Here is a 288358-nt window from a genome sequence, read left to right as displayed (position 1 = left end):
AATAGATCTCACCAGTGTGTAATAGGTATTCAGTGGGGTCTGTGTATTTGATAGCTTTCGTGTGCCATCTGAAGGTAAAGTTTGATTTGGATCGAAGATAACACGTTTTTGAGTAGAGTGTTTGATTTGGTCATATAAGTTTGAGGTTTGTACAGATCAGTGTGTGTTTTTGGTTTTGTGTTTATAGGTTTGGGAAAATGAAGCCTCATTTGAGGAAATGTGTCTTAGCTGTTGGGAAAAACTGCAAGGGTGTTTCAAATAGTTATAAAAATTATTACATACTCCTAACCCTAGGATTAAGGTAGAGGCTGGGTTTTGCTTTGAGCAGGGAATGTCTTGCTTACAGTCTTGCCTAGACAGAAATTGCCTAAGGCCCCCTACTGCAGGGCCGTCCCGACAGGTAGTTTTCGTCTGCAATATGTCCATTTTTGTCTGAGAGCAAAAAAAATCCAGCAACAACTAGTTTTCAAAAGCTTGCCTGCCTTTTGCACATTAGCTATTCCACTTGCACTCATAGGTAGTATTTTTAATGACTCCCATACATGAGCAATCTCACTAGGGCTATTGGTCAGTGGAAGGGTTTTTTTAAACACGATGCACACACATCATCAGTATTGCTCGCAATTATGTTATAGCATACCTACTGTAGGTAGAGTTAGTCAGGAGCCAAAAACAATGAAACAAAATGATCCAAGTGGGGCAGAAGAACAAAAAATAGTTAAATTAAATGAAAATTAAAAAGAAATTACATGAAAGCTTGCAAAACATTAGTTCTTCACAAGTATAAATGAGAATGAACCAGCCCCTCTGATAACAGTACAGCAGTCATTTGAAACCACAGGATGTAAAACTGTCATTAGATGTGACTATTGAGACTATTGGCAACAGAATACAATACAATGAGCTCACACTGAGATGTCAAACGAACCTAGTGTCATTATTTTCATAATATAATACTATTTTTTTATATAGTAATACCTCTACTTTATCTGTATTGTTACAAGTATGTGTATTGTTATATGTGTGTCTGCATTGAGCAGTGTCTGTCTGTACTGAGCTGTGAGTGTCTGTAGGTGTCTATACTGAGATGTGTGTACTGCAGTGGATGTATCTGTACTGAGCTGTGAGTGTCTGTACTGTAGGTGTCTATACTGAGATGTGTGTACTGCAGTGGATGTATCTGTACTGAGCTGTGTGTGTCTGTACTGAGCTGTGATTGTCTGTACTGCAGTATTCATGTCTGTACTAAGCTTGTGTGTGTGTCTATACTGCAGTGTAGGTATCTGTACTGAGCTGTGTGTGTCTATACTGCAGTGTCTGTCTGTACTGAGCTGTGATGGTCTTTAGGTGTCTATATTGAGATGTGTGTCTCTGTACTGCAGTGGAGGTACAGTATCTGTACTGAGCTGTGTGTGTCTGTACTCAGCTGTGTGAGTCTGCACTGCACGTAAGGCATTTGTATTGAGCTGTGTGTAGCATCTGTACTGAGCTATGGGTTTCTGTACTGCAGTGTACTATTGGTGTCTGTATTGAGTCTGTGTGTTTTGGTGTCTGAATTGGTGAATAGTTGACAATGGAGTAAAGTCTTAAAGTAAATTGTGGTGAGTTACTAAAGGGACAAGCATTATGAGAATTTGGTGCTCTAGTCCTGTTCAGAGTGCATTGGGTGGGAAGAACATGACTTTTCCCAGGTTCCAGAAATAATCAGGATTAGTACTGGTTTTGTCACTATGCAATTAATGCACAGTAGAGGTTAGTTATTATTGCATTTATGTCAGTTTTTTAATACTTTGTCAAAACTTTTCATTAACAAAATATTTTTAAATGGCCCTTGCAAGCTCTAAAGTGTTTTCAGGGATTTTGTCTGTATTAGCACTGATTATCACTTGAAAATGAAGTAGGTTGCATGCATTAATGTCATTAGTGATTCATAAAGGTAAATCACTTGAGTGTCTTTTTCTCAATAACAGCAGGATTAGATGAATACACACAATACAGTTGAGGCATATTAGAATACTTCATAATATTACAACTGTATATAGTCCCAGTGATAAAAAAAATGGTGTAAGCATTTGTGTATACAGTATTTATTCTGTAAGTATAAAAAGAGCAGGATTTTTAGCCCATTAATCAAACACCTTAAGTGCCTGAGCTACACTAAATGCCTCTGCCAAACAGTTTTTTCTAAAAGGCATTCCTTTCATTATCAGAATTATGTTCCAAATGATTACTTTAGAGACCTCACAAGAGTTTTAAATTGCATCATAATGATAGCATACTGGCAAGACATTTGCAAAACGGGAATTTTAAATGCAGAAGTAAAAGATCAGTAGCTCAGCACATTAGCACATTAGTCAACTAATGGAGGTACTTTCTGTGTTGTGCCGTGGGAGTAACTTATCAATCAATGTTTTGAGCACTGAACTGGCTGGGGTCTAATGATAGTTACATTAATGTTTTCTTGGCATTCAAAAATGATTTTTCCCCTTGATATTTTAAATGTTTCATAAACAAACAAGAAATTAAAAGACTGTGACTGTTAGGGCAACTACTCACTCAGTACACTTGGTGCCCATCTCAACTATCTGATTAACAGAGATGTGAACCACAACAGAAGACTGTCAGTGTCCTGTTTTTTTTTTTTTTAAAAAAAACTTGTTAAGCCATTATTCCAGTGAATTAACATTAAGGGCTTGTCTGTTTCCTTGTAATTCACCAGTGGTAGCAAAGTTCATTACCGGAGAACCATGGATCTGCAGATTTTCTATATATTTTTTACCTGCTTAGTTAAAGAATGTGTATAGTTTACAACCATCTGATATGTCTTTTTTATTTTTAAAAACAGCATCTCTGTGTGTCTCATGATGTACTGCTTTAGATAGTCACATCATATACCATCACATACTGTAGATTTATGTTTGATGAATTGGACAGATTTCTTTACAAATCTTTAGCAACTGAGGCTTTGCACAAAGCAGGGAAACCTCCTGGACTGTAAATCTCACTGACAACCGCTGCAATACACCAGGTCAGCATATTTTCATCCAGCTGTAATCAATGCATTCATTGTAATCAAGGAGTTTCAGGACATTTGAGTATCGCTTGGATGGTTTGCATTAGGTGGGGCCTCTAGCTTCACTATAATTTAATTTATTTGAGGTCTTTTAAATAAGGTGACTTATATTAAAAATAATTGCTGAACTGTAATATATTAGAAATGGTATGAATAAACCATAGAGTGGTTTAAAATTAAAGGCATTGATCATACAGCGATAACTGAAGCTAATAGTTTCGAGTAGCTAAAGTTCAGGCTAACCCCCCTAACACTTCCTCCACTTTTGCATGTGACAATCTTTTGCTTTCCTATCATGGTGCCACCTATAGGCCATTTACATTAACAGCTTATTCAAACTCAAGCAATCCAAAAAGGTGTATTTAGTCTATGTTTTATATGTCTTATATCTTATCATATGTCTTTATATGTTTTATTAGTCTATTTAGTATATGTTTATTTACATATCAAGTTTTAAAAGGGAAATATTTTTACAGATTCATAGCTGTTGTGTACAGGAGAAGATGTGAGAGATCTAAAAATAACAATGTATTAAACGAGTGAATGCTATGCAACTGCAAGCACATTATACAGACTCTATTACTCTTGGACTCCTCTCACTATGGCAACCAGTGGAAACATAAATTGAACACGCTGTAGTACTATAATGGCAACTGTCGAAAACTCTGGAACGCTAAGAACATAACAGTGGCCATTGTTACTTGTTGGGCTGACTTCAAGAACTTCAATTACACTCTGAAAATTATCATGATTCCAAAATTCACCTGTCCTGCAATCTTGGAAAAAATGAAAAAAAAAACCATGAAGTATGATATGGCTGCCATGCTAAATATAAGCTTCATTCATTCGTGGAAGCTTTGCACTTCCATTGCTCTGTGAAATTCCATGTCTACAATTTTTTTTTAGTGGAAATGAAATAACTTTATTAACAACCTTTCCTTATTTGCTTTGATAGAAGACAGTACAATGATAACACAGGTCAAGAATCACATCAGTCAAAGGGTTACTGAGGAGCTGTCATTTAAGAGCAAAATGTAACATTTTTCCTTAAAAAGAATCAGTCTTGGAAGGAGGGAGTAATGTAAATGAGGTTTTGCAAATGTACTAAATGTTCATGATAAGAAGAGTATTTAAAATCTCTCGAAACCACACAGAATCCGTACGTGGTCATTCCATGTGAACCAACAGTGCTATTTGTAGGTCTACATACAGTATATATTATCAATGTCTGGAAATTTATAAAGGCATGGGCAAATTATTTTTACAGTGGATTTTGATTGGCCAATATCAGTCCTCGTAAATAGTAAAAAAAGCACAAAACTAAGAAAAAAATAATTCTGTTGTGTTTCAAAAGAAATCTGCCAGATTTTGGCTGTAGAACAAGAATTGATTATCCAGGATGGTAGTCATGTATCAAGTGCAACCAAGTAAACGTCTGGGCCATCAACATATTGATGAAGTTTGAGAGTTTTAAGAGTAATACTGTAGCTGCAATAGTTTTGATAACTACTATTTCTGGTTTTCTAAAACAAGATTGTAGATTTTGTCCTTTCTGTCCTTTTTGATGGCAGAAGGAAGGAAAGAATAATCTATAAAAGAACCAAGGACTTTCCGTTATCCTTGCTTTGAAGTTTAATGGAAAAAAGATGCATACAGTAAGTTAAAGCAACACAACCATGTATTCTTGGAACACCCACACAGGGGACCCTTGAGGAGGCATTAGATGGTTGTAGGAGATGGTGCAGTCCTGTAGCTTGCATAGACCAGTGGATTTAATTGTGTCAGAACCTCAGTGATTCTGAAGTCCTTTACGATCATAAGAACAGCTAAAATTGAGAGGAGCCCAATAGACTCATCTAGCTCATTTGGTAGTTAGTAGATGATTAATCCAGGGGTTTAAAGGTATCAGCTACAACAACATGGCTGGGTATCTTGTTCCATGCCCCCACAACCGTTTGAATAAATAAGTGCCTCCTGTTCCCATTTTTAAATGAACTTCCCACTTTGTGACCTCTGTTTCATGTTTCACACTTCATTTTGAAGGAATCTGCTGTGCTGACCTTGTCAGTACCTTCGAGAATTTTGAATCCCTGCATTAGGTAAGGCCCCCTCTTTGTCTACTCTATACAAAATTAAAAAGGTTCAGTTTCTTCAGCCTGTGACTGTAAGGCATTCTCGAAGCTCCAGGAAGTATCTGATTCCTTTTCTTCTGGACTGATTCCAGAGCAGCAATATCTTTTCTATATCGGGTTTACCAACATTGTACACAGTACTCTTAATGAGCTCTAACTGGTGCATAGTGCATTGTTCAATTTTAAAGTAACATTCCTTGATTACATTTCTGCTCTTTAAGCTACAAATTCTAACATTTTGTTTGCCTTTTCAATGCTTCCTCACACATTGTCTAGTAAGTGATATGTCAGCATAAGCACTTAAGCCTTTTTTATGCAGGTTCTGAAATCATAAGGTAACCTCAATCCTTGTTTGGTGGATTAAAAGAAAAGTTCATCCTTTTGCCTTGATTACCCTGAATGCAGCCTTGATGATGTTTTCTGAAATGCACTGGGCAAAAGGTTAGCTTATTGATTTTATTGAGTGGATTTCCAAGATGGTTTGTAGCTCTTACAGTAGATAATGCATGAAATGCCAGGTTTTCCTAATTTCAAGGCCAACAACTTTTCTTTATGTGACCAGTTGCTTGTGTTTCATTTCTGCAAGTTCATTCTGGTTTTGCCTGTTTGGGTTTTATGATTAATTTAGGACTGTGAGACTCTCAGGAGATGTTTCATGAGTTTAATGATAACTCAAATATACAGTGTATTTGTTTTATGCTGTTTTGCCTCATATGCTTTGATTTAGTCTTTTTTATTATGTTTCAGGATTGATGTATAGGGTGATGTAGCTGACATGCATATTTCTGTTTTTAAAATGAGAAACATGAGTGCCTTTGTTCACTTGTCACACTCTGCTTTGATACAAGTTGTGCCAATGTCACATTTCTCCATGTCTCTCAGCATTAAGCTCCATATGACACACAAGGGCATGCTGCCTGACAACTATATTTTCTCCATTTTGTATTTCGTTGCTTTATCACCCCTAAGTCAAAACTATTCTTTTTAGTGCAACACAGGAAGGCTCCTTGCAATTTGTTACATCATTCTGCATAACATAAGACAAAAAAATCTTTAAGCAGTCAAAAGTCATGAGCAATAACTGGATGCCAGTAACTTCTTTCCCCATTAGTTGTAAACTGGATGGTACTGTAAGACATCAATGCAGTTTCATTCATTAATTGAATTGATTGGTCCATTAATAACTCAAACAATACAAAATAGTAATTTCTGTAACTCCAAATACAGTACTGTGTTCCTTACATATTTAGTTCCTTAATCATAGAAAAATATCAGGGGAAATTCAATTCATTAAGGTTATGCAATACTGAAAGTAAAATAGAGTGGGTGTCAATTGCCTTTTAGTAACACTTCAGTATAAGTGGCGCAAATTAGTGCATAATATCCTGATAACCCCTAGCACATGAAAAGAACATTAACACAGTGTTAATAACATGGAAGTCAACCTTACTAACAGCTATTTGCATGGTATATAACTGGACAGATATTTGCCTTCTGTAAGTCAGTTATTAAAAGCTAATTTGCTTATAAAGTTTGATTTGCACTCCCTAAACTGAATTCTTACTGTTAGTTGTGTTTTCTACGCCTGTTTACTGCATTTTTGGGGTGATCTGTGTTTTACCACATGAAAGTAACTGAGAACCTGAGCCTGTTTAATTAATGCATGCTGAAAAATCCATACAGTATGATTAAGATAAAATGCTCTGGTATAGTTCATCTCTGCCTTGCTCTAATATAGCTCTTCTATGCCTTTTTGTTTTCCTGTCCTATATTTTGGTTTCTTCATACTGTAAAATGTCTGGTCCTTATTTTCTGCTCGGCATGTTAAATATTCACCTCCGCTCCCTCTGAGTCGGATTTCTGATTCTCCATAGATATGGCCCAGAAATAGAAACATCAAAGACAACAACAATTTACGAATTAGAGAAGGCAATTCAACCTTATTATTTTGCTTACAAGAACCTGTCTGATATTATAGACAAGCTTGAAGCCAATATAGAGCAGAAAATATAACAGGTCATACATGAAATAAAATGCTGCAACAATTTATACTGGTTCTTTAAGAAGGTATAGATGTTTTTGGAGGAGATCATAAATGGCATGGTGGTACAGTGGTTTGCATTGCTACCTACAGTAGCAAGACTGGAGTCCTGGGTTTGATTCCTGGGATCTGGTAGTCTGTCTCAGATGTTAGAAGAAGCTTTTATTTCATGCACTTGTGAACGAAACACAAAGATGCTCTGTGTATTTTTCTCAAAGTGATTAAACTAGAACAGTCCTTAAATATTTTTCTGGTATCCATCACGCTGTCCTGTGCTTACAAGATTGGCAGTGTTCCAAAATCACGCACATTCTCCTACCTCCCTATTTGCTGAAGACAACTTATTTTAATACAATTGGTCACTTAGGTTGGTAGCACGCATTCCTATATAATAGTATAGAATTACATAGTAGCCCTTGTGTCCACTCAAGCATTAGCACGCACTGTATCATTGTGGCTAAGTATGTAGGATGCGTATTTCACACATAAACTATTTTTAGTAAAATAGAAAATATAAAAAACCCATCCCAATTTTTCAGTGCACACAACAAATTTCCGGGGTCATCTGGCATACCACAGTTTGAGAACCACGGCTCTATTGGATAAAGCAGGATGTGAACATTAAATTAACTTATTAAATACTGCATGCAGGGGAAAATGGGATTCCATTCAAAGCACAAGCCCTAGGGGAATCTTGAGCGATCTAGAGAGGTGATCTAGAAGTGAGTCAAGTCACACTTTTCTGGACTCTTATCAATAAACATTAAAGAAAGCTGAATATTGTTTACAAGAAGTTTAAGAACCTATTAAAATGTTACAGGAAATTCTTCCTCAAAGTTATCAGAAATTACAGAATGGCTCATAAAATACTGAATGTTGATGCATTAATTTGAATATCATGAATTCTGAAATTTATAACACAATCGTTTCTATTGCTAAAGCACTAAGTTTATTGAACAGACACAACACAGGTATATTTAATATGCTTTCTAACATTTGACATTTATAGAACTGATCATTAATAGGGCTTCTGATGTGATAGTCACAGTCTTGTCACGATCGTAAGCCCCTCCTCTTACGATCTAAGTTGTTCCCTCAGATGACTGGCATGCTGTCCTTGGTGTAGTTACACCTTATGCTTCCTGAATAGACTCAAGGTCGTCATCACCTTTATTGGGGGTAACCAGCTTTCTGATAATGGTTGGTTGCATATATAGATCACAACAGAATTAATAAAATGAGCTTATATTCCATAATTGTGTAATTACACAACAAAATAGTCACATTTGGTGGATTCACAGTTCACAGAGAATTATACAGTTAATATGCTTAATAAGGGCTCTTCCAAGGTAAAAGATTGATCCATGAAGACCTTTCTTCCTTACTCAGATTTGAGATGATTGGAGCAATTGAGATGAAGTTCCTTGTTCGAAGATACAATAGTGGTGCTAATATTAGTGATTTCAGTCCATGATCCATTGGTAATGAATAGTGGTCGTACTACTACTCTGTTGCCTCCTAGGAGCTAAAGGTCAAAGATCTGTTAATCTGATCAGCACTGGGAGCTAATGTCAATGTATCAGTTGAGGAGTATTTTTTCAGGATTTTGTTAGAAGTCTCAACAAGCCTTTGGCCTGGACACTTCAAGATTAAAAGGTGGAAGAGAAATCTATAATTTGCCAAACAATATGTGCATCAATATCTCAGAATCAGCTGCAAAGGAAAGAGCTATTTTGACAATTATTTTGATTTTGAAGATATGGAGTTTATAATGACAGTTCGGGAGGGATGACAACAGCCACGCTCAATCGTTCTCAGCTGTCAGTAATTAGCAATCGCTCCCATCATCCTTCCTCCACCAAATGCTATAAATACCAGCGTGATTTCCTACTCTCCCTCGCGTGTGACTTTTGCATCCTTTTTGCACCCGAGCTCCACCTCTGCAGCTACCCTTTGGTTAATAGAGCACATTATTTCACAGGTTTAATTACTAATTATAGTTTGTTTGAAAAGCCTGCAATAAAGTGTCCTGCATTTACCCTACTAATCATTGTGAGTTTTCTTGTGTGCAGATCTAAGGGACCACCCCTCTGTCACATTTTGTTTAGCTGTTTTTTTTTAAAGTTATATTTTTATATTTGCAGCAGTGTTCTGCAACTACAGTATACAGCATTAAAGTAAATATTACTTTATTTGATACTTTTGCCTTCACCTTTTATTGTACTCCTGTGTTCCTAAGGAAATATTTAGGAAATATTTATTTTCTTCCAGACCTGAAAACTGCTTAATAATTGCTCTTGTAAAGATTTTGTATCTTGTTTTCCTGCTTTACCCGTTCTCTAATATTGTATGTGGCTGGTTTTGACTACAATTTGGGTTTATGCTAGGAAACATTCTTAAACAATCAGGAAAATATATACAATATCATTGGCTCATCTCCAGTCATGGAACAGGGACATCTTACAGTACCAGTGTGCTTTACTGTATATGAAAAAAAAATTATATCAATCCACATCTAGTCCCTAATTTTGTCAGGGCCTTCTGCCTCCTATAGTTTCACCTTTTTGTTGTTGGGACTGCCACTTCTACAGAGTTGTTTTGTGCACAAACTAAGTTAAAAAGGACAATCTTGTGTTAAAACTGGAGAAGACAGATGTTATCCTAGACCGTGCTAATAAGAAGGTTTCCTTTCCGTTTTAAGAGCTATGCTTTTTTAGTCATTATGTATGTCAGTATAAATTTAGCAAAAGACATTGGCTGACAGTTGTACTTGCAAGCAATCGCCCTGTGTGTAACTTCATTGGCATTATTATCTTAAGCTGTCACTGTAGAGATTTCAGCTTTAGGCTATCTTATTATTATTGAAAAGATAGAAGTAACATATTCTCATGGCTTTGCTTTGAGTGTCGTATTGGTCTGTACTGCATTTAAAATTAATTATGAATAGATGTAACTTAGGGATGAGGCATCTTTTTATTTGGGAAGGGAAGCAGGTTTTTCGCCTGTGTATTTCTCCTCCATTTATTTTCATTTTCCTGGCATTTCACTCAATAAATTATGAGTCTCCTCCAGGGACACAAATCTTAGTATTTCCTAGAGCTGTCTGACACGCTTTGTTTGGTGGCTGTCTAAAACTCAGAAAATCTAAGCCTTTAAATCATGATAATGAATCAATTGTTCTGAATATTCTCTGCTCAGTGTTTATGATTTTATTTATCATACAGTAATATTGTGTAATATATTTCTGACTTTTGGTCAGCACTTTACAAAAAGAAATTGCTGTTCTGGAATCAATCCAAAGGAGAATAGCCAGGACAGGAATGTTCTATTATAACACCCTAAAAGAACAGAATAATTTTAGTCTTGAACAAGGACGATTATAAAAGGATTTGATTTGGGTATTGAAAATATTTGCAGCAATTGGACGTGTATAGAACTAACAGTGAACCATGAACCACAGGACATAGATGGAAACATGAACAAAGGTAGTGCTTTTGAAACCAAAAAGAGATTGTACAGTTGTACACAAAAGCTGGTGGGAAACAAGAAAAAACTACCCAGCCACTCTGTCAAAGCTGGTGTCCTGATTTCTTTCAAAATCCAAGAAATCCCTGGGTGAGATCATTAGATCTAAAATGAGCACCCAACTGAGCTAGATGGTCCTTCTCTGATTTGTAACTTTTGTATGTTCATAAAAGTTACACAGAAAATAACCATGTTATTATACCCTCCTTAAAAATTGTGAATTTTAAAATTAATGTACAATTTGCTACCTATAGTATTACTGGGAGTTTCTTGCCATGAGTCTTCTTTAAATCTTCTCACCAATGGCTCCAGTACATTGTTGTCTACCTGGAAAACACATAAGTCTTGTGGAACCACTCAACACTCAGCAAATGCTTCACTTGTAGCATAATGATCCAATAATACCTCCCTTCTGTTCTTTTAACCCATTAAAGACATACAGTATATGTCAAGTACTAACTCTTGACATTTTAAATAACTAATAAGTCCATTAGTATTGGCTCCTGTTACATCTTTAATATTTAATGATAACCTTTTGGCTTGTAAACATTATGTGTACCCAGCATAATATCACCAAGCATCAGCAACATATCCTATTTGTTTTAGTAGTTTTAAAAGCATAAAGACATACTGTATTTCCTCCAGCCTCTTCCTGTCTATGTTTAGCATTGGCTTTCTGTCTGGTGCTGAACATTTCCAAAGTCTCATAAAATCTGAAATCCAATAATCCCTGCAGAGAGAGAAGGTAATTGAGATGTTAGGCAGAACCAATTCCAAGACACCAAACACATGAAAAAGGCACAGGGTAATAAGTGAATTGCAGAGTTGCACGATAGAATGACATCTTGTTAAATGGAGAATTCCATGAAATTTCGCAATTTGCTTTCTCAGTCACACTGTCTGAAGGAATTGTATGTGTGTGTCTGTGTGTGTCTTGGGTCATTTCCAACATTAATTTCTGACTGCAGCGTCTGAGTTAAAAAAAACACCAAAACATTATTAAACAGGAAGAATATTTTCAGTGAATGTCAATGGGAGAATTTCATTTTTTTGTACCACTATTACTTTTTCAGCATTCTGCATCTCTAGCTCAGGACTATTGCAATTAATTTTCTCAGAACTGTTCAGGCTCCTTTTGTAATCCTTAGAAATCGAAAAAGTGATACAATTTAGTTACCATGGTTTCAGATAATTACCAATAAAACACTTAGAATTTGTAGGATAATTTGCAGACTTTTATGTAAGAAATTATGACACCAACGACTACAATTTAACATGTAAAAAATCCATTTATTTGTCACTTATAGAAGAGCCAATTGTCCTAGAAGGGACATAGCAGATTAGAATTGGGGATACATATGGCATAATGCAGGAATGAGAGCAAATGACTACTCTATTCCTTGACAAAATGACAATCCATTACTGGGCCATGAAAAAAGAGATCTCCAAACCTGGACCGGTAGAGTCCTGATCCAGCAGGGTTTGTAGGTCATCTGTTTTCCAATCACCAGTTTCTAAAGGTATGAAACAATTCCATTGTGGTCAATTGAACACGCGTTGATTTCTTAAATTAAGTCATTTAAACATTTGGGAAGAAACTCCAAGTATTCTTCATCCCACAAGTACCAGAGGTCTCTTAAATGAACAGATCATTTGCTTGACTCACCAATAGCTTACAGGTACCATTAGGTTTAAACAGATTTACAATCAGACTAATTGGATTGGGACTGTCCGGGGTCCAAACTGAGCAGACAGACAAGGAAGAATCTGGCAAGGGACGACACTGTGAGGCCAATGACTGAGCTGGGAGAAAATGTACATCAGCCATCACTTTCCCAGTCACTCCACAAAACTGGTCTGTCGGAAACAGAAAAACTCCTTCTCAAAATCCCTCATCGGTTTTGCAACATAGCAAAGCATAACGCTTGTCTCAAATCCCACATAATCCATCCCGTAGTCAATACCATTGGTGCTGTCAAGCATGGTTGTGGCAGTGTTAAATTATGGGGCTAATTCTTCTCAACAGGGACTGGGAAGCCTGTCAAGACTGAGGGGGGAATGGGTGGACAAAAGTACAGTCAAATCTTTGAGAAAAACCTACTTTATTCTTCAAAAGTCATAAAACTGGGATGAAACTTTCACCTTTTTGTTTCACCTTTCTGTAAAACAATGGCCAAAGTACAATCCAATCCAAAGCACTACCTAAATGCACATGTGCATGTATAACTGGAGTCAAAGGAGTTTTAAAAATGTATTATTTACTGTCAGAAAATGTTAGTCAAGATGATCAAACCCAACTCCCTGTCCAATAGAGATGAATTGACAGGCCCATATAAAAATATTGGTTTTCACCCCAGGAAAATAAAAACAACATAATTTCTTAATGAAAGATTAAATAAATTGGATTAGTTGTATCGACAGAAGCAGCTATTAACTTGCACTTGCGTTTTGCAGTAGTGTTCTAAAAGTGTGAATAATATAACACAAAATCTTGCAGTTTAATTGGAAGCAATACATGCTATAATTTCATCTCATTTTCCCATCACAAGGGCACTCATTGAAACACTACAGGAGATTTTAAAAATATGATTTTTTATGCAAAATTATCAGCTACACGTACAAAGTATTTTTCAGTTCATCACTACCCCACCAACCAACCACAAACCTACTGTGTAATAAACTATGCCTGAGCAATGTACTGAGATACAGTAAGAGTAGAAACTAAGTTTTAAAAAGCTTTGTATTAACTACCCTCTTTTAAAAATACCCTTTTCAGTGGTTATGACTGATATTTTTTTCAGCACTTTCTGTAAAATGTTGCCTTAGTCAGCCTATGGGCTGACAATTTGTGAGAAGTGTAGGGGACAGAGACCAAAACAAACCAAAAACAAAGTTTGGAAATGTGAAATTAAAATATTCACTTAGAAAAGATACTCAAGTAGGAAAGGCCAGCAGCCATATGACTCTGCAAACTCACAACTGGCAACCCTCTGAAGCTAAGCAGGTGTGAGCCTGGTCAGTACTGTATGTGGATGGGAGACCTCCTGGGAAAATATAAGATTGCTGCTGGAAGAGGTGTTAGTGGGGCCAGCAGGGGGCGCTCACCCTGTGGTCCATGTGGGTCCTATTGCCCCAGTATAGTGACGGGGACACTATACCGTAAACAGGCACCGTCCTTCGGATGAGATGTAAAACCAAGGTCCTGACTCTCTGTGGTCATTAAAAATCCCAGGGCGTTTCTCGAAAAGAGTAGGGGTGTAACCCTGGCATCCTGGCCAAATTTCCTATTGGCCCTTACCAATCATGGCCTCCTAATAATCCCCATCTATGAATTGGCTTCATTACTCTGCTCTCCTCTCCACTGATAGCTGATGTGTGGTGAGCATTCTGGCGCTCTATGGCTGCCGTCGCATCATCCAGGTGGATGCTGCACATTGGTGGTGGAGCGGAGTCCCCATTACCTGTAAAGCACTTTGAGTGGAGTGTCCAGAAAAGCGCTATATAAGTGTAAGCAATTATAATTATTAATTAATTAATTCCAGCAGGAAGGAAGAGAGAGCAAAGATAAGTGACTTTCACTCACTTTTTATATTACATTAATTCTCGCAGTTTTGACATAGAAATCCAAGAAATGCAGAATTGCACACAAGAAAACTCAAGAAACAAAAACAGATTTTCTAATTTTCTAATTTTAGTGTGGTGGGAATGTACATTAGGAGATGGCAACAATAACAAAATTGGACTGACATTCACTTTTTGAATTAAAAAGCTAATTCTATGAGCCTACAGATTCCTGTAATTTGAACTAGTACTACAACATTTCTTGCAGCTAGAAGCTCATCTTGTCCAGAGATTGGACAGGAGATACCAGGCATTCAGTTAATTGCTTATTCAACAATTGAGGAGGTACTGTGTGGCACAAAACACATATTTTCTCTAGTGTGATCGCATAATTGTTTATAATTGTTTAATAAAGTTAGCTAAGTTAATATTCCATGCAAGTGAAAGAACGTGTGATAAATCACGACAGTACACCCTTACAACTCACAAAACCTAGAAATGCATTAAATGTAAAATAAAGCTGGTCAGGAAATTAAGCACTAGCAAGGTCAGTCATTGTAAGCGGGGTTTTGTTTCTGAGTGTGGGCACTGCTTGAAAAACAATTTGGTCTGATCAGATGCTAACCTGGTACTTTCAATCAAGCCTCACTATGTTATTAATTAAACTAGTCATGGATGCTATGATTTTGTCCCAGTTGTAAACTAGTTGAGAGATTGGGTGTCAATCAATGACCTAAGAGCCCCATTTTCAGTTCTGTTATACTCAATGTTAAGCTGCTTTCCATAGAGCTTTCTTCTGCTGCATGCTCACTTACAGTAGATGGCTTTTGCATCCACTTTGTATCACTTATCATATTGATTATTGTATCCCTTACCAATCAAGCAAGGATGCACTAGAGTTGCATTGGGATCCCAATTCCAGGATTTACTAATTATTTTCCTGCAGTTGTGTTGCAGATCACCTCAGTTTTCCAGGTCACCCCAAATTTCAGTTCCTTTATTTCAGACCTAAACGGTCACTCTGAGCATCCCTTTGATGCTGTAAACGACCATCTAAATGACTTACATCTTGTTAGTGAACAGGATATAAGAGCCAGTCACCTCCAATCTCAGCATCCATAGAACTTGAAATTCAATATGGAAATTGCAATTAATCCTCCTATTTGCCAAAACTGAAGTACCTTGCATTTTCCATATTTAGCAGTTCATGACTGCCAGATGTAATTTATTCACAGAAGAAAAGAGCTGCCACCTCATAACTTTTCAAATTGGCTGCCATTTTAAATATCAATCTCCCACACGCAAGTGCTTTAGGAAAAAAAATACGAAAGAAGACTTACTGTACCTCACTGCATAAATTCTAAAAAACTATGCAGTGCTAAAGTTAACATGAGTTTAGTATTAACTATTTCAACTATTTAACCTTGAAGGTTTAGCAGTAATAACATTTGCTGTAGTGGACATTGAAAGAGAAGGGTTTCTTGGAGGTTTTGAAAAAATTTGCAGAATTTTCCGATAGTGACATCACTCAAGAATACAGGAGAAATGGAATATTTGTATATTTTACAAAGCTCTTAAGTTAAAACAAACAGATATTACAAGATCTTAATACTGAGTATAATGGAGTTTCAGATGTTATCATTTAAAGTTTTATAATACAAAGTTCAGCAAAAGTAAAGTAGACTTTTACCACTGCAGAAACTAAGACAAACAACAGCTCAAGAAGGGCTTTTGCTCCATATTTCATGTGTACTTTTCACACTGGTGAAGGAAATATTGTAGGTCCTGACCCATTATGGCCTTTTATTATATATATAAAATTAAATTTTCTTTTCTTTCAGCACAAATAAGTGTTCATTTTCTTTCTTCCTTAACCTCTTTATCACCTTTCTTAATGAATAAGAATGGCACCTGCACAATGACACAAAGACTGATCTGCATTCAGATTTGAGTGAAGACTTGATTACTGTAACCTGTAAAAAACAGATCTTACCCTGCTTTTTTTTCTTCTTTCAAAGAGTTGTACTGGCAGGCCATTTAGTGAGATGAGCACTTCCATTCATAAGTAGGAAGCTCAATGATAAAGTGTCTGACTACGGACAGGGCAAGGTTAAAGGTATCCTGGATCTGGTGAAATAATTACTCGTTAGATGGGAGCAGGTGGCATGGACAGCTGAAATGATCGGGTTCTTATGGCATCAGGTGGTGTTTAACTTCGTGCGCAAATGCGCAAATGTGCAGGTTTAAATATGCCTCAGTCATGAGGCCGCTCTCTTAGAAAAAAGGGAGCTTCAGAAAAACACTGAGACAAAATGAAAATGTAATATTCCTTAGTGAAACAATTCATTATTTTTTGCCTATCAGGGGATTTAAACTCAGATTTAAGAATTGTACTCTGTTTTCTAAGAAGACGGAGTAAATGATATATACTGTACAAACAATCAGTTTGTGATATACTGTACATGATATACAAACAATCAGTTTGATTGGAATGGTTTGGAAAAGGTGTGACATCCCAACCTGTTCCAAATTCATAGGACAGTGATGCACCAGCAAAGATGATGGCCTGCATTACGTTTTCTTGTTTTTAGCTGGCTTGCGTAGGCTGATGGCTTCTTGTTATGTGCTGCAAAATGCTGGAATACAGCAGAGAACAGAGCACGATTTTGTTTTTGGAAATGAAATGGATTGTTTGGGAAACACACAAGGCTTTGATGGTGACTGCCTGTGCGCTCCTGCCTTTTGGCAAATCCCGTGCTGCCCCCCCTTGGTTTCACACACTGGCAAGCTCCACATGTAAGGCATCAAAAAAGGAAAAAGCCCACTGATGCCAAAGAGGGTCTTAGTCTTCAGCAACCACACTCCGAGCAGCAGTATTGCTAAACAGCCAAGTCTGTCCCTTCTGCGCAGGCAAATTGAACAAAATTCAACATAGAAAATGCTGGACATTAAAGACCATGGAGCAATAATAGGATCATGTTCTTTTTAATATACAGTAGTATGAGCAACAGAGATCTCCAATGTTATAATGTTGTACCATAAATATTGCTTTAAACATTTAAAAAAATAAAACAATTCTCAGATATGCAGTGTTTTTGCAGACCTGTCATTATGTTTTTACAGACTTTCTGTATTTTTTTTTTCATTATCCCAACATTGTACAATTTATTTCAATGTTCCAAATGCAAAATCTTAAAATAAATGGACATCTCCAAAAGAGTTATGTGTTGGACTGGATACAATACTGTCGTTTTATGTATACTAGCATGTCTGAAGCATGCTTGATAATGTTAGGACAACTCAATTGCCATTACCACAACTGATTCCTTTTTAAGTTAATCATCTATGTATGAAACATATTGTAGATAAACACTTGTTTTGGAACCATTACCCTTAAAACCTAAGACAATTTGTCTGAAATTCTGTATATAATTTAAAACGTTATGACAAGTTATGATGTTTACAAAATAGTAAATAGAGATTCAAGCTTCACACCTCAGTTCACACTGAAATGTACTGTATTTACTGCAGATTGATGTAAAGAATGAATGAGTGTCATTGTCAGTTACAGAAAGGAAGTTATTCAAAGCAGGCTTTGTTTAATATGACACAGTGCTGGTCCTTAGCATGCCTTAGCCACGTTGAAACGATTTATTGGATTATTTTTTTGGAAAAACTGAATTTTTGTCTCGTCTTTGTTAATTTTGTTATAAAGTACAGATATATGGTAATTAATAACCTAGGCAGGGTAAACATTCCTGTCACCCTCTCTTCTCCACAAGCTTTGCAAAAGAACTTTTCCAATGTTTTTCGAAAAGCAGTGAGTGCCCAGTTGCCTAGCAACCATAGAGAACTTCCAAACCAAATCGCAAATTGAGTTTTCAAGTTACCAGGTTCGTTCAGACTTCCCATTGTCACTGGGAAGAATCAATATTTTTTAATTTGGAGATAAAGTAATGTTTCAGGGAAATGATTTGCTTTACTTTGCTTATTAGTTACTGTTTGTCTTTGCTTTAGGTTAAAGAGCTTTTCGTGCTGTGTGTGACAAGTGCTTGTTTTGAAAGCTTTTAGACAAGTTAAATTGAATGCCTTTGCAATGACAGGCCACAAGCATTATACTGTAGTTATGTGGAACTGTGGACATTTTTCTGATTACAAATGGTCAATTCCAGAAAACCTCTCTTCTCCCTGGAAGCAACTCAAAGACTCTACATAGTTATAAATATTCATGACAATGAGCTTCAGTTTCAAGAGCATGTGCTTTCTGGGAGGGCAGCATGAACACATGTTTTTGTAAGTTTAGCTTTAGTTATCTTTTTTAAGCAGCGTGTATTCTCAATGTCAGTGTAATAATCTGAGATGCATTTGCAGATTAGCTTCAGAATCACATGAAGGTGCAGAAGAATGTCGTTCTAAAATATACTGTATCACTCAGATGATGCTCACTAATTCAGGAGAGAAACTTAATTTGCTGGAGAGGGCACTCTAAATATCAGTTCAGAATTTCAAAACACATAAATTACATCGGATGAATGAATTACTGCAAGATTAGCAATGAAACATGAATCTGGAACAAAAGTGGAAATCAAGAGGAATTGTATTTAGGATTGAACATAGGCATGTAAATGCATGTCTTTACACAAAGAGCAGTACAGTAGGTGTCAGAAACAAACTGGCAACATTGTAACACGTCATTCCTTGTAGAAATACTGTAACTTATGAATGAGATCAACAAGTTTGAACTACAGGTTTTGAGGAACTGAATATTCTTCAAGAGAATACAAGATTTCATCTCAACCTTCTGCCTGGAAATCAAATAAGGCTTCTGCTCTTCTTAAGAAGAGGTGACTCATTTAGTGTGTTACACAGGCACCATCTTCAAACATATGCAGAAACACTGTATGGCCCTTAGCCAAAAGATCTTCTTCACATCCCCATTCATTATGGCAAGAAGCGCCTGTTTGCTTTTGGATAGCAATAAACACTGCACTGGTTTACTCATTTATTTATATGTGAGGCTTCTTCAAGGAACAATTTGGGTAAGAGTATAGACTTTTGAAAGCAAATGAGAATGTTCCCTGTTCCCTGTTAGCATGTTTATAGATGCTGATCTTCTGCATCCTAACCAGCTGGGGTTCCAAATGCATATTCTGAGTTTTTTTTTTCAAATCATGAAACTGTTAACAAGGCTCCATATAAGACAAGATATATAGTCCCAGAGGTTAGAAGCAATAATTAAATTATTAAAGAAGATGTGTTCCCCAAGTGCCTAAAGTTTGTGGTGGATGATATGAAGGAGTCCAAAATTCCAAAATTAGAAATCATAAATACATACAGTATAATGAAGAACAATATAATAAATAAGAGGGTGGTAACAGAGAAAGGTTAAGAAAATGGTGTGAGTTTTGATTCAGCCTGTGGTTTGCAGAAAGCAATTTCATACAGTAGATAAATAACTACTCTCATTAACATTTTGTGTGAATGACTATTATTGCTAGTTTTTAATTAATTTGAAAGAATTGTGTAAACCTTTGTGTATATTATTCCTTAAGTACTTAAACACTGTTCATTGTTCATTCAACTGTCGTTTTATCACATATATCCTTTGATGCCACTTTCAAAAGTTATGTATTATATTTATTATATATACAAAGATGGCAGATCCAGTACCTGATGACCAGAAGTCAGCAGGTTTTTCAGGTTCATTTAGCTACAGCACTGTCATGTTTGAACTCACTACCAACAGGGATTTAAACTAAGTTCTGAAACAAATTAGGTTGAATGAAGGTGAGCCTGTAAACACAGGTGATTTGACTTCTTATTCAATTGAAAAATTGTTTGGGTAAAAATGGCTTCATTTAAGTACTGTAATTAAGATCAGAGGTGATTGAAACTTAAAAGACCTAAAAGGATCTTAAATTCATTGAGAAGACTCAAGAAACCTTTAAGAATTAGTAAGTTGCTATTTTTTTAATTTTTGCTGTTGGAGGAAGAATGTATTTCTGATCGCAGTGCTATGGTAGGTCTGAAAAAGTATTAATGCACTGTGATACCATTTTCTGTGCCTAGGTTATTCCTACAGATACAAGACAGAGAACGTATACAGTAGTAGTCTTGGAAATAGGAAATGATGTTCAGTGATACTAAACTAGTCAATAAGGAGTAATTAAGAAAAATTTGTGTCCTTTTGCCTTGTCTTTTATAAATGTTTTCTTATTAAAAGAAAAACCTCTTGATTTTTTTTTCTTAAAATGGAGAGGACTTCTTCTTAAGGGATTCTCCAGAACTCCCATCTTTGTTATCTACAGTACCTTGCAGCAGTTAAGGATAAGAAACTCCTTGAAGAACCTCATTTTTGGAGTGGTTTGTAGTAAGTCAGTTGAATTCACAGGTCACACTAATATTATTAGCTAAACTGTCTTTGATACTGGTTCCTCAAGGATCAATAATATTATTTGCCAAATTTTTCAATGGCTTGAAACAACATAAAAGACAATACACCATTCTAATAATTGCACTCACAGTTTACTACATTAAACAAATCTGACATTTTCAAACTACTTGTTTGAGCTCTATGTCTTAAGATATGAAGCTCATTGCTTATTACATGAAACAAATGTGACCTTTTCAAACTATTTACAAAATATCTTGCGATATGGAGCAGTGCTGATTGTCCTTAAGATTTCTTCTTAAGAATTGATTAGATACACATCATATTCAGATGAAATAATAGTTAACTATCCAAGAAACCTCCCAAGATTACATGTTGTACATTATTCAGTAGAGTAAAGTAAATATCATGGTTAGGATCTGACGTGAGAACAGATAAAAAGAAAAATAATGTGCTTTAAAAAACTGTCTTCAGTAACTGGTATCCCTGAGATGTCCATGTGATTGTGATTATTCATTGAACCCTCAGCTTGGTAGAGGTGTGTGTATTGGCTATTTCTCTTGTAATTTAGAATCTGCCTGTCTCTTTGACTTTGCATTGGTCATGTGTGACAGTAGGCAATTTCAGCACATGCCAATCACTGTCTGAAGAGAAAGAGAATGTGAAAACTTAAGTTCCACTTGTAACATATCTATTGTATTTATACCTTTCAATTTAGATGCTTTGTTTTATTTTGTATTTTATAGAATGCCAACTACTCATTTTAGATGTAATGTGGCTTATCTTTGCATTGCATTATTCATCAACTTGTCTGATGTTATTTTGTTGGAGCCTGTATATACTTTATATTGCTGGTGTCAACTGTCCTTAATAAATGACTGCAGAGGTCACTATTAATATGCCATCTTCACAGTAAAAACCTTTTTCACAGTCTATGAAGCAGTTTAGACACTGGAGAACAAAAAAGTAAAATGAATGTAGAAGCAAGGTAACAGCACTGAATGAAACCTGATTGACTAGGTCAGTTAATAGCATAGAAATACTGGAATAGTTAGTGAGGGTGCAGTTCACAGTTCAACCTGTCTTGTTTAAACCTTTTAAAAGACTTTTATAGGTCCAACATCATCCTCAAGATCAGGGCTCTGGTTCTTGTGAATCCACTGTCTGATAGTGTTTGTTATAGCTGAACACTTGCCTGCTTAACTGACAAGTTAATTGAGTGAATGTCTTGCAGAGTCAGATTTTCTTCTTTCCTCTTCAGTAGTTTGGTTAGATCACACAAATGCGATAAAACGATGAAATATGTATAGAATACTTGATGTGACAGCCATGTGTCACGGATGTCGGAAGGGACGAACCGTTGAAAGGCAGGAGAGTGGAAAAAGACCCATATGTGTAACGGCGCAACGGGGGATTAGCCCAGGCTCACCAGTTCAGGAGTCGTATAGAAACCTCAGGCAGCGGACGTGGGGCGACCTGGTACAACGTGGGTCTCAAAACATCCGAACGTCAATGCTGAGCGAAGGTGAATGAGAGACCCGGAAACATATAGCCCCAGAGAGAGAGACACCGGAAGGACTGCAAAGCACAGGAAACTAAGGACAGCCAGAGGGTGTGACACCATTAGGATAGGCTGTCCATATCCCTTCTCACTATTGTGAGGAAAGAGCTGGGGAGCTGCTGCAAGGTTGTGGAATGGGAGGCGGCAGGGACGCAAAAGAGATATGTGAAGGGAAGACCTGGGTGCAAGATTCACAGTATATACTGTATGTGGGTGAGCAGAAGTGTGTGAGTTTAAGATCTAACCTTCCTCCTGAGCTTCTGTCATAAACTCCAATAGTTAAACAAAAACTTACAGATCAGGTTAGTTGTAATGTTTTATAGTTAAATTTGTGAGCAGTTTTTCAGCTGAAATAGATGATCAATTTAGTACACGTAAGGTTTTGGATACTTAACAGATAAATTGAAATCCCAGAGAGCGCTCACATCCTGAGGATGAGAACTAAGAAGCCCTACTCAATATGCTTCACGAAGGATACCAGGACATGTACAGTACATCAACCAAATGGAGAAGTCATTTTTATATCCTTTATTTAACCAGAAAAATCAGGGATGACCTGGTAATTATCCATTTATATAACAGGGCATTTATAACATAAGTGAAGTACCTTTGCTCGGGGGTTTATTTGAAAAATACATCCACTGATGCACCTGGACACATCATCACTGATGTTACCTGGGGTCACCTTGTGTTTCAGATTTTTCAACATCAGACACCCTTGTCCAGGTGACCCAGCCTAGGTTGATCAAGCCTCAGCTTGTGTCCAGGTGGCATTGTTACCCAAGAATCACTCCTCTTGATCCACTGCCATCACTCTGCGGCCTCTGTGGTGGTTTTGATGGTCTTCGTCTTGGTCATCCCTAATAGATCGTAGGTCCTACAGGGGGATTCCTCTGCATCCCACCTCGACAGGCTCGCACTACACTCTTCACCTCTTCCCAAGGCACTGATTAACCACGTCTTCATACCTGGCTCTCTTCCTTTCATTTCTCCATCTTCTGGTCTTCCCAGGGAACTGTTAGCTCTAGCATGACTATCTGCTTAGATGCTTCTGACAGCAATACGACTGCAGCATCCAAACTGGAATCTGTAACATGGTCAGTGGTTAGAGTTGAGCACAGGAACTTTAACCCAGATTATCAGGGCCAGTTCAGTTATGTGATTTAGGAAAATGGCATTGGTCATTGAAAGCACTTCAGGTGCAACCTGCACTGAAACATTAAATTTATGTAACATAAACACTCGTTCAAGGTGCATGCTCATGTATTCTTAATACAGGATGTGTATATTTCTGGTTTTGTTTTCCTACACAGTGGTTAATTTAATTTTATTCTTGAAGAGGTACATTATTTTTTCACTAGTGGAAACTACTAGGGGGACCACTAGGGCAAAAATTGTGTCAAAACATTGTTTACTTTTCTCATTTGGCACATGACAGATTTCTGCTATGTTTTGCGTCTGCAAATTGTCTGTTTCCATTTGCAGCCATAGCAACCAGCTGTGGAATCAATGTAGAAATACGAAGTCAACAAAAATGTGATTTAATCATGTCTCTATATAGTGCTGCACACAATTCTTTGCTTTGATAAAATGGTGAAGCTTTTGGAAGCTTGGCATTATCAGCTCCAAACAGATCAGCTATTTCCATTTCCTAAGAGCACACTGTCTTGTATCAGACACTGTCCTGAATTTACATGATAGCTTTGGTGTTTTTTTTTTTTTTGGAGGTCGAATTCAGGCAGGGACTGGGACTTGATAAGACTAGTTGTGAAATTAGTACACATCTCATGTCCTTGGGCGTGGCATTCCTGCAGGATTAGCAGTTATCTCTAAAATAATAATCTCTTATGGATCGAAAAAAAACCCTGCTTTATCTGTCCAAGTTCAATTAAGTAATTGAGTGCACGTAGGGAAAGCAAAAAACTATTTTCACAGCTCTTGAAACTGCGAACCTCTGTGGCACACTATGAAACTTAATACAGAGTAATGATAATTGCTGTAATCAGATTATTGTCAGTGTCACTGACATAGATAAAGATAAAACAAGCTCAGTGATGACAGGCTCCAGTCCTCAAGAGTTGAAGGGGTTCCCTTCATTCCTTCTATCGGAGATTACAGTTAGCTGAAGTATAGTAATTAGCTAAATCTATCTGAAGTAATTATTTACTTAATTAAAGTAATTATCTTCACTTCTCTCCAGAATTTAAAACTATCTTACAGTGCCCATTAAAAGCATTGGGACAGCAGAGTAAAAACTGTTATTTTTGCTTTACAGTTAAGCAATTTGCATTTGTGATCAGGAGGTTCATATGAATGATAAGTACAATATTTGATTTCATTTTTAGGTAATCCCACGCAAACATTGAATCATCATACTGTAACGCAACAGGGGCTCAGACAGGCACCCTTGCCGCATTAGGTCAGCCCCACACCATCCAGGGCTCAAACCCAGGACTCCCGCATCACTCAGCGGGGACCCAGCCCGGTGAGCCAAAGAGAGATCTCTCTACAGCCCAGTAGCTGTAGTCCTGCTATCACAGGGAAGGGCGGTGACGTCACCTGCTCTGGTACGCCGGCTCTTACACAGTACCTGTCGGCCGTAAGCGTTACAATACTTTGTGTTCAGATCAGCGATTTCAAGTGATTATATGTTTTGGGATTATAAGTATTACTTAAAGTAAATTTAAGTAATTGTAAATGTGAGTGTATGGTTGCATATGCCTTGTTGGTAATAATAACAAGAAATCTGCATTTCATTAAACCGTGCAAACTCTTTGTATAATCATGTCAGATACTTTGTTGAAGCCAGTTTGAGTTCTTGCCTATTCTTTAGATGTTCTGACTTTTCTTCAATATGCTCAGTTGGATTTAAATTGGAAATTAGGTCGGTCAGTCTAGGATTTTTTTCCTGCACTTTTCTCCACATTGTTCTGTTGATGAATGTCTTGACTGCATGTTTTCAGTCATTGTGAAATAGCACAGTAAAGCACCGCCCTGGAATTGCTTTCTGTAGAAGCAGACAAAATATTTTTGTTCATTTCAGAATTCCCAGCTATTTCTCAATTCACTGTGCTTAATTACAATTTTTTTTCATTGAACTTTCAAATAAAGAAACACCAAATGTTTCACAATTTAAGGTATAGACATTTCTAGGATTGTTTATTAAATGTAGAATATTTGGCTGTACTGTATTTTTTTCTGGAATGAAGAAAAGATAAGAGAAAACTATTATACAGGAACAAATACAGTATTTTCAGACATCACCTTCTTCATATTTTTCAAGGTCTTTACTTCAGACTTTACAGATAAAAAGAAATGAGTTTACAGCTTTGTCTATGGTTACAAGTGAATTGATGCTTTTGATTTCTACAATTTAGCACAGTTTCTAGAATTGCCTTTTGGATTCACTGAAAGGTTCAGGTTTAGTATTAACCTTAAGCCAGCTCACTTGAATTTCTGTCATATCATGGTCCCATAAATGAAACCAGTCTGCTAAAGCAATCTTACTAGACTTCTAACTAACAATAATACAATTTGTTAATAGAAATTCAAAGATGACCTATGTAAATCTTAATAAAATATATTGTAAGAAGGAAAAAGTATATATACACATGTCCCTTGTGGGTGCATATTTGTAGTTCTTTACCATTTTCTACTTTTCTCTAAGTAATTTAATGTTTTTAGCAAAAAGGTCAAATACATTTTGCAGGCTGAATGCTGCACAAATGTTTCAGTTTAGGATAAGGTCTCTGATGGTTATGGATCCAGAAGCCATCCAACTAACATTCAGTTTCTCATCGCCCAAAAATTGTGTTAAGGTAAATGTGTGAAAGTCATGATTGAATCATAGTGTTGAATCAAATGCCTGGGTTTTAATCAGAAAGCCCCGATCAAATGAATAAAGATTGTTCCTCCACTTGGGTAGATAAAGGAGCTCTGTAGCAAATAGACTTGGATCATCTTGTGATATGCTTGTAGGTTCATATCCTAAGAGAATTTTTAAAATATCCTTCCCTTTAAAAGCATCTTGAATAGAGATACTGTTATGAGGGGACTGGATAGAAGTACTGTATTCAAAACCTCAAAAGTTTTAAAAAATATTGACAATGTCAACCCAACAGACGTCTTCTTAATGAAGAGTGCAATAGAAACCAGAAGACACAGCCATTTAAACTGGATTTGATATTTCTTAGTACAGCATAGCTTAAATAACATGAATAGATAAGACTGGACAGCAAAACTGATTGTATCACAAAAAGACTCTGAAAAGGTTAAGTACAATAAAAGCATGCAGTAAGTGACTGATGATTATAAATGCTACATATCTACAAAGTTCCCTCTTAGTCCTCTGCTTATCCACTAGACAGTCAGATGTCAAAATGCAACCCATTTGACCCAATGACGTTATAATATTTCCCCAGGTAGCGAAAGAATGCAGGCTAGACTTATTAAACATGCTTGGTCCAGAGTCCCCCTGTGCCAAATCTCTTACCGGCCCATACAGAAACTCTCTGACATGCAATCATTAAAGCGTAAGAGGAGATTCTCAAGAGTGCTTATACCTTTTAGAAATCGGTCTAGCACAGGGTCTTAAACTTGAATTACTTTGCTGCTTCATTTCCTTTGAGGTTTAAATCACAAAATCATCTGCACCACTGCTCAGTGCTCACGGCACCATTTTCCATGTAGCTAAATGAGCACTAAAGTGTACAACTTCCTGATGTTGGCTCCCCAGACGAGCGAAGTTTTCTTGTGGCTGATTTCTTAACAATACTAAGAAGAATGGAAGGCCCTGAGTAAACATTTATTGTTTTGTAGTAATTTCAAAATATATTTGGTGACCCACTTAGTTTGACTTTTATTGAATTTCTATTGAGAAAAAAATCACTTTAAAATATATAAAACTCTGTGGTAGAAAACACACAAAATTATGTATTTAGAGTTCATTTCATTTAGCCAATGATATCATACTAATCTGAAAATACTAATCTGGATAAAACCTTCGACTGAATTAAAGCAGGTTTACCACATATTGCCCATTTTCCTGTCTGATGATTGTCTACAAAAATGAAATACTCTTTGCTTACATAATGCTTGATGACATTCACTTTCATTTGAACATCTTTGCTTGGATAATTTTTAAGAGATACAATTCATGGGAAACATTTTCTGTCCTTTTTCACATTACCTGTGTTTTTGATTATCTAATATATGATATGGTGTATTTTAATTGGAGAAGAATCAACAATATTTAGGCAAAACATACATTATATGCCAGTTTTTATATTTTGAAAATAGGTTAAAAAGTGTATATCCTGCATAGATTGAATATTGATATCAATTGTACCAAGACAACCTGCACACTGATATGGAATGATAAATTCTTTTTTTTAGCAAATAAACTCAACCATTATGAGACCAGCAAAAATCTAGTGAAATTAACTAGACCACCAATTAATCAACCCTGTTTTGTTTTTGAGGCCATTTCAACATTTGAGAAAAAGGATGCCAAAAACATTTTTGTAAGATAACATTTATAACAGTGTTTTGAAAGTAAATGTCAGATGTATTAACAATTGTTAAAATTAAATCTAAATTTCAAAATATCTATTAATAAGTAAATAAAACAATTATTGGTCTAATAATATAATGGTTCTTAAGAGCTGGAAGACTTATTTTCTTGCTGCCAAATGGGAATTAATTAAGTTAGACTGTACTTTTTTTTTTAAAACCTCACAGTGTTAATCATTTATACTGTATAAACGTTCAACTTAAATAATTTCATAGCTACATAAAAAGGGTAAGAAAGGTCTATAATCATGTTATATTTTAGCTGGAGTTAATTTGTCTTGTATCTCTTTGAATTGATCATTCAATTATTCATTATAATTATAGAAAAATGTAATATGATTAAAGTATATATTAAATTGATACAATTAAGTGTTATATATTTTTAAACTGAATTTCAGGAGAAGGCCAGATCCTAATCTGGACTTCTGCTCTTCTATGTATAAATATCTCAACCTAAAACAATAGATTTGCTTTGCTCATTTGTCTCACACCCCTCCTGCCTCCACATCTTCATCCTTGAAGCAGCTCCCTGGCTGAATTAGGTAACCAGTCCCTCAACTAATCAAGTTACGGGAAACATACAGTACCTTTAATACATGTTTAACTCATGTGTCAAATTTATTAGGATCTGACCTTGCTACTGAAATGCTTTTTGTATGCAAAATACTGTACATGTAATACTTATTTTTAAGAAACCTTTTTATTAGTTAATTATTTATCATGATCCTGATGGAGTTTGACAATGATGAATTCATTACAGAGACATATGCATTACAAATGCAAAAAAGAGAGGAAGAGGAAGTAGCTTTTTTCCTCTTTGTAAGCATAAAGATAAACTCCATCAGGTGATGTCTTTCAGTAAAAATTTTACACAATATCAGCTTTCAGATGAAGCTACTGTAATACCTTACCAGATTTTTTTAAATTTCAGTCATCGTATTTATTTTGAAATGACACCAAATAAAAATAGAATTAGATATGTTTAATTGAATAATGTTAGTGTACAGGATACACCCCGGATGGTACACCAGTCTATCAAAGGGCTAACACACACACACACACACACACACACACACACACACCAGGGCCAAGTATGCCAGAAGCCTATTAACCTGCCAAAATGTCTTCGGACTGTGTGAAGAAACTGGAGTAACAGGATGAAACCTGTATAAACACAGAAAGAACATACTGTACAAACTCCATTACTACGTCCTCCCCTCCATTCTGCATTTCAGCGGGGAGTCTAGAGGGGCCATGCCTTCGCTCTGCCCTGATTGCTGAAGAGACAGGATATGTGGAGTACTGTACTGTACCTGGCAGTAGTGACAGCTCTCATGGCAGCAGGAGCTTTGGGGTATTAAAACCTTGCTCTGCCTCTCCTTGGAGCATTGATGGGTACAACACTGTTGTAAACTGTTCCTAGTTTCCAGTTTTCTGGGCTCCCTCTGGAAGCACTGCCCTTGCCTGTGCTGTCCAGAGGCTGCAGGAATGAGCATGAATTAGAGGTCTGGGCGCTGCTTCAGACCTGGACATCAGCAGACAACTCCCTCGGCTCAATCTCAGGCTCAGCTAAGTTCACCCTGACGGTGCATTCTGACCTGGTCTTTGGAGAAGACCCGCCTATGAGAGAGATCACTTTATTAGCCATATACAGTACAATTTCATGCATTAGGAATTTGTCTTTTCGCCTACCCCAGCTTGCTCTCCATGAGACACACAGCCACACAGACGGGGAGAGAGAAGCTTGGGGTCAGAGCGCTGGGTCAGCCATTTATACGGTGCCCCTGGAGCAGCTGGGGTTAAGGGCCTTGCTCAGGGGTCCAATGGAGTAGGATTCCACGGGATTTGAACCGGCAACTTTCCAGCCACAGGCACAGATCTTTAGCCACAGTGCCACCACTCAATCCTACACTCGGCATGCCTTTTGGATAATCACCCCGCTATGAGTATCCTGATCCACCATGAAGATTGGGTCCCTCAGCCCTGTGCTACATTATTGACAGAACAAAGCTCCGGATACAGGTGGCTCTCCCTGTTGCACACCTGCTTTCCCAGCACTCCTCTCCTGCATTCCATTTCTCCATTCCAGGTAGCCCACTTGTCAGCATCCTGGGTGAATCTGGTGGACTGTCCACTACTCTATTTGGTCTTTGATCCCGGAGCCTGGCCACTAGGAATTTGGACAGTTCCTGTGGAGTCTGACACCCCTCAAGGCCCAAGCACTTGGAGCTCTGCTGCAGATTTCCCCGGACGGTCTCACCACAAAGCCAGCCTGTCTTGTGCCCCAGGTGGAGTTAGGCAGCCACTCCCCCTAAACAACTGTGACACCCTCACTCTTGGGTCCATAACATCGCTACACTTATCCCTGTTTCCTGTTCTCTATGTTTATCCCTGTTCCCTGTGCACCACCAGGAATTGAACCCAGGGCTCCGGGTCTGTAAGGCAGCAATGTTAGCCACTGTGCCACTCTTACGTTTTATTATAACAATTTGAAACCTTGTAAATATACAGTAAGTAAGGAAAAGGGAACAATGAGGATTACAGAATGCACATAGGAATTCTTTTAACACAAAAGAGTAATTTACCTTATGTAAAATATGCTACAGCATACACAACTTTGTCCCTTTCATGCAGCTTTTTAATTTTCTAAATAGATTTCAAATTCTAGTTTGTAAATCTTTGAGTGTTGTGTTTACAGTATCTCTTAATCAACTTCCATAGAAATAAACCTGTACATTTGTGTGCTCCTTTAGATAACACATTCCTTCAAATAAAACTTTCTCATGTGATAAAATAAGTCATTTAGACATGCATGGTCATGCGTGGTCCTTTTTCCAACTTTTGGAAAATTTCTTGCATGCAATATTTTGGTTTTCACATGTATCCATTGCCATCGTTTGAAATACACACGAGGCCCGAGTTCCCAGGAGTACAGTCAGAGTCTTGTTCACTGTTCATGCATGTCACGTCACCTTAAAAGTGTCTGTAAAAGATTAATCATTTACACATCAGACACCATTCGGAGTGAATTTCAGAACCATGACGGGTTGTACTTCAATGTGTTACAGGCTCAACAGGCAGCCCTGGCCAGTATCATCAGCAGAATCAGTCGTCAGCAGGCTATAGATCTGGCATCAGGCCAGAAATCATATCCTTGGATAACATCACATGACTAACCTTAACCCTAGTCTCCCCAAAAGACACCTCTGTGGGGCATGGAAAAAAGAACTTATGTAAATTAATGCAGTTAAAAATCCTCTGAAACCACTAATGCATCTTATTTGTGAGGTTGCCTTCAACCTACAGAATACCCGATCATGCTAGTCATGGATCTACAGGAATACAACTTCCATATTTACCAGGAGTCTTGCCCAATAATTACTGCATGGTACTGTATGTGCTTGGAAGATAAATTACAACTTGTGAATAGATATTTTAGACAATCCAAGCATTAAAGTCTTCCATTGCAAAATGACTGTGAATAAGACTGAACATTAAATAAAAGTCTCCTTCTACATTGGACTAAATTATGAGATACAATGTACAATTATTGAAAGGTCAAGAACAACTACTGTAATTAGAAAACACATTTTTAGGGACAGTCTGTGTAAAGGAATTGTTTTCTCCTAACTCTGAAAAGATTCACTGAGTATACGTGACACTATTTATAATTGTGCCTGTTTCTTAATATGTGAAAAGATGAGCAGTTAGAAAAGTCTGCAAGAGGTTTTTGGAATCAATGTTGGCCTGTTTGATTTCCCATCCACTCATTTTCAGTAACTGTTTTCTCCTTAGAGATTTGCTGTGAGCTGGAATCTAAACACGTTGGCACAGGATACAAGGTGGAATTACACCCTAGACTGGACTCCAGGCAATCATGATACACACACTAACACATCCACTAACACACACATACAGGACACAATTTAGAGATACCAATTAAGCTAGACAGCATGTCTTTACTGTCAGAGGAACCAGCATCCCTGGAGACATAGTGAGAAAAGAAGCTTCACACTGTAGGCACCCCAATCAGAATAAAATCCAGGACCATTTGTTAAACATTTGTTAAAAAAATGCTTATAGCATTTGTTAGTTCTATACGTTTAAGGAAACCTTTGTTGTCTGTATATTTTATATTGGCTTTTAATTCCATTCTCTTTTTTCTTCACATGCCATGCAAGGAGCTCACTGAATAATATGTACGAAAACTGTAGATGCCAAAATTTGAAATCGAGCCTGATTGTGATTTTTCAGGTCACAAAGGTAAGAGCAATGGCTTGAAGAAAGTCATTAGAGGCATTTATAGAGCAAACTGTGCACCCTATGTATCACATGCAACGTGACTGGAGAAACAGACAGCAGATTTCAAAGTCAGTTAGGCATTTAGAATCCAGGGCTGCCATCTGGTCTCATATATCCAGAACACTTTGAGACAGAGCAGGATTTGAAAATTGGCTCCAAATGGATGAAAATGAATGCATATGGTGAGCACGAAAGCTTTGGCAAAATGGAATATTTTAAATGTAGCAGTCTTCACTTTAATACAAGTTTTTCAGCAAAAAGTTCATGTTTCTTCAAACATAAATTTTATGTTTGTAAAGTTTATGTTTTCATATTTTGCAGTTTGCAAACTGTTAACTAGTAACCCCAATTTACTCAGGCATGACCTAATCAAGGAAATGCTACTTAATAGCAACTCATTCCAGTTTCATTATGCCACTGATATAGGTATTCACTGGCATATTTATATCTGTCTAAGCACAATTAGGAGATTTACAACATGTCCTTAAAAATATTATTGTTTTGGTCCTGAAATGCATAATGCACAATGAAAATGCAACAGCCTATGTTTTACTTTGTTAATGCATTAAGCACATACCATTATGTGGTATAACCATACCACATACAGTACATTTTTTTAACATGTTAAATAGTGATCGTTTCTTGCTTGTTTAAGTAGTATTGTTTCTTAGGATAACACAACACTCAGCTCACATCACATGATTTCAAGAATAGGTGCTTAGTGTTAAAATTGCCAAAACGATAAGAAAGTCAAGAAAAGTCCTAACTTTAATTTATGCAAGAGCAGAAAAAGACAAGACCCCACTTGAGTAATAAAGATTGCCTCGCTGTAATCGGTATGATTGAACGCAACCTACCATGTTGCCCAGAATCTGAGATGTTTTGCCTCAGCAATCAGCAGACCAGTGCGGAAAAACCAGAAAACCACCTATGTGAGGGACAGGCCACAATTTGGAAGGCAGAGGGTCACTAAACTAGCCCAGCACCATAAAAATCAACTGATCTGTCTTTATAATAATTGTCAGACTGCTGTTGCTGCATCCTGGAAAATTGTGAGAAGACATAACATCCACATCAGAAGGAAAGCTATTTTACCACCTGCATGAAAGTGATCTGTATAGAAGCCATTCAGGGGAAACATTTTGACAGCTGAGAGATTAAATCAACATCTTCTATAGGCACAAAAACAGAGGTAGCAGTACAAGGAGTAGTGAAGTGTTTTTTATTCAACAATAAATGAATATTGTCATTGACAGACCTGAAAAAAGACTGTGTATGGAGATGTGAAAAACTACTGTATATGCTTGACAGTTGCATTGTTCGAGCCACCTGATAGGCTGATGGAATTCTGATGATGTAAGGAGGTATCTCCTTTAACATAAGAACACCTTTAGTGCACTGAACCGTTACTTTTTCCATCCTGGAGTGTCGACACAGAATCATACAGTGAAAGAATTACAATCCAATGACTTCAAGAAAAAAAGTCTTTCAGTGGCCAACTTTGTCTCCTGACCTGAAGCTAATGAAACAGTGGTCCAATACACCAACTGTCCAATACCTGTGTGATCAGCCTTTGTCAGCCAGTGGTAGCTTCACAGGAAGATTGGTACAACATCCCACAGAAGACTATCCAGAAGTTATTCAGGTCTGGGCATGGTCAGCTCCTGTACTAATTTTCATTTTACTGCAAATGTGCCCTCTTTCATACAGAAAACGAACGATTTCTTTCATCTGTATTGTGTTCATATTTTCTGTTTGATATCTACATTTGATATTCATGATAAAATCCTTTAATCCATTTATGATGCACATCACCATAGTTTTCTTTTTGCACATTTGTTTTTTTAAGACTTTGGTGATGTCTCACACCTCTTTGCTTGTACAAAGAAACATCTGTTTACCATAAATGGCAGTGAAAATCATGATTCTGATTAACTTATAAAATATAAATCTAGAAAACTCCAAGGATTTGCCCCTGTACATAAAAAAATAATAAAAAGGCTGTAATATTCATAATACTAATATATTTGATACCCTGTTTCAATTAAAGAGATTGGAAAGGTTTTTGGCTATTGGTTCAGTAGATTTGTTTTATTAGAATTCTAAGTATACCTGACAAATTCTAATTATTCTTTATGAAACAATACTCTAAAATCAATTCCATTCAGTTTCTATTTTGACACTGATTTATTATGAATGATTTTTCATATACTGTATTATTTTCATTAGTATTCCTCAGTTAAATACATATTGTATATTACTTTTTGTTGTATTAAAGGTGTTTGCAATTTATGTTAGCTTTAGAAAAACATTCACCTAATACACCTCACGTCTTTTGTTAGCTATGTGGTCCATGTACATTCTTGACAGTGTATTTTCCATGTTTTAAAATGAGAAATAAAGTACATTCCTAGAGCTTCTTGATTCTTACCATTTTCAAGCTCCGCTGTTTTCTCAGACCCAGAGTGCATTGTGTCTGAGTTCTAATAATATGTATTCAAACAGATTTTCAATGTTTTTCTCATTTCAAAGGCAGCTGTTTTTTTAATTTGTATATTATTTTACAATTGCCACCAAACAATAACAAATGATTATATGGACAGTATATGTGCACAATATCCAGGACTACGTTTTCATTTTGCCCTGCTGCAGTTTAAAAGGAATGGTACTGTATCTAAAACCATGTTTTCAATGAAGGTTGAGTATAAAAACAGTATCATATACACTACATTCTAATCATCTAAAAGAAAGTAGTTTAAAGATTTTTATAACTTCTCTCAGCAAGTCTGTGTAGGCCTCTTACCACACTCTCAATATTTTCCATTCGTTTCAGTAGTTCAGGTTATTCAGTACCAAGGATAGCGCCCCTAAGAGATTCGAAAAAGTACGGTAAAAAGGAGCGTAAAATTTGAGTGTTAGCAGGTTAGTGGGGAGTGTATCCTTACACAGATATGGCTCGTTAAACTGATAGAAACAAAAATACATATTTATTGTTACATAGCTGCAATTTTGTTTTTTTTTTCCTGAACTGAACTTTTTTAAATTTGGAGATTATTGTATTCTTTATCCCTTTTGTGGGATGTTTTGTATAATTGTATAATGTTAGCATGCACAGAGGGGTTGGGCAGCCAGTTGACCTTGGACCCCTAGAGGTTTTTTTCTCCTTACAGAGGAGTTTTTGGTTCCTCTCCTCCGTTGTCTTCTGGCTTTTTCTCTGTCTGTATTGTAAGGTCGTGTACTGTCACACAGCTTTGTTAAGTGCCTTGGGGCAAACTTGTTGTGAAAGGTGCTATATCATAATAAATTGAATTGAATTGAATGTTTTTGTTACTGCTTCATTATAATAAAAAATGAAACGACTGAAGCACTGTCATAACCTGAACCAAACAAATCACTAAAACTAAAGAAAACGTTCTATAAACCCGACTAACTGAAACAATATGCACAAGGATTTGCGTTTGTAGAAAAAAAAACAATTAAAAGATTAAAGAGACTGTTGTTGTACAGATATGTCAAAATTAAAAAAAAGAGTCCGAGAAAGGAAAAGTAAATGAAAAAAGGAATGTAAATGAAAGTAATTTTCTTAACAGGTGGTGCATTGCTGCTTGACACAACTTGTTCACCCATATACTGTAAATCACTAGAGAGTTTGACAAAACCCATTAAACATAAGGAGATTAATATTTGTTACTCAATAAATTTCATCCAGCAACACCCAGCTTAATGAAACCGCTTTTCATCATGAGAATCAATTAGGGTGCGTGATAACACGCACTTCACAGTAAATTACCATTTGAAGCGCTTCTTCAATCCAATAGCCATAAGTTGCTCTTTTTAGACGTCAAATGAAACTAAACCATTTTAATTTTTCTATTTATTCATACAGTATCAATGTAACTGAGAAGAAATCCCACATCTGTAAAATAAGAAAGCCAGCCATTCAAATAGGCTGCATGGCATTTTAAACTTTCACGCGTGTGTACAAATCTTGTGTGGAGTGTCAGTATCTGAAAGAAGACATAACCAAAACTGTTAAACTAATATTCAACTGTTAATGCACTATTTGTGCATATTTCAAGCCCCGAAAGCGCACGTTACGAGCAGCCCATTAGAGAAAACAGAATATGATGTGGCCTTAAATGGAAGTCTGCTTGTTACATATTTAACTTTTTTAAAAAATGTTGTTTGTGACATTGTATGCCACTTGGAGCTTCGTGGTTTTTTAAAAGTGTATATATTTATATCCTCCCTTCCACCCCAAATCCATAACTCACACAACCCGTACAGATACTGTATCCTTGAGTGATCAGTGAGTAAAACCATTTCTGTTCTTGAACATTTTACTTCAGCTGCTGAGGAAAAACCCGAACGTTAATTCTAGTAAAGTAACACGAACTGTATTAAGATAGCACTGGATTCCAAGCATCCTAATAACATACATTATTTAAGACATTGATTTTAGGAGGAATATTGTATTTCGTGTTCAGACTAGAGGGGTTTGAGTAAAATCGCTTGACTCACAATGGAATTCAGTTTACTTGCAAAGAAAATAATTTCAAAGCAGACAAAAAGCTTTGATTCGGCTGAAATAAATGTATATCGATCCTAAACTGGCAGCAAGGACAAATGATGCAGGGCAGTATCTTTATCATATTAAGGACATGATATAAGGGAAGAATGGTGTTTTCATTTACTCCTTAGGAAACCAAAAAAAGTATGCGTTGAACAAAACAATATACACAACACACAAATGCGCGAGTATTTCCACAAATTCTTGCGTTTACCATTAACCTGTACCCCGCCGACCAAAAAGGTTTGTAGAGTAAGCCGAAAGAGACGAATGCTAACTTCTTTTCTAGCAATTAAAGTAAAATATAAAACCTCGCTGCATGGGTTAGCAAACTGTTTTTATTACGTGGAATCCTCGCTCGGCAGAAGAATTAAAAACATTGGACCGGGATAAATTTAGCACAGGAAAACCGCAGTCAGTCAGGTAATGACAACATAATGCTACCCAATCACATTTGTTAGCAGGTTTTGTCACCTCATTAGAACATCATCTTCTGGGGAAACTGCTGAACCAAAATGTTTCCTTGTGTTTACTGTGTTTGCTTGTTTCCAAAAAGCCATCACAATGAACTACACCTACCGTATCATTGGTGTCACTTCATGATCTCACTGAAAATAAAACATAATGTCATTTTTCCTCATATAAGAACTGACTGTGATCTATACTTGTGCGGCAATTAAGGCCTATAAATATTGTACAAGGGGTGTCAGGATTTTGGTATTTAATACCTCATCCTTCCGACCTACACCTCCCTTCCAAGTTGAATAACTGCGTGAAACTTTGCTGCACTCAAGGTGGAAATATGATTTGCAACAGCATTCACAATTACATATGTCTGTATTATGAATAATATTCATGTCCGTATGTTTGCAATTTCAGCCAAGTTCAACTGTGTTAAATCTTCTAAGTTATTCTGCGCGCATAGCAGTACTCCCCCTGCAGCGTTCCGTCCGACAGGCTGTATGATCTCTACGGAAAATGATCCCTCATAGCACAAGAAAGGCTTGGGAACTGGCTTTCACCAATCTGCTTTTTTATTTCAGATATTACATTTCGCGATGTGGTTGCTTACATAATGTGAATGGGGGGTGGATGTCATGAGGTTAATCATTACCTTTAGGTTTGATATCAGAAGTTCTTTCTGCAGTAGGAGACCGCTTTTACTATCAATAATTAATCCATTTTTGAAGCAGCGGGAAAGGGGGAGAGAGCGAGCAGCTCGAGAGATCCTCGTTTTGAAGAGCAATCATCGGCGAATCATGTCACAATCTGACAGCTCTCCGAGAAGGGCTGATGAGGAGGACAAAGGAGGATGAAGGAGGGAAAGGAAACGGGAGAGGTAGAGGAGGAATATAATGAAGTTGAGTGGGAAAGGACTGTGTGCCGTCGTTTCCAACAGCCTCCTCTTAGTCTGTGCCCTGAGTGCCGTAGCTGTCGGAATCAAATGCTTCTTGCAGGGCACAGAGGTAAAAGTGCATTTTCACCTGGGAACAGCGGCCGGGGCTTTTTATTCCGGAGTGTTGGTCTGTCTTGGTCAAGTGCTGCTCGGGTTCGCCCTGCTATGCTGCAAAGAAAAGCCGGGGAGCCAGAATTTCTTCCTCCTGGGTGTCTTGGTGTTCATGCTTGGGATTCTCACTGCCTTCTCGGGAGCCGTGATAGACGGCGACACCGTGTCCCTGGTCGAGAGAAAACATTCCCACTACTGTCTGGACTCGCTGGATTTAAATCCCATCTGCGAGCAGTTAAAGGATTATCAAAGGAGTCTGGTTGTATCCACCATTCTTAACACCTTGGAATGTCTGTTGGGGCTTATAAACTTGGTGATCATCAAAAGGTATAAATCGGCTCAGTTCTACAGACGGAGACTTTCTCAGAGACAGAGCGTGGGGGCTATTCTATTCAACGAGGAACAGGACTTTTCTGTCGGGGAATTCCAGCCTGTTTCTTACATTAATTTAGGGGTTTTCAATGTTTTTGATGAGGCAGGCGTGGAGGTACAATGTGGTGGCCATCCCTCGGTTGAGCTCCCAGGCTACTCGCCAAGCGACCCAGAACTAAACCATTCCTATCCCTTTTCATACCCTCTTCCAAACGAGTTGCCACCCGCATACGAAGACATTTTCCCTGGGGAAGCCAGCAACAAATAGCACCTCGTCTCAAACGTTGCAAACGGGCAAGAATGTGCAGTGACAATCATTTGCTGTTCACCACAATTGGGACCTTGTAATCTTTAACACTGAAATAAGTCGTTATAATATCTTACAATTTTCACCCTTTCTTCCAACAAAGCGTTTTTTTTTTCTAACTTTTAAAGGCAGCAGGAGGAGCATACGTTTTCTCGGTGTAGGAAACTGCAGATCTCCCCTAAGCAGCATAATTTCAAGCCGCTGAGCTAAAGCTGTTCGGGGAAGTCGATGTGGATTAAAAAAAACTCAGTTGAGAAAATAAAAAAAAGTTAACGGTAAGAATGTTGCGATTAGTAACACATGAAATCACATAGGTATTCTGTTATACTGTAGCAATTATAGATCCTTTACATTTCCATATCACTCTGATGATGTGTTTGTGTAAAGATTTTTTGAAACATTGATTCTGTTCCACATATTAATAAAAGTTTCGTCATATTCAGTCCTCCAATATGAAAATTGACGCACAGTGAGATATGACGATAATGAAAGCAGAATATGTATTAGGCCTGCTTAATTACTAAGATATGAATAAATGATAATATAATGTATTCGTTTAAATTAAAATTGCGTGAACTACAAGCACAAAAGTTTGTGAAACGTGGATAAAGAATGGCGTTTCATTTTACAATATTAACGCAGAAATATTTTTTCAAGTAACATCTCTCGCCTGTTTGCCTTTACCTACTAAGTATGACATCCTCTTCAGATAAATCATAACTGTTAGAAATTGTGTATAGACAATGTCTATACATATTTTAATGTTTAACATTTTATTACATTCTCAGAAATGCTGCATTGAGTCTTCGCAGGTATATTAAACATAACGAGGCAATGAAAAGTATACTTGATTTCTGTTGTATGGTTTTCCACATGTGGTAACTTTCCATCTTGATAGTACGTTTAAAGTTATATGTATATATATTGCGAAGACATTGGGACTATTATGTTGCTGTGATATTTAAGGATTTTCACGGGTTAAAAGAGCTAAAAGAAGGTTATGTCATTAGAAAATTATTTTGTGCGCTTTTATAATATGTATAAGTATTACAAATGTGCAATGAACTCAGCTAATTAGGAAATATCGATAATATACAGAGTTTAATATTTATATACGAATGTATTTGCACTTTACTTTTTAAATTTCCCTCCCAAACCTGTTTGCAGACGTAGCAAATGTAACAAGTTTTAATAAAAATGTGCCTGCGCTCATCGTTGACGGTGAGATATTTCAGCTTGTCTAACGTTTACCATTCTTAACTCCCTTTGTTGTTTAGTAGGCAGGATTTTGTGTTAGCACATAAGGACATACGTCAAGTTTGCTACAGTATATGTCGTACGTAGCAAGATACATAATTATAGAATTAATTCATAACACATCTCCAGACTGAGTCTTAACAAGTGCAACAGAAATAGATAAATAAAAACAACTGTGGCACTATAAAGCCTAATTTATTAATTTGTTTAGCATGCTATTTGCCCACCAACAATGGAAATTAATACCCCCATAAACTATTTTGATGAAGTACAGTACTTACGGAGCTCTCCACGGTACTTCAAAGTACAGTAGTGCACTGTGTCGAGAACGTGGGCTTAAGATTTCTCTTTGCTTGGAGAAATACGTTGCTGAGTTTCTGGCTTTTAGCAGTTACAGCAAGTCAACGAAAATGGGTATAACATTCAAGAACTGATTGTCAAAAGACTCCCGACCTCAGCATCTGTTTTGCATGGCAGATGAAGCTTCGTCTTAACTTTGGTGTGATGTTTCTGGTTTTCTGCGATCAGGTAATATTGTATCTCCCTTTCCCACAAAACTGGAAAGGACGAAGTAAAGAAATATATGATTAAGCGCTATCTACCTCTGAAGACTCAAGGCTCCCTAGTAAGCTGTAAGATAAATTATTTTAATTTTATATTGAGAAACAGCAACATAATAATGTATTTGTTTGCATGTTCTGTCAAAATGAATTTACAACATGATAAAGTTGTACATTGAGCCATTGGCATTATACAATATGACAAAAAAATTCTGCAGGCCCATAAAGCAATTAACCTTAACAAGAGCATAATCTTGTATTAACTGTGTGGTAAGGAACTTTGATGAAGGGAGTGATAAATCTGAAACACGTTTTAGATAATTAACAAGAAGAAGACATGATTTTTAACAACTGCCATGCCTTTGTTAATAAACACTAATAGTGTAACTTGTTTTCTCCTTACTTTTGTTATTACTCCAGTGACAAGAATGACCTTTGCTTTGTGTGTTTTCAGTTAACTGTCAGTGAGGGGCTTTGTTATTTTTTCCTGACACCTGGTTAGTTAACATTACACATACAGTACACTAACTTGTGAACATGTTTTTCCTATTTTAACTGGTAGCCAAATATACTCTAATTTAAATTCGAACTTTCCTCTTCTAATTTAATTGGATTTCTGGATTATTGTTTCTCATTTAACTACTTTAGTGTTTATGCAAACATTATGATAGTCATGCCTTATTTTTCTCAGTGTTTATTTTGAGTATGGGGTGTAGATATAAATCTATATAACTAGCATAAAAAGCAAGATACAGAACCACTAACACATGCATATTTACAATACTTAATGACAGCCTATGACTGTAGATATGTTTAGAAAATGTCTATGTACTGTACTGATAGCTTACTTATACTACTTTATCCCACTGCTCTCATGGAATAAGTTTGTGTGTTGAAAAGAATTTGGAAAAGAAAAAAAAAGTGGTCATTAGACCCATTTAAGTATACATATGAAAATGCAAACAATTAAATTACTTTTTGGAGTTATGCAATTTCCCAAAGCATGGATGAGCAATATGTACTGTATAAAGATAAAAATGAATCTTATGTTTTGGAAACCCTGAGTTTTCCATTGAAAACATTTATTTGAACTGCAGTTTAGTTTCTAGGCCAGTTAAATAAAGACAGCAAAATAATTTGATTTAAAAAGTCTTTTCAATACAATTGCAGTCAGCTGCCTTCTCATTGATGTGTGTTACCATAAATAAAACATAAAAAATGTTTTCCAAAACTACTGATCCAGCTCTTCTACTCTTCCAGTAAAGGTGTTTGGCACAGACAGCTGCTTAGTTATAAAATAGAGCTAATTGTCAAATTGGTCAATCATTTAATGTGTTGGTTTGGCAAAGATCCTGTACTTAAGAATGGTTACAAATAAGAGGGGGTCATAATTAACCTCTATATCAAGTTTATACAGTATATAGTAGCTAATTATGCTACCAAGCCTGATGTTAATAGATTGGAATGTTTAGTTTTCGGATAACCCCTGCCAAAAAATCTATAGACCCATAAAAACTGGTACATTACTTAACTGATGGGCAGTTTTTCAAAGCTATTTCTTGAGAAAAAAAATCAAATCCCAAATCCCAGAGTTCCAGTGTATTAAAATGGGAAGACAAAAACACATCCATTTCTCCTAGTTTGGGTTTTGTGCATTGATTAGTGTCTGATATCAATTGTCTTATAGGACTCTAATGCCTTTTATAATATGCTGGCAGGGTCCTATTCTTAAAAGCGAACGCATAACCTTCATGCTAATGTGTTATTATTGAACCACTCCTGTTCAGCTCTTGGATTTGTAGGTATCATTTTGTTTATGGGGCTTCACACAGTTCTCATACTGTATAGGTGAACAGACAGCCAACTTTGGCAGTCTTCCAGGTCCTGACACAAGCAATGGTATTTTTACTCAGGAAAAACAGTTGCAAATGTGTGTGTATATTAAACACAACAAAAGTAGTCGAATCACCCAGCAACAGCTTGGGGAAGAAAGCAACACTTATATTTCATTCCCACCATTCAAGTAATGGATTATTACCTTAATTTTGGAAAAACACTCAATGATTGCACTGCTCCATCATGTTACTAAAATACCATTAGTTAACCGTGAGTAATTAAAGATAAAAGCTAATTTATAGAGTAAGGATTAAGCCCCACTTACTGTACATTGAGCCTTAATAAGACCTTTACACAGGACCAAGTTAGCATGACACTTCAGTAACTTGTTGATTGTTTCTTCTTAATAAATAAAAAAAGCTCATGCATTTCCTGAAATGATTCAGGATTGTCTTAAAACTTCAGAAATGGAAGTTTCAAAACAAGAAGTCTAGAACATCTAGAAAGGTAGTCTAGAAAATTTGATAATCACAGTATCTTTAGAACAGATCTAAACCATTGCTGAACAAAAGAACCATGTTCATAAGACATGTTTGTGGGTTTTTTCCTAGTGAGAGAACAAAACAATTGTGTTGTAAAGCAATGAATTTTGTGTTTTAAACAGTAGTTTCTGATAACTAGGGTCTGCTGTGCTTTTCAAGAACTATTTGTGGAACTGAGCATAATGCAAAACATGTTGCAGAATATAACCAAAATGTCTGTGGTGGAGACTCACAAATTAGTTCTTTCAAATTATCCCAGTGAAACTTTTGACATTGAATGGCAAAGCTCTCTGTGAAGGAAAGGACAGTAAACAATGTGAACTAACAGTCATATAGGTGGTGGTGGATGCAAAGTTTATGATGTGTAGAAGCAGTCTTGATTTTTGTCAGAAATAAGCTTTGTTTCCAAATTGCTTATCATGTCACTTTTCCCTTTTACACATTTAATAATAATGTAATAATACGCATAATAATCCAGGTGTTATGCATAATGTGTAAGCAGGATCTCCCAAATACATACAAGTACCTTGCACAGTGTTTATTTTTTTAAGGTTACAGTAATAACTCTTTGGAGTGGCAATTGAAATTTGTTATACACATAACATAATCCACAAATTCAAAGAAATATACAGAAAGCAGTAATTATATAACTGATATGAAAGAAAAAGAGTAATTATTGCATAAGTATTCAAATCCTTTGTTGTGGCAGACCTAAATGAATTTAGGTGCAGAAAATTACCTTAATGGTTTACACAATTAGTGGAATGGCCTTTGACTATATAGTAAAATACACCTATTTCAGGAAGGTCCTTCAGTCAGTGAATTTCAAACAAAGATTCAACCATGAAGACCAAGAAGTTTTCAGAACAACTCAGATAAAGGTGTATAAAAGGCACAGGCCAGAAGAAGGGTATAAAAGCATTTCAAAGACCCTTAATATCTCTTTGAGTATAGTGAATGTGATCATTAAAAAGATGGGAACATACAGTAGATGGTGCAAAGTACTGTCAAATCAAAGCAGGAAATCCTGCTTCAGACCTACAGTAGAACTGGGGCATAAATGTACCTTTCAGCAGGACAAAAATCCAAAGCACAAGGGCAAAGTAGTAGAAGTATTGGAGTGGCTTATGAATAAGAAAGTGAATGTCCTTGAGTACCCCAGTTAAATTGAATTGAATTGAATCCTATTAAGAATCTTTGCAAAGACTTGAAATCTGCTGCTCATATGTGATTCCCAAGCAACCTGTGGGAGCTAATCTGCCACGAAGAATGGGAAAACATTGCAACAGGCTGATGTAGAAAGTTGGTAATGGATCATCCAAAAAGACTTGTGTCTATAATGGGTGCCAAAAAACCTTCCATTAAATATTGTGTTAGGGAATCTGAATACTTGTGTAATCAACATATTTCAGTTTATTGTCTTTAACGTTAGCTGACATTTACTGCAACTTATCTTACCTTAACAATAATCATTTTGAGCATTCAGGTTTGGAATTACATATTAAGTTAAAAAATGTTATGTATAATTTTGTAATTTCACAAAATGGGTCAATATTTGAAGGATCTGAATACTTTTACAAGGCACTGTAATTGTCATATAGGTTCTTCAAGATACAACTGAACAGCAGAAGAACAAGTTAAATATGTTTTATAGATGTTCTGTATTAATGCTACAGGAGAGGCAAACCTATGAAACTTATCCAACTGTTTTTTTAATAACCTGTGACCTTTCACCACGTTTCAGGATTGCTGGAGATATAACACTTATTTTCTAAAATGCCGGCAGCAATTTCACCATCCATAATTTTAATTATATAATTCCTCTTTTTTTCCAGAGGTGAATATCTTGGATTAGTAAAGCTAAAGATTCTGAAATTTGATTATGTATTAAAACATTGTCAATGAGTTAAGGCTAAAATATTGTTTTAGTGGAGAACCTCATCTAAACATTACAGGATGCCTCAACACAACAACGACACAAGTGAAGCAAAACACTAAACATAGAACACACACAAGGTACTGCACATTCATAAACCAAAAGCTCTGGGCAAAAGATGTAGACATTCAAGCAGAAGTGATGTTTATACCATGAGCGCAGTAGTTGTGTAGAAAAGTTAAACAGTTCTGCTATCTTGGTTGATAATAATGGTAATGTGACAAGGTTCTTTAATTATAGATTAATGCAGAGTAATTTAGTTCAAATTATTTTACATTTTCTTGTAGCTGTTACATAATTACAATCCTCATCTTAATACAAATGAGATAAACCCAAGGTTTTCTGCAATATGTTACCTTTGTAATTTATAGGGCAGTTTCCTCTGTGAAAGTTTGTGACTAGCCTATAAAATGGTCTATGCTATAGCTATTTCTATTTTTTTCAAAATAATTTTGAGAACTTGTATTGCATTCCACAAACACCCTATCGGTTCTAAGAATACTTCTATTGAAGTTCTAGTTGTTTAGTACAGTAGTTATGTTTTTTTGCTAAAGTATTTTTGGTAATATTATTTTCACACATTTAGCAGTAAATTAAAGTCAGAGTTTTTATAATTCTATGTAAATTGAACATTAAGTGAATGTGTAGGAGTATGTTTTGTGCTGATAGCCTTATCATTAGAATAGTAAAACAGGCATCAGGGTTTTATATAAAACATCTTAGGCATCTATAAAACTTTCATTTTGACTGCTCTCATACTTGACATTTCAAAAAAAAAAATTAATTAAATGCCTAGGAACCCTATATTATCTCAAACGCCCGCTGAGTTATAAGGGGGTTTCTTACAAAGGAATAAAAAAGCCTCAGTGTTCATATTCACATCTAAATAAACCTTCTTAGGAAACAGTTTTATGCAGCAAATATGCACAAAACATCCATCTAAGTGGATTTAAATAAAGACCACAAGGTCATAAAAAATCTGATGGAGAAGGCAGGGATGGAAGGTTTCAAACAGTCCTTACTATGTACCATATTCTCATTATCCTCCGATGTGTCTCCCTTTGTGTTAAAATAGATCTCTATATTCATTTCAGTAGCTGCTGGAAACAAACATACTGTACAGTTATCTGGGTGATGTCAGTCATAAGACGCCACATGAAAAACAATGTATCATTTGTGTTCTTGCTTATTCTGCTGCTTTAATGATATTTGATTCTGGATAGTGATGAAGTATGCATAATACAATGATGGAAAAAGCCCTTATCTGCAGTTCAATGCCTTGAGAACCGGGTGAGTGTTTTTATTTCCCTTTACCTTCTGTTGTGTTACTTTCTTGTTTTTGGAGTGTGTAGTGTAAGTGAGGATAGATGTACAGTATAGATTTGACTTTCAGAAGCGCATTGAATCAGAACAATTCAATGGTTTATTGAGTCCCTTATGTGCCCTGCATTGAGTGTGGTGGAGAGCCAGGCACTGAATATATGATAGTAGGAAGCCAGGATTCACTTTGTACATTTGTGCTCCCCACTCCTCCTGCTGTACATGAGAAGAATGGAATCCAATGCTATATTACCACTGTAACTAGGTCTGCCCCACCCAAGGCTAGAAATTGAGAAGCTGCGAAATTCACACCTGGATTGTTAGGTTTTAATAACTCTGGAGTTGTGGCAGGAAGGATGTAGCATTAATGTCAATATATACAGTACTAATGACTGCATTAACAAACTGTTTTTAAAGTATAGAGATGATCACCTAAGATAACCAACTTTTTAGCAGGTTTTGGTTTAGCAGCACAAGTTTATCCTGTTCTATAAACAAGAGCTGTAAATATTAATGGTCTATGCACGGCACACATAAAATAATATAGCAAAAGGCTGAATTCCCAATGTACTGTACTGTATATTATGTACTTCTGTTTCTATTAAGAGTGGAATGCTTTATCGAACTATACAGTAAAGCAACATTAAAAATATTTTTAAAAAGCAGATTGTCAAATGAATATTAGTAGAAAGTTATCTTCATTTATCTTTAGCTGAAATCGAGTCTTATGGTTTTTTTTCACCACTTTTCAGAGCAAAGAAGCTGGAGCACAATTCACTTCTCTCTGATAGCTAATGCTTTCCAAGTATGTCAGGAAAGAGCTGGTGTTCATCAAACAAAGATACGTGTGGCACATCATATTGATCTGTCCAAGAGCAATCTCCTACTGCTGTTTCATCAGGATATAGTGCAGTTTGAGACACATTTTGCGGGAACATGTGGTGAATTGTCAGATGAAAGAAAAAAATGCTCACTGTAAGCATGTAGTTTGTACCCCCTAGACAAAAACCCAATCAGACAGGTCTAGAAACGTGGCCTGGGATTGCTATCAATACTTTCCGTCTTAATGGGTAAACATCAATATGAATGAACAGAAAATACTGCAAGGACATCTTGTATAAGCTATACAGCATATACAGTACAGTACATTATTAAAGGCCAAAATTAAATTCTTGTAACAAATGAAAATAAACAGCAATGGAATTATAGGTCATGAACCTATAAATTATTCTACTACTAATAATACAGTACATTATCAGCCAACAGCTAACATCATACCTTGGTGAACAAAAACTAATCACTGCCATTAGTCATATTTTCAGGTCAAACAATTTACAGGAACTATTAATTTTTTATTAATAACAAATGCATTTTTAAGCCCAATCAAAGAGTTACCAAAGTTTCTGAGCAACCTAGAACAAGTAAAAGAAATATGTAAAAGGATGCTGACTAATTCTATGGGTGGACTGTAAATACTGAAAGGATAACCACCAAGGATTTGCTGAATGATTTGATACAAGTCAAATCAACCTTTCAAACAGAATGATACAGTGAAGAAAGTCACGAGCAGATGATGAATAAAACACAAAGCCCTTCTCAGAAAATACATAAACTACATACGGGAAAATATATACTGTATGCTTTGTCAGTGTGAAAACTTCATGTCTGACATAACAAAATGACTCTGAAGCAGCAGATTTTAATGTTAGCTAAAAAGGGAGTCTTAATTCCACCCATTGCCTGTAGCTTGTAAAGATAATTCCATTGTGGTATGGACCTACTTTATGTCATTAGGGAGCTGTGACCTTTCGTGTGATTGCAGCCAGCATTAATGCAGCTGCTGTACAAATTGTACAGTAGCAAAACATACTATCGGCAGAATAGATAAAGGACCTAGTGCTCCTGGGCACAGTGAACATGATTTAACAATTCAGTATAAACATAGTCACAAACAGCTTTAATGAAACAATAAATAATCTAAAGAGGCAGAGAACTGAAGTGCAGCTTTGAAGTGCTGGAAATTTTCTGATTTGGCTTCAACTGAAATAGCATGCATGATGACAAGTTAAGAAATCAACATTGTGTAATGCGACATGAGCCACAGATTGATTTAGTCAACTCTAACATCTTTCCTAGCATAATACCAACTTGTATTTCTTTTCTCAAATTCTATGCTTTAATATATTGTATAGCTACATTTTGTCTTAATTCAATGTGAATATAATGTGACTTTATATGTTGTATACTACTATTTATTTCCTATGGTTTATGGTCCACACTACTATGTATGCTCTGTGTGGGACACTGACTTTGTTGTGGCTCAGACTGTGCCTTACTATGCCTGCTAAATATTCTACCAGAGAAACAGAAAAGCTTTCTTGAAGCTGAATGTGATGCAGAGATTCTATGAATGCATCCAGGAGTGCTTTCTCAGCGTGCTTGTCAGCAGGGTGCAACGTTAATTTGCTTCTTCTTGGACAAACCTAGGGATCCGTTCTGAGGAGCTGTCTAAGTTAGCTATACTTACTAGGTGTAATATGCCCATGTGATCGCCTATTTCCAAACAAAGCTCTATCAGATCTGCTTAATTAGTAAAATAATAATATGGTAATACTTTATTTTAAGCATAAATATTAAATTTTTAAAGGTGGCGTGGTGATGCAATGGTTAGCATTTCTGCCTTGCAGTGCAAGGGCACTGGGTTCAATTCCTAGGGTGCTGTCTGAGAGGAGATTGTATGTTCTAACTGTATTTTTGTCTGCTTCCTACTGTACATGTGATTCAGTTTCCTCCAACAGTCCAAATACATACTAGTAGGTTAGTTGGCTTCTGGGAAAATTGCCCTGCCTCCCCTGCTATCCTGTATAAGATAAAGCAATTAGAAAATCAATTGATGTCATTACCCTGTATTAATCTTTAGCTTTTGATGTTTTTGGAAACATAAAAAACAGTTAAGTTATAAAGTAGGCTTCATTAGGCTTCCAAAATGACTGAAATCTTAAGTGTCATGCAAAGTATGTGACCTATTCAGTGGTTATTAATTTTGTGCCCTTTTTCATTTGAGTGATTCAGGTACAGTACCTTGGCAAGCCTTCCTTTCTGCTCCTTACTCTTCCTCAGGGTTTATTATTAGATCCCCTCATAAGAACATAGGAATAGGTACAAACGAGAAGAAGCCATTCTGCACATCTACAGTACCTTGTTTCGTACATACTGTATTAGATAATTGATCCTAGGATTTCATCCAGCTGTTTCATGAAAGAAGCTGTGGTTTCAGCTTCAACAACACGGCTCTGTAACTTGTTCTATACTTCTACAAGCCCCTGGACAAAGAAGTGCTTCTTGTTCTCAGTTTGAAATGCCCTTCCCTAGGGTAACCCCTCTCCTAAAATAGATGGAAAATGATCAAATAGAAGTGAAAGCATTTGACAAAAATGCATTTGCTAGTCACATCATTAGGAGCTTCACTGTCCAACAGATATTCTGTCAATGACAGGCAATGTGTGGATCAACAGGGGATCTACCATGAAAGTACAATAATAATAATAATAATAATAATAATAATAATAATAATAATAATAATAATAATTCCTTACGCTTATATAGTGCTTTTCTGGACACTCCACTCAAAGCGCTTAACAGGTAATGGGGACTCCCCTCCACCACCACGGACGTGCAGTATCCACCTGGTTGGACGGCAGCCATAGTGCGCCAGAACGCTCACCACACATCAGCTATTAGTGGGGAGGAGAACAGAGTAATGAAGCCAATTTTATAGATGGGGATTATTAGTAGGTCATGATTGGTAGAGGCCAACAACCCTACTCTTTTTGAGAAATGCCCTGGGATTTTTAATGAAGACAGACAGTCAGGACATCGGTCTTACAACTCAGCCGAAAGACAGTGCCTTTTTATAGTATAGTGTCTCCGTCACTATATTGGGGGCATTAAGACCCACACAGAGCACAGAGTTAGAGCCACCTACTGGCCCCACTTACACCATACCACTAAATCTGTGGCCATCTTTGAAAGCCATCCAAGTTTTGTACACTAATATTCCTGGCTCCCATTATTTCTTCTTGTATAACAGCCATTCCTTTCATCTTCTTCTGCCAAGAACCTCATTATCATTATTGACCATCCCATCTCCTAGTCCTAACTAATGTCTTCTCTGACATTAGTTCCAGATTGTTCAAGATATTTCCTCTTGATCAATGCTTTCAGGATCCTTCCATTCCTTATCAACTATTTTACACAACTCTTTGTCTAGGTCGTGGTACTCTCTTATCTGGTCTATTACAACACCTTCTTGGGTGTCTTGCTACCAGTGCTACCCGCCTACTTCCACACGTAAAAAATTCTGTGGCTCGCCTCAACTTTCTTGTTTTTTCTCCTTTCCTTTATCAACACTTCCATCCCTCCACTGGCTTCTTAAGACAACATACATCTAAATAAAGACCTTATGTTTCTCCTGCTCATGCCTCAACCACTCTACTTCTGCCTTTGTTCAGTCTCTTCTTTCTCCCTACACTCCCCTCTCCATTCTTCCACTTTCAACGCCCAATGGTTGTCCACCCTCAGTGGAATGAGATACCTGTGGAAGTAAGAACTTCTCACTCCCTAATTTTTGTTTTCCTCCTGCTCCTTTGTTTAGATAGCACCAGTGAACATTCAGCTTTGAATAAATTCTCATCCCTCACTAGGTGTAAATACTCTATAAATATGTCTATTAAGAGTGGAATGCTCTTATTCAATATGTCATTCTAATGTTTTCTCAAAATGGTAATGTAATTTGCTAAACGTATTCACTCTAGGCCTCTGATATACAGTATACTAACTGGGATGTACATTATTATGTGTCTGTTTTTGGGCTTTATTGCTGTCCCCATCACGAACTCAAAATAAATTGCTGCAACATTTTAGAGTGATCAGGTTTGAGGGAATTATGCATAGATCAAGGGATGATTTGTCCTTTAATCCTGATTTTTCCTTCATATGATTTTCATAGCTTTTAGAAAATTAGGAAATCTTACAACTACAAAATAGAACCTTTGAAACAAAGCACAAGTCTCCAGAGATATGCAGAAGGTAATTTTCAAGTGAAAATGGAGTACAGGTATTTTCTGTATTTCCACTCTGATAGAAAATAAGGTTATTCATAATGTATAATCATGTTCTTTATCCAGTAAAAGATCCATTTAGTTTATTTATATTAAAATACATAATAAACATACTGTAATAAAATATAATTATCATTAAATATAACTAGTACATCCTCCTATTTTCTCATATCAATCTGGCATTCTCAGATGTACTCAAATGTAAAAAATGTTTCTGAGAAGCACCAGTTTGTCTCAGAAGCTATAGTTAAGTGCATTGCATACATGTAGCAAATTAATTAGAAGATATTAGCCATTAGTGCTTTGCAATTTGTGTCTGTTGGTGTTCAATCAATAAATGAAGCAGGCAATAGCCGACTTAATAGTCAAATTTGTTTCAGTGGTTTCTGGCAAACAGTAAATTCATTGTTCCCTTTTTCTTGAGAATACTCTGACCAGGATAGTGACCAAAAGTAAATTATTCAAATTTGGATATGGTCCTTTTTTCCACTTGGGAAGTGTCCATTAACATGCATTTAAGCAAGTAATGCCAGCCAGCATCATTAATAGGCTTCTCAGTTTTAAATTACTGCTGATCACGTGTAATTTGTGATCTGCTCTTCTAAAACAAGCTTTTTTGATTACATATCTTTAATGTATTAAATAGTATTAACCCACCATGTAATCATTAATTACAATTGCAAAACTTTAGTAATGTATTTTTGTTTTTGCTTTTTTAGTTCCAATTCCATTGTTAATGTTTTAGAAACAATAAACAGGGTCTAGTTTCATAGAATACCTGAAGTATTAGATTTGGAGACTGTGTTTTGACAAATAAACTTGACACTTAAACTCAAGGAAAGCATTAAAAGAAATGTATTCAATTTATTTTTACACAATAATTTGAATGTACAAAAATCATTGTACTGTCGATAACTTATTTTCTAGATTTTTGGGGATGTCACAATCACATCAAAATAAAAAAAATACTACAGTAAAATTTACTCTCTGCTTTATAGTTATGCAAACAATTCAACTTTGACCTTAACTGACCTTGATAGATTCTCTGGAAAAAAAGAGAAATAAAAAACTACAGATGAAATGCAACATTTCCATTTCATCTGGTTGTAGTTAAGGAAGGTTTATATTTTAAAGAAAGGCAAATTGAAAATGGGTTTATATATCTATATTTTAGTAGTTCAGGTGGGTAGCTGCGTCAGCATGCGTAGGCTGCAAAGGAACAAGTAATAGGTTTATTCCATGTTGAAAAGACAAGAAAGAAAACACAACATTTTGGCCGTGGAGCCTTCTTCAGATGTGAGCTCACACCTGAGGAAGGCTCCACGGCTGAAACGTTGTGTTTTCTTTCTTCTCTTTTCAGCATGGAATAAACCTATTACTTGTATCTATATTTTATACCTTTCAGGGTTATATACTGTATATAAACTATATGTTATGTTATGTCACTGTCAGTTATGGGATAAATATTACTCAGCTCTGATTTTTTCACAGCATCTACAGTACTTTCTTATTTACTGAAGACATTAATATGCAAGGAAAGCTATTGATTCCAATACTCTTTAGATGCAGCATATCAATCTACAGTACATCTGTGGACATAATTTTAGAAAAATAAAAAATACCGATTTCCGATATTGATTAAGTGCTTTTGGCATCATTTAGCTCATTTAGCTCATTCATGATTGACTTTGAACTGCTGCATAAGCACTAAATCACTTTGTTAGTGAGGCACTTGATTGTGCACAAAATGATGAGGAGATTTGACCTGTGAGTATCAATCCTGTTGAAAAGAAGGAAAAGTACAGAAGTAACCAACACGCACATGTCAGCATCATAAAAAACAATGCTTTTGTGACAACAGTATGCTGAAGCCTGGACTAAATCAGCACACTGTTGCTCTCCATGAAAGTGTTTAGCTACACATGTTATGTATTATGTAGATGACCCAAAACCAATTGATGAGAAGGTTCAAATTTGATGATTTGGACAGTAGTCTCTAGTCATTACAGAACTCCACTTGTAGCAGTTGATGGAGACCTGACACTGTCATACTATGTTACATTGATGAAGTCCCGAGACCTCACTTTCTACAGACTCATCCTCATGTGACAACCTCTCAGCAGCACAATGGCTGTCCTCATGCTGCTCATGTGAGATAAGAATATGACAGCTTTACCTGGGATGCCTTGCGTCCTAAAATGACTAACCTCATTGAGCAAATGTAGGATATAATGGAATACATGTGGCATTCAGGTGTGTAATAACATTAAACTTCACTCACAACAATTTTTTTTTCCTGTGACTACTATCTACTGCGCTGCTTCAGTAATTATCAACCACAACTGCATCCAATCATCTACTATTTAAATGATTTCCTCTGTTCATTCACTGCTTAGTCTTGAAGCTAACTACAGTCTCTGCATTCCCTCCATTCTGCTCGTGTTGCTGTCTGGTTTTGACCCTCGTCTAATAACAAACTTTGATTTGCATTTTGACCCTTGCTTTCTCTGAAATTAGACCTTGTGTTTTTCTCTATGTTTTTGACCACGATTCTGCCTATTGTTTTTCTTTGCATCCCTAGTTTCTCGATCATGCCTATCCTGTTCCTGACAAATTCAGGATCATTCACAATCATCACATTAGGGCACAGAGAGCAGTGAACAGGCACATGCTTGTCCAGGCTGTATGAGAGAAATGGGATGCAAGCCCACAACACAGCTTTTGCAACCTGGTGCAAAGCATGCATTACAGATGGACAACTTTGTATGGCTTTCAAAGGTGGCCAAACATGCTACTAGCCTGTGACTTTCACAGTAGATCACCTGTTGAGCCACACATTGCCTGCAAATGACAGAATATCTTTATTGGATGGAGAAGCTCCTAAAACTTTGACTAGTAAATTAATTTGTGTATAATGCTTTCACTTTCATTTTATTGCTTTCCATCGATTTTAGAAGAGGGGTTACCCGAAAACATCCCAGGATCCCAGGATCCCAGAATACTTCTATACACTTATCAAATTATAAGTCTAAGATTGAAAAAATTTTAAAAATATAGTACAAACTTAATTAACACATGAAGATAAGGATAATCTTTGTTGGGGAAATTGGTTAATATAATAAGTAATCGTCTGACTTGATTAAAATTCAAATCCATGTTGTTAGACCACATTGAATAAAACCTCCACATCTCTTAAATGCAAGATTATCTACAGTATAGTTCCACATACAAAAAATAACATCTGAATAAATAATACGGTTTCAGCTGAAACTGATCCCTTTACTTACCTCCCGCTGTGAGAGTCAATTTAAATTGAAATAAAAGTTTTATTTTTAAAAATAAATCTTTCACTTAATCCTTTCTGATAAGACTGCTTTTTTTTTATTCTGAAACAGCTCCTTGCTGTTTCAGAGATCCAGAAAAAAAGTTTTTTTTTAAAGTGTTATAGTTTCCTATCATCCATCTCTCCATGATCTTACCACTTTATCCTATTCAGGGTCTCAGGGGAGCCAGAGCCTATCCTGGCAAGCAATGGGTGCAAAGCAGGAGGATACATCCTGGACAGGATGCCAGTCCGTCACACAGACACGCACAATTACATCATCAAAGCCAATTTAAACTACAAGTATGTCTTCGCACTGTTGGAGAAAATCAAAGCTTCTGGTGAAAATCCATGCGAACATGGGGAGAACATACGAACCCCACACAGATAGCAACCCAGGTCCCCAGCTCTGTGAGGTACAGTAGCAATGCTAACCACTGCATCATCATGCCACCCCAGTTTCCTTTCAGTGTTCTAAGAAATGTTCAAGGCAGACAACACAAGCCTTTGAAAAGCTTCCACTAATATCTAATCCCTCTCTTTTAGTATTGAGATATGAGCAGGTGTTTATTCCCATCAGGCAATGCCAGCACCAGCTTAGCACTGCAGGAAATTACTTTGAATAAAACGGCCTCCTGCTACAGTACATTGCGTTTGCTTGATTTATTGCGTGTTTTGCATTTATTGTGAGTTCCTCAGATGCATTTGCAGTAATTGGAAACTCTTGCCTAGTCTCTGAGGCTTTATTTCCACAATGTACGCCAATAAAATCTGCCGTATTCATTGGGCCGCATTATCTGTTACATTCAAGGTGGACCAATAAAAAAAATCATTACTATTACGTCTCGCAGTCTGTAGCCATTTTATATTTAGACCTAATAAATTATCAGAATTTGTAAGTAATCTTATGCCTAATTCTTAGCAGAAATGTGAGGCAGAATGCGTTCACAATTTGCTTAGTAGAACATCAAAGAAAATCTGCTGTCTTTAAGCAGTTTCTCAAATCAAGGACTTCATTAGAGATCAGAGTGTTGATACACTCTCACTTCTTTGAGTTCTTGGTTTGAAGACTGTTGTCATTTTTCTGGAACACAGTGCATGCAACATTCTAGATCCTGATCTGCCTTCACCAAAAGAAATTAATTTCTACATTTCACTCCAAAACCTATAAGGTGTTCTACATTTAATTACACACCATTTTAGACACAAAGCATTGATCAACATATAAACAAAGCACTGATTAATGTTTCAATGCCCTCTTGTGTTATAGAACTGAGAGGGGATAATATTGAATTATTAATTTTTAATTGAATTTATTTAGGAACAGCTGTCTCCTATAGTTTATTTAGGTTGCTTGATAATAGAATGATCATTTGTATTTAGCTGATATTTTTTAGGGACCCATAATGAAGATGCCTACAGTATTCACAGGGTAGGACATCTTGAATCTTAGGGTAAGACTGGATGGTCTCATAGTTGCTGGATCAGTTTTGTCTCCATTTTTATGAATTCAGTAGTTTGGTCAAACAATAATTAAGGTGAAGAAAAGACGTGAGGTTTATTAGGTTAAGTCACCTCATTGATGAGAACAATCATCAGTTCATAAGAGCTATTGGACCCCCCACTACAATGAACCAGGGATCTGCTCCACAGGTGAAGGTGGAGTGGAGAAAGGGATGAGTATGTATTTTTCTCTCCAGTTCTCCATTAAATGATAGACAATAAGGTTCCTAGGTTTGGATGTACAGTACCATATTTGTCTTAAAGGTGAATTAGTTTGGAGCCTTTAATATTATGTTTTTGAAGTATAACTATTATTCTTCTATTATCCACCTGTTTGTGCTTCTGCCAGTCGCAGGCTCATTCAGACTCTGCTTTAAATTGTAAATCCCAATTTTAGACTTTCAGAGATTGAAAGTCAAAGATTATTATATTACAGTTGCAATTTTCCAATCACTCTATCATAGCTATTCCATTAATGCTGTCTTTATTATTTAAATAAGAATCCCTCTCCTCATAGGTGCCTTTGCAAGCTGGTTTAAGCAGTTATCATTAACTATAGCAGTTTCAGTTTCTGCATTCCCCTTTGCATTATCCAGATTTATGTACGGAAAATTAGGACATGTCATAAATCTTCCCTTTGCCACATAATTGACCATTCAGCAAACAACCTATCTGCATTAGAATCTCTACTGTTTAAACCCTTAGAAATGTTTTTCATTTAGTGTAACCCATCTAGATCCTAAACTGCCTATACCCTCTGTGCACACACCTGAAGAAAGCTCCTGAGGCAGAACATGTTAGTTTCATTTCTTTTTAGTTTGTGTTTTCTTGGGATTAACCTGTACTTGATCCTTTGCAGATGGCATGCTGACAAAACTCCCTGTTCTATCCTCCACAGGAGCACCTTGCCAGAAATTTCTTGAAATCTGGGGCATATAGAAAGGGATCAGCAGAGGGCTAAGAGGTCTTTAGCTGAAGGGAAGATGTCTTTGGCAAGTAGGAGGCTTTTTTAAATCTAGAGCAAGAGTGGAACTGGTTATTGAAAGGGAATGAATTGAAAGGAAGCAGCATGGTGGTGCAGTGGGTTAGTATTCCTACACCTGTGGTGCTATCTGTGTGGAGTTAGTAGCTTAGTTGGGAAAAGTGGCCCCAGTTTGAATGTGTGTCTGTCTGTATATACCTGTCCTGTATTGGACTGGTGTCCTGTCTGTGGTGTAGCCTGCCTCCTGCTCATTGGTAGCCCAGGAGAGGCTTCATTTCCCCTGGGATCCTTCATTGGATGAAACAGAAAATGAATGGAATTGAAAGCAGAACGGGCTGGAGGATCACTGAGACTTTAATCAGACTGAGACACGAAATGGCTTTATTGAGGGTTTTTTTGTGAAGCCGGGAAAGTTCTAAAATTCTTACTTTAATTAATTACTTAATATGAATAATTACTTTAGTTATCTAATTGGCTACTGCACCCATTTTTCAATTCATGACTTTTATGGTTTTGTTTTGTCCTTGCCCCAGCTTAATGGCACATTTCAGTTCTACTATATACAGTTGGTTGTTTTTTTTTTTTACAGTGCTCAAGGAAATGATTTTAGCAGTGTGACAATGGAGAACTCGCACACAACAGACAGAAGTATTCATGAGAAAACTGTACTCGTCACATTGACATTATCTGATTTAACTTCAGCAGACAAGACGTGGAGAAAGGAGGAGAGAAACAATTATAAATATTACCACAACAATAAATATAATCAAAGCTGACACATACTGTATACCTTTTACATTAACACAAATACTTAAACAGTGTAAATATTGTAAATAGAGCTAACTGTGATATTCTGATTAGGAACGCGTGTGAGTCTTTTGTGTTGTTGGCAACACAATTTACTTGCTTTTGGTTTGTGAATAGCAACAAGTGAATTAGTTGGACAAAATTTGAACAAGCTTTGTGTTTAAATGTGCATCCATGTCCCATGTTAATTGTTGGGAATGTTAAGTACAGTAGATGAATGGTTGGAGAGTTGTTGGATGTTTTATTAATGGTGAATAGTTGTGGAAAACACAAAGATCATCACTTTCAGGCCAGTTTTAATTGGTAATAATTTGTTTCACTGTATTTTAAGTCATCTGTTGTCTTTTTAAATCTACAACATGTCAAGCATGTCAAGGTTCACGGTGCTATTGCTTTGATTGCAAAGAGGAAAAGTGTGAATAAAAGAGATATAGTGTTCGTTTGCAAATGTCAGTGGAAACCCTGGAGTAAAAGTGAAACTGCTAAGCTAAGGAAATATATAGATGGTTTCAAGAGGGCATTGCTCTGTAAAACAAGGTGGTGTTGCCAGCTCTACAAAGATAAAAAATAATGCTCAAAAAAATCCTGGCAAAATCATGGTCTAAATCAGGGATTGGCAAGTAGTCTTTAAATGCTGCATTTATGGTTTTCACTCCTTCTCAGAGCTTAATTGAACTGATTATGTGGATGAGAAGGGAGATCAGCATGCTTTTCTGTCTTTAATCATGTAATGTACAGTAATTGAAAGGTGTCTCTAAAAGCTATAGAAGCCTGCCAGTCAAATACTTCTTTTTACCTGTAAATGGGCAAAATACATTTTCATCATTTTAATTTGCCAGAAAGTCATTGTTCATCGTATATGGTACATGTTTTTTTTAAATCTTGAGTAACACTGCAGAAGATACCAGCGCTAATGGCTTGTTGTATTTGCCTTTATACCAGTTTCCTGTATTCTTTGCCCTAGGATACAGCTTGCCTGTCCTGATTATGAGCTCTTGATCTGCCTGTGCCTCAGTATGATAATTCCCTAGAGTCTCTTTCATGACCAGTTCTCAGCATTGCTTCAATGGTATTTGTGCCATGACAACAACAGACATGGAACAAGAAAACACTGCAGGCACATCCCAGCTGTGAAAGTCTGTTGATGGTTTTCCCAAAAGTAATTAGCCTTATTATTCTTTATCTAGTCGTTGGCATGCTACATTGCTTAATTTGTGAAAGGAGGCTAATAGTGGTGGGATGACGTGCAACCTTAAAGTGGAGATATCATTCACAGCCTTGAGGGTTACTAAGTTATTTTTCCTGCTTAGTGTGCAGCAAAAAAAGTTTCAGCGGCTCTCCTTCAAAATGATGAGATGGAGAACCAGCCTACAGTTAGGCCTCTGAGGAAACAAAATGCATTTCAGGGCTGTTTGTTGCTTGATTTGATTTGACAATATGTTTATGATCACATTGCTACATCAGGCTAGTTATGTCACAGATGGTGCAAAGTGTTTTTTTTTATCTTCTCCTGAGATCTATGGCGGGCTTCCATTTCAGTAGAGCTTTGCATGACTCAGGGTGTTTCCTCCACCTCGCTAATAAGACACTTTCCTGCCATTCCAGGAAGACAGACTGATTATGAGCTCAGAATTGCAAAGCAATTACTGTTTCCATTTCAAGGCACCTATTGTGTCTCCTCTGCAGCCTGCCTTTCAGCTAATGATGGCAAGTGCTTAGAAAGATTATATATATATTGCATTACTGTAATGGCTTCACAATCCCAAGTGGCTTGTTTTTTCAATTAGATTAATCAGTTCTAACACTGAATTTTTAAAATTGTATTTTGTCAGTGGCAAAATAGAGTATGATTCTGATTTTTGCATCGAGCATACTGTATGTCCTACCTTGTACTGAATGAAGGTAAATAGGTAAAAGGCTGTAATACATAATGAAATGAATAGTATTTTTTCACAATTTATGGAACACCTGATTATTAGAACCACCACCACACATTGCGCAGTCAGATTGCTCTTCTGCTTATTGCTTCTACAGTGAAGTGCTAAGATCAATTGAAAACTCAGCATGGCAGTTGCAGTTTAATAATAGAATTGCTTTCATGTGCTCTGTTTGGCTGGAAATGAAAGGTGGTGCTTTGGAACAATGACACTGTTCAGAAAGTATATTTTCTTTCCTTCATGCTGCTTTTATTTTTGTCACTCATACACTTTAAAACATACTGCCAAGGATTAACGTTTTGAATTGCTTCAGCATCATCAGGACAGATTTGACCACTTATTCTATTTTTATGTACCTCAGAGTACCTACAGTGTAATGTCAAAGCAGCATTTGTTTTTAAGTTTTGCTTCTGTCTCTGGGGTACTCAGATTCTAGCTTGTAATGTTCAATAAACAACAGCTGAAATGTTCTCTTGCTTCGAAACTTAAATTGTTGATTAAATAGATAATCAACAGAAAGAGCTTTATCTGAATTGAATTACAAAAGTCTTATATTGCCTAAACTTTGTATTCTGCTCTTAACATTTAGCTCAGCCTTTGAGAATTATTGTTTCAAAATAATCTTAGACAATCTGCCTTTGATCCAAATTCTCATTAAATTTCCCAATTCTACATATCACATAGATGATTAAGACACTGAAGCTTTTAAACTTAACTTTAAACAATAGGTGTAGACCCTATACCCTTAAGGACAAGGATCTTGAAGGTTTTCTCATTTTTTTATCAACAGCTGAACACATTTGAAAACCGTTTAATACAGCATTTCCCTGTTAACCATTAGAATACTGAATGTTTGATCATCATTTCATCTAAGAAGTTACTAATTGATGCTGCCATAACTGTCCACATATTTCTAGTTTGCCTGTCCAGCAGAAAGTATAGGGGCACAGGTGTATATTAGCTGTCATTTCCCTTATCCAAAAAAGCCAGAAAGCAAGTAGAGGCCGGAAAGGAGGAAACAATTAAAATGCACAGCAACAGTGAGTATATGCTATATCTATAGCTCAACAGAGGGCAACTGTAACATTATGATACCATGCCTAAGTCCTTACTAATTAAAGTAAAATATATTATACATTTGCCATTATTGTTTGCTTCTCTCAACATTGAATATTTCGAAAGCATTTTTTTTTGCTTGCATTCTCCAGATTTCTGGAAAAATCAACACATTTCCAGCTATACCAGGGCCTTTCTTCTGCATTCTAACCAGTCTCTGTCTGGCGAAATGTTGGGAAAGCTGGGGATCTGCATTTGCAGTGTTCTCTTCTAATCCGTCTCATCCTTATCATCAAACATCCATTCATCCATTTTCTAACTGCTCTGTCCATTAAGGAGGAACTTATCCAGGCAAGCAATGTGCACAAGGCAGGACACATCCTGGATGGGACACCAGTTCATGGCAGAGCACACACAGACACACACACACACACTCACACCAGGGCCTATATTCCCAGGAGCCAATTATCCTACCACTATGTCTTTGGACTGTGGGAGGAAACCAGAACGCCCAGAGGAAACCCACAGTAACATTGGCAGAACATTAAAACTCCATGCAAAAGTCACCCCAGGAACTAAAACCAGGACCACAGCACTGTGATGTGGCAATGCTAACCATTGTGTCATCATACATCATTAAACGCACTGCCATACATTGTGTAGTAATTTAAGATCAGATAAGATCACTTTAATGGCCATATACAATTTCTTGCAGTAGGAATTTGTCTTTTCACATACCCCAACTTGCTCTACATGAGACACACAGACAGGGAGAGAGAAGCTTGGGGTCATTTACATATATGACATCCCTAGAGCAGTTGGGGTTAAGGGCCTTGCTCAGGGGCCCAACAGAGTAGGATTCCTCTGGGAGCTGTGGGATTTGAACTGGCAACCTTCTAGCCAGAAGGCACAGATCCTTAGCCACAGTGCCACCACTCCACCCTGAAAAAGGATACAGATACCCATTTGATCTAGTGCAGTTCCAAAGTCGCATTAACAAAGGCATTTTTAGGGTCTGAAACATCACCGAGGGTGGAAAGATAAAGTTCCAGTAGCAGCAATGGAATAATTCAATACATAACCTTAAAACTACCTTTTTTATTAATGCAGTGAAATGGTGGCACTGGAGAACAAAAAGGCACTTCAGACTACAGTAATGATATAATTATACAATCAGAATTGAAAAGCAAAAATGAACCTTGATAATCAGGCACTCAATGGTCAGCCTGTAAATTAGCACTAGATTGTCTAATGCCATTGTCACTGCATAATTCCTGTCTTTTCATTAATTATGCTTTCTCCACCTGCTATTATCCTGTATAATTACTTGTGCATGCAGGAGAGCCGTTCTCTAATGATTTCATGCTTATTAGGGTCACTCTGGTTGGATAATGTAATATCAGTTTTCAGGATGTGAGGTGCTAGTTTCCTGCTCACACATATCTAGAGCCCGTAAACTTGTGGTGGTTTTCTTATCTCTGTCTTATCCCTGTATAAGAGGCATCTTTTCTAGGTTTTTTTTCTAATTTGTTCCACAACACATTTTTCTAGTTGTGCCATTTTGGGCACAGGACATTTTTGTCCTTTTCCTTTTTATTTGTATTGCTATCAAAGGAATTGGTCAAATAAAGACAAATTAATCTGTTGTGCTATGATTTATTGCCCACCATTGAAGTCTGGATATAATAGCCAATCTTGGCAGGTGTAAAGATGGGGCTTTGTTGCCTTTCTTTACTCTGAAAGGCCTGACAAAAATGTTGACAGTTCAGTGGGAATGGTATTATTTTATTTTTGGGTAGGTCCTAGAAGGAGATAAAGAAAAATGAAAAAATATGCCTATTTTTGGGTGCATCTAGGGGCACAGTTTTTCGTAGTGAGGTCATTCCATGATAAGCTATAGGGAAGGAGCTGAAGAAAAGGCCTTCCTAGCTTTGTGCTGGTGTCTCTGGGGTTAGGATGGGCAGGAAGGCTGCCCATCCTCTCTCTAGTCCATTAAATGTTTTCATATGCCCTCCCTTCCAAATGAGAATTTTCTAATTTTACAGGAAATGTACAGTACTTGCCACCATCCAACCTTTTCACCTTGCACGTTGTCCTTTGAGGAATATGGAAGCACATGGAAGGACACAGATTGTACAGTGCAGTATTTGTTTCGGTAAATATTAGAACAAGCCCGTGCTTTGCATGTTACTGTTGTGGGAAACGTCCTTATTAAAGTGCAATGTTTTCTCTGGAACATGAAACAGGGGTGATTAAAAAGAAAGAAAAGGCTTTTCTGTCAGTGAAAAAATAAAATCACAATGCTACTGTATGAAATAGGTTGTTCCTGAGTTTCAATCCTATGATATTTGGAACATGATAAAAATAGTACCACTTTACCCTATAACTAAGTATGGAATAATTAAGATATATAATAAATCATAATGCCTTCAATATATTTAGAACATCTCATGTCAATGTATCACACCAGTTAAGAGCTGCAACTTCTGTGGTGATGCACGGTAATCACTTTGAGCCAAACACTCACTCTACGGCAGAGAAAAGATAGTATTTCAGACAGGTTGTGTTGGTTTAAGTGAGAAAAGACAGAAAGACTTTCTTGCCGGACGCTCCGACATAATTCCTTTCAGTGATGGTCAGAGCTTGTCTTTTATTTCTTTTATATATATGATTGATTTTTATTTAACATCCCCATCAAATCACATCAGTTAACTGAATGGAGGAAAACTCACAAACCTGCATTTTGCGGTTGGCATCTGCCATATTAATATAAAAAACAAGATGTAAAAAAGTCAAAACAGCCTGAAAGTTTTGATACATGCAGGGCTTGATGTTTAATTTTTTTTATATTCTTTTATATCTCCCTTTAAATATAAATTCATCTCTGAATCCTAATCATGATAAAGACATTCATTACCATCTGGGTTTGCAGCAGAATCTAATTATTGTACTTGCATTAATGTATGAGATCTGTATCTGGCATTTTATGCAGAGAAGATTATTTGTAAAGACATCTCTTGAAAAAAGATGCTTGTATGCTAAATCAGGAAATTAAAAAAATGAATTTCTAGTTGAACCAGTCCAAGTATGAGTAATGAATGTTTTTCAACTCTGTGTTCGAAATGTAAATAAGGCCAAACAGAAGCAGCAGAGCAGTGAAGCTACAGTTAAAAGAAAAGCCATTTTTTTGAGGATTTAATTAATGAAACTGAATTGGCTCCAAAAAAGTTTAATATTTAGTCTGAAAAGTTAAAGTCAAAGTCATTCATCTATGGTGCATAAACACTGGCAATGAAAGTTAATGCAAACGCTGATGAAAAACTATACCTGGCAGACAGACAGCTGCAAGCTGGGTGCACATCCACTCAAAAATGCTGAAGTAGATGAAGAAGATTGAGCATCACAAAGCCGAGCTCAAGGTTGGCAAATGCGTCAGTAAATGGAGAAACTGAGTTCAGAAAAGTTCTTAAGAAATATTAAGGATGTGTGTTCCTCTCAGTTGCTCCCAGATGAAACACCATCTTAAGTCCACCAGACGCCATCTTGTCTTAAGACAACAGATGGCAAGTTAAAAAAATAAAAATAAAGCTATTTATGAGTGGACGTGATCCCATTTATTGAAGCAGTCCAGAAGGAAAGGAGGGGGCACCTACGTCATACTGTATGGTGAGAATGTCTGTTACAGGAATCCTTTAACATGTGAGGAAATGGAGACCAAAACAAAGAAGACATTGAGGCCTAAGGAAAGGGATCAAGAAAAGGAAAAAAAATAAGAATGGATACATTCTTATAACCTACAGTATTATATTAAATTTCATATGATGTGCTTTTGTCTTTACATTAGATTAAATACTTTTTCCCCTCTGAATTCTGGTTCAATGTGCATGAAATATAAGTGAATGCTGTTGAAATTAAAGGGATCCATAAGGCCATAATTCTTATTTTTGCGGGCTGTATCTGTCACCTATGCTGTACCTACTGTCTGATTTAAATCACATCTGCCGTTGTGATGTGCACCCAAGCATTATTACAATTACATTGTGCTTATCAGGGTGAATTAGAATATGTTCAAGACTTATATAATGCATTCACACATACCTGTATAAAAGAAAACAGTGGTAAACATGTCAGTACAATCAAATAAATGAAAAAAAAATATATTAAGGCTAGCACGAAGCTGAAGTGTTGCAAGTGCAGCACAAAAAAAGTAAGAGCAAAAGCATAAACATACAGGCATAACCATATCATGCATATCATGCATATTAGTCCAGAGCTCTCTAATTCTGGCTCTGGAGCACTGTTGGCATCTGATGTCTATTCTAACTAAACAATCAATCGCTTAATCAAAAAGCTTACTGTCTTAAGACTTACTTTAGGTGTCCTTTGGCCATTGATCAAGTTCACCTATAAGACCTTCTGGTTTTCGGTCTTCAGGGTTCAGGGTCTAATTAACTTTCAACAAAAAGTTTTTCAACCAGCACAGCCCCCCAGGAAAGGTGTTACAGACCCAAGAGCGAAGGTAGAAGACAGTCCAGGGGGGGTGGCTGGCTCACTGCAGCTTGGGTGCAGGAAAGGCTGGAGCAGCATAGCATCAGCCTGGTCCACCAAATTCAGCCAACCAGAGATCCGGAGTTAGGGCCACTGGGGCGTCATTCTCTTCGGCCTTAGAGTGGATTCCTGTGGCCGGGCTCCCTGGGAAAGAAGGTCGTGCTCAAGGGATGGATAGCCCACAGGATTCACCCGGGATGCAGGCAGGTGGACTGGCAGGCTATAGCACAGGAAGGGGCAGTGTAGGGAAAGCAGGTGAGGACAGAGATAAACCACTGGACTCCACAGACGTGCTTTGTCCAGAAGGCATTGCAGATCAGAGAGGTCTGGCAGGTAAGCTCCAAACTGGGGCAGTCCAGCCAGAGGGCTCCAAGAGATGAGCCAATTGAAGGCACACACCTTCAGGGGGGTCTCCTCAAAACACCAAGCCAGGTGTACACAGGGAGCACCAACTCCTGAAAGAGGACAAAACCATTTCCCAGGTGCCATCTTGACCGGGCTGATTGGTAACAGGTCCTTTTACAGCTACTGGAATCCTCTGGACAGCCATGCTCTGGGAAGAGGTCGCAGATGGAGCCCTAAGAAACTGGAAACCAGGAATGAGAGGGGCTCTTGGGTAGCATGATGGTGGTTCAAAAATGAAGAGACGATAACAATGCCGGATCACTGAGGAAAGACTATCCAGGGTATAAAGACCCACAGAGCACAGAGCACATAGCTACCATGAGAGCTCTCACTAAAGCCAACATGTGCTTTGCATCACAGCCAGGGCAGTGCTGGAGAACAGCAAGGGCACGTGTACCCTGGTCCGCCTGTGGAAAGGTGGGTTGAGCATAACTAGTGTTGACTAGGTCCTGACAGTCTTGAATAACAGTTGACAGTTAACACCACTAGCAGGTGGTTAGCAGATATAAAACAGCTTCTAACAACCCAATAACTGCACAAATCCACTCTGAACAACTTTGATTTTCAAATGGTGGCTTTTGAGAGATATAACACAATTAAAATTAGAACAATGAAGCAGAGCTCTCTGCAGAGAAAAATTATAAGAAAAAAACAACAACAGATAAAACCCACAACATTAATACAAAAATCTATACCTTTAAAGGCATTGTACTTTTTTGTTGGCCTAAATTTAACCCTGAGGAATTTCTATTTATTTTAAGCACACTATAGAAAACAACTCACTGGCACTTATTGATCATTTCTCCCTGTATTTGTGAGTTGTTTGCAATCATGCTGTAATTTGTGCACTAGGGTATAAAAAGCTTTTGCCTTTACTTTTTTCAATCTGTTAAAACATTTTGTAAGCTTATTTTGTAAATTGGTTTATACAGTGTGTTTGTGATGCTGGTTGTCTTTAAGTAATTAATAAAAATTCAAATTTCATGAGAGTCCTTACCTCAAAAAGTACTTGTCTAAGAAACAGCATACTGTACAGTACACTGCACTGAGATGTCTGAGGAAATATTTTTCTGTCACTCCCTCCCTCACAAAGTCTGCCAATGTCAAATGTGAAAAGGCTCAATGATATCTTAGAAAGTCTCAAGCTCTTCATTACTGCAGAATGAGCCAGGTCAATATAATTGAAGAAGATATTGTTACAAACTCCACTCCAGGCCCTAAATTTATACTGGAGACCTGATTTGGATGCTTAGCTAACATGTGAGTTTAAATGCATGTTCTGCTAGAATAAACAAAAGTCACTTTTTGTCATGACTTATTTCAGACAAATCTCAATTTAATAAGAACAATGTATACTTAAATAAATTTCAATCTAAGGTAGGAGTTGGTTAGCATGGTTAGCATTTCTACGTTACAGCACTGGGGCCCTAGGTTGAGCTCCTGGCCTGGGGTGCTGTCTGTGTGGAGTTTGTATGTTCCCATCATGTTTGTGAGGGATTCCTCTAGGTGTTCCGATTTTCTCCCAAAGACCAAAGACAACCTGGTAGGTTAATTAACTTCTAGGAAAATTGACCCTGGTGTGAATGTGTGCTTGTCTGTGGGTCTTCCCTGTGCTGGACTGGTGTCCCATCCAGGGTGTAACCTGCCTTGCACCAGCTGCTTGCCAGGATAGGCTCTGTCTCCCCCGCTACCCTCAATTGGATGAAGTGGTCAGAAAATGGAACGATCAATCTCTCAGGTTAACTGGTGGTCATTAAAGAAATCCTACTTTGGAATTTAGTCATTTTGAATGTAATATGTTGTTGTGCTATAGAGAATCTTCAGAACACTTTGAGAGGTAAATTGTATGTAGATTGAGAGTTTGGCTTGATATATTTCTGGATCCTTTCCCTGTCAAGTAACTATTTTTTTTCTTGGAACTATTCCGTATTCAGTTCTGTTCATTCATTATTTTTCTCCAGTTTATTTCACAACATATGCTCGATCATATGTGATGCTGATTTTGCCACGCACAGCAGAAAGTGTATTGGTGGACTCCTCCGTATCGGATCTGAGCTACCAAGTGAACAGACGGGAGCCCTTGTGCAGATGGCAGCATTTCCCTTCTTTATCTGAATGTAACAGACCCCAAAATAATTGATATAAATTTCAGATTTTAAATATGCCGTGTATCTTTTCAGATGCCAGCATCTGACATTAATAATTTATTATTAGACTGACTTGATTGATTATGCTTTATCTGGATTTCGGGGAGTTCGGGACAGCCCCATGGATGTGAAGTGGATGATGCAATGTGAGAATCTAGCTATAATTCAGTGTTGTGACTGTCTGGATGTGAGAGGACCTTCCCTGTAATTGAACTGAATAACTGACAAATAAGACAAGGGTTGGGGAAGATAGATATTAGAGCACTTAAAATTACACAATACAAAATACCAAGGTATGTGCCGTTGTGTCCTTTGTGTAGAATATGATTTGATGGATTATTTCGTTGACTGTTGTATCCCAACAGAATCTCTCATATCTAATCTTTCTAATCTAATGAAATAATTTTCATTTTTTGCATTCTTGTAAGTAAATGTGAAAGTTTAATCTAACAAACAAATGTAGTTGCAGTGGTATCTTTTACCTGTCAGGATTAGAGACTAATGCTATACCAAGCTTGTATCAGGAGTCTGGAACTGCAGAACAAATCCATCTGAGAACACCTTTGAAATAACATGATGAACTTACAGTATGTCTGTATCCTGAAGTATAGGCTGAAATGTACAATAGCTGGACGACATTTTTTTTTGAAGAAACCTAAACTTCCTGAATTAAGCCTTGAAAGATTTTAAATTGGCCACTGTGGGAATAAAGAAAATGCCAGTAAATCCTGTTTTTGTGTCTGAAGGAGAATTTCATAGCTAACAATGTTGTTTCCTGTCCGTTTCACACAGTTGAACCTGTGAGAAAGCCAATTTAGTGGAACAACCCACATTTAATAATCTCTTACTCAAAGGTATGAATTGCACACAGAGAACTGCACACTATTAAGAGTCTATATCTATTGCCATAGCAGGATTTTTTTGAAAATCGTTTCAGTTTTCCTTTAAATCATTGAACTTACATGGTACTTACAAGATGAGCTGACTCGTTCCAACAATGATATTGTGCAAATTGGAGCAGTGAAATTATGTATTGTATGCAAAGTAAAGCATTGTGGTCATGTTCAGATAGATACAATACACACCATTTTCTCTGGTTTCCACCTGGGAGAATACGGAACATTCCTGGGGTTTAAAACGAGCATGGCTGTTACTGTAAGATACCCCGGTGTATACAGTTATTCTCAAAGAAACCATGGTACCAACTGGTTTTGTACCAAATTTCATTGGTCTATGGTATGTACAGTAGTTAATGTGACACGGTTTATCTAATCTTACCTTGCTCTAAAAAATGAAAACAAAAGCTTCGAGGCATCGGCTGTGAAATATTCTGAATGAAATGGAAACATACACAAACTGTATTGTACATACAAATACACACAGAGCAGAGAATTATGATCCAATCTCTTGCTATTTCTGGTTCCTGTTTCATCAGGTGTATGGAAAAAATTGGAAAGCACTGTGTATCAAAATTAATTGACCACAAGAGCACTGGGGTAAAGCCAAATAAAAAGGTAAACTATTGCTCTGTGGACTGCAGCAAAGTTCCATCTTTTCATTGGACTGATTTTCCTCAGTGATGTGTAGAAGGAAGGCTTTGGAAGGCTTTGGAAACTGTTACATGTGTGTTTATTTTGGAAAAACACCAAAGATATAGTAATGAGAAAGCTGGTGAAAGAAACTATCAAAGAGACAAATTACATTGATTGCCCAGCTTTACTACTGGTACTACTTACTACAGGTATTAATATGCTGCACATGTAATTAATTTAAAATGAGAGATATGGAATGGTACAGTATATGATAAAATTTGGTGTTGATGCCTGTTGTGAAATAGAGTCATGAGAATAAGGGAGATGATATACAGCACTGCACATTGCCTTTGCAAAAGTAAATCAAAAGGCAACAGCTGGAAATCCCCAAAAGAAACCTCTGAAACCTCTTTTCAGTGTGAACCGCAAAGAGGTGACTCAAACTTGCCAGAAAATCATCCAAATGACTTTGGAAAAATGTCATATAGTCAGATGAAAGGCAAATTGAAAAGATTTAAGACATGGCTTTAAAGATGTTGAAACATCCAAATCGAATGGTTAGAATGCACACAAAATAAATTCTCAACTTGCCATTGCAAATGATCAGATCTGAATACAATTGAATATTTGTGACTCGAAGTCAAGATGGCAGTTCACTCACAGAAATCAAAGGGTTCAAAGGACAATTCTACATAGAGGGATGTTTGTACATTTCACCTCTGAAGTGCCAGAATGTCTTACAATTCCACAGGTGGCATGTTGTTAGTGTAATCCCTGCCAGAGTCACAAAAGATTAACTACAGGTTAAAGATTAACTACAGGGGTGTGGATAGACTTAATAAATGCTCTGTGCAATGACATTGAGATTACTGTAGCATGTTGTTTGAAATATAAGCAAGAAGCATTATCCAATCTTTTGATGTTTCTTGTTCCTGTTTGATCAGGGGTATGAAAAAAAATTGAAAAGTACCGTATATTGAAATGAATTGACCAAAAATTGCATGTATTGAAATTAGCAGCATTCCAAAAGTGAGAAGAAAAGAGCCTGAGGTGGTACTTAAAAATCTTTCACCTACAGTAGGTGGGCAGTGGAAATAATGTACATGATATGATTCTGTATGTGAAACAGAATGTGGCCTCAGGCAATTTTATTCAATAGGTATATTCTTGTATTTATGCCTGTTTACTTCCAACAAATATGGAAGTCCTGTACATGGGACAAATTATATTCTCCATCTTCCTTTATCTGCAGGATATAATAAAGGTCACAGGTGTAGGAGACACTTAGAAGGAGGAGTGCAAGAATCCTTGTGGTGATCTACAGTTACATTATAAAAACATGTGTAGCAATGTGTGTTTACAAAATGCAAAAATTCCATATTCATACTAAAATCAGTCCCTCTAAAATGTCATAATTTACCATGGAGAGGGATCACAAAAGCTTAGCATCATTATTGAATAAAATGAATGGTGGTAAGCAGAAATGACTATCATCCCTTTAGAAAAATGCAAAACAGTTTTTCATATAATCTGCAAAACAGAATTAGGCCTTACATTCTGCCTACATATAGAGTATTCATTTAATCATTTCTCTTGGAGAATGAAATTACTATTTTGACTTCATTCCTTTTCTAGGGCAATCTATAAATTTGATTTCCACAACATTGAGACCACAAGGCAAGAGAGACGCTTCTTCCCAGTTGCAGAGCAGTTTGATTCATTTCAGCTTCTATCAACTGCAACCTCTTGTGTAAAAGAAAATACCATGCTGAATATTTCATACATTTATTTAGATGACTGCTCTATCCAGGTGTAACAGCACATCCATATTAACCATGATAACTGCAGCCTTGCCTATGTGTCACCTTAATTTTTCATACTGTTCACTGTAGTCTTACAGATGGAAACCCTTCAGGCCCACAGTTCTGTGTGTGTGTTCTCCTCTTGGGGATCACACTCACCCAGATATTTCCTTAACTCCAAACTGTATCTTCACTAATCATCATTCTCTAATGTAATCAGACACTAGAGTATTCTGTCCGGCTAACTGTTGCCCATACTTCTTCACTGTTCAATAATATAATCACTTTAATTCGATCAGTTTTACTATTTTATTCAATGTCTTCCAAAGTGAATGCTCTTCACAGACAACCATTCACTTTCAGATATCACTGATGGACAGCTCTCTGTCTTCAGTAACCACCTGTGCCCATGACACAGCAAAAGCTGGTTCATTAATTCCACTCACTCTGAGACAGCACACCTCTCTGTTGATGTTATAGCTAGGGGGTACTGGGGACTCTACAGTCTACAGGATCATAGCTATGGGGAGAAGATACATTGCTTGACAGGAGATGCTACACTGCTCTAGGTGCAGTACAGCTGTCATCCCTGGTCCAGCTGTCCACTTGAATTCCATGGAGCTTGGAGAAAGTGACTTCCACACTGTTTGCCTGTCCAGTACTCGTGATGCACCTCAGTACAGCCTATGCAATATCTTCTGAAGCTTCTTTTGCTCACTGAGCCCCACAAGCCTGTAATGCAGTCCAGCTCTAGCTAACAAAAACTCCCCCTGAAGCACTCACACTTTTTCCCTCCCTGCTCGAACCTAAACACAGATTGAAAGCCTATCCTCTTGGTTGTTCTTATAAACCTTCACATTGAAAATATCTTCTGATTTTTTTAAGAAAGAGCTGCAGAAAGCATTCATACCTTCGAGTTTCTACAGGATTTTACAAAGTCTTGCAAAACTATTTAGACCCTTGTACAGGTCTTTTTTTATAGTTCTATAGCTCGTGGTCATGACATTTTGAAGTAGCAATGATTAATTTGTATATGCAGTACACAACCTATATCACACATTCATAGCAAAAACAAAGAAGACGATAATTAATATGAAAGAAAAATGGTAAAGTCATGACTGCATATTTTTTCAAGCCCTTAATTGTGGAAAATGCAAGTTAATGTACTGTAGATGCACAATGCACAAAATGATCTTAATTAACACTCCACACAATCAGTTGAGCACCTTATGACTGGGCTGACCTAATTTCATAATAAATACAGATATGGTCAAATATTGAATTGATTCAACCATAAAGACCAAGGAGATTTCCAAACAACTCAGGTATAAAGTTTTACAAAAGCACAGATCACTAGAAGGATATAAAACATTTTAAAGACTCTAAATATCAAATTGGTGGAGCTGAATATTAAAATGTAGTAGGCACCCAGACAAATATGCATGCAGTTTGCATCAAAGCACATACAGTAATTGATACTGCAAAGGTTTTCTGGTCATTATTTTCCAAAGCACTGTTCACTATTTATATACTCCTTACCTAAAAGAGTTTTTCTTAATTTTTCATTTAGCTGATCAAAGTTTAAAAACATGATTAATTTAATCAATTTAATCAAGTTTCCAAAAACATTCTGCTTAAATATTGCTCTTTTGTGTTGTGTAGTCTGCTGTCCTGAGTTCTTTAATACTTCAGTTTTATGTTTTGAAAAATATGAACCAAGTCTTGCAGTGAAAATGACTGCAATGTTCTAATAGTGCCATCAAACAAGTATGTTGACCTTTTCATCAAGCAAAAGTCTTTGTATGCACATGTATGCTATAATTGTATAATACAAATTTCTATTCTTCCTGAAATGTGAAGCTATTAATCCAAGATCCAGCTGTCAATGCAAAGTTATTATTAAGTCATCAGCACTATGGGCCTACTGTATTTAATACTGCCCACCATAGAAGATTTTACCTCAAGAAAAATTTATTTCATTTTTAATTTATAATAGCTTACTGAGGGGTATTGTAAACTTTCCCCATTTTGATATAATTCTTATATCTTGTGTTTTGATGTACTATTATCATTATCATACACATTATATTGGATTTTAAACTTGTTAGGCTAATGTAGTTTGTGTAACTTTTGCACTGTTTTTGTAGGTCACAATTATTTTATTTAACTCTGGTGTGAGGTTTAGTGAAATAGGAAAAGGCACTTATTAAGGATAAAGGGAGGCTGACTTAAAAGAACGGCATCCAGATGGTGTGAGATTCTACATGAGGAAAATAGCTAATACGATAGGCTCTCTGTGGAACTGGCCACTGCCCTGGATTAATCATGCTATAATAGCATCACAGCACCAGACAAAATAGGGGTCTCAGGGTTTCTCAATCTGCACAAACTGGGTGATATATAAATCTATTTTCTCCATACTATTCTAAACAGTGGTGCATACTCAGGGAATAATAGGAAAATGGTACTGACAACAATAATGTTTTTACTGATATGGAAAATCAAATGTTCTGTTTTGGTGTTGAGTAAACAAATACTGAAGCACTACACCATTTATTGATAGAGCCTTTTCTTAAGCTGTCAACTGTAATGACTGTAAACCCTAGCAACAGTAACATTAATAAAAGACAGCAAGATTTCTCATAGATATACTCTGCCATTTGACCGGAAAATGAGTATGAGTAAGCTTGAGATAGGAGATATCACTCTTACACAAATTACTAAATCGGGCGCAGTGCCATATACTCTAAAGAAATATGGGAATAGAGGCGACATTGCACCCTTCTTATACATATTAATGAAAAAAATGAACATCAATTCTTGTTAATATCATATTTCTGGGCCAATATTCTTAAACTGATTAACTTCAGGTCTTATAGCTGATAATAGGAATTGTGTGATATACAATTTTCTACCTCTTTTAATTTAGAACGGAAACATATAAATAGTAAATGGATCAAGATCTTGGGACAAAACAGATTTCAGGATAGAGACAAAGAAAACCGAAACATCATCATTATCATTTATCATCCATCATCACAACATGTGAGCATCTGTTAAGAGAGCGACATTTAGTCCTGGTGTCTGTTTGTCCAGTTTAACAATGGGCCTGACCATTATCCGTTGTCTAGTCTATTGTCAAGGTATGTCAAAGAATAAAAGCACACTGTAAATGTACTGTGTAATGATCAGTATTCCTGGTCTTTAGGGCATGGAGTTATTAATCTTAATTTTCTTGCACAGCAAGCTAATGACAGCACCTGATTCTTATGTGATGTTTAAATTTGATTGGACAACTCATTATTTCCCAATTTTATCCAGCTTACTTATCCTATTTTCCCAATGATCTGTCCACCTGACTAGGGAATAGACACAAACATACAAAAGGGAAATTGGGAAGTTTGAAAAAAGCGTATTTTTTATTTCCTTGATAAATCTGCAAACATCAGCTACATTATAAATCTGCCACAGCCTTTGGAAGAGAAAACTTAAATCTGCCACCTCCTTATTTTACAAGTGCAGGATGATTCTGTTGTGCCCATACTTCACATAGTGTATGTGAATTCTGACCTGTCACAAACACACAGCTTTTCTCCAGTTTCACAAAAAATATTCATAAACTCAAGCCTACAATAATTAACCATGTCACTGAGAGTTTGTTTAAAAAATGGATTACTTAAACCAATATATTTTTGACTTCCTGCTTCTTTACCCAAAACTATCAGAATTCTGAAACATGATCCTGGCTCATTCATTAAGCATTTCAACAGTATGTTTCTCCAGTCATCAAATTATTAAACTGGCTACCTGTTTCTCCCAAGAAATTTTGCCCCAAAAAACAGCGGTTATCCATCATGTTTATCAAACCTACTTGTGTCTAAAACAACAGAAAAAATAAGTTAAGAACTGAAAGAGGAATGTTTCTTCATGACCTTGTGAACAACAGTAAGAAAAGAGCGTGTGCACGATTTGATTGGTTGTTTTTTTTCCAATTGCAACCACACACACCAGGGCCAATTTTCTCAAATTGTCAATTGAGCTATCAGTTTGTTTCTGGACTGTGGAAGGAAACCAGGAAACCCACATGAACATACATACAGACTCCTCACAGATAGCATAACAGGTCCAGAGTTGAAGGATCAGAGCAGCACAAGACAGCAATGCTAACCACTGCACCTTCATGCTGTCTTGATTGAAATAGCTCAATGTTTAAAATTTAAGTTTGCAATTGGTACAGTACTTGCTACTGTTTCTTTGTACTGCATGTACACTTTGTTTTAGCACATAATCTAACATCAAAAAAACCCTTAAGATTTCATGCTGTTGAAACATCAGGAATATCTCAGTATGATTAAACGAGGGTTGTTGATTTAGCACACCCATTCTGTATTTAAATGATATGTGTTGTATATGGATACTGTGGGCTGTTTTTTTTTTCATTTGTCATGGCATTGGTGTAACGTGAATTATTATTAGGAATGAGATGTCGTCAGAGTATTCACACCTCGTGGTTAACAGATCTGTAGGAACACTACACAGTCCTGGGCTCCGTGTGAATATGAATAACTGGAAATGGTGCAGAGTAACCGTGAATACTGGCTCGTCCCTCCTCACAGTTCAGGAGATCCAGGAGTTAGGTGATAGAAGCAATGGCAAAAGCTCTCAGTTTTCATTGCCTTAATTATAAGTGCTTAGAATCCAAGGAGCAAGCAGCCAGGGGAATAGTAATAAGCAGGCCTTCCTCCTTAGTGGCAGGAGCTAATACAGAGTGACAGTGCTGAGTGGGAGTTCAAAGACAGGTATTATTTCATAAGTAGAATGCCAGTGGGAAAACAAAGTGAGGCTGGGTCTTGAACACATTTTAATACCTTGGTGCTATGGAGCTTCTGTGGATTTAGGATTGTTTTATAATGTTATGCAGACAGCCCCTCAACACACAAATTTTTAATAGTCATAATTTACCAGGATGACATGCGATTTACTGTGCATGCTTACTCTTACAAATTATCTTTGAGCAATGTGGGTTCGACAATCTTATTCTTCTTCATAACTTTTGCTCTAGGAAGGGCTAACATATCAGCTTAGCTAAATATGTTGCCAAGTTCATACTGTATGTTAGATTTCTCAAAACTGTACAACATTTCTCCTTAGTTACTTACAGTTATTTCTAATACTGTGACTTTTTGGACGTTGCTGGAAATATTTTTTTGTGTTGAACGAAGTGTGTCTTTATTATCCATCATTCCATTTTTGTAACTTGTTTAACATTAGGATTGCCAAGGTCAACTTGTATTCTCAGTTTCAAGCAGTCAAAATATCAGCACCGCACCAAAATGCAGTTTTCTGTTGGCAGATGCAAGTAACCTCTGGAAACAAGGTATACTGCTTTGATAGGGCTGCAGATAATTATGCCTAAGGGATTAATAGAGAAAGCAAACAGGTAGTCATTAAACATGAGAAGTAGCAGAGTGACAATAGGAGACAATGTTTTCCATTATGTTTCAACCCTTTCGGCTAATGGATGTGTGTGATTTTTCCCCTTACAATGAGTTGCTTTGCTTATGAAGAGAAGCTGTGATGATGAAGCTTCTCATTTACAGCATACATAGGTTGCAACCAGCATGTTATTGCTGTTTGATGGCCTGTGTACCTGACATCACACATTTTATTGTTAGGAACTATAAGGCAAGTACAGTACTCTTTTAAAAGAGGTTTTCAACATCTGTAAAAATCCAGTATAGAAATTACATAAAATCCATCCATTTTATTTTGGTATACTGTACATTAGACATAATGTTTGGCTGTTGTTTGACTATCAAAAGAAAATAATTTCAAAAGAACTTACTGTATACTGTACATTGATAAAGTTTCCTCTCTATTCCCACCCTCTGCATAAATTCAGAGGTGGAATAGGTTAATGTTTCTTCTTTCTTTGAAGCAAGAGGGCTCTGAATTCACAGATTTTTGGGGTCAAAGTCCTTGATTGTGTGCTACTCAACCCAGCTGTACAATTGTCTGAGGTTTTCAACTCGTGTAGATCTGTGACTAATATCCCGTTTGGGCAGATTCTTCCTCTCCGAGTTTGCATTATGCTATAGAAATGAGAAAAAAACATAACCCTTCCAATAAGCCATTTTGTGATGAGCATGCCTTTGGCATTATGAATAAAATGTACTAAACACTGATGAGTAGAACTGAAACATCTGGGTTCTCTGTTGTTTTGTAAATGAGTTATTGCAAGGCACATAACACACTAGATCCAAACATAGTGGATCCAAACAACACTGATAGGGGTGGGAATTCTTTGTTAAACAGCTAAGATAGACTTGTTTCAGCTCTAGAACAAGGATGAAAAAAGATGTTAGACTTAATTGATACGGGGAAGTGAGGATTGAAGCCTGGAAGGATCTCATCTGTGTAGTAAAGTGGCCACACTGTGGCAAGCCTGCTCCTGTGCGGCAGCGACAGCTAATGTTGCTGCTCCTGGCAGAGTTCCTCTGCCTGTATCTGGTTTTCTCCCTCTCATAGCCAAGAGCCTGCTTTCTGGTTTTTAACACAGTCAATTGCTGAGTATGTCTCAAGCTGAAAAGCCCTGGGTTTGGAGTTGCTTGCAGGTTGGAGTTCTCTGGGCTCTGGTCCAACAAACGAAAGCTTTGGAGCTTTTCCTTTGCGGCGAGTTGAAAGTCCTTTCTGCGCACTTACCAGGCCCAGTGTAACACTTTTGCATTTGTAGTCCTGCTGAGGCAGCTATTTTCCTTGGCAAAGAGCAAAAAATAGATCCGTCTATAGAGAGCTCAAAGTCACAAAAGCCTTGGCTGATGGACACACAATTAGCCAGGCCGTGCTCTGTTCCATTTTGCCCCCCCGAGCTCATGTCATAATTTAATTACTTTAATTGCTGTATGTTTTAGACATGGCATGTTTCAAAAGCAAAAGAAAGTTCATTTCTGTAGAGAGGAAGACAGCTTGTGCTATGGTGCTGTAAGAAAGATTTTAATTAAAAAAAAAGTTTTGGAACAGATAAAAATCATCACTCTGTGCACACTAATTTTCCTGCACTGTCAGAGCAATTTGGAATCTTTCTATTCTCCGATAGCTATGAGGAATAACAGCACACATGAAAAGGTCTATAAATATGCAGAATTTAGATACTAGCTCTTGACATTTTTTTTACTTCATAAAATCCAATCTTCATGTGCAGTAGGAACTACTGGGAAGAAAAGTCATTTGGAAACCATCATAAATATTCTTTTGTTTTTCATTCTGTAATTTACAAACAATAACACTAATATTAAAACCAGTTAAGACTTAAAGATCATTCTCAAACATGATTATTCCCAAATAAAAAAAATATGTTTAAGGATTTTTGATTAAGAATGAGACTTGCTCATTTTGCTAGTTGCTAGTTTGTTTATAAAGAAGCTGATGAGACAACATACAGTACATGGAGGCTACTGCTGATGTTTAATGGGTGTCTACAGGGGACTTGCCCTCTACAGAGCAGGCCAACTGCTAGAAGAACACTTTATTTGAATGAGGGAAATAATATATTACAACATTTAGAGAATGCTTCATACCCTGTGGAGAAACAAGGCATTCAATTTATCTGCCTTTTGTAACATGATTTATTAATGTTTGAAAAATTACAATGCTTTTCAGCCTGCTTGAAGTCAGTTCCTAGCCCAATATCACCAACAGAATCATCACATAGTGTATAAGCTTTCCCAACAATCCCTTTTAATGAACATTTTCCAAATTAATACCTCATGTTATTAGGATGGGACGCAGTTTATCTGTTCCTGAAATGTATACATACTATACAGTAGGTTTCTGAACACATTTGGCAAAGTTATTTCAGATTGCCTTGGTAGGACATTAAGATTTTATTTTTTGCTTCTACATCAGACCCTAACATCTTTCATAAAAGCCTGTTGTGATAATGTTTCCTTATAGTAATTATACCACACCAATAAATAAATTAATGGTGGTTCTTGTATTGTAAACAGTAAAAAAAGGGGGAAAAGTCCCCTTCTGCCTATTTATCTGAAAATGACTAAAAAGAGAATACAATGTAATCCCTTCTCCAGCTGTCAATAAATAATGAATATTTTATGTCAGAAAATGTTGCTGACTCAATATTAATAGCCACTTTCACTTTGAAATAGAAAGTGCTAGAGAAACTGTGAAGTGCTGAAAACAATCTCTTTCTAGAGGTAGAACACAACCAATAAAATAACAGCCAAACCCTTTCAAAGCTTCAACACGGCAGGCCAGCTTCCATTAATTTCTTTTGTTTTAACTTTCAGCATCTAATGACTTTCATAATACATTTTTCTTTATTTTTCAGAAGCCAGAAACCAATTTCACAAATAAAACAGAGGGATTTCACACCATGAGGGTAATACTTACAAAAGTAGGCCACAGAAGTGGACCTTAGCCAGATTGTAGTGCTGCTGATATGAGCAATGAGTTTTAACATGACTCTTTAGATCAACTCCAATTCAGCAGTTTTTGGTGTTATGTTTTCTTTTTCAGAGTGTTAAAAATGCTAAGTTTCTTCTTAGTCCCTTATTTGTTAAAACTACACTCTGTTTGCTGAGGATGTGAGCATAAGCATGCTGTTTCTAATGTTTTTTTTTTCATATACTGTATGACCATATGTTTTTGTTTCTCACTGCTATCATAAAATAAAAAGGACTAATAAAATCCTCACAAGTACACACTCTGTACACACTCTTTGGAGCTGACCTTCAGTATCTGCTGAAGTTAACTGGTTAAAAATGACATATTGATTTGATTCACTACTTTCACTACTATCTATACTATCACTACTAGATAATGGAGGACGTGATTTGTCCTTTGCGTACGTTGCAGATATAAAGATTTTTAAGGAATTTGAAATACCTGTCTTACTTTTAATTATTCAAGCTAGTAAAGACAGTTTAATATTGCTTGTCATTTCATATTGGTCACATTTTCACACTGAGACATAACCATAGAATACTTTTGGTTTCGACTCCATTTGTGCAAAGGAAGTTGCTTAGTTATTTTTGGTTACAGTAATTCAACATCATTAAAATGTATTTATATTTATTTCCAAGTCCTTACACTATAGTTGATTGCTCCGTTTATCGTATCACTGCTCTAGTGACAGCACTGGATCATGCACTTAGCCTGGTTAGTATGCAGTACTAATACAGCAGTGCGTAGTGATGTCATGTCGGGTTTGTGAGTTCATGCCTCACCTGCAGCTGCATGGCATTAACATCTTAATTTAAGCATTCAAAATCCCCCCCCCCAAAAAAAAAAAAACTTTAGTAAAGTCAACCCTTCAACTCAATCAGTATCAACATGAGTGTTTCCACACAAGTGGAAACTATGTGCATGTGCATTTAAATCTGAGAACAGGAGGGGCTTTTCAACACCAGGAGTAGAATTGATCACCAGGAATGATTGATCATACCCTTGGATCATTTAGCTGGAACCAGGTGGGGTATATAAATTGCTCATCATTGAAAGAGTGCAGGGTTGATTATGTGTATTCTCTTCTTTTTTGCAGGTCTCTGATTGTTTTAGTTTTATTTTCCTTTAAGTTTTTTTCTTTTTAAGGAAAGCACCGTGGGGCAGTGAGCATTGTGACCTTGGAGCCCTGGGGCCCTGGCTTCAATTCCTGGGCTGCTATCTGTGCGGCGTTTGTAAGTTCTCCCTGTGTTTGTGTGGGTGTCCTCTGAGGGCTCCATTTGAATCCCACAGTCCAAAGAAACACTAGTAGGTTAATTGGCTTCTGGGAAAATCCACCCTGGTGTGAGTGTGTTTGGCATCCTGTCAGGCCCAGACTCCACCTTGCGCCTGTTGCTTGCTGGAACAGACTCCGGCTCCCCCATGTCCCTGTGTTGGATAAAGCAGTTATTTCAAAAGTTTCAGATACATATTTTTCAACTTTTAATTTTTTTTACAGGTATAAATTGCCAGACACAAAACTGAAGGTCAGAGGGTATGAAGGACTGGGTTTTTCCACATTTATGTTTTTAGAAGGTGTAACTGACTTTAGGTTTTTTACCCTTGCCGCTCCTGCCCTGTCAGTTCGTCCCTCACTGCCTGGGTGCGAACCCAGGTCTCCGGTGTCGCACAACAGGGAACTTGCTGGCTAAGCTAAAGCAGACCTCCCTCAGCCCAGGCGGCTGAGATCCCTGTTATACGCAGGGGCGTATTCGTTACAAAGGCAAAGAAAAGCTGCCATTCAAATGGAAAAAAAAACACCAAAACTTTCAAAGTAACATTTACAGCTACAAAGGAAAATAATCCCCCAGACTTGCTGTAATACTGTATAATCCTAGACATTGGTTTTGTCCAAGGGATTCATCCTGTATTGTATTGAGAATGGCCCAGCCCATAGTATGTACAGTATCATGATTCATGAGGACTGAATAGTAATATTATGAAATATATTCCCAAGAGTATTGGCCAATGGAAATGAAAAAATGATGTCACAGGAATCAAGACTATGCACGAATGTCCTTCTGGTGCTTCATCAAAGGCCTGGAGAATGTTTCAATAATCTGTACAGGTTGGCACAAAAAAAACAGCAATACAGGAATACAAAGCACAATTCTGGCTGCACAAAGAGAAAAACTGCAGATTTCATGTCTTCGCAGAAGACAAATGAGTGGTCCCTTATCTCTATGACTTCTGTGAACATTTAGTACAGTCAATGGTGTTATGTGTTATAGTTGCAGTCCCTAGTGCTGGTGGACAAACCTGTTATTAGGTATTCTTTCTAAGCTTATGATAAGTTTACAATACTGAATCAAATCAAGCTAGCATGTCTTTAGGGATGAAGAAAGGAACAGGAACACCTCTCAAAAATCATTTGAACACAAAGGGGAGAAAACACAAACTCCACCTGGTCAGAAGCACTTACCCCAACACCACTCACTTAGCACTAATAAAGAGTCGAAATTACAATGGAACTGAAGTGGGAAAGAAAATCTAAATTAATACGATCTTGACTGGGGTGGCATAATGGCACAGAGATTAGCCCCTGGGTTGGACTCTGGACATTGGGTGGTATCTGGATGGAGTTTGCACGTTCTCCCCATATTCAATGGGTTTCCTCTGGGTGCTCCAGTTTCATCTCACATTCCAAAGACATACTGGTAGGTTAATTTGTTTTCTGGGAAAACTGGCCCTGGTGTGATTGTGCGTGTTTGTGCCTGTGTGCCTTGTGATGGACTGGCATCCCATCCAGGGTGTACCATGTTTTGCTCATGTTTCTTTCCAGGATAGGCTCCAGCCCCCCTGCGACCCTGAATTAGATGAATCAGTTAGAAAATGGATGAATTAATCTTGATGGAAGCAGAATTGGTGATGTGCACTCAAGTCTCCAATCTTAATTGAAGTCTGAAAAGCTCTCATGTGATTTTTTGTTCTTGAAGCATAAAGTTAACGGCTCCTCCTTGCTGCTAGAATGCTGATTTAACAAGAATAAGTTGGTATTTTAGTAAGAGTATATACAAGAGTGACTCTGATTAAACTGTTTTAGCCATATTTTGCCTTTTTGTGTAAGCTTTATAAACATTATTTATTTTCATTTACATGTCAGAATTCTTTCTCTCTCTCCTTTGATCCTTCCATGTCAATTTTTAAATGGGCAGTTCATTGTTATTCTTCAAATTGATCCTGCTATTTTGAACCAATTTACATAGTGCTTTCTTTCCCTGTGAGCTTTTTTAAATTGATTCATTAAACATTTGGGCCACTGCTTTATTGCTTTTGATTTGCTTAGTCTTGAATTGAATCCATTCTATGTTACAGGCAAAATCTCTTGAAGCTGTTGTTATCAATTCTCTACTGGTTATGTATCTATCCTATCACACTTCTCATAAGCACTGTATTTACCTTTAGCTTTAGTACAAAATACATTATGCATAGTTTTCATAAATGGAAAATAACATGCGAGCCACCTTTTCAGATAACTTATCACACAAACCTTGGTTTACTTGTTATTTTAGTACAGGTACCCACATGATTATTAATGTCTCCAAAAGAGGGCTTTAAAAATATTAAAACTTTAATTAAAATGTTTTATACTGAAAACATTCTGCTGACATAGAATGAAATCTGTGGGCTGAGATATCAAATAACAAGTACATTTCCACTAAATAGTTCTGGTTAATATATAAAAAGCAATTAATCTGACTGTGTTAAAGAAAACCAGAAGAAAAAAATTATTATTGCACATTTACCGATTCATGGAAGGATACCCAAATGTCCTTCAAACAGGGGAATAAAGCTCTATGAGTTTTCTAAAGGATTACACATGTTCACATTGAATGCATCCCTTCTTACCTCATTTGATTTTTTTCTAATTAGTTCTTCAAATGCAAATATGCTCTTCCATTCAGCAGAGGGTATGTACTGTATTTGAACCAGCAACAGTGGTTGCCAAAATCAATGGTCACAGACCATCCTGGGAGCTGAGCTGAATAAAAAAGGTATTGCTTTAAGAAAGGCTGAAAATATTTTTTTAAAAACACATGAGGATGTAGACTCTCTTCTGTAGCAAGTATTAGCCATTCCAGTCCTGTATTGTCTTTTCGGAGAGTTACATGTAGCAGTGATTGGAGGAATAATTCACTGGAAACAGAAGAAGGATAAGTGTTACAGTAGCCAGAAACACTTAAATCCAGGGCCTAACATTATTCTACTAATTGTACATACAGTAATAAAACCAGAAACAGATCATATACAGTTTTGCATATAATATTTTATGTTATTCAAAGGCCACTAACAAAAACTCCTCCATCAGTCACTCCTGGCATGCAGTAGGATATACTCCTTGCATGGCAAAATTGGTGATGTAGTATCAATTCTTATGGAGGTTAACAAAACTGAATCAAGTAATAACAGACCAATAAGTCTTAATTGTTATACAATAACGGTAGCAAGATAGTGAATCATCCATATTGCAATAAGATTTTCAGCCTGAATTTAGAAAATGTAGGTCTTGCTTTACTAACATGTTAGAGCTCTTTGAAGAAGAAATAGCAGCAATGAACCCAGAGAATATAATATGATATATTTAGATATTCAGAAAGATTTTGACTACATTCCTAATGAAAGATTCATTCTCAGATTTCTGTTGCTTGAAATTGGATGGAGATAATAGAGCCACTGCTCTTCCAAATTTATACTATCAATGAGCTAGATTCTCATATGGCTAGCAGACACCGTAGAAGCGGCAAAGGAGATTTAAGTATTCAAAATAATCGAAGGCATTGACTAAGATGACCAAATAACATCAAGACAAGGGAAAACTATGGAGAAGTTCATTTAAAACTGAGGACACTGAAAACAGGAAACACATTTTTACACAAAGAGCTGTGGGGGCCTGGGACAACCATGTTGTTGAGGTCAGTGCCCTGAGTTTTATATAGGAATGAATGAATTAGACCCTTACATTAATTAGCTAATGGCAACCCAACATACAAGTAGTTTCCTATTTTTTACCTTTCTGATTTTCTTATGCTGAAAGCAGCTTTACAAGTGGCAAATAAGTTACAAAAACAGTGTTGTTGTAAACTAACATGATGAGGTCAATCTTGCTATCTCTTAGCACAACCAAGGCAGGCAGCACTTATCAGTTTCTTACCATTGCATGGGAATCACAGTTGGTTCTGGTTATTAATATAGTACAGACACAGATCAACAACTGAAGCTGAATTTTGAGAAAACTCCTGGATTGGCTGAGACCAAAGTTGCCCTTAGAACAGGTTCATTCCTTTTTGTCTCAGCTCTTCCCTGACCAATTTAAGGGTTAGTAGTTCAAGTAGGGGGTTGTGTCAGCATGTGTAGGCTGCAATGGAACAAGTAAAGGTTTATTCCATGCTAAAAAGAGAAGGAAAGAGACACAATGTTTTGGCTGTGGAGCCTTCTTCAGGCTTCCTCATGCCTGAAGAAGGATCCACAGCTGAAATGTTGTGTTTCTTTTCTTCTTTTTTCAGCATGGAATAAACCTTTATATGTTCAATTTAACTGTTATCTGTTAAATAGGTGACTTGATAAACAAAGTAATTCAGAAATAAATCTGTACAAAAATTATTATACCTTTCAGCCTTCAAGGAACTGAGTTCTCTTGACTAAAGAAATGACTTGTAAGTCTGACTGGACTGGGGCTCTTTCAGGAATTTCATGTGCTATGCTATGATACACTTTCACACGTAACCCAGAGCAGTTATCCAGGTCATTCCGATGAAACATTTGCCACAGAGTCCCTCCTGAATATTAATACCAAACTAGCTCGGACAGATTTGTGGCTTTTACTGCAGCAGTTTTAAATAAGTATTCTGAGGCAACACCAAAACCACTGTGTCTGCTTTATATCATTTGCAAATACTGGATGTTTGAAGACTGCTTTTTGAAAAATGATTTATTTTTTCTGTGTGCTTCTCATCCACACCTTAGGGATTTCAAATCACAACTCATTGATTTATCATTGTTGTCTCTTTCTGCACTGTGAAAACCGTCAGCTAAAATAAATGGAAAACAAGTAGAGCTCTGCATTTTTTAAAAGTCTCAAAAATGAGAACTGTGACTGAAGCATTAGGAAGAAAAAACATAATTATTAGGGTTGTGCTACTAAGTACACATTTAGGACTCACTTTGAACAATCAATCAAAGGCAAAGGGGGTGAATAAGAGAAAATGAAACATGATAGAAGGTACCCATTGTTAAGCTTTCTTTCTGTTGTTTTCCTCAAACCATCTCTTGGCCTCAACCTATACTGTACATCTATCTATTCTTTCCCTGTTTTCCCCACAAACCTGAAGAAGGGTTCATTTTTGAAATGCTAGCTTCTGCTTTTTTACTTTCCAGCATTGGGATTAACCTCTACTTTGTATCTGAAACACCAGCTACAAAAATATTATATATAATACTATAAAAACAGTATTAATTAAACTTACATTTGATGGAACTTTAGTTAAATCTCCATTACGACCATCTATGAACAATCTACAGTACTAATGTGTTATTAATGTTGTTATAAGCCTGGGGGTTAGCTATAGGTCAGAATTTGGGTTTGTTAGTCACATCTGATGTACAGGACAGGTTGACTATAATCATATCTTGCAAAGGAACAAGTAAAAGGTTTATTCCATGCTGAAAAGAGAAGGAAGGAAACACAACGTTTCAGCTGTGAAGCCTTCGTTGGGTGTGAAGAAATCCTCAGACCCTAAAAAGGCTCCACAGCCGAAACATTGTGTTTCCTTTCTTCTCTTTTCAGCGTGGAATAGACCTTTTACTTGTTCCTTTGCAGCCTATGCATGCTGATGCAGCTACCTACTTGAACAACATTAATCACATGTTGTCATACTATTAATAAAACATTTAAAATATGGATTAAGTGAAGTCTTTTGAGTATTTCTGGTTCACCTTACAAGGGATTTATTCTGTCTGTGTTTTTAAACTTTTTTCTAGAGAGATATGTGAGTAGAATTGCAGATCTTACTAAACAGGTCAGATTCTAGCCAGTGGACTGTGGACATTAGGACACATTCTGTTCATTTTGATTCTGGCAATTTTGTGACTGAAGACAATAGAAGCCAGATCTAAACAATCAATTTTCAAAAACAAAAACAGAAAATCACTGCATACTTACATTTACAGTTAGCTAAACACACCAGTTGAAAATGTCCACATGTTTCAAAACATTGTAATTGCAACTCTAAATACTCTGACCCTCCCTTCTCCTCACTTTCCTTTTTATCATAAGAGTTTATTGTGTACAGGATTCAACAATTCAAAGATGGTAAATGCATGATGTACTGTATGTGCTCTATGGTCAGGTGTAGGGAAGATGGTTGTTGTCTGAGAATGATTAAGCTGCATAGGATGGGAATAAATTGGCAAGTGTTAAAAGACAATTGGTTGCTAAGCAACACCATGTTAGACAGGCAGGTACATAACCTCTTTCAGCCTGCTGAGAGATGATGTGTGCCTGAGAAACATACAAAGTTGAAGAATTCAGAACTGGCAACAGTTTTATTGAAGGTAAACAATCATCACCTTCAGGTGAAAGCTCACCACAAAGTTTAGGAGCTATTTTATAAAGCCATTAACTGAGCATTTGATGTGTAGTAGTTAAGTTTTACCTTACACTATCCTCAAATTTTAAACAAAAAATGCTTTGAAAGGGTTAGACATTTTTTTTATTTTTGTAGAAAATACAGTTTTGTGGGTGGTATGGTGGCAGAGTGGTTAACATCAAGAGTGAGACCCTAGGCCTTCCTGTGTGAAGTTAGAAAACTTTCCTTATGTTTGTGTGGGTTTATGACAGGTGCTCTGATTTCCACAGTCCAAACACATCCTGATAACTTAATAGACTTCCTGGAAAACTGGACCTGGTGTGAGCATGTGTCTATCTGTCTCTGTGTGTGCCCTGAGATGCACAGGGGTCCCGTTCAGGGTATATCCTGCCATGTGCCCATTGGTTGCTGGGATAGGGTCCAGCTGTCCCACAAACCTGTGATGGATTTAGAAAATGGATGGATATAGTTTTGTTCCCTCAAACATAACAACTGACTTTACACCACAGTGTGTAGTGTTGTACACAGCATAAGACAGTCAACATTAGCTGGAAGTTTTAAAAGCAATGATTATCATAGTTTAGATATAATCCCATCTGTACTCACAGGCAATAAAGTTTACTAAAAAATCATGCTTTTGTTCTTATAAACATTTATACTGTTATTGTGATGTAAACTGTACAAAAGAGTACAATTTCATAGGTAGTTTTTGGAGAAGTATTTTACCTTAAAATTTGTATTTAAATTGTAGATTATTTTCAGATTGGTGATTTAATGTTCTTAAAATTTGGAAAGGTTTCAATTCAATATTCAGACTTCATAAAGGAGTGTGTATCATCTGCAGGTTCCCTTTATGTCAGCTGTTCCTTTGTATATATCCTATGACATTTATAACTGTATGTTTTTCTACTGTTACTGTTTCAGAAATTTGCTGTGATAACATACTATTTCAGTAGAAAATAGGACCCGAAAGCTGATTGCACAGAAGCATCCATAGAAAGCAAATTAGAGTCACAGAGAGCTGAACATTTAAGCTTGTAACTAAAAATAATAGTATAAAAATAGCATGGTGTCACTTAGAGAGAATAGTACTCTAAGAAAATAAAACACCAAAATTACAAGAGAACACACATACCGTTGAAGAATCAACAAAAGTAAGTAAATGAAATTGATATGGCCCTTTCATTGAGTGATTAGAATTAATAGCATTTCAATAGTAGTTACATTTGTCTGTCTACAAATAAAATATGAGGACTGTGACTTACAATTCAAGAAATGGTTCAAAGCCCATCAATATGATATATTTCTATATGCAGATGAAAATGAGAGAAGATTAACCCTTATACATTGCTTTATGTTTTACACCAGATCTTATTGTAATAACTGATGTCATGTCTAATGTCTTAGCAATGTATCATTTAAATATTAATATTACAGCAACAAATGCATAACTTTCCGGTCAGAGAAGAAAAATATTTCCAATTTAGTTGCATTAAATAATTACTAATATTGCTTAGCTTCTTTTCCAAAGATAAATTTAAAGCACACCCTTTCCCCTGAATGGCATTGTGCAAAACTCAGACGCCTGATGCACACATTTGTTCATAATGCTGATGTTTACATTATGGGTGCTGAAATGCTGCTGGGATTTTCTTGTAGTAAAACTTTGCAGTTCCATTACACAACACGGGATGGAATTCGATGTTCAAGATATGCTTGTTTTTGTTCCAAAACTAGGGAAAAAAAACACAAATTAAATTATTATTACTGCCTGTGCTACAGTACAATCAGTACAGTACAACCAAAGTATCCTAATGTTTCCAACTTTTAAGCAACTAGCTCTAAGACATGGCAGCAACAATGTGGGTTTTTTTCTGAGGTTCTCAATGTCAGTTCAATGCAGTTCATTATTTTCGATAAATCTGGAAATGTAAATAGTACACTCACTCTCTGAGGAGAACGTACCTGATATTTCTTGAGATTCTAGTTGTTCTGGGTACCACAGGTTTAGGAAGGAGGTTTAGGAAGGAGTTCTATATTTTTAAAGAACCACTTGAGTTTTATAGATCTTACTCTCTCCCTTTTACAGTTTTGTTCTTCTGCCCCTTGAATTATCTATGTTGGCACACAGACACAGTCATTGCAAAAATCCCAGTGTTCCTCGTAAGCTTCAGCCAAAAGCAAAATTAAAACTAACCTCAATACAGTTCAGCCTGAGGGAGGAAAAAAAAACACCAGGAGTCCAAACTAAAATTCAAAATCCTTTGAAACATTACTTAATGGACAATCTGAAAGGCACTTCTCTGAAGGACAAACAGTTTTCTAATAAGAGCAAATATTTGCAGGGCTTACAAATGCTCTAAACGTGGCCTGGGAAACACTGGATCACAGGAAAGTATCAGTTAATAAATTTGTTGACTTGTGCCTGTGTGAATAACGTTCTGCAAATGAAGCCTATTCAAAAATATATACAGATTAATTACTGGACTTTAGGAATACAACATTCTTCTCCTCAATCAATACTACCCATAATGAAGAAAATCTAAAGTACTAGAAACACTTTGTACTTGATGTATAATACTGTACTGTGTACTGTACTCCAGCATGAAGTGTATAGAAGTGTATAGAAATGGCAAACTGGCATAGTTCAACTGGCATATGCTATACAATCACATACTGTATGGCTAAACCAATATGGAAAACTGGGCAACAATTCAATGTGTTGTAGAGAGAATGGCATGGCTCCAGTATTTCGGAAAGCTTGAACAGATTATGCCAAAGCCATCCAAGAACACAGGATCTCAGCATTACTTAAGACACAGTAATTGCAAAAGTATTCATCCTCTTTCAATGTCTTATTTTGTTAAATAATAAATGCACCTATTCAAAAATGTATACACAGTACGTCATTTGTAATTCAACAAAATGGGACATAATCGGAATGAATATCTGAATAGCTTGTAAGGCACTGGAATGTCCAAGATGTTTTGTAAAATAAACCTTTTCCCAAACAGGCTGGAAACCTGAAAATCTGTCCACCCTAACTCAGGGATATCAAGTTAAGTCAGTGCAAGAAACACAAAATTACATTAGGGGTTCAACCTTAAAAAATATGTAGCACTCAAAGAATCTTTCCTCTACACCCTTGAGAAGTCTTTGAGATCATAGGTATAAGAAGGATACATCAGATAATTGACTATAGTATATACAGTATGATTCACATTTATGTAGTGTATGTGGTATATACAGTATGTATGTATTTTAAATTTGCTTCATGTTTGTTTATTATGTTCAAAACAATGTACTGTATAGTATAAATTTCCATAACATATTCAATATGTGTGAATATTAGATGAAAATACGGGTTAAAGAAAGTAATTTTAAAATGGTATGGCTACAGTTTCACCACAGATGATGTAGTTTTATAAACTTGTAGTCTAATCTCTTGAAAACCAACTCAAGTATCTCAATTATGCGTCAATTAAGATGACTCAATAAATATAAGCTGCCAGCTTTCATTTTAAGTTGCATGCCAAGTGTCACTCACAGAGAGCTTGCTTATGTTGCCTACATACAATAATTTGATTCCATTGATAGAAATCTGTTTAGAATTTAAATTTACCAAAAAATTGCTCTGATAGATTCACTACTTGTAAATTCTATAATAACAAGATTAAAATGCAATCTGAATGCAAAATAAATGCTATTTTACAGCCACCTCTGAGAAAGTACACTATGCTGATTTTTTATATTTGTGATGCTTGTGTGCTAAGATTATATTAGTAAATGTACAGCACAAATAAACTGTATTTTTAAAGTGTTAGCTCTGTTGTGTGTGCACACGTTATCGTCTTATACTGTAGATGCCAATTTATTTAGACTGAACACTAGTCAATTTTTAAGAAAAGATTAAACATTCTATCAATGCATTGGATTTTTCCCCTTTTTTCTGCTGTATAGCACATATGCAGATGCAGATTTCATACGTTCCGAAGTGCATTTGAATACTAGTGAGAACATGAAAGTGGTAATTGGAAATACTGTACCTGCATAAAGCATATAAAACATAATTTCTATGCTCCTTTATCCTTCCAACCATTTCTTACCACTTCATCCAATACAGGGTTGCTGAGGAGCCAGAGCCTATCACAACAAGAAATGGCCACAAGGCAGGATACACAATGGACAGTCACACCAGGCCCAATTTTAGAGAACCCATTTAACCGATCAGTACAGGATGTCTTTAGACTGTGTAACCAAACAGGAGCACCAGGTGGGAAACACGTCAGGACATGAAAAGAACTTCACGGACCTCTTTGCTCTTCACAGTAATTACATTTAACAAGGACATACAGTAATAGAATAAACAACTTCACTTTTTAAAGAATTGGACACAATGTAATCTCATGCTGAAAGGAGAAGAAAGAAAACACCACGTTTCGGCTGTGGAGCCCTCTTCGGGTGTGAGAAAGACAGGGCAGACAGCAAAGATTAAATAGCATAGGAGAACAAAAGCTGGGAGAGTGGAGGAGGTGGGAGCAGGGGAGAGGCAGAGAGGCCACACAAGTGGTGCGAAGTGGAGAGGTGTGAAGAGAGGTATGAAGTCGAAACCTGCATGTGAATAAAGAAGACTACACGAAAACAAGTCTGTCATTGAGAGAGGGTGAAGGTGTGAACCAAGTTTCAGGATAATTTTTGTTTCTGATGTCTTTCTGCTATGGGAGTTAAGAAACCCTTCTTTGAGAACACAGATGGAGAGATCAGTTTGATCATGGCCGTCTGTGGTGAAATGAGAAACTATGGGCTTGGAGAAATCTTTAATCTTCACAGCCCTAACATGTTCTCTGAAGAGGTCTCCTAGTCTCCTTCCTGTTTCCCCAACGTAGATATCTGGGAATTTCCTGCAACAGATAACAGTAAATGAGGTTGCTGGAGGTACAAGAGGTCGCCCTCAACAATCATCCACACCAGGTACTTTCCCCTGCAAAAGAGCTTGCTGCATCACCTGCAAGTACATATCTAACACCACATTCATTCAAGCCCCCTCAGGACAATTATGGATCACACAGGTGACCTCTTTTACCTCCAGCAACCTCATTTACTGTATCTGTTGCAGGAAATGCCCAGCTACCTACGTTGGGGAAACCGGAAGGAGACTAGGAGACCGCTTCAGAGAACATTAGGGATGTGAAGATTAAATATTTCTCCAAGCCCACAGTTTCTCATTTCACCTCAGACAGCCATGATTACACTGATCTCTCTGTCTGCATTCTCAAAGAAAGGTTTCTTAACTCCCACAGCAGAAAGACATCAGAAACAAAAAATATCCTGAAACTTGGTTCACACCTTCCCCCTTCTCTCAATGACAGATTTGTTTTCATGTCGTCTTCTCTATTCACATGCAGGTTTCGACTTCACACCTCTCTCCACTTTGCACCACCTGAGTGGCCTATCTGCCTCTCTGCCCCTCCTGCCTCCTCCCCTTTCCCAACTTTTGTTCTTGTGTGCTATTTAATCTTTGCTGTCTGCCCTGTCTTTCTCACACCCAAAGAAGGCCCCACAGCCAAAACATTGTATTTTCTTTCTTCTCCTTTCAGAATGGAATAAACCTATTACTTGTTTTTTTGCAGCCTACGCATGCTGACACAGCTACCCACCTGAACTACAATATAATCTCTGTGGTGTCACAGATAGTAGCCACCACATTCATCCTATGATGTAGAGATAAGGGATTCACTAGGAATGACAACACCCAAGATCAAAGCATAATGAACTATTATGGAGCTGATATTTGGCTTAAGCCGCTTGGCTGTGGGCCGACCTCCTGGCCATAGGACGAGGAGGCCAGGACCCCCACGCAGGGTAACCAAGGGGTCGCTGCAGAGGTGGAGTTGGGGTGGAGGTGGGATGCAAAAGTTGCAGCGAAGGAGAGAGATATTGTGTTGGTATTTATAGTGTTTGGTGGAGGAAGGATGAAGGGAGTGATTGCTAATTACTGATGGCTGGGAACGATTGAACGTGGTTGTTGTCATCCCTCCCGAACTTTTGTTATATAAACTCCATTAGGTAACGGAGGATGCACAAGAAAAATAACAGTTTTCAGTGCCTTTGTTAAAATTATTTAAGTATAGTTATATTTTTTGTAGCACAGTTGGAGTTCAATAGTATAGACATCTTTAAATGCATTATTATTATTTTACTACTGTATTGTTATAGTTAATTGTGTTTAGAGAGTAATTTTTATTCCAACATAATTCATAGAGCTTTACATACAGGGAACTGAAGTACACCACTGAAGTACAGCATCTACCTGGCTGCTACAGTACATTGCAGCCATTATGTGACAGCAGCCCCATTACACATCAGGTGTAGAGAGTAGGCTGAAACTTTAAATATGAAATACAGCTGTTCTCACTTCTCCAGTCAACATTTTCAAGACTCTGAATACCTCCAATGGCTCGACTTACAAAGACACCTCCACTCATGCAGGAGAGAAACTACCACCGTAAGGAGGTACAGTAAATACTTTATTATTTAATAGTGATATTAAATAATATATAAACATGTAGGACAGGATTCATAAACAGGTATGAAAGAACACTCAAATTGCAGGTACATACAAGTTAAAATCATGGAAAAAATAAATCATTTGCACATAAAAGCGAAAACAACAGTTGGATATAAAGAAATTACTAACAACCTTTGTTAAACACGTCAAATCTATGTTTATATAAAGCATATTTATAAAACTATAAAGCTGACTGCATTTATTTCAGTCAGATTCGGTTGTTTTTCTTGTCTAATTTAACATGAGCATTGTGAACATCAATAAAAATTTAATGGACACACAAAACTCTGACTGCTGCAACAGCCAGATGCCTAGCACAAGAGTTTTATCTTTTATCCACTATCACAACACATTTGTTGGAAATGTGTTTAGAAAAGATTTCTTTAAAACCCGTAAATCTCTTTAAAATTATTTGTTTTATATAATGTATATTTTTGTAATTTGATCTAATTTGATCTAATTCTAGCTTGAGTGGTGGCGCAGTGGATAGCATTGCTGTCTCACAGAGTTGGGGTCCTGGGGTGGCCCTACCTACGTGAGGTTTGTATGTTTTCCCTGTGTTCACATTGGTTTGCCTCCCACAGTCCAAAGACATATTGGTAGGTTCATTGGCTTCTGGTAAAATTGGCCCTGGTGAGAGTGTGAATATTTCTCAGGGTTTGTGTCAGTGTGTACTCTGCGATGGACTGGCATTCCAACCAGAGTGTATGCTGCCTTGTATCCGTTGCTTGCTGGGAGAGGTTCCAGCTCCCCCACGAATTGGATAAGGCAGTTAGAAAATAGATGGATAGATGGATCGAATTTTCATTTCCACTCTGATTCCTGATTTCTTAGGCAATCCAATCCTGGAAATATTTAAGCTAGGTCTGCAATAATGACAATTTATAGATGTCAAAGATTGGTTCAGTGTGCTTTGGCATATCACTGAGTAAAAATATATTCATATGTTTGTGGAGAAAAATAGTTTAATGCACAACTATATTTAATAATATGAAACAATTAAGTTTATCATTTAAGTATTTTAAGAATTAAGAGTTCCTTAAGATTGATTGTAGAGCTCCCTAAGAAAGGTGTTCAATATGTTCTTGTTGAATCCTACAGTGAAAAATATACTTAGGTGAAAAATAGATTATCAGATTATTTTTGGACTGAGGCTAAAACCAATGGAATACCAAATGTAATGCTGGGTAAAGCAGACAGTGTTAAAAATGTGTAGAGCATGATCACATTGTATTTTTCAAGTGCAATACTGAAAACTAGTCTCAGGTGGCCACACTACAAAGATGAAATGAGAAAATGGAATGTGAGAAAATCATAGATATTTCAATTAGAATTTCTACTTCTTACTTTAAGCTTGAAATTCCACATTGAACCAATTATTTAAATTAAATAAATCCAATTCAACATTAAATTCTACTTAGGTCTAGTATGAATGCCTCCAAAATTTAGCTGCAAGGTCCAATGGACTTTGTGTCTCTATATGCCCTGTGATGGACTGGGTGTATCCTGCCTTGCAGCTGTTACTTGTTAGAACAGGCCCTGGCTCCCCTGTGATCCTGTATTGGATACAATGGTAAGAAAATGGATGGATGGAAAAAATAGCTAATGGCTAACAACTGTTCATTTTCTGATAAGTAGTTAGGTAAACAAGCTCTGAGTCAATGGTTTTCAGTTGGATATTTGATCCAGGCTTGACATTATTCTTCCACTTCAGAAATATGACCAGACTATATCCTGTGTTGTCGCTGATGGTAACTGAATGTAACTGCTCAAATTCGTTGTCTTCTCCTAAACTGATTACTGTAACACCCTACTGGCTAGGATATCTGAATTCACATTGTACAAATGTCAATATGTCCAGAATTCAGCAGCCAGAATCGTGATCAGGTGTGTGCAAGCGATCATATTACTCCCACCCTGGAGTCTTTGCACTGGATTCCTATCGGGTTTTGTGTCAACTTTAAAATCCTCATGCTCACCTACAAGATTCTACATGGCTTGGCTCCTCAGTACCTGTCTGACTTACTATCTTCCTATTCTCCACCTTGCAACCTTTGTTTGTCTTGATTCTGGTCTCTTATCTGTCCCCCAAGCTCTTCTACACTCTACAGGTGACAGGACCTTCTCCTGCTGCACCCCAAAGCTCTGGAATTCTATCCCTAAGAATATCAGAGAGTCCCTTTCCTGAACACTTTCAAATAAAGACTCAAAACTTTCTTCTTCAGAAGGGATTGTATTTAATTTGTTCTGTGTCTAACCTCCTACATCCCTATTATTCCTATTATTATTAAACACAATATTAAATATACAATATTGTACCAGCTATAACAGAAATGCACCATGCAATTGGCAGCCTAAAATGCATAGCAGTGCATGTGACTTTAGACGTGGAATTTCCACAGCAGTTCCACTGGGGATGTATGAGGAACTTTCTCTAACACAGGCAGGTTCAATTGGTTGTTCACTGCTGGAGCTCTTGTAGTTCATTTGCTCGGTTGCATTAGCTGTCTGCTGGAATGAGTCATTCTACAGTATATTGTTAGAACTGAGAGAGATGTTGCAGTTCACTGATGGGACAGAATAAATAGAGAAGGACATGGGATGACAAAGAAAGCACAACATATCCATAAAGACTAGGGACTACAAGCACTCTTTGATTTAAATACATTTTAGACTATGTTTGGTTTGTATTAAATAACCTTTTAGTGAGGAGTCATTTCAGTTTACGTCACCATGCTGTCTGTATGTTCATTGGAAATCACTTCTATTCCAAAAGAATCCAGAAATGTTAATCAAACATGTAGGGCATTGAATTGAAACTGAACTACGCATTAAGCCTGACAGCACTATGCCTCCAAGGCACCAAGCAGTTATTCAGTCACGCAGCGGACCTGCTCAGTATTCCAATGCTCAATCAGAGAGCAATCTTGTATAGTCAGATGAAAGAAATTGCTCTTGCATTTGAAATACACTGGAGAGCAAAACAAAAGACCACTGCTTATGATTGAAAAATATACACTGTATCTATATTTGTCAACACTGAGACATAGATATGCATATATAAAGATTTATTTATTCCTTTTATTTAGTATATTTTAATTTATTTTGTTTAAAAATAGCAGTAAATACAGTATAAACTACCACATTACTATAATTAATAATATTATAGTGAATAATAAATATAGTAATTATAGTAAAATAATAAAAAAGAAGAAGAACAGTATTTGAGTAATGATGGTCCTTTCTGAGCACCTGGTGCATGAATCTGTTTATAGAGGAGAAACTGCTGACAATTCAGCAACAGAACTCTAAGGCAACATACCTGCTGATACATCACAATGGTTGGTACATCTTCCTTGTGTTCTGAATGTGCAGCATGGAGCCAGCAGGCTCCGTTTTCTTAACTTATAAGTGCAGTTCAGTCAGCATTTGCACCTTGAACCTCTGAATATGGAATCCTGCCAACTAGGACACCATACCGGTTTTATACAAATACTGAGAGATCAACACACACACTCAATCGCATAAAAAACATACAGGAACTCAATTATAGATAAAAGTTGCAGAAGAAAATCACTATTTCTTTTTATGGCACTGAACCTTATAGGATACATGTATCCCAAACTAGTGCAAATCAATAGGAATATTGTAACAGAGCCAATGTGCAAACAGAAATTGTGTCATTTGCTGTACCGACTGAACAAACTGGAACAAAAGGAAACATTGATGTAAAAACCTAAAAAGGCAAAACAAAACTGCTCTGCCAAGCTGATCTAAGTAATCGTGATAGTGTAGACAGCTATTGTGCAAATCTCCCACTAAGACATTTTATTCTCCAGAGGTTATTATTTTATACAGAGAAAAATGTGTGTGTGCCTAGGGATCTTAGGGTCTGTATGATTTTCAGCATTGAAAGAGGCTGGCGTTATAATATTATAAAATATTATAACGCCATGAGGTTATAATATTTTCCACTTACAGCTGTTTGTAAAAAAACATGATAGTCTGTACCAGTTGACTTACAGTATATCAAGATACTCACAAATTAGCCTCCTTCTGAATCCTCTTCAGATGAAACTGTCACAGACAATATTACTTGTTAACGACAGGACAAGTTCAAGATATGTGGACTGCAAAATCCTTATTATAACAGCATAGAGACTAATAAAAGCATTTTTGCCAACTTCAAAGTAATTTTAAACTTTAAAATACCTTGAAAATGAAACAGCCTTGAAGGATAACTGAATCCTCCAAGAGGTTAGAAACATACAGTATGCATTGTGCTTTGTCTTCTCATCCAGCACTTGATTTTAGAGATACAAAAGGTTTTTGTTTGTGACACATTTAGTTGTTCTATTTCGTTTCTGTGCTTTTAAGTAGCTTCTGATCTTCTTAATTAAAAAGTGTCCAAAATTATTTTATTGTTCATGCTTCCTACATTCTCTAAACATCAATTGTTTTAAGGCTACTGTTAGGATTTAGGTTATTATTTGGTTTGGTTATGATTGGGAAGCTAGTTAAGATTACAATCTCGTGTTTTAGGATTAGTTATAACATATAGTAGAGTTTCATACTCAATAGGGGTGTAGTTAGGATTACACTGGTAAGAGAAGTTAGTTATCTTGATTTGCATAAAGTTTCAACTTTATACTCCAGGACAGTGGCAAAATTAACCATTTGGGAATGTGCTTGTCCTAAAGCCAAGCATCTTTTTATTTTTCATCAGTGTAAGTTATATAGAATATATAGTAAGTTATATAGAATATAGAATAATTCTCTTAGGGCAATTTGTCTGATTTTTCTTTGAGCAACCTACAGTATATTTAGTTTGTTCTACTCACGTACTGGAGATGATGAAATTTACACACCCATACTTTTAGGGTTATATGTGCTCATTGATTTACTGAGTTTAGAATCATTACTATTGACTCACTCATTAATAATGAAAACCCATTATTTTTTCATTACGATCGTTTTATACACTCTGGTTTTACTGTAAAACCACTTATCCACTAATGCACTACAGGAAGTGTATTGTTGGCCTATTTCAGAGGCAGCCAATGCTAACATATTGACTTGTACATAAATTTCAGTAGCAGAAAACCAACAAGACTAAAACAAATATGAGGATTTAGCACTGGAAAGATCTTGCACAAAGCAGTCTCAAGTGCATTCAAGGTTTTTCTCACCCTTTTGTAAAGGGGTGAGAAAGATATTTGTGTTAGTTTGTAGAAAAACAGCAGTATAGAACAGAAAAATAAAAGGGAAGACAGTTCCTGGCATACAAGAAGACATTTAACTGGACTGATTGGATAATTTAAATACTGGACTGTACCAGCTACAAACTGTGAACACAGGAATTATTAATGTTCCTTTTTTAGGTATTTGAGTCTATTTATTCATTAAAATGACAGAAAATATGCATATACATAATTGGTATTTTATTTTTTAGTACCAACATTTATTTTCTATATAAATATACTACTTGAACAAAAATAGAGATTATTGAGATTATTCTTAAAAGTTCTGCACTGTTGATTACACTAGATGTGTACAGAAGTCTATGAGACTTGCCAGCACTCAGCCAGTGGCAGCTGGCAGGGTTCTATAAGAACAATGTGTGGTTGTTCTGGATTGAACTACATGTGGGTGGCTTGTCTGTCAACCATTGCCTGTAAACGCTTGAAGCTGTCTGAATTGACACATTAGTTAGGTCTGCTTTTAATTTCAGCAACAATAGTTACATGTCTCTTCTAAGGTCACTTGCATTAGGCTTTTTCTAGTCTAGTCTGCCATTACTTTACTATTCATAGGAATTGTACAAAATCCTATTCTGGTCAGGGAGGCATGGAGGCGCAGTGGTAAGCATTGTTGCCTCGAAAAGCTGGTGCCTGGGGTTTGACTCTGGACCAGTGCTGCTACCTGTGTGGTGGTTGTATGATTTCCCTGTGTTCTCTTGGTTTTCCTCTGGGTGCTCTGGTTTCCTCCCATAGCCCAAAAGTGAACTGGTAGGTTAATTGTTTTTTTGGGGGGAAATTGGCCATGGTACTGTATGAGTGTGGGTGTGTCTGTCTGCCCTGCAAAGGACTGGCATCCCATCTACTGTATGGTGTACCCTGCTTTCCACCCTTTGCTTGCCGGGACAGACTTCAGCTCCACCATGACCCTGAATATGGGGTGAATATATAGACCCGATGCAGCTAGGACCCCAAGAATTGAAGCACTACAAGACAGCAAAGCTAACTACTCCTCAACAGTACTACACAACCCCAGCTTTCCAAAATAAGTGAGGGGTCGGAACACAGCCCAGCAACAGGGTTATAGTACTACTCTTACATAAAAAGCTTGTTCAATGCCTCACATGCCCTATATACTGCATTCTCTTTATAGTTCCCTGGTGTGACTAGAAATGATCGATCAGATTTCAATCACAGATTATCATGCATTACTCACTGTTGTTCATAATCCATCAATCAAACTGTTATCCCTCTGTTCATCACCTTCATTCATTAGCATGTGGCCTCAGCCTTTTATTTACTTGGCACCCACTTGTCCCTGTCTTTTGTTCCCAGAATTACTGTTTTATACACATAGTTTTGTCACCCTTTTAGCCTGGCTTTTTGTTTTAAAAAAAATGAAGATGCCTACAGGGAGAAAAAGCAATTAATGTGATCTCCAAAAATTTAATTTTTAAAAGTCCTCTTGAATGTTCTCTCACATTTTCCCCCAACAGTCATCCTTAGTTAGCTAACGTTAAAAAAATGAAAGCTCTTTTTTTGGTAGTGGTGATGAAATACCAAGAGATAAATTTCCCCTTAATCTGAAATTGATAAAGCAGTGTGATCACTGTAGTTCCCAATAAAAAATGCATAGCCTTAATCTCCTCTCCTTTGCTTGAAGAATCTTGGGGGGAGAAAGAGGCATTAAATGTGAGCTAGCTTAAGACTTCTTATACTCTGAATTAGATATCCTCTTTAAAACAGCTGCTATTAATTCTGCCCTGTATTATGCCTTAAATTTTGCAAATTGCGACTGGAGGGGATTGGAAGGGGATTGAAGAGAATAGGAGACTTCATTTGGACTTTTATCACTTTATACACAGATTTCCTCCAACACCCTTACAGTGCGAGAGTGCCACCTTACTCTTTTCATTTTTACTGGTCTCTCTCTGCTCTTATATACTATTTCAGACCTCTCACATTGTATACTTCCAGGATCCTAATTCTCACACATTAGTCCTTCCTCTGGGAAGACTAAACAGACTTCCCTCTGCATCATTCTCTCTTCTCACAACATCTTTAGACATCTTTGGTCAGTGGCAAACCCTTAGAATAAGGCTAGGGTATAGGAAGGCAATCATTTTCAAATCACATTTTAAGAAATCATTAAAACCCAAATTCTGCTCAAATATTTTCTGAATATTTTGATAATTATTATACAGTATACATTCATATACATAATGGTTTGTATATATGAGAATTCATGTATACAATGGTTTGTAAGATTATATTTAACATGATGTGACATAGCAGTTAGTGCTGCTCACTCAGAGCCCTGTGGTCCTAGGTTCAATTTCTGGCCTCAGGTGTTTGTCTGTGTGGCATGTTGCACATTCGGTTCAATGTGCATCAGAGTAGAAAGAACATTCAATAGGTATGGGTGAAAGAAAAAAAAGAGAGAAGAGAGAAAAAATAAACCTCTGTGGTTCAAGGCCTACACTGTAATGTTTGATCTACTGCAGGCAATAAGTCATTAGGGTTATTAATGGCAGACTAGAAGTGAGTTAATTTACAGGAGAATTACAGTGAATGTTTGCTGAATTGACACATTGACACTGAAAGGCTCAGGTCCAAGCTCTCCCCATGTTTGTGAGTGGGTTCTCTGAGTATAACCAGGCTGCATCCAACCTCACAAAAGACATGCTGTCTTGGTTGGAACTTCCATTCTAATTCACTTCTTTCTAAATAATTAGCTATTCAGAATTATCATGTTTTCCTGTAGCTCTCCTCAGCACAAGCAGCTTTCTGAAGATGTAGATTTGATTCATTTTAAGAAACATATACTTACTTTTGTGATATTTTATAATTTAACTGAGAAAATTCAAATTTTCCACTTATCAAGACTGAATACATGCAGCTAGATTTCTGCTCAGATTATTGCTTTTTGCACAGGATTACTACCCTCAGTAGGCCTTAGTGTTACTACTAAGGAGATGTGACTTGCACTATTTAAAAAAATATTTAGGATATATTTAATTACGTATATCCAAAAATCATTCCATTTACAATTCAAGATATTTCTGAATATTTTTCAGATATCTGGAAATCCTTTACATACTGTATGTTTGCTATTTTAAGTTGCCTTATTAAGTTAATGCTTCAATTGATCAAGAGATATTTTGCTTTCAAGATATAACCTTGAAATAATGTTTTTTTCAGTGAACATTTATACAGTATTTTACAATTCTTGAACTTTTTAATATTTTCCAGAAACTTGAATCAGCTTCTTTTTTGTATCTGTAGGATGTCAACATTTTCTTCTGCATTCGGATAGCTATTTTTTGCATTTTTTTCCCCACACAAACCTTAAATACGAACACATAGGTTTCTCCTCCAAACTCACACTCTCTGCTGTTGCTCCACGACAGAGAGAGATCTCCTTCCAAGCTGTCTCAGAAAGTAAAGTTGAATAAATTGTTGAAGAGTGGTTGGTACCCATACCATGCCATTACGAGTTGCCAGGCTCTTTCTTCTCTGCTTAATATATGCCAATCACACAGCCTCAGCTTTCCAAAATAAGTGAGGGGTCAGAACACAGCCCAGCAACAGGGTCATAGCTAGAGGTGTAGCCATGGAAACAGTGATAGCCCGAACTCAGAGTGGACAGATGCAAGCCAGGCATGAAGCAAGCAGACAAGAGTTCATTTGTTGATTCAGGTAACAAAATAACCAGATCAATAGTGAATGTGAGGAAAAAAAAAACTTTTTGTATATTTGTGGCTACAGAGAAAATACATCAGAATGACAGCAAACATTAGCAGAAGAGTTTTGAAAAGGAGATGAGAGCATGAAACAATCTCTACACTATGGCCTTTTATAAAAAAGGTATTTAGGAAAGTGCTAAAAGGAGAGTGGCAGTTATTTTCTGCATGGGTACATAAACTCACTGCTGTGTTTTCTTACAACAATAAAAGAAAATGTGTTCACTACCTTTTCATTGTCCATTAAATAAACACACTTCATACCTGCAGATTGAACTTATTGCATGACATTGGGGGATTTAATAATTGCTTTTTCTTTATCTTTTAATTGTGTATCTTTATAATTACTCTATACTTTCACTGCAGCGCACTGTCGGTTACATACTTTGTAACACTCTCGAGTTTGTTTTCTTCTGTTTCCTCTTAAAATTCTTAAATAATTGGGACTTTCAATACCGATTCTACAGTATATGTTGTTTATGTTTCCATTTTCTCAGGAAAAGGATGAGCTAAAAGCCCCTGCATCACATCAACTTGATCAACTAGTACAAAGATGCGTTTGTACTATTTCCTTTAAAATGAAGGGATCTAATGTACAGTACAATGAAGTCAAAAGCAAGTCAAGTGCTGGTTAACAGATGATTTGCCTTGGGAATTCAGAAAAACAGTATGTCTTGTTATAATGTTGATTACCTTTCATTTTTTGAAAGTATTGATGCTTGGACTCCATTTCTAAAATATTCACTTTTCATTTGTTTTCTCACTTCACAGAATATTCTGCCTTGAGAATTCCTGAGTAGTTCCTACTGTAAAGGGAGCCGGTCCAAGCTCCCGTGAAGTGTAGTTCAGGACCCTGTGCAGACAGTACGATGCGGAAGTAAGTGGAGAAGGACTACAGGGAAGAGATGTAGAGGATCAGGGCAGGTTAACAAACAGGAGGGTGTGACAACAGTGAACTGGTGCTCGGGGTGTGTGGCCAAGGCAGACATGTTCAAGGAGTCCAGGGAGGAGATCTGGGGGGAAGTTCAAGGTCCTAAACTGGGTGATCCATCTGAGACAAAAACAAAACAAGATTAAAACCTGGAACGGGATCCGGGACAGGGACAGGGAATAAAAACAGGATGACGAGGCCAGGCGCTCTGAGCCCCAGACTCAGATGGTCAGGACGCCGTGATGAAGCCTATGCCATTGGGTCTCTCCTGGACCCGCTGGTAGGCGGGCTTCCGGGCATCCATCTCCCAATGCTGAGCCCAGAATACTGAGAGCACCAGGCTTAAATAAGGAGGGGCAAGACTGGGGGCAGGTGCATGTAATCAGCAAAATAAGAAAGAGCCGGAGCACCCTTAAGAGGAGGGATTACGATCGTGCCACCTACTATACAACATACTGTATATGTAGTAACATGAAGGTTTAAGGTTGTTCTGTTTTTTTTCACAAACAGAAGAGACGAACCTTTACAATGTATGTAAAACAAACCTAAATTAAGTAAATTATAAAAAGACAAACGAGCTTTAGTTTTGTCATTCCCCTGACTCCAACCTTTCTTACATGCAATAGAATGTGCTTGGCAGAGAAGTAATAAAAGGAATGCTGGCAGGATAAAGCGAGTTTTTAAAAAACGTTTGGGTGAGATGACAGAATTCTCTGTGACATCCATCCATTCATTTTTTAAGTGCTTTATTCAATATAGGGTCATGGGGGAGTTGGAACCTATCCCAGCAAGCAACAGGGGCAAGTTGGGATACACCATGGATGGGATGCCAATCCACCAACGCAGACACTGAAACAGACTGTCATGATCTTCATCCCTCCTCTTAAGGGCACTCTGACCCTTTCATATTTTAGTTTATTATGTGCACCTTCCTCCTGTTCTGCCGACTATTATTCGAGCCTGACGCACCCACTATTCCTGGCTCAGCATTGGAAGATGGATTCCTGAAAGCACGCCTACCAGCGGGTCCAGGACAGACCCGAAGGCATAGGCTTCAGATCGGCATCCTGACCATCTGCGTCCAGGGCTTGGAGCATCTGGCCTCGTAATCCTGCTTTTGACTCCCTGTTCCTGTTCCAGATTCCATTACGGATTTTAACCTTTGTCTGTCTTGGATGGTTCTCCCCGTACCTGGACCCTGGACTGCGCCCCGGATTTCCCCCTTGGACTTTTTGGACTTGTTTGCCTGCGCCACGCCCCCCGAACACCTGATCACCGTCTTCACGCCCCCCTGTGTGTCAACCCGTCCTAATCCTCACCGTGTTTTCCCTGTTGTCCTTCTCCACTTACTTCCAGATTATACTGTCTGCATAGGGTCCTGAACTACGCTTCACGGGAGCCTGGACCGGCTTCCGTTACACAGACACACTTGTACCAGGTCCAGTTTTGCCAGAAGCCATTTAATCTACCAGTATGTCCTTGGACTGTGGGAGGAAACAGGAGGATACAGAGGAAACAAACACGGACACAGGAAGAACATACAAACTCCATGGAGATAGGACCCCAGGAATTGAACCCAGGCCCCAGTGCTGAGAGGTAGCAATACTAATCACTGCACCACCTCTCCATAAGATTGCTTCCAGAAAAACAGTAAATACCTTAGTAAGCTTCTCTTATTTGCTCAGATTTATATTTCTACATCCCTCCTTGCTCCAACTCCAGTTTTGTTTCTAGCTCTCAGTAAACCTCTCCCTGTGTATGTGGGTCATAATTTGCCCTTTTGACAGGAGGTTGGCTCTCATCCAATCAGGTTAAACTATTTTTTTCACCTACTGTTACTACTCAATATAAAATATATATTCCTAATATATTCCTTTTAGAAAAAAAAATCCTAAAATTTTTTCTTTGTGTGGTTTTCTCTGGCAGGCGATTTAAAAAGATGAAAAAGTCCACTTTTAAATTTGTGAGAAAGAATGCCAAGAATAGGTACAGGTGTGATGACGTGTTGAGTATTTTCATGGAAAACTATCAGAAAGCATCAATGCTACAACACTTTCCTTTGAAACAAAGCATTTTCATCTGAATCAATAGTTTGTGGTGTTTTCTTCATTTAACATGGAAAAAAAATGATGAAAAAGAATGGCCCTTAAGCTGATTAACCCTACTAAAATATTTAAACAGAGCAACCTTAGGACTGCATTGGTCAATTAGACTACCAGATTAGCTCGTTTTGTTTGAAAAAAAAAATTTTCATTTCCAAGTTTAATGCTTAATGAGAATTTAGCCGCAAGAAGATTATCAGCTTCTTTTAAAATATGCTAAACATGAAAAATGACAACTAAGACATAACTAAATCAGTCAGTGGAAAGTTTTTTAAGCTAAACTTGGCAAATGGTAACCATAGTTACCTAAGGCTGTTATGTAGAGCTGTGTATTAATCAGGAGTCACAAGGTAGAAATAAATTTGCACAGCTCCCTGCTGTGTCAGTGCAAAACCTGAGAAAGGAACAGAGGGAACTTCCATAATATTTCACTTACCAAGCACATAATTTAAAAAATATATTTTAAAAGACTGCACTTCTTAATAAGAACCTTTCCAATCCAAATGTAACTGTAACAATATGTTTAAACTGCTGTATGAATTAAATATACAGACTTGATGAGAAGAATTCAGAATTTCCAGAAATGTAATGTACAGTACAGGGTAAGGATGTAAATAGCAAATAAATGAAGATCTTTTTGTGGGTTTGGGAGCAGGGTCTGTTTTCATTTTACTGAAATTTAAAATATGTTTAAATTTTTTGGGGGGGGAACCACAGTGTATTCAAATGACTACTAAGCCTCTATACGGTATAGTTCAAGTAGGTAGCTACATCAGCATGTGTAAGCTGCAAAGGAACAAGTAAAGGTTTATTCCATGCTGAAAAGAAAAGATAAGAAACACAGCATTTCGGCTGTGGAGCCATCTTCGGGTGTGTCTCTATAGGATTCAAATAGGGGTAATTACTGGGTCACTCAAAGAAATTTAGTTACTTATTCTTGAGCCACTATAGTGTAGATTTGGCCTCACGCTTTGTATCATTATATATGTATATGGAGTTTCACATTGTATAAGTCTTTTGCAGACTGAAACAAGTATTCCCCTAGTAATTTTCTGAACTTTCTCCATGAATTTTCCGCTTAGTTTTGGCAAGCTTTTCAGTCCCTCCACAGCAAAGGGGGACTATTGCTCTTGCTGTCACCATGCTTGACAGTAGGCATGGCGCTGATGTACTGTGTTTTTTTGCATTACATGTAGAATCTTGCATTTAGACAAAAATGTTCCAAATATGTATTATATGACCACAAAATACCGCTTAAATGTTTTGTTGCTCACTCCATGCAGAATTTGAGACTTTATTTTATTAGGGGTTTCCTTATTTCTGCTCTGTCATTCAGACTAGCTTTTGACTCACGGACATTTTCTCCTGTCTCAGCAATTGAACGCCATAGTAATTTTTTTAAACTTACTGTTTGGCACCTGTTTCCTCCTTGCACAGCTGCTCAGTTCTGAGTGACTTACAATGCTCTAGGTAGGGTCTGTGTAGTATGGTGCATATTCCATTAATTAATGATTAACTTCACTTCATTCAAAGTGAAATTCAGTGTCTTTAATTTTTTTTATAGTACTGTCTTGATTTGTGTTTTTCCACAAATTTATCCCTGGGTTCCTAGTCTTCAGTCTTTTCTTGAAATCCTCTACCTGACTGAAGGAACTTACAGAGAAATATACATTTATTCTGAAATCTTGTGAACCTCTAATATTGCACACAGACAGAGGCTGCTCAACTAATCATGTGACTTGTTAAGGCATTTTGTGCACCTCACTTTAGGTTTGCCTAAGAAAAGAGTTTGTATGTGTACAATTATGACATTGTCGAATTTCTTTCATGTTAAATATCTATCAACTTCTTTTTTGTTTTTTATATGGTAGGTTTAGTATATTAAAATTATCTATTGTTACTTCAAAGTTTCATGCCTGCAAGGTCTAATGCAACAAAATATGAATACCTTTCTGTAGTCATGTACTAACTGTGTCATCTAATAATGCAGTTCTAAATCTGCTTAAGGGAAAAACCAAAAACCAAAGGTTTAATATTCACAATGGTAGTAGACCCTCCCAAAAACACAGAGTTCTGTATCACAATGTTAGGTCTTACAATATCCATCTCCAGTCCACAGTGAAAAGTGCTTCAGTTGATCTGAGACCATCACTACCTGCAGCTTCTGGATATCCTTAGAGTCTGGCCTTTTTCTTAAATTAGAATCAACAAATAGTTGTGTTATTCTCAATCATTTATGGGATAGCCAATTGTGTATGCTAGCTCTCAGCTATCATCTCAACAACCAGACACAAGAGCCAATGAGGAAGTGTAGGCTGACACTTCTAATCTGCCCAGTTTAAAGTTACTTGTCTTTCAACATATCCCAGTCACTGCAGCTCCGCACTGAAGGCTCAGAGCAGATTGGAGGAGAGGTGTTTTCACGTATTCCGAGGGAAAAAGACTCTGTGGGGAGAGAGAAAACTGAATTCCAAGGCGAACATAATCCAAATCATGAGGCTAGAGCGAGGTTCAAGATCTGAAGCGGTGGATAGAAATCCAGGGGGTCACAAGAAGTCAGAGTAAGTCGCTAACTGGATACGTAGCTCAGGCTCAATAGTGAGTGAGGACAAGTTGCAGAGTGGAAGTTTAAATAGACAAGGTGAGTGAAGTTAATAAGTGAGTGATTGGGTGCTCGTGGGAATGCAACAGTGTCTGCCTGCCTGCGAGCGGTTTGTGACAGGTGTGTTCCTCACCAACAGATCTGCAGACCTGTAAGCCCTTAGGGTATCACTGAAAGGAGAGAGAGTGTTGGCTGAATAAACGCACCATCCCCTCAGGGGCGTTCACTCAAATTGCACGTCGCTGCTTAGGGAATCTTGATCACAAGCAATGTTCCCTCTAATTCCTAATGGCCTGTGTGCACAAACATTTCAGGGTGTGCAAATTTTTTCCCCAGTGACAAAAACTTGTGCGCACTAACTTGAGTGTATTTAAAAGTAAACCTGAAATTATTGTTTGTTAATATAGTCATTGTTATAGGAGCATAGAGATTCAAAAGACCTATAATCTGAGGTAGCAGGATACTATACTGTAGCTTGTAAATCACAACATAATGTGTTTTGAAAAAAAATATAAAAATTTACAATTTGTCAATGACAAAATAATTACATTGCTGCTCATGTGCACTAATGCAGAAGACAAGGATTATTAGACAGGGTGAGACAATGACATATTCTTGGGGTTGACAAAACACACCCAATGGTGAATTGTGAGGGGATTCACATCCAAAAAGAAGAAGAAGAAATAGAAAATTGAAATTGTGCAGAACTCCAATCCAAGATATTCATAAGGACATCACTTATGCCAAGGCCTTTGGTTTTCACAGAGCGGAAACACAAGACTCCAGCTTACTTCTGGCAAGAACATTCTTAGTTATTTTTTTTGTTTTTTCTTGGTACAGATTGTTTTCCTTGTTTTTTTTCTAGCTAAGCAGTTCTACACAACATTAGTTTATGAATGAATGACTATTTTTAGAGTGCCAAGAGGAAACATGATTGCCTCCACAAATAGGGGCCCTTCTAACTTACAGTAAATCAAATGGGAACATTAAAAGGTGATGATACAAAAAAGAACTCTTGAGGAAAGAAAATGCAATTCAATATGACAAGTCTCTGATAGAATTTAGCATACTTTTCAAATTCTAAAGGTGAAAAAGTGAAAGTTCCTTCCACTGATTTGGACTTGATCTGGTTTTGGAATCACTCTTTTTAGATTTCTATTTTTATGTACCCATATGACTCAAGCTATTAAAGGTGTACAGTTTATTCCCTACATTATATACAATAGGTTAAGTTAGGATTAAGACTTTATTGTCCCATGGACACATATTTTTTAATGTACATTGGACATTCATATTACATGAATTATCAAATTATCACATTGTTTGTGACAGCATAAACAGTTAATAGTGTCCCAAATGCATTTACCCTTTGCCATTTACAGTACATGTATTAACTGCTTTAATAGCTTTAATAACTGCTGTAATAGGTAAGGGAGCACATTAATATTTACATTGATTTGATCTACAGTACATTTGGGAAGCCTGAATATTTTCTAGAGGGAAGAAGTTGATGTTCAGAATTAAGAAGATGAAAATGTCTGAAAATTTTTTTTCTCCACCTGTCTAATCAAGCATTGTTCAAAAGTACACTGCAAGGAAGAGTTTTACATCACTCTCATAACCTTCATTGTTGTTTGGACCAGAGGGGTGATTTTTAATTTTAACTGAACCAGTAAATTATCAAACCAAACTGTCATATCTAATAACGCTCTCAATTACAGCATAATAAAAGAGGAACTTCATTTACCATCCAACTCGAAACGTTCTTAATCTTAAAAAATACAAATGCTGCAAAGTCTACTTCTACCAATATACATTACTGTAACATACTGTACTTACAGTACTTTTTACAGTATTTACTAATTTGACATATCCCATGATAAACCTTCCCCCTCCAAAGCCACCCTTCAGAAGTTTTATATGACAGTGTAATCTCCATTAAACATTTGACTTCACGTGCTTTTAAAATTGTTCCATTTACAGGCACCTCCTTCTCTACATTTGTGTTAGTACTACTTGTATAAAAACTCATCCACATCACTTTTGTCTGCAAAGACATGGCCTAATTCGTCTTATAGAGAATGTACAAATTAACATAGTTTTTATTAATCTTTCATCTACTCATATACTATTTTCTTCTTTTGGAGGTCTTTATGGTTTTATTTTGTTGACAGTGAAGGCCGTCAATGAGACATAGGGGAGGAGGGCGTGATTGTGGTTTCGCGAGGGGGGACCTGTGGAAAGGTTTGAGGAGGTAAACATGGAAGGTGGGGTGAATCCTGAGTGTCGGTGGAAGGGCCTGGTGGTATGATACAAGAGTAACCTGAGTGAGATCCCTGAAGGGACCGATGTAGTGAGCACCCAATTTGCCAGACAGTTCACAAGTGGGAGGTTCCTGGTGGATAACCAGATGAAGTGCCCTCTTCGAAGTCGGGGAAAGGGTCTGCGGCGTCGGTTAGCGGCACGTTAATGTCGGTGAGCGGTCTGTTGAAGAGTATGTTTGGGGGCCTTCCATAGGTTCCGGAGCTTGGTGATGTAGTCATGGGCTGATGGAATCTAGTTGCTGGGGGGGGTTATCCGGAATAGGAGTGGGCTGATATCCCAGGGAGCAGTGGAAGGGGGACAGTTCTGTGGAAGAAGTGGTCAAAGAACTGTGGGCATATTCTGCCCATGGGAGCAAGGGAGCAAGGGACCCAGTCATCCTGAGAGGCAAAGACATAGACTCTTAAAAAGGTCAGAAGACACTGATTTATCCTCTTTGGCCTTTTTTGTGATGGGGTTTTTAGTCCTTGCGCAAACGGAGCAAGCTTGTACATACTGTAGTCGGCAACATCGGTTTTCATAGAAGGCCACCAGAAGTCCCTGGAAAGCAGATCCAGTGTATGGCTTATGCCGTGATGCCAAACGAAATGGGAGTCGTGATCGCATTGTAATTGTAATTGTAAGTCGTGATCTGGCCTGCCGGGAATTAAGCCGCTTGGCAGAACGGATATAGGATAACTTTTTGTGATCCGTTATGATGACAAATGGGTGTTGAGGACCGCCCAGCTGATGTCTTGACTCCTCCAGAGCGAGCTTGACGGCCAACAGCTCACGATTCCCCACGTCATAATTGACCTCGGCCTGAGACAGTTTCCTTGAGAAAAAAGCACAAGGGTTTAGAATGTGCTTGTCCCCGTTCCGCTGAGGGAGGACTGCCCCCACACCATGAGCAGAAACATCTACCTTGACCATGAAAGGTAAGGAGGGATCCGGGTGTCAGAGAAGTGGGGCTGTGGTAACCAAGTGCTTAGGTGAAGGCCTGGTTTGCCTCAGGCGTCCATTTGCTCAGGTTGTTACCTTTGCGCGTGAGGGAAGTAATGGGAGCACCCACTGAGCTAAAGTTCCAGATAAAGCAATGAAAAAAAATTGGCAACCCCAAGAAATCGCTGAATCTGTTTTAAACTGTTGAGTGGGGGCCAGTCAGTGATGGCTGTTACCTTCGAGGAGTCCATTTTGATATCAAGGGGGGAAAGAATGTAACCTAGGAATGGAATCCTAGAAACGTGGAATATGCATTTTTCCAATTTTGCATAAAGTCTGTTCTGAATAAGCTGGGACAAGACCTCCTGGACGTGGAGACCATGATCCTGTAGGTTATTAGAAAAGATGAGGATATCATCCATATACACCAGCACATACAGTATTTATGAATGATATGCCTGAAGATGTCGTTCATAAAGGTCTGAAAAACCTGGCTAGCTTCTCTCCTCAGGTGACAGGCGGTGACTGCTATACCCTCTGAGGGACCCTCTGCGGGCCCTCTGCAGTGGGGAGGATTGTCGTGGAGTAGGGGAGGAAGCGGCAGGAAAGCATGTGTCCGTTTTCAGCTCCTGGAGCCTGATATCAATTTCTATGACCTGGGAAAGAAAGGCGTCCAGCGAGGGGAAGTCAAGAGGGAAGTGCATGAGGTGATCCTTTAATTCTGTCGGAACTGTCGAATAAGCAGCTTCTGATCCCAAGTCGTCTGAGGAGCCAAGGAACGGAATTCCGCCATGTATTGCTGCAGAGTACGTTGTCCCTGTACGAGGATGGATAGGCAGTGTGCGGCGAGATGACAGGAGTGCAGCTGACTGAAGGCTGATTGTAAGGCGGCCTGAAAACGGACCACATCTGCTGTCTCAGGTGCATTCCAGATCAGAAGCGCTGTGGCTCAGTCCAGGGCTCGACCGAACAGGTAAGAGACAATGTAAGCAATCCTTTCATGGTCGGAGAGAAAACAGTCGGGACGGAGCAGAAAAGTCATCCAGCACTGGGCCAGGAAGCCCTGACAATTGGTGGAGTCTCCATTGAACTTATCCAGAGTGGGGAAGGGTAGTGGGCTAGCAGGTGCAGGAGGAGGCTGAGGTGGTACAGCGGCCGTGACCATCTAGGGAGGGGGTAATCTGGTAACATGGTCAGCTAGCTGCTACACAGCGGCTGTGAGCTGGCCAAGGGTTTGGGAATGCTGTTGCAGGATGGAAAAAGGGTTGTTCTGACCCTTGGGGCTCATGTTATAAGGCTTGGTATTCTGTAATGGTGCGTTCAGAAGGACCCTGTTCAGGTAACGAACGAATTCAATAGGACGAGGCAAGTTCGGCGACAGTGAGGCAGGCTGAGTCGGAATCCAAAAGACAGAGAAGAAAAGATTTCCTTTGCAAGGGTTTGAAATGAAATAAGAGCTAGGGGAAACAGCAGGCTGTTTAATACCAAGCGATGAAGTACGATTTGAGGAAGGTATAAATAGAAGGTGCGGTGAACAACAAGAGGCGTGATAGGATGAATATTTAGTGAGCTGTCGTTTCCAAGAATTGGATCGGGCTGGTGTCTGATTATCTGAGGTCGTGGGAACGTGGCGGTATTTAGGAAGGTTAGGTGGTCGATTATGTGGGAAAGTGACAAATAGAGGTAATCTTTGAGCATTTACTGTTACTGTTGAAACTTGCAAACTGCTTTTGTGCATAGTGACACCATTAAATAGAATAGTTCAAAGAACCACTTCTCAAAGTTTGAGAACCCAAAAACATAATTTACCCACTCATAGCAGAATACACACTTTGCCCTCTATGTTGCAATAAACTAAAACCAATGCATCTTTTGGGGGCATACCAATACCCAAGGCAGATCAGAAACTCTTGAACTTGCATTGTAGCTTTAAAAAATCACGAAGATTTATGCTATTTATTTGTGCATTTATTTAATTTCATGGTAGTAGCTGCATGTAGAGTTGTTGAAGGGTAGGTCATTTTTTTTATTCTTTAGCCACAGTTAAGACTGCTTTGCACTGTATTTTGCTGTCCATTGCGAATTTCATGCACTGAGGTGTGATGGACCACCTGCTTTCTTTATAGAGAGGCTTGTCACAAAGTGTCACTATCCATACATTCTTTGAAATGTTATCATAATTTAATAATGATATTAACTATATTAATTATGCTTACTAAACTTTCCTTTTCTGGACCATGAAATGAAATAAAATGAAAATGTCAACCCACACAAATTCCCCTGCTGATTCCTAAAGCTTGTTTCCATGGGGTGAATCGGTATGGTTGAAATTCTTGATTGGAAATTGTTTCAAATCAATTTGGAACATTGTGTTTTCAGATAGAATGTTGCATGATGGGATGAGAGGCTGTTTGAGAATATTTTTGAATCATGAACACCAGAACTCAAAGCAAGCTCATTACTTCATTGCCTGACAGGTATGGAAATGTCTGGCAAATCTTCAATATGCTGTTATGAGCATCTTTGGAACTGTCCAAGAGGATAAGGCTCATTACAATATCTTACTTTTATGAAATATGCAGTGTATCATGACTAAATTATCATATAACACTGAACTCTCTAGGTGGAAGGTAATTCATTTTTGAGGCCAATAGGACAGATAGAAAAACATTTGAGATCATTATCAGATAATTGATTTTTAATTAAGAAACGGACAAGGTTTAACAATGATGATTACAGTTTTAAAGACAGACAGAGAAGACAGAAAAACAAATTGAAATCTGGCAGTCCCAAAATATTGATACTAAGGGATGTATTGTAGTCTGAGTCAAGCTTTAGCTTACTGATATAAGTGTCAGCACTGGAAAAAAGGATTTTCATCAGACTACAGAAAATTGTAATGGTTTCTGGTATTTGCAGGTCATTGCTACGTTGTTGGACAGTATGTTGGGCATTACAGTGGTGCAGTGGTAAGCTTTATCACCTTGCTGTGCTCTTACCCTGGGTTCAGTTGTTTCAGTGCTGTCTGCGGGAGTTTGTATATTCTCACTGTGTTCACTCTGGGTGATCCAGTTTCCCTCCATAGCCCAAAGACATATTGGTAAGTTGCAGTAATTGACTTCTGTAAAATTGGCACTGGTGTGAGTGTGTGTTTGTGCCCTGCAATGGACTCGCATCTGATCCAGGAGTAATCTTGCCTTGCGACTGATTTTGGCCGGGATAGACTCCGGCTCCCCTGCAACCCTGTATTCGATAAAGTAGTTTGAAAATGGATGGATACGGTAGATGGAAGGATGATGGAAGGATGTTCTACTGTACCCTTGATTTCTCAGGCCTCAGCTTTCTTTCTGTGATACATTAAAGTCAAAATCATGTTGTTTTCTAAAATGAATAGTAAAATGTTGGCTTATATTACTTTCTGTATTGCTTACCCTTTAGGATTCTCATACAATTAATAAGCATAGATCTGGATTCGTCGATGGCAGCTTCTCTATCCTGGGAGGGTCCCACTGCAGACAGAGGAGTGAAAGAAAGAGCTTTTGCCTTGCGTTGGGGCTCAGGCAGCTCTGCCAAAGTAGCATCGTGCTGACTTCGGTCCTTAAAACAGTCTGTGCGCAGTTTGTCTTCTTGAGGTCTGTCCACAACGCAGACAAGAGGGAACTCAGTTTGGTCCAGCAATAACTTTGTTGTGAATATGCCTGGGTATTCTGGATGTTGACAAAAAGAAAGAGCCCAACTGTCTATTTTTGTTGATCAGACAAAAATAACAGTGGGTTCGCAAACACAAGAATTCTTCTTTTTCAGGAAGAATATCTTGGCCACTTTACCAATTCACTCTCTCAGCCTGGCATCTTGGAGAAAAGTTCAAGTCCCTGCTTGTAGTCATGTGGTTGAAAAAGTCAGATTGCTCGTTCAACTGGAGAGATTAGAAGTCAGTGAGTTAACTGGCAAAAAATGCCTTGGGTTACTTTTTTATAGTACAATATCACAAGTTGGTGATTGGCTGAGATGCTATCAGGTTGGTTCTGGTACCCACCCTACAGATCTCCAAATGTGGATCTTCCAGTGAGTGATGGATATGGACCTTTGACTTGTATTTTTGGGAAGAAACAAGACTGGAGACTTGTTGGGGCCCATCTGCACTATATACCATTACAATGTTCAGCTTGATAAAGCTTTACAATGTCTCTTACCAGAGCGGCCTCTTTAACTCACTCCTGTGCCTAGACAGGCACCAAGCTGCTTAGTCATCACATAAAAAGTATTATAAATCTTTAATAACGCTTAATTCTATGTGAAATAATACTGTAGGTCTTGTCGCTACACGGAAAAGTAATAAAAAGGCAAATAATGTTAGGAATTGATTTCAAAGTGGAGTTTTTAAATCAAAGGATACTACAATATATTAAAATTGTGGAATGCACTAGCGAATCCTCATGCAGAATATTTCATATAACTGTGGTTACCACATTCTAAAAAAGATACTGCTGCTGCTTCTGCAGCAATATGACTGCATTTTATTAGTCTTGAAGAGAAGAGACTACAAGGGGACCTGATTCAAGTATTCAAAATTAAGAAAGCCAATCCAAAAGACAGTGAAACACAAACCAGAGGACACAAATGGAAACTTACATTTAAAACTGAAAACGGGAGATGTATTTTTCCACATAGGATGGTAGAAATTAGGAACAAGCTCTTCAGCCAGGTTTTTGAAGCTGATGGTTTGGTATTTTTCAAAAAAAGGCAGGATGAGATTCATAGATCAATTAGCTACTAGCAAACCAAAGAACTAGATAGGCTACAAACAGACAGAGGTCATTTAGCCTTTCTTAGGTCCTTATTCTTAAAACTGATATTGCACCCCGCTTTTTTCTCTTTAAATTACTAAGGAAGTTGCTGATCTAAGAGCTAAAATAATTTATTTACTGTATGCATTTTGCTGGTTCTCTAAAATTGAATCTTTCATGTCAATTTTCATTTTTCCACAAACATTTTTCCACATTATTAAAAAAAACATATTCTACAAGATGATCCCTTGAGAATCTGCTTGCTGTACTCACATTTTTTGTCAGCATAATTCTGCATCGATAAACTTTTGTACTGAAATCAAAATGAGGTTTTATGTTTTTTTGTGCTGTCCCTGGTTCCTGCTTAACATTTTACTACTGAGCTATTGCTTCAAAAATTTTTCTTTTCCTCAGAAATAAGATGTAACAAGCACGTTCCATGAATTATCAGAAAAAAGTCCCGTTAGGCACACAGGTCAACTTTAGTCACAAAAATAGGTGATATCAACTTGTATTTTCATAAAAAATATTAGTTTGCTGAGATATACCAATACCTTTTCCTTAATCTGCTGTATAATGTATGTAAGCTAGCATTTACTATATGTATAACCTGAGAAGCATAAGAAAATTATCACTGTCTGTACTCTTTATGCAAGTTTGCTTTTACAAAACTAAAATATCCAGACTATTTGATATTGAATAAATGGGTTTTGTGTCATTTGGATTAATTGATCATTTATGACTTATGTACCATGATACACTCATGTGACTTTCAGTCTTAATCTTGAGTCTTAATAAGTATTAATCACCACTTAAGTAAACTTCGTCTGGTGAAAGACAAGAAAGAAAACTGCAGACAGGAGTCAATATGCTTCACATGTCAAGAGAACAACACCATCGGTACTGTATATTGGAAGCTGGATCATTGCGGCCGTGGGTCAACACCATGCCAATCATTATACTCCATCTTCAAGAATGTTTATTTTCTTCCAGTCTGCTACATCACAAATGTTAGGTCACAACAACCGGAGCATGCAGAGTTTGTTTATGAGGAGGCAGCTAAAAGGGCATTATTAGCTTTCCAGATGAGCACACATCACTCGCTAAGTTCATTAATGCAACAGAACGAGGTGGTGTGTGTAACAACAGTAGCAATGGAGTCTGTTCTGCACATGTCTTGCCTGGATGGATGGTGGTAAGAGTGGAATATACAGCCTGGAGCAAAAGAAATCACCTCCTTCCCATGATTTCCCATTTTAATTACAAATAATGTACAGTATACACAATGAACTTACTGTACTGTATATTGTAATTACAGATGTAAGTCTTTTTTGTATACCAACATGGTGGAATTGTTGCCCATTGTTCCTTGCAATCTTGCTCAAGCTCTTGTAGGTTGGTTGTGGATAGTTGAAGGACCCCAATTTCCATGTCTTGGCACAGATCTTCTTTTTGGTTCAAGTCAGGACTGACTGGGCCACTCATGGATATTAACTTCATTCTTCTTAAAATACTGTGGTTTAGTTTTGGCCTAGTGGTTTATGTCATTGTCCATAGTTTTTGGTCTTCATCAGACTGAAGCAGCTTTTCCCCTTTGCTTGTACATTCACCCTTATTCCCATGTTTATGCAAAAACAAGGAGCTTAAATGAGATCTGAACAGACCCAGCCAGTCATGGAAGAGTAAATAGCAAAGAGTTGCATAAAAAAGTGAGGCAGTGGGAATAATAAGTGAGTTCTCATTTTTGTTAGCAGATAACTGACATACTGATACCAAGAAAGAGCTGCAGTAGTCTAGAGAGAATAAGGTCTTGCCCCCTGTGTTGCATGGAATATACCCGTACAGGCTAAAGAAGGGCAAATCCTTTAAGTTAGTATGAATGGAGTATGGAGCTGTGTGAGTGTACAAGCTGCAATGAACAAATAATCAGACAAATGTACTGTGGTATAAAGTAAAAAAGAAAGAAGAAAAAGTTTAGTTCTGGAGCCTTCGTCGGGTGTGAGGAAATGAAGGCAAGAGCAGTAATGCGATGCACAGGGGTAAATCAGGATATACAGGTATAAGAGTGAGAATAAGTAGAGGATGTGAAGGGGGAGGGCTGGAGATAGGAAAGGGACAGAAAAAAAGACTCTAGTGGAAAGGAGAAGGACAAAAATCTGTACCCAAAGGGAGAGATCTGGAAATAGATGATTGAGAACTGAGGAAAATTTTGGCTTCAGGCAACTTTCCTGATAAGTTAATTGAATCAGTTCAATAATCATCATCATCTTCATCATCTTACACTTACAGTATATAGTGCTTTTCTGGACATTCACTCATAGCGCTTTACAGGCACTGGGGACTCCCATCCACCACCACAAATCTGCAGCATCCACCTGGATAATGCTCACCACACATCAGCTATCAGTGAGTAGGACAACACAGTTATGAAGCCAATTCATAAATGGGAATTATTTGGAGGCCATGATGTGTAAAGGCCGATGGAAACTTTGGCCAGGATGTTTCTCGAAAAGAGTAATTAATTATTACCCCATGTAATAATTAATTAATAGGATAATTAACGAACACAGATAGACATGACCTTGGTTTTACATCTTATCAAAAGGACGGCACCTTTTTACAGTACAGTGTCCCCATCACTATACTGGGGCATTAGGACCCACACAGACCTCAGGGTCAAGACCTCAGTTTTATGTCTCATCCAAAGGATGGAGTCTTTTTACAGTTCAGTGTCCCAGTCACTATACTGGGGCATTAGGACCCACACAAACTGTAGGGTCAGTGCCCCCTACTGGCCCCACTAACAACATTTCCAGTAGCAACCTTTGTTTTTCCCAGGATGTCTCCTATCCAGGCACTAACCAGGCTCACGCCTGTTTAGCTTCAGTGAGGTGCAGGGTGAAATGGCTGCAAGAACACAAAATAGGACAATACTGGCATTAGAGAAACCTTTGTTCCTCATTACCCTGTAATCTTCCCTAAAATCATCAGCTAGTCTTCTTCCTGTTTCTCCAATATATAAGGCAGGCACTTTCTGCAAGAGATGCAATAAATGAGATTGATGAACAAACATGATGCCTATGAGGTGATATCACATTGGTCTGGTTGAATGTACACTATATGTTTGCTGCTGGATATGTACTTGCATGTACCTGTAAAATGCATTAATAATTTAATAGTTGTAGTACCACCGTATAAATAACCAACTATGTTAAGGTATTGTTACAAAATAGGGGTAACAAAAGTAGTGAATCTGACAAATAGACTGAGTGGAATAATCAATAACCAAAATAAGTAATAAAGTTAACCCCCAAATTGTAAATATTATTCCAAGAATATACCCAAACAGTAGGTAAAGTATAATTAATGACACCTGAGTTCATTGTATTGTTGTGCAGCTTTATATTTATGAATAATGACACAACACAAACTAAACAACACACAGCATAAACATGCAACTTTCAAGTTACACTACTTCCAAGCATGGCATTACAGTGGGTATAGAAAGTCACTGCCTCCTTTCAAAATGTGTACCTTTTGTTGGATGACACTCTGAAAATAAAAACAAATTAAATGAGGCTTGTTCCATTTTTATTTACACACAGTAACCCACATTTGCCAAGTGAAAATAAAATTCTAAAATATTCTGAAAATGAATTAATATTACAATAGTAAAATACCTTATTTGGATAAGTGAACACTCCCCTTACAATTGCATTTGTAAACTTGCTAAGGTATAACTAATCACCTTACAGATCACACAACAAACTCATTGGCTAACACCTGTGATTAACTATGGTGATTTTGATTAGTTCAGAATAAAAGCAGCTGTTTCTAGAGGATTCCACTGCTTGTAAGTGCTTTTCAAAGTGAGTAATCCACTATGGGCAGAAAGGTGCTTTCAAAGAACTTTGAGAGATAAAGTTGTGGAAAGGGACAAGTCAGGAGATGGGTATAAAAAGATTTCAAAGTATCCCATGAAGCATATTCAAGACCATCATTAAAAAGTGGAAGGTGTATGGCACCACCCAGACCTTGCCTAGATCAGGTTGTCCCTCCAAACTAGATGACCAAGCAAGAAGGAGACTGATTAGAAAGATCAGGCCTTTATGGCAAAGACTGGTCATTGTGTGAATGTGACAACAATATCACAAGCGCTCCACAAATCTGGCCTGTATGGTAGGGTGGCAAAAAAAAAAAAACTCCTTAAAAAAAGCCACATCAAGTCTCATTTATGATTTGCTAAAAAGTACCTTAAAGGTGCTGTGGTCAGATGAGACCAAAATCGAACTTTTTGGCCGGAATGCAAAACAGTATGTCTGGCAAAAACCTAATACACCTTACCATCCAAAGAACACCATTCTTACAGTAATGCATGGTGCTAGCAGCATCCTGTTGTGGGGGTGTTTCTCTTCAGCTAGGACTGGGGCACTTGTCAGGATAGAAGGGAAGATGGATGGTGCACAATACAAATTCTTGAAAAAAACCTGCAGCCCTTAGCCAAGAAGTTAAAATTGTGAAGATGGTTTACCTTTCGATATGACCCAAAGTATACTGCCAAAGCAACCGTACAGTGGCTGAAGGACAGGAAGGTGAATGTCCTTGAGTTGCCTAGTCAGAGGCCTGACCATAATCCCATCGAAAATCTTTGGGCAGTCCATCAACGGTCACCACACAGTTTGACTGAGCTTAAACAATTCTGTAAGGAGGAATGGGCAAATATTCCTCCCTCTAGGTGTTCAAAGTTGGAAGAGATGTATCCAAACAGACTCAAGGCTGTAATTCAAGCTAAAGGTGCTTCCACCAAGTGCTACCTCAGGGGGGTGTTCTCTTATCCAACCCAGTTATTCTACTTTTTTATTTTTATTTATTTTTCAGAACTTTTGCTTTCTTTTTTCACTTGGATGTTTCAAGGTACAATTTGTAAATAAAACTGGAAAAAGTGTGATTTTTTTGTCGTCTTTTTGGGCTTTAGGGCAACAAAAGGTGAACATTTTGAAAGGGGGTGGTGACTTTCTATAGCCACTGTATATATATGTAGAATAATATTCTATATAATGCCTACCAGGCCCAAATATAGAGTTAATCCTGCCTTCTAAACTAAACAGAATACAACCTAGAGTTAAATCTCGCCATAGGAATCCGGATGTTCCCTATTCCAAAAATGCATCCATTAATCAGTAGAGGCCATTTTTAACAAAGGGATTCTCAATGCAGGACATACGAGTTTCCTAAAAACAACACAAATGGCAATTTTTCTTAACAAGGTTCAAATACTTAACTCAAATCTGGTCTTAAAGGCTGAAACCTGCTTCCACTATCTTCTCCTCTCTCCTGCCTTTCTTTCTCTCTGCTACTTCTCTCTTCTCTGAAATTATCCCTCTGTGCCTGTCAGTTTTATCCTCAGTCCTCAACTATTGATGAATCTTAATCATTTAACCAGAACTTAATTAAGCAAGGTAATTTGATCTGTGTGTCTCAGACCCAGGTAAACAGTTCCTATCTTGTAGCTCTTGAGAACATCAAATGTTGACACTAGCTAGATGTCTGACTGTTTCCCTAGATTCTCAAGAGACACCTCAATAGCCACGTCCAATAACCATAACATTAATTGTAATGAAAGCTGAATATTTTTGGCTCATATGGTACTATAATAACACCCCTATATCCCAAGAGTATAAAAAATGAGTTGGTCATTTAAGGGTTAACATCTATCAGGAAATTGGAGCCAAGATTCAGCTTGAGTGCTGCAATAGCAGCAGCAGTATTTGTGCTAAAAGTAATAGTAGTATTTGTGTGTTTCAGTACAAACAATTAGAGTTGTCAGGCACTGGAAGCCTTGTTTGCACAACTCATTATACCTTTCTCACTAAACACCTGATCCATGTGGTTGCATTGCTGTAACTGCGCTCACAGGCAATCAAATGCAATTTCATGCGATATCTTAATACAACAGTCAGTGTGAAACCAAATTATTTTTTAATGCTCTGCTAGTCTGGGATTAGTTCATGTTGAGACAGCAGCATAGGGTATCTGAAAATTAACTAGACGAACCCTTCCTATGTGTGATTGCTATGTATTTTTTTCCTTCAAAACTATTTAACTCAAAGATAAAATGTGTGCCACAATAAAACAAGAGACTTTATGACAAAGGGAAATAGCAACAGGCAACAAACCTTAATCATTGTTGAGCAAATGTAACTGAGGAGATGTACAAGGCTGAAGTTTATTTTTTAGTTATCCAAGCAGACTCCTCACGCATTAAAACATGGACTATTAAGGTAGAAAATAATTCAGATCTCCACATGGCATTCAGCCCAGTTGTACCACTAATACAACCTCATTATTTAGTGCTCTAATATTTCTCCTGTTGAAATGCAAACGGACTATGGTAACTTGAATTCTAGTCAAAATCAAAGGAAAAAAAGATAATATATAGTTCTACTATGTCATTTTTATTTTTCGGAGAGACTTCTAATTATGTACAGTCCTGACTCCTAGTACTCCCCAGTGACTACAGTAAGTTAATATATCACAAACTTCCCTGACTTAACAATATTGGAAGTTTATATCTGTACCCCCTTTGTAAAAAATGAACACTACAATATCACTAAGGAGTAAGCTTTAAGAGCTTCAGATGCTTAACAAGTAGACCTCTGTGGCCTTAAGGATAGGGGATTATGGCATTTACGGCATTTTGCTTTTATGTAATTCAAATAACATGGCAGCTAACCAGATGCATGTGCCCTGGCATGAACACTTTGCGCCACCGATTTCATGTGAGAAAGGCCCCCTGTACAACCTGAAAACAGGAATACAAATCCCAAATGCTACACTGTCTGATAAGGAAGAAAACAAATAGTATTCAGATTGATACTTGAATTTCATACATTGCTTTATAGAGTTTGAAAAACATGAAGCTGTACAGGCATATATACGGTATATAGCTGGAATTTTTTTACATTTTATTTAATTTTTTTAAATAAAATATTATCATAATGAGCCCTCAAAAATTTTAGTAGCATAATTAAACATTCTATCATCTACGGAGTACAAACAATTTTGTATTGGGTGTGCACTAAATAAATCAGTGCCTTTTCCAATATTCACATATATTGTATTTTTCTTTGTGTCCATTTTTCTGTAAAAGGGTAATAAAACACAGATATGACTTGTGAACTTGCAAACCTATATGTACCAGATGCAGATCTCACTAAGAGAGGAAGAAAACAGGAGTATAAGTGAGGGACACAAGAATAAAGATCAAAATGAGCACATCACTGGTATATTGGTATATAATTTGCTGAATTTTTATATAACTTGAAGGTGATCATTCTATTTTGTATTTATTACACAGTATGTGAGTTAGGCCAATACAAAAGATTTTCTGGAAGTACTGCCAATTAAATATTGCCAATTAAAGTCTTAAAACAGAATATTTATGAGGCATCCATTCATTCATTTTCTATCCACTTCATCCAATTCACAGTCTCAGCGAAAGCCAGAGCCTATCTCTGCAAGCAACAGGTGCAAGTTGGGATACACCCTGGACAGGATACCAGTGTACTGCAGGGCACACACACAGACACAAACACAGACAAGCACAGAATCACACCAGGGCCTGTTTTCCCGGAAGTCATTTAACATACAGTACCAGTCCTTTACGAGGCCATTGGCGATTTACAAACTGCTCACCCTGAAGACTATGTTATTGTTGACGGGGACTTCAACCACGCGGATCTTAAGACAGTCCCCCCTAAATTCTACCAATATGTTAACTTTGCAACCAGAGGGGCGAACATACTGGACTTAGTTTATACAAATATCTGCGATGGATACAAGGCTGCCCCCTACCCCCACCTGGGCTACTCTGACCACATTTCTGTGATGCTTATTCCAGCATACAGACCACTGCTCAAACATGCAAAACCGGTTTTGAAACAGATCAGGGTATGGCCAGAAGGAGCCAGTTCAGCATTAAAGGACTGCTTTGAGCACACAGACTGGAATATGTTCAGGGAGGCCACTACCTATGAAAATCATATCAATCTAGTGGAGTATGCAGCAACTGTGTCTAGCTACACAGCAAGTGCATAGATGATGTCACTGTCTCTAAATCTATTATCACATGAGCCAACCAGAAGCCATGGCTGACTGCAGAGGTCCAAGCAGTGCTGAGAACTTGTAATGCATAATTTAGATCAGGTGACAAGGAAGCCCTTAGGACTGCGAGGGCAAACTTGTCTCGTGCCATCAGGGAGGCAAAGCGCAACTACGCACAGAAGATTCATGGTCACTTCATAGACACCAGAGACACACGGCGCATGTGGCAGGGTATCCAGGCCATTACTGACTACTGTACTTCTCCATGCACTAGTGACGGAGATGCCTCCCTTCCGGATGTGCTGAATATTTTCTATGCGTGATTTGAAGCACTAAATACAGTGCCTGTGAGAAGACCATACCTCCTCCCGATGATCAGGTGCTTTGCCTGTCTGTAGCTGATGTGAGGAAGACACTAGCAAAAGTTAACCCACATAATGCTGCTGGACCTGACAATATACCTGGTTGCATGCTCAAGGAATGTGCAGCACAGTTAGCTGATGGTTTTACAGACATTTTTAATATCTCCCTGTGCCAGGCGGTCATCCCTGTGTGTTTCAAGACTTCCATAATTATATCAGTGCTGAATAAGACTACTGTGTCCTGTCTCAATGACTATCACCCCGTGGTACTCACACCAATTATCATGAAGTGCTTCAAGCTAGTCATGGACCACATTAACTCCAGACTCCCCACCTCTCTGGACCCCCTCCTGTTTGTGTATCGTTCCAACCGGTCTACCGATGATTCTGTATCCCTTGCCCTGTCCCACCTGGATAAGAGGGACACTTATGTAAGAACGCTGTTCATTGACTTCAGTTCAGCATTCAACACAATCATCCCCCAGAAACTGATAGAAAACTGAGCTTGCTGAATCTCATTGCCTCCCTCTGCAACCTGATTCTGGACTTTCTGACTGAGAGATCTCTCTAGTACCACCATACTGAACACCGGAACCCCGCAGGGCTGTGTACTTAGCCCATTCCTGTTCACGCTGATGACTCATGACTGCACTGCTAAGCACAGTGCAAATCACATCATCAAGTTTGCTGATGACATGACAGTGGTGGGCCTCATTAGTAACAATGAGGCAACATACAGAGAGGAGGTGGAGCAACTAGCGGATTGGTGCTTAAACAACAATCTGTCTCTGAATGTAGATAAGACAAAAGAGATGATCATTGACTTCAGGGGGGCTCGCACTGATAGGCGTTTCACAGATGACCTCACTTGGACCACCAACACCACCTCCCTAGCTAAAACTTCCTGCAGTGACTGAGAAGGGCGAACCTTCCTTCCTCCATACTATCCACATTCTACAGAAGTACCATCGAGAGCATCTTGACAAACTGTATCATTGTTTGATTTGGGAATTGTAAGGTCTCAGACCCTGCAACGAATTGTCAATGCGGCAGAAAACATAATTGGAGCCTCCCTTCCGTCCATTCAGGACATCTACCACAGCCATCTCCTGCCATCTGGTAAAAGGTATTGCAGTATACGGGCCACCAGACTCCGTAACAGCTTTTTTCTACAGGTTGTCAGCCTCCTCAACACCCTGGTACCTACTGCACCTACTCCAAATCTGAAAACTTAGTTATTTTTCGCCTAATGTCAGGCATACTGTCTGATGTATTCTTTGCACAATCCTGTAAAGTAAATTGCACTATGCACATTGCACTTTATGTACCCTGTATCCTGTCAGAAAATGTCTATGTCAGCATTGTCTATAGCATTGTCTTGTCTGTATTCTCTCCGTCGACTTGGGGAACGATATCTCGCTCCTCTGTATACTTGTATATGGCTGGAATGATAAATGAACTTGAACTTGAACTATGTCTTTGGACTGTGGGAGAAACCAGAGCAACCCACACAAATGCCATTCGGATAGCATCCCAGGTCCAGGTGCTGAACCCAGTGCTCCTGTGCTGTAAGGCAGAAATGCTGCCCACTTCTGAGGTATCATAAAAACAATAAATAGAAATCAGCTTTCCAGTTTCACTGTGAGCAATGCTGCAATGACAGGTCAGACAGCCATTTTTGGAAGGTCATAGGGAAATCATAAACTGAAAAGTACAAAGAAGAACTACAGCAGTTTGGCTGGTGAGCATTCATCAAGTATGAGGATGAGAGAGTAATGTAGCAGGAATATCCTGTAAATAAACACAGACAGAAAATACCTGTTGTCCAGGTCCATCACATTGTATCTCTTCCTTGGTTCATTCCATCTAATGGTGAATTTCCTCATTATGACCAGGTTTCCAGCCCTCAACCAATTCAAATTATTTTCCCACTGAATAGTTCAGTTCAAAGGGGTTGTCTCCTCCATTCTATTTATTGCTGCTTTGCCCGCACTGCAGTTTAAATGTATACTGTACCAGCATTGAAAGAAAAAGTGAGTGCATTTACTATAAGGTCCAACGATAAGCTTTCATAAGCTTTTGAAATACCTTGAAGTGAGTAATAAGGTTCTTTGCTCATTCAAGGCACACTAATACTCATAAGGAGTTTTTGTTATTTTCCAACTGTACTTATTTAGCTTTCAGTCTCATTCATTCATTGATTTTTCCTTCAAAATATTTGTCATTGGGTATAGTTTCTTCCCACCCTCTGACAACCAATTTAGTTGTGTGTTGCAATCAGAGCTAGCTAGGGAATAATGGTTCATTAAGTTTGGTTGATGGTGAGCCATGCCACTCGACACTGACCCCGCTTTAGTTCAAAAGTGGAGAAAGGAAAATTACAAAATAAGTGATGGCAGCAACTTTGAAGACCTGTGGAAAAACAAGAGGTTATATGAGAACTTTTAGTACAAGTATCACTTTCAACTTCTTTATTTTTAAATGGCTCTAAGATCAACCACCACTCATGGATGAGTCATTTTGCTTTTTCTTTTCTACCTCCTGTCCTACAACATTCATGTGTTCATTTTACTGTACATTTTACAGCCTTTCTTTAGAGTGTAATCAAATTGTTCGATGCTGCCCAAACTTATATGGAGAAAGACAACAATTCTCAACCTGTCTTCAAAAGACTAGTCTCTTTAAAAAAGATATACCTAAATTGCTTGGTGACCCAAGACACAAAAGCTGAGAATCTGAAATAAGCTTTATAATATTTATTGTATTTACTTAGATTATCCCTTAGCACACTTACAGTAGCTTAAATACTGCAAGATTTTATTGGAAAGTTTTTAGCCATTTCATATTGCTCTGAGTTACACAAAAGCAAGAAGGTACTGTATGACTGAGGAGTTCCTCTTAAAATTAATATGACACTGTATTACATTGGACTTTCTATACGGTAAGGTGTCATTAAACTGAAAAATGTGTGTCATGTTTTTCTTGGTGGGAATGGTAGTTAGGATTGGTACCTCACTGCTATTGAGTTCGTGGGGATACAGTATGACTGTAAATGGTGAACTGAGAGACGTGAAACAAAATTAAAATCTATTTTGCAGCAGTGTTTAAATGCAGGTTTTGAGCCCCTGGGATGCATACAAAGAAAGTAATGATATATTATAAGCAATCAAGCAATGCAGTGGGTCTGGCAAGGAATTCATTAACTTAGTGTCCTACTCTCTTACTTCAGAGACACAACACAAAACTAACAATCAATCTTTCTATGCAAAAATTGCTTCCTCAACAAACTGAGCCTACTATTTTGGCTCTATCTAAACAGAGTTTAGTTTCAATGTACTGCCCAGGAGTTTCAGCATGTCGCAGAATTTAATAAGAATCTGCGATACAAGAAGGAGTCAGTAAAAAGTAATATAACCTCAGTTCTGCTGACTGTGAGTTGTGTCCAATGTCCATCTATCACAGCCCGAGCTCATGATTAATTGTGACTGTGCCTGGTAACACATTTATTACTTTCACTCTCTTAATTAAAAACAACAAAACACAAGAAGGAAAAACAGAACTTTATATTTGAAAATATTCCTAGTAATACTTTTATGCTTTTTTTCCCTAAACTAACTGATCAAACTCTTTTTGCCCAGACCAAATTTAGATGCCTCTCTTTTCAAAGTGCACTCGTATTATTTTGTTGTTTGGGGAAATTATAGGTTTTGAGTTAAATCTTTTTGACAGATGGGAGAAAAGCAAGTCTTATGCTTTGCATTGGCTTCAGATTAACTGATTACCTCTCCAGCATTTTTTATTTCCCAGCCTGTTACACATCAGCAGGGCTTTTTACAGTTCTTAGTGTCACCATGTTAAGCAACTTAGGCAGACAGATGGAATAACAAAATTAATAAAACCACAGGTACTCCGGGATTGATTATGCTATGCCTTGTATTGGAAAAAATATAGTTGGTAGTATACTTTCTTTTTCAAACTACAGAACTATACGACTTTGACAGTTTGGTAGGGGTCCTGATTTTGTGGTAGCAGAAGGAAATCCACTAATTAATGACTCTTTAAAACAGGCTTTTAAGGTAAGAAACAGATCCATAACTCAACACATTTCAGCCAAGAAAGAGTTTGAAAGCTCTTGTCAAATGCCTAGGATTGAACAAATCAACAAAGAACATCATTATCTCCCCATAAAAATGCAATTAGCAGTTCCTTAACCACTTTTTGAATCAATAGCCTGGAGTGAAAAATGTAGAAAGTATCACGTTCAAATAGAAAAATTAGGAACAATAAAAGAATGTTTAATAACAGAACTGAACAAACAGATGGGTGTTTGCAGTGTGAATTCAGGAGAAAAGACAGATCTGATGTGAAAAGGAAACGTGAAAGGTTACTGATTATTTATTAATAGTGATCAATCAGTGGGAGAATATTGATGTACAGTATATGTACAGTAGGTACTCTTTTATTAGGGGCTTACTATTCTCCGTTCTACAGTAAATGTACCTATTCTTAATTATTCTTGTGCTGCTCTTAAACTTCTATTCGCAATAATTAATGATTCAACTGGGCTTAATAAAGCAAAATTACAGAACAAACTGCGTAGAGGGGTAAAGTCCTGCAATAAAAATTAATTACTGTGCAGACTTTCTGTGACATGAGGCATTCATTTCTGATGCTGATATTACAACACTATCAAATAGCACACAACACAAAAAAATACAGATATTAAACTGGAGAAATGTCAGCCTCATGCGGGACTGTTTTTTAGTGGTCTTAAGTATTACAGGTATGCGGCACATCATTTGAATTTGTAGCTGAATTTACAGTATCATAGTGTCAGTTTTCACTGACTCTGATCTGAGGTGTACAGTAAATTCTTCAGTGACTGTGCTCGTGAGAAGCATACAGCCAAAAGATCTTCAGAGTCAATGATTGATACGGGAGCACTGCCAAGTATAGAATTTCCTTTTTCTTAGTGAAATACTACCGTGGTTTTGACATTTATGCTGTTCAGATTTATACGTGCAATTTCCGATACAAGAAGACGTGGCATTAAGAGTTCTCAGACAGTGTACACACTAGCTTAGGTTTTGTCATGGATATACACTATGGAGTTAGAAAGAAAGTTTGGGAAGGATGACAGTATCCAAGTTCAATTTGCCTCAGTTTGGCCTAACTGTAATCACTCCTTATGTTATTTCCTGAATTAAAAAACAACATATCTTAACTATTGCAGATTCCCTTTAGATAATTCCTCACTTCTCATGGGCAGCTCATCCTATGGCAAGCAAGCTGACTCTCAGCCAAAGGAGGTTAAGTCACATTTACTCCGACTAAACACATTTTTTTCTATTTTTCTATACATTTAATTTGTGGGAGTTATGATTCCTCATTAATAAGATATTGCATTAAACTAAATTTAGCCAAAACATTAATGGAAATAAGAAAGCAGTGGCAAAACCATATTCCTCATGGCTATCTGTGCTGACAGCTATATTCTGCCACCTACAAATGAGAGGAACTTAAATCTTTCTTTTGATTTGTATCTGAATTCCTTAATTAAGACAGGGATATATTGAGAAATATTGCAGAACTTCAAGCTTTCACTGAGAGGGATAATCAATATGAATTCAGCATATCTTTGTGGGCTCTCGCCTCAGTTACTGAAATGATACAGGTTCTAGTTTCCACAGAATGCAGAAACTAGATTTCTTTTCGAATGCATTAGCAAAGTGATATTCTTTATTGCTCATGCCTAAAACAGCGATTTACAAATTTCTTCACGGGCTGAGGGCCTTCTTACCAAAAGGAGTTACTTACAAAATATGTTCCAAATTGATCAGCAGGATCACAAAGAGCAGATACTGTATGTTGGTTGTTCCAAGTTATTGCCTTCAGTTAATGAGGCCAGAGCCGTCAGCTGGTATGCTCCATTCCTACTGAACTCCAGTCCAGTTTATGACATGTTTATAGATTTCTTTATGTCAAACCCCAAAGCCTATCACTGTGTGACCAGGCATACTTGGTTCTTATGATTTGCTATCAATGGCCTCGTACACTGGGTAGTATTTATGAAATGTCTTTAAATGTTAAAAGCCCAGTGTGGGCAACTAAAATGTGCTTTGTAGGTATGAAATCTAGGTAAATAAGTGAATTTTGTAACATTTTTGGAGATATTTTCTTCACTTCCTTTTATTTTGATCATATGTGAGTTACATATTATGAGAGTTTTTTATAGCTGGGGAAAAAATGAACAAAGTCTTACAACTGTGGATATTTTCTATTTTTTTTACAGAAAAAAATACTATAAATAAATCATGCAAGGTGACTCAGTTATCATTTTTCAGTAACATCAAAGACAATAACTGTTCAGGTACAGACCAGTTCCACACTGGATGGGGCTCATCAGTTCAATGTAGCCACATACAGTATTGATTGAACTCCTGTTGTTATTTTGTCCTTCATTTCATCCAGCAGCTCCAGTTATTACCAAGGACAAAGATGTCCAACGGATTGAAACTGGGCACCAAATAAGATCAATTTTTGGCTTCTGTTTAACCTTAACAACTTTTGTATTGACCTAGGAGGCTACTGTAATTCAAGACAAAATAATAATGATGCTTATTTAAGACAGGAACTGTATACACTGAATGGTAGTTTACAGTATTTCTAAAGTTAATTAGGAAGGTAAAATAAAACATAAAAAATGTTACTAATGGAATAAGACCATTAGGCCACTTTAGCACATGTACTGTAGATGCTAGTAGCTAATTGATCTGATGAAATTCATTTAGCTCTTTCTTGAAAGAAGCCAAGGTATCAACTTCAACAGATGAGGGGTATCTTAATGGAATCACTATCTAATATCTACAGTACACATAGCTTTATTAAAATGGTCACAGAAGACAGGAAATTCATCAACAGTGCAATTTATTTACAGGGCAAAAGCACAAATAGCGAGCAGTTTTATTCACAGCACAGATCTGAGGACAGATGGTCACACAATATTAAAGAATTATGTTTAACAAACAAAACCTACAGCTGATACTTGTATTTGTTATTTCTTGCAAAAAACTTCTTAGTGTGTTATATTCCTGTCCTTTCTTTTATAGATGTTCCACATCAATTTTCTCTCTTGAATTCTATCTCCATATACCTGATTCATTAATAGTGAAGAATGCCTGATAATTCCTGATTAGCAATCATATGTAAATAAATCATTTAAATGACTCCATAATTATATCATTATGCTAAATGATAAACAATCCACAACACTGACAAATATAGGTGGCTTACAACCAATCTAATTAATAAAATGTTTTCATAATGCATTATATAGTATTCATTTACTGCACCAATAAAGGCAGTCAACCAGGTTTGAAGGTGACCTCAGAAGTGTGTAGAAGAAAATACGAGCTTGATGATATACTCTTTTCCTTGGATGGAACTACATTACGTAAAAGGCAAGAAGACAGAGCTGGCAGTGTGAGAGCATGTTTCTCTTCAGTTAAAATTGTCATGACATGTTGCATCTCATAGAAATAATGTTGTAGAACACAAAAACAAGCAGTAGCAAAACTGGGGAGGAAATGTGTGGGTTAACAATGTGAAGGGTAAATCTTGTTTACAACATTTAAACTTTCAGCAGTGGCCCATTATATGGCATGCAATTCTTTAGTAATTCTTGAGTAGGTACTGCACGTTGTCTAAGGCAGCCAGGAGATTATGGCATGAAAGTAAGTGAGTAGTTCTGCACTAATGGACAGTACCACACCAAGACCTATCTCTCAATTATCTGTTCTCAGGATCGGAAAAAAGAAAAAAATGGATTATAGCAAAGACTTTAAGTCCTGAAAAAAGGGCTTCCCAGTGATCTAACTGTTTCATGGCCCTTTTCTCTCTACCTTTGCAATAACAGGACTGAATCCAAGAAGGGTACATTCTTAGGCTCAAATAAATGATCTACTGTACTCAGACAGCTTTAAATAACTGTCTCCTTTTAGTCTTGGAAAGAAAAGTTAGATTTGCAAAGTTACTCTTTGTCACAGTTATTCATGGTGAAAAAATGAACGTATGCCTTTAGGGGTTCCTTCCATTAGGTTGGCTGTCTGACTCATTATATAACTTTTGCAGTTCTCTCTAAAGTCTTGAATGGACCTCTTCATCTCACTGAAAGGGAATCAGAGGGGATGACCATTAGGGTGACTTTTTCTTTTGATCGCCCTGTTTCATTTTAGATACCATTTTCTTTTTTATATGTAGTATGTAGACAAAAACATTAACTGACACAAAACACACACTTTGTGTATTATTGATTTCATTCACCTTGATGCCATTGACTTAATCTACATTGGAAGACAATACTTTTTAAATGTCACACTATGGCTTCATCTAACTTGTAATTGTAATCCTTCTGAGCTCAGTAGAAATACAGTATAGTGAAATGTATCAAATTGAAGATACCATAAAGAGTTTTTAATAACTTTTAGGTCTTGCCTACCTAAACCAGTGTCCTGATCATTGTTTCACGATGTAAGATGTTCTTACCTCATTTACTTACATACTCACACTGTATGCATCTGGATAAATATCTACAACTCCAAGCTCTGCAGAAATCTGGAAGAATGCCAGAGATTCAATTAGTAAATGCATGAGATTGGATTTTTTTAATAAGATTAATGTTGGTCAGTTCAAAAATATAATTGTTATTTGCATTTTATAACACTTTCACCACTCTGATGGGGTGCAATTTCACAGCCTTCAATTGTATTCTGCTACCAGGTCTAGGCATACTCGTCGATTTTAAAATAAATGAAACACGTACTGTACCTTTTGCAGAAGATTTGCATTTTTCATTGCAGTAAATGAACGGGAAAAGACAACAAAATGGACTTGCAGATAGGTTTGCTTGTTTTGCATGGTACATGGAAGCTGCAGCTATCTTAACACCCACCCACACTGTAGACCAAAGCTATAGTCAAAGTCAGGTCAAAATATACAGTAACTGAATGGCATCTGGCCTGTTTTCACAATACCCTCTTGTGGTCTGGAGGTGAGCTGGTCTTACCATCCACCTAAATACACAAATGTCTAATCATTTACTCACAAATCCAAATCTTTGTTTAAAAAGTACTTTTAGGAGGATATAACAATACAAAATACATATTTTAAACATTTGTGTGGGAAGAAGGGCTGTTACCTACAATAATATATACAGACTATAAAGGAGCACCATGCCTTTAAACAACTAGGGAGGACCTGCCAAAATAAAAGAAACATTTCCAAACAAGTTAGAGGTTCTCTTGTAGAGCTATGAGATGGTGGATGGTCTATTTTTCTTGTATTGCACTGGTCCTAGTAACATACAGTAGATTGTTGTCCTGCTATTCTAAAACACTTTCTAAGGGATTTTGTGGAGGACCTGTGTACATAACTGAAAAAAAATGTTTGAGCAGAATTTCTTTATATTTTAAGAACAAATGTCCACCTTTGTAGCACTTAAAGCATAAAGCAGCCATTCTATGTAATTAATACAAAGGAAGCTACACAATGCTACTCATTAAAGTTACGGCGTGAATAGTGCAATGGAGTTCAGACAAATGGAGTTAATGATACATTCAAGCAGCCTAGAACACTACATCTCATTTAAATACTGGCAACTGCAATTAGAGATCTCAAATTAAAGAGAGGGCAATTCATAGTTTTTTTCTATTAGTTATGCCTGGAACTATCAGGGGCCAGAAAGGGTGATTGTTCAGCTCATCATTTTTTCAAAGACATCAAACAACTGTTAAATCAGTCTCTTTTATTTAATCATATTGGTACTCTTGAAGATAAGTAAATACTGAGTTACTGTTACCATTACTAAGAGTTACAGTATGTGAACTAAACCTAATTGAGCAAGTCTGGAATAGGAGCATCTCTTAATTCTCCAAGATTTCTAATGTGAACATCAAATTTTTACTCATATGAATATGCTGACCAGGCCATTCTATGAGTAGGTGTGAATATCCTGCTCAGAGATGGAGGTTGGATGGGTTCATCATAGCTGTGTGTCCAATCTCCTCCAGCTGGCTCGGTGATAAGAGAAGAAGAGTGTTGTTTTGCTTTGTGCTGAAGGCAGCTTCCAGCCCAGAGAAGGTTCGCATTGCACTGAACTGATTTGTGCACAAAGTCTGACTTGGGTCTGGTCAAGTCAACTGATGGGGAGAAATTTGGTTTGTCCCAAGATGTAGTATTATTACTGAATACACTCTGGCATGCAGGTTTGTCAACAAAAAGGTCCAACTACTGTACATTCATTCCTTTTTATCAGGTGAACTTGCATTTAGTTTGTTGAGTTGCAAGATTTCTCTTGTTGCAGAGAAAGCCCTGGGCAGAATTTTGGTTACGAATTTGCTCTTGGTCAGGCATCTTGGGCTAATGATCAATACTCTGCCTCAGACAATGGTGGGTGCAGTTACTGTACATGGTCCATTCTTCAGCTAGGTGTTACGTGAAAGAGTGGAGCAAGAGAAGGTGAGCAAAGTGTAAAGTCCCGAATCATAGTTTTATCTTTATTTGTTATTGGCTGTAATGGCGTCAAGTATATACAAGTGGCCTCCAGCTCTGCATCCCAGTCCACATGGACCACACTTGGGATGGCAGACAAACAGATACTGAGTGTTCTGCACTTAATCATTGGAAGTGTAAAAAAATTAACACAATTTCCAGTGTCTTGTTTTGTGTTAGAGTTAGGACATGCTGCATATCAGAAGGACTTATCCCCAATGCATTCTTTACATAGAGAGAAACTATATTTTGCTAGGGTTAATGCCCATTCAAGGCAACAGAAAGATTATTAGAAATCTCCCTCTAACATTTAATTCTTTGTATAACAATGTACTTTGCTGGTACAATATAAGCAAGACTGAACAACATTAATATTTTCTGGGAAATCAGTTTCTATTTTATTTAAAACAAGGCCTGTAATATAATTAGACAGCATGAGTGATTATCACATTGGAGGCTGGGAGACTTACAGTAGTAGATTTGCAAATGGTGATGACACCAAGGTCTGAGTTGTTAACTCTTGTAAAAACATTCCAGGTTAGTGGATCATCATGGATTTTCCCAGTTTCTGTAGTAATGACTCAACTGAGATTGTGTAAATCTACCCTGGATGAGATACTAATCAATCATGATATTAACCACAACCAAGATTATACCTATATATAAATCTAGGCTAGCTAGCAAAATCAGGGCAAATTACAATATTTTTCTCAAAGATGTTGTTACAGCTTTGGTGACTTGAGAAGTGTCTCTTAGATTTTAGATAAAGTTTGTGACACTGGGAAGAGTAAACACTTCTAAATTCAAAGCAGAGAGGATGTTTGCTGTGGTCTGGGGGTCCCTTGAGCAGAAACAATAGTGAAGTCTATCTTGGTATGCCTAGGCAAGTTGTGGATTAATGACTGCAAAGGAGCAGGACAAAAGACACAGTATAAGTTCACCTGAAGAGCACAGAAGCAAGAGAATAGGAAAAGGAGAGAGGAGGAAGGAAGAGAAAGGGGAGCAGGGAGAAGAGAAAGGAGTCCAGAGGAGCTGGGATTTGAAGTTTGCACCAGAGGAGGAGAGCCCCTACTTCATGATCATCCAAATCAAACCTGACTGGAGCTAAGTATTTGAACCTTGTTAGAGAGAGCGTGCTATTCTGTATTTTTAGGGAAGTTGGGTTTCCTGGTACCTCAGTTTGAAACGTCTTTCCTGATTAGGGTGCATTTTATGGATAGGGATATAGACTACCATTTATTTTGTGGCATCCAGGGTGCAGAGAGAGAGATTTAACTGCAGGTTACTTTTAATTTAGTTAGAAGGCAGCTCATCTCTTGTGTAGCCTCTGTAGGCATAATGCTTAAAAGGTTAATGCTTGGTAGCGGGGGGTTATGAATAATTATTTCACTGATTGACTAAACCGCTCAATTCTTGATTTTCACCAGTTTCACCGATTTGTAATAATATAATAGTGCTAATTTGAATCGACAACTCTCATTAGGAGTTTAAAGATTGATCCATTTGAATGTGCTGTCCTTGACACAATCCCTGTATGCTTCCATTGTAACTAGTTGATGTTTCCTCTTCTTTGTCAGAGAAACCATTAATGGAACCTGATGTGCCATTCAGAACAATTGATATTCAAGGTAGAAATGACATGTTGCAGGGACAAAAAATACAATTATTCAAAATAATGGTAAAAAATACAAGAAATGTAGTCTTCTTTGTATTACCCGTGTTGTGGAGAACATGCATCATGCATCAACAGTTCAGTCACTAGATGTCTTGGATAAGTTTAGACTTCTATGTAATTAGCGCCCATGTAAACAAGGGACTGCACGATTAATTAAATAGGAATAGTTCAGGTACTGTGTTTAGACCAATTGCACATACTATTGTGTATGCAAAACTGCAGACATTGTTTGAAATTGATGCCATTAAATATATTCCATACTGGACAAATAGATTTTGTCTCATTTTGCCATAACAGTGCTTCTTCACAAATCCACCTGCTTAATACTCTGAAGGGTGTTAATGATTTCAGACTTCAGGGTGATTCAGAGCCTCTTCATGTTTTACAGGTAGGGAGCATGACCATCTTACAATGAGAGGTGGTACTCATAGCCATTTCCTCTATAGCCTCTTTAGTCTGATTTAGTCAACAACTCCAACAGCTTCAAGCCTCAGAATGAGAACAGTGAAGATTAAAAAAAACCCAGCTAAATTACATAACTTATATTTAATGTGTTATATACTTATAAAAAAATAAATACAAAAACCAAATGATAGCAGACCATCACTGTGTTACATAATATATAATCCAATGTGTTAATACATATTCATGAGTGGCTCTGTTCTACTTCTGTCCTTCAAATACTTCAAAAACAAGGAAAACAGTAAACAGAGTGCAATGTACAGTAGTTAGAATGCAAAATGTGCACAAGCGATCTTAACATCATCATAGCGTGGCAAAGAATCAGAGCTGTTCTAACTCCTAAGCAAAATAATTCAGTTGTTGGCTTTAGATGTTAAAAGTGAACAAGTACTCGATGTGTTTGCAGTTTTTTGAAAACGTATAACTAAGTACTAGATCTAATTTCAGAAATAATAAAGAATATTTTGCCCAGCTAAAATATGGCCTGAGATAGATCAAAACTGCAAAACTACAAATTCCAAATGAAGCAAGAAGGCACATGGTAAACACAGTAAAAAAGATCGGTATTTGGTTTTGATGAGAAGGTTGCACATAACATGCTAAAGGTCCTGATTTGCTTGATGATACAGTTTCTGGTGGTAATACTGCATATCCTTAATAAACCCTCAGTTGCTCTAACAAACACTTTACATCATCCTATGGCTATGACACATTCATTATTATATTACCATTGGTTTCAACTTAAACTAATATAACAGCTGTTACATAAAAAAGAAATATTTTCCATTTAGCCTTTACATTTGATTATGACTTCTCAGCCAAAAAGATAAAAAAATGTACACAGCCACTAAACCTAGTTTGTGTTAAAATGTAGAAATAAACACTAGAAATAACATTAATACCTGTACTTGCAGTTAGGTCATTAGAACGAACTGTGTGGATTTCTAGAAAGCCTGGGCTTTCTTCCTCAATCTTTTCAATTTGAAGAATACATGTTTTCCACATCAATTGTGATGATTTTGTATCCATCTTTTGCTGAAACATCTTGCTAAGCAAGTAAGCTGTATTAGAGGACTTCAAAGCACAGTTAAGAACAAAGTGAAATATGAAATAGTCCATTCCTTATTGCCGTTTTACTAATGTAGTAATGTGAGGGTTTTAAATTTACTTAATTACAAATGGGAACAGTTTTGATGGCAATTAGGAATCAAACACAATAAAAGGTAGTCTCATACATAGAGTCTATACAATATATACAATATATGATTAATAGATACAACACCAAAATATGCATAGCAAACAAACAAGAGTAAAAAGATATATAGTATTTTTACTTACTAATCATTCTGTGGTTTTCTCATTAGTTGGTCATTCTTTGAGTGATGGACAGTAACCTCTGACCCATAGTCTTGGGTACCAGACTGAGAGGAATCATTTTACACAATTACTGTGCGGGAACTGTTACTGAATGGATCAATTTACAATGTCCTTCACTGTTTCAGACTTGGGAGTATGTTGCTTATCAAAGAGGTCACTTGGCTACAATCCTAATGATTGCCGATACAATGCTAAGTACTTACTCTATACTGGGATGTATTAAAATGCATCAGATAAGTACAGTACTTTATATACACCAGTATATAAAGTACTTATTAATACAATTTTGTTGCGCTTTATGCCTCTCAGTACATTTAGGTAAAACATATTTCTATATATACAGTTATTTTTGATATAATAATAATCGACTTGACCATGTTTCTTACAGGTACAGTACCTTAAAATGGAATGGTGGAAATGTTCAAATAAAAATACAGGGTGAATTTTTGTTCAAGTCAATTTATTTTAAAGCCTTCCACTATTAAATGAATTCTCCAAATCAGTGCAAATTGCATTCACACGTTATATTTAACAGTAACATTGCACAAAAATACATAAAGTCCAATCAAATTATTTTCTCAAAATGCTTAGTTGTAAATAATGAAATAATGCATAGAAAAAATATTCGAAGACAAAAACAAACCAGAAAATGCCTGGAAAATACAAGATTACACAAAACTCAGAACGGAAGACATCATAGGGTAATTAATACAATTAATATAATAATAAAAAAACAAGAAAGACTCGGCAAAGAATTCAAACAAAAATGTACATACGGTAACTGCAATTATCAAAAATACACCTTGGGTGGGTAGGTACTTATTATTTTGTTTCTATATTGTGCTTACCAGTTTAAATACTACAGAACAAGTTAGCATTGTTGGCCACATACAGGGATCTGCAGATAGCATGACTGCAGCCACAAAAGCCTGGCTACATTAACAATAATTCAAAAACAATATGCTGATCCCCAAAACATCCCAAGACATAAATTATTTAACAAAGTTATGTCAGGGGATGTGAGGGCTCATTTGAAAGTAAAGTGTAAGATTAGTGGTGTGGATATCTCGTTGTTTTTTTATTTAAAGCCAAGTGTTTCAAAAAGAATAACATAACTTTCAGAAGATTTGCCAGAGCGAATCGGGATATCACAGGTACGTGCCTACACACACAAAACAGAAAGCTTTGGAATGCAGAATTATACAAGGATTAGTTGTCTCCTTTTAGTGAATGAGCTTCATGAATAGGTTTATTTGCAAAGCAGAATTAAAAACTGCATTGAAAAAAACAGGTAGTTTTCCGTTATTGCTGCATGGAATCCTCCTTTTCCATCTGCTTATTGTAATTGTATTTTATTTCTTAAAAAATATCTAAATTTAAAAGAAAATACCTGTGAAAAGGGCAGCCTCTGTTTCCTTTGATACTTATGATAAGTGAGAAATAGGCAAAGAGTGGCACAGACCATGTTCTTTCTTTCATAGTGATCTTTTAATGCTAAGCAGCCTGGCATTTTCAAACAAAATAAAGATTGTTCTGGGGTTTGGGAGAGCTAGACAAGGTTGCACTGGAGAAAAACAAATGAAAAGAACAAAGTACATAAAACCAAAATAACCCCAGAAATTAGAAAGCATTATAATAGAATAGAAAAACCTGTGAAACCCACAGAAGAGCAGCCCCTGGACAATATAAAAAAAACCCTCTTTTCCACATTTCAAAGGATGAAAGAAATTCCTGCAGTGCCCTTGGTATGTTAAGCAAAGAGGAGTAAAGTAAGCTCAATTAATATCACGAGGATTCTGCTGGCCTTTTTGTGGTTTAGGATCTAAACTGAGTTATACCCTATTCAGTGATTTCAGTTCCTGAAATCGTAAACAAAGCAAACCAAAAATGGTAACTGAACAAAAATAGTTACATTTAGGATAAAAAACTGAACAATGTAGAATTATACTGCCAGCAGTGCAAATAATGTTAGCAATGTGGTATACTTTATTATTTGAATTTACCAACATATCAAGAACTGTATTGAATTCTACAGTATATAATGAAATTATTTTAATTGATCTCAAGTGCTTATCTTCATTAAACTGGATGCTGTGCCCTGCTTAAAGTCAGTCGTACACTCTTGGGGTGATATTTAGTTGTTTTTTTTGGCTGGAGAGAAACAGAAAGCCTCTGATGAAATAATGGGTGATTTTCAACCTGAATCCATTAGATTTTCACCCGATCCATAGATTATTGTACCCATAAGGACTTTAGTCAGTATTGCTTTAGAGGATCACCCAATGAGTTAAAAACCTTCCTGTTTAGTATTAGTCAATGTGGCACTGTCAGGGGAAGAGATGCCTACGAGCACCAGTAGAACTTTAGTGCTCAAATTGGCAAACCAGAGGAAGGTCAGAGGAAGCAGAAATATCAGGACTGAATCTGACAACCCTCTGGAGATACAAACACAATGTACTACATAAGCCTTTGAAAGGTACATGTGTTCATTTGCCTGTATGGAATGGTAAGCATTTACTATTTTGTAAGGTAAGCAGGAATATGAAAAATATGGAAAAATTAAATATTATCTTTCAACCATTATTTGGACATTAAAACATCTGGTTTGTCAAAAGTCTAGAAGGAACCCATTTCCAATTCCTGGTGTGCTGTTAATATAATAATGATACAATTTTATCTAAGGTCTAGTTCCTTACAGACGACAGGTTCTCCTCTCATTCAACAGAATTCCATTAACAGATATATTCCAAGGTTCAGGACTTTATAACCTTTACTCTGTGACTCTACTACCATGGGATCAGTATAAGACATGCACAGTGTTAGGTTACTTTTCAAAAGTAATCCACATACAGTACATCACATTTATTAATTATTTTACAGTTATGTTTACAATTTAATAAACACTGTTTTTTATTCTGTATCAAGAAATATAAAATATAATATTTTTATAATTGGAATCATTTAATAAATAAAGGAGTTGAGGGAAAATGATTTGTCATCAGTTAAAGGGATGCAGTGTTTAAAGTTACCATTTAAAGAAACACAATCCCTCTTGAAAGCAATTTCCTATTTAAAAAAAAAGAAACCAATTGTGCAAGTAACTGTAATAATATTTCAAAAGCAACTTTGCCCAGATCTGGAGATCATCATAGGGGTTGTCCTCTGCCTGATGCTAAAAGCCAAACTTTTATTAACAGCTTTCTCATTTCTGTAAAACATTGCTATTGAAGGTGGTTTTATAAACTCGATTGAAGTTTATAATTTTACTATTACTGAATTCTGTTTCAGGTGGTACGATGATTCATGCAACTGCCACACAGATCTTGGGTTCAGTTTCAGATTGGGGTGCTTTCTGTGTGGAGTTTGCCTGTTCTCCCCCTGTCCAGACACAAATTTCACCTTCAAAAGGCATGCTGCCTGGGTTAATTAGTGATTCTAAATAACCTGTATGCATGTGTAACTTCTGACATTCTCTCCAGAGTGTACCCAGTATCAGCCTTGTACCCTGTGCTTTCTGAATCGATCTAGGTATCTGTGTGCCTGACCTGGAATAAGTGATTTTCTGGCAACTAGATGATAAAAAATGAATTAAAGACTGTCCAGAAATCAATTTTGATTATATACTAAAACAAAAAGAAATTAATTTGAAAAAAAAAACATTACATTAGCATAAATTCATCATTTTTCATACAATTGAAATACACATTGGCACACGTTTCATTATGTTTGAAAATTAATTTACTCTAAGTTTTCTTTTTAAAAATGCAGGATACAGTGCTGTTCAACTGTTTGGAATACAAAGTACAGAGATGCTAGGGAAGAGAATACAATTATTTCATTTTTTAAGTAATCTCTATTCCCTATTAACTTCGCATCCCTAAATCTACAGTATAATAATCTTATCTTTTCATAGTATACAGCATGTTTCCAAACTTGGATTGTGCTGTACACTATATTAGCAGTAAACTTTCATGAATATATTTATTTTCCATACCATTTTCAAATATTCTTGAAACCTGTACTCTTATACAGTACATAGAGTAATGCTGTTTTCAGGACTGCCCTGGGCTTAACAGGATTGGTTTTTCATTCTAACAGTCCTTCAGTTCAGCGTTTGCCAAGTTTCATTACATTGAGACTTGTTGTATTTGCAGTTTTCACTTTGGGAGATATTCCCATGGATACAGTTGCATTTAACCTGAGTTCCACTCATTGAAAGTGGTCTATCCTTTTGATTGCAGAGAGGTCTTCCTTGATTTTATTGGGAAAGCAGCCAAATGTGAAACTGTGCTCTTTAGATTTTAGTATTTGTTTCACATATTAATCAACATTTGTCTGTTTGCATTGACCTGCTGTGTTATTCACCCTGGAGTACAAATTTACCAATGTGATTCTGTTGGAACATAGGTGAACCTTTTTACAAAAGCTATTCTTCCTAGCCTGTTAAAGACCTTAGTTTCCTTTTTATCCCTCTTTTCATACTGCAATCTTACCTGGTACAGCATACAGTTTTTATAGTATTTGTATTTGAGCAATAGGCTCCTTACCTCTCTATTCAGCTAATGTTAAAATTTGTTAACATAAATTTTGTCTGTCATAGAAACTGTAAAATATACTAACAAACAGTAGATAGATTTATTCTCCACAAGGCTATAAAAAGGTTTTTTTTAATTTTTTTTATGAGGGCTTCTTTTAAAGCTTTTTGTAGAAGAAAAAAAGAAAAGTTTATAGATTGCATACTGTAGGACATCGGAAGGAATCTGCAATGCAACTAGAGACTTATTGACTGACAGAAGATAATGACATCCACCATTTTCTAGTTTCACTCTTCTTGTAATAATAATTTCAATAATAATGTAAACCGGTGTGTTTCATTAGGAAATGCAAATCATAAAATATAAATATATTTAAGCTTGAATAAGGTAAACCAGTGTGCCCATTTTAAAAGGAATGGATACATTAATCTACAGTTCATTCTCTATAGTCTCCATAGTCTTTGTTGCTCGAGTAAGCTATTTAACTGGACACTGATCTTATTTGTTTTGTATGCTTATTTTCGAGAATTCATCTCTAACAGTTTAAAACCATGTTTGAGTTTCACTATTTGAATATAAACAGAAAATGCATTTTTAATTCTTTGTAAATCTAATTGTTCATCAACAAAAATTGTCTTTCTTATAGGAATATTTCACTGTACTTCTAATTCTTGTGTACTTCTTCATATTCTGGTGCACAAGAATGTCTCGTATATAAAAGCAGAGTAAACTCGAGTGGTATACTTTAAACATGTTTGGAGTTTGAGCCAGCTTTATTATTCACACTGCTATTCTATTCTCCAGCTACAGTGGTCCTTCTGATGGAAAACCTCCTCCTCCATTGTTAGTGATAAAAATATTAATATCTAGTACTTTGCTTAATAAATATATCCATGTACATGACTTTAGAGCGGGTTGCAATGCAGGCAATTACTGCAACTACTACATTATTAATTTGGTAAGGGCCTCGCAACACAGCACATGTAACTGGATGCATTGTGATATAGATCTCAGTCTGTCTCTTAACATTCTACCAGTGAAAGGAATCACATGGGACAGCTGTAACAGATGTCCCTGCGGTGCACAAGGCATCAAAAAACACTAAATATTTTATTATTGTTAATATTTTGGAAGAACTTCAGATACTACCGAGGGCAGGAGTGAGGAGGGGAGGGTAAATGTTCTGCTATTGGGGAAAAAAAAATATTTTCCAAAACTTTGTCCACATACAGTACAAAATATTACAGAATGAACACAATAATTTATCAAATATAAACAACCTACTAGAGTCAGAGGGCTAGAGATAAATGTTAGTGGTGTTAAGATGCCTGCTTTACAAACAAATATGAGGTACTCTAGGTAAGAAGTGCATTTTCATTCCTGTAAAGAGTCCAAAGCCAACCTTCTGAATGTAAAAAGGCATATTTAAATAACAATTCTTGAAGGGGTTTGAGTACTGTCTAATTAAACTTAAAGTATTAACATTACCCATACACTCCATCTACCCATCAATATTAATATTCAGTGAGGTTACTAGTTCCAACCTGTGACATTACAGTTTTATCCATCTATGAATTCTACAGTGTTATTATTATTGAGGTTCATTTTTCACTCTGAAATGTGCATACTGAATGAGATGCTGGGTCTCGGGAGCGACGTCATTCAAGCAACAAGGTAAGAGCCTCTTGGGCTTCCAGCAGTTTTAGATTTTACAACCGTTACAAATTGAGCTCCAAGACACAATGGAACTAATGACACAGTGGAACTAATGACATAGGAAATGAAAACTTATAGTGAAATTAAGTGGCTAATAAGGAACAAGTAAAGGTTGTTTCACCTGTGGAGCCTTCTTCAGGTGTGAGAAGGTGAGGGAAACCCCACCTACTTGAACTAAACACGTTAATATTTTCATTTCTGTGATATTGTTTTAGTAGTTCTTTAAACACCAGATAAGTTTATAAAGATATTTCCTGTTTCTTACAAACATGTCCATAAGACCATCAATCAGAACTTTGTGTGTGAGTGGATCTTATGTGAAAATCAAGACACCCAAACACAGCACATTTACCCAAAACATTTTTTTGTGGATTTTATGGGTAAAAACTCCAGAAACATGAACTACATTTCCATTGACCTAATGATTTAGTGTTATGGAAGGTAAGGGTTAGAGGTATTAAGTTACTGATGCCCCACAGTATATCTCAGGATTCCACAAAACAGGGGACATGGCGGTGGTTACATTTTATTGGACATTTTGTAGCTACTACATTGAAAAACAATCCTGAATTTATTAAAAGAGAATGCCCTTTGACCTAAATCAACATTAATGAATTTACAAAAAAATCAGACAATGTGCCTTTATTTTGTAGATCTTGGGCCTCATTAACTTCCTTGATTTTCATTTAATAATATTTTGTATGCATCACAAAAACAGAGCCAGTTCTATTCCACTTTCGAAATGAGTTACATTTACACATCACCCACAATTTGCCCTTATACATTTCCCCACCAACTATTGCCACTTTGCCCACTTTCTGTTGCGACATCTTTGTTTCGGGACATTTCAGGTTCTCACAGCATGATTCTGATCCATGGCAGTGAAGAAAATGCAGACGGCTGCGGTCACAAGTGTGTGCATCCCTTCGTAGAGGAGCTTTGGGGAGAAAACACTCCAGATGAACAAGTGGTAGCGCAGCGCTGTGACGAGAATGATGTAGGCTGCAGCTGCTATGGATCGAAGCAATGCAAAGCAATAGCAACCATGGCCAATGGCCGCTGTGCTCCTGAGGAAAAAAAGGTAAAAGGTGAATCCCCAGGATTTAGAACATCTCAGCGTCCTGTAATGATGAATATCACATATATTACTACGCACACACCCCCAGAGCTCATCTGGAGCAACATTATTAAGGTGAAGGGAAAACCGCAATCATCAGCCTTGCACCAATAGAAGGAGGTTGACACATACTACCCAGAGTATTTTGTTTGGCTCAAAGATGATTCTGACTCATTTGAAACGCTCTGGCACATAAGAAACCAAGCCAGATCTCATCTTCTATTCACATGGGTTCACTGTTTACTCTAATTTTCAGTCCCTGCAAATAAATAGGTAGAAGGAAATACATTGAAAGCCTAGCTGAGCTCCTCAACGTAAAAACAAAATAAACAGGGTTACAAAGCTAGCAAGAGATGAAGTTGAATTGTATAATAAAAAGAATAACTATATAAACAAACTCACTGCTGGCTCCAGGGCAGTACAATATCACCTTACATTGACAGTTGCCTTGGGGGTTTCCTCTTGGTTCTCAACTTGCTCTTTTTTATATTCTGGAATCTATTTAACTTGCAAGGTACTACTGTTTCATGAATGAAACCTTTGCAGATGTATCTTTTTTAAAGCAATTTTAGCATTAAGTGCCCAGGAAGAAGTAGGGTTTGCTGTTTCACCAAGATCTGAGAGAGTGTAGTCTTAATAATCCCTACTCCGCCACCCTTGACATTGAGCAAATTGTGTGCCAGCACTTGAGGAATCCCTGGGGAAGGTCTTCTGATTATCTCAAGTGATTAGAAAAGACTCAGCATCGAGAGAAACCAGCCATGTACAACAATGTGTTCTATGTTGAGGTCCTATGGGCAATGTGCTAGGTTTACAAAGAAAGTGTTAGCACACATAGTTGTGCTATTAGGGCAAACCTTCTTTATTATACATTTAGAGGAGACAAACATGAAGGTCTAAATAATGGAGAACAGAAGCCACAAGTTCCTCTGAACTTTTTTTTTCCATAAGTTGTGGAAAATGAAGCACTGTATCGTACATTTGGCACTGACTGAAGGAGAGGTGCTTCTCTTACTTACATCACATGCACCTTGGAAGCTGTGTCAAAAGGAACTCAGACTGACTAATCTGACCATAATCTTGATCGCAGTTGGACCAAGCTTTGATGCCTGGACCACAGAGCTCAATCTGTGCCTGGGTGAATGCCTTTACCAGCTTAGTCGAACAGTAGCCAAAATACATATGTGTGTTAGTTTGAGGTGCTCTAAAGCCACTGACATTCTCTCTTATTCATAACAAATCTGAAAAGTTGAATATAATGTCAAGTATTTGGTATTCAAATGACTGTGGAAATATCTCACCTTTTCCACAACATTGCTTTGATTTTCCTTTTGTTACACTCTCTATGTTGATATTCCCCTGCAAATCATTTCTCACAAATATCCTTAAGGTTTATTGTGGAATACCATAGTAAAACTACAGTAAACTACGAAAAACAGAGATGACTATAATACAGCAGACAGAGGTATGAAAAAACATGGGATATTGTGACAGGCAAAGTAAATACACAGACAGCTTTTACAAAGCAGACCAATTTTGCATCATTACCGTTGCATCACAGAAATAAGAGCTCTGCACCCGTGAAGAAGTGCTAAATTTGGGGTGTGATGCACAGTGACAAGTTTTGCCTCAAAGCATCAGTGAATGGCAGGTGCAACAACAGCCCAGCATATTGTAATTAATCTCGTGCTCTTGCAAAGGCTCACTGAAGCAATGGAAATGCTTAGTATTATATGTCATTATCAATTTACTAACCTGCCAGGATCCCACTGTGTCTACCAGGCACCGCCTGATTTTGTGAAAGACAGATTTATGCTTCTCTGGATGGATCTCACCTGGGATTTGTCTGTCCCATACATTTCCACAGCGCTACAAATTATGAGGCAGGATTGAAAGATAAAACTACTAAAAGTCCCAGTCTTGCCAACCCTAGAAATATCGAAGGGGATACTGAGTTTAACATGTCTTCTTATGATTATACCACCAGTCAGAGAGATACCCTTACAATGTGAAACATGTAACTGTTGAGTCACTGAACACGGAAATATCCCTCTCAAGCATTTTGATCATACAGGTGTTCAGAGATCCTTAAATGTGTCAATATTCTAAAAATAAAGCAAATTACACAGTGCTTATCATTCATATTAATTCATTCATATACATATTAATCTCAGAATTACAAATACAAATTGCATGACAGTAAAGCAAAACTAAGAGTTGTAGCGGCGAGGCTTAATAATAAGGCAGAATTAAGTGTTTCTGAGCTTCCCAAATGAGGCCCCATTTCTCTGTTCATCTCTGTGGTGCAGCCACAGAGAAACTATTCATGCAAGATGATTTAAGGTTTCCTAGGACAGCTCCCAAAGGGGGATGCACTTAGCTAAGTCTGGCTATCATGATCAATGGTCATCCACTGGCGCCTATCAGTCTAGGGAGTGCCGGATGGACATCTGGACTGCATTCCTAAGTGTCAGGACTAAGTGACTCATATCTCACCTTGATCAACCAATCAGGGACTGGTAGGGCTGAGTAACCCACGTGGGACTCTGATGCCCATGGAACTTTCAGCCAATCAACAAGCTGAAGTTCCTCCAGGTAAAAACAGGCAACACAGGCCTGGAGATTCAGTAAGATTCGGGAGATTCAGTAAGATTCGGGAGATTCAGTAAGATTCTGGAGAGGATTCTGTGGACTGTTCTAAAGGGAATTCAAAGGAGAATTCCAGGGCAGGACGGCCCAGGAGCAGAAGGCTCCCAAGGGCAGGACATTCTCGCAGCGCGCCTCCTGACCATCCTGAGACTCAGCCCGGACAACCACGGAACGGCCAGTGTGTCCGAGGGCCAGAACTTTCCTTTGTTCTAAGAGTCTAGAGTGGAGGTTGCCAGAGAGTAACCAGCAGCAGGCCTCGTGAACAGATCGGAACTGTGGACAGCTGAATCACTATTCAGAACTAGTCTTCATCAGGAACGAACCGGTCCTCTTCCTGACTTGCTGGGACCCACAGTCATCTTTTCTCCTGTGCACAAACTTTGCTAGTTAAAGCCAACACTAACTAGCCGGTCAGTGAGCATCAGCAGCGCACCGTCGCAAGCCGCACAGCACAGCCTGGCACGGAGCCAGAGAGCGCGGATTGGACAGCAACAGCCTGCAACTGTTTCTTTGTGCCCGCAGGAGATCTGAATCCCCAGAAATTGGATGAGTATTCAACTTCAATGCATTACAGCTCGAGAATTCAATTGTTATCCCAACCAGTTGATATCAATTTAATTCCTAAGAGTTATGTACTTGTTTTGAGTATCTAATGTAGAAGTTGTAACCAAGTTCATTTACGAAACGGTCTTAATGAATGATATACTGAACGTATGTCCTCTTGATGTGTAACTCTTTGTAACTGATTGAATATATACCTTTTGTATTCTGATAACCCTCTCGATAAGATCTGTTAGGTTTACATGCATATTCTATGTATTAATAAATGTATCCTCGTGTATTAGTACCTGTGTGTGTGCGTTGTTTGAGTTATGTCGCATGGTTGGATTCTAAAGCCATCAAAAGAATCAATTTTGTGATTTACTGCTACAATTAATAATTGTCTCAGTAAATGCCCCAAACCCTACAGAACTGGTGCCTTCAGAGAGCCACTATGATTACATATTTGGCCTCCCTGAACGGCTATGAAACACTACATTTATGGCGTCCCTGGGTGGGCGTGGCAAGACTGAAATGAATCAACCAAGCGGAATAATTCAATATAAAACGCCGCGGGTTTCATACACGACAATACAGTGTGCTGAAAGCCGAAAGGAAAAAAGTTCCCCTTGCTCTTTAAGCAGTGCTTGATTGTTTTGTGATCTTTTGCAATCTACCGGGTTGATTGCATACTTGATCTTGTGGTTTTCTGTGGTAAAACTGTGATTTCGTACTTAAAAGTAATACTCTTTAAGTTTAACGATGGTTGCTAAAAGGTCTGAATTCGAGTCGCTATTAAGCACTCTCTCTAGCAGCGACAAGTCTGACCACGATCTCCGTCATATCTCCGTCAGCGGAGAAGCTAGGAGAATAAATCTCCATTCTCTGAGAGAGCTAGCGAAGGACGTAGAGAGATTTGACCCTGCAGTGTCAGAGAATAATATCGAGAGTTATATTCAAGACCTCAGGTATAACCTGCAGTTCCTGCCAAACGCCACAGAACAGGAGAAAGTGTTGCTGGTCAGGAAAACTACCAGCAGAGCTGTACATGAGTGGATGGCTAGGCAGATGAAAGAAGTCTGTAATGACTTTGAGCAGCTATGTCAAGCACTTATCGAAGAATACAGTGCGTTTATTGACCCGACTGCTGCGATAGCCGCCGCTCTTAACATTAAGCACGAGAGAGCAGAGTCCCCTCGCGAATATTACGAGAGACTTAGACGAACTTATTTTGCAGGGCGAAATTATGAGGGTTGCGAAGAGAACATACATTTCAAGGGTTTATTCATTGCGAATCTCCACCCATCAGTCAGAAAGATGATCTTAATGCATACAGATGCACAGACCATGAAAGTGACTGATATTAAGAGATTCGTGCAGAAAGCCTGGGAGTATGATGTCCAAAGTCGCTCTGAGCAAAAAGCTGCTAAAGCGACTGTGTTCGCCGTCAGAGCCAGCAGGGTTAATTCCCCCCTGCTCGAAGGAGCACAGGCTCCTGAGCTGGCTAAGCCCCGTTCCAAAGCAGGCACACAGGACCGCACCCAGCGTCCTAAGTGCCATGAGAACACCGGGGGAGGGAAAGGGCTAGAAAAAGCGGAACAAAAGGATTCAGTAGCCACCCGCCTGGCCAGGCTTGAACAAGCTTTATTAGGACAGGGACAACCGCTCCCCAAGGCTGCCGGAAGCGTGAATGAGCTGATACTCTCCACTGGAGGAGGCGGAGACCCGATCCCTCTCCCTCCCTCAGTCTATCTGATTGAGCGGAAGGGTTCCTGCCTGGATGAGGTCAGCCACTCCCAAGTGAGTACTGACTCCACCCCTGAAGTCACAGAGCAGACAGTAAAACACAGAGGAAAAGCAGGAAGCTTTTACCTCAAGGCTGCCATGGGAGATGTCTTACCCAGTGAGACACTGATTGACACTGAGGTTGAAAGGTGTTTGATGTCACACGGCAAGCTCAAACGGGTTGAAAAAGAAAAGGGCATGCGACTCAGAGTGGAACCTTTGGTGGATCACCAGAAAGGCAAAGTGTGGAAACAGGTCAAGGCTCCTAAGCCTTCTGTACAGAAGGAAAGGGGGGCCAAGAGGCAGACTGTGCTCACACAGTGCCCACCGAACACAGAAGCCTATGTGGAGATTCCTTCTGTTCCCTCTGGACAAGAAATACAAATATTTTCTTGTTCCCCGGATATACAGGGAAGTCGTGCCCTGGCCAAGGTCCCAACAGCCTCCATGCCGCAGGAGCGGTGCTCCGAGCAGCCGCCTGATCCACCAGGTAAAGCACACACCTTTTACATCCCTAAAGAGGAGCAGATCTCCCCACCTGGCGATGAAAAGGAGCTTTCCCTGTGCACCCTGGCACCCAAGAAGGGTCAGGACCACCACCCTGCAGTGGTGGAAGGGATCCAGATGGCAGGAGAGCAGGTTGGTGATGTAGCCCTCACCCTTAGCCCTGAGAGGTCCTCTATCAGTGAGGATCTGCTTGAGCAGCTGTCATGGGGCCACCGCCAGGTGCCCCTGGTGCAACATTCACAGGTTAGACAGGAGGTCCAGCTGGACGCTGAGACTACTGCGCTGTGGACACACCTGATCCCAGATGCCGATTCCCTCTGCTGTGACCCAGGGAACCTGCAGTCAGGTAACATTATTTCTCACAACTACCAGGTAGTGAGTGAGACTGACCTGATTGTTCCTGCCTCAACGGCAGGGTTGCCAACACACCCAGTCCCCCAGAAGGGACAGGGAATGAAAGCCGAGCCGGTTTTCTTACAGCCACCAGCTCAGTCTGTCAGTCTGAGTCTGACCAACAGTGGTTCAGCCAGACTGGAGCTGGATGGTCAAGTCACCCGCCTGCCAGTGCAGGACATCGCAAAGAGGGGTGTCAGAATCCCCGCCTGCACTGACATGGGCCTGGTGGGTGATAGCGAGTTCGAAGACAATGAACTAGCTATCCCAGTGCTGGGGCAGCTCCCTGAACCCCTAGCGAGGGAAGGGGGGAGCGAGCAGGTGTCCTACACCCACGCCCAGCTAACGATTGTAAACATGCCGATAGAGGGATTCCTCAATCAGGAAGTGTGCAGGGTGGACCTGAACAGTGAGAATGGGATAACAATCCCAGATCACTCAGGTGCTCCAGATGACCACTCAGCCGAGGGTCAGGCATGCTCCACCGCTGCACCGCCCCCTGCAGGTTTCCTAGAGCACAGGCATGAACAAATCGAAAAAGTAGATGCCCTGGAAAAGGAGGAGCAGCATCAGCAGCTGCGTCAGATCTCCCCAGATTTCCAGGATGTTGGTGCCCAAGATGCCACATGGCATACTGAGAAAGACACCATGTACACGCTGCGCCAGCTTAGAAAGGCGACAGTCACTCAGAAGGAGATGACTGGGATCAGCCACCCGAAAAGACTTTTGGGAGGACTGATTGCTGCCGCCACTGTTGCACGTTTGCTTTTTCTGGTAGGTTTGTGTGCTACTGGCACTCTCACCCTGACTGCCCCAAGAAGGCAGGTGTCAGAGATACCAGAGGGTAGTGACAGACTGTATCGACAGCATCAAAAGTTGGAAAGCTTAGGGAAAACCCTACAGGCAATTTCCTATGCAACAGGGTTAAACCTTATTCCCCAACCAGTGGACATGATTGTTGGTGTTATACAGTGGGTTTATGCTTGTGTGCAACAGGCCAGAATGTTGACACAAGACCTGTTAAGGGAGCTTAGTGCCACTGTAGCCAGTCTAACCACGGCACAATTCCCAACCCACTTGATTCCACTCTTCTCAGTAGAGGAGTGTGTGACATTAACCCCATCGTTCATAGCTCACCCAGAAGGCAAACCAAGATTGAATTCGGTTCCAAATCTTGAGATGGGTATGGCTACCAAAGCTATCCATTGGCTGTGTCTAAACGATTCACCAATGAAGGGTGTAAAGCTACTAACGAGCAGAGGAAGGTTAATGAACCCCATGAAGAGCAGGTGGGAAGTAAATGGCTGGTCAGCACACCACATTTAACTGACACTGTGACTTGTGACAGGCATGATGCAGCTACCTAATAAAACAGTTCCTTTAAGTTCCTGAGGAGGCCATAGTACAGCATGGTAACTTAACACTGTACGGTCTAGAACCAGACAACATAAGACCAAACTTGAGGTCATGGATGCCTTCAGGTGCCACACTAAGGAATTGGATAGAAATCCAAGAAACAGTAAGCCCTGAAGAGGTACAGGTAGTTAGTTTGCTTTAATGGAACAAACCTCCAAACCACCCTAGCAGATACCCAACACAGGTGTTGTGGTTTATCGGGGGGCTGGGAACAGGAACTGGTGTTATTGTAACACTGCTGCCGGGTAGCTGGATCATGACTGACAGTGTACTCTGAATGATGTACTCTTACATCAAGATGTACTCCGGGTAGCATGAATGAGTCAAAGGTAGCATGCCAAAAGAAAGGAAGTGACTTCTCCCCAAATATCTACCACAGAGGTATCAGATATTGACAGTGAACTTCCTGATGTGTAATTCCTAGACTTAGATAATGTCTCCTACCGTGTTTATACATACTCCAGATGTTATTCATCCTGTTTGTATCCAATGCTGGTTCCGGTATGAATTCTCGAGGAGTAATGTAGACATTTAAGATTAATGTTCTAATGGCAAGGGACATCACTTAACTCTGTTTTGTTTTGAAGGCAACAACGCCTCAGGACCTCGTGACCTTCAAAAAGGGGGGATATGTAGCGGCGAGGCTTAATAATAAGGCAGAATTAAGTGTTTCTGAGCTTCCCAAATGAGGCCCCATTTCTCTGTTCATCTCTGTGGTGCAGCCACAGAGAAACTATTCATGCAAGATGATTTAAGGTTTCCTAGGACAGCTCCCAAAGGGGGATGCACTTAGCTAAGTCTGGCTATCATGATCAATGGTCATCCACTGGCGCCTATCAGTCTAGGGAGTGCCGGATGGACATCTGGACTGCATTCCTAAGTGTCAGGACTAAGTGACTCATATCTCACCTTGATCAACCAATCAGGGACTGGTAGGGCTGAGTAACCCACGTGGGACTCTGATGCCCATGGAACTTTCAGCCAATCAACAAGCTGAAGTTCCTCCAGGTAAAAACAGGCAACACAGGCCTGGAGATTCAGTAAGATTCGGGAGATTCAGTAAGATTCGGGAGATTCAGTAAGATTCTGGAGAGGATTCTGTGGACTGTTCTAAAGGGAATTCAAAGGAGAATTCCAGGGCAGGACGGCCCAGGAGCAGAAGGCTCCCAAGGGCAGGACATTCTCGCAGCGCGCCTCCTGACCATCCTGAGACTCAGCCCGGACAACCACGGAACGGCCAGTGTGTCCGAGGGCCAGAACTTTCCTTTGTTCTAAGAGTCTAGAGTGGAGGTTGCCAGAGAGTAACCAGCAGCAGGCCTCGTGAACAGATCGGAACTGTGGACAGCTGAATCACTATTCAGAACTAGTCTTCATCAGGAACGAACCGGTCCTCTTCCTGACTTGCTGGGACCCACAGTCATCTTTTCTCCTGTGCACAAACTTTGCTAGTTAAAGCCAACACTAACTAGCCGGTCAGTGAGCATCAGCAGCGCACCGTCGCAAGCCGCACAGCACAGCCTGGCACGGAGCCAGAGAGCGCGGATTGGACAGCAACAGCCTGCAACTGTTTCTTTGTGCCCGCAGGAGATCTGAATCCCCAGAAATTGGATGAGTATTCAACTTCAATGCATTACAGCTCGAGAATTCAATTGTTATCCCAACCAGTTGATATCAATTTAATTCCTAAGAGTTATGTACTTGTTTTGAGTATCTAATGTAGAAGTTGTAACCAAGTTCATTTACGAAACGGTCTTAATGAATGATATACTGAACGTATGTCCTCTTGATGTGTAACTCTTTGTAACTGATTGAATATATACCTTTTGTATTCTGATAACCCTCTCGATAAGATCTGTTAGGTTTACATGCATATTCTATGTATTAATAAATGTATCCTCGTGTATTAGTACCTGTGTGTGTGCGTTGTTTGAGTTATGTCGCATGGTTGGATTCTAAAGCCATCAAAAGAATCAATTTTGTGATTTACTGCTACAATTAATAATTGTCTCAGTAAATGCCCCAAACCCTACAGAACTGGTGCCTTCAGAGAGCCACTATGATTACATATTTGGCCTCCCTGAACGGCTATGAAACACTACAGAGTTATGACTTTACTGTCCTAACTTTTAAAAATATTTTTTTATATTTTGAGAGACACCTCAGAAATGATACTATATTATACAGTATGTATATGCTAGTAACATGAGGCTTTAGGGCTGGGTTTGTGCTTTAATATAATTTTTGTGAATAGTGTTCTGGTGAGCGTAACTCTTTTTTTCCAACCATCTATTTTCGAACCGCTTCTTCTTACTCAGGATGCTGGAGCATATGCCAGCAAACAACAGGCACAAGGCAGGGCACACCCTGGATGGGACACCAGTCCATTGCAGGGCACACTCAGTCACACACAAACACGGACACAGATATGCACACGCTCAAACCAGGACCAGTTTTCCCAGAAGCCTACCAGTATCTTTTTAGACTGTGGGAAGAAACTGAGTCACACTGAGGAAAACCAATGCAAACATCTAAACTCCAAGCAGATAGCACTCCAAGACTGGAATTGAACCCAGGGTCCCAGCTAGGCACTTTGCCACCATGCTGCCCATGCTTTAAGGCTGAATATGCTTCCTATGGCTACAATGCTTTCAGCTTAGACTGTCTGAATACTACTATGAGTTTAGAATTTCTATCAATATCAACTCTTCTTAAAAGAGCAAACAACGGACATCCCTGAAGAGTAATTTCATAAGCTGTCCACTTATCTGTTCCTCTCTCATGAGGCAGTCACAATGGCAGCAGATCCAGGTTGCCAAAATAGTTGTACTTATCTTTCTGACTCAGACAAAATCAAGTTTGACTTAATGGTGAAATCATTAAGTCAGCCCTTTAAGAATATCAATAGAGATGACACAATAAAAAGATCAGTCACAGAGAGGTAGCAGAAAGGGAAGACAGAGGAGAACAATTTCTGTCCAAGTAATTTGACCATTACAAGTACCAGACTCTAGCCCTTAAGAAATTGACTTGTTTTCTGTTTCGGGAAAAAAAAACTGGTTTCCATTTTGTTTTTTCCTTCAGGCTAAAATAAATCTTATTGTTTGGTGATGCATTGCTTTGAATAATGAAGGGGATTCCCATTTTTTTAGCATCCCCTTAGAGAGAAAACGTTAATTTTTATAAATTTTCTTGCACAGAAAGCTGATATTAGTACTTGACTCTTATCTGTACTGATCTGATTGATATTTCTTATTCTGTCTGTAGTTTTAACAACCACCAGTTTATAACAGTATGAATTCCATTTTTCTGAATGTTCAGAATGTTCCATTCAGCACATTTTATTATTCACCTGTTGTATTTTTTATTAAATTTGATACATTCGAGAGAAGTGGGACCTCAGCTTGTTGTAAATTTCCATGATTCATGAACTCATTAAAATCACAACAAAAAATATCGCACCTGCTTGTCTGTAACTATCAATATCTATTTATTATAGATATCTATCTATTTAGTAGTTCACTCACAAAAAGGAACTTTAAACAAGAAATTAAGTCCGTATTGTGATCCGTTGCATTTTTGCATTCTTGAAAAAAAACATGAAAAGCTTAAACTAAGGTGCAAAATATTATTTGTACTGATGCACTGGTATGTTTGAAAGTCAGTGTGGGAATAACTAATCTTAGAAGAATTAAACACTGGTTGAAGGATTATTATATTAATATATATACAGCAAGAAAAAACAACTCTAAAACTTTTGCTTCAGCAGAGTCCTGATAAACACACTTTGTCATGCTGTAGCTTAACTAATCTGTGTTACGTGCCATTGTGTATATTCATTTGTGTGCCTCTATCCTAGGTATAAAATGTATGATGAAAGAAGCACATTCTAAGCATGAAGACTCTGTCTAGTTTTTTTTTCCCTCAAGTCAATGTGACCTTTAAAGGTCATTCTTAATTGTAATTTTAATTAAAAAGATAAAGCAAAGAACTTAACTAAAGATGTCAGCACTTTCACAACAGAGAAATGATGCAAAATTCACACACTATTTTTACCAGTATATTTAGCTGGTTGTACTGTTTACTGTTAATATCATCACCATGATCACCTTCAATAACCATTTATCCCATGCAAGGTCAGAGTGGCCCTCAACCTATTCTGGGAAGGAATGGGCTTAAGGGGGGATATACACCTCAGAGAGGACACTAGTCCTTCGCAGGGCACACAGAGACACAGACACACACTTAATTTAACTTACCAGCATGTCTTTGGACTGTGGGAGGAAACCGGAGTACCCAGTGGAAACCCACATGAACACAGGGAGACCAAACTCCACACAGATAGCCCCCCAGAAATTAAACCCAGGGTCCCAGTGCTACGAGGAAGCAATGCTAACAACTGCACCAACTTTTTAATAACATATACAGTAAATACCAAATTTACCAGTACTGGGTTTTAAACCACTCAACATGAAAATACAGATACAGTAGATCTGGTTGAACTCTAGATGGATTAATACAGTTCCAAAGGGATGTGAAAAGCTGTGGCTCCTGCTTGAGCCTATTATAAATTCACCAGATCAGTCAGCATTTGAAGCACTTTCATATCTTGATTTCACCTTTTTTCTGCTGCTATTTGCTTACAAAAGACCAGTTCTCAGAGCTGTTCTAAGGCACAAAACTAAGGCACACACTTCTCAGAAGGAATGACATTTTCCCCTTATAACTTGCATGACTAAACAAAATGGAATTAAAATGTAGTTAATACCTTGAGAAATTCAAGATTTTGGTACAGTATATGATATACAAAAATGCACCGAGCTGTAACTGAGCAAAGGCCAATGTAACCTATTTAAATACAGTAGGATAACCAATGAGTAGAAGAGCACATTTACAGCAGTATTGTTAATAGTTAATAATTTGGTGTTGCATCAAAAATTAGTAGATGGGTGGCAAGTCTGTCAATGTTGTATTTTCTGTGAATAAATAGTACATATGTACAGTAAGTATTTAGGTCATGCAAGAAAATTTTGAAAAACTAGGGGTAATTCTGTACTAGTTTTCAATGGTTTCACATCATTGTGACAGCACCTTGTGTAATAAGCTACATTGCTGTAATCTATTCATTAAACTTGTCATTGCCTGGATGAGGCATTTTTTTCTTGAAATAAAAGGTCTGTATGGATAAAGTAACAGACGTAGTTTAATATGAGTTCAAGAAATATTTCAGTGTGCTTGGTTTTACTGATTTTACCTTTACAAACATTTTTCCTCCTTTAAAATTAATGCAATTTTCAAGAATCAACAGAAAGCAGCCAGCTATAATGCTAATGTTGGCTTAAATAGATCTCCATCTCTTTACAGACCTTGATTTGTTCCTCCTTAACAGAAAGGAGTGTAATGATATCAGATAACAATACGAGAAGTCAATGTTAATTACTTTGAATTTGCTGAAATTCATTAAAATTGTGCCAACAGACAAATTATGTGGAGCACTCACAGTGGTTCTTATCTGGAAATGCCAGACTGGCAGTTATAACGCAAAAATGCAAGACTACCTGCCAAAATGAAGGGCATTAAAAGTTGCAAATAAATGGTCTGTTGTAGTATTGCCAGGGTTTTGTTGGATGTTATATAGTTTGATGATATACAGTTGTCTCTGAAAGTTTGTAGTAATCATCAAATGTTGATGAGAAAGTAATGTTTTTGTACTTCTGTATCATATACTATGTCGCTAAAATATTCAAAAAGAAGGATTAATGTGGCATGACCTCAGTACGACATTCACTTTTGAAATGAAATCAAGGAAAATGATCAGGTAAAAACATTTAAACTAAGAAGTGTAGCTGAATTTTTGTAGCTGACAGGGTTAAACTATACTCCATGTACTGTAGATGGCATAAAAGGCAGGGTAATAATTATTGATAAATCTGATGTTGCCATTAGGTGTGAAATCATAAAATTACACCAAGATTCATTCCATAGGTTAAACAATTGCAGCAATATTTTCAAAATCTTGAATGGAAGAGAGAGTACATAATTGGAAACTGGAAAAGCAATCAATCACTATGAAGCAAAACCTGGGACAGTGGCAGAGTAAAAATTGAAAGAGTGACATTACATTCAATACAAACAAAATTATCAACTTGAATTGAACACTTGCCCTTATGAATTTACACTGTAGGAATTATATGTAGCATGTTGACTTTTTCTTGAAGATCAATTCAGCAAGAAGGAAGAAAATGGGGAAATTGTCTTTAGAGAGCTGTTTAAAATGTAGCAAATGCTATGCTGCATAGTAAATGGTTCTTCAACTGCAACCTCACTTATTCAATTTCTCAGAGGTACATAAGCTAAGTCGAGTTAGTATACCCAAGGAATAAAAACCCTCTGCAAAACACTGCAGGCCACACAGGCCGTGAAACTGCATAAGTAATGTGGAATCTAATTTTTAATCAATGCAGAAAAGGGATACCCTTGCATTAATAGGCAGAGTGTAAAACAGGGAGCTTCCCTCTTCATGAAAAATATAAAAAAACTGTATATCATCCCATATATAAAAGCACTGAGTGTGAAATGTCATCCCTTCACTTTTTAATAAATAAAAAAAACAATGTGTAAATTATGACTTACAATGTTTGTTCGTATTATCTGGATTACTGGTGGATACATTTGGAAAATTATACATTAATGAGAGAATTAACAGAAAAAGTGAATTTTTGATTCATAATGAAACAAAACTAAAGGTGTTCATGATGATAGTACTCAGATACTATATTCAGTACAGGACTACTGAGCTGGTGAAAATTGCCAACCTTGTTTTGCCAGTTGTAGATAGGAGATAGGAGACAGGAGTTTTTATATAGAAAAAGTATAGAAAGGTAAATCATATGCCTTTGTATAATGTTTTGTATGATGCAGCCTATAATTCAAAGGAACAGGTTAAGGCTGATTCAATGCTGAAAGGAAAAAGAGGCACAACGTTTAAGCTGTAGAGCCTTCTTTAGGTGTAAGGGATAGAGGTAAACCAACAGATAAATCCAGCATGGAAAAACAAAAGATAGGGTAGTTAAGAAGGGGAAATACCACCCACATTCAAGGCCCCTATGGACAATTCCAGATCACTCGATTTATTTCCAGCAACCTCATTTACTGCACCTCTGGTTGAAAATGCCCACCTATCTACATTGGTGAGACAGAAAGGAGACTGAGAGACCATTTCAGGGTTGTGTCAGAACTGTGAGGATCAAAAATCTCTCCAAACAGACAGTTCCCCGTTTCACCTCTAATGGCCATGATTTCTCTGTCTGCATCCTCACGGAGGAGTTTCAGAACTCCCACTGCAGTAAGACATCCAAAACCAAAATTATCCCAAAACTTTGATTACACCTCCCCCCTTCTGTCAATGACAGACGCTTCTCCTGCTAAATCCTTCTTTATTCATGTGCAGGTTGTGGCTTCACACCTCTCCTCCTGTTCTCCCTGAGTGTCCATACCATTCCTCCCCTACTCAACATCTCTTCTTAACTACACTGTATTTTGTTCTTCCATGCTTTATTAACTGCCAGTTTCCCTCTCTCCCTCATATCTGAAGAAGGCTCCACAGCCGAAAAGTTGTACCTCTTCTTTTCCTTTTATCAAGGAATAAACCTTAACCTGTTCCTTTGCAGCTTATGAATGTTGAGGCAGCGACCTACTTGAACATCTTCAGCCTAATATAATGCATATTTACCATAAAATACATGTACTGCTATACTTCACAAATACATTTGTCGAGTTAACTAGCACAAATTTTGTATAATTTAAGATGTGTACATTACAAATGTTTACTGACTGCAGATGATTTTTTTATTATATTAGATGTCAAAAATGTAAAAAGAAACTGTAGTAGGGTGATCCATGAAAACTTTGGAGAATTGAAAAGGGATTCACACACTTGAATAAGATGGGAGCCGCTGGTCTAATGTTATTTTATGCACCATTTATTATAAACGTTTCACTGTAAGTATAATGAACCTTTCTTGTCAAAACAAATTTAACATCGCTTGGTAAAAAAGAGAGTGCAGGTGAGTTCATGGATTGCCGAGATGGGTGCAGATGACTACTATTTAGCAACTGATCTTGAAAACAGACATTGGAACAGGTTGAAAAAAGCAATCGGGAATATACACTGGCTAGCAAAACTGGAGAGTTTGGAATGTAAGACTGTTGAGCTGGAAAATACCTCCTATTGAAACCTTGTCTACTTGGTGAACTTTTCAGCAGTAACATGGAGAGGGAACACAGAATCTATGGGGATCATTTTTGACTCCCTCCTGTGCTGACAGACAATTGCTCCTGAAACTAAACAGGCAATTCAGATCTGTTCTCCCTACTAAGGGATGTACAGTATGCTGCTGTTGGACCAGGATTATAGTAAATTCACTGCCCAGATGAGAAGATGCCCTTTCAGGACTGAGGAAATCACTGAGGGTGGCTTTTGTTGTACTCCACAGAGCTGAAAGTCCTGCATGGAAGCAGGTGGTGTCTGTTTAGATAGATAGATAAGACTTTATTGATTCCGAAGGGAAATTGATGGTGTTTACTTTGGTGTAGGGAACAGAAGGATTGAAGGGCTCATATTCATCATATTGGAAGATACAGTATAACAACAGTATTTTAAAGCACACTAATATTCTCTGCACGATTTCTTGAACTGTTCATATGAGTAAGAACAGACCTAAATATCATTATTTTTGTGCCACATTCTATTATTTTGCCACACATGATATTAAGGGTGGTGATAGAATGGGCAGCACTGTGACACAGTGGTTAGCACTGCTACCTTGCAGTGCTGGGGCCTTGGGTTTATTTCTGGGCCTAGAGTGCTGTCTGCATGGGGTTTGTATGCTCAGATCTCACTGACCTTAACTTTCATCTACTGTATGTGTGTAGTTTTATAGTTTTATCCATTGTCAAAACAGAACCCCTCACATTTTCTTTGATACTGGTTAGATATGCATTCTGTTTTGCAAGGCATGTTCCAGATTATGTTGTATACATACCATATGTTAGTGTGGAAAGTTGGTAACTGACTAAGGCATTAACCAGTTTATCTGTAAATTTGTGACATGTTTCTTCTTACAAGGGGGCCTCATATTTTCTGACTACACCATAAGAAGGAGCACTGCAATTTTGTTTTATAGATACAGATAGTAAGATATAGTAAGGTTGTTTTATAGATATTTAGAATTTTGTGAAAGTGTCATGAATTAGGCAAAGAAAGAAGATTATGTGGGTAGAAGCTCCCAGATTTTTAGGAGGTTTCCTGTTTTTGATAATGATAAGGTACCTTTTTAAAGGTTCAAGGTTAAGGATTTAATTTCTATTTCTGCCTGTCTCTGCATTTCTGCAGTTTTGAGCTGCAGCTACAATGTATCCTTAACTCACACAACACACAATTATTTATACCTCTTTGATAATGGGCTTGGTTTCTAATATCCATGACTAATGTTCCTATTTTGTTCTGGATCCCTGCTTATGTCCTTATGCTCTGTCTATTCAAATTTGCTATTTAGGAAAAAATGTTACCATGTTACAAAAGGCTCATCTGAAACAGCATGATACTGGTATATTTGTTAATATGTATTATTATGGGGAGTTTGCAAAGTGCACTTGTAATAAGACGTACCTTTCATATTTCTATAACTGGATCAGTTCCTGGTGATACAGATAGACAGACCTATTTAAGAACATATATTTTATGTACAAATTTTCTAGATGTTTTTATTTTCCTGTTCATACATGATTGTGGGTACAGACACAAATGCTGCCTTGAATTACAAGCCTGACAGATTTAGGCTGAAGGGGATGGAAGCCAAGTATACTGTGAAACTGTAAGTTTGATCTGGGTGTGGCAGCATCTTTATATGGAACCCTAAGTAAAAAAATGAACTTTTCTTCTGGTTATACAGTACATTACATTCCAGAAGTGATAACATTTTGCCTCTACAAACACTTTTATCTGTGGAACACAATGCTGTTCTCACAAATCCATGACAATTTAGACAGATTTGCTTTAAGCGTTAAATCTTCACATAATGTAGTTTTAATGCTACAGTGTTAAAAACATTGCAGATGCACTTTCAAGCGAAATCGTAGGAATTTCTTGAAACTAGATGTGGTTCGGTTGATGTCCCCTGAATTGTATGGAGCAGCTTGAACAGACATTAAAAATACATGTACTTTACCTGCCCCACAACTGCACAAATCCCATCATAGTAAAAACTACTGAAATGGAAACGGAGTTAGGTTCTATAGAACATGACTAACCTTCAGCATTGGTATTAAATGGTAGAAAGTCTTTCCCATTTGTTGTTTCTAGGGACATACTTTCATCTCTTATGTTCACCCTGTCTTTGGAAATACTAGTTTACTGTAAGTTTTCCATCAATCTACTGTTTCTACTTCTATTTCTGTTCTAAACGATCAATGTTGTATGTTGCTGGGTGCATACTGTATATATAGCTTATAGTTATAGGCTTCCCAATTACTGTATCCTCCAGTATTTTTAATAATATTGGTACTCAGTCTGGGTATAAACTGAATTGGTCCAAGTATGCATTATTACTATTATATTTTGAAATGGAATTATGATTGTGCTACCGGCCACACACTTCAGACACCATGAAAATTGCTATATTTTACATTACATCACAGTAAATTACTTTAGTAAAATTTTTAAAAAGGGTAGATGCCGACCTGAACAGATGGACACATTTTCACAGTTTCCAAAATTGTGTCTTCATAATAATTAAGAATGTGCTTCCTTCCATGAAATTCCTATGAATCAAGCTCTATGATTCCTTTTTTCTATTTTAAGGCAGTGTTTTCCAGCCCTGGTCCTTCATGATCTCAGTTGCCTTTTAATAAAACTTTGTTCTTAATCACAGAATAATTGATTTCAACTTTCTGTTCAGGAACTACTTTCAGCTCTTAAAAACTTAAAGTGGGATTTGTAATTGATATCCACTACATATCAATTTCTGAGTTTCAGAACTGTTATGATTCAGCTGTGTTGTCTAAAATGAAACTTAATGAACCTCAGTAGACTATAAGCTTATTGTGGGAGTGTTTCACAATTTATCATTCCCAACTTTGTCTATCATTTATTGGTCTCCTTAAATAAGTGTAATTGATAAGGAGAGGCTGGTTAAAGTTCTGCACGCTGAAATTGTTGGAAATGTGCTACCCTTAAAGTAGGGTATTTCTACAACGTCTGATTGAGTGGAGAAATAAACCAAATGACATAGTGGATGTCTGAAAAAAACATTTGAACCTCTGCAGATGGAAAACAATGCTCATTGTGGGATTCTTTGTCTAATCATGAACTGATTCACTTGAATTTTCTTCACAGAGTGTACTTGACCATTCATGGATGCTGATATGGAAACAAATCCCTAGTCGCTTATGTAAATCCACAAACATCTTTTTTTAAATGTTTTGAGTCTCCACGTATTCTTCCACTATTCCAAACAAGAAAAGCCTAGGCTTATTGCTCTTGTTGAACAACAAATGAGGCCTTGGCTTTTCACAGCAGTAGAAACTGATATGGTCAGCTGCCAGCTATGCAGTTGTTTGGTGCTTTATTGGAAACCTCTGCAGCAATTATTGGATCTAGAGTTTTATAGTTATTATATTTATAGTGCTTCATATTGCCAAGCTTGATAGTGTTAGTGGGAGGACAGTGAAGGCATGGAGGGATGTTGCTGGTTCAGGCAGGTCTTTATTAAACTACAATTTAATAAATTGTATAATTTATTAACAAATCTACAATTTGAAACTAAAATTATCCTGCAGCTAGGATCACACCTTCCCCCTTCTCTTAACGACAGACTACTTTTCTTCTAAATTCTCTCTATTCATTGTAGGTTTCATTTCAGCCCTCTCTTCACCTATCCTGACTTCACACCTCCTGATTGGCCTCTCTTTCTGTCCCCTTCTCCCGCCCCTCACTCCTCCTCTCTCCCAGCTTTTGTTCTCCCGCTATATTACCTTTGCTTACTGCCCTGTCTTTCTCACACCTGAAGAAGGCTCCACAGCTGAAATGTTGTTTTCTTTCTTCTCTTTTCAGCATGGAATAAACCTATTACTTGTTACTTTGTAAACTACAATTCTACTAGTTTTGTGTGATTTGGCTCCTAGAGTCCTTTAACAGATAGCTGTAGTAATAAGGTGTACCAGCAAAGGGATGAGGGGAAAGGTTTTTGCTCTGTATTTGATTTATTTTCAAAGGAAACAAGCAAATATATGATGACAATCAAAATCAGGAATATTATTTCAATAAGTGCAATTACTGTACATTACTAAAACTATTTTATCTTCTTTTACTAGATCAATCATTTATTTTAGACGTTCGTTTATGACAGAGAATGCAAATTCAGAATCCCAGTTCTATCTGATTTAACTGATGATGGTGAGCAGCTATCTGAGATGATAAGATACTGTGTCAGTAGGGCTCTCTAACAAACTGTCTTTCCAATCAATAATGGATCAGAACAAACTGTACATAAGAGCCCAAAGTGTGAACAATGCTTAGAAACATTGGCCTGCAGACAGTCAAATGATGATGATGGAAGGATTGTGTCTGCTGACACCTGGGATAGCAGTCCTTCACAGCTGCACAGAGCAGCATAAGCCTGCAGTGGAAGACAGATACCAACTGCGCAACTGCATAGGACATTTTTTTTTCGTCTGCATTAATTTTGTCAAAAAGCCTATCTAGAGGGGAATTGATAAATCTTTATACAAGATGCATCAGATTTCTCTATTAATTTATCCAAAATGAAAAAAAGTTAAATGAATTTAAGTGGGGTGCTTAAAGCCCTCCCACCTACAGTTGTGATTTGCAGAACACATGCTCTTCAAACTTTGCTTTCCCTTTCCTTTGCTGAACTGGAATGATGTTCACAGTTGCTCATTTTCAAGAGAAATCCGGGGGAAAGGACTTACACACTACAAGATATCAAACATTAAAATGCTACAGTGTGCAAACACTACATTTTCAAAGCCTCTTCCTTCAAGCTCATTATCAGACACTTTAATTGGAATTACACAGTGAGAACAAAAGGCTTGAAAGCTGCTTAATGATAAATCACTCTTAAATACTGTTCAATTTGTGATTCATTTCAAACAGTAATTACTTATCTTTAAATACATACATTGCAGTTTTAACATTGTATGTAATTCCTATGTTGTGACTCGGGTCTGGTTAAGGAATGCATTTAACATTGGCTCTTAATATATAATCTAAGAAGGTTTTTATCAATAATCAGTTAACTGTCTACCAGGCCATTCATATTATTCTTCCTAATGGTACATAAACATTCTAAATTAAGCATCTTCAAATTATTCCAGATCAGTTATACCACAAGAGTCAACACAGATTTACAGATTCTGAATGATGGCTGTCTGTTTGAAGGATTTTCTTTTCACTGTACTGTACAATAAAAGACCATGCAAGAAAAATATCTGTGATGTAATTAAATTAAACCTCATACAACAAGCACTGGTCTACAACTCACTGGGATTAACCCCAGAATAATTTAATTTCCATCACTGTGTGTACAAATACAGTATAAGATGATAAGGCCTACTGTGTTGGGCTGCAAGCTGCAAATTCTGTGATAAAAGGCACCTCCAGAAGTCTGCCAACAAGGTAGCTTTTGCAAATGATATAAGAACTGCACATAATAGACTAGTACAATGCAAACATTTAAAAATACTAATACTAAAACTACTAATTCATAAAATGCACAATATGCTTTTACACAGCTTACCACAATACGTGCAAAAACAACATCACATTTTCCCCACAATTTGTCTAAAGAAGTTGCTTATGTAGAAACAAAGCACCAGTTTAACACTAAACAACAGTGTCTTACTGTTATCACTTAAAGTCACTTATTAAATACATTTTATGGCTCAAGAAGTCACTCTACCATGGTGGAGTTTAGCTATTTATGCAAAGCTAAAATTCATTGTTCACAGGCGTACAATAAAATGACCTCGACCCTAGAAGAGATACTGTACATCAACACCTGCTCCAGCTAAGCACTTGCATTGGTTAAGGCTCTTGATATCCCACTTAGAACTTAAGGGACTAATAAGGGTTACTAATGAGAGGAGGCCATGCGGTCTTTCTAGTCTGTTTGCCTGCTAGTAGATAACTGCTCAGAGGATCTCATCCAGCTGCTTTTGAAAGAAGCCAGTGTATCAGATTCATGAACTTGGCTGGGTAGGATGTTCCAGACGAACAAATACATTCAAGTACTTATGCAATATACTGTATAGACATAAATCTTATATTATCAGCCAAAGATTATTTTGAAAAATAAAATATTTAACTCACCTCTCTCTTTCTGAGCTTAGATAGCAAACTAGGTGGCAGGCCCACAATAGTGGGCCTGCATAGGTACAAAAGGCTGTCAGAAAAATTGCTGGAATTTCAACATAGTTCTCCAGTCCCACAAAGCCTGCTGAGATATCCACAGTTGCAATGTTATTGGAATTACCCTAAAAGAAAAAAAAAGTTATTTTTTACTGTATATTGTCTCTCAGTATTTGAAAATAAAATGTAGGTGAAGTTGAAGGCTATGATTTAAGAATGTTTTAGATCAACACTAGAATATGTTTGGAATGTCTTTTAAGAATCCTAAATACTATTTACCGACATGGAAACAATAAATAAATGCATCAACAGGAGACAAATGCATCCAAGCTGATTTAGAACGATTAATTCTTATTTAGCTTCAGGAAAGTGTGCAGAGTACTACTAATGGCAGATTAATTACAGTTTGATGTATACAGTATATGTGTGTTCAATACACTCCCCAATAAATGAGTAATGAGAAGGTAAGGAAATCATTCCAAGATGTATAGGTATATGCAAATGTCATTAGCCTGTATGCTAGAGAAAGTCTCAGTCCCAATCAAGAGATTTGAAGACCACCATATGCCAAATTGAGGGACAGAAACTAGTAACTCCTAAATTAGATGTTCACGTTTACTTGGAAGTCAATTTCACTATGTAAGTCTCACTGTTTCTTTCAAATTTCAACTTCCTTCCTATAGCTGGGAGGTTTCAGAATACCTACAACAAACCCTAAAAGCAAATCCATGATCCTCGAGTCCTTGAACTTTAGTTTTTCAGTTTGTTTATATCATTAGCCTAAATGTTGCACAGCCAAACCCAGAGAAGCGAGGGGTTGTCCAACTTCATTGTGTGCAACGGCTAAGTATGGCTTTCATGAATCCAGGGTAACAACTTTTGTCAACATCCAGTATTTTTTCTCATTCACCTTTTCACGTTACGCTAACAGTGCTAGTCCCCTGTGACTACAGGTATTCCTACAGATATTCAGTGTTGCTAGGATGCTTGTTTACGTGAGAGCTCCAGGAGCAGGGTTTATCCTGACAGGCCTGGGCCTATGAAACCAGGTTTGCATTCCCCAGTAGTACTGCTGCTTATCAACAGAGCTTTTGCCACACGTCTTACTGTCGAAAACTGGAAATTACAAAAGAAAATACAATAAATGGCATTCAATAACAATAAGACCTTTAAAAATTCTAAACTATTGATCAGTTCTACCCTTTTGTATCATGTAGGATAGAAATTATTATTATGAAGTCACATTTAATATTTGAGTTATACTGTATGGAGATGGTTGTGCAAGGCAGTGGTGTTCACTTGTAATTGAGTGGATAAGGGCTCAGGTGGTGGGGTAGAGCATTTGGATGGCCCATATACCATCTTTGTCTTATGGTATTGATATGATGCTTATAGGATTGATGAATAAACTGAAATGCCAGTTTTATGCCAAATGTTGTTAAATGCCAATTCTTACAGTATATTATGTTTTCTAAGTTCCAGCTTTCTTTACTTCTATGTGCTAAGAAATACAGTTTAAATAAATCCGTCTGCTCATATCCAGACAAACCTGAGTCAATCTGAATCTGCATATGTTATGTGGCCATGTGCTCACCTAAAAATAGTTAGGACTACTGATATCTTTGAAATATTTAATATTATACAGTTGTACACTAGAAGTCCAACTTCAACTCCATGGTCACTTCTGAAGACCCAATAAATTACTTAATTTATTCCAGTTCAGGCAGCTGGCTAGAAATGACCATTTTTCCACTTTCTTTCTCCAAATACCCCTTTTCATGACCAGGTGAGGGCTCGTAAAGGATACAAATTTGACGAAAGTATTCTCGACTACTGACAGCAGAAAATGAATTCTTCTGGTGCCACTGATGACAACATAGAGGCATGTGTAATTCAAATATCTATTTGGATTCCTTTCCCCTGAACACACTGCAGCAGCCAAGAATCAGGGAATGCAGAGGTATTGTTTCAATTATTCTTACCCAGCATGTAGGAGAATTAATGAAACCCTTCATTTTGCTTTTCCTTCTTTATTAAGAGTTTCCAATTTAAAAAAATGCTGTGATGATAACAATGTAATTATACCTGATAAAAATAAAACGGAAGCATGGCTGTGGTCATCACTTTATGCAAATTGCCAGTTAAAAGCTTATAATTTTATGCTTCATTGCGTAACATGGCTTGTAACGTGAATATTAAAGATCCTGAGACAAATGAATGACCCTGAGAATGTCTTTACATGTTCAGGCACAAACTACAGTATGAATGTTTCATGAGCTGTTACCTGAAAGTAAAGGAACGCTTGACCAAACCAGTAATGCATTATGGTAGTTTGTGCTGCATCATACTGAAGCTCTTTCCAGATGAACTGAGCCATGATGGTCTGAATCAAGAGGCAGAATAACAGGACAGGAAGGTTGTGAGGCCTGAAGAGCAGAGCTGCCAGCAGTACCACACCACTGTAGATCTCCCACAATCCCCTGCTCTTTAGTTGGGTATCTGAACTGATGACCTGTGACCTCAGCAAGTCCTTAGCACCTGTGAACAAGATGCCAAGGACAAAGATGTAGACGAAACGGGCTTCCACAGTACCCCTAGGGGAAAACAAAAACAAATTACAAATAAAGACAACCAAATAACAGCAACATAAAAAAGCAATGAGACAAGTAAATCAATATGATTGCAGCCATGCTGAGAATGGGTCATATTGTTTTCTAAATATCACATTACTTCAGAAGGAATTCAAGATGAAACCATAAGTTAACATGTTTACTTGCCTTAATACTTTGGGTTTCTTGACATGCACAGTAGGTAACATTTATTTTTCACCTGCCCACAATTTATCAGTCTTAAAAGTCTTAAATGAAAATAACAGTTAGGCTAACTTTAAATTCTGCTTATGTGATGCAGTCACTGATATGTACTCTAGTGCTGTGTTAATTTTCAGTACTGAAATCATTGCTGGTTTATGGATAGAGCAGTACAAAATCTCTTCTCACCTTGGGTCCTAGATCAAAACCCTGACCTTTGCTTCTTCTGTCAAACTACCACAGACAAATGATCTACATATAAATCTGTGAAAATATACAATTGTTTTAAGAAAACCTTACTAATACTACAGAAATACTGCAGGTCTACCAGGATGGACAACATCATTTACTGTTACATGCTTTCCCAAATTCATATAGACATAATATATTTTTTACGAGTTATAATCTTTTGTTTTTTCCACATATTGAGAATAAAAAAAAATCACAATCCATGACACAAGTGTATTACAATTTTAACATAACCTTGCTTGCAGGGTTGTATGGTTGAATGGTAAGCAAGCATTTCAAAATGAATCACAGAAAAAAAACAAAGGATTGGACCATTCCTGAGAAAGAGGGACTCCCACTTCCTTAAAAAATAACAAGAGAACTAAAATTAACAAGAACTTAAAATACTAGAAGAGAACCTGTGCATGTCTCAAAAGTAAAATCAAACAACTTAAATAATTTATGAAATAATAAAAATAATGTATTTTTCTTATTACATTTTTAAGGTCAAATAGTATTTTTCTCCTTTTGCTAAAATGTCCCTTTGTGAGATGGGCCTCCTGCCTGGTAGCAACACTCTGGAAACCACAGATTACATTTTTTTCTTCCCAAGATTCCCTGGATTTTCTCTTTTAAGAACAAACTAATCTCCACTTAGAAATGTGAGTTTCACAATAACGGCATGTAGCAGTACAGCCTGATAAAATATTGTTTAAATCAACCAAGTGTTACTGCTGATAGTGAAAACAGGGCAATTTTTCTTTGTCAACAGCTGACTTATCTAGCTAAATTAAAAAAATAAAGGCTAACGAGCACAATTTATCGCCCCCTCCCCACCCCCCCCCCCTTTCCTGAGCAAAAGACTGCAGTTTAACTTGAAATCAAATATAATTTACAGTCTGAGTAAAAAAGAATGCTTTCAGCTTCCAGGTCACTTGGACTGATTAAAGTTTTAAAGTTGGGGGGGGCTGTGTGATGTTGGAGCAATTTTTAATATGGGTACATTTTTTTTATTAAAGTTACTATATACATACTGGAATCAGAGCAGAAAGGTACTGTATACCTTCTACAGTTCACATTTTTTCATTCTATGAAATTAAGAACATAGAGCTTTGAATTTTATGATTTTTTTGTCTGGTATTATAACATCACTTTATTAAACCTATACAATTTCTTGTATTAGGAATTTGTCTTTTCGCATACCCCAGCTTGCTCTCCATGAGACACACAGACACACAGATAGGGAGAGAGCCTGGGGTCAGAGCGCAGGGTCTGCCATTATACAGCGCTCCTGGAGCAGCTGGGGTTAAGGGCCTTGCTCAGAGGCCCAATGGAGTAGGACTTCCCTGCCGGCCACAGGATTTGAACCGGCAACCTTCCAGCCACATGCGCAGGTCCTTAGCCACAGAGCCAACACTCCGCCCCAAACATTGTATTATGCAAACATTAAAAAAAAGTACACTCAGGTGGCTATGCTATTTGTAGGCAGTATGTGGAAAATACAAGTATTTAGATTGAGAATTTGTTATTAAATAGAAAGCAGAGGGTAAAGATGAGTCTTGAATACTAAACCTGGTGTGATATAATTACAGTACTTGACTACTACAGAGATCAGTGCTAGGTCCATTGTTCTTCTTAACATATCAATGATGTACTTTCTTGTATAGTTAGTAAGCTATTCAGATGATACCAAATTAGGAGGATTAGCAAACACTGCAGAAGCAGCAAATGACTTTCAGGAAGATTTAGATAAAAATCAAGACTGCACAAATACTTAGACAAGTGCAGTGTAGGTATTGAAAACAAACCATAAATATAAAATATAAAATGCAAATTGCTGAGCCAGAAGAGGCTATGTTTGAAAAAGAATAAGGTGCTTATGTTGACACATACTGTAACTTACATCTTCTAGGCACTATGAAGAAGTACTTAACATGGCAAATACAATTCTATAATACATTGTACAGCTAAAAACATAATTTAAATCAAGATATTTTATGTTAAAAATGCACAACATACTTGTAAGCACTCATGTGGAATATTATGTACAATTTTGGTATGTACAGCATTATAGAAAATACATTGCTGCTCTGGAAAGAAGAGGAACCAAAAACATTCCAGGGCTTAAGGGAATGTCCTACACTGACAGGCTAAGAAACGTGTTTTACGGAGAAGATTACAAGAGGCCTATTCAAACCTTGAATTAAGTCAGCCCAGCAGAGTTCTTCAGAATGAACAGTGAAACACAAACCAGCAGATACAAGTGCAAACTATGCGGAAGTGCATTAATAACAGAGAACAGGAGATAATTCTTTACCCAAAGGGTTGGGAGAATACGGAGCATGCTACCCAGCGTGTTGAGTCCAATACCCCGTCTTCTTTCAAGTAATGGCTGGATGAGATCCGTGGATCAATTAACTATAACCTCTTTATGTTCTTACAGTATGCTATAAAGCAGAAAACCTTAAAATCCAGCTCACCGGACAACTAGAGCATTTAGTTGCATTTTATACTAGCTAGAGTTAGTTAGAAAACTGGCTTATTTCTGGTAAATATTTGTAGACATAAATGAAGAACTGTATAAACACTGGAACTTGCAAAACTATATTAACAATAAAAAGAAAAAATGGTGAATCTGAAATATTTGGTTAGCAAGGAAAATCAGATTAACTGGTCATTATGTCTACTTAATAACATTAACAGTAGAACAATTTATTTTTTCTCAGAATATGGAGGTCCTGAATGGCTGTAATTGACTCTTAACAAATGTAGGGTAAAATAAGCTACTTATGTAAATGTTAACCACAGATTCCTGTTAAATGTACCAATGCTGTACTTTATCTTTAAGGGCTTTACCATATAATTACTGTAGGTACACCATCAAACTACTGTTAAACAGTAAGAAAAGGCATGATAATTTTAATTCTAACATTTACTAGTTTACCTATGTATTAAAAATTCAAACGTTTTGATAATAACACAAGATTGCATACATCAAGTGCTTATCTCAGAGGTAAATTAATCTGAATGATTAATAATCTGAAGTCTGTTCTGATGATGATGCAGGACGTATTGTTTTTAAACATGGATTCTTTGTAGAGAGAAGACATTTAATAGCTAGAACAAGTAAAACTTCAGAAATTCTCATAATACCTAACACAATCAGTATTTAAGAATTTACATATAATTTCATGCCCCATAAACTCCTAATCCAAACCCCACAACTTAATCACACACAAAAAATTCAGTATTATATTTTTTCTAATCCTGAGTGATACTGTCTAGCTCCCATGAACCGAAGAACTCCTGCTTTCAGAAGCAATGTGTAACAGACACTCGAAAACAAAGAAGAAACAAGCTACCAAACAAAACATTTGCATTAATTTAACCCTGAGTTCTTCAAGTCCACCTTGAGTGAGTTTTGAATCTGTGAAAATCTGTGAAAATTCCACAAAAATAAAAAAAGGAATATTAATACAAAATACTGAATATCTCTGATACCCATCTTTACATGGAAAACTCTTCATGCAGTAAGGTGACCAAGAAATGCCACAATAATTGAACAACTACACACAAACATTTTGCCCTATAAACTATTACCAAACCAGCCTAAAAGGTTCTCCATAATGACTCAATCAGTGGGCAGATCAGTGGAACAAGTGCGTCTTTCCTCATTCTCAACATGGAGGTACTGGAGTTATTGCTGTGAGCCAAACTGTAAAGACACAACTGGTGCTTCCTAAATTTGGTGAGTTTATAATAAAAATAAATGACGGTTCAAGATTTTTGCTTTTAGTTTGATCCAATATCAGCAGTAAGTACTAACCTCTGCAATACTGCAGGTTTTGCCAGGATTCAACTCCCTTAAAGTAGCAAGGTTTGGAATAAACAGAGCTCATTTGAAAAAATAAAATGTGTATACCTTTGCAGGACACTGTCAATAAACATTAGAATGTTAACTCATACATCAAAACAGATGTAAACTCATGTTAACTCATACATCAAAACAGTCAAAAATGGCAAGAAGCCATTTGACTCATCCAGCCCCTTTGTAGTTAATAGCTAATTAATCCAAGGGTCTTATTTGTTGTTTCTTTAAAGGAGCCAGGACAGTGGATTTAACAACGTGGCTTTTGTATCTTACTACCTAATCCCACAACCCTTTAAGTAAATAATCTTTCCTTGTTCTCAGTTTTAAATGCATTTCCACACAGTTTCACTGTTCCATTCTAGATCATGTGTCACTGTTCATTTTGAAGAAGTCTGCTACAGTAGGTTGACTTTGTCAATGTTCATGACAATCTTGGATTACCGTAACAAATCCCCTCATGGTATTCTCTGTTCAAGGCTAATAAGGTCCAGTTTTGTCAGTATATTGCATTTTCTTAAAACCTGGAATGTTTGCGGTTGCTTTTTCTCCAGATTAATTCAGAATAAGCAGGGGGAGGAAAAAAATTACACGATTTCTGAACCTTTGTAATGAAAAGTATTTTTTTATGCAATTTTTCTGTTTCATGTACAGTATTTTGCAGGTTTTATGAGTGACTGTTCACATGTTATGGGTGGTCTAGTGTTGCTTGCTCTAGAGACTTACTGTATGTCTATCCTACACTTTGGGGTATAACCAGGCCTCTCTTATTAAAATGCACACCTGACAAAGCCTGCGAGGTCCATTCACATTTAGGATATGTACAGTATATAGTTATATACCGTATATCAACCACTCCCAATAGCTGAGTCAAATGATTCTTAAAGTGGACAAGAGGAGGTGAGAATTTCAAAACAGAAAAAGAGCAATACCAGCTGTAAATCTGAAAGCTACAATTTCCACACAGCCTATACAATTTGAAGAGGTCACAAGAAAAATCAATCAACCTCTTAAGGAGATTTTTTTTTACGTTTGCCACACACAACTCTGGAGCAGCACAGATGGGCAGAAAATAAATGCAAATGTAATCTCAGCCTCTCCTTTTGCTATTTAGAAGTGCCACATACCCTCGAGGGGAAATCGCGCTGAAATGTCACAATGGCATTAATGTGCTGCATAGTAAAGTGGTCTTGCTGCCAAGATAACACCTCCCCTCTTTCAAAAGCCTCTGCAGACATAAAAGCTTTGAAGAGAATGAAGTGCTTAAACTGTCAGTGAAGCACAGAGCGTTTATGCCACTGGAAACTCAAAATGATAGGCCCAGAATGTCACTAAGACATTTTAAAAACTCACACACATATCAGAAAAGCACACATAACCATGTCAGCTGCAAAATGTCATACATAAAAGAAAAAAATCTATGACACTTTGTTTTAGATACAGATACTGGTATGACATGTATGGTATGATACTACAGCTACAGGCTGAGGCGCCATTCAAAGAAATTGGAATGTATAATAAAGATAACAAAATTAAACTGGAAAATCAAGTATGGATAAAGTGGCAGATTTTAGATCTAACTTCAATTAACTATTAATTAATCCCAGACATTTTCAACATACTGTATATTGTTTTTGAAGAAAAATATTTTACTCTAAGGTCAATAAAAACATATAATTAAACCATTTCAAAGTATTCATTAAGTTATTTATATAGAGTAACAACTAACACAAAATAGATGGGCAAACAAAATAGTTCTTATGTTCCTGAGCAGACTAAGAGTTTCTCTTCACCCACGCCACGAAACCACATCTATCACACTCACTGGAGTTTTTGTTTAAAGATGATATTATTTAGAATTATTTTTATTCTTTCTGTGCAAAGTGTTGTTAGATATAAAAAGAAACCAGCAATCAGTCAGTGACTTACTCAATACAGCTATGGAAACTACACAGAGGATTTATAAAATATTGACAGGGCAACTGACAAAATGAAAATACGTATTCATTTGAAAATATGTTTTTTTATTTGCCTCAGCCTTGCTAGAACAAAGGAAAGTAACAGATAACTGTGAGACACATTTCGAAAGGACTTTTTCATGCTTGAAACAATGAAATGAGAACATGATGGCACAAATAGAAGTTAGACACAAATGAATTTAGGGTTGAATGAAGTAATAAGCTGTGGGGGTGTGGAATTAAACACCCGGTTTAGCTGTTAAAATTGACTCACAGAAATAATTTGACAAAATTGTATCTCAGCTTCTATTAACTAGGGGATTGGGGTAGACTGTGGAATCACCAACTTGGAAACTGGATAGGGCTGAATTTCCCCATGAAAGGAGGCCAAACCTTTTGGCATAGCTGAAGCATCTATGGCCTCTTGAGCAACAAAATGCGGTTTAGAAGCTGGATATGACCATGAGCATCCATACAGTATTTGAATCCAGTTGTACATAAGAAGGCCTGTATGCCTCCTCCCATCCTTTTGTAATATCCCTGCCTTTAAAATGATTGTGAAAGGCCAACCCCTTCTCATATGGGTCATAAAGCCTGAGCACATGGACAAACCACAATAGAAGGAAAATACTGTACAAAGGCTTTATTTCGGTAAAGCTCTTCGAAGGAGACACAAAAGGCGCATCTGACTTAACAGCTACCACTGTAATATACCAAACCTAGGCTAAATGAAAGCCAAATGAAAATGGGACTCTTACCCGTCACCAATTATCTAATCAATTAACCAATTTATCACACGTGAATCTACAGTATATACGAGTGCCTCTGCCTCTAGTGGCAGTTCAGCTGAAACTAATATGCTCACTACTGCTAGCCTGCCACAGTGCTACATAGATCTAGAATACCTATTTAAGCCTGAGGTATGTCTAAAAGACAAAAATGATAGAATAATAACATGTTCTCTTAATGTTTTTGTCCTTCTCTGCATAAGACATCGCAAAGCTGTCTGAATATACCCTTTCTGAAAGTCACAGGGAAGTAGATGTTATGTGGTTGAAAACAGTATTCTTGAAGTAAAAAAAAAAAAGGTCACTGCCACACAAACAAGAGGCTCACCACACAATTCTTTGATATTTTTACCTAGATTAACCAAATTGTAGTTAATTGTAAAATACAGCCATTTGTCCTGGTAAATTCTTCAAGTAAGTCCAACTCAAGGGCAAATAAAGTAGACATTGTTCGACACAGGTACTCCACAAAAACTCAGCCTCAGTTGGATTTACACAAAATACAACAATGAAAACAAGTTACAGTTCTACTTCCCTGTGTGTCGTATATTCACACACAAACCTAATCTTCCATACTTCTAGAACTTAGAGAGTTCTAATGAAAAATGAAATTCATTTACATCTTCATATAGAAAAGGCAGGAATAAATGTATGCAAATGAGGCATCAGTACTAACAGACAAAATTAGGTTAATCACAGCAGAAATGTAAATGCACACTTGTATATTTTCCTTTTGTCACAGCTGCTCAAAATTAAATTTTGATTATTGTCTAAAAACCCATTATGCCTGTTTTATAAAAAGAAAACAGTCCAACTCATTTGTCATCGGTAGAACGTGGTAAATACCTTGTATGAATGATCTCTGGACACCAAAGCCAAAAAGACTTCTAGATTTTGTTTTGGCCCTCATTTATTCTTCACATGACCAGGTTGTGCAAAAGAAGCTCTAGCTTACTGTCTATGCCTTGCTGTTATTGTTTATTTTTAAAACTACTATTTTTCAAAGGGACTATTAAATAGAAGAATGCATTGGGCACATACAGTAGATGATAATCTATGAATCAAATCATCAAACCTCACAAGCCTTTAAAAGCAAAATGCTATTGTTCACTATATTGGTGTGCATTACTAATCTGTAAAATCCTTTACAACAAAGTAATGCTGTACAATTATATCATGGTGGTGCAATCATATGATTTGAATCCAGTCAGTAAACACAAGGTGATGCACACATTTTTCCCATCAGGTTTGCGGCATCTCATTGATTTATCCTGTTCTGCCATAAACTGAATAATAAAATGAATATCATAATATTTTAAAGAAAAAAATGAATTAATTGTGCAAAAACAAGCAAAAAGAACACGAAAATGCTGGTAGTCATTCAATAGATACAGTATTCACTTTCAGGAACACACAGATGCATTTATAGGCTTATTAAATATCATATCACTTATTCTATGTCATGTATAGCACAAATCAATAGGAACATAGTACCACTGAATAATAAACAGTGTTTGATCATGAGATACATTGGAGAGTAATAGACTAATGTTAGAATTTTGTGGGAGACTTCCCTGTTGTTCAATTCCAAAACATTTCATAAAGCACAGGCTGGGATCCACAGTTCAGAAATCAATGGTTGAACCCTATACCATGCCATTTGTCAGTTGCGTCAGATTGCATTTATAGGCTCAGATTTGGCTAATGATTTCCTGACTTTTCACACAAAGGTTACAGAAAAAATGTTAATTTTATTCAACTTTCTCCTATGGTTGTTTTCAGTTTCATGGAACAGATCTTCTGGAGTTATTTGAACATTAATTACCCTTTATATACTGTACAGTAAAATAAAAATTAAAAAATTAAAATTAAATTAAAATTGTTCATTGCTTTCTCTGCTACTGAAAATACAAACTACAGTGTGGTTTTCTTCTACACACAGAAGTAACTCCCTGGGACCACATGCAGGGTATAACTTGGAAGAAAGACTCTCACATGACTGACAAGTCCATGGAGCTGAAACCTGACATGGTTTATTTCCAAATATGTTTTAACTGGAAGTATTACATCAGACAATTAGTTTTATAAGCATATACAGAGAGAAGAAGAAGAGGAGAGAGAGAGAAGAAAGAGATTAATCTTAATAACACTGAAACAAAAGACATTTATAAAAGAATTGATGTTTGATTCTTCCAGAAAAAAAAAATCATTGATTTCTTAATGAAAAAAGGAGAAAGATACAGAAATATATCTCTCAGTCTAAGATAGCAAAATCATACCTTTTTATAGATTTGAAAAGAGCCCAGATTTAAAAAAAACTAAGCGTTTTGCTTCAGGGAGGATGTGAATGAAGAAGATCATTCTAAAAACCTTTTGTGCAACTCAGAGCTGTGGGCATGAATGAGGCATTTCGAAATGACAGACAACTGAACCAGCAAATGAAACATACAGTAGTAGATAAAAAGAATACAATGAATAACTATTCCTCTTTTCAAAGACAGGATATTTACAGCAACAGAAGCCAACATCTGTATATTAACCACCACAGTTTTGTCTATGAAGTATGGGTCTGTTTTACACATCTATTTTGTGTGTTTAAGACTGCATTAAAAACAAAACAAAATAAATTTCTTTCTTGTACTTTTCTTGCTTCTTCACACAAACCACTTTTGTTTTCATCACATGTTGCAACTCTAAAGTCCCTCATGCATGAGAAGTATTTTGAAGGGGGAAAAATGGGTCATATACTGTACTTGTCAGAAGTGCCTTTTTCATGACAGAATGTAAATTTGAATTTTATTGCCAATCTCACATTTAACAGATAGATTTATTTTATAATCCTGTCAAGTGGGAGGAGGAGGAGATGTGTCTGCGAAGAACATTTTTTTTATTTTTGCTAAGCTGCCTGAGCGCCTTCATCTATAATTTCAAGTTAAATGCCAAAGGCAATTAGGTTTGCTTACATATTGTGCAACACACATAAAAAAGGCTCCAAGTAACAAGTTCAGAAGTTTGGAGGTTTGCAAGCATTGCAATTCAAAATACAAAAATTAAAGAGTTCACAGAGTGTAAGAAGAAATACAATCTATCTTGAAAGACGACAGAATAACCCAAGTTGCAGACATCATATGGAGTTGCATTACTGCCAAGCTATATTTTACTATTTACTCTAAAGCAAAGCAGCTTTAAAATCATGCAAACACTCAGACTGTTCCTACTGCTTCTTTTGTTATCGGTTTGATATTTTCTGCAGCCTGTTTGGTTACAGTAATGAAATCATTAGGCTAGAGTTCATGTTTTTAATTAGGAAGTAAGGAAAGCAAAATGGAACTTTTGTTAGTAGGGTGAACCTGCAGATGTCTGTTTTCTTTTGACAGCATGATATTCATTCAGCTCAGAAAATAAATAAGGCCAATCTTACTACAGAGTTTGCAGCAGTTATGAGAATATTCATACGTGGCTTAAAGCAATCGGTTCTAAAGTACAAACTGAAATAATCTTCAATATTGAACAGAAACATGGGGCTCAATTTGAACAACTGCTGTGATTCCCTCTGCGCATGTCAGACAAAACACCAGTTCACCCCCAACCTAACCATTCTAACTAATGAGGGATGTACTGTAACTGATAATCTTGTAGCTTTAGTTTAGTAATAAAGTATTGTACTGTATTGGAGGTTTCTATTCATTGCAGCTCTGAGGCAAGGTAACCTCACTGTGGCAGCTTTCCTGGGGACTGATTAAATCTTGCACTTTGGCATAAGAAGATAATTTGCACCTGGGGTCTGCTGGAAACGTGTGTGTTCACCTGTGATTCTTCTCTAGAAACTAAAATCCATAGAGCTCCCAAGTGGATCAATCAGTACCGGTGTTCATTCACTTGCTCAGAGCACAGGTTGTGCCCTGTAGTCCATACACAGTCATTTCAGGTCTAGACTATGACTTTAGCTGAATAATATGGGAACTCCCAGTCAGAAACAAATAATTTGTTAAGCATTGCTGGTGTTGATGGGGTTTGAATTGGCAGATGAATCTTTAGTGCACCCTGTAACACTATTGGAACTTGGAGCTGGCAATTGTAAGCTTGCAGTATCCCCATTCAAAGATGCCTCCATTCCTCCAATCAGTGGTACTTGAGGAGCCCGTCAAATGTTAATGACTTGAAATTGTCAGGGGGAGTACTGTATACAGTAATAAAACGGTAATATAACAGTATATAACATACTCCGTTGTTTTAAAATATTAGGTTCAAACCTCATGGAGACACTTATCTTTTCAAATGGCTTACAAATCTGTATTCAGATCTCCAATAACTATATAACGTCATATAAAATACAGATGCAGTCACCTGGAAAAAACATAAAAACTTGGGTTTTTACCGCAGGAAAACTGCGGTAAAGCTACAGTTTGTTCCGGCATACCAAATTCTGCCTTTCACTGCGCAAAGAAGATCGATAGGTGGCACTTGTGTTGCATTAGATGTTAATGAAACTGCACCTTCACTTTATCCTTTTTTCTTGGTCGAAATATCATAATTGATCATTGAAAATGTAACCTACTGCGTTTTATACATTATACAGTAAATGCATATAAAATACATAGCCTAGCAACTGTTTTAAAATGTCATGTGAACTATTCTGAGACTTTTTAAAAGTGTTTTTAAATACTTCCTTACTTGTTGGTTTGACAGCATTGGTACTGTTACTGTTACTGGTAATTGGTTGGAAAAAATAATGAAGATAAACAGCAAAGATCTTGAAGCAAAGAAAACAAAAAGCCCTCTACAAACAGAGGGTTCTAAAGAAGGCCAAGAACATCATGGAGGGCACACCCCCTCCACTGCAGAATTACACTACTCCCATCTTGGAGATACCACTGTGTCCCCAGGTGTAAATTTTTCAAAGCTGAACAAAGCAACTTTGCTCAAAGCAACTTTATTGCCATATGTAACCGGTACATGTACTGTTACAATGGAATTCTTACTTACAGAAAGTCTCTCGATTGTTAAAACAAGCGCAAAAACACAAAGTGCAGACAGTGCATCAAGACAATATACAAACAAACAGTAAATACAAACAATGTATATACAAACAATATACAATGTACAAGTAAACAGTAAACAGTAATCAGTTAGCTCTGTGACTTCTTGCATCCCTACACACTGTGATTCTGATTTAGGTAATCAAATATGTGAACTGTAAACATTACAAACTTTTCTGAAATTCAAAAGTAAATGAAAGCTAGTAAACTAGTCACGTTTAAAGATCATACCGATTTAGCATGATTTGCAAACACTGCAGAGACAGAAAATGAAATTCAGAAAGATTTTGATAATCTGGGCATCTGGGCAAACAGCTGGCAGGTGATATTTAATATAGATAACAGAAGGGTTTTGCATGCTGGTAGTAAAAATGTCAACTATAAATACAAAATACAAAACACATACAGTAGCTGGAAGAGGATATTTTTGAAAAAGACGAAGTTTACAGTCAAAAGTGAAATTGTTTCGGGGGCACTTATTTAAATCCTGTGGCAAAATTCTTCAAACTCTGTTATATTTAGTGAACACTGTGTCGATTCCTTTCCCCTAGAAGTTTTGTTACTTTTTAAAAAAATAAACAGTACAGAAATTTATAAAAATAGACCAGCTCAAGAAAATCTAAAGTCTGTTCAGTTATTGCCTGCGTTCTGGGTTTTACCCAGTCACATTAAGATTTAATTGCACCAGAGATTCTTGTTAAAAAGCAGAAACCACACTTTCTCCTTTTTTATTACAATGTATTTATGTCAATGTTTTCGATTTATAATATGCTGTTTTGGTGTGTTTCTCAGTACTTTCATGTAAGTTTTCATTTAGCATTTTTAATTCATATTGTTTTCTTTTGAAACTCTTCTGGTTTGTTTGGTTTTACTTCTTCTGCAAGCAATTATTACATCAGTAACCTTAATTATTTTCTTTATCTATAATGTTTCTTTGAAGTGTAATGGAAAATGAATCTTCCTATCAAATAATCCCATCATGGAGCAATGCTTGAAGCAGAAGGCTAAAGAGTCCAGGATAGTTAGTCTCTCCCCAGCATACAGCTACATACAGTAGGAAACCCTAGTTTACCAGCTATCTGTGCGACTGCAGTATGATCACTGCATTAGTCTTCCCACTGGACAAGCATTGTGAAAAAGTGATAATGAATCCAAAGTACACATTTACAGGAAGTCAAGTTCATTTTCTGTCATTTTCATAAGCAGCAGTAATCCGAATCCGCTGACAACATTTGATTCAAAATTGCAGAGAATTGAAGGACGGGTAAAAAAAAAAAGAAAAATATGTACTGAGTACAAAGTTAAAAAAAAGATTTAAGGTAAGAAGAACCTTAGCTGTCTGAAACCAACCTGGTCTGAAAATAAAAAAAAAAATCATCATACGAATAAAGGGACAAAAAAAGGCATTTCGCAGTGGAGCCAGCTCACATTTGATAATATATTTTATAACACTGTAGCAGTGGAACTGAAGCATGTAATAAACCACTGCTACAGCTACGTATAGTAATAAAATGTTGTAGGCAGAACAACATTTCAGACTCTCAGTACATTGGTCAAGCACAGATTATTGGGAACATATGAGAAACTGCTATACTGACCCACAGCTCTTCGCAGCTACGACATCTTGTTTAAGGCTGAAACCTGGCTACATAAGCAACATATTTTAAAGGAAACAACACTGTGTCAATTGTGAAACCAACTTATGAAACCACACTAGTGGAAAAAAAAAAGAAAACCTTTAAAATATAGGTTCTGATTTAAAACTAGGCAACTGCCATTATCATTCTGTCTAAAACAATCACAATTATCTTGTTAACATCTGAATTGGATGATTTGTTTAAATATAAATGCAATAAAACTCTAAAGGGAGTGGGTGTAGGTCAGTCTGAGTTTTCTTCTATGCTTTAATATGCACATGATTCGTAAAAAAGCTTTGCCACCATTGATTTTAATTCTGCACTTGACAAAACATGTCAGGCAACTGCCTTTCCTGTTTTTGCAATAATATAAAACAAATATACAAAAGTACCATTTAACATATAAAATCAAAACAATTCCACGTTCTGCCTTTTGTTGTTTATGAACTTACTTGGAAATGTCTCTGCCATCTTGTTGCCATGGGAACAGCACATTTCCAACTGCAGCCCGGTAACTGTAGACTCCCAGCAGTCCCAACCCAAGAGCTATTTTTGAGACCAGAGAGCACCTTCGCTGTACAAGGAGGAATATCAGGACCAGGGAGGCAGCTGCCAGGAGTGAGAGCTCAACGATGTGCTCAGAGCTGCAAAGAAGAATTAAACACTTAATTAACAACTAAAATTGCAGTCAAAATAATGAGATTTCCCCCAGTAGCTTTATGGTTGGGATTTTAACACCCATACTTTGCACGACCACCTCAGTGGGCCTTGCACAGTGTGATTCTGAAGTGTGTATGCTTAATGTTTTTAATGTTTCAGCTATTCTTCTGTGCCCCCAATACTTTTTTTAACACAAACTATTTATATAAAGATCAACAAAAGCAAAAGCAACATGGGATAAGGGCAATGGTGAAGTCAACTGTGAATTGCTCTCCCATTAAAAGAGGACTTCATCCAACCATTCATCCATCAATCTACTGTACTATCTAACTGCTTCATTCAATTCTGGGTCACCAGGGAGCAGGAGCCTATCCTGGCAACCTATGGGCACAAAGCAGGATAAAGCCTGGACTGGATGTCAGTCCATCTCAGGGCAGACACAGACACAAACTCACACACAAACACACACACTCACACCAGGGTCAGTTCTTCCAGAAGCCTGTTAACTTGCCGGTATAACTTTGGACTGTGGGAGGAAACTGGAGCACCTTGAGGAAACCAAGGCAAACACAGGGAGAATATACATACTCATTGGAAATAGGATCCCAGGTCTGAAATTGAACCCAGGACCCCTGCTCCGTAAGGCAGCAATGCTAAACACTCCTAAAACACCTTATTTGCAGAAAACATAATAGTCTATCCCATATTATTCCCATGATGTAAGTTTGCTTCGATGTCATAAAAAATATACAGGGATTTTAACCATATAGAAGGTAATGATCTCCTCACTGACAATAAATTAATACTTATACTGTATTACCAATGAGAGATTCTAAAGTAGTGTATGGCTGAAGTACGTTCGTATTGCCACTGGATAAAGGTATTTCGATTCCTGTTTGTCCTTATTTTTTTTCCTCAGTACATACACCTTAAGAAACCTAGTGAGAGCTTTCCTTTGTTTTTGAATACCGATAATTGTACCAATTACATCTATTAGAACTGCTTAGTGAATAGAACTCATCTTTGCAATGAAATGAATCATTATAAAGCTGCCTAGGGCTTTTAATCAGCAGTAATTGTGCAGTAATCTTTAGCTGTTTTTCAGTTTGCATGGGGCATGGCAAGAAGGCACTCAAGCACATTAAGCACACAGCAAATTAGTCCTAAGAGAGAGAACTATTATTGGAGATGTTGATTCAAGGAATCTGTATGATTGGCCTAGAATTGCAGATGAAAGTTAGGAATGTTGTTTATTTCTCAACAACAGAACTTACGGCATTCATACAGTATAGTGTTTTCTCTTACATTTGTAACTACATTGTTAGAAATGTATTCATTGTAGGTTTCATTTCACCTATCCCGACTTCACACTACCTGATTGGCCACTCTGTCTGTCCCCTGCTCCCGCCTCCCACTCCTCCTCTTTCCCAGCTTTTGTTCTCCAATGCTACATTACCTTTGCTTACTGCCCTGTCTTTCTCAGACCTGAAGAAGGCTCCAAAACTGAAACATTGTGTTTTCTTTCTTCTCTTTTCAGCATGGAATAAACCTATTACTTGTTACATTGTTAGAGTACATCACATTGGCAGTTTTAAAAGTTCCCCAAACAGGGTTGAACTGTATTTTTTGAACAGTGAAAAGGGGAGTATTTAAATATACTGCAATTTAAATTTTAGGAGTCAGTATATATGTATTAACTCTTACATTGGTTGATTTTGTACACTTTATTAAAAAATTGTTATTTTTTATCACCATTTGTTCTGATTGATGGGTTACTAGCAGCCAGAAGGTCCCCATAGTTTACTATCCCAATTCTAATTATTTCAGTAAATTCAGACCATCAAAACACTACAATAATTTAATGGAACCTCATATTTAGCAACAGTCTTCATTTTATGTAATAAAAGTAATTGTAGGACAAAGCTCAATTTTCTCAGAGGAGTAATATCCTTATGCTTCCAATATAGTAAGAGACAACTACTCGGCTTCCACTTCACTACTACCTGAATGACAGTGTGTGTTCATTGCTGTTTAATAAATATCCCCACGAATGGACTGAAGCTCACCAAAACTGTATTGACAGAGAAAGTAGAAATGTCCATGATATTGTCTGGGCCGTTACATAAGAATGTGTGGTAGTGCAAACAGAAACAGTAGAGAACATGAAGCTGAAAGTTTCCTTGAAGGAAAGTTAGCATAGGATATACATTACAAGCACCTTTGTAATGCTGCACAATCCACTGAAAGGGATCAAATTCTAAAGCCCATATTCCCCTGCGTCTAGGTCAATTACTGCTGAGAGAAATGTTCCCCAAACCAGCGAGTGGTTTATGGTCAGTTAAAATTGTGAAGGTGCAGCTACTGAGGCAATGCCGAAAACGTCTGACAGAAGCCTGTAGAACAAAACAGGAATCACATATGCAACCACTTTCTTTTCATTGTGACGGAATTTAGCTAATACAGCACTTCTAACAGTTTCTGAGGTGCCTGTGTAGAGGATGAAAAGCTGGCTGAAATCTAGAATGGCCACAGCAGGAGGCTGGGTTAAAGCATCTTTAATGTACATTCAACAGATCATAAACATGGGACATCCTTTTTGGATCAGTTTTTGAGTGGGGTGCCCCACCCATATGAAATGACTGAATTTTAATTCATTAGTTTAAATTTTAATTAATTCCAGACAAAATCTACCTGTGTAGAAGGCATTGTGTTTCTATGGTTGGACTGAGCATCCTTTGCAGACATAACAAGTCTGAAGACAAGCTCCTGCTGGACTTTCCATGCCAGAATTTCAAGACCTGTAAAACACTACTTTTAATGGGTTCATATAATCTTTAATTAAACTATTGAAAACAATTATGTCATTTAAGTGAGGTATTTTGTTGAATGGAGTCACAGAATCCAGCACCACAAAGCATTGAAATGTTGGCAGTACGTTGCAGAGGCCCTTAGGTATTACACACATTTGAGCATATTTGCTTGACTGTTAAGTAAAAGTAACTTTTTATTTTTTTACCAGCAAAAGAATTTTCTGCCCCAGTACTTTTGGAGTGCACTTACTGTATATATAACAAATAGCCTCTGCGTGAAAGCTGGCTGCATAATGTTCATTCACATAGCTCTTCATATCAGCTGCAGGAAAACTAGAAGTCCTAACTCCCAGCCTTGGCAGTTATTTTTTTGCAAGCTGATTCTATGGCCATCCTAAAACCACCAGGTGCCCCACACGCTGCATAAAGCTTTATAAACTATTGCCAAGAAAAAAAAAAGATGGCAGTATCAGTTTTACCAACAGTGTGTTCCTTCCGTTTTTATGCTCTTGCTTGCTTCCTCTTTCAAAATCTGTGTTTTGTACATTTTCAATTCGAGCTTTATTATGATCCCGTAGGTCAATTTGTTTCATAGCAGAGTCCAGTACAACAATGCAACAAAGACAGACATCACCACCAAAGATTACAGTACAGCAGTGGTTCAGGAGATAAGAGAGTTAATTTACATTGAGAGTGATATTGCGGCAGGGATGAAAGATTTCCTTAGTCTGTAACCGTTACACCTGGGGTCACACAGGCATCCACCGTCTTTAATGCATTTTACTTTCTTTAGAACTCTTTGTTTGCAAAGGACGTTTTGGCTTATTTTATTTGCCCCAATGATTATGTTGCCTATCTTCACTAATTCTCCCAGTCCATTATACTTAATGGTGCTGATGTTTTTTTATATTAATTTAATTTATTAATTGCTTACACTTATATAGTGCTTTTCCGGACACTACACTCAAAGCGTTTTAAAGGTAATAGGGACTCCCCTCCACCACTACCAATGCGCAGCACCCACCTGGATTGGAAATGGAACTGTTAATATATTAGGAGAAAATGTAAATTAGCCACCTAAATCACAGCCTCTTTCTTCGATTTTGTAAGTTATGGTTTGCCATCCTTGTCATTCATAAAAGAGGAGACATTTCTTCACTACATACACTAGGGTGAAGGTTGATTTCCTTCAACTGCTGCTCATTTTGTTTTTTTTAGATTTACTCCTTATTTTATTTTGAAATTAGAAGGGAAAATATAACTGTTGCCATGAAAAAGAAATATCATTTGAAACTTGTTTTCCCCATTAATAAGGCTGCTACCCTATATCCACTTGTCACTTGTGGCTATAATCACTGTTTCCTGGATTTTTCCAATATTTTTATTCCAATATTTATTTCAATGACTTTTTTTAATAACTTCAATCCCGTACAAATACTCCAACTCTTCATTTGAAATAATAAAACCCTACACCTTGGTAAGAATTTTTTTAGGGGAAAAAAAAACAAAAAAAGAGGGCACAGCAAGATTAAAAAAACCCCGAAAATATTTGTCAAAAAACAAATCTCAAATTAAACGACAGTTTTTTCGTGTGCTAATAAGCATTGTCATATGGGTGATTATTCTTCCGAAGAGAACAAAATGAAAGGGGTTTAAAATATATTCTAGAATGAACTATATTTTTGTCTCTTGAGCTCTTTCTCCTGTGGTACACAATGTGGAGACAATACCCATGTCACTATGAGCTCAGCATGCCATTCATTAAGATTGTAACTGATAAAGCGTTGTGTGACATGAAATTGAACTTTTATATGGGTAGCAATCAAAGGCTTAATTAAGGATAAATCTACTGTATTTATCTCACTATTGCATAATTCTAGTCCTTGAAAAAATACTGAACTGGGAACTTTCTTTTAAAGTGCAAGATTAAAAATTAATGGAACAAAAAAGTAGATTAATGGTCAGAAGAGGATTACTACCACGAATCTAAATAAATACAAATCAGTTCTGTTGTACTAATAATCACCCACATCGTGATATCATAAAGAATATACTCTACATACTGTACTTTCACTTGGTTAAAAAGTCCTTTTTGTAGTATCACAATAACAAACTTTTCATCGCAAATAATGGCAATTATTATTATTTTGTTTTAAGCTAGCTTTCATTTAAACCACTAAACTGCATCTAATTTAGGATATCTTGTAAGGCTTTACTAGTTTGTGGAATAGGTAGGTTTGTATGTTAAGAAAAAAAATTTGCAGTAGTAAAATTTCATTTACTTATAGTGACACTACAGCATAGTGATACAACTTATGTGAGATACAGTATCACCTGGGACTAGAATTGTCTGATTGTAGATTTCAAGTTAATCAAAATATTAATGCTATATTTTCTATTATCATAAATACCAAATACCCAAGCCTGAGCTTTGACGGAAAGTAATTTCAAAATTGAGCTGCGGAAGAGTCACAAACACCATTTCATTTTCCTTCTCTGAGAACAGACATGCTTGAACATCTTTAGGGTGCATTTGGTCTCCATGCATTCTCGTTCAATATTGCAGTTGCGTATGAGCTGAGATGAAAAAGAATATGAGCATGACAAGAAATGATTAATTACGCACTTGCCTGCACAAAGAGGGAAACTTGTGTGTGCAATTTCTTAATTTGCATTTGGTCTTTCTTTTGAACCACTTTCACTTAAGTTTCCTTTTTTCTTTCACCGGGGATGTCAGACTCCACTCTCCTCCCCTTCCTTGTATTGGACTCACAGGAGACAAGACAGGCATGCTAAAAAGAGGCACCTCATCTGAGGAAGTAATCAGTGTGTTACAAAGGGGCTTGCTCACTCACTTTACGATGCACTGGGAAGTATAATACCCAGAGCTCATTACAGGAATTGCACAAGCTGTACATTAGGGAAAGGTGTATACAGTAGGAGGAAATATGAAAATGCTGGATAACATTCCAGCACTACATTACACTCCTAAATATACTACTCCAACCCATTTCTCCTTGCTGTATCTTGACAATCCTAATGATAACCTGTGAAATACATGTTTTCACTTCAGAAATATCACTCTATATTTAGGATTATTTAGGATACATGTGACTGAAAGAAAAACTCTTTTTATGCCATATGCACAGTTTGAAAGTCAGTAAAAACACTTTTGTATAGCACTTTTTGGAGCAAATTTACTGCAGTTAAAAAAAATCTATTTTAGTAGACAATCTTCTAAGATTCTTCTAAGCTAGTATTCAGAAAAGCCTTAAGCTGCCTGCAACTCAGTCATATCTCACTGCTGCAGTGTGATGCTTATACTGAGGTAGCCTGTAAGTGTAGCTTCTGATATACTGTATACAGTAGAATACAAAAGTTTGAATACTTAGCTGGGAGAGTTTTGTTTCCTTAAGTAGTATTGGCAGCAAACCATCAAGCAGAGGATATTTGATTTTCTTAAATGCTTCCAATAGATGTAATACATCTCTCTCTTCTATGCTAAGACTATACAGACTCTCTTGCCTGGGGCAAATTGTTGATTTCATCCCTGGTAACCTCCTCAGGGAAATATTCACTTAGTATATTGCCTTTTCACTATCTAGAAGCTTCCAATTATACTGGAAAGATACGATATCAACCTTACTATTTTTTCCATGTGACACTGGATAAATGTTTCTGTAAATATATTAAATATTGTGGATTGTAATTAAAATTAATTTAATTATTGAATTTGTCTTAAATAGTGGCCTAATGTCCCTTATAAAGTAATCATATTACAAGTGCTTGCAGTTCATTATATTCCTTTTCTTTACCTGGATTCTGTTGTTTTAAAAATATTTTTTACGTGCTTTCTTCTTGTAATTTTCTTGATTTATTAAACTATTTGTACAACTGCTGTTTAGCCTTTAATTTTCTCACTTTTGGGATGAATCTGTCCACTTTTGGGATGAGATTCTGTTCATTAAGATTCTCTTTAAACTGTTACCCTTCATTCTCTATCAATTCCATACCCACACTGTCCCATTCTGCTTCACTTAAACTGTCCATCTCTCATAGTCTGCTTTCCTGAAATTATATACCTGTGATCTGGGCTCTGCCTTTACAGTTTGAAAGTGCACTTCAAAAAGATATGATCACAGTTCCCTCATCTGTTTTCCTCACTTTGTCTTGTCTGTTTGAAAATGCTAGATCAATACTGGCATTCCTTCTTGTATGGTGTCTAAGAAACTGGATAAGAAAGCAAACTTTACTTTCATGCTGAAAAGAGAAGAAAGAAAATACAACGTTTTGGCTGTCAAGTTGAAATCTCCCATCATTAATTCCATTATACAGTGATGAATCATCATTAATACCTGAATTTAGTGGTCTGTAGCATACTCCTAACATTATGTCATTTAAATTGTGAATTCTGACACTGCCTATATTGTATAAGACCCTTGATTCCTGATGAAGAAGTTCCTGTACCTGAATATTCCTTTTGAGACATAGTGTTATTCCTTCAATCTTATACTAAAATTCATCCAAAATCCAAAATTCAAAATCAGTTCCAAAAATGTAATTCTCCATGCCTTTCATGCTAGCATGGATGCTCACAAAACAAGGGGTTATTCTATCTCATTTGGCTGCTCCAGTCTTCTGACGTAAAACCAAATATCTACTGCTAATCTGACGATAAAGTGTTCTTCAAAGGCAGAAGTGCAACAGAATTTTACTTCCCACCCCACCCACAGGAAAGAAAAAAATGAAAAGGGATACACAAGTGTCTTTTCTTTCCCCAGATGATGCTTCTGGCACTCTAGGCACCTAACAACTGGATTTACAGCTGGAAATGTTTCATCATGGTCAATGCCTTTTTGCTTAAAAAGCTTGTCTGGAACACTTTTAAATATGAGATTGTAACTGCCTTTTCATTTTATTTTCTCTAACTGCATTCAAAATTGCAGATGGTGTGCAATAGTTTTGGCTTAAGCTGCGTATATCCACACATTCATACATCAGTCAGTTTGGGTCAATGACCACCTGCACATACTTATGCTTCTATATTACACTACATTGCCAAATGTAGTTTTCATTAATAAATATTCAATTATGCAGCTCAGATTAAAAAAAAATTATACAGTATATCCAGTTTTCTTTCATTTTTCCTTTTGCTCTTTTTGTAAGAGGCACCAGATTACACAGCAATGTTGTACAGGTTATGCAACAATGTAGTACAAGAATATGGCTGGATTTGTCACTGTGTTAAGTTTACTTCAATCCTTTTTGAATAATACGCAACAGTGAAAGAGTCAGCTGCTCAAATCTCTTTTATCATCTACAGAATACGGTAGTATCTCATTACCTTGTGACATTTGCTCTTGAAAACATAATTAATCAGTACTAGAAAATATGTCTTGGTAATTCTGTTCAATAATCCAATCACTCTCTCTAAAAAATAACTCCAGAGCTCGATATTGAATCTGCCTTCAGTTAATTTCCACTTACGTCCCTTGTTCTTGGCATCCACGATATGTCTGAAGTAGTGATTGAGATTGCCTTTATCAGGTGTACAAGCATAAACTTCGAGACCTCAATCAAACATCTAAAACATGACTAAAAAACATTACATTTCTTTAACTTGTGTAGACATGACAGATATTTAATGTTTGTACAATAGCCAGGTTGTTTTGCTCTGCGGTCTAACAATGATTATTTTTTTGTTCATGGGGCAACCATTTTTCTTTCTCTACAGGGTGTCAAATCACCTGAACATAAAATGTTTCCTGATAGATTTGAAATCATCTCACATTACTATATTTCAAAGAAAGGCTGTTTGTTTCAGGAATGTACAAATCAATTTATTTCACATCACTGAGTTTATATTTGCTGTATTAGGTCATCTGTAATGAGCCTTCTTATTGCCCGTTCATTTTCAATTTCAATTTCAGAAATTCTTCCTCTATCCAGTTCAGTGTAAAAGGTGAGGTTTTTAGTGCTTCCTGCTTTGCAGTCTTCCTTCTTCTGTGCACTGTCTGCAAATTTAGCGAGTACTGTTAATTATACTGGGCTCAGGTACCGTTCAGAAGGAACAGGAGTGTTGTATGTGAGAACAAGAATATGTCCAATTTTGAACCCAGATGTGTAGAGATGCAAATAAACTCTAAGGAAATTAGCCTGCGGTTTACACACCTTAGATCTTGTTTAAATTTTTCATCATTTTACAAGGACATGCATATAATTAACAGTAATTGTAAACACGATGTTCTCTCTTAATGTTTTTCCCAATTCTTTTACATAGTAGCACCTGCTCCTTGCATTTCATCTTCTACTAATATTTATGAACTATTTATTTAGCTTTCTTTGGGAGTGGGGGGGGTATTTACTGTAGATGCTTATCAGTTTGATTGTGTAGAGAGGGGCACCAATGTTTTGGTGTCAGGTCATAACAGCACTGGTGTCACAGATTTAGCAAAGGGAAGGGGTGGGAAAAGAGGGGTTCCTTATCATCCATGGAGTTTATTCTGGGGGATTCTTCTTCTGAATTTTGCTTGACAACAATCAGAGAATTAGTAGGGAGAGGGAATGCAGTTGTACTCTGTAAAAGAGTTAGAATTTCACGTGTGTTGTTTACCTTTTGGCTTTAGCTTTACGATTGGTGTTGTATTCTTTATTAATTCCAGACATTAGTCCCTTACTGACTTTTTTTTTAAATGCATAACTACTGTTCAATTTTGTCACAGACCTGTTGCATGGTGGTGGGGACATTTATTGTTTAAAGGTCCTTAGTTAAAACTTTAAAAGGAGAGCATGACTGAGGGAGACTGCTTAGAAAATGTGTTTGCAATAAAAAAAAATTCCTCCTGCTTCAAGCAAGGAGGTTTTAAGAGAAACCGGAATATTGGCCAGGCGTGAAAAAGGGGGTTATTGTTTTAGCTGGTTGTAACTTTAAGGCATCAGTCAGGTTAATAATATAACTTCAAATCTGTGAAGCTGTGATTTGAAAGGGCAGGTACAGTTTGTCTGCACATACGGTATATGTAACATTCCAAAACGTTTATTTTATGTCAGAAGAAGCTGCTATGAAAAGACTGCCTGAAAAAAACTAAGACTCATTGCACTCTACCAACACACATGAGCAAGATATTAATTAAAAAAAACTGGGAAACGAGAGAGAGAAGTGAAGAATTCTACACAAAATAAAAGGCTATTCTTAGCTAACAAAAAACACTGTATAGTGTTGTTTTGTAATCTACAGGGTCTCTATAGAAGCCACTGTATAAAGTTTATAAGTGTATAAACTACATTTCTGCTCAGTGCTCCAAAGGTCAATGAATCCATACCCTAACAGCTCCTTTGTTAGGAATTGTCTATCAACATAAAGACATGGAAGGAAAATGCCTCCTTTTTGCTCCTTAGTTACACTTCCTCTCTTTTTATTTTAACACACCTGAACACAAACCCCTGCTAATGAGGAAAGTCTCAAGATTTTTTGAGTGTTTCTTTTAATCTTTACTTCTCTTCTTGTTACTGTTGCCATCTGTTAGATAACATATGGGATTGACTCAGACATGCTTGCACAGGGGATCTTCGGATCAGAAGTTCCAGAACTACTTAACAGGTGAGGAGATCCTTGTATCAAACCTGACGGGCAACACAAGTCCCTAGGCTTACACACAAGAAAACCATAGCGCACCTGCTGTGTAATATCACACTTTTTACCATATGTTTGTTTAGAGCAGTTAGGGACATGCATACACATATAAGAGCAGATGAGAATTTTTAAGAGAAGACAAAGTCTACAGTACAAAACATTGCTTTAACATCACAAATTATCAATGCATGACTGAAGCATATCAAAGCATGAAGATACATCAGTAAATATTGTTTTTTTTACTTACACTTAAAATTTGAGCAAAATGAAACACTTACACTTAACAAATTGCATTAATTAAAAATTAAACTATTATGCACCTTCATCCAACTGTGTATACAATTAATTTATTTGTAGTTCTGTTTTTTTAACTTTATGTTAAAATGTCCAGATCATTCAGGATGTCATCTTTCATTCAGGCTGGCTGAGTGTCCTCGATTTATCAAACTACTTTACAGATTCCCATGACTTGCTCCTACAAAGGTATGTCTCCTTTTAGAAATATATTGCTCCAAATATGTTTCTTATTTACTGTATAACACAAAAAATGCAAACGCTTGACTCAACACAATAGTTTTTTCTGTAACATAAAAGTGCAAACCGGTGCTTTCAATTGGCCAAGTATTACTGGTCTTGGTCTGTAAAACCAGTCATACTTCTTCCAAATGTTTTGTATATTAAAGTCTAACAAATCCAAACAAAAATACTATATAAAGTGTGAATAATGTTTTCATTTTCTATCTTTTTTTGCAATTAAGGATGGTGAAAAATAAACGTACAAGATTAGATTTTCTTAAAGCGGTCAATTGTACAAATTTCAAAACAAAAAAAACAACAGGGAACAAATTTTTCGTCAGTGTTAAAGTTGACATTCAGACTGTCTACACAAGTACTCTCATCCTCTATTTTTATATGCACAGTGAAGAAATGCTGGATCGAACCATTAACCAGTGCTACATACTGTAGCAAAAATACAACAACTAGATTGCAAGTAACAAATTTTCAGAAATGAAAATTGTACGAACAATCTATTATTTTAAGTTAGGGAAACTAATTACACTCATGAAAAATGATCTCCTTAAACCCTTAACAAAACTGATATCTACTATACTAGGTTTCCGAAAACATATTCTTCTGTACCTACAGGCATTTTATCTTTCATATTTACCTCAATCCACACTTGTCCCTTGTTCATTTCTAAATCTGAGGTTTGAAGACCCCACCCCCCACTCCCGAAACCACAACTCTCACTATTTTATTTCTTCTTTTAGAAGAACCTTGTTCTTCTTTTAGTCAAGTCCTTCCACAAGCAAACGTTTCTTCACAAGCTCCACAAGCATCAAACAGCCAAACACTACTTAACACTTACTTGTTCAGCCAGTGTCCTAAGTCAGGAAGATGGGCCCATTGCACCCCGGTCTGGTTCAATGAGCGGAGCATTCGACAACATACCAACGTTGCCAAAGGTGTTACCAAAGCCAGCCACTTTTCATTGCCTGCCAAAGCAGAGGTTCTTGAACTGTAATCCACTGTTGGGGTGTCATCTTTAGAGGGGAGGTAGGAGTTTTCATCTAAATCCCTGTGACTTTTTTTCTCCCTGAAATATTTTCGGCAGACATCCTGGAACACTGCCAGACAGAGGGTATTGAGTAGGAAATACCAGGTTTGGTGTTCCTCCTCTATAAAACTGCTGGCTCCCAGACTCAGAACGTGGCCCAGGGTTCCGGTCAGCAGCAGTGTATCGAGCTCTGAAAAGCCAGAATCAGAGGACTGAGCCTGTTGAGAGAAAAAGGAAACAAAAAATAATGGAGTTTAATGGTATTGTGCTAGCTTGAAAATAATTTGTATCTGTTCTACATGGAAAATGAGTAAATAATAGAAAAGGTTAGGGGTATTCAAGAAGAGGTCAGCCACACTTTATAAATGATATCTACATAAATAAGAAAGCATGAACTTCACTTGACAGTATGACTTCGAAACCTTGCTTGGAGGCAAAAAGAAACATTAAGCAATTTCCATTCTTTCCATTGAGATTTCTCTCATGTGATGAAAGTATGCAATCTGTCTCATCAGCATGCAGAAGTGCAAAATGTCTCATTAACATTCACCCAATAAAGTATGCATGCCTCTGAGAAGTGTTGATTAGTCTGAGTAGTACAAGGAACCTGAATTTATTAAACAAGAAGCTATTTTCAGAGAAATGACTCAGAGGGGCTCCTTATAAACACATATGTGGTGTATGTGACATTCTTAGAGATTGTAGTAAGAAACTACTGTACCGTGATTCCTGATCTTGACAAGAGAGAGTCTCCCTCTTTTTTCTTGTTACTTTGGGCCAAGGGGCAAAAGATTATTAACTTAATGCTTTACAAAATACATAATTCCTTCAGGGTTAATCAGAAATAGCCCTCCATGTTTCAAAGATTGAACAGAACTCATCTATCCAAGGTCATTCTATCTACTGTATTTATCTCCTAAGTGGGTGCTGCATTTTAGTGATGGGTGAAGTACATTCCTGCCTATAGGAACTACACTAAATAAATTCAATGCAGCATTATTTAAAATGATATCAAATCAAAGTACAAAATCAAAGCAGAACAGAACAACCAGAGGTTACATTCATGCTGAAAAAAACAAATTAGAAAAAATACTGATTGGGGAGCCTCCTTCTGGCATGTACTGCAGAAGAATGAGGGATAGGGAGGAGTATGAGTATAAGGAGAATGAAGAATGGGTGTGAAAATGGAGACAGAAAAGTGAGAAAGGGGATTGTAAGGGATGGATGTGAATTCCAGAGGACATGTACAGTATCAGGCTTAAATTTGAAAATGAATAGAGAAATTAAGAAAAATAATCATTAAGAGCAAGAGAAAGTTTTAATCGAATTTAAGCATAACTTTATTTATATCTTTCTGCATACCTGTGAAAGGACACAGACAAAATGTGCACTGAAATCATGGCTGGGAGCAGCACTCTATCATCATCAAAGCACAACTACAGTATATAAAACACTTTCTCAATTAACTTTGACCTGCATATTATTTTCTTTCAGTCATACAGACAGAAACCTGTTTATTCAAAGTGAATTTTGGAGGAATCTTTTCTTGGTTGGGAAATTTGCAACATGTACACAAATAGTTAGCCCCTGAGAAATACAGTATATAATGTAAACCATGACTATCTTCTTTTAATACCACAGATTGAACAGTTGTCATTGATATAACAATGGCTGTCCGAAGACTCTCCAATTATCTTAATCATCTTCTACTACAATTTCTATATATATACAGTATATCATATCACACTATGTGTAGTATCACCATTTCAAGGTGATATACAGTATGTTAAAGGAAATACTATACATATAGTTTTTAGCCAAGCATATAATTACCCACCTTTCATTTGAAGACTGTCCTACAACCAGCTCATACACACAAGGATTTCTGCCTCATCACAGAATTCTAAACATTTTCTTTGACCCCTCAGTATTCTGCCAGTGAAGCTCAAGAGTGATCTATTTTTGCAAAGTGTTTCCATAATTTCTACCTCAGCATGAGAACCTTTTAGCCTAAAGAACTGTACATCAGTGTGATGGATGAAACTGACACTTAGCCATTTACGATTTGAGCACCTAACTGTGTTATGTTGTGCAGCTGTGCAATCAATCAATTCACAAACGCAGGGTAAACTTAACCAAGAGGAAAATGAATTGTGTAGCCACATTTCTGTTAGTGTAAACATGACTGGTGAACTCCCCCGAGTCTGTCCAATGAGATTAGAATGCCAAGCTTGTATATATTTCTGTTAAATCTGCTAACATTACAGTTTAAGGGAATTATTTTTTTTTCTCTAGTTCTTTCCCTTGACCAGAAATGAAATCCTAATGCAGGCCATCATTTATATGCTAATTCAAATATGTTTTTCATATGGGAGCAAATTTCTTTTGAATAGGTCTTCTTCAATCACAGACATGTCCTTTCTTTCCTGGAGATCCGGCTGATAGTCTAACAAATTAAAACAAATGGAAGACAGCTATTACTAAAATGTATACTGGCTCATTTCCTTTACTTTCAATAAGTAACCTCTCATTCTGAAAACATTAATATGCAAAGGACTTCAAACCAACCACCGAACAGCAGTGCAATTCCATTTAATTTCATTAAAGCTAGATCTAGTCAATAGCAGAGGCAATTGGGTTCCATTAGGGCTCTATATAAACAAAGCGATATAATCAGCTTTCACCAATGAACACTAACAATAAAAGACAAAATACTATTAATTTTTCTTCAGAATGGTTTAGTTAACTGCCATGTTAGTATGACTGACTAAATTAACGTACAGTATTATATTATTTTTATGAATTATTTATTACAAAAAAAATACATCCAACACTAAATAAGATGAAACAAAGATCATAAGTCTTTATTATTCACTGTACACCAAATACATTATTGTATATTTATTTAAACTTTTCAACTGTAGGAGGGAGTCTCACAATTAGGGCATGCATTCTGTTAAAATGGAGAAGCCATTTGGCTCACTTTGTCCACTTAGCTGTTAGTAGCTTATTGATTTGAGAATCTCATCCAGGCTGTTCTCAAAGCAGCTCAAGGGGTCAGCTTCAACAATGTGGCCCACTTTATTTTCCCAATACCTGTGACGCTGGGTTACGAAGTGCCTCCTATTTTCAGTCCTAAATGGAGTTCCTCTTAACTTTCTTTTGTATCCTTACATACTTGTTTCATTGCTGAGCCTAAAGTAGCCCACTGGGTGGAATCTCAAAATACTTTGCAAGACTTTAACATCTTTTTTTAAAAACCTTTTTTTCCTAGAGGTTCAGGTTCACTTTTACCTGTCTGTGTGTGCAGAATTTTAAGGATATGGTCCTCAAAGGGCAGTTTTAATATGATTCCTCCCTTTCTTTCACAAGAAAAGAAAGTAAAGAAAATGAGATCAATCAAGGTTACAAACCAACAACAAATTAAGATTCTTTTTTATATAAACTCATGCTTCTTGTTATTTTCTGTTAACTTTTCCCTCTAAAAAAATGCAGTGAGACTCCAATATTCCATATAATATTTTAGAGGCAGCTAAAATCTTGGAATGTGATGGAAAGCAATAACGAAATTTTAAAAAAAGAAAAATCTTCAGCCAAATATAACACAGCAAAAGAAAAACAGATTTCCTTCTGGTGAAAAACACTTGATTATGTGCAAGTAATATTTGCAGATGGATAACTGTGCTGCAATATTGCTACTAAACATGAACTGGAATGAAGATAGAGCATTTCTTTTAATAGCGACTTATGAAATGACAATCTTACTGTAATTCTACATAGATTTAATAAGAACTCCGTAATCTGCTTTATCAAAGATTGCTTTATATCCAAAATGTATTTTCTTGATATCGTTACAGAAGCATTTCCTTAAAAAAAAGTTGATTAAGCAATTCTAAATTCTAGGTAGGTCTGGCATTGAAAACCTTCTTGAGTGTGTTTTATTACATAGAAACCATTTTCAGCTCAGAGGCACACAAACAATCTGATTTTCATGTTTACAGTACATTCCTCTGCAGCAGCGCCATACCGTAACTGTCCACATTATGAGCTCCACGGCATCTACATCAGAGTTTATCAATTGGAGGAGTGATGCAGCTTTCACTGACAGCACAGCAAACTAAGAACTATTGCCATGATTCAAGGGAGGCTGCTGCACTGTAAAATGGGGATTCCATGGTCAAATCAAATCCATACAACCCGAGTGGCATAGGGGCAATTGTGCACCATCCCTTAGGGAATTTTAGTCAAAATGATTTGGACTTTAGTTGCAAAGGAATTAGTAAAGGTTTATTCCATGCTGAAAAGAAAAACGCAGGGTTTCGGCTGTGGAGCCTTCTTCAGGTGTTCCTTTGCAGCTTAAGCATGCTGCCGGAGCTACTTACTTGGACTATAAGATAAAATCACTTTATTGGCCATATACAATTTCTTGTATTAGAAATTTGTCTTTTCGCATACCCCAGCTTGCTCTCCATGAGACACACAGGCAGGGAGAGAAGCTTGGGGTCAGAGCGCAGGGTCAGCAACGCCCCTGGAGCAGTTGGGGTTAAGGGCCTTGCTCAGGGGCCCAACGGAGTAGGCTTCCTCCGCCAGCCATGGGATATGAACCGGCAACCTTTCAGCCACTGGCACAGATCCTTAGCCACAGAGCCACCGCATCGCCCGTTATATTTGTCCACCTGCTGTTTGAATGAGTGTCTACTTATTGAGCCAGTTTTCAGACTGAATTTCGGGCTTTTTAACTTATTTTACATGTTAACACAGAACATTTACTGCAACTTAAAACATAACAGTTTATAGCTGATCTACACTGCACAACGGGATCATAGGTCATATGCAAGTAAATAGTTAAAGAACATCAACAATGTGATTCTGACTATTTAAATACACCATTTGTTAAATTCAAGTTATTTGAGAATACAAAAATATCCAGCAGTCCTCAAATTGGATGGCTGCTCCATATGTAACAGAAATAATTACTTCACAAATTGATTTAAATCATCCTTATCCTCGTCACTTACCAAAACTCCTCATAGACTATAGTCTATTATGCAAATAAATTAAGCAGCTTCAGAAAAGAAAAAATGCCTAACACCTTCCTGAAAAAAAGACATGTTCTAAATAAAAAGGTCCAGCATAGAGCTTAATCAGCATTTTGATTTTTCAAAAAGTGGATTTGTTCACTATCAGAAGGGAATATTATTTTGTCAACAACCTGTATGTGAATGTCAACCTCTGGCATGAACAACCATGAAATTACCCCCTGAATAATATTCTTTTAAATCTAAATACTCTCTAATTAAATAAGCATTTTATTTTCTTTATTTTAGATGACTTTAAGAATATTTTGGAGAAAACACCAATCTGACTGAAATTCATGACTGAGAAAGATGCCTTATTCTTGCAAATCAACTTGTGGGTAATGATGTATTAAGCATTCTTCCCCATAGGTCAAGTCTTTGAGGATAATCTAAATAAACATCCTTCATCCATTTGTTCTCAATGAACTTTGAAATGCAGCTGTTAAGATTAGAATAATTAAGCAGCATGGTAAAACAAAAAAGGAGACAGAGGCTATATAGAAACAGGATGTGCGAGGAGCAAAATAACACAAAAACTAGCAAATCCATCCATCCATTTTCTAATCATTTCAACCAATTCAGGGTTGTGGAAGGGGATGAAGTTTATCATGGCAAGCAACACGCATAAGGCAGGTAAACCCTAAATGGCATGCCAGTCGATCACAGAGCACACACAGACACACACACTCACACCAGGGCCAACTTTCCCAGGACTAAACTAGCGAATCTAAAAACATAAATCTAATTTTATTGTTCTAAGACAGCTTCAGTGAAGACAGAACTCTTTATACGCACAGTGACAAATACTGTACATTAAAAAGATTAACATATGAGCACGGACAATCACATTCACTCTATGACTCCAAAGAAGCAAAGCTCTTCTGTTATGCATCATCACACTGCATCTCATTTCTGCTGCACAGTTCTGCTATGCAAATGGGCCACAATTATGTTTCTATTAGACTACTGTTGGAGCTTTTTATCACAGTAAACAGAGCTCCTCATTGACAAGTTGCTTCCTTATCTGAAAACATTCAGTCACCAAAGCAGGACACAGTAGTGTAGAATTTATTTCTTGTTTGCTTTGTTTTATATTTGGCTTAAACAAATTTTAAAAAAGCAACAACAAATTAAATGTTCAAAAAATCATTTGGCTTTAAAACTAAAAAGACACCTTGATATTAGATATTAATTAAAGCAAGATATTTTGGGGATACATCTTAATGACATTTTTGAAGCAGGTGTTGAGTGAAACAAGCATTTTAGAATGTTCCTGCAAGGAAATTAATCCTTTCCACCGAGGTATGGATAAAATAACCCATAAACCATTGTTTGAGGTTTATTTAAAATTCATTTTTGGTAATTAACCTTATACTATGCATGGGCTTAAAAGGAGACAAACACATGTGCTCTTAAATTAAAAGAAGGTTGAAAAGGACACTATCTGGTAGTGGGTGATCACTACATGAATAAGAGACAAAATATCAAAAGGTAATTCTTAAATTGTGCATTTTTACTCAAGGCCTATGCCATTTTAAGTGCAACTATTAGGCTCAATTTTTATAATCTTCTGCAGTTCTTACTTCTGGCATGCTGACTTTTCCCAAATGTTCACAAGACAGGGAACACTCAATGGCAGATGCTTGAGATTAATATCCTTCATAGTCTTTTTACAGTTTACCCAAAGAGTACCACTTGCTCCTGGTTGCAGGTGATTGCACAAGTTGTTGAAGTGGCAATTAGTTTATTACAATAAATGACAGTGCCTCTGAATTTCCACATGCAGTCTACATTGTGTAATTACAAACATCACAATATCAATAAATATCAAGCAGTCTATCCCTTTCACTGGTTGGTGAGGAGCACTATCATTTTAGAATCTATTATCTAAAATTGTTGAAAAGTCTAAGGGTGTTTGAAGGGAGTTGGTTTTTCAGTTATAAATATTATACACAAGATTGTTTGGAAGCTGTTGGTTCTTTGTATTTTCTTTTTCATTTTTACACAAAGGGATTTTTAAATAGGGGTGTGGGTTTACAATATATTGCAATATTATTTGCTGTGAGTGTTTATCAATAGACAGTCTATTTAAACTCATAACTCCTGTAGTTTGCAAAAAAAGAAAGATAGTTTTTGTAAATACATCAACTTAGGATCTCCTTAAAACACTGTCTTTAGTTCTTTAAACTTGAGTTTGTGGAACTGGTACAATTCTTACAAAAAACAGTATATTGTAATGATACGCTAATGTGAGGAAAGGAAAGACAAATGGAAAGACAAATGTCTATTATTAAGAAAATAGGTTAACATTATATAATGATGCATAAATTAATGTAACATTCAGGTCTAAGATTTAAGAAAATATTTTAAACAGACACTGAAATCACAGAAAATGTGTACAAAAATATAACTAAAGAATCATAATGGTTCATCAAAGTTATTAGTTATTGTAAAACACCATCTAAATGTAGTGTTTCTCACTTTTCCTGAGCTACAACAGTCAACCAGCAAAGGATGGTCAGTTGCAGATGTCTACAATGGTCCTATAAATCCTATAAATATTGTTTTTGAATATTTGTTTACTAAGGATGTTGACATTATATGTTTGGTTATCATCACCAATCTAACATGTTGTAACTGCAAAAAGAATTTGGACCTTCCGGTACAAATATTAACAGTTTGTTATTCCACACAGATGAAGAATGAAGAAAAAGGACTCTTTAAAAACTGCGGAAGCCAGAGAACATCTAATCATTCCTGGCTGACAAGTCACTAGCCAGTTAACACTGAAGGCAGACTTTCCCAGCTTACATTTTAAAACAAACAAAAAATAATGAACATAAGAAAGCAATAGAATTAACTTGCATAGGATATATCCACCTTCTTGGCATTTCAAAAGATATTTTTTCACATTAGGTAAAGGCATTAAAGTGTGAGCTCAAATCTCTCAAGTGCCATATGAGGTGACATACATATGTATACACAACATAACGAAAACATAAAGCAGATACAGTATAACTGCTAAGATTGGTAGCTTTTGCATGGAGAGAACTTATGAATTATGATGATGTACTGCAGCATGGATATGAACTCTTGATTCAGCCTTTGAAAATGAGGATGCAGAAACATGACTAGAAATTAGTGTCCTTGTTTCCCTCATTACGGCTCTTAGAATCTAAAGCTATCCCACATGCCCACATAAGCTGGAGTCGGGGCAAGCAGAAGTACCACTTCCTCAGCTCCTAATTGATTTCAAAGGGAAACGGGGCCTGAATAATCAAGGAGCATCAGGAAGAGGAGTGAGAATTGCAGAGGACAACAGTGACACAAATTGCACACAAGCACCCGGTAAAACAAAGCGGCCTGAAGAAGAAAATAAACCCATTTATTACATTGTCAGCCAGCGTCCTCACCTTCATCTGAGGTTTCGCCCAGAAGAGCTTTCTGCCTATGATGGACAATATGACGCAGAGCAGGGACGAGAAAAAGGCTATTACTGCAAACACCAGGGCCCACGACAGACTGCAGAAATAGCAGGTGCTCTCTGTGGAAGTGCAGACCATGACGTGGATGGAGGAGCAGAACAGACAGAGCAGGTAGAAGGGCAGTGAACAGAGGGCCAAGGAGAGGGGCAGGTCCACCTCCGCTGCCCCACTCAGAGCCTCTGCCATGGTGATCAGTAGCAGGAAAAGAACCTGCAGGCACATGGAGGAAAACAGAGAACATCACATTAGTATGGTAGTCACATTCAGCTTTAAAAAAAACATCAGTGGACATTAACTCTCCACAGATTACAACTTCAAATACTAGTGTGCCGGCTTCATATACTAGTTATGACTGAAGATCAGGTTTTTAATAATGCTATCATGACAGAAAGAGGCAACAGTTGTGCAATTTAAGGCAGTGAGGAGAATGTAGTACTTGAATCACCTCTAGTATTTATTTTTATTATTCTGGAAGTTCTATCAGTTTTTAGACCACACTGATGATCTGTCAACAGCAAAACAAGTTTAAGATGCAAAAGGCTGCATTCTTCCAATCGTAGCAAACCAGTTAAAACTCCTGTGTAGTCATCAAACAAATACTGTATCATTGGATGCACAGACAACTGGTAGTTTTCCATTGATATTAAGAGACAGATGCTAACCAAACATCATACTTGTAGAACAGAATTTGTATGCATTGGCTCAGAAAAGCTGTTTAAAGTTCTATTTTTTTTAAAGAAAATGTAAAATAGCATTGCACTAGGGTATATAGTGCAGCCTCCAAATTTAAGGATTAAAAAGTGAAGTGTAATCCCTACCTTGCATTAAAAAGAGCAAAGCTGTTTAAAATGACAAATATACGGAAATACAGAAATTAAAGCACAGCTGGATTGTTGCTATAATAACATTTCATTACACCATTTGCTTTGCAGTTATGAGGAGTGGGTTATAAATTGGCCTGTGATCTGCATGTTTAAAAGTAATGCTCCAAAATTAGCATATTCACTTGGCTTCTCAAACAGGTTTTAAATATCAGTAATATTTCAGTACGGCCGTTCATTCAATTCAGGGACATGGGTTTCAACCTTCAGTATATCTTCAATTGTAACTACTGTATGTTGAAGCAGGTTACTTCTCAGCATGGATGCACTGAAGTGATTATGATTTTACAAGAACAACAGCTTAGCCTCTCTGTCCATCAAGAAAGTAACTGAAATCCATCATGACAGGGTAGAAGTGTCATCCTACAACCACAACACGGAACATTTTACTACCACTATTTTAGAAAATCCTTACATTGTGGATGAACAAAACATTTTTAGAACTATCTAAAATAAAGACAGTGTGCTGAAGAAGGGGACAAGCACCTTAATAGTGCAAACTGAAGGACTAAAAAAAGTGCTGCTGTCTTGAAGAACCAGGGGTTATTTAACATATATATACTGCATAGATATATGTAACCATAAGGATACGAACTTTGTATTATAATTTCATGTGTGTTCTATCAGCACATGCTTTAGTATTTAGGCAGACGCCAAAAAGCTGTTTCAGCCGTTTCTGTCTACGTGGTGATACTCCAAATTGTAGTGCACATCACCTTTGATTGTTCCTGAAAATCTGGGCTTTCAAATGCATACTGTTGTGATAAAGACTCCCACTTTCCCTGGTTTTACAATTGACAATCTTTAAGCATAAGATAGAGCAATTTCTATTTTGTCACTGTTCTGCATAAAACACTGTAATTGAAATTTCTATCAGAAACTCCTTTGCAAAGCACAGACAGACTTTTATTGCTGTCATCATTTGTTTTTCAGGATGACTAAAGAAGAATGCACTGACTGCTCAGTGGTCTTTTAAATGCAGTATTTTTCTGTTAGGTGAAAAAATAGTTTGCTTGGAGAAAAAAAAAACAACTAGAGAGACTTCTTAATATCAGAAGGATGGGACTCTTAAGATAGTTGATTTATAGTATGACAGTTCATCAAGTGTCTAGTGCACAGCCATGAAAGATTTACTAATGCAAAAATAAACCTTTCAGTTAATACTGTTTTTTTAGCGTTAAATGTGCAGATGAAATATTTTGTAAAACCACAAACCTCATAAAAATATACTGCTGAGAAACGGTTTTCTTTTAAGTTCAGATAAAGCATGTTCTGGTGCGTCATAGACAAAAAAGATTTTTAAACACAACAGATTTCAAACACATGAGAGTATTTGTTAGAACTGTTAGAGAATACTGTATAGAATATAAAAGGCAAATTGAACACACACAAGAGAACACCAACACAAATGGACACGCATATTAATGAAAGGGGGGTAAATATAGAGTTAAAACAAATAACCCCAAGCTAATGACTGCAATCACTTGAATGGAAAAAAATGACAAATGATGATTAAATCTGGCCACATGCACTACACTGCAATAAATAAATGCATCTCTTTTATGTCTTTTCGCTCTTATTGCAAACCAAGGGTCCAAGACTCCGAATCCCTTGAGCACCTTCTCTCGGGGACATTAGTTAAAAGCTGTCATGTGGATGCCCTTGGATTTCTACCTTGACAAACTGCTGACAGCTACTCTTCTCCTTCTATTTTTTTCTTATTATTATTTCGTATCAGGTCTCAGTGGAAATTCTTAAAGCTTCCCAGGCACAAAGAGATTTTCTTTTAGAAACTTTCAGATGTTTGTAGCATTTACTGCACCACTAATAATCGGCAACATACCAGGCATATTTTGAGGCATCAACAAGCTCCATCGCCTGCATTTGTGAAAGTATTTTGTTCATCAACACTGACTTCAATTATACAAACACCAACCTGCACTCAGTAACTATTCTCCAAAGACTTTTGAATTTTAGAGATTTCCAGTTTATAGTAAAACAGAATTTAAAAGAAAGTAATCCACTCTTCTAGAATATAATGGTAACAGATCTTTACCAGTCTTCTTATGGCTTCTAATTCTGGTTCTCTTTCAATCCTTAACCTCCTGAAAGGCGCTGCTTTTGACACCGTTAACCAAGACATCTTACTTTTTCGTCTTGAGACTGTGTTTGGAGTTTCTGACAGTGCTCTTAAATGGTTCAACTCTTACTGTACTGTACCTCACAGATCGCTGACACTTTGTCTCTCTTAGGGGTTTCAGTTCTGAAGTTGGGCTCATTAAGTCTGGTGTTTCTCAGGGCTCAATACTACTACATCCTTCTATTCAGCATTTACATGTTCCCACTTGGTCAGCTACTAAGATCATATGGTCAAATTGATAATTCCTTAGAAGATACTCAAATCTACATACTAAACTAAATCTATACTAAACTTGACATTGAAGTGGCTGTCTCTGCACTGTCTAATTGCATCACTGACATAAAAGCCTGGATGACTCAAAATTTCCTCCATTTAAACCGTGACAAGCCTGAAGTCACACTTCTCGGCACATGTTCATTCTTTCTCAGTCTTTTTTTCAGAATTTAGTGTTAGGGTTCAGTGATGGATGTCTACCAAGTTTCAAATGCATTTTAAAGTGGGACCTACTGTATGAAAGTACAAGCAAGATTTCCTAGAGGTAATAGAAAATCGTGCAGTAACTATTTCAAAGATTTGCTATTGTCAAAAATCAAAGAAAGGACTTTCTACTCACTTGGCTATAAAAAATAAATAATTTAAAGTTTTTGTTACATTGTCAGGCTCCACTAGGCTATTGATTAGCACTGGTCAGTGTCTAGAAGATTTTGCAAATATAGTATGTGAGTCTTCTTTGTACCACTGCTGCATTTCATGCCATTCATGTTTTTTACCCTTATAGTTCCAAGATTCTGACAACATAGAAGATAGTCATTCCATTCAGCTTTCCATCAGCTGTCACAAAAAATATTTAAAAAATGCCTGCATTTTTCATGTTGGTTGGGAACAAAAGGAAAAGAAAATCAAAATTCCAAGCATATACAGTATAACTGCTTTTAGAAAAGTGGCTAATGTAGCCACCTGAAACGACAAATAAGTTGACTAAAGAAGCTTATGAACACAATTTTTGTATGCTTTAATTAAAAAAAAAAATCCTGCAGTAAAGGCATTTAGATTCATTAGTCATCTAATATAAACAACCTCAGTGGTATCAGTTACTGGTAGTTGCCTTGGAAACCCCCCAGAAGATGAAAAGTGAAGACAAACATATATGCAAATCTAGAAATATGTGTAATGCACTCTAATGAAGGTGTTAATTGAAGGGCAGAGGAAGAAAAGAAAATTATTTTAAAGACAGTACAATTCTGCAATAAAGTCAAAAGAATGAAAACTCTTCCATTTCCAAGAAAAAACAATGAACTGCACTTCGCAGCTCTCGTTAAGTGATACAAGATGACAAAATCCAAAACTGGTAAAAAGACTCACAAAAAGATTTTTGCAGAGCAATCTTTTCAAGTGATATTTTTTTGCAACATTTTCTAGCGTGTTCGTCTCCCCTCTTAACTCTGCCACTTTGTACTCAAAAATACTACATTGGCGATTTTCAAAACTGGTCTTGGCAGATCCCTTTGCCTTCTTATTTCTGCTTAAACCAAGCTTTCGATTGCATAATTTAACACTTTAATTTCACATTTTTATAATTAATTGTCCGTTGAAAAGCAATAAAAGGCCCAGTTAAGCACATTATTGTTTCCATTAATACGTCAGTTGGACAACTATCAGCTCACTTGGCATGAAAACCAGAAGACTCAGAGATACTACAGAACCAGAGTAGAAAACCCCAGTATTTAACTGAAAAAGATTTCCCTTGGTTCCCAATCAATTATTTAATAGTTCTGCTTTCCGTAAATTTACTGACTGCCACACTTTGAAAGCACTTCACCCATACTACACTAGTTTTGTTTTAAGTTACAGTATAAAACCTCCAAAAGCTGTATACTGTAGTTGTACAGCTTATTGGTTTTTATTTGCTTTTAAAGCAAGGAAGATTAACAATAAATCTTAGTCTGCATATACAGTATGTGAGCTGATTTTGTACTGAAACCTGAAAAATGTTGGCAAAGGAAAATAATTTAAAATGATGTCCAGCAGTTTGTCAGCAGGGGAATCATTCTTACCTCTAACACAATGCTCATGCCCACAATCATTGAGTACATGTCATATTTCCCCAGCTGCTTACTGAGGGATTCACTCATTGACTTTAAGGCATCCATGTACTGCTTCAGCACTTTCTTTCCCATGTTGCTCAGGACCTCTGACGTATTCCCTTCTAAATAAAGCTTCATCCAGCTGCCATGGGACTTCTCAGCTATTCTGAACTGCTCATATCCTGGATCTGTGAAGGTGAGAAATATGACACACATCACAAAGGAGACAAACAATTACCAAGAAAAGACTTTGAAAGTGGAAAAATACTGTAACACCAGTATGATTATCATTTCCACAAAGGAAGCTGGACATTCATAAAACTCCCTTCAAAATGCATGGACAAAAAAATCAGTGACCTAATTTCTCACTTACTCCTCACGAGTGTTAATAAGAAAACAAATCAAAAACAACATAAAGTATCATCATTTAGATTGTTCATTGTACATCAATATACAGTATGCCTGCATTCAGCCTGCAATATATTCCACAGAATACAGCAGGCTAAGATATTGAGAAAATAAGGTTAAAAGATCAACTTTCTTTGCTTCACTGAACATTATTTGCTATGCTGTTACTAGAGCTCTGTGTGAGTGTTATGTTTTGATAAATATTTGAACACAACTACCCCGTAAATTATACTTGGTATACCTTACAGGCATTTAATAACCCGACTTTCTTGGTCAAGCAAATTTGCCTCTGAGTCCAAGCAATCTCTCTCTCAACGGAAAAGCATTTATGGCCAAAGATTTTTTTCTTTTCCACAAAATGCACCCCTGTGTGAAATACACTTTAAAATCATCAATCTCATTGCAGGATTAAAACAAAATCCATAAGGAAATTTTACCTACAAGCATTCAAACACACTATCATGTGAAGATTTTTAAGATAGTCCTCTGCATTGAGTATGTATCTCTCCCTTAGGAAAGCTATTTGCATTTACTTTGCAGTACTTGCTTTTCTTTGTGTAGTATTTTTCAGACTTATTCATTTATTTTCAGACAGTATTGATTTATAAAATGGATATTCTGGGGGACAAGCCCCACTATAAGTCACTTTTAAAGGCTGCATCTGGTATTATACTCCTGCATAAACAACTGTTATTAGTGGGAAATGAGCAGAAGATATTCTAAATTGGAGAAAAGCCTTTAATACCAAAAGAAAAACAAAAAGTATATAAAAAAACAATAGACATGCAAAATGTATATAATTTCTATGTAAAAAAGAGATGCTTAAAATGTCTGTCAATGCAATTATGCGTTAAGATGAAATGTCCACTTAATCAAAACAGTACTTGAGGGAGATAAGATCCTATTCATTTTGGAGCATCCAGATCGGAAGAGGGAATTAACTCTTGTTTATTTTGAAGGTAGTTTTATCACTCTTGGCCTGTGTTGGCATTATATAGGATATCTTAGTACTGGGTTAGCAGTCTGAGTTTGTCTGGTTAGTCATGACATAGGCCACTGAGATGTCTTGTTTGTAAATAGGATAACTTATACATTGGTTTGTGTGTTGCTTAGGGTGTCTTACTGTCATTAACAAATAATTAATATTTGTTTAACCCAGTGTGCCTAATTTATTACTCTTTTGCCAAAGCTTTGTCAGAGAAGAAAGAGAGAGTGCCTCCAATTATACCAACCACTCAGGTATATTTTTGACATATTTTTACAATTTGGGGAGTTATTAATTATCAATTATCTTGCTTTGTATTTTCCATAAGTCTCTATTTTCCCGACCCTATATTATTTACAGTGCTGTTCAGGAGTAATATAAACTAAATCTACCTTGCCTAGTTTTCGTAATGGAATAAAAAAAACAACAAATATAAATAAATATTCCAAACAGTTAGATAAACAAATATATATATATATTTCAGAACAGATTCACCCCAAAGGCTAGAAAGTAGTGACTGAATACATAAACTAAGAAAATATACTGGAAAAATTCATGAAATGATTTAATAGAACAGGATCCAATTAATAAAGGAGTATAATGAATTGCAAGCTGTGGTTTAAGAGGATATTAGAAAGATTGAGAGAGAGAATATGGCAATAGAGACTAAAATAATATATTTGCAGCATTACAACAGCAGAAGAACAGTAAAGGACTCAGAAAGCAAATGGCTTCAGAGATAAAATGGTAAATGTCTAGACAATGAAAGCAAAATCACTTGATGTATTAAATCTAAATTGCACTTATTCTTATTTTAGGCATTAAGGTTTTATGCTTTTTTGTTAATGGGTTCATTAGCACATTTCCTGTGTGGGACAATAAAATCATACGAGAGAAGATATTTAATGTAGACAACTGGATATACAGTACATGAATGTAGCAACAAAAGCTATAAGTAGATTATAAGAAATTCTCTTTTTGAAGGAGTTATAAAAACTCCTTATAAAAAAAACTTGGGTATCTACTGACACATCATTTTCATTGTCCTGACACAAAAAAGTCAGTATATTGTTCGGATATATACAGTACTGTATTTAAAAGGCATAGAACTTAAATCAAGGGATATTATGCTATATTTATTCATACCAAGATGCCATTTATGTTACTGTACACAAATTTGGTCACTAAGCTATATAAAATATTGCTGCTTTGGAATGAGTGCACAGAAGAGAAAGCAGATGCAATTCTAGGCTCAAAATCAAAAATGAAACATAAACCAGAAGACAAATATGGGAAAATAAGGCAGGTGGTTTTAAACGTGAGAACAGGTTATCATTTTACAACTGTTACAACTTGGCACAAGCTACCTTGGCATGATGCTGAAGATAACACCCTGATTTCTTTCAAGAAGTGGCCAGATGAGATCATCCTACCAATTAACTAGTATGTAACCAAACGAGTCTCCTCCTACACTTTCATCATTCGCCTTTGTTAATTCACTGTTGGATGACAACATCGCCAAGAATCTTCTATGCACTTCAGTTTTAATCTGTCTACATTCACAATCTATTAGTCCAGCAAATTTCTTGATTTTATCAAGTCAGGTCATCTTCTTGGTTGCTTACTCTAGACAAGAGAGTCATATCCATTTTGCTACTTTTATTTGCTGTTCTCCAGTAATGAGAAACACTTGAGAATGAATTCATACATTTCATTCTACCTTTTTAATTTGCACTATATAACACTATACACTATGCTAGAGAAATGTGGGATTATATCAGACTTCCTGAATTGTTCTTCCTTGTGCTCTATGTGATGCTTTACGTGTGTGCACTGAACTCTCAGAGCACCAGTTAGATTACAAAATAAGCTGAAGGGAGGGCCAGTGCCTGGGGCCTGATGTCCTGTCCACTCCAGATGCTTAAGCTTGGCTCACACAAAAGCACTCATGTTCAGCATCTGCCCTGTAGTTTCAGTTCCCAATTAACAGTGATGAAGTGCCAGACTATCATCTCTGCTCTGGAAAGAGAGCTGAGACAGTGCCAAGTTACAGCTGCAGAGCTTGTTCTCCTGCAAATAAGGACAGCGTCATCCCAAGTCCTACAATACCTTCTCTCAGAGTGCAGATTGCCAACAGAATACATTTTTACTAGCTTCTGTAGCACAAGGCTGGGCTCTGTCATTTCCTTTTGGTTTTACAGATTAATGTTCAGTGGTCCAAGATAAAGCTTTAAAAATAGATTTTAAAGCAGTAATTCAGTTTTTCATATCCAGAGGATACATTATCATATTTCAGAAGAAAGAAAAACAAGAATATAATACCTACAAAGACTGACATTACTTGATTTAAGAGGCATCATGTTCACTGCAATGAATGCATTTACACAAATATGTTTTCTTTACAGGGTCCGAGTTGTAATTTTGTAAAGTATACTGAAGAAAAATAGATGATGACAGTGTATTTGACTATAATCTATATTGTTATGAATAATGCAATTTAAAAACATTTATCAGTGACCTGTAATTATATTAAATGTCAATGGAATTATTTCTTCATTCTCTAGAATGGAAAAAATGAGAAAAACAAACAGGGTTTGAAATTATTTTTTTCTGAAATCAAAATGGAATGCGAAGCTGCTAGGGTGCCATGGTGATGTACAGGTTTTTGCTGGAGCCCTGGTTTGAAGTTCTGGAGTGCTATCTGTGAGGAGTTCACATGTTCTCCCTGTGTTTACATTGGTTTTACTCTGGGTGCAGTTTTCTCCCACAGTCCGAAGACTTCCTGGCAGGTTAACTGATGTTTGGGAAATTGGATTGACTGTGAGTGTGTCTGTTACTGTGTCCGTGTGTGCCCTGTGATGGACTGGCAAGCCTGTCCAGGGCATATCCTGCCTTGCATCCAATTCTTCCTAGGGCAGGATCCAGGCTACTATAAATCAGAATCCGATAAGTGGATATTGAAAGTGATGTGATGTGATAAAATAGCTGTATCACAAAACTTACAATATAAGGTCCCATCATTGACAGAACAAATGTGGTCAGATACACATAACATAACAAGAAACAGAACTCCCATCTGTAGTTATGTTTCTCAGCAGATGTGTTTAGCGAAGCTTGGCCTTATGTCCTGGCATTAAAGAGCCTGGACTAAGCCATTAATCAACTATGGAGAGGGATTCTCCAAATGGTGAAACATAATTGGTTGGGTGAATGGCTGTGAGCATTGAGAGCTGTGCCACTAACCTCATCAAGTCTGCAGTGCTCACCATGCATCTCACAAGGTGTAAAATAGCTCTGTCAGAGGAATTGTTGGAGAAACTGGGCAGCATAAACAAGAAGATAATTAGCGATTTCAAGCAATTTTCGGAGGACTTTAATCAATTACAGAGTAAATCAAATTATAATACATTTGATAAATGATGCATGTGTGTTTTGATTACTTAATAAATCCTTATTTACCCAAACGGGAAGATTAAACTACTATCTGGGTTACTCATGTTTCGTGTTTCACTGAAGAAATAGCCATCAACTAATAGGATATTCACATCCAAGACAGAAAGCCGGGTATTTATAGAATTTTTAGATCAGAAATGTTATATCTCTGTTCCCTCTCTTTAGGAGAACAGTGTCTCCTTTCCTTTCTCTTTTATTGAAAACCTTGCGGAGGCACTGACAACTGAGCTGAGAGTTTTGGTAGCAATCACACTATTTCAATTAGCAGGACTATAGCAGGACTATTCCCCTTCATTTAGAAGAGTAGCCACCAACCAATGAGACAGTATAATAATGTGAAATGCTGGCAAAAGTGGACCATGGCCAGAAAGCCTCACTGTCTCTTAGACAGAGCCCACTGAGTAGCTCAAGGGACCAGCTACAGGTATATCCATGAGGTGCTGTAGAATCTCAAAGAACCATGTGGAATAGCTCAGCTAGCTGCAGAACAGATGGTGGAAATAAATGTAAAGAGTAAATGTAAAGAGAAGAGCATTTGCGGTGTGTAGTATATATAAAGGTGCACAGAGGAGCACAATATATGAAAATAAAGAGGCACACTGAGGCTTTGAGGTGTTCTGGGAGCTCCAAAGTGCATGGAGAATGGAGAGGAGGGGTTTCATGGGGAAATCGATGGGCACAAATAATAAAAGCAGCATTTTAGAACTTTTATTATAATTAGGTCAGCCTGAGATGAATGTTAAAGTATCAGACATGATTTAAATGATCTAAATGAGAAGGACTACCTTCATCACAGTATAAATGATGAGTTAGCTGCAGTCAGACTACTTTTCCATTCCTGGTAGTTTATGCTGCAGTGTCTGACTTTACTAATGACTTACATGAAGGGATAATGAAGGAATCAAGCATTCAGCAAAATCCACGAGTATCAGATCAAGAGCATGTCACATATACATGAAAAAAATTACCAAAGTTAGAACCAGAAGCCAAATTGTATATTTTGTGGTACATTTAAGAGGAACTCCCAGTTAATATATTTAATGTTGAATAAAAGCATAATGTACTACAATTGAAACGTATTCAGATTTCTTCTGTATTCTAATTGGATAATTACAGCCAAGGTTTTAGCAATCTGACAACTGATCACAGCTGCTGTAACATTTCTTTCTTTCAGGCAGTATATTTACAGCTATTAAAGACAAAGATCAATCTAATCAGCAAAGTTACCATGCAGTGACAGAGAAAAGTCTAATTAATGCATGTCAAGGTTAAGCAATTAACATAAACCTGAATACTATGCAATTTAAGATACTGCACATGTTCTAATGGTCGCTGGAGTAATTTTAGTTTACTGCAGAGGTTCTTGGCAAGATTTTACATTGCCAATTTCTTACACAACAGTCTCTGAATGCTTTGAGATTCCTTCCTCACTACTCATTTGATTTCAAGTGAAACAGATGCTAGTCAATATTCTGCACCAATCATAAAGCCTCTGGAAAGTGTCGAATATCTAAAGCCTCTGGAAAGTGTCAAATATATGATTAATATCCTCAATATTTCCAGTTTTATGAAAATAAAAGGTTATATCACATTAATGCTACAATATGCTCAGGCTTTGCATGTAACATACCTAATTACACCTCTATTTGATTGTCCTTGGTTTTACCATAACAGGAATGTGCTTTACTAAAACACTGTCCTGTAACTAAATGTGTGAGGAGGAAGTATTTTTATTTTTAATTTAGATTTTTTCAGCAAATATCATGGCACACAATATTTTTACAATTGACTGTGAGGAAACAATACTACTCTAAACGTTGGCCCTCCAGCCTCTCAAGATTATTCTCACATGCATCACATGTTCATTTTTGTCTGTTAACTAGACTGTAGGTATAGAACAGAAAACAAAAAACAGCAAGAAAAAAGGAAATTTTGATGAAATGTACAGTATTCACGTTATCCAATGTCTTTGAAGCATAAACTGTTTTCTAAGGATTATCATCTACTTGCCCATTTCATATTTTCAAACATTATTATCTTCACTGTTCACAAAGTAAGAAACAGAAACAGAAATTGTTTTGGATTTTAGTAGTTTAAAGCTAAGGAAACATTAAAGTGAAAGGCTTGCTCAATGAAATAAAATGAAAAACTACATGAGTGTCTGTCATCAGTTAATTTATAATGGAACAAACTTTCAGTAAAGTATTGTACATCTACATAAAGTCACAACATTAAATAGTAAGAAGGAAATAAATATCATATTTACAAAGCAAAGTTCTATAAAGATAGTTTCTAACCAGTATGTATTGCATGAAAGAAATAATTATCCATAATTGTGTCTTAATTTTTGAAGAATGTTGAAAAATAATGTTTTTGATATGGAAGACAACCTTCATAATTTTCCCGCTGTGAGAAGTAGCAGGGGTTTCTGAAAGACAATTGCACTGCATGGAACTGCCATACTGCTAAAAGTCTCCAGAACTTAATTTTCCCTCAGTGTGCACTCTGTAAGCTGAAACAAAAAAAATCAATCACCATGCTGTGAGAAAAGAGGCGACATACAAGAACATTAAACAGCAATTTAAAGTGGGGAAGTTACCTCTAACCTCCTTCTCATTTAAATCTGAACTGCATTTAGAAGAGCAGAATTGTTCTTTTCTTATGGCTAAAATGCCAAGAGCCTGATGCAATTATCATTTACTCTTGAATAAGAAAATCAATGAAAGATAAACTTCTGAAGTAGAGAAACTAAAATCATAACAGTACTGCATTTCTGAGAATTTTACTATAGTAGCTCTTGGATCTGTGATCGAAAGGATCATTATCTTGAAGTGCAGACACACTCAGAATTATGTAAACTAGCTGTAGAATAGTAGGATATTTCCACAGTTTGACAGACTTCCCAAAAATATCACAGCTAACATAATTAACTGTGGTAGAATAAGGCACTGTGATATGGAATGTGTAGTTCATCCTACTCAATCCATTTTCCTCTGTGTCAATTTTGCTTCATTAAAGGCACCGAATTGACCAGAGTTTCTTCTGGGTCTCAAACACCTGCTGACAGCACGTTTCAGACTTAATACAGATTCTGCAACCAGTAGGAGGGCAAGTGCTTTGATTTAATCTGATCCTAGGTTTAGCCAGACACCATAGCACTTTTGGGGGTAGTGGTGAAGCTGTAATAATATATCATACCTGACTGTAATTGTTTGTAATTTTATTTTAAACCATTTAAAAATGAATGGGAAGAAAACTGCAAATGAGCAGTGATTTGTCTTTTCTGGGAGCACAAGTCTTGGAAGTACAATCAGAAAAATGGTGGAAAGCCTCACCTACGGAATTAACTTGCAAAAAGTTTCTTCACAGTCCCAGTGAAAGGAACACCATCTCTGCCTTTTCTCACATTGGCAAATGTGATTCCAAAGTAAGAGAATCAGAACTTTTTAGACTGGTTTGATTTTGTACAAACTGGCTTCTACCTTTTTTTTAAACATGAATTTTTCAGGAGTGTGCTTTATAACAAACTGCCTCCAGTAATTGTGCAGTTTAGGCATGCACATGAAATCACAACACTGTAGCAAAATGTCTTAAATTTTTTAATTTTAATAAAATATAAAAGTAAGTGCAAAACATTCACTGGTTAATTTGACTCATGATATTATAAAGCCATAATAGAAAATGTAATACAGTATGTACCCATCCATCATCAGAAAGGTTATCCTGGTGCAGGTGACAGCAAACCAGAACTTATTCCAGAAGCATAGCCCATAAGGTGGAACTAAGAGCACATGACTGACAAAGGATGCCAGTCCTGTCACACAAAAAAAGGGAAAATTTAGAATATCTAATCTACAGGTTTATGAGAAGAGAAAATCAGGGCACATGGTAAAAATCCTCATAAAAACCATGAAGAATATGTAAAGCTCCAGACCGCCAGGAGCTAACAGACATAAATGAACTGTGGACACTGGAGCTGTGAGGCACAAGTGACAACCAACACAGTACATTGACACTCAGCATTGTAAGACTGTAATAAAACTGCATCTTCTAAGCATTACTCAATAAATAAAACATTTTGAGATATGATAATTACATTTTATCAGCACTGCATTTCTTAGTGAAAAATAATAACTCTTGCTTTCTATTGCAAACCATGTTTTGTGACATTATGGGGGAATTACAAGTCACTGTAACACAATATCTCTAGTTTCTAACATCGTATTAGATATTATAAAGCTACGGGGTTCACGTGGGCGCCCTCGCCGCTGCCGCATCAGGTTGGCCCCCCCACCGTCGGGGACTCGAACCCGGGCCTCCGGCGTCACTCAACAGGGACCCAGCCTCTTGAGCCAAAGGGAAATCTCCCTTCAGCCCGGCGGCTGCGGTCCCTGCTATCCACAGGGAAGGGCGGTGACGTCACCACTCTGGTAAGCCGGCTCTCACAAGCAATGGAGGCCGTATGCGTTACACTCTCCCCCACTTAACTCACCATCCTCGGCGAAGGACTATCCCACCCCGCTTCTGACACCAATGTAATGCTACGGGGTTCACGTGGGCGCCCTCGCTGCTGCCGCATCAGGTTGGCCCCCCCACCGTTGGGGACTCGAACCCAGACCTCCGGTGTCACTCAACAGGGACCCAGCCTCTTGAGCCAAAGGGAAATCTCCCATCAGCCCGGCGGCTGCGGTCCCTGCTATTCATAGGGAAAGGAAGTGAGGTCACAGCTCTGGTAAGCCGGCTCTCACAAGCAATGGAGGCCATATGCGTTACAGTATATTACTTAAGTTAATATAAAAAGCAAGTCTTCTAACATCTAGGAGACCAGCCAGCCACACAGAAAGATGCACATAATGGACCTTTCTTTTAGGCCTTCAGGTTGCTCGAGGAGAAGATTGGAAACAGATAAACATTTCCTTTACTGCAGCAGGAGCTGAAGACAAATCATTGTCAGGTTAGGTTTTGTAAGTGTTTGATCTTCGAGACGCCTACTTTAGGTCTACTTTACTCACCCTTTCTGACAGTCCCTGATCCTGGCTGACAATGCATTAAGGCCAGAGGCCAGAGAATGAGTCCAATCTCTTTGATCTGAAACAGGTCTAAGGACCTTGGCTGCAAAAATGCAGCTTTTCAGATGAGCTTTACTTTTCCCTTCAGGCTTAAGAACCAGAGAAACAGAATACAGAAACATCCATCCATTTTCTGACCACTTTATTCAATACAGGGTCATGGGTAAGCTGGAGCCTATCCTGGCAAGCAACTATCACAGGACATACAAACACACACTCACAGCAATGCCAATTTCCCAGAAGCCAGTTAACCTACCAGTATGTCTTTGGACTATGGGAGAAAAATATAACACCCAGAGGAAAGCAATGCAAACATGGGGAGAACATACAAACTCTAGGGCCTTAGTGCTGCTGGACAGCAATGCTAAGCACTGCGCCGCCCAATACTGAAACTGTATTTTTCTCCTTTTCGTACTCAAAGAACATATAATATTCACTTACATAGTACTTTTTACTATATAAGTCAAAATATTGACAAGGCCCAGTCTTCCTTAGCCAGTGAGATCTGATGAGATCTGAGATCAGGCTCAAAGGTGGTAAAGTTGCTAAGAAAAAACGTGCCCATGCTAATTTTAAGCATATCACATTAACTACTCCAAAGTTGCCATTGTGCAGCAATTGAGGGTTCACCCATGTGTATGACTGTACATCAGGTATATATGGGAGGTCAGCAAGAAAACCCATTACTAGTGTAAAAATAGCTGCAGTCTGGCCTTTAAAATCTATAACTCATTTCTGATAAAATGCAGTCTTTTGCAGTCTGCAGAAGTGCACAGTGTGAGTCAGACAAACTCAATTAAACGAAATTCACAGAAGAAAGCAAATTATACAAATTCTAAACTACTGGGATTTCGATTGAGCAGGATTCCTGCTTGTTTTTATTACAAACACTGCATGTGTTGTAAGTTTTCATACCAATCATATTTTACCAGTTTTATTGCTAATAACACTGGCGATATAACAAATCTCATGCAGTACCTTTACTGATAGTTAACAGTTTTAATAAAGAGCTTGTTAAGAAAAAATAAAGGAAAAAAAGAAGGATGTGTCCTCAAAAGTTGGTTAGTCAATACGAGTTAGTCTCGCTGTCCAAACAGGGCACAAAACATTCAGAGAGTTTTGTGTATTCATACAGTCCACAAATCCTTTTTATGTACGTTTCTCAGTCTTAAAACATGTACAGAAGACTTGCATTTGCCCCTTTTCTGTTGTTTGTATAATTTTCTAGTAGGCTAAGAAATAAACCTGGTGGAAAGTTCTTGTTATGCTTCTATAGTGTCTTATGTAAGATTGCTGAACTCTGAAAATTGTATATTTTGTATTACAAGAGGGGTCGTAACTGGTACCATGCTTTGTATGTTTTATGAGATGGTGGCACGATGCTGAGTCTAGCTAGAAGAATATAAAGAAGGGAGGAGAAAGAAGTATAGAGACAGAGAAAGCATTTATTTTCTTCTAGTTATACAGCAGGTGATATACCTTTATCCTTATTTTCTACAAAGAAAATAATTGAACACATGGAGTTAGGGTTTTTTTTTTGAAGACACAGCTCTCATTTACTGTACGTTTACAGCAGTATTGATGAAGGGAAGCAATACAACAATACCAGAAGGGCTCATAAACAGGATTAAATCAGGATGGGGATAAATTCTACCATCGATTAATATAACATAACAGAATAACTGCTTTAAAGTCATTCTAAGAACTGGCAAAATATTTAACAACTTCTTTAAATGTAGATGTTATTCTAAAATAAAATAAATACCGACATGCTGCAGAAGGTACACTTCTGGTACACTTCTGGATGTACGTCAGTGTCTTTCTTCAGTAGAACTGATAGTTGGCCATGTAAGGCAATTTATTTTTTAATTATTATTTTCTGTCTGGGAGTCCAGTGAGATGTTATTAGATGTAGTCATCCAGTTTCAGACACCTTTAGGGGTTGTCATGGCAACCAGGATACGAGAAACCATCAATTGAATTTTCTCTAGAAAAATTATCATTGTGGAAATTGCAGGGTTACTGTAAGTCATGTGACTTCTACGTATAGTATCCTTTTCAGATGGTTCTGCTCAGTTATGAGTTAAAAGGTATTGTAAGGTGCCAGAATTTCTAATATTAATTATCAACAGTGTTTAAAGTAATGAGCAAAAATGATTCAGTGGTATATTGCTGGAGGCTGATTAGAGATGGGTAGAATACTACAAAGTAAAAAAAAACTATTGCTTTCATTAGCTCATTCATTACAAATCAGAAAAGGCTTTGCTGTTGACTGCATGCTGTGATTACATTCATTTTACGCACTTAAAACATTTATTTTCTTATAGAATGATAAGATATCTTTTCCCATTACCTTAGAAGGCTCTCTCATTTCTAAATTAAATTGATAGAAACTATCATGCAGTGACAATTCATTTGAATTTATATAAAGAAGCATATAAAGAAAAAAATGTATTTTTAACTGCAACAAAGTCTTATTACTGCATATAGAAAGTTTTACAAATCTTGCTCTCTCTTTGTCTTAAAACCTGGCAACCTTAAAAGCTAATCAATCAAGGAAACAAACTGAAGTTTAAGAATCACCAGGCATCTGCAGGAGAACAATTAATTCATATTAAGAACTGAAGTCTGCCCAATACTTTCTCTGAAACAATAGTCATATGACAAGTTACCCAATTGTAATGTCACCTGATCAATGAAATTAATACAGTTAGACTTCTGTCATTAAGCCTGAATATGAATGTAAATTCAGTAGCAGCAGCTACAACCAAATTAAGTGAACTGTCTGAATTTCAATCACCTCAGTCTCACACGCAGATAGAACCCGAATAAGACCTTCTGAAAAAACTGGTGGAAAGCCACTAAAGATCAAACATACAGTAAGTAATTTTTTTGCACTGTTGATGAGCTGTCTTAAGTATAAGGCTCGGTGGAGCAAATTGTTATAGTTAATCCATTTCAATCCTACTATTACTACTAATTTTTTAATCCCTGAGTGAATGATCAGCCAGTTGTATCACAGCAGAAGCATTTATGTGCATTTTTACTCTTGTAGGTTTGTTATACATGTTTTGTTGTTGCATTAAAAACAAAAACACTGCATATTGTACAGTATACTTGGAATTCATGTGCATAAACTGCACATGTACAGTGAATTCAGCATGAGGACGGACAAGCAACAACATGAAGAAGTTAAGCAAGTGAGGTCCCATTACAGTACACTGCATAAAATATTTTTTTATACAAATACATATTGAGTGTTTTAACATATTTGAAGATAATTAGCAAATTTGGTTTCAAGGTCCTTCTATATACAGTATATACAAGAACTTTATCAAAATAAAATCAAATCAAGCAAATTTAACATATTTAAAGATAATTAGCAAATTGGGCAGCATGGTGCCAGGAGAATAACCTCTCTCTGAACATCAGTAAGACAAAGGAGATGATTGTGGACTATAGGAAACACCAGGGAGGACATCACACACCTATCTACATCAGTGGGACTGCAGTAGAGAGGGTCAGCAGTTTTAAATTCCTGGGAGTTAACATTTCAGAGGACTTAACCTTGACCCACCACACCAACACTATGGTCAAAACAGCACAGCAGCGCCTATTCTTTCTCCATAGGTTATAGACGTTTGGCATGCCATCACATATCCAGGCCAACTTCTACAGGTGCACTATTGAGAGCATCCTGACTGGTTGCATCACTGCCTGGTATGGGAACTGCTCCGCCCGGGATCTCAAAGTACTGCAGAGGGTGGTGAAGTCAGCGCAGCTCATTACCGGCTGTGAGCTACCAAACATCCAGGACATCTACTCAGCTAGATGTCTGAAGAAGGCCAGGTCCATTCTCAAGGACCCCAGTCATTCCAGTCATAAACTGTTTTCCCTCCTACCGTTCGGTAAACGGTACCGAAGCATTCAGTCCAAGTCCAACAGACTAAGGAACAGCTTCTACCTCCAGGCAATAAGACTGCTAAATAGCCAACCTGCAGCTCCTTTAGCAAATCACCTGTAATGGCTACATGGACACACAGTTTTCACTGTATTCAGCATAATTGCACTCCTTGTATATACTGTATTGCATACACCATGGACACATACAGTAGCAGCTCTGCTCATACTGAGTTTTATTAAATTTCTATTACATTTATTATTATGTAACCTTATTTTTGTAACCTCAATTTTGTGATTTTTGTGTTTTTGTGAATTTTGTGATTTTTGTGATTCTTATGATTTTTGTGAGCTCGCAGAAAAGACATTTCATTGCCAGCAACTACTGCTGCACGCTGTATTGTTGTGCATTTGATAAATAAACTTTGATTTGATATTTGATTTGATTTGATTTGAAGAGAAAATGTCAGCACAACCTCCTATTTCAGAACGTGCTTTTTTTTAAAGCAGATGGTTAGAGATTTTAAATAATCCCATGTGCTAAAATCCAAAGCCAGAAACGTTGATTATAAAAAAAACAGGGAAGTGATAGCTCAATTTAAGTGATAACTCACCCTTTTCAAAATCAGGGGTACTGTCTTTTATGAGATGGCTTAGCTGGAAGCCATTGAGGTGAAGGAATCTGAGTTGCTCTCTCAGGGTGTTCTCTTCAAACACAGGGAGAATCAGATGCCCCACGTTGTTCTGTGAGATGGGAAGACCGAGGCCCAGTGCCAGTGTGGGGGTAAGGTCCACTTGCTCCACAGGCTCAGGGGTTTCAAAGCCAACTGCGAGAAAATAATTGAGATTAAACTGGGGAAAGAAAGGGGTATAAATTAAAAAAAAAGGTTGGCAAAGAGCTGGTAATTTCAGGTTTTCCCAGGATCCTTTTTCCAGAAAAGCACATTTTGTTGATTTCCACTGTGGACGGCTACCAGCTGCAGATCCAATTGACAGAAACAGCAACTGATCCACGGTGGAAGACTGAGCTCAATTTAACCAGATGTGGGGTTTTTTAACTACCTGAATAAAAAGAATTGAACTTGCAGCTTTCAATTTAAAAAAAAGCTACTCGAGTTGATGCAAAGGAAGAGCTAAAGTTGAAGTCCATGCTAAAAAGAAAAAAAAAACATTAAAGTTCTGAAGCCTTCTTCATGTGCACAGTTTTTGCAATTCCTCTTCTTCTAACTTACTACATTTGATGTAAGCCATTTTTATTTCCTCATGCAGAATCCAGATAAAACTTGAATAAAACCTTTAACTTTATCTACTGTATATAACATCCAAATGATGCTAGAGCAGGATTGGTAAGGCCTTTTTAAGGAAATTAAAATATTTAGCTTTTTGTAACTTAATATTCTCAGTGAAATACTGTTTTAATGAATGAGATGAGCTGGTGGGATGAACTCCCATTCACTTTTATTTGCATATGAATGTAGAAGAGGATAGCACTGGATGAGCAGGTGGGGATATACTCCAGCACTCTGGTTAAGAAGCAACTAAAAGGCCACCAAATGCAGGAAGGGTGAGTAAGATTTTATTCACAAGAAAGCGAGAGACATGTTACCAGAAATAATCAGAAGGCAGGACCTTAGCAGAGTGAAAGACAGTATAGCGGGTGCACCACTTTAGCAGGTTAATATCCTGAAGTCAATTGCACAGTGAGATAATTGGTTGTAACACTTCTTGGGATTGTAAAAACCACACAAGAAGATACAGAACAAGGCTAGGACTGTTAACACCATTCAGACAGAGGAGGTTTAAAGAGGCAGATAACTGAAATGCAGGACTATAATGAATATTTTTTCTTTTGAAAAAAGCAGTGAGATAAAATTAGTGATCTTCTGATATTCTTATAGTTTTTTTTATCTAAATTAAAAACACATACACAAAATGCTTATTAGATAAATATAAAAAATGGAAAAATACCAAAACAAAATAATTTAAGACTCCAAAGATCTTTGTAATGTCATATCAGATACTTCCAATATGAACAAGGCCTTCTGTGTTAAGTTTCTCAAATAGGTCATATAAATTCATAGACAAAAGAAAAAATAATACAAATACAATTAATTACTACTGCCCTAAGTACTAAACACAAAACTGGTAACAAAATAAACTCTACCTACAGTACTTATACTGCATTAGTCATTATCAAGTCAGACCTACAACAAAATAGAATTAAAAATCTTTTAACTGGTTTTCTGTGTATTTTACAATGGAAATTGCCCTTTCATTGTTTTGGTGACTTGAGGCTTCAAATAAAAAAATTCTTAACTTTGACAGTCCTGCTAAGACATACAACCATAACAGCGGAAGAGTTATGGTTGTACACTGTCATTTCGTAAGTAAAATAAAGCAAATAAGCTTCATTTAAACTGCTGTTGAATCCTAAATTGTCTTGGTAGAGCATGTGGAAAACCATAGTCCTAGTCAAGAAAACAGGTTTTGAAAGGAAAAGACATTATAAAGAAGAAACAATGAACACACCGTACCTCTTCTCTTGAAGGCTAGGCTGATAAGAACGAGAGGTGTGCTCACTTCAGGGTCTGAAGACCCTCCATGACTCCCTGTTTCAGACATTCCATGATCTCCACAAAGCACTAAGAGACTGGGTAAGGAGTCCTCGCTTTCCTGCAAGCCACAGGGAAAACAGAAAAGCAAAATTAAAAACACAAAAACGTTAAGTCAAAATGTATGTTTCGCACGGGAAAAAAAGAGAATTTCAGCTGCGAACTGCAGTGATTGAGGAAACTGGCTCAATTTCATTTTTGTCGTCAATTTGGTATTTCTGTTTCCCTGAGCTACTTTTTTTCATTTTTGTTCATGCATCTTATTTTGTAATGCAGTTATTATAGGTACAGTACCTGTATTGTACTTCTGACAGTTTTAAAATATGAGGCTATTAAGACCAGCAGTGCAAAAGGCAGAAAGATAAATTCAGACAATTATTCGGCCTTGCTGCAATTTAATTAAACATTGTTAAGCAACACTTTGAAGGCTTAAAGGAATCACTTGTGAACGGTGAACATGGATTTGTTTTAACTTATTTCCCTCTAGTTCATTCTTCTAGCTAGTACTCCAACCTGCTGTGGCATTTTTTCAAACAGAAACTCTAAAGTACTGTATAAAGTTGGCAGGCAAGTGTAAGAAAAAAGAGAACAAATATAACAAGCAAAGAATTGAAAAAATGCAGACTAAATTTACAGAGACTTCAATAAAAATCAAATAGATGACTAATGTGGAAAAAAAACTGTTTACACTGGAATTTAGAACCAGCTAAAAATAATTGAGATGATTAATTTTATTATTAGTAGTAGCAGTAGGGCCATTCTTTGCCTTGAGCAAGGTTATTCATGTTTTCATTCTGCAAGAATGCCAGGCATTTTGAAAAACATTGCTTTGGATGCACAAATGGAACCAGCAATCCTCATTTGTGGGAATATAATGAAATGTCATAAGTGCTCAGTTGTGATCCTTTCTGATTTCTTCCTTGGTGCACATGTGTTTGCAGAACCACCAATTTGTATATGGATCCAGCAAAGAGTGACGTTCTTTTCAAACTTGAAGTCTGGACACTTTTGTCTAGTCTCCAAATGGGGGCTGTGTGACTGGATATGGACTGGAAGAGGTCACAGAAGCACATTTGAACAAAGGCCGGCTTTTGTTACAGAATCATACGTTAAATCAGAAATATGTTGTTATTGCCTCTTTTGACCTTCTCGAAACAAAATACAAGTTTAAAAAAGTACAAAGCTACATAAGGGGTACTGCACTCTTTGCATTCAAAATTCTGAGCTCCTATTTTCTTTGGATATCAAACTGATTCAGCAGACTTACATCTGTTTCCCTGGAAACACTGGAGCTGAAATAAATCAACTCACAGATGGAAAGTGCTGATATGAGAAAAGTAAACTGAATTCAATAAGTTAGCGAAAAGTAGAATGTTATCACTTTCAAATTATTTCCTAAGAAAGGTTATGTAAGAGAGAAGGTCGTTTGGACCATCTAGCTAATTGGACAGCTGGAAGATAACAGATCAGAAATCCTCATCTATTCAGTACTTAACAGATCTCTGTGTCAGCTTCAGGAAAAAAACAAAAACGGGGAATTTAAAGTTAAGGACTACCACAACGCTCTGTGTAAAGAAGCACCTCCTGTTTTCTTAAATATATATCCTCTTATCTTATACTTGTGTCCTGTAGGCAATATTGCCCTATTGATCTTCTCATCACCTCAGAGATGTCAAATATCTTTCAGGAGTTTTACTACTTGTATATTTTCCCCTCATCATCATCTTTGCTGAACAGGAGATTCAGTTCCTTTTGTCTGTGGATGACATTTATTGACAGCCCCGAATTATCCTATTTGTACCTCTTTGAATAAATTTCTGAACAGCAATGTCCTTTTGTAACACAGAGATTAAAATAACTAACTTTAACTTTTATATTTTAAGCAAGGTCTTACTAACACAACATGTATACTATTTTTTTCTTAGATATAAATGTGACAACTTCAATAACATATCCTAAAAAAAGCATTTTTTATTCCCTGCTTCTTCTCAGTGGTAGAAGATGGTTACGCCATCTCTTCCCTGTCTGACAGACCTGAACCAGCACAGCGTGTCTCTCTCTTGCTCTCCAGATGGCAGCCATCCCCAGAGTGCCCCTGTGATTGACCGCAGTAAGGAGATGCTTGACAGGTCAGCATAAGCTGCATAGTGAGAAGGTCACTTTGCATGCTTGCATGACTTACAATCTCCTGAGGTTCAGAAGACTTTCAATACAAACCTCTGGGTACTTTGGAGCCCCTATCCCCCGAAGCAGAAATCAAGTAAGCATAACTGTGGTAACTAATATATGCAAAAATCAACAGTCATGAACTGACAAGTAATACTACTGTAAAACATCAAAAATTAAATATATGATTATTATTTTTTGGTGAATGAATTTATTTCACAGCATGTTTGCATTATTCACAAGCACAGGTGAATTCTAAATAGATTAGTACAGATATGTTGCATGACAAATGGTCCCTGTTATAGGTAATAGATGACTAATTCATGTCAAAAGCTGACTTAAGTGACCTCACTAGAGATATGAAGATGGATCTACATGTCCCTGATGCATTGCTGAAAGCAACAGAACACCTGACTAATATTTCAATTTAAACAGCCTCAAGCTATAGGTAACGGTTAGCAAAGAAAACACCAAGAAGCACAATTCAGACTGCAAAAACCCTCTGAATCGCACATGTCACAGAGATATGCTGACAATATGATTGGTCCCATATCTCGAGTGACATCTGTGAACATCCAGTGGAATTAATCTGGTAACATGTTGTAGATCTGTAGTGCAGAACAAGCTGCTTCTAGGTATATACACACTTACAAGTTAAAAACCATTCTTTATAATTCCTTAAAATATCTTAAAATAAGTGACATGGTTTTACAGATGAATCTTTACACTTTCATGCCTGAGCATGTTTGAATTTTGTCACAGTTTGAACTTGTATTCCTCATCAACATGGAAAAGATATAAGACTACAGAAAACATAATACACATACATGTTTACTGTGTCTCCATACTGCTTAAACATTGCTTAGTTTAACACTGGTATTGAGAAAGATTACTGGCAAGAATCTGGCCTACATGACCTGATAGCTTTAACTGACTGCTCCCAGAGCACAAAGGGATGAACAACAGACTCAGCACCATCAGACTTGGGTTTGTTTCAGGCACAGAGAGGTTCCTTAACATTACTGGATAGCGACAGCCTTTGTAGTCGATCAGGAAACTTTGAGCTTCCATTGTTATCAGAAAAGAGCTGCATAACACCTTCCATGACCTGCTTTTGTTCTGAACTGGAAGCTCACAGTGTGAAAAGAAATGGATGACTGTAGAGTGCACATTTTGGAAAATGTATACAAAACATCTTAATTACTTTCATACTTGGTTCAAGTGTGTAGCACTAAGATAAGCTGGTTAATGGTGATGATTATGTGGAATAAAACATGGCATAGTAACAAAAATGAATCACCATTGTGTAGAAAATGAAAAAAAAATTACTTTAGAAAAAAAGAAATATTTTTAGAAAACACTTATGTGCCATTTTAGTCCCATTGTTCCTTTGTAGCCTCTGTAATTGGGTACATCTTCACAGGGCGTTATAGATGACATCTGCTACTTTGACAGAGCTGTTTCTCCGTAAACCTAAATAATGTAATATTTTGGAAATAAAAACCAATTTCTTAGAAACAAAAGGCAAAAACAATTGAAACTATAAGTCAGCCACTAAAAAAAGAGGATAATTTGCCAGCTTATACACATCAGGTCTCAAGTTAACTAAATGAATATAAATGTTTGGCTACAAAAAGATTGCTTTTCTCTCTTTTGACTGGCACCTGTGTATGTTAATAGCAGTGCACTTCTTGCTCTACACAGATTAAAACTGATATACTGACTGTGAGGTAATTTGTAGGTCTAAGTTAAAAGAGCAGCTTACCTGAAAGGGCAATTAGTAACACAGGGGAAAAAGACAATTGTGACTGAACAGGAGACAACTTGGATTCAGATATCATCATAGCTCACAAAGCTTCAGAGTGTCACAGGTTTGACTGACAGGCTCTAAGAAGCTCCTTGTGCTGCAGAAAGATGCATCAGTAGAGCAAAACTGAATTATTACAAGTTTCATACTTCAAAAGTCTATGGATTTTACCAGGAATGTCCCTCCCAATCCCAAGGACAATACAGAAACCTTTGAAGATGTGATTTCTCCCACCACTACCACCAGCTCAAGTGCCAGTACTCTTTCAGTAAATATCTGAAACATTCTGAAATCCACTGTTCCACATTTGCATAAGGCGGCAGAAATGAAGATGGAGTTTTTCATATTTCCAATTCCCAGGCTTTCCTGAAGTTTCCACCACCACTACAGGGTTTCACCCTAGGCAGCGGTGTAATCAGTGTTAAATGTATGTGACTATATTTTAAAGGAACACTGATATCCATAAGTCATTTTCTTGTCTATATTTTTGGTGTGCACTTAATCTTGCTCAACCCAAGGAGATCAGTCATTTGTGATCCATTTATTAGAGTTTTTTTCCCCATCATTTATAAAATCCTCCGGGTATGCTGCAAAATACAAAAAAGTTCTGAATACCCAACTAGTAATGTAAAAAACATATATATCCACTTCATGTTAACACTACATTTGCTCCTGAAACAACTCCGAGAAAGACAAAAAATACTGTTTTATAGCATATCATTTTTGTACTTTATGCTTTTCATTATGCACTCACTGAACAGAATTTCATTTCCTTCAAGTTCTTTGGCTTTTAGCAGTGCACAAGAGATTTTCCCTTTTTATGAAGACCACATGAAAGACCAATGCACCACCCTCTGAGACAATCTGACCCTGAAGCTCATGTAGAAAAACAGAAGTTGTGAATACTGTAAGGATTAGTAATAAGACATAGAACTTCTTCCCTTTTTTATACTACTTGGAACAGTGCACCTGATTTTTAACCACTAAACACCAAGCAAGAGAATGTATCTATATGGAAACCCAGCAGACAACCTACAATTTTACTTGTTAAAGAGCACTGAAATATAATGTTCCAATTCAGCTTAAAGGTTATCTTATCCCTCCAAACCTTAGTTTATCTTTCCATACAAATAGACCAAGTTTTTCATCACATTGTGATCAGAAACCTTGACTTGAAACTATGAAAGTATGGGACATAACAATTAAGAAAACTCCAGAGATCTTTCCTGTTAGTGACAAGTTATTCAGACAATTAATAACTTGTTCCAGATTATTCTGTTCTTTGTTTAGTGTGGTAAATCATTAAGTATGTAAAAATTCAATACAATTATACATAAGCATGCACTGAGTCAAATTTACACACGCATACTCATACAGTAGCATTCTTTAGCATAAAACACTTTGTGCACCAGATGCATGTGAATCAGATGCATGTTGATGAAGAGTGCTATACAGTTGCTGCAGAGACTATAAGACAGAACAGAAACATGGAATTCAAAGTAATCCTCACTGTATTCAAATTAGTACAGTTTGAGCCACCTTGCATGTCTTTAAGTATGAAAATAAGATGTAACATATTGATGAATATGTCACAGCCCACTTTCTCCAGGGAGTCTAATGGGGTGTCCAAAAACCATGATAAAATATTTTTTTTAATTCTAAGAGTAGTTATAAAATATTATTGTTACAAAGAACAAAACATATAAATAGAACAGAACAAAGATACTATACATTATATGCAACTCTCTTGATTTACTTTCATTTAAGTTCATTATAGTTTTAAGAACATGTAGACAGCAAAAAGAAATATAAAAACAGCCCACCGTTGTTTAAAAATAGAAATGTATTATTTTAAAATGCATTTATTTACGTCAATTTTTACATTTCTGGCCATGTCACTACACTGAATGCCAAGATAAAGAAGCCAATGTATTACGGTGACAAAAAGGCAGTGTACAGTCACTTCAATGACCTACCAACACAATTTGAAGCCACACTGAATTGCTCCTAAACAGTTTGCTGTACATCTGATATTTTTTTCAATTTTCACAAATGCACATGAAATATTCAGGATATCTACAAGGATACCCTAAAGGAAAATAATTTATGGAAATAAAAGCTTTAATTAGGACAGAAAGTGGAGGCTCTGGTTTTCATTTACATATCTGATGTACTCAGAATACTTCTGCATTTTCATAAAGGGAGGAAACGGTCAGAACTTGATCGGGCATACTGCGCACCTTGATTGTAACAAGTCAAACGTCAACAAGACTTGAGTGAGAATTTTAAATAGAATACATCAGAGCTGAAACACTTGCTAATGAAATGTTTAAATTTTTGAAAAGTGGAATATGGCCTGCTGCAATATAATTGGATTGTTTTTGCTGAAAACATACCATAATATAACAGGGTTTTTTCTATTATTTCAATTTTATTTAATAAGCGTGTGAAATGAAGCTCACTGTATCAAATGTTAGCAAGCATGTTACTGAAAGGTACATTAACATGGTTGTGGCACAAACCTGTATTGAAAATATCAATTTTAATTAATGATAAACTTTCAAGGAGGATATTAACACTCCTTATTCCTTACAGCAAAGCAGTGGAAAAGAAGCAAACTACTTTTAATTAAGGTTCAGAAAACAAAGGGATTACACCAAAGGGACTCAAATAAAAACTGGGGCGCTGGGGAACTGCAAAGATAAATTAAGCTTTCTCTCTCTGGGAAAGCATTAAAGCCTAGAAAAAGGTGCATATAAGTTTAAAAAATCCAGACAATTAAAACGGGGATGAGCTCTCAAATGCACAGTGAGACTGAGAGAGATTTTAGCAAAGAAAAAGAAGAAGATAATGACTCCTTAGTTTTATCAGTAAATTCTAATTATCGTATAGATACTGTAGTTTAACACTACAGATTCTTCAAATAAGCTGATTTCCATTGGACTTTTTTTTTTTTGCTAGTGAAGGGGTAATTTTATAATTGTATCACTTACTCTACAATGTGGTCTCAAAAACAATATTAAAGATTAAAGCCATTCAAAAACAAGGTTTTGCTGCAATGTCTAAATCTTTCATTGTCAGAAAACTTTTACCACATGTTATTTTAAAGCATTATGACACTTCCTTTAAAGTGCCAAAAATTAACTTTGTCTACACCTGGGCACTTCAACTGTCTGTACATAGCTTAGTTTTTAAGACTTCATCAGGTTATTTAAATAAAGTCACAATGCTACTTCAGCATCCTCTTATAGAGCTGTTACCTAAATCTTGTCATGGGATTTCCCAGTCCTTCAGCTTTCATAGTTCTCAATAACGTTTTAAAGATCAGACTAATATTGAATAATTAATTTATCCATTTAATTTTAATTATTTTTTACTGTGCGGCTCTCCAGGATAGGGGTTTATATTGTTATGTCTTTTGAGAAGTGACGTTTTTATTGTGGAGCATAACAAGCCTCAGCAGAAATGCTATAACAGCAAAACCCACAGAATGCACAAGTACAGTTACTTGCAGAAGTATTCGCTCCATTCCAGCAAAATCCGAATTTGATGAATTACAAAAGATTTTTCATATATTAGATCTTGAATGCTCAAACACAGCACTTGGATGAGTGAAAAAAGTCACACTTCAGCAAAAAAAAAGCAAAAAAAATCAATATATAAAATGTTATGTTGACATTTTCATTGTGGTGCTTAACAATTCTTTGCAGAAATACTTAAAACAACAAATCCCGGAGCATGTGAAAAGTATCCCTGCCCTTGAGGAATACTTGGTAGAAGCACCTTTGGTAGCAATAACAGCTGTGAGACTTTTTGGATGAATTTATGGCTCTTTACACACAGACATGGTGCATTTTTGAGCCTTAATACTTTGCAAATGAGCAATAATATTTCACATATTGTCACACACATCTGTTGGATTCAAGTCAGGACTTTGGGCCAGTTAAGGACATTAATTTTCTTTTTGTTAAGATGTTTCAGTGTAACTTTGAAATGGTGCTTTAGGTCATTTTTTCTCCCAAAAGGCAGATTCTCATCCCAGGTTTAGCTCTAGAGCAAAGTAAAGTTGGTTTACCTCTCTGATTTGTCAGTTTTTTGCTCCATCCAATTTCCCCTCAATCTTGACAGGTTTTGCAGTACATTTGACAAACTTTGACTGGGTGACACATTGTGTGGGATTTGCAATAGATAAAAAGCTTTGCATTTAGACAAAGAGTTCCAGTTTTGCTGTCTCACTACAAAACATTGTATGCAGTATCACTTTGTTGTAAAAACCAGGCAGGACCTGAAAGATCAATCTGCCATACAGGACAGCTTTGTGGACTGACAAGGATATTGTTGACTCCTGGTCACTTTCTCCCATCTCAGCCACTGAAAGCTGAAGCTCTTTCAGCTCATTTGAGCCTCATGGTGGCAATGCTTACCAATTTCCTCCTTGTTCAGCTGGTCAGTTTATCAGTTACAGTATAATCTAGACACGGAAAGGGTGGTACAATACATCTTTCACTTAATGATCAATCTCATCATGCTCAAAGAGATATTCAATGTCTATGAAATGTTAATCAGTGCCTTTCTACAACTTTAGCTTTATTCCTGAATTGTTCTGGAAGCTGCTTGGTCTTCTTGTTTCAACTTTGCTTGATATTAACCACCTTTAAACGGGATCATACAGGTGCATTTATTCTGAAAAAATGTCAATCTCTCTTACTGTACACTGTGTGATGATGCACAGGGATGTGCCTCACAGGGCATGGCTTTCCCTTTGGTCCATGTCGGGGGGGGGGGTTTACATTTCCCCCTGCCCAAGATGACAGAGCGCAGATCACGGTGAGCTGACAGGCCCAACATTCACTGGAACAGACAGAACATTTAGAGCAACCAGGAAGGCGTTGTTGACGATGAGCCGATGCCCAGACGGGGCACCGCTCAGAACACCCCCACTTCTCCCAGCACAGACCAGGCCAGTTTCTTCCTGGAAGGTTTGCTGAGGGGAGTCACTTTCCTAAATTCGAGTAAGAAGAGCCACGTCTCTGAATGTTGCTTCCAAAGCACTGAGAAAGGAGTTGCACTGCAGATGATTACTTGACTGGCACTGACCAAAAGAGGCACACAGGTACGGAGAAATATTATTTTCCCTAGAACTGATTAAACGGTAGCGCTGCTGCTGAGATTTTTTTGCAGCCCAGATAAGAGGAGTGAAACACAGGCTGGGTGTTATATGTTTTTCCCCTTCTGTGGGCTGTTAATTTCCCCTGGCATGGATAGTTATTTGCACTAGCTACCACAGGACCAGGCGTATTTTCAATAAACATTAGTTTTTCCTGCTCAGGGCCCACCTACAATCTGTGCCCCTATTGTGGGCAATGGCATCTCAATTGATAGAGGACATTCAACTAATGACTAATGTCAAAGTAATTTTGTGCACCTGAGGTCATTTACATTTGCCATACCAAATGTAAATTGCAATATGCGATAAACAATCATTTTTCTTTGCAGCTTTTGCCGATATTTAACTTCTTTCAACTGGAAAAATGTTCAGTTTGAGCAATCATGTTTTGATTAAGATATGTTTACTTCAAAAATGGGTAAACATCATTTGCAATTCAAAAGATGGGACATCATTGGAAGGTGATGAATATTTTTGCAAGGCTCTGTATATGCAGCAATTAAGAAATCAAAAATCAGAAACTTCCAAATATAACCTACTTATTATCGCCTATAATTTGTGGACTGATTAATCCTGGGTTTTAATCTTCTTTGGGTTAAACAAAATTAGTCTGCAATTAGAGATTGTCAAAAGTGCTAATTTTATGCTGAAATAAACCATTTTAGAACATCCAAAAAGAAGAATGTAATAACTATTGTGGAAATCAAATCTTTATTCTGAATCATTTTTTTTTCCAAATGACAGATGAGCCAATACTTTATAACCATGTAAGGATACAAGAATACTTCATACATGCTGCTAAGTATCTGAATCTGTAAACAAATCTATTTAATACTGTACAGCTGACAGATATTTCTCTTTCTTGACAAGAAGAGAGCTTCAAAGATTAAATTTGTTTGTGTTTGTAAACAGTCCAGTGCCAGCAAAATAAAAATCAAATAGTTTCTTCAATCAAATTTCTTGAAATGGAAGAATGGAAGTCCACAAGATGTTCTTTAAAAAGGAAATACATATAGTGAAACAAAAACTAAATATTTTTTATTAATATCTGCAAACACACAGCTGATGCACAGAAATCAGACCTTCCAGATGTAGGTTAAAAATAGTGCACTTTTTCATTTTTGTACTCCATTTATTAAGACTGGGAAGAAACCAACAGATGCAGAATTCCGAGTCCTAGCCAGGCAGAAATTCTAAACAATCAATCACTAAGGACATTTAGAGCTCTCCTCTCTCTCAAGTGAAATACATGTACACAGGGAGACAGACACAGCACAACTCCCAGAGACAACAATAAGAAAACACCTCCTCACCTGTGCATCTCTGTGATGCAGCAAAAGGTTTACATAACAAAAATAATAATACAAACCTTCAATACTGTAGGCCTGAGAATGCATTTTTGTGAGGGTACACTTGAAGGCTAGCAAAAAATAAACATTGTTCTAATATCAGGAAATGAAGGTGGAATTAAGCAAGACAACAATGACAGCTGCTTTAGTCCAGAGCAAACAAGCACCTCCATCTGCTGAAGAGATGAAGTAAACCAGAGAGCAAACTTTTGCTCTGGTTATTTTACATGAAGACACTAAAATATTACTAAATTAGTGCCAATCGTTTTCTACTTCTCACTGTCTTTTTCAATATCTGTGGGAAAAAAACATGGTTGGTAAGTATTTCTTAACAGTAAAATACTGAGCTTTGGCTTTGTGATAAATGCTAATAACCTCCCCCCAAAAAAAAGGAGATCTACAAATTCCAGAATTTGATGTGCTTTATACAGATTGTTAGGAAATCACAACAGACAAGCTGGTTTAGTGTGGACAACCTTGGAATAAAAAAGTAATGCCCTTGGAATTTGCAATACAGCTAATATTATTAACCCACCACATTCATTTGCATAACTAGGCTGAGAATGTGTGGTTTAAAAAATAATTATTGACTTATTTCAACATACATCTTAAGTAAATCTAAGACAGATCCCATAATTTTGCAATTGTAATAATTCACCTAGGACATATTTTACATCTTTTCAGTGAGAGCTGTTTTAACTGTGTTCAGGAATAGGTCCACTGGTCACAATCCACCCTCCAATCTGTTTCAGCTTCAACCACTGGTGGCAGCTTATCAGATAGAAATAAAAAGAAAAATGTCAGGAATTGACACAATCCTAGCAACACGTAAAGGGATGTCTTTCAGCTATGCCACCAGTCCTCCAAACTGAACTACCCTGCACGTAATGAAGTATAGTTGAAAAGTAGGCTACTTCAGAAATAATGGTAAATGTATTAATCATACGCCAATATTCCAAATCAATACCAGCCAGTGAGTGCTCCTTTTAGGTCACCAGAGGTCACATCTGTTGAATCAGTGAAAAATGAAAAAGTATGTGCTTGTAAAAGCTGGATTGCTAGTAATGAATAAATTAATACATGAAATGAATCTAAATGTAGACCATGACAGGTGAAAGTGATACATACGGTTGTTTCAATATGCAGTAACCACAAGATATCTTCATAGAGGAGGAATAGCCAAACTCCTACCTGCCACGTTTTAAGGAACCCACATATCAAAGTTGTAATTTCAGAAGTAATGGCAACAAACATGGATAGTGGATGATTTCATATTTAAATAAAATCAAAACTTCCAGTAGATGTTTACAGAATCACTGAACCCAAATTTAAATTAAAAACAAATTAAATCAGTATATACAACAATGAAGTGATTCGCCAGTAAGAAGCCCTTAATTCTAGTCTGGCAATGAAAGATTTCCCAGAGCAGCCAAGTTATAATAAGGAAATAGCAAGAGCACAAAAGTCTATGAATTAATCAAGGTAGTGTAAAGAGCTGCTTTGTAGAATCATGTATGTGCAAGGTTTTCTGTCATTTTTTTATCTTTAATTTTCTTTCTCTAGATGCATTCACCCTCATGTGGATCAAGGCTAAACATGTTTTTATTTCCGTGCGCTCAGCAAATCAAACAGGAATGTAATGACCTGTACTCCAGTAATTCTCACCTTGAATAGCTACCCTACTCCAATCTATGTCTTATGAATTAAACACACAAGGTACAGCAACTAATTATCAACAACAAAAAGTGCAAATCATGTATCCTTTATATTGGATCCTTTCTATGCTTTTGGTTCTTGACATTTCTTCAGGCTTTATATTAATCAGATTAAATCTCCTTATCACCTGTTCCATATCAATACTCTCACTTATGAGGTGATTTAGTGCTTATCCAGCTGTCAAAGTCACTCAAGTGTATCATGGTTAGTCACAAAATGCTAAAATAATCAAAATGATGTCAATTAAATTTAAGCAAGATCCAAAATCAGTATACCTTATTTTTCTACAAACATACAGTGATAAATGAATGTTAAACTTTGATGCTGAGAATATTATATTGAGTTGACTATTGTATAAAATAACATTAATCATGTTGTAACATTCTGTACACTTTCAGAATATCAATACACAACCTACCATTCCTAAAATAGTGAGGTTTTTCCATTTTGTCACAGAACATTTTTCACACAAGGTATCGTCCTCTATAATATCCATGAGGACAAGCTTAACGATGTGTTTCTTTTTTTTTACATGGTGTTTTTTACACTTGTATTTTTCCAGTTTTAATTCTATTACTTTTCTATACAAGTAGCCTCATGCTCAGCTAATAAATTTACAAAGATGGATATAAGCCATTCTTGTAGTATCTGCTCATGCTAATGCTAATTCACTTGAAGTTAATATACTGTATATGAAAATTACTTTTTCAGAGCCTGACTTATTTCAAGAGCCAGAGATTGACTTATTTAGTCAATCACTCCATTTGAATGCTTTAGTGCAAGAAAAGCATAATGACCAAGACTCTTGTGATTTTTTTTTAAAAAGCAGAGCTAGCAACTATTGTTGACACTGTATATTTAAACCTTTTAAAAAGTTAACTTGACTCATTGGCCTTTAAATCAGAAAAGAATTCTCATCTTACTGAAATGAAATATGAGGTTATCAAATATGTTTTTTTTGCAAAATATACTTTTAAAAAACAATCCTGGAGATGAGAATCTAAATAATAATTATTCTATATGATTTGAGAATTTAAGTTAATGGCAAACATAAATATAACTGTTTATAGTGTAGTCCCAAAAAAACATTAGGCTCTCCATTTTATGAAAAAATAATGTCTAAATTACAGTAAAGCAGCAATTTAAAAAAATAAGTCAAAACAAAATGGGAAAAAGAGGCAATTGAAAGAAAACTATCATACTAGAGTGGTCAAAGTTTTCCAATCTGAACAGAGATCGACAATTATTCACAGAGTATTTCCACTGACACAAAAAAAGGTCCTGATCAAGGTCAGTAGCCTGACCATTGTATGAAATGCCTGTCCCTGTCAATCAGACAAGTTAATTTTTCTTTTACAGAGTTTCAGATTGTGTCAACTAAGCAGGCTACAGATGCAGCCATTCAAAATGCGTGGTACAAACCCGCAGTACGGTAAACTACCCACAAGCCGCGGTAAGTGATTGGCTGGCCAAAATGACCGACAGGGGCACTCGTGGTGCATTGGTTGGTAGTGAAAAGATTTAATCATTTAATGTCTTTACTGTGCACATTTAAATCTGCTTAGTTTTGAATATTTATATGGAATTTTACCACTAAAGGGAAATTTTAGTAGCTGAGCATAAAAAGAAGAGGAGCATAACGCATCTGAAGGTCATAAACGATATTAATTTAGGAACATAAACATTACTGTATGTACGTAAACTGTACTGTGTATGGCTGGTCTTGGTAGTTTAAAGAAAAAATACACACCAGTCTTCCATTTCTCCCTAAACATTTTAAGCATGAAAGTTTTATGAAACGGTACCCAAATATGCGATTGCTGTATAGAATGAATTTTAATTTCTACCAGACTGTTACATTTCTACCGGACTGTTACACCAACGCATTAGCATGTTAAAGCGATTTCATTGAGGAGCTCAGCTTTCTTAACTAGTAAGTACTGTACTTCCTTGGTTTTGGAGGGGGGAGGTGTCTTTCGCTGGAAATCTCGCCCCCTTCTACTTTGAAAATACCTGTGAAACCGGTTTAATTCCAGCACTCCCGCAGAGAGGGGGGTTGTACTCGTTAATGTCTAAGCCGGAACACATCATTATATCTCATTTTGTATTTCTATAAAAAAATCGTTTGCCCAGCCTAACACTATTGTTGTTATTGTTTTTATCCTGTAAAGCGCTTTGAGGAGCACAGCTTTCTCACCACTTAGATTACTTTTTGATACCATCCTTACACAAAGCAGAAACTTCTTGTATTTTCCGATGACATACAAGTGGAAAGATTACAGATTTTAATCGTCTTTTTTCTGAACCAGGGAAAATCTGATCATGTTTCTCTATAACAATAATAAAAAACTTTATTTTACATATCACCTTTAAAAGTGGCATCTCAAAGCAATACAGTAGATGTAAACCACAGATTACAAAGTAAATACCCAGACAAACGCAAACGCGTTTTTAATAAAATGCTTTTATTCATTCAGCAGAGAGAGCGTAAAACCTGGGCGTAACAGCTGTTCCTTTTTCTGATCACTCGCTCTCTGGATAAACGTCTCGCCTGTCCTGTCCTTTGTTTTCCTAATTTGCTGATTATGCCTTCTGCGATCCACTCCTGCCCTCACACCTAAAGAAGACTATTTTAAATTTCTTTGCGTGGTCTATTGTGCAATTAACCCTTGTATGTGTCCTTAAGGTGATATCACATAAAGGTGATATGTAAAATAATGTTTTTTATTATTGTTATAGAGAAACATGATCAGATTTTCCCCGGTTCAGAAAAAAAGATCTAAAGTATACTAGTTTGTCACTAGTATACTTTTAATACAGTCTTTGCTGTGCTCTTGAGATCCGTGTGATCAGTGTCGCAGTTTAAATCTCTCTCTCTCTCAATTCAATTCAAGGTGCTTTATTAGCATGACAGATGGGTACAATCAGTGCTGGGTATTTACTTTGCTTTGAGATGACACTTTTAAAGGTGATATATAAAATCAAGGCTTTAACTTGCTTTAACTACGCAAGTCTGAGTTCTTGTGTCTGTCCTATCCGAACCCGAAAGTATTACAATATGTATCTTTATAGCAGGTGGTGTACAGCTTTTTAGTATAGATTACACTTTTCTAAAATGTATTTAAAAAATAAAAACGATTACAATCTAATCTTTCCACGTTTGATCCCAAGATCCCAAGAAAAATAAATCTAAACGGGGAGAAAGCTATGCTGAAAGTTTATTAAGATACTTAGAAGACAAAGATATCAATTTATGTTGCATTTGTCTGATTGTGAATCTAAAAACACATATACTTCTACCAGCTTTTGCGATTTAAATCAAAACGCGATCAATATAAATGTTTATATTGTAACGCCTAGGTGACTATTCATTGTTATTAAAATGACTTAAATTCGATCATGTTGTGATATTTAGAAATATACATTTGTTTGGTGCGAGTGAAGTTTTATTTAATCTCTGAGCCATACTGATTCTTATGGAAGCCAGTTTCCGCCAGGGAGTAAAAAAAAAAACACACTATGGTATTCTCTCCGATGCAGTGCAGTTAAAAACATATCTCTGATGCTGTTCCTAAATGAATATCGTTTATGACCATCAGACGCTTTATGCTCCTTTTCTTTTTTCCAGTGGATTGAACAGGGAGAGATATTTCATGATGTACTTTTCACTGATGAAACAACAGTGGCTCTGGAACAGTTTTCAACCATGTCGTTTTATAAAAAGGGGAGATATGTACGCGTTACTGAAGCTAAAAGTTTAGCCTTTGTCACTAATGTAACCACTAAATAAAGACATATAGAAATCCCTACGTTACAGACTGTATATGGCTGGTATTGGTAGTTCAAAGAAAAAATACACACCAGTATTCCACTTTCTTCCTAAACATTTTAAGCATCAGAGTCTTACGTGTGGTTATTTCGGAAACGTTTGTACGTGCTCCTTCTGACCATGTTACTGTTTACTGTTACTGACCATGTTAAGTTTAAGTGCCTGTGGGCACTTTTCCTGTCCGTGGGGGGTGGACTGTCTTTCATTAGAAGGTTAGTCTGTTCTACTCTGAGAATGTAGAGGGGGTGGAAAGTAATTCCGTGTCGCATTAACTAACCTCTTCAGTTTATTCCGCCAGACAGTACATGAATATAATTATATCGTTATTAATTTGTTTAGATACGCAATTCCATATTATATTCCCTGTTAATCAAAATCTAAAAGTATGCATTTGTTAGATAACAAGCGAATTCACAGAAAAGGTTAAAAGACTATCACTTTTCACAAAGTATATAATCCTAATATAAGTCTAAATCCTAATATAAGTCTAAACAGTATCAGCTTTATTTACGGGTTGCAATTTAAAAAAAGTCAAAAACCGCACTCAAAATGCAATTTAGAGCTTTCTGGCAAGAGGAGACACCCAAATTAATAATGTAACATGCCACTGTTTGTGCATGAACAAGGTTATACTTGTTCCCCGGCGGAACACATTCCATAAGAATCAGCGCTTTTATATATCGCCTTTAAAGGTGGCTTCTCAAAACGCTTTACAGGATAAAAACAACAATAACAGCAACAACAACAATATTGTATTTCATTGCAGATCGTCCTTAAATCAATTGTTGACTTTTCTCTCTTTACTACTGTACTTGTTTGGATTGACTGAGCTCTGCTCTGTACCACACAATGATCCCCCCAGAGTCTCTGCCACGGGTGATTTGGGTTTTTTTGACAGAGGGTAAAAAACTCTCTCTCTCGCTTGCCCTCCCCCCCTGTGTATTGTCTGTTTTTTTTGTGCTGTCCTTTGACAAAACAAGGCTCGCCAGATAATGTGAATCGAAACCTGTTTTTCTAGCTTTTAAAGTCGTGCGATGTGTAAGCGGGAACACATCATTATATCTTACTTATGAAAAATACATAATATAGCTCCCAAACAAACGCAAACGTGTTTTTAATAAGATGCTTTTATTCACTCATAATCTGACAATTTCAGGAAGACTAAGGAAGGACTAAGGGAATTGCCATCTGTTGTTGAAGCTCTGTGAGCTCGGTGACTTTAAGACCACTTGTTATCCCAGGTTGTTTGAATCGCCACAATTCAAATAGAGAAAAAAGAGCTGACTGACAAGATTTAAGATGTGGCTGTCAATGTTGGATTAAAAAAAAAACACATTGCCCGACGTTTGTTGCATTGCTTGAAAAATAACTTTATTTTGAGAGACTGGATAAGTAATTCAAGTGTTTTTTTTAACTTCCTGAAAAACAACTAATAATTTAACTATATGTGCGAACGTTTTATGATATGTCGCTGTTGTGAATGTCTGTGGACATGTGCTGGCTGGACAGGAGGCTCTACTGTACACAGAGAGGGGCGGGAGGGGGGGACAAGCCGATACATACTCTTAGAGTTTGATTAATAAGGAATATAATATAAAAATATAGTACTAAAAATAAGATACACTCTACAGACATTCACAACAGCGACTGTCAGAAGATAGGACACAGCGGCTCAGACACCCGGTGAATGGAAAGGGGCACTTTAATGTTCTGTATGGCTAATACTAAAGCCAATACTTTAATATTCTTTTCTGTATGTTTAACAATAGTGGGTACTGGCCTAATTCGGCCCTGCTCCCGTTGTTAGGTGTTAATGTGTTGTCGTTAAGTGTGAATTTGTACCTGTTTCCCTGAGGTCTGGCTTTTTTTCTGGAAAACCATAACTCTGGTCTTGTCCAGATTGACTGTCAGCGCCCAGGTCTGACAGTGCTGCTCCAGCAGTGCCAGGTTCTGCCACAGCCTCTGTTCTGTGGGCGACAGCAGGACCAGGTCGTCTGCAAAGAGCAGGAACTTGATTTCTGTAATTAATGCAGATCAGTAAATCAAGGGACAAAACAATTATTGCGCCCGGCTCCTCAATGGGGTTTGACGTGCTAATGCGTTGGTTTAACAGTCCGGGTGTGGCAAGCCTCTAATGTCTCCCGACTTCGGCAAAAGGAACCTGCCTTTCATTGGACGGGAAAGCAAGAGCCAACCGCTACGCCGCCACCGTGTTTTGAAATCTTGTGACTTTTGAAATTTACTGGGGGTGGACCACGTCTGTAAATTTCGATGGGTCCAGAGGCAAAAGTGCCTTGCCTTGCAATCTCCGGGAAACCATTAGTAGCATGGTGAATCGGAGATTCTCAACCCTTACTTCGTGCGACTGGAAAAGAATTTGTGATCGGATCAACGAAATGCTTCGTAGAAGGAGGCGCTCTTTTCTTCTAGTCTAACAGTCTGTCCACAAACAAAACATTCCTGTTAGACAAGAGGAATGTAAAAAAACAATTACTTTTTGTCAATGAAAACCGGTGTGTGTGTCTCTCTCTGCTGGATGTCCCTCTCACTCTCTGCTGAATGAACAAAAGCATTTTATTAAAAACACATTTGCATTTGTCTGGTATTTACTTTGGTCCTTTTAACTGTTTTTCCATCTACTGTATTGCTTTGAGATGCCACTTTTAAAGGTGATATGTAAAATAATGTTTTTTTATTATTGTTATAGAGAAACATGATCAGATTTTCCCCGGTTCAGAAAAAAAGATCTAAAGTATACTAGTTTGTCACTCTTCTCATCCCCTCTTTGCTAAATGGCTTTTGAATAGAGTCACATGAAGAGAGAGGTGAAACAGCCCTACACAGCCCTGTCGCAGTACACGAATATAATTATATCTTATTAATTTCTTTAGATACGCGATTCTTTTAATACAGTCTTTGCTGTGCTCTAGAGGATCCTTGTGATATTTCGAGCTCTGGTTGAATGATAAGTGTCGCAGTTTAAATAATTTTCGTAGTTAGAAATTATGAAACGCTCTGTTAAAAGCAAGGGAGTTTTTATGTCCGTTGCAGTAAAAGAAAATGCCTGACAAAGTAGGGCTTGGACAGATTCCAAGTGCATTTTTGCAATTTACGTCGCAACAGACAATGTACAGCGTGTACTATTCTTGTGTTGTGGTACATGAATATAATTATATCGTTATTAATTTCTTTAGATACGCGATTCCATATTATATTCCCTTTTAATCAAATTCTAAAAGTATGCTTGTTGACTCTGGTATCATGTTAGTTAAAGACTTCGATGCTTAAAATGTTTAGGGAGAAATGGAATACTGGTGTGTATGTTGTCTTTAAAGTAACGAGACCAGCCATATACTGTATGTTTAAGTTCCAAAATTAATATTGTTTATGACCTTCACACGCGTTACAGTATGCTCCTATTCTTTTTATGCTCAGGTACTAAGATTTCCCTTCAGTGGTAAAATTCCATATAAATATTCAATACTTAAATGGGCACAGTTAAGACATTAAATATACATATACATACTGTATACAGTACAGTTTGCATACGGTAATATGTTTATGTTCCTAAATCAATCTCTTTTATTAGCATGTGAAAGGCATGGTGAATCGATTCTCAAAAATTACTGTACTTTGCATGATTGGAAACAAATGCGTGATTGCGAAATGCTGTGGTGTTACTTTTACAAAGATGGTCAATGAAAAAAAGAATGTGGACCAGGGCAATACTTTGAGTTTACAGCTTGTCCAAGGTCATTCATTATTAATACTATTAGTAATATCTTCGTTAAAGACTTTGATGGCGACAGCTCAAACATGAGAAGTTGAGCTTTATTTGCTCCACCTTGCGGAAATTCCTGATACTATTATTTTAATTGCGGTATTATAGGAGAATTTACGGTAACTCGCGGTAGGCCGCGTAAAGCGCACCGCAAAATAATGCGGTATCGCCCGCGCATTTTGAATGGCTGCATCTGTATGTTGAAAATGCAGCTCTTAAAAAAACACATAGAAAAACAAAGTTTCAAATATACCTGTCCTTGCAGTTAAGACTAAGAGCCCTGGTTTGCTCTGTGGTATTCAAATTTACGTGAATGCCGTTACCTAGATTTAGCATGCTTGTCATTTCCAAAAATCTGAAAAAAAAAATTAATCAGAATCTAACAAGGTTTGCAGAATTCCGATATGAAAAGCCCAAAAAATCAGATTGTTAAAATGAGCAATCAATGAATTTAGGATCCTGAAAGGTGCCGAGATTACATTAGGGGTTGTATATTTATGAGTGTTTCATTAACTTTCCACATGAATTTGAACATACAGTACAGAATTTGAAAATAACATTCAAAATGAGTGTGTTGGAGGAAAAGGGAGCGAACACTCATTTTAATTACTGATAATCAAACTTTTTACTATACTGTATACTCAATACCTCTACTTGCTTTTTATTAAAAGTTAAGAGATATTCTTCAAATCCAGGTTTCACTGTGAATAGGAAAGTGTAAAAGAATTACAGCCATACTAAATGAGTGACAATCAAACAGAAAGCATCTGAACAGTGGGTGAGATTTATATTGTTAGACAAAACATGTTCCCCAAAGACAGAATGAAGTGTGAAGGGTCTGATTCACCACCTGTTTTTTCAAATGGTAGACAGAAGGTACAATTCTGCCATCTTGAATATATTAAATACATCATTCAACAAAACTAATAATTTTTGTATGTATTAAAATTAAAACTATAAAGAAAACTAGAAACTCTAAATGGTTTTCTTTTTAATTTAATAAAATGGCATATACTGTACATATGATTCAAACAAATTACAAAATATTGTAGGGGATCTCATATGCACCTCTTTAAAAACAGAAATTGGAATACAGAGTGGATTATTTTTCAGGAATTATAACTAAGGGCTGCTAAAAATATATATAAAAGTATTAAATATATAAAGTAGTTCAAGCAAGTAGCTGCATAAGCATGCATAGGGTGCAAAGGAACAAATAAATATTTATTCCATGCTGAAAAGAGAAGAAAAGAAACACACTGTTTTGGCTGTGGAGATTTCTTCAGGCTTCCTCACACCTAAGGGAAGGCTGCCCAGCCGAAACGGTGTTTCTTTTCTTCTCTTTTCAGCATGAATTAAACCTTTACTTGTTCTTAAAATATAAAAATGTGTCAATCCAGATCTACAGTGGCTACAATATGGTTACAATATGGAATCATTCCGTATTTGTTTGGGTTTTTTTGGGGGGGAGTGGGGGTGGGGGGGGGGTTGATATCAACACAAAACAATCTATAATGTCAAAGTGTAGACAAAATTCTGCAGATCTTTTTGTAGAGAAGCTGGGGTCAGAGCGCAGGGTCAGCCATTTATACGACGCCCTTGGAGCAGTTAGGGTTAAGGGCCTTGCTCAGGGGACCAATGGGGTAGGATTCCTCTCCTGGCCGTGGGATTCAAACCAGCAACCTTCCAGCCACAGATCCTTAGCCACAGAGCCACCGCACCGCCCCTAAATTTGCCTTTACAAGTCACATGTATAATTGACTGGAGTCCCCCTGTGTGCAATTAAGGTGTTTCACATGATTTCAGGTTAAATACGTCTATCTCTGGGACTTCACACTTGATTAGCATGGCTCCCAGTAAAAACTAAATCACGAAGACAAAGGAAAGTGCAAAGCAAATCCAGTATAGGGTTACTGAATGGGAGGGAAAATACTTTTGATAGTCACTGTAAATTAAAATATGAAGATCAACCAAGTGACCTTAACAAGCTATGGGCTCCAGACTGCTGTTGTTTCTCTTGACAGGATTGTAAATATGCAGTGTCAGAGAGAAATTTGTTGGAATTTTCCAAACAATGAGGGACATTTTTTGTGGAAATCTGACCTGCCTGGAATGCTCTTACTGTATATTTACTGTATATTCTTTTGGTTATTTTCTCCTCTGAATCTATAGGTACCTAAAGAGAAAAAAAAATATTGTGAAGGCAAAGAACCTAAATCTGAATGGACTAGCTACAGTCCCTGATCAAGGGATTAAATTATGTTTCCAATGACAATTAAGAATTAAGTACCATACAAGCATCTAGTACAGTGAAGAGAAATAGTAAAAACTATAAATTCACATTCACATAAGTCTGTTTTTTAGAAACAATTTCTTTCCTACAGTGTTGTGAGGATACTTTAGGACCCTGAATATATACATTGTACAGTATATATACCTACCAATATCTATCTGACACAGGTATCTAAATCCACTTTGATGATATCAAATTCAAACAATCTGCTTGTACATAAGAACAGAAGAAATGTTAAAAACCAGGGGGGTCACATCTAATTCATTTTGTTGCTTTAATTCACTAAGCAAAGGGTCCTATTCTGCTGTTTTTGACAGAACCCAATTCAATGTAGCTTGTTCCAGATTTCCACATTCCACTTGCTATAAATTTCACTGCTTGTGTAGAGTTTGATCTTTTCATGTTTAGGTCTTCTGATGTGATTTTGACACAGTGAGAAATCTTTATTTAGCTGACAAAGGATCCTCCGAAGTGTGGAATTTCTGAGCAATGGACATCAGAATTCAAATTCTGTGTTATTGTTTGAATATATGTTAGTGCTATGTATGTCCTTTTATATTCTGATAGGGTATGTCAAGTATGTCCTTTTACTAATGCAACATTTATGGTAACACAGAAAGATTGTGCTATTTATAAGCATAAAGTCACAGAGAAATGGCCTGTGCTTTAGAACAGAGGAACGAGAGAACAATGGTCCCTCTCTGTGTTGCTCTCCAGAGGCCATTTCTTAAAAAACCTATTCAAAACCACATTGAACTATGCTGTGACTCCTTCTATATATATACTTGCATAGTTTTGATTGCTTATGCATATCAAACCAATTCACTTGCAGGCCACCATGAAACTTCTGGAAACCTTTTTCGAACAGACAAAGTAATAATTTTAGTTATGCCTTTGATGTGCTACATTGGCAATTCCTTTAAAATAGCAAGGGGAAAGAACTGCATTGGTGGCATTGATGCACAGTGGTTAGAATTGCTGCTTCGCAGTGCTGGGGCCTTGGGTTCAATTCTGGACCTGGGATGCTTTCCGTGGGAAGTTTGTGTGTTCTCTCCATGCTCTTGTGGGTTTCCTCCTACTTAATTAATATTTTACTCCAGTTTCCTCCCACAGTCCAAAGACATGCTGGTAGGTTAACTGGGAAAACTGGCCCTAATGTGAGAGTGTGTGTGTCTGTGTGTGTGCACTGAGATGGACTGGTCTCCAGTTCAACTGGCTTGCGCCCGTTGATTGCCGGGAAAGGCTCTGGCACCTCTGCGACCATGAATTGGTTAGAAAATGGATGGATGGGTAAAACTAAATGAGAGATTTGAGAACATTTGCTGTCAGTCATCTCAAAAATACAGATGAAATCATAAATCTGAATCAGTAGTACTAAAATGATTAGGATTAGCAAAACAATAATGATCGTAAAACTCACTTCCAAGAAATGCAAGGCTGTATTTTAAATTTTGAATGAATGGGATTAATTTACCAGATCTCATAAGTAATTTCCATAGGAAATTAAAAATAAGAACACAAGCAAAATATGACACACAAAGAGGTTCCCTAACTAATTTGCACAGCATTGTGCATGTGGTGCCCCTCCTTTATCAAGTCCATAACAAAGTAAAACAAATTCTGGCAGTAAATTAAAAACAAATCTCTGCAGAATGTTAAAGCATGTGTCTTCTTTTACATAAACAGATTCTTCTCACTCTTCATTTAGCAATGCTTCAGTACAAAGAGGTTCTAATCCTGGTTTGGCATTTCTTTCCGGTTACGTCCCTTATTTATCTTTCTTATTACTGTTTTCAACATAATAAGATGAAGAACCTACTGCAGATTCGGGGTTGCCTTTTTTGTGCAGTGATACATCTTAATCACAGTTAAGTAGGGCAATGTTCTTAAAGTTATTACTACAGAGTTCAGTCAATAATTTGTGGTTTTCTCTGACTTCTCCAATGATAAATGCCCCTGTTTCAGTCCACCAAATGTCTTGTAAGGTGTCTGAATAAGATTGTACAAAATAAACAATTTTAATTAAATTACAGGAGCTGGAGGGGCCCATATGCTATTTGACAATTGCTTTCTCTCAGGGCCTAAGTTTGGTATCCTGGACACATTCATGTAACATAATTAACTTGCTGTCTAGCACCATTTTATCAAGCTCACTGAAAATGACTAGAGGTCTGAATGGCTGTGAGGTACTTGGAACAAGATTCAACTGTGCTTAGAGAGCCAGATGATCAAATTTCTACAGGGTATTGAACTGCGTGTCCTTTAAGCTATGAGCAGTAACCTTGAAAGTCTGATGCACAAAACATTCTAGGCCACAGAACAATTTAGGAAGTAACAGCTTCATGTAACTATAGATAACAGCAGTGCAGGTGGATTCCCGACCAGAATTAAAAGAAAACTAAGTTGGAAGGAAAAATAATATTACATCACAGCACTTGCCAGTTATCACATAATCAGTCTTATGAGTTGCCATGTTAATGAATTCGACACAGGTGGTGGAAAACATTTCCAGTCTTAGCACTGTGCTTATCCCTGTTACTTAGACAATCGTGTATGTAATCATACAGGACTCATTAACAAGGTGCTGTCAATATCCTGGGGAAGATGTTCACTGGAGCAACTGAGTGAAACAGCAGTGAGAAACGAGTGAAAAAGAGGTTAATACAACAGCTACTGTTTAGTTTGTTCACTCTGTGAGCACCAAGACACTGGATTTCCCCAAAAACATGAACTGTTTTTAACATAGAAGCATCAGATTTAAGAATATGATTTTTGGACTAAAAAAATAAGGAGACTAAGGTACAGATTCCAAGTGGTCAGCAATTGAACACATATGCAAACAGTTCAAAAAGTTCAAATTTGCAGTTAAGGACAAAAAGAACCTGAGAGCAATATGGACATTTGCTGACATGGTGACCTGGATACTAAAGAGTGAAGAATTGACTGAACTGGCACCACTTATTGACATCTGTGCCACTTCCCAAGCATCTAGCGCAGACTGTGAAAGTGGATTCAGTTTAATGAAGTGCATCAAGACCTAATTGCAGAACAGCCTCAAGGTCAACCACCTGGACCAGCTCATAAGGATAGTCCACTCAAGAAGCACATGCAGCCATAATCTCAGACAAAGTCTACATCCTAAAAGTGACAAGGACAGATGGAAGACGTTAAGAGTTGCATTGCTGACAGTAATAAAACAGTTATTTTTTATTACTTATTATTTTATACAATAACTGTTGTGGTCTAAAAAGACCTAAAGCTTATATAAACACTTTTGCATGCTGTAATTAATTATTTAAAGGTTTGTTGTCTTTTTGGTCTCCAATGTTGCAAAATTACTTTCACCAAGTGACCTGCTGACTGATCAGTGATGAGTTATTGGGCCAGGACCCAATTTCAATACCAATTAAAAAGTTATTTTTAACACCAATTCAATATCCATTAGTATAGAAAATCAAGACTACGTATAATAATTTAATAACATTTGTTAGAAAAAAATATTAGAGAGAGAGAAACTTCAAAACTTACAAGGAATTTTAAACATAACCACCGACTGCAGAGACACCCCACTATTAAATATGTAAAAGAACAGGATCACGTGCACAAACATACATCATATACAATTGCAATCTATGTCTTAAAATAAATTGTTTTTCTATGATTGGGAAATTCGACCTGGTTGTTGAGAAAATATTAATTTATTTATTGTCACTGGCATGACATGTATTTAGGAAGCTAGTGAAATATAACTAAAATATATTATATCGAAACCCTCAAACTACAACTGTGGACATTATTTTCTAATGAAACAATATCAAAATTGTGTAAGAATTCTAATTAACAGTAAATGTTTATGTAGACACTAAAATAAACAACCGTGTAAAAATAATTGTTACATTGGTATATATAGCAAGGCCATATTAGATTTCCTGAATTTGTTTTTCATAGCCTGTTACAGCATTTGAAAAAAGCATGTAAATTTTGCTATCAATGACATTTAAACTCTGTGACAGAATTCATAGGAAAAATTTGAATTGTACATTGTCTTCCCTTACACCTTCATGCTTACTTTCCACACATATAAAAGCCTAGTCAAGTAGGGAGAAACCTAATTTGCAGAATGAATGTCATTACTATCAAAGTCTTAGCTCATTAGGCACTTCATTTTCATTTTTAATCTCACTCTTTAAAAGTCCATGCCTAACATGTTTTTTTTTCCAGTCCTTAAGTTTCGTTTTTTTATCTTGGTAAATAGAAATCAAGAAAAAGCCATAAGCTGATCACTCTGTTGTCACCTAACAGTAAAATCTGCACAGGTAAAGCTTAACAATAAGGCAATCAAATAAAAGTCTAATGCCACTGCACTGTCCAATGCACTCATATGGGGTAAGAAAATATGGTCACATATTGTATCTTCAGAGCTGAAAAGCTTAACAAACCGAAGATACATAAGCCACTGTATTTCCTCAGACTTGAGAAACCAATAGTATCTAAAGTGTAACAGCTGTGAAAGAGAGTGGACGTATTAGGATTTAGGTTTGAAAATCCACACGTATTTAGGAGGTCCCACATAATTTAAATGGGAACCCAAAGTGCGGCATATGGAGAAATGTTTGTGTTGTAAAACACAGGATAGCGACACCATTTCCCTTACAATGAAGAAACCTTTCAACTGACACAGGTCTGTGATAAATCTAGCTTTACCTTGGAGATGAGGGCTGTGTGGATTTTCTTCAAGACGTCATCCATTTCAAGGAGTTTTGGCCCAATCAGGGAGCTGTGAGGCCCACTCAGGTGACCAATGTGGTCTAGACCGAGATAGTGCAGGATCAACACGTCCCAGTCATCTCTCTTCAGAGTACTGTCCAGGTGTCTCGTTACATTGTTATCCACCTGAAAAAATAAGCAGAGAAATACACCGTTTTGTCACAAAGAAAACATATTTTAATTGATTATTTCTGTATCTTTCGTTGCTAAATTCAGTTTATTTTGCCCATGAAGTGTGATTGCTACATCAGTTTGTTTAATCCAGAAGAAATTAATTTAGCTCCCACATACAATACAATTTGTACATGGCAGCACATCAAATGAACTGCGCAGAGAATAAACAACATAAGATGGATCCTGTGTATGAAGAGACATTTGCCATTGCATATTTGGCAAATGTTCTAGATTGGGCTCTTTTTGATCAGTTACAATCATATGTGCAAATCTGTAGGAGCCTTTTAGGTCTTGGTTCGGATCAAGGTATAGCTCTTTTATGTTTACTTACGATTCTGCTTATGACTACTGACTCTGGTCTGGTCAGGTATTACTAGAGACATTTAATCTTAATCATATTGGTAGAAACTTTGTTTAGTTAGCATTGTTAGCATTCCAATAAAGCTCTGTATTTACTGTAAGCCATTTCATTTTTGACTTAAGTCTTTGTAATCTATTCACAACATAAAACCAGTTTACTAACATAAGAAAGTTTGAATCACAGACCTATCACTTTAATTGAAAATTAAAGTACATTTCCATATCACTTTTAAGGAGCTTTACAAATGGCATTTCATAAGTATTGTATTGTACTGTATGTACCATTTGCTGCCTCACAACACTAGGGCCCTGGGTTCAATTCCTGGGGTGCTATCTGCGTGGCATTCATATGCTCTGCTCTTGTTCACATGGTTTTCCTTTGGGAGGTCCGGTTTCTTCCATTAGTCCAAAGAAATACTAGTAGGTTAATTGGTTTATGGAAAAATTGAAAAAAAAAGGTATGAGTGTGTAGATGTCTGTTAATGACTCTTGTTTGCAATGAGAAGTACTGGTTTCCTGCCCAGAAAGTACCTCATATTTTGCCCTTTGCTTGCTGGGACAGGCTCCAGCACCCCAACAGTCCCTAAACTGGATGAAGTAGTTAGAAAATGTACAGATGTATATACCATTGTTTATGACAGATTGCCATAGATATAGGTGAAAATCCTAACACTATATCTTCCTCACTCTGAATTCTAGATGTTTTATAATCTTTACATTCACAAACACATATCTTACCTCTGTGTAATCAGACACAAAGAATGAAGTTGTTCCATCATATTCCATGAAGTGCTTTGGGAAAAGTCGAATCCAAGTATCATCTCCGTAGAATACCACCTTCTTCCCTGCTGTTTTGGCCTGCCAGATGAGGTTATCCTCTTGAAGAGCCGGAGAGTTGAGATTCATGACTACATCAATAAAGCCCGGTATACTGCCAGTTGTCAGTGCCTGGAAAACAATGTGTTAAAAAACTCAGGTACGGAAAAAAAAAATGAAATTCCAAAGGTTTCATTTTCATTGAATTTGTCTTAAGTGTATTGCTTAGGAAATATTTTACACTAGCAAGATAGGCTGGCTATTATGTTTTTATTGGATAAAAGGGATCGTCATGACTGTCTGGTAGCAGCAACATGCTGGTTGTTTCCATGGTCTTCACAGTGGAAACCCTAATAGTAAATTTACCATCCCTGTTTGGGAAAATGTGATATAACTTTAAACACTCTTAAGCCCAGTTAGGTTCTTACAAGCCCTGTATATTCAGCTGGCTGAAGAAAAAGGAGAATTCCTTCCAAAAATGTATAAACAGTTTGACATGTGTGCTCTAAGAACACCAGAAGGAAGCAAAAAACATTTCATAAACTACAACTATACAGATTACTGTTTTCTGAGAAGACATTCTTTGATGCAACTGAAACTTTACAATTTGGGTTTGGTTGAAATTTAAAGCCCTTACTTTCCCTGGAATATGGAATGCATATTAAATGGAAGAGACTGGCAAATTGAATAAATGTAGGCCTTTGATTTTTAGTTATTCCATAAATAATGGCTAATAAAAACAAATTTAATTTCAAAACTTGACATGCAAACATCTGAGAATTACATATTCTGAAAAAGGGGACATACTAGGTAAATGCAAGCATCAAATACTACAGAAAAAAAAAAAACCAACTGCTCATGAAGAGGGCAAGACACCCCTGAAAAAAATCCCTGTGCTTTGTACAAGCAGAGAATGTCAAATTGCTAAAATTGTGCGACTGGGCTAAATAGATCTGACTCCACTCAATTCCTGTGTCACTTTTTAGCAGATGGGATGTTGGTTCATAGCTGCAAAGGGTTTAACACTAATATGTTAACTAACAATACTTTTTATAAAATAAATCTAAATGAATATCAAAACACAGCAAGCTGCAGTGCTCTTCATTAACTTTATAGATGCTGTGCATGCCATTCTGCAATGTTTATTAATTATATGCCTTATGTAGCTTTTTATAACCTGAAGCAAAAATAATGCAAATGTCAAATTTGTGTTAAGTACATTGTGATAGTGGGCTTCTATTCTCTGAGAAATGCCAAAAGAGCCCACAAGCTTTTCAGTGTGAGTCAGGGCTTACTACCTTAACAAAAGTCTTCTCAGAAAATTCAAGCTCAAGACACACTGCAGAAAACCAGACTTAATAGCCAGAAAGAAACAAAATTATCTTAATTAGAAGTTGTAGAATTCATGTGTTACTCTTTTGGCTTACTAAAATATGTTCAAGGCCAGAAATCTAAAAGCAGAAGCCTGTAGAAGCCTTAACTGAAGCAATTCTGTCTCTTGCTGATATAATTGTCTGAGAAGAAAAGCTGAGATGAAACACCACACAACAAAATAAGTTAATGTCTCACACATACGTCAGTACCAAAATGCATCACTCAGAGGGGCTGGAATGAAAGGAGCAAAAAGGCTTAAAACTAACTAACCCATATTTGATGTGTTTGGATTTATTAGAAGACAAGGGGTCACTTTCATAAAAATGACTAATCCCAAAATATAGGTTTCAAGTCCCTTTAACAAAGTTTGTCAAAACGTGACTCCTTAACACTGTTTCCTAAAATAATTTTCTGTCGGTTTTAATTTAGGCAGGTATTTGTGTCTTGGCAAGATTCACATTATTCATATCACTATTTAGTGCTCACAAAAAATCCACTTACAGCCTGAGGTTTTTATAATTCAGAGAGAGTGAAATATAATAAAAATGCTAAAGAGGATGCTAGAGTGCCTACTTTTAAAAGTGCAAATATTAAGCATATATAAGATATGTTTTGACTTGTATTTAAGAGATTAAATATGATACAAAAAGGAAAGCTTAGAGGGCTGATAGTGTTTCAATTCGGTTAGAGAAGAATTTTCTACTTATGTCTCCATGTACTGAATCAAGTGCTTTGCAAAAGTATTCAGACCTAGCAGTATTCACATTGTTGCAGTATTCACATTGTTGCTTTAAAGTTTGCAGTCATGACAATTTGAAGTAAAAGACATACTGATACATAGACAACCTATTCCAAATATTCAAAACAAAAATCCAAAAGAATGAAGGAAATAATTAGTTTGAAAGACAAAAATGGCAAACTTATATCTGGATACACAAATTTACTCTAAATAGGACATAATTAATTGAATGGCCTCTGTCTGTGTGCAAACATATTGGTTCATATACTGTACATCCATCTCTCAAGGGTCACTCAGTTACAGTAGGTATTGAATTTCAAGCAAAGATTCAAACAGAAAGCCTAAGGAGCTTTCAAAACGACTAAATAAACTACTGGATAAAGGTATAGAAAGGCACAGACCAACAGAAGCATTTAAAAAGTTTCAAAGACCATTACCATGACCATTAAGAAGTGGAAGGTCTATCTACTAGTCAGACACTGCCTAGAAAATACTTTTCTTCAAAACTGAGCAGCCAAGCGAGAAGGAAACCTGTTAGAGATGCCACTGTGAGGCCTACAGTGACTTTGAAAAAGCTTCAATGACTGAGATGAGAAAAAAAGTGCACGTGTCAATGCTGGTCTATATGGCAGAGCGACTAGAAGGTAGCCATTATTAAAATAAAAACTTGGAGTGTGCAACAAAGCATTTAATTACATATAAACATGTAAACATTTGTTTTGTGGTTAGATTAGAGAAAATTGCAACATTTTGATGTAAATACACAATGTAACGTTTAGTTCAAAGAACACAGCACATCATCCAGTCAAAACCATCCATACTGTCAAGAGTTTTGGTACTGTAGCAGCATTGTTTTATGGGGTTGTTACTCCTTAGCAGGGACTGAGAAGCTTGTCAGGACTGTGGGGAAAATGGATGAAGCAAAGTAAGGCAATTTTAAGAGGATGGCCTGCTTCAGACTGCTAATAACTAATAACTGGGATGAAAATCAAACTTTCAGCAAGAGAATAACTCAAAACACATGACCAAAGCTACATTGGAGTAGCTTAAAATAACATTATTGCTTGCTTCCGCCAAACACTAACCACTAGAAACTCTATATTCTGTATATACTGTACTATACCTTTGTATTTATTATGCTGAAAACAATGGCATTTTAAAACACGGACATCATATTAAAATATAAAAATAAATATATAATACACTTGTTGATGTTTAAGACAAAAGCTTTAAACTTTGCTGCCAATGATGGTTTCTTTTCTTCAGGTAACATTTTATTCAAGAACAGTAAGATGCACATTAGCTCAAACTGGTCTCTCTGGGCACCTGGGTTCTCAGAAAGGTTTGCTTCATTCTTCTTATTTCCTCTCCTCAGCAAAGGTCCTTTTGAGACCATTTTGTACGAATGCACATTTTTCTAGGCGTGAAAAACCGTAGCACTTGCAGCAATGTTGTTTACAAGATGTAGTTTTCTATTAGATTGTCACCTTTCACACAGAGAAGTTAGTTTGCCAATAACAGTTTCTTGAATCCAGCTTACCAGTTCTTATGCGCAGAACTGGGTAAAAGATTAAGTTGGGCTACAGCTGGTTGATGAAATAACCTTCCCAGGAGCCAATGTGGTCAACATATATTTAAAACCACTTAGACCTTGAACTGTTACGACACATTCTGATGGGTTGCCTGACACTGACATTGCCACCCAATGACACTGTACCATGCCAGTATTATGAAATTAGATATCCTGTCATTTTTATATAAAACATTAATGTATAAATAATAATTTGCATTGTATACCCATTTATCCCCTCCAATAACAAATTATTAGAAAATATCTATTATCTAATGTTTCTTTTTATTTATGCTAAGTATGGCATTCCGTGGGGCCGTGCCCAGTGGAGAAGCAGAGCCCTGGTAGAAGGGCGACGCCTCGCCTTTATAGTCACAGCTGGGCAAGTTCTATAAAGACACAAGGGGAAGGGGAAGTTTACACCGACAGTCCCAGAGGTGAAAAAGGTTTTCTTTTTCTTTTATTTTCCTTCTTTTCGCATGACCCGCTATGCAGTACCACTGGGGCAAGCTGCTATTTTTTCACACGTTTTTATTTTATTTTATTTTTGGCCTTACGCACCCGTTAAATCGGGTCAGTCCAATCTGGTCAACGCTGTGCTAACGGTTCTTTTTGTCCCCAGGCCGGACCCCGCTAAACAGGGTAAGCCCAGCCTGGAGGTAAAGAGGCACGGTGGTACATCTTTCATTTTTGTCTTTTTGTTTATTTTTTCACCTCTCTTTGTGTTTTTATGCATGTATGATGTATTCACATTGAAAACTTATCATCAATAAAACATATGGTCATTCGTACTGTACATGTTCTATATTGGACAGAATTCGCTCTCCAATCCATTATCATTAATCTTCTCATCAAGGTAAGAGTTTAATCAAACAGGACCCTTTCTCAGAATCATATTACAGAGCTTTTCAAGCTGAGTTGTCATCCTGTATTCAAGAATACTAAAATATAGTGCATTGCATTTTTGCAAAAGATACAGTGCAAAGGTTTCTGTACACTGCCAATTTATCTGAGAGGAGAGAATATGGATCTATTTGATTTAAGTTTTGTATGTTTTTTAAAAAAAAAAAGCCTGAAGAAATTCACACAGATTCTTAGAAAAACCTGCTCTGGTTTTTAACCATGAAGCCTTTGAAGTCAGAGGCTGGAGGTAAAAGAAACCCTCTCGGGTCTGCTTTGTACTGCATCTTCTGAGCTGCTGCAACCGTGGGGACGTTCAAAACTTCAAAAGAAAGCAATTGATTAGTTGATTCCAAAACGTCCTATCCCACACAACAAAGGAACTGATACAATCGAGTCAGAAGAGGCATTCAAAGAGCTTCTAAAGATCATCACTGGCAACAGAAGGGAAAAACTTGACCTTTTAACTGTGTAAAGAATAATTGAGACATGTTTTCAAGACACTGCTAGTGCTAAACAATACAATACTTGAGCTCTGTGCTTTCTCGGCCACCTATTGTTGCAAGAAGTTTGCAGTACACACTGACTGAGTATTGTCAAGAGAGACAATATTGTAGATGATGAAGATATCATCTCAATGACTACCTAAAAGCATAAATATCATTAACCTAGCTACAACTATATTGCCCAGTGTAACATAAGAAGTTCTATTAACTTTTAGCTCCATCATTTTCAAATTAAATTGTTTTAAATACTGGTGTTCCCCAAGGCTGTGATTCATCTGAGTCATCAATAGCCCCTGCTATTTCCAATCTATTCAATTGAAATGAAAATACAGGGACCTTCTGTAAATCTATAAAAGTATATATGTGATTTGGCCCTAGTAGGATTGTTTACTGAGGATGATAGAGAAGGCGTGGAGGACTAGTTTGAACAAAAATAAGTAAATTGGGTGGATGAGATCAGTCAAGCATGCTTCATATTAATGTTGATAAAACCAAAATACTGTCTACTTGTAACAATAATAAGCTTTCAACCTCTCTCCCTTATTGATCAACCTGTGAAGGTTGTTCAGTGTATATGTATTGTTGAATGGCTGGGACTACTGTATGCATTTTAACATCAATTTTTTTATGGTGAGTGTTATTTCTTTTTGACATTTTGTATGGTGATGCCAAAGACAAATTTCCACACTGCTGGATGAACAATAAAATTGCAGAAATGAAATGATAATACAATAGAAGACTAGCTCAAAGGAAATGAAATGGATTATCATTTCAATCCCAAAATTCCCCAAAACTCAAAGGAAAAACAATCTAGATCGATGTCTATTGACTTATAACTTAATCAATCTGGACATGAACTGGCACTGTGAAACCCACCAATTCCGCTTGGCAGCCAGTCATTGTGAACACTGCTGCGTCACACTGCCAGGATGCTGCACTGAAACACCTCTCCAAAATCCAGATGCCACATCACTCATTATCATTGCCATTTGGCAACACTTCCTCACTGTAAAAAAAGCCAAACTGAAAAAAGCAAACTGTTCATGTTGTTGTGTGTAAAATGATTTCATACAAGAAAAAACATTTTCAAAAGAACAGTGGGCAAATATAATTGTATTGTTACTATTTAATGATCTCAATTAGATTAACAATCACATGGACAATAGCAGCTTTCAAACTACTTTTTAAAAATGTCCAGTGTCAAGAATCCTATAGATTATAAAGCAAAGAGGCAGCTCTGGATAGAGCTCAAGCGATCTCCACTTGTTAGCCAGTTTATTACAAATTAAGTCTCGGGGACTTAATTTTGATTAATTTTGATTCGGGGACGACATTTTGATCATTTCAAAATCTCCAATGATGATAAAGCAGTTTAATGAAAAACGCACAATTTAACAAAAGAGCGCCACCATTATAACTATTATTCATCATAGCTTTTCATCTTTAAAGTCACAAGAAAAAGAGAAGATGAGTTTCAAAGTTCTAAAAGACATGTAATTAATTAAATGTTTCTCAGAAAACTGCAGGTTCACCAAGGTCATAGTGAAACATTTATACCCAGCTTAACTCAAACCCACTTAATTTATTAAGACCCAGAAAAAAAATAACAAGTGCAAACAAAAGGTAATAATGAATCAAAACAAGTAAATGCAAAGATTACTGTTCACCAATTCCAGGAAAAAGCATATAATAAGTATAGCCCACAACACCGCCAAAAGGTAAACAGGCTGTAGAAAAGCATATAATTCAACTGTGCTTGGCTGTTATTTCTACAGTGAAGGATTAAGTTAAATGAGAGCTAAAAATGAGAGAAAAAAAATCAATACTGTGTCCAAACAGAATCGAACAGCCTATGACAGCAACTCCTTGTTGATCGATCTCAGCACAGAGGCTAGCCAAAGCTTCAGTCTGCCAGCAGGTTATGTTGACAGCATCCTTGCTGAAAAGCAAAAAATAAGAGCTTACTGCTGGCACAAGCTCATGGATGACAAATCCACTTGCAAGGCGACACCTGGGACTGTAGTGTACTGTATATCCTGCTCAGCAGTTTGCGCTCCCTTCTTTGATTCCAGAACAAAATGCTGTGGTTTAGGTCTGTATCATTACCATGTAAAAAAGAAAAAAAATAGATATGGACTGCACAGCATGTGCCTTACAGTATATGAAATCTTTTCTCAAAACTTGTAGTCTCCTATTATGGTCCTATATGATATATAGCTAAAATGTGGAATTAAGATATTATGGTTAAAATAAGGAAACAATTTTAAACTTTAATTTCATTAAATTTCATCATTAATTTCTTGATTATTTTTAGTACTTCAATTGGGAAGTAATACTTAAATATAAAAAAAAAATATTGTGACAAATGTAAGCACACTTAAAAGTGCAGGGTCTGATGACTTTCATATGCACAACACACTTTACCAGAGGGAAAAACGGTAACATACAGAGAAAACACAGGTAGATGCATAAAACTATAAACTAGCTACAGGAGGAGGCAAGGCTTCTGTGGAATGTGTTGTAGTGGAAGATGTAGATTTAAAAATTCCTCAATTGAATAATGACCATCTTTAAAAAGGGATTTTCCCCCAGTGGTGTCATTAGCATTACTGGACAGAACAAAAATGTCCTTGTATAAGCACAGCTTCCAGGTTCATGTCATTAGTTAGTAATCTAAATTGACTTGAGACCAGGAGATTCTACAACCTTTGAGGATTAAACTTCCACAACTTATGAGGCTTGAATTTTCTAGATATGACCAGCTGAGCTCTTGTGACCAACAATGTATTAAAGAGATAAAAGAGAGGGAGAGAAGCAGAGATGCAGAGGTGGGAGTACAAAGACAGGAGAAACTTACAGCTTCGCAACCACACGGGGGTCAGAAATATGCTTGGTTAATGTCAACACATTTTAAAATGGGAGCAGACCCAAATAATTTTGAAAAGTTGGCTCCAATGTTAGCAACCCATCTTCAGTACTTGGATTTGTCCTTTAAAAACCCAGAACCCAAACTTCTTGGGTATTTTGGTATTTCTGAATCTGAGACTTAATGACTCACATTCAGACTTTCATGTTTATGGAACTATCCAAGTTTCATTTTTAAATCCAATAGACATACTTTGTCATTCTTGATTATACATTTCGGATAGGACCCTGAAGGTCTACTTTTTAGCATCAGATTAGAAAACACCTGTGAAGGAGTAGTTTTGACTTTCCCCACATAAAGATCTAAATGTATTAAGATGTCAATATTCAATTAAAGGATTTCAGTGGGGAAAGTTGGATGTAAAGTGTTGGGCTCTAGACCTCATACCATTTCTAAGTATTAATTTGTGTGCTGTCAGTTTGTTTGGTAAATATACTAGTTGTCTAGAGATTTCCTAACGATGTCTCTACCCCCAAATAGTTCATGGAAAAATAAAGAAGTGGTGGGACCTTGATTGGTATTCCCTGACCATTGGGAGTGTTTAATTATTTATTTTTTATATATCTGTTATACTGCAGGTTGTGTAAAGTCTGACTAATATGTGTCTAAGTAGCAATTATTTTAGCATCAGTTAACGTTACTTAACACAGATAGGATAAAAAGTCCCTTCATTCAACTGAGAAATTATACCATCCCAACATTATAGATGGGACAAGAGGTGATCATGCACAGTATATAACAAAGTGGCTGGACTGGCCAGCTAGCACACCTGATGTGAGCCATTACAAAGCATTGTAAGAATGTTTTTCTGAGGGTTCAGAAAGTTACAGACTTTAAGATCCCGAAAGGAAACTGAGAACATCCTATAATGTATAGACTGAAGCCTAGTAACACAGTAGTATGTAAGAAATAAGATGGCATCTATCAATGTAGACGCTCTCCCATGTGCTTGTCTGACATTAATTTGCTCCTTCCAGATGCTTGTATGAATCTATTCCCTGAGTGGTTTCATGGTTGAAGAATAATTCCCATTATGAGAGAGAACTTTCAAGGCCACAAGGAGCTTATTCTAGTTCCCTAGACATTACTTCCATCTAAAGCCAAAAAAAAACTTGTGTTTCTTTATCACAACTTCTTAACAAATTTACATATTCTAACTGCAAGAACAATATGTCTTCACCTCTTGTCATATAAAAAGTGGGATGAAATCTGATTTTCTTCAAAAGCACTATCAATTGAATTAGGCACATTGTCAATGTTGGCAACACAGTATTTTGTAATCTCCTGATATATTACATGGGTTTCCCCAGGTTTACTAATTCTTTGAAGAATATTTTGTTACAAATATAGGGGTTAAAGAATTATTATAATGGGATAATCAAAAAGTAAAAGACATAATCATAAGCCCCAAATTATAAAAGATATATCAAGAAGGCATAATAAATCGGAGGCAAACTTGTTAATAAAATGTTTATTAACAAATGACAATAAGACGCAAAACAACATACCCCATTTACAAACAAGGCATCTCAGAGGCCTACTGTATATCCTAACCAACCAGAATTAAAAAATCCTATATAAACCCTAACAGGCTAATAAAACATAAGCCTGTATCCCAAATAAAACAGAATAGAACTCAGAACTAAATCTCTCTTCCCATAAATCTGTATCCTACAAAGCTAATGTGACCTTACCTTCCTATTCTAAAAAATACATCTACAAACCAGGAGAGAACATTTTTAGTTTCCTAAAATAGTATGGTTATGTTACATCCCTAACACCTTTAAGTCATACTTAAAATTCAAAGTTTATTAAGGGGTATCTAGATAATAACACAAGCATTCTTTAAGCATTCATTAAGCAACATTTGGTAAATTCAACATTGGGTAATTATGTTTATACAATATACATATAGTCTAAGAGCTATGCATGATATTTACCATCAAAACTGGATTCAATAACTGAACTTAAACGTCAGTTGTCATGGCTTTTTTAAGATTTAGCTTCAAAACTATTAATGTTGAGATTCACTGGATTTGGATTTCAACGCACAAAGCTATTAGCCTATTTAATAGACTTACCCTTGCTTTCAAATCTGTAGTGTTAGTCTCTAAGTATATGGTGGTTTTCCTCGTGTGATCCAATTGTCAAAATTACATACATACTGTAGTACATAAAGTTTTAGATTTAGAGTTGACTGTCACTATCACTGAATTGTTATATACAGTACATATATTTGTAATATACCTACCACTTAAATACAAAGGGTTAATCCAAAGTGGGGAAAAATGTTTTTACAATATTACATTGCATTTTAGAAGAGTGCAGTGTCATAGACTCCAGGATAGAGAGGCTATAAACAACGTAACTCAATTACCTCAATAATGTGCAAGCATGTAAGGGATCAGTTAGCAATCAGCATGCGTTGCTTAAAAGGCAGTAAAGAATAATTAGGTACGGCAAATTATTATATAACTGTGTGTTAAGCAATGCATTTTGATTGTTCATAAAATTAATATGACATTTTCTTGTTTCAGGAATACAGTACGTATAATATTTGCAGGTTTATCAGTAAATTTGTTGCTTTTAGCTATAGGGTGGGAGTCTAATTTATACAATTCTTAAGAGGTGAAATGACAAAAGTGTTCAAAATCCACTATATATATAGAGCACATTTTAGTTGGAGTTTATATATAATTCAGATAGTATAGAACTAAATCCTGTTCTTCAAACAAAAACAGCAAGAGCAATATAATAAGACATATACAAATAAAATAATTTTAAGAAAGAAATAATAATATTAAAGGATACATTTATCAACCACAAAATCAGCTTTCATGTCTTTATTGCTGTCTGCCCTTTGAGATGCTTTAAATTGTTTTAAAGGACATTCCAGGAATACAGAGCAAAATAAAAAAATGTTCTTCCAAATTCTGGACAGATTCGGAACTGTAAACTGCAATATTGACTCCGACCTTAATTGATAAGAACATGTACTAGCAATACGTATAATTTTAACAAACTGTAAACTAGTGATTCAGCTGATGTAATAAGAGGGGTGTCCAACAAACCTAAACAAGTTCTTGAACTGATTAAGGCACAGATTGTTGTATAATATCTAGTGAGACAACCGTATTGTGGCTGCACGCATACATGTATATAGAATTTCACCATAATTAAGAATCAAATATTAAAAAATGCTATTCAAGATCCTTCTTTGCTGCAATAGAAAAACAAGATTCATTTCAAAAATAGAAAACCTATTTTAATTGTAGTTTTTCTGTAACATTAAGCACATTTTAAAAGATTGACGCTATAATTTTGTCATTAATTTTTCCAAAATTATTACTTATTTAATGATACTATACAAGCTTTCAAATGTTTGTGCTGAATAATATAAAATGGTCAAATGCTATTTATATATTTTAATATACTGCATAGGAAGTTGTACATTCTCTGCCAGATTATTAATCTGTAAAGCATATTGAAAAAAACTGGACCTAAACGCATAGTACACTTCTATAAAGACTGTTGAAATAAAGACTTTAATCGACCAAAAATGAATACACTGAGTAATAAACTATTTGAACATCTTTAAACAAACCTACAATTTTGCCACTTAGCGGACACATACATAGCACAGCTTTTCAGCTGCTACATCAAATAATTTATCCAACCCATGTGGAAAAACTTTTTTGCACTTATGAATCTGTCACTCAGTTCACAAGCCAGCAGAAGAATCCCAGACAACATGAAGCTGAATCTTAATATAAATCGAGGAACACAGCAATGAGCAGCTGAAAAGACACTAGAGAAAAAGGAATAGGGATAGTTTTAATCTGTATGGCAAAACAAATCTCTATGTCCTGCGGTGGAAGATTAATTCTATCAAACAACTATACTAAGAATGAGTGCCAAACACAGCAACAGCTCAGATTCTTGGCTTCAGAGGATTGTCATATATGAACAGGTCAAAGGAGTTAAAATTATTCAATCTAGAGCAAAACAGACTGAGTGGAAATATGACCAAAGCATCAGACTGGGACAATATTTCATACTCACTATCGATTAACAATGGAAAACTAAAAGGGTACTAATTTAGGATGAAAATGGGAAAAACACAATTTGCAGACATCTGGAAAAGGCTTCCCAGCTAAGCAGTTGAGGCTGAAAGTTGCGACTCTTTACAATAAATGGATGCATGAAAATGTATTTTAATTTAGCTACTAAACAATCATACAAGATGGGCAAAATAACTTCCTCTCATTTTAAACATAGCTCATATTCTCGAGAGTGATAGCACAGTGGATAAGCTTTTGGGCTTAGGTAGTGGGTTCAAATCCCTGCTGCAGAATCTTGTGTCGGACCTTTCCCTGAAGTACCTAGTTTCTCCAGCCCACCAAAAATGAGGATGTGGCATTTTGGGGGGGGCAATACGTGCTCATCTGGGGGGACGTTATGTGCTCTCTAGTCCAGTTAGCACTACTGAAACCAGGATGACCTCTGCCCCAATAAGCTGCAGTGGCTCTGGTATGGGCTTAAACTTTTTGCCTTAAATTATCTTCCATGTGAATAACTCTCCACCAGTGTTTCAAGGTGAAATGTGTTTATCTGGTGTATCTGGTGTATATCTGGTGTATACATATTTTACCACAGTCAAGGTTATCTCATTCCAATTTTTTCTATTTATGTTACACATGCTGTACCTTCTACCCAGAGCTTTATCCACAACCCTGCTGGATACCACCGCAACTGTGTATTACTAATACATCAACATAAAGATGCAGAGCATGAACAAGCGAAATAGCAGCACAGAACCTGACAACAACTTAAAAACTAAGATATTATGTAAGGGTGTTTCCTTTTTAGGGGAACAGCTTTAAGGTTTTTTCAAAAATGCTTGGAAATTTTACATGGCTTTCGTGTTTCTGCTTCCATCGTGCATGCAGAGGAAGAATCAAATTTTAGCACAAGACCTTTTGGTACATGTTTGCAGTATCTATTAGCTGCTTTGTTGAAAAGCACATGTGAGAATGGAGATGTTTTTTTCAGCCTTCTCCATAGACAGACCAGGTTATTGCTAAACCATGGACATTATCTCCCATCTCAGGCATGGAACTCTTTCAAAGGTGCTACTGGCCACATGGTGGCATCATTAATCAGTTTCCTCCTTGCCCAGCTGCTACATTTATAGGAACATCCCTATCCAGGCAGTGTCTGGGTCCCTTCCACTTCTTAATGATTAACTTCACTTTGCTTAAAGAGATATTAAGAGTCTCTAAAATGTTTATTAACCAATACCAATATTATTGCACACAGAGGCCACTCAACTAATTATCTGTCTCATCTCATTAAGGTAATTTTGTGCATCAAAATTAATTTATGTTTGCCACAGTAAAGGCTTTGTATACTTATGCATTCTCAACTTTTCAATGTTTCTATCATAGTAATGGCCTGTTTACTTCTTCGTTTTTTTTTTATTTTGGATGTGTGGAGCAGGTTGTATATATAAAAATTATTCTTTGCTACCTCATATTGTTTGCAGGCTTTAAAGGCATAATGTGAAAACTATCGAAGAGTCAAAATACTTTTGCAAAGCACTGTATATATAAAAAATGTAAACTTTTACCCTTTTCAAAGAAATAAAGCATTATACCTGCCAAATAACTAGTACTTATTGTATTAGACAATTTTCAGTTACCAAATCAAATGACTGTTCAAAATTTTACTCAAGTTAGTTGGTCAAGTTGAAAGGATATCAAGTTCTCAAATGGCACAAATGCTTCATGTTCTCAGACCTTAACAAAAACTAGGCAGGCTGTAGTGCCACCTACTGCTATAGATGAAACATCATGAGAAGTAAGTCACATTGTAAACTTAATTGAAAAGATAACAATGCTAACTAGATTGATAGGGATTCATAAAATATAGCATGAAAATATAGTCACGGTGTAAATATTCAGCAATTGTTCTGCTTGTCCCTACCCCTGGAATACATCAAATGAATAGGTTTAAAAAAGGTTTTTACGGAAAATCCTGCTAAATTTAGAAGTGTGATAGGCAGAATCTTCATTTATGTTATACCTGAGATTCTGTGTAAAGGCATGCAAAAGAAGAATAAAAAAATATGGATTCACTCTAATATACTGGCACAATTTTAGATTAATATTACTTATTAAACGTATATGCCGTGACTACTGTATATAAACAGTAAATGTTTAAACAGTGTAGGTAATCGTTGATCAAAAGGACTATAAAGCGCAGAATAAATAAAATCATAGCTTATGCCTAAAACAACATGATTCTGGGAATAACATACTATGAACTTTCAAACTTTGTCTACAGTAAGTATGATACAAAGCAAATAAATGTCCGCTGGGCATTGGTATATTCGTGATGACAATACTTAAAATCAGCACATTACCAATTCAACAACAGGATTTCAATAAGGAATTTCAATTTATGTATTTTAGGTAGTTTGTAAGAATACTTCTGCCTTTTTATCATTTGACTTGAGAAATTTGTAACACCTCTTATTTTGAACCAGTCAGTGAATCTCCAACGTGAAAAGTACCAATATGATCAAACTCTATGGACTGCTCTCCATGCCTTCTTGAGAACAGCAGAACACTTACAAAAATGCTGCATGTGCGAAGGCTTCATATACCAATATGCATGTTTTTTATCTTTTAATTCTGAAACTATTAAAAGTTTGTTTTCATTTTCAAAATACACATTATAGAGATATAAATGACATAGTTCATACGTCTTGGTTTCTGAATGCACACCAACCATTTCAATGCAGACAGTGCCTGTTGTGTCCTATGATTTTTCAAAGGAAAAAGGTGAAAAGGTTTCATGGTGTGTTTTTATGAATATTAAATGTATTATTAATAAACCAGGTGGAAGGCAGAGGCAGTACAATGCTGGGGTTTGCAAAATTTTAAGGAAAATAACAAATATTTGTACTTATTTCCAGTTTTTGTGAAGAAGTAAGCCCTTAAGTGCCTTTGCTAGCTAGTTAAGATCTCTTACCTTGGCTACTTTCCAGTTGTCAGACAGAGAACTTACAGAAATGCCCTCTAATCGATTCACCCTTCCATACAGTGTAACTTACAGTGACAGCATCGCCTATTTTCCTACTGCTCATTGCCATCCTTGTCACTATCATGCTGGTGTCATTTTTCTGTGTCCTTCTTGACAGTAACAAGTAAAAACTACCCTTAACTTGTCACTTTTTACAATATTTTCAAGATAATGACCTGCTCGATTATTTGCATGGCTCATCAGTTTTACTCAGCTGTACCCATACATAATGTAGTAGTAGCCTGACACTAAATTTGACTTACCACTCAAGAAACCTTTAGTGGATATAGCCATCTACCCTGTGTCCAGATACTAAGCAGTTTTGAAAAAGTTAGATATTTCATGAATATATAGAACACTTTTTGCAAACTCCTTAAGTTTTTCATATATTTCACATCCTTGGAATCATAAGTTAAAGGGGAAGTGCAATGCTATTTTTATATTTCAGGAATATATATATAATACATAAAGAATATAATATATAAAGAATTAACATTGATGAGTGCATTGCAAACCACAACAAAAGTAAAACGTACACAGTAACTTGTAAAATCTCCAATCTACATGACAAAATAGACGATATTTCCAGGTGCAATACACTGTGATTCAGAACAAGACACCAGAACACACAGTGACATGCCTTATTACATTGTAAACAAGCAAGCTTGTGAAAACATCTATTTAAATCCAATAGAATTATTGCTCTTGATGGTTTTGCAGAAAAAATACTACTTACTTGTTAATTCTGTACATTTCCACTGTGAAATGTTCGCTGCACAACCTGTACCTATTTGCTCGTGCATTGCATTTCATTAGTCATTTCTGTGACTTGTGAGCAGGAAGAGCCACTTCACAAGAGACCAGCAGTTTGCAACAACAATGGTGATCATACAGTACTTTCACAAAGTTAATGACACTACGTTTAATTTGAAATTTGTAATTTTATTTATACTGTCAATTAATTTATTTTCTTACTGCGATTTAATAACTGGCCTGAGACATTGGGACTGCAGTTCCCCTTTAATGTGATAGTACAAACCATGAGCAAATAAATGTTTCCTGTAATTTTTGATTAGTGAGTAAATATTCACTCTGGGTCTTCTCACAACATATCAATGGGGTTTAAGTAGGAACTTAGTCTAGGTCATTGTAAAATGTGGAATTGCTTCTACAGCCACTTTTGTAAACCTGCTTGTATATTTAGGATCATTGATTTGCTGCAAGAACCACTTTCTGTTCAGCTTCAGGACACATATAGATAGCCTGACATTCTCTTCTAGAAACTTTTGATACAATTCAGAATGTGTCAATGATGGCAAACCGTCCAGGTCCTAAGGTGGCAAAGCAGATGCAAACCATCATGTTCTCAACACCACGCAGACGGGAGACGGGATGAGGTTCTTCTCTTTAATGGCAGCGTTTGATTTTTGCCAACCACACTATTTCTCATTGAGGCCAAAGAGATTTTTGACTCCGACTTGTCTGTCTTAAGAGCATTGCTCCAGAAGACCTAGGGATTGTCTACAGTATGTGTTCTTTGGCGAACTTTAAACAGACAACAAATTTTTGTTTTGGAAAACAGTGGTTTTCACATTGTTATCCTTCCATGCACACCAGTCATAATTGAGTCACTAACAGCCACATCAACCAAGGCAAGGGTGGCTTCAATTACTTGGATGTTATTCTACTTCTTTGATGATTGTCCGGTTTGTTCTTGAAGATATTTGGTAGAATGACCACTACTAGGTAGAGAGACCATAGTTTTGAACTGTCTGACAGTGGATTGGTGGAACCCAAATCCTTAGAAATGGTCTTATAACTCTTCCCAGACTGATGAGATTTCCTTAGATTATGGTATGATTTGTTACCACACACCTGTATGGTGAAGACTCACAATGTTTTGAACCTTTATATATTGAAGTGTGAGGCATTCCAAACTCCCTGACATTTACCTAATTATTTCAACACCTGATTCTAATTATTCTCTTAATGGAGCTAATGAAAACTAGGAGACATGTAACCGGTTACTATAAACCCTATTGGATATTTACATGAAGAATTATCTTGAGTCAAGAAGGCCATCATAGTAAAACTACGAAATTATCACACCTAACCTTTGGGTTCACAAACTTGTTTTTTGCACTGTATATGTGGCTGTCAAATTTTTATAATTCCATGTATATATGGTATCACTGATCACTGTTAATTTTTGTACAGTATATTCTGTGACATATATGGCACAAGTAATGATTACCACTTTTTCTGCTTTAGAGAAACCATTCAAACAATGGAGTTTCATCTAGACACACCTTGAAGACTAAGTAATTGAGATGGTATGACACCAAGTGGGAAATATGAGACTAAATCACATCACCTCTGGGTACCACTGAAGCCATGGCTCTGTAATCCACAGACATGAAACAGATTTTCAGATCTTGGGTTATATAGATCCCAAGGTGTCAGAACACTGGGATTTGACTATAAATTGCAGGCTGGACATTGGGAAATTGGTATGAACGAATTGTTTGTAACTTCAAACATTAATATGGTGTCTTGCTTCTGACTTTGAAGAAGAGGTCAGCACAGACTGTTAACCTAATTGACCTCTGGGCTCAGCAGAAAATTTTCTATCTCCTCAAGTCACAAGCCCCCCCCATTGCCTTGCCCTGAACAGGTTTAAATTTAGAAAGTAGAGTGTCAATCTAAGTGTCTGCTGTGAAGATCTTATTCCCTGTTCTTTGAAAATGAGGTTAGTCTTTAAGCCTTATAGCTCACCAGCTTTATAACAATGTGACAACTTGTCAAGTTTTAAAAAGAACAGAAGAACACAAGCATCTGTCACACAAGAAATAGTTTCTCATTAAATGAAAATGTGTACTTTAAAAAAACGATCCATTCTGCTCTTGATCTTTTTTTCTACACAGCCTTTCTTTCACATTGAGAATTCTCTTCGAAATGGCCTTGCCAAAACTATTCGATTGTGTTTGTAACTGGCAAAAGTAACAAATGCTTAGAAGGACAATTGCATATTGTCTCAAACAATACAAATAACGGTCTTTAGAGAAAGATTAAAACAAGGAGTGACCCTAACTATTCATTCACATCCATTCAGTCACATGTAGGCCAACTACATGCGAGGAAAAAATTTGAACTCCCAATTCAAAGTCCTTTGATTTTCATTGCATCTGAGTTCTCAAATATTTAATCTACTCATATAACACTAATATTTATTTAGGGCAGGTCGGTGGCAGTTAGCACTGAACCTCTGGGTTCAATTCCTGGGGTGCAATCTGAATGCAAGTTATATTCACTCCTCTTTTCTCGTGATTTTCTGCTGAGTGCTCCGATTTCCTTACACAGTCCAAATACTGGTATGTTAAATGGCTTCTGGGAAAATTGGTCCTGGTGTGAGTCTGTCCATGTTTCTGTTTGTGTGCCCTACCATGGACTGGTGTGGATAGTTCGTATTTGACAAATTAACTTTTTAGGACTAGAAATGCAGTTTTGCAAGTTATTTCTTCTCAGGCATTATACGTTATATACTTGTTTCTTGGATGAATAGCATCCATAACCCTTCAAAACGACTAAGATGAGCAGGGCAGTCAAGTACATTAAATGAAATGGAAAAACAATGGAAGTTGTGAGCCTTGAAAATGTGTCCCCTCTATTACTTGGAATGCAGCCATCCCTACCTTGAATCATAATTTCTGACCTCATAATTGTGTTTAGCCACAATAACATAATATTGTATAGGTTTGTCTAATATTGATAATGTTGGGTTTCTTTGTTCTAACATTTCTTGGGTTAGAACAAGACTGTCAGTAAGAGGTACTGTAACAGAAAGCTTTGGCTACATACCTACAACTTTAAAGATTAAATCACAGTACTGGGAGAAAAGTCCAAATGAAAATCCAGGTATTGAACATTTTTTAAATTAATCTTCCAGCTCTGCAGATTCTCAAAGATTAAAATGCAAGTTTGCTCACAAAAGGTACTCTCATAAGTTCACGGCTTCTGTCCTGCAATATTTGGTTAGCAGCACTGCCCTGCATATTAATATCCAAAAAGAGCAAGGAAGAGCAAACTTGGAATAAAGAAATGCCAACACTTTGTGAACATGCTGAATAATTTAAAATCAACATCCTAGGAATAAGAAGTAGAGAGGAAAACTAATGAGACACTTCCAAAACTTTGAGACAAAGCAAGCCACATTCTGCTTTAGTAATATTATCCTGACAGGTTAGGGGGAAAGGCAGGTCAATCTGGGAATCAAACTTTGTCAAACTCCCTTAGCACTGTTCTGTCTGGAAAATATTCTGCATATTTTTCAAGGATTCAGAGCACATGCTCTATGTAGTAAAATGCAGCAATTTAAAAACTTGTCAAATATTATAAAGTGAATACCTGTCTGTGATGCCTTTCATTGCACTTGGATAATGACCATTGGTATTTAAAGCTATTGCCACTGCCCACCATACTGCCGTCTCACACCTGGATAAGAAAGGAACATACTGTATGTGAGAATGCTGTTTACTGATTACAGCTCAGCATTCAATACCATAGTGCCCTCAAAGCTTGTCATCAAGCTCCAGGACCTGGGACTGAACACCTCCCTCTGTAACTCGATCCTGGACTTCTTGACAGAACGTCCGCAGGTGGTGAGGGTGGGCACCAACATATCCTCTACCTGAACTCTAAACACTGGAGCCCCCCAAGGCTGTTAGCTTAGCCATGTCCTCTACTACTTATTTACTCATGATTGTGTCGCCAGGCATAACTCAAACTCCATCATTAAGTTTGCGGACTGATCACAGATGGTGAAGAGTCTGCGTACAGGGAGGAGGTTGAAACCCTGGCAGCATGGTGCCAGGAGAACAACCTCTCTCTGAACATCAGCAAGACTAAGGAGATGAATGTGAACTATAGAAAACACCAGGGAGGAGATCACACACCTATCTACATCAGTGGGACTGCAGTGGAGAGGGTCAGCAGTTTTAAGTTCCTGCTAGTTAACATCTCAGAGGACTTAACCTGGACCCACCACACCAACACCGTGGTCAAAACAGCACGGCAGCACCTATTCTTTCTCCGTAGGCTAAAAAGGTTTGGCATACCATAACATATCCAGGCCAACTTCTACAGGTGCACTATTGAGAGCATCCTGACTGGTTGCATCACTGCCTGGTATGGGAGCTGCTCTGCCCAGGATCGCAAAGTATTGCAGAGGGTGGTGAAGTCAGCGCAGCTCATTACCGGCTGTGAGCTACCAAACATCCAGGATATCTACTCAGCTAGATGTCTGAAGAAGGCCAGGTCCATTCTCAAGGACCCCAGTCATCCCAGTCACTAACTGTTTTCCCTCCTACCCTCCAGTAAACGGTACCAAAGCATTCGGTCCAAGTCCAACAGACTACGGAACAGCTTCTACCTCCAGGCACTAAGACTGCTAAATAGCCAACCTGCAGCTCCTTTAGCAAATCACCTGTAATGGCTACATGGACACACAGTTTCCACTGTATTCAGCATAACCGCACTACTTGTATACTGTTTATTGCATACACCATGGACACATAGCAGCTCTACTAATACTGAGTTTTATTCCATTTCTATTACATCTATTATTATGTAACCTATTTTCATAACCTCAATTTTGTGATTTTTGTGTTTTTGTGATTCTTGTGATTTCTGTGATTCTTGTGAGCTCGCAGAAAAGACATTTCATTGCCAGCAACTACTGCTGAAAGCTGAATTGTTGTGCATTTGATAAATAAACTTTGATTTGATTTGATTTGATTTAAAGAAGTACAGCTGTACAGTGGGTCTAAATGGAGCACTTGAATGAATGGCTTAATAGTATCAGCAGGGGTAAACCTGACCAACACCATTACAAACAGAAAACGATTTTTTTATTTTTACTTTTAAACGAATTGGCAAGGGTAGCATGCTGGCGGTGGTTAGCATTCCGGCCTCGCAGAGATGGGGCTCTGGGTTCATTTCCGGACATAGGGTGCTTTTTATGTGGAGTATCTATGCTTTCCCCATGTTTGTGTGGGTCTCCTTCTGGTGCTCCGGTTTCCTCCCACAGCCCAAAGACACACCGGTCGATTAATTGACTTGTGGGGGAAACTGGCCCTGGTGTCAGTGTGTGCGTGTTCAGTGTGTGCTCTGCGATGGACTGTCGTCCCATCCAGGGTGTATCTTGCCCTGCACTTGTTGCTTGCTGTGATAAGCTCCAGCTCCCCTGCAATCCTTAATTGGAAGAAGCAGTTAGACAAAGATTGGATGGGTGAATTGGCAATTGCATACTTTCTAACCTTCATATTACAATGAATGTAATACAAGAATGACTGCAGAAGGATCCCCAGCCTTGCCAAAAAAGAAAATGAATCCCTGATAAAATCAAACCTTTCAAAGACCGCAAGCCGACTGATATATAATTTCAAATGGTCACCTCCTGGTTGCTGTGACTTTGCCAGAGGCATCTACACTACTGAAAGCTACAATCAAGGTCCGGTGTTAAAACATGCGATTAGCAGCTGAATTGTATTCCAAGCAAAAGAAAATAAAAAGGCAGATTTGCAAACGTAATGCTAGGGATAAAAAACATTTAGAACTTCCTGTCACACACACACATTCACACTTCATTTTTAGCTTTTTTTATGAATGCATTATTAGACTGTCATTTGTGCATTAATGCAGACAATTATCAAGCACAGCCATTACTTAAAGGTCAACTGGGTTATCAAGTAATTTATTGGCTAATTGTCCATTAAGTTACTTGACATGAGAGGGAACAACCAGCTCTGTCTGTGATAACAGACATTGATGTGATTAGCTATAGAAAAGCAGGACGTTAGGGAAGCTAATTGCTAGAAGCACAAATGTAAAAGGTTTTCATACAGATTATCGTGTCCATTAGTATATTGTACATGACATCATTACATGAACAAAGCTAAGGGTGTTATGCTACAAAAAATGTGCAGGAATTACAGACAATTTATAGTGCTTGTTGAATGGAATATCCCTTACAGAATATAGGAAAATAATATTAAGACATCTTTCAAGATTTATACAACTAACATGTCAGGCATGAAAAGATGTACAAGTGTCCTGTTGCAGTTTATGAATTGAATACAATTTACAATTGCTTCTGGGCTTTTCTTTCTAACTGGATGACTTTCTTAAGAAAGAAATACACAGTGTGGTATAGCTCTGAGGGGAAAAATCACTTTTAAAATTTATTTTATTTGCACTATAATAATTTATACAATTTGTTTTCCCATTAACACGGTTTTTGCTTGCCCTTGTGGGCAAAAGAAAGTCACTAGCCACATTCCTTCAGATAACAAAAAATTGCAGGGACATTTAATGGAAACAGACACTTTTTACAGAATTTATGAGCCTCAGTGGGACGAGTAACCTTCTCTTTTTAATACAATGTTTTTCCTCTCTCATTCTGATACGAAAAACATGGAGCCAATCTGGGTCAGCCACATGGGACAAGCCAGGAAGACCTACAAGCCAAGCTGACTTTTGCGGACCAGATAATAGAGCAGGAGAATAAAGAAGGTGCTGTTAAGCTATACTTGTAAAGTATTAAATAGCACTGGTTCCGTTAATCCCTTTCGCTTTTGTGATTCCTGAGAGCGGAGTGTGGGATTCTAGGGAATTAGTGTTGTGCTTTCAAGGCACTAGATATGGCCTGAATATGGAATTGACTCTGAGGTCTGCTGTAACTCTATCAAGACAGCTGTTTTAACAACCTCTTTTATTCAAGAAGACTTATAGAGACTACGGGTTACCTGCGTATCAATTACTGATGATAAAAAGTAATTTTAAATATTACCTTATTTTTACATTTCATCCAAAGCACAGAATACATGTTAAATATTGCACAATATACAATAAGACAAGGTCACTGTTATCATTAACAAGACATCTAGTCCATCCTTAAGCTTATCCCTCTGCCTTCCTTCCAGTGAATATGCTTGGAGGCACATTCTCTCCCATTCACATTATATAAAGAACATTCACACATCAAAGAGCAGTGACCAGTGACAAAAGGGCAGTATAAGGGGCAGGAAGGACTGAACAGCCAGTCCTATGATTCTGTTTCCTTTCCCACAATTCAGTTTATAGGCATGATTATTAAAGCCCCAAAACCAAGGATAGTATTGCTGAATACTCAGCATAGCTATCGGACTACCTATAAACATATTTATCCATATTGTACGAGTGTAATGTGAATAAAAACAACTATTATGTACTTAGAGCTCTTTACCAGCTTTTCCCGATAATGAGCAGGATGGTACAGAGAAAAACAATCTCATCTTTAAAAAAAAACAACTGCCATTGTTTTACGATAATCTGCCTTGACAGATATAAAGGTTTGATTTCTGCTAGTTTGGTTATTTCCCCAAAAGAAAAAAACAAGATTACCATCTGAGAAAACAAGACACGTTTACCAGATTTATCACCAGAGCTTATAATAGTATCATGAATAGCAGCCTATCATACTAGCTAATTTCAAATGACATCTGCTATGGAGTGTCACCTACTATAAAATGATTGTAGATAATAGGACAAATTCAAGTTTCAACTATTTGATGTGGATTTATGTGCTTTATTTTCCTTGCATGAACATTAAAATTATGTTGAGATACGAAAGAAACATTCTAATTCCCAGCTCACCTTGATGCGAGGCATGGTCACAGTTGGAGCCCTTGCCTTAGCAACAAAACTGTGTGATGATCCACGTTCCACCAGATGTCTTGTGTAGGGCATAAACTCTTTTCCTTTGGGGCCAAACACAAAGTCTTCCCTGAGTGCATCTACCAGCATAATGACCACTCTCTTAAACAGAGGAGGGGGAGTCCTGCTGGAGTTAGCTGCATGCCCTGCAAATAAAGACACATCATCACAAATTATGACGCAGCAGACAAATACTGAAATAAAGAAAACAGACACAATCGGATTTAATAAATTTGAAAAACAGTCTATTGACAGCTGCATTAACAACAGAGGGTTCATTACATACATTTGTATGTCCATCTGATACAATTAAATAATTAAATGAAAACAGTTAATACGTGCTGCAGACTACTAATAATGTAACTGTTCAAGTCATGGAAAGCTAAAATAATGATTCTTGCACATCCTGGAGGCAGAAAATTAATATAACTGACATTATACTGCACAGTACATTCGATCCTGAAACATTTTGATCTAAGCATCAAAAATGCATCATTACTGCAAAAGTGACAGTCTACAGGTGTGGTACAACTGAAACAATAATCGTCTAATCATGCCATACTGCTTATTAGAGCATTTCCCAGACAATATTCTCAAATAAGGCAAGCATGATCCAGCAAAGGAATTCTTAAGTCAGCTGCTGTCTAGAAGATGTCAGCCTGACCAACATAATATAGAATACAATTTCGACCACATGATGACCATCACTGATTATCTCAAGATTAACTGTAATTCCTGAAAAGCCATCCAGTTTCTCTGCCTGAATAAACTGCAGTACGTTTACAGAGGATTAAGGTCCAGATGTGTAACAAATCACTATATATATGGGACAGGAGCTCCACAGACTGTATAATATTGACTCTAAAAAGAAAACTCATTATTGAAGAAAGCTGTGTGATGATCTGGGTTCCCCCAGATGTGGACCAGATTACGCATTACAATTTTCAATCAGGCCCTATCTCTCTGTTTGCGTCCTCAAACCTCAAAACTCCTTAATACTAACTGCCACTCTCCATTTTCTCCATTATAACTCATGTACACGTTTGTGGCCAAAATATGGAAATGCCAGTATATGAGACAATGCGAGACAAAAGTTTAAGAAAGGTCTTTCACGCACAAACTAAGCATATAATATCCCAGCATGCTTGGTTTATGGTGGATTAAAACTAAGATTTTTTTCAAGGAATGGGAAAAACAGAAGAAGGCGAAGGATAAGATGGTTGGGGAAAAAAAGGCTGCAATTATATTGTGTGTCACAAGGCTTGAGATGGGAAGTTACATATGAAATATGATGAGATGTGAAGGAACTAAAGTAAGAGCATGAGGAGAGAGAGAAGGGAATAGAAATTAAAACTGAGAGGAGAGTGCTCCCATTTCTTTTTTTAAGACGTCGGTAGGAAAAAGTGGTAAGTTGAAAGGTCTTTACAGAAAAGATGGGGGTGAAGTAAACATGAGGGAAGAAATGTTATGGACAGCTGAAGACTTTTAAAAAGACATGCATAGAGTTAAAAATTCAGATCAGATTCAGATGGAAAACATGTTGAGGGATGTGACGACAAGGGTAAAAGGGGATGAGAATCTTTAAAAAAAATGCATGGAGGGCTGGCTATACAATGGGACTGCAAGCATGTTTTTGGTGATTGGAGTCAGAATCTGTAAGAATACACTGTGGTGTCTGACAAGGCTGTCCTTTGAATAAAACCCCACACTGGCTTGAATAGAACAGCTACTACAAAGCTTGAGATAGGAAAAAAGGAATAAAAGGGCTGGAAGTGTCTGGATATGGATGAGAAATGGGGAAAATGTATTGTACAGGGATGACACGAAGTTGTTGACTTAACTAGACACATTTTGAAGAGATTATCTTCCGAACTGTATTTGAATTGGATCGGTTTTAGAATTATACATCCAGCAGTCCGTTTTTTTTAATCTCTTTAACCAAATGGGAACTAAAATCCAACCTGGCAAGCAACAGGCACAAGACGGGATACACCCTGGTACAGATGCCTGTCCATCACAGGGCAGACAGACACATGCACACCGGGGCCACTTTTCCCAGAAGCCAATGAACCTACTGGTACCAAGCCTACTCATATTCAGTAATTAACCACACTAACCAGAATGGCTAACAGCACTAACGAATGAGAGCAGTTCTGCTCACCCGCGCAGCTGTAGGGGTGCCGAGTGAGATCATGACCCCCCCAAAAAAAGGCTCTATATCTCGGGAGTGAAACCAGCTTGGATGCTACTTTGAATGGCACTTAATGGATCACTAATGAATAAGACAGGCTGGGTTCCCCTGCGCTGTTGTAGGAGTGCTGAGAGACATTACACCACCAAAAAAATAAGATGCTATATCTCGGGAACAAAAGCAGAACAAACACTGCTTTCAACTACACAGACAGCACTAACGAGGGGTGCTTCCTTCATGGAGCTCTTAAGACTTTCTGCAACTTGTTGGGAGGGGAAGCCTCAGCTATACTACTTGAGTCACAGCAAAAAAATGTTGGGAAAATATTCTTTATTGTGTTGATTATGATGGTTCCTCCTTCTCTAGTCTTACTCTGCTTATTCAAAGGATTGCACTACACTGTATTGTTCAACCTCACTTTGGATGATATTCTTGTATTTAATCTTGACCTGCTGCCAGGTCCTCCCACTGTTGTCCAGCTACTGTAAATGCACAAATTACTGCGGCATAAAACAATATTGTTCAATGGCATAAAGAGGAGTTCCACATCAATGTCATAATAATGTAAATTAGTGAGAATACATGCTTGCTGGCTCAAGTTTTGTCTTATCTTGAGATATTTCTTTGGATTTCACAATTAACTTCAAATATTCAATTTATCGGCGATTCTTTGCCAGATTCTCTGAATTGAAGCGGCTACATAATACCTCGTAGCTATACAGACTTTGTCCTCAGAGTGTTCCCACAAAGAGACGTAATTCATCGTCACTGGATTAGGACTCCTACTTTTCCGCCGTGTTTTTTTTTATCGCGGGTGAAGGATTCGATGCTCGACTCCCATGCCTACTGAAGTGCGGCGTGAATGAGCAATTAATCGGATCATTTAAACCCGTTTCGAAACGCAAAACCGGAGTAATACTGAAGTCAATTATCGGGTTAATTCAATCTGAGTAATTTGAGAAAATCCTGAATTAGTCAAACCTGAAACAGCACCCAGGATCATAATACAATAGGGAAACAATCTTTTTGCCATAATATGTATTGTAGACAATAATACATACATTACAACAATAACATTAAGGTAACAAGGAAACATCATCGGTAATTTAACGCTTAGGTGTGTCACCTAAGAATGTGTACTCCAAAAACATTAAGATGATTAACCTAGTCATTTAAAGCATTCCAATGCTACTCACCTTCTAAAGGTTCGAGTGGGAGATCTGACACTTTGCTCTTTGAAGAAAAAGACGACTTAACAGGAACTGGGAAAAAACCTCGTAAGAAAAGAACGATTCCAAATACTTCGATTACCAGACAGAGAGAAGCAAAAATAGACGAACGGATTTTCATTTTAAAGGTTTAAAAGAACGAGCTAAACAAGCCAAATAATAGTCAAAATAATACTAAGTTACTAAAAAATAAATATTAAGCGCAAACCCGTTGCATCTTCATTTTAATTGGCTTTCTTTTAAAACTAAAAATAATCTGACGCGTTTTTCCCATGCATAGCTTTTATTTTTCAGAATTTAGGACAGATAAGTACTTTGCAAAATGCGTATTTTAAAGCGTTATCCACATAAGGCTCAGTAAACAAAAAAATAACTATTAGCAAGAAAAAATCAATCTTCTTATCTTATTTTTTACTCGATATTCAATTTAGCACAACTTAAAATCCTCTTTAAAAATTATTTTCTCAGTTTGAATTGGAATTGTTTCCATTTTGTGCAGCCCAAACTTCCGCGTTATTTGTAACTACGGATGGTCAATAGGGTCAAACAACTTTCCGGTAAATGTATGTTTTATGCACAGAATTTCCATTCAGAACCTACTGTATTAAACGTTAATTTAAAGTATAAGGCTGTCTCCATAGTCCAGATGTTAAAATTAGAATAGCTTTGAAAGTTGAGTTTGGGCGATGACGCTGAAATCCATATAATTCTAAAAATATTTTTTTCGTGAAATGCTGAAAAAAGACTCAACACTAGATGGCACTAGAGAACAAAAAACACTGCAAAGGCACTAGAAAAAAGCATCCCAGGCTGAAATAGTTTTAAAACATCTCCGCTAAAGTGAAAAATCCACTTGATAATTCACTCTGTCGAGCTACACAGAGTACCGACTGAACCTATAGAAAACCATAAAGATTGAACAACCCTACACACAAAGTAATAGTTGAAAATTTTACCATGTTAATATCGTGTGTCATCTAGCTTAATGTATCGCTTTTATTTAACGTATTGGCTAGGAAATTGTTTTAATCACTGCTAAAGCACCTGAAAAGAAAACATTCAGACTAACTTCGAAGGCTTCGAAGTGGTCTAAACGGTTTAATAATTCAGGACAAATATAAAGAGAAAGAAAGCACTTTAATAAAATGATTAAAACAGATTAGAATCATTTTTTAAAAAGAGCATTATTAATTGCAAGAACAAGAAAGAAGTATTAGAGGGATTCTGGCAATAGTGATGATGGCTAAAAATAATAAAAGGTTCTTTCTGTATTACAATAGCAGACAAACAAAAAACGATTAAGTAAAATGTCTCAAAAACATTGTATTTTTTTCTGCTTTATTATTTAATGTAACATGTTAAAATAGTTTTAAAGCTAAACCATGTAATTATGTGCCAATGTTACAGACCTCCTACTTCTTTTACGTACAAAATAAATTGAAAATCATCCACACACCAACAGGATGCTAGTGGACTGTCTTAGTTAAATTGTCAGGCTTCCACAATATGCAATAGGAGTATCATAACAACACAGCATAAGATGTGTATTGACATATACAGTATATTATATTGCATTGTGGTATATGGTATTTTTAGATTTTGAGAAGACTTTTGATTATGCCCAAAATGAATGATTAATACTTTAATGGAGGTGGTAGCCTAGGTTATTTCATGTTTTTAACAAGTTAAAATAATAGTAAATAGAGGTACTGTACGTTGAGCATGACAGGTAAGAGATGAATGCTCAAATTGGAATGATGTAATTAGTGTACCACAGGTACAGCCATTTTGAATTGCTGTATCTGTATTAAGACTGCATTCGTTTCATTTCAAGATACGGTTGGATGAGATCATCTGATCAATTAGCTGCTGAAAACCCAACAAGCTAGATGAACTACAAAATTGTCATCACCTTTCTTGTTCTGCAACAGTGATTTGCTTACAACTTCACCTTGTAGCATATTTAATTTTTCTAGTTTTTAACTATGAACATACAGTATTATCCTACCATTTTTACAAAGGGTTTTAAAGGTTATACATGCCCACACTGTACAGGTCACTTAAAAAATGCCACTTAGAAGACTTAGAAGTGTTTAGTATTCTATCTTTAACCACCAAATTTGTGATGTACTGTACAATCTCCCTTTCAAAGAAATCCCCCAAGCTAATAAGAATGTTCTAAGAGGCACACATACTGTAAAGTCTAAAAATGGTACTGAGTGAAAATAAGAACTGTTGTTTTACTAAAAGAAGAAATATTTTCAAGGCAGTTATGTCTGGAGTCGGTACTGTAAAACTGCCTGGCAGAGTAATGCACTTCCATGGGAATAATTAGTCTGTGTTCTTATATGCTCAAAATAGGAGACATATTTGATACACAATGAATCATCAAATGAATTCCATAGTCTTGCAGATGTTCCCCGAAGACAATCTAATATAGCTACACAACAGACCATCTGCAATGCATTTTTTCTTTAACTTAGCATAAAATAGCCTATAAAAATACCGAGTTTTCTAACAAACAACAGCTATTATTATAGGTTTCCCTGGTAAATATATTTTTATTTCAGAAAGGTTTTTTTTTATCAATATCTTCAGGGAATATATTTTGCTCTTCACAGCCATAATTTTGTTAACAGACTTGTTTAAGCTTACAAATTCTGTATATACAATTAATTTGTTTGCTCACAGAATAAGTCATTAAATACTTTGTAGATAATATGAATGAAAATACACCACCTCTACTAGCCTCCAAACCCCCCATTTTCTGTACTGTATTTTTTTTTTTGGTATTTGACATTCTTTTGTGCCAACACAGCATCTAAAGAGAACACAGAAAAGCCAATGGAATCTGCAAACAAAGCAGAATTTTTCAAATGTGTCTGTCGCATGAATGTCAAGAAAAGTTCTGTTAACTGAAGCTTTTCCTCCTCGGCATGCCCTTAGCTTACAGCTAGCTAAATTAGTGACAAGGAAATCAGAGATTTACACGAGTACTTAGTGGGTGCTAAAATCTGCTGATGCCCCAATACTTCGCTATGCTGAAAATCTATGTTCTCATAGATTCGAAAGACCAAAAAATTTAAAAACACAATATTCATGTACTATAATTACACATTCCTTTCACTATTCTCATTTATAACAGTTCACATGTATGCCTACTCTGTGAACAGTGTACTGTTTGTACGAACAACATTCTATACCTATAAAAGAAAAGGGCCCTACTTTCTATTTGCATACATGCCTATAATATTAGTATATTTTTATTTGTTCATTTTACTTATTTTTTATTTTTGCTGTAAATCCTTTGTTATATAAACATGGACAGTATAAATGACACAAGTGTATATTTAATTGAAAGGTAAACACATTATTTATACATAAAACAATATAATTTATATGTATTTAATACTGCCCAGATCTAGAGAGTCAGATCTAAGTGTGTCTTAGCAGCTGCTAAATGGTCTGTAGGTATATTTAGTGGTGTACTGTAACATACTGTATATGAATGTACCTGGAACTGAATTCCATTGAGAATTACAATGCACTGCATGGAGTTACACTTATTTCTACTTAATCATCAAGGGGAAACATATTTGAAGCAAATGATTTATAGATAGATTGTTCCACTTTATTAAATGGCCTTGCGATCATATCATGAAGTGGCTTATTGTTCCCTCTTGATAAAAAAATGAGAATGAGTAAGATTTAAACAAGTTTAATTTGAGTCATTGTGTGACCTAGTTTCTATTAACAGAAATGGCATGGATTTAATATACATAATAACACTCACTTTTGAAACTATACAGAGCATCAAAACATAGTTAATGGTTATACTGTAATTGCAACAAATTCACAGTAATCGTATGGAAAATTACTAGCATTACTGAAGCAGATAGCACTGACACCTTATCAAAAAGACATGACTTGGGTAAATTTATTTATAGTGGCAATCTAATACCATCTGTGGACGCCTGTGCTTTGCATCAGATCCTAGATACTATTTTCTGGAATTCTGTCCCAGAGCCTGAATAGCCATACCCCTGTTCACTGGTCTCTGAGCACTAGATCGCTGATGTGTGGTGAGCGTTCTGGCGCACTATGGCTGCCGTCGGATCATCCAGGTGGATGCTGCACATAGGTGGTGGTGGAGGGGAGTCCCCATTACCTGTAAAGCGCTTTGAGTGGAGTGTCCAGAAAAGCGCTATATAAGTGTAAGCAATTATTAATTATTAATTAGATACCACTTCACCCCAGTGAGTGGTGAGTAGGGCACCTATTGCATAATTGTTTCATTTTTGATCTCTCAAGAAAGAAGTCACACCATGAGCATGTAGACATGCTGTGATCTGTAGGAGTGTTTTCACGTTAAAGCAGAGTGAACAGGAAGGACAGGACATGTTCAGAGTAGTCTTTGCACTCAGGTTCTGACAACCACTCACAACCACAGGAGTTCTACAGTGTCTAAACACCCGCCCAGGCCATCAAGCTTGTATCTCCACATGGATTGGTGTGTTGTACATCTCACCTAGGGTATCATTCTACACATCTGTGAAACATTTGGCCCACAACCATCAGGGTGTTCTACAAAAGGCCTAGATTCATCGCTAAAGAAATCTCAAGTATATTTCTGGCAAATACGCCTGAAGTGTTAATCTAGCATTCCAAAGGCACAAATGATTTTGTTCTCATCTTAATTGAGGAATATTGGCTCCTTTCTGTGCTTTTCTTTTTTGATTTTTACAGAACTTGACATTCATAAGGTTCAACAATTTCATCCCTTGTATCCAATCAACTCTTTCACTAATGAAGGGGTTGTGTTTATGCAAAGTCACTTGGGTATATCTCTGTAATGGACGACTATTCAAATTAACCAGAATGATGGCAGAAACATATAATAAATATCCAAATCCCATATACTTTATTATTCTATCAACATACATGCTTTAACACAGCAATACATTTGTTGTGATGCTCACTCTATAAACCAAAGAAAATCACAAAATAACACAGTGAAAGGCAATCCTACAGTATATATGCACTGGTGCAATTAGCTCTGAATTCTATGATGTACCTCCATCTGCTGGTAGAAATTACAACAGCACTATACCAGTAACATAACACAAGTTAAGTGTTAACTCCACCACAGTTTGACATAAAATTGGTAACAAGCAGAAATGGTCTATTGCAGTAGGTAACACAGTGTGTACAAACAGGTCTGTGCATAAAAAAAATCCTGCTCCATTTGAATTTAAACATTAGGAATGTTATCATTTTAATAATGCAATTTTTAAATAATGCAATAATGCTTGCATTGAGGAGTTTAAAAATAATTTGAAAAGGG

The 288358-nt window shown here is 36.9% G+C and overlaps 2 protein-coding genes across 2 annotated transcripts; one reads left to right on the top strand and one right to left on the bottom strand.

Annotated features, from left to right (window-relative positions):
- The first annotated feature begins 37857 nt into the window (after positions 1-37857).
- tmem271 (transmembrane protein 271) lies at positions 37858-40148 on the top strand. The gene has a single exon (XM_088918004.1). The coding sequence runs from the start codon at positions 38083-38085 to the stop codon at positions 38872-38874; it is 792 nt and encodes a 263-aa protein (XP_088774130.1). The 5' UTR covers positions 37858-38082; the 3' UTR covers positions 38875-40148.
- A 106233-nt stretch (positions 40149-146381) lies between these two features.
- On the bottom strand, positions 146382-283549 carry pigg (phosphatidylinositol glycan anchor biosynthesis class G (EMM blood group)). The gene is made up of 13 exons (XM_088911559.1): positions 282982-283549; positions 279535-279740; positions 255665-255874; positions 254330-254518; positions 227440-227578; positions 225520-225732; positions 211061-211278; positions 205914-206195; positions 197234-197640; positions 185214-185405; positions 170718-171027; positions 168395-168558; positions 146382-146668 (listed from the first exon to the last, which is right to left on the bottom strand). The coding sequence occupies exons 1-13, from the start codon at positions 283133-283135 to the stop codon at positions 146449-146451; spliced, it is 2904 nt and encodes a 967-aa protein (XP_088767685.1). The 5' UTR covers positions 283136-283549; the 3' UTR covers positions 146382-146448.
- Positions 283550-288358: the final 4809 nt, after the last annotated feature.

Source organism: Atractosteus spatula, chromosome 1, assembly GCF_055471065.1.
Source record: "Atractosteus spatula isolate fAtrSpa1 chromosome 1, fAtrSpa1.hap1, whole genome shotgun sequence".
NCBI classification, from domain to species: domain Eukaryota; kingdom Metazoa; phylum Chordata; class Actinopteri; order Semionotiformes; family Lepisosteidae; genus Atractosteus; species Atractosteus spatula.
This window is presented reverse-complemented; position numbering and strand designations above follow the sequence as displayed.

What these genes read in the sequence shown, in the direction of transcription:
- tmem271 (XM_088918004.1), top strand. Translation starts at nt 38,083, where the DNA reads ATGAAGTTGAGTGGGAAAGGACTGTGTGCCGTCGTTTCCAACAGCCTC.
- pigg (XM_088911559.1), bottom strand. Translation starts at nt 283,135, where the DNA reads ATGAAAATCCGTTCGTCTATTTTTGCTTCTCTCTGTCTGGTAATCGAA. An exon ending in CCTAGCCTTCAAGAGAAGAG is followed by an intron (nt 225,733 to 227,439) that starts GTACGGTGTGTT and finishes ATTTTCTCGCAG; the next exon opens with TTGGCTTTGAAACCCCTGAG. An exon ending in GGGCGAAACCTCAGATGAAG is followed by an intron (nt 197,641 to 205,913) that starts GTGAGGACGCTG and finishes TTCTCTCAACAG; the next exon opens with GCTCAGTCCTCTGATTCTGG.